Source organism: Diadema antillarum, unplaced genomic scaffold, assembly GCF_040938485.1.
Source record: "Diadema antillarum isolate AM-2024a unplaced genomic scaffold, OU_Dant_1.0 scf00000162, whole genome shotgun sequence".
NCBI classification, from domain to species: Eukaryota; Metazoa; Echinodermata; class Echinoidea; order Diadematoida; family Diadematidae; genus Diadema; species Diadema antillarum.
In genome coordinates, this window is record NW_027271051.1 from 1,208,567 (window position 1) to 1,496,924 (window position 288,358).

Here is a 288,358-nt window from a genome sequence, read left to right on the forward strand (position 1 = left end):
GAAATCAGTAATACACTTATTTCCATAGTAATAGATTGAGAAAAAATGCAGGAATATACCATCTTGAGCAGGTGCTTAATACTGATCAATGACAATGATTGTATCTATGGTGATAAATAGGCAATGAAATGGTATACCTAAAGTGTATCTAAAGCGTATATTCTAAGTGTTTCTTTTACACACACAAAAAAAGATATACAAAAAAAACATGCATAGAGATGAGCAATTTGTCATTGAAAATTGAATTGCACACTAAATTAATGAATTCAACAATTGAAAGCAAATGGGAAAAGAGAAAAATATCCCCAAAACAAACAAACAACAAACAAACTAACAAACAAACAAACAAACAAACAAACAAACAAACAAACAACTCTTCCACAAAGGGAATAGACAAGAATTTTGTATAACGCCGACCTGCTCCAAGGGCTCATGGAAAAACAATCGAGATGACACTCTCCTTTAATTCAATTGAATTTCAATTTCAATTTTTATTTCATTTTTCGACAAGAACATATGGATATTCCTTTTTTTTTTTGTAAGAGAAAATAAGATGCGTAAAACTATGAAGGATGAAAAGAATGTACAATGATTGTAGCACCTTACAATAATTACACATTGTCCTAAAACTCAAGTGATTAGAAGTAAATAAGAAAATAAGAAAAATTCGAACAATAGAGGGACCCACTAAAAAGACAAAGCTTGTAGGATGTACACAAGAAAGAAGAGATGTTGAAAATAATGCGTGAGGACAAGAACCAAAACCATGGACAATGACTTCAAAGTAGTTTGAGCATCTAACACTAGATTCTACAGGAAATAAAAGACACGCTTTAGGTATTACGACTTTATTGGTCTTGTATTCATCATGATCAATACAATCATTCTTCTCATTGTCATAATCAATATCTGTATTTTCAACATCATCATCATTGCTATCATCATCATCATCATCATCATCATCATCTTCATCTTCATCGTCATCACCATCATCATTACGCTCAATATAATTATTATCATTTATATCATCACTATGCGCGGTAGTTGTAGTAGTAACAGTTGAATCAACATTGAGTGGGAAGACTAACTTTCTGAGTTGAACTTTTGTTCAAACAGACGTAGATTGTTAGAAAAAAAAGCAAAAATATCCGCATCATCTAGCTATCGTGCTAAGCTTTTCTGATTGCACACCGTACTCACTGCGGAACAAACAAGCAAACAAATAAACAAACAAACAGACAGCAGCATATTTAAGCGAGTATAATAGAGTATAACAAATGTCGCCTCGTGTTGTGTGACTTTGCGGTTGAGCGTTCTTTCTTTGCATTGCTGAACCCACAACAATCAGTCAAAAATGGTTCGTCGATCACAGGCACTTTTACATATCATTATCTCTGAATTGTTGAACCACTGAAATGTTCACCAGACTTGACGTGGGAAAGTGTGGACCAATGAAAGAGTGACGTCCATCAAAATGACTCATTTTGCAGTCCACTTTTGCTTCTGTGTGCACTCTGCCATGGGGGTTCGTTCAGGAATCACGGTATTGACATTTCATTCTTTTCTAGGACATGAGACGCTGTTATACAAGAACTGTTCACTCACACTTTACCGCACGCCACCACCCAATGTATGATTCTTATCATAACTTCGCGACCGCGCGCGCAAAATATGTAAAAATAAAATGAAATAAAACGAATTAGATACAATAGAATAAATAAGTAAATGAATGAATGGATGAATGAATGAATAAATAAACAAATAAGTAAATAGATAAATGAATACATCAAAATAAATAGATAAGTAGATGAATAAATGAATGAAATTATGAATAAAAAACAAATATATATATATATATATATACATATATATATATATGAACAAATAAATGAATAAATAAACATATATATATATATATATATATATATATATATATATATATAAAGACATCGTAACTGAAGAATTACAGTCAGGTAAAGTTTTGTACCTGGTACACTTTTTGCACAATAATTTGATTTTTCCATTGGAGACTAGAGGAGTTCGAAAGCTAAGCTAAAAATCTTGGCCACTCACGTGGTATATTGAAATCATCAACTAAATTCTAAGTCAACATCAATGGTGTTTCATTGTAAGCACTCATATCAAAATTGTACTTGACCCAAACTGAGACTCACATTATTGATCCACACCCTATTGTCATCTTTTCAAAGTCTTCTTTGTGTCTGTAAATCAGAACATATTTCTAGCTCTTTCGATCATTCAACCGGGCTCTCCTTCCACCTCTTCTACCTTCTCTTTGTACTCTACCTGTCTCTTTCGGATAATCATGACGGCGAGGATGATGATGATGATGATGATGATGACAATAATGACAGATAACAATCACAATGACAACTATTACAGTGATAGTAATTAACATAATTAAAAACGCATATTGTTATTATTATAAACTATAAATGTTGAAATAAATAACATAATTGATATAAATTATCAATATTATTATCATTTTAATCATTGGTATTACGACGTCTCTTTCCTTTAATTATACTGTATGTTTGTTGGCGCTGTGTATGCATGTGTGTGTGTGTGTGTGTATATGTATTTGTAAATGAAAGTAAAGTAGTATTTTTTATGTAATCTGGCTTCACTACCGTGCGATTCATATACTCAAGGAATATTTCCCGTAATTTCACAAACTGCTCCCGGGCATCCCATGTAAATGGCAAACATGGCCGGACGTGCCGTGTATCTAACACCTGCTCCGGTCGTGGGAAGGCGTAGTATATTATCATGGCGTGGGATCAGGGGTTAAGGAGAAAGGAGAAACGTATGACTCATATAGGTTACTACAAATCCCCCCTTTTTTGCATTCATTTAGACAAGACCGTAGATTGCAATGGATATACAAACATATACTCTCTCACAGATATATATTCTTGCTTAACTGGTGCAGAATGTATTATATAAGCATATAATATATATTCTTTCCTGAACTAGTATAAATGATAATGTATTCAGATATATTTCATATCTGTATGCTACAAATATATGATTTATGTGTTTATATAGAATACGTGAGTGCATTATGTGTGTTCCTACTCCGAAGACCATCTTGAACTTTTAGAGACAGCTGACTTGTAGTAACTGACGCGATTAACGCCACTGGAATATATATGAATAAATGAATATATATTTGAATATATATATATATATATATATATATGTATATATATATATATATATATATATATATATAAAGTAAGCGTAAGTATTTATGTGGGTGTATGTGTATGTGTGTATAGATAGGATAGTTATTCCTATTTTATGATATGACTTTAATGTTTTAAGACCATAGATTGCAGTAGATAATTAAGTATGTTAGTATACTCTCTCTCTCTCTCTCTTATATTCATATATTCTCTCCCATATCTATATACAGTATAAAACATAAATACACATATATTAATGTTACATATTCTTGTCTAAACTTTTAAGAAATGTATCTTTATAATGTCACATATCAGTATAATAGATATTTTAGGTTTATGTGTGTATGTGTGTGTGGAGACAGGATAGTTATTCCCCTTATTACATATAATACCTGTGCTGTGGGAGTTGCACTCTACGTTGCTGTATTTCTTTTTCGGCTCTTTACGTAGAAAACGAATAGTTGATTATCATATTTAATTCGTTTTCGATGATTATGTCGACTTCTCGACAAATCTGCGTTAATCATTGAGTGACGCAAGTCTCTTAAAAGACACAGAAAGAAAAGAACATATACGTAGCTATAATAGGAACTAATACTAAACACAAGTGAAATGGCAATAAGTTAAAACAAGACAAAATAAATAAATCAAATAAATATACAAGAAAACACGAAATGAGACTAATTAGTAAATCCATAGTACTTACATAATATCTTGATTATTACTTTCAATGATATAGATCAGAGGTTCCTTATCTCACGATTTCACAAATGATTAAAGGGATAGTACAGTATTGGTGGAGATGAGAATTGAGCTTTTAACTTTTTGCGAGATACCAAGAAAACACTTATGAAATAGTACAGAGCATACCGTTTTAAGAGGAATTCAAAGTTTATTTGATGAAAATCGGGTTTTGAATGACTGAAACATCCAAAAACAAAGCAAAACAAAGCGATCATAAGAAAGTGTGGGTCCCACACTTATTAGAATCGCTCTGTTTTGGATATCTCAGCCATTTCAAAACCAATTTTCTTCAAATAAACGTTGAATTCCTCATGGAATTACATGCTCTTTCATATTTCATAAGAGGTTTCTTATTATCTCACCCCAAAATGTTAGAAACCTGAAATTGGGTCTCAACCAAAACTATACGATCCCTTTAAGGCAATTATCAACACTATTTTACCCACTCAGTCCTGTCACCACTTTCGTTACATACACGCCTGTATATCAAGCACAACTTATTGTCTGCAAGGGAGACAATAACATAATGAATGTAATACTACATACTTGTAAAACTTCATATAATCTTATGAAGATTTTTTATCCATTTCCATGGGAAAAAAAACACCTAAAATGGGATGATATGGGGGAACAAGGAATAGCCAAGGATTAGTAATAAACTCAAGTAAAATGGAATGGCAGTGAGAAGAAACAGACAGAGATATTGGCAAACTTTCCCAGAAATGTATACAAATTAATATTTTGTAGGCTTTAGGCGAATATTACCACGAAACTGATTATCAAACTTTTCCAGCACACTGTCGTGTCTCCGCAGACGATCTGAATTTAGAAAGGTGGAATAATCGATACGAGAAGAAGACGTGTGAACCAGAAGCGGGAAGGAGGAGAACGAGACAGTCGGAGAGGAAACCGATTTCCTCTTTTTGATTCCATTCACGGTTTGTTACGTCAGACACAGGATACGTAAGCGCCTGCTAGGGTCTGTGGCGAAGGTCTGTTCAAGGAGTGGATGCCATTAGAGCCAGTGTAGACATGTTCCGCGGCCAAGCAACAACGTAAGGTCTCTTTATTACGCATCAAACACTAGTAAAATGGCGCGTAACGAAATGTCAAGGCAAAACGGGCATTCTGGTGAAATTTCGTCATTTTTCAATTTTGTCAAAGGGAATCACTTGTTTGCAGTGAGCAATGTAATTCTATTTTCTTCTATCCATAATTGATCAGAGACAGACCAGACGCGTCACCAATATTGATTCATTATAAACGCCGTGAAAATTGCATCAGTGAACCTTTCTAGTGCTACAGCGATTTAACCCGACCATCAAAAATTCATCCAAGTTATGGAGAGAAAGGAGTTATTTCGGATAGCGTCTCGTAAACTAGCCGTGAATAATAGGGTCATTTTCGCTAGCATTACTTTGGTATCACAGACAGTTAATTAAGCCATCAGAAAGTAGACAAGCGTAATTTACTCTCGCAAATTTCACACAGATGCTCTTGTTTTATTTATCGGGAAGATGGGTACATTGAATACGCTACGTGCTCGCCATACCCATAGGTTTGAGTGAGAAAAGGGAAAAGGATGTCTGTATATACCGCCTTACGGATCTCACTTTGGAGACGACAGAAAATTTCGCGCGGCACGCCAGCGCGAAAAGAGAGCGCGCAGTCACGTCCGCCGAGAGGCCAACGGGGAACTGACATGATGTATTGCCGGTGCGGTCGGCGTCAACGCTCGCTGCGCCCCCGACACTAGGGTCCCCTCTTCCTCGCTGATGATGTATATCGTATCATCGACAAAAGCGCCAAAACTGCCCCTGGCGTTTTTTCCCCGACGACAGATGACATTTTAGTTATGACTCTTAAAAGCTCTGCAGTTCATCAAAACTAATCCGCCTGTCCAGCGCAGGTTTAGTCGTTTCATAACGGTAATCATAGACTTGGAATCCCATCAAACACCGATCAAGACTTCAAGAAACATATCACCCGCTCAGGGCGCCCTAATTATTTAGCCACAACTCTCAAACTGATGTTATTATAAAGTTTCAAGCCAGAAATAACTGTTAATGCCGATAACACCTTTTCAGTGCATCACGGAAATACACCGCCCTGTAAGATACAAAGCCGCATCTTTAACAAACGATTTGATGATACATTGACTGCGGGAAATGACGTCCTCATTTTTTATGATGTTTTGTCTGTGCGTGTGTGTGTGTGTGTGTGTGTGTGTGTGTGTGTGTGTGTGTGTGTGTGTGTGAAATGTTCCAGGATATCACTAATTGTGATAATACACATTATTCCATGCTTAATTCCATCACTGAAATGCAAGATTGATTACTTTTAAAAAGTATTATAATCTTCGGCATCCATACAGAACATTAACTCAAGTCATTACAGAGATTATGAATGACTATGTATATAATATTCATTATCATTTAATTGAAGCGAAAGATTGATTACGTCGACTAACCTAAAAATATTCATGTCGGACACCCATACAGGACATTGAATCAAGGCATTACAACAATTTTTAAAGGTCGCATTTTATCAGAAACGGAAAAAAAGACATCTTTGACGAAATCTTGATTTTAATTGGGTATGACAGAGCTCACTATATAGGCCTACATAGTGTAAGGACGTATGTTATTTTGTTCATAAATTTTGTTCGTTTTCTTCTGATATGGGTCAGCGCCTGTAAGCGACGTGTTCATATTATTACATAACGTGCTGTATATCTTTAATCTACAATCATTAATGTGTAATCGGTCATTCATGACTTACATGCTACTAACACCTCCACAATTGAATGACTATAATGTTGCAGTATTTCATTATGTTGTTTCTGCATTCAGAATGAAAATGTCTTCATCTAAAGTTCACTTTTGGAAAGTAGTTTTGCACAACTGAAGACGCTCACCTTGCAGAGTGGAACAACAAATGAAAATATACAACAACCACAAAAAAAATATTCTGGTGCCAATGAGAATAGTATAATGTATTCACAAAAATATGGATTTCTGCCTCACTAAAGAAACGTTTGTTTGCAACCAAGCACAAAATAAAGCAATGGAAAGAAACACAGGAAGCAAGTGTCGTACACCAATTCAGAGTTTTCTTTAGTGGGTGACGTCAGACGACGCCAAACCACGTGACCTGGTCTATGCTGGATAGAATTGGTAACGATAAGGAATTTGAATAAGAAGAAAAAACAACAATAACAAAGCAAAACATGTCATTGATACAATTTCAATTTCATCAACAAACAGACAGAGAAATGACTTTCTTGTCTCCCCATCTGCCGTCTTTTGTGAAATCGGTTTTTTTTTTCCTGCTGGGGTCATGGAAACGTCATAAATAAGTCGAACAAGCTATCTCTACCTCCGTGGTGTTCTTGTTTTGTTTTTATATTTTGTTTTTGTTTTTGTTTTCGTTTCCTGCATTTCCATTTGCATTTATGTTCGCTTTTTTGCAGTGGGATTCAATTTGGTTCCATTTGCCAGGGAGATGAGAAGATCCGAAAATACAGACATTACGACAAAGCAATTATCTTTTCTTGTTGCCATCACCACTGTCATTCAAGCTATTACAGTAATGACTTCGAAACGCCCATACAATGCCAAAATATGATGACCGTAATTGCCAAAAGTTCATGTCCTGTAAGATATAATCATCGTCGCCGAGAAAATTGCGCATTGGATTTAAGGAAGCCAGAGAGAGAAAAAAAATGATATAATGTATAATATTGAGAGGGAAGGAGGATGGAAAATGGATGGATGAGCGGGAGAAAAAAAAAAGGTGAAATGCTCGGGTATAGTCTGCAAGAAAGCGGCCCGGATCGGCGTCACAGTGATACTCGGAACGCAGCAGACCTCTGCAGATGGCGGTCTTATCCCGGTAAGAAAGTTAACACAACTGAAGGAGCAATGAAGAGGCTGAATTCAAATTAGCACGGCTCACTGGCAGAATTTCTCCGTCCTCGGGCGATGGCTATCGAGTGAGGCGCGGGGAGAGAAAGCGTGATACCGCGCCGGCATTGCTTTTTTGGTTTTGTTTCAGTTTTATTCCTGTTTTTCCCCTCCTCTCCTCTCCGATAGCGTTGGAACGGTATAGACCAGTTTGCGTATGTATAGGGCGAGCTGTATGATTTTTTTTTCTTTTGCCGTGCTATATGCTGACTGCCCGCGCCGCTGCTATAGTCATAATATCACCATAACAAGAACCCGGAGTCGATTCGATCGTCATTAGGCGCGCGGAGGCAAGGATGATAGAGTTGGGAATTGGAGGGGTCCCCGAGCAGAAGTCAAGCTATCGTTGTGTGTTACCGATGCAGAGTGGCTAAACGAGCCAGTTGGACGACAAAATGAAAACGAAATAACATAGAGATGGAGGGTAGCAGGAGACTGGAAGAATAAAGATAGAGAAGCAGGGAAGAAGAAGATAGAGACGATGGTGATGATGATGGTGATGATGATGACGATGAAGAAAATGGAGGAGGAGAAGAAGATGGAGTAGAAAGAGAAGAAGAAAAGAAGACGATGACGATGAAAATGAAAAAGAGGTGGAGGATGAGAGGGGAGAAGAATAAGAATACGAGGTCTTGTGGTATCAGAAGAACGTGGTTCACGGGATTTCGGGTGGGGTGGAGGAGAAAAATGAGCGATCAAGACCCGGGGAGACGGTGAAAAAATGCGTTCAGTGGTGCGCTTCACCTCGTATGACTGCCCACACGTAAGACGACATCCTTTTCATTTTTTTTTCTGGAGTCTCCGGGAAATTTGAGGAAGCCTGGAGAGAGAGAGCTGGCGAAAGTATAAAAAGAAAGGGAAGAAGAGAGAAAATTGGAATTACAAAGAAGTACACAACCACGATGAGAAATAAAGCTGCTAGAAATGTTATGTTAGATTATGTCGTATTTTCTTGGCTTTTCTTCTTATTCACTTTGCATAAGATTGTCAAACTGAAATGCAGATGCAGGCAGGGACAAAGTATTAAAGGATATAGTGCAAAGTATCTTGGCAAAAAGAAACAAATTACTGTATTTTTTTTCTTCACTTAATGATCACTACTCAATCACCAGCAGCTATAAGATAGGATTGAATTATAATGACCGCCCCTCCCCGTTAGATGACATTAATCAGACCTTGAATGTAATGATAATACATGCATAATTATACATTGTGTAGAGCCTACTTAGGGGTTAAGTTTGAACATACAATAACTTAAATGCAAGTACTGTAAGTGTTAGTGGAGTAGGGAAAACAGACCTCGCATATGTTAACATAATATGATGGCAAATGGTGATGGTGTGATTTACGTTCACCTCAGTCCACTTAGCAACGATGAATTTTAATATCTTTGTTGAATACTATCCCAGAATACCTAGTAGGTGGTATCACAACCTTTGATAGTAAACACAAAAATAACCTCACTGATCGTCTTTCAAACAATCTCTTTTCTTCGATCTTTGTCAATCATCGTGCATGTGTAGGGAATGCAATCGGGAAAGCGTACTTTACTTTCTGCACTTTGGTATTATGAGGGCATAATATTGTCTGCATTTGTTTTCCGCGATTTCGGATACAACCATACGTGTGTGGAATTAATAATTTGTCTGTGTATGTGTATACATCTGTGGGTGGATGGATGGATATGTGTAGGTTATCTGCTTGAGTGCAAAAAGTGCTGGTAGTTTGACAGCAAACTACGATTTCATTTAAAAAGCCCTGTTCAGCTCTCTGAACTTGCAGAATGTGGTATATAGCATGCACGTAAGATTACCTGTGTTAAATACAAAATAACGAGAAGGCACACATACGCGCATATGAATAGAATGTGTGTGTATATAAGTTATATCTATATCTATATCTATATCTATATCTATATCTATATCTATATCTAAATCTACATCTATATCTATATCTATTTATATATCTATAATTACATAATTATATATATATATATATATGTGTGTGTGTGTGTGTGTGTGTGTGTGTATGTGTGTGTGAGTTTGTGTTTGCATGTAAAAAATTTATACGAATAGACATTAGTGTGTGTGTGTGTGTGTGTGTGTGTGTGTGTGTGTGTGTGTGTGTAAGCAGATACGAGCACTTCGTTTTGGGCTATCTTGAGTAGATCGTGACATATTTCATCCTAGAATCGGGTAGCTTCGAGTCTTTGCACAGCTGCGTTAGGTGAGATGCCTGGTTACGCCACGTATATCGCGAAATTTTGCCATTGACATGGCAGTCGTCTAACCCGATCTGAATTCAGTCTACCCACTATTAAGTGGGAAAGTGGAATATCCCCCTACAATGCGAACAAGGACAATTCTACCGAACATGGACATTTTTGTTCTTATTTCCGACATATTATTATACCCATCATGTTTGTTTGAAAGCACCATGGACACAACGTGATTACATTTCTTCCTTGTAAGACATAGATAACCGAGAGACTGCCCTTTTAAGCACGGCCAAGCTACTTTTCCCCTTTACTCCCTTAACCTGTTTGACCCCGAACAGGCTCAAGCCCTCTAAATTTTGGACAGGTGCGCTTTCGCTTTCAGACTACGATGGCGTCTTTCTGAACGACTTCCTCGCTTCTTCGTCGGACAGCTCCGCTGAGCGAGTAGCAGGTGTGCGCGCTACCGGCGCAGTAATACCCGCATTTCCGATCAATGCAACTTGCGCTTTCGCGCCCGGGGCGTTTCGGGTGGGGAAAGAAGCCGTCCACGGATATAGCGATACTTCCGCAAGGTTTAGCTAAGCCCTTGGACTACCCTTACCCCCCCCCCCCCCCCCCTCCTCCTCCTATTTTCGTGTTTCCCTCGCTCTTTTAGGAAATAATTTCTGGTATGAGGCGAGGCGACTCCTGCCCAGTGTCGGGACCTTGGCGCTGTGATATCTGAACGGCTATATTTCAATGAAAATATTTGTGTTTACTGGAGGCGATTCGATCGAGGTCTCACTGATGTCGTTCATCAGATGTTGCGACTGCAAAATGATCAGAAGAGTTTACTTAGAATTACACATCATTTCTTGTTCCTGCTTCTTTCTCTCTCTCTTCCTCTCTCTCTCTCTCTCTCTCTTCACCGCTTCATATCTAGTGCTTCTCTTCTTGTTTCTTTCATATCTTTCCATCTGTCTGTCGGTCTGTTTGTATTCTTTGAGCTACGTTGCTCATGGCTACATGCATCTCCCCTTTATCTTACTTACGATTGATGCATAGGATTTGCAATGAACACACAAACTCACACACGTACCAGGTTTTCCTCTCTCCCCGTGTACCACACACACACACACACACACGCATATATATAACGATGTGTGTGTGTGCGTGTGTGTGTGTGTAGTATCTTTTTTTTCCCCTTAAAGAATAGCGAGCAGATTCTGCATCAACATACAATTTCCTCGACCAAGGCAAAACTGTGTTTATCAAATCACCGCTATAATTATGTAATTCTATATCTGCATAGCTACTTTACAATACTCGCTACGCTGGAAATCCATATTAATTTACAAGCATGTTGTTACGTCTTGTTAAACCTAATAATCCCTTTCTGAATATGCAATCATCATGAGCTGCATTAAGTGATTTTATATACATAACATGGATAAAACAAACAAACAAACAAACAAATATCGGCTTTGTGCCATCGCCAAAACTATTGCAACAACGCTCTGGTGGCATGCCTGCACCCGTATGGAAAGATGGAAAGATGGAAAAGAGAAGCAGTTGGTTAGCAGTGAAATTCCAGCCAGTCATAGCTCCGGCTCTTGAATATTTCAGTGTCCCTTGTGAAACAAATATATCGTCATTATTCATGTTACCTAAACGATGAAATGACTGAGGTCGTGCCAATGGAGACTTCAACCGTTTGCGTTTCTCTGCGACTGCTTATTAATTCATCGTCTTGCGTCTTTTTCCATAGCGCTGCGGTGTATGGAGTCCACTCAAATGGAATATGAAAACGTAACCAAGATTCAAACGGGACTGATGAAATGTAGGTGAGTGTTGGAGAGGTTCTACCGTGGAGATCTTTGGAGTATCTTTGGAGCTCATCTGGAGTATTATGGATTTGACAACGCATCGAATCTACGGAATCGAAGATCCGCATTTTTTCTTTTCTTTCTGGTGTTCGGTTTGTATATTCCTGTACCAAAAACCAATGTGATGAACGCATGAATTAGTTAAACCTAGGGCTAGATCTCAGTTAGTGCATCTAAGTTGGCACTCCATAGTACATAGGGCCTTATATCATGTAGCATTTTTGGGCGGTAACGTTACAACCACTCTTTTTTTTTTCTTTTACGATAGCTCACCCAGTTTAATATTCATCGCCTCAATGTAATTTTCTTTCAGACTCGATTTTCATTTAGCCCATTACCACCTTCATGCGTCTGACCAGGCCGTCTGTGAAATCATCTGGGATTTAAAGGATCGTGTTTCTTGCAGCTAATAACTCAAAAATGGAACAGCACGAAATAAAGAATAGTGTAAGATAATAACCGTAACGTGCAAAATTGGTATACGCAACAACACCAAAAAAAGTTGAATCTAGAATGAAACCGATACTTTCAATACCATTTTTAGCATTGGCACGTCAATCATCCCCACCCCTCGTTTTTCAGTCGTGACTGTATCGTCATTTCTAATGTATTTGGAGATATATTGCATGCTAGGAAATCAAAATAATAAGCATAATAACTATAAACAATTAACAAACGATGTCGTTAATCATGACGATTGTAATATAAGTATTGACGAAAAAACAATTAGTTATGCAATGTATATAATATGGTGATCTCTCTTCTGCAGCTTTGTGTACCCAGAATCTAAAAGGGAAGCACGCCAGATCCTTTAAGTGACCTATTATACAGACACTTGTCTTGCCCGCGCAGGTAGGTACTAGTAGCAGTCGCGCAGACGACAGGGAACGGAGAGTGTTGCAGCCCGCGTGAACGGGGACCCTCGAAATCTCGCGCCCTGTGGAATTGCCTCACACGTGCGATCCGGCCCGCGCCCGCAGACGGAACATCCGGCATTCTTGGCCTACAAACTGTGGGATAAACGCGCTACCCTTGGCTGGCGCCGCGATCAGGCAGGTCGAAAGAAAGTCGCAACTTTAATCATGTCTAATGATGGATCATTTTGTATCTTATAGACCCTACACGTGGATGGAAAAGATTGTTCAGGTCGCCATCACATGAAAATACAGTGTAATTTGTACCATCAATACCTCATTTCTTCCTTCTCACCTTTATCTAGCACGTCAGAATCTAGATTGGCAAAACATGATTCCATGGCTGTGCAGATATATAACGAGTAGGGCTACGAATACAATGTATTTCAGTGACCAAATAAAACTTGTCGGCCCATTTCTCTGTAAAGTGAAATGGGCACACACTGAGGCAGATTTAAATGATTGCGTGATCAAAAGACCACACTGTGTCCGTGACTTAATACACGTGTATTTCTTATATTTACCCATGGGGAGGACAAAATTATTTTTAGTTGTACAACTACAAATGGTTGCTGCCGTTATTCAGTACCCTAAAGCCAGTGTCTACACACAGTGGAACAAAATTTCACTTAGCCTGTAATTCTTTTCATTTAGAGAGACTAGCAGAAGTGGGAGGCAGAAAGTAAGATAGACAGAGAAATGAGGTAAAAGAGAGAACAGACAGACTGACATACAGATACAAAAATATTTTTGTCAAGATTATGATAGTCCTTTTCAATATAGTATTTACCTTTTGATCGACAGGTGTTAGTACACTGCAATTGTGCCACTTTTGTGGTGCATGAAACTTAATTTGTCAACTTTGCAAGTAGCGTGAGCTTTTCTCTAGCAATATAGAATGTACTCTCTCTCTCTCTCTGACTTTCATCACTAATTACAATTATGCTTGCTAAACTAGGAACATTTTCTTACTTCTTAAGTTTAGAAACAACATGAAAATATCAGGCAACATCAATCAAAGTGAACGTTTGTCAATCTTTATCATTTATTCATACTGCATAAATTTACATGAGATATTTACAATATAATACAATGTCCAATAACTGTAGCTGCTAACAAAACATGGCAAATGGTGACAGGGTTTAAATCAGCAGCCACTATTTATGTACAACTGTATTAAAGCCATACAGTTTCTAACATCAGATGCACACTTTGCTTAGATTTAGTGTATGAAATGCCTCACGTTTCCTCATCATCTTAATTTACCCCCCCCCCCCCGCCATAATAACATGTCCAAAGGCTATTAGATGAAGTTGTTTGCTGATTTGCTTTCTCTTCAAACACTATGACTTGAAGTCAAAATGCTTAACCCGTTGAAGACAAGTATCAAGTATACTCTGGCAGGTGTCTATGGGAAAAGCGTATTGTTGCAAAATCAGTCCGTTCTCAATGGGTTAATACAACAAACAAACAAGGACAGTATGTCACAAGCAATGTGAGAACCATTTACAGAGGCCACAGGTAATTTAAAGTAACTGATAGAAATATTGAGAAAAATTTAATATATCACATCGTGAGATATGGATGAATTCAGATCTGAAATTTATACAGGTACAGTCAACCTTGCTTAAGTCGACCTCGCGTAAGTCGAAAAATCACCTAAGTCGAAGGTCTTTTCAAGCCCTCTTCTCTTTATATTCTATTGATTTTAATCCCTCATAAGTTGAATTTTCTCTACGTCAAAGCCATTTCTTCAGTATGAATAGATTCGACTTGGCAAGGTTGACTGTATATGCTTTTCATAGAACTGAATCTCACAGTCTTAGATGTTATGTCAACTGGGAGGGCGGACAAAGTAGCAATGAAACTTTTATGGGGAGAAATCCAACAAGTGTGGCATGCAGATTCAAATGTGATCAAATCATAAAATGTGTTCATTTTAGTGTCACAGGGAACATCAATCCTCACTCCTCTCTCTTTTTCCAATCTTGGTTCCACATAAAAGGGAATTTCAATAAACAAGTCATCTCTAAAAAGATATCCATGTTTCATGTATCTTCACACTCACAGTGTAATATGGTAAATTAACTGAAGGATTTCACACACACACTGACACCAAATGCACATCCTTTGGTACATCTGCCAATGTAACATTCTGGCACCACAAGTATTGAATTCTACTTGATGTCATCAAATGATACATTGTATACATCGAAAGAGACTAGCTTCTGTGCATACAGATGAACATTATAATAGCCTATAAGCACCAAGACACCAACAATAACTGGCACTGTACATAATGATGTCCATCACAATCATCTCGATTCGAAATCAGAGTGATGAGGCTCGCGCTATCATGACTCATCATCAATGTCCCCTGAAACATCATCATCACTGTCCTCCCCATCATCATCATCTTCCTCATCGTCCTCTTTCATCTCCCCCGCGTCCAGGTTATGCCTCCTCAGCATCTCCTCCTCCTCGTCCTCATCCTCCTCTTCATCATCTCTCTTGGCATCCAGCCCGAACGGGCGCGACATCGACAACCTGCTCTCTCCCGCATCGAAAGATTCCTCCCCCTCCTCTTCCTCCATCCAGGCCGAACTCCTCGAGTCCTCCTCCTCCCCTTGGAACATGCCGGACTGCGCCTCCTCGCTGAACATGCCCCCCATCATCATCATCGACGACGATGATGCCCGCATCTCGTCGTTGTCGTCGTCATCCTCTTCCACCTCCTCCCCCTCGCTGAGGTTGGGCTCGATGCCCTGCTTGCTGTCCACGTCGTCCTCCTCATTGTCCCCTTCATCAAAGTCTCCGCCCTCGGACTCGTTCTCGTCATCTTCGCTGTTGTCTGGGGTGAGCTGGAGGTCATTGACCAGGACGCTACTCTCATCATGGAGTCCTTCCAGTCGGCTCTGAAATAACACATACAGGAGGAAATAAGCATTTTTTAAAATATCGCCACAACTTATGTGAAACTATGTCGAAGGACAATTTTCTTACATCACATTTTTAGTTGCCACTAACTCTGTATGGATGCAAAAATCGTGGATTATCAAGTAACAAACAATAAATTTTTTGGGAAAAAAAATATTCCTGTACACTGAACTAATATCAGAAGACTTTAAAATGTTTAGATTTAGAATTACTATCAACAACTTGAACCGATCGGTTTTATGTACCACTGACAACTGTAACTGTGCTAGTCATTTGCCTTTCACACACACAAAAAAATGGTTGCCATTTCTGTACTAAATTTAAGAAGATGTGTGGAATACATCTGTTGACATCTGAGGTGTTGCATAAAACAAATAGTGTATGATCTTTAGTCATGCAAAAGTGTATGGTCTTTAGTTGTGCAATGCAAGAATTTGCATGCGGTGAAAGATGACATGCACTATTCAACACAGGAGTGTCTCTATCTTTCACCTGTGTGAAACTTCATACCATCACACTCCTAACCATTCACTATTTGTATACTGCTTCATATCATGGACACACCCACACATCCAACTTACATCATCTCCTCCTTCGATGTCCACGTATTCCCCGTCTCCCTCAATCTCCATGCCACCTTCTCTGTCGCCGCTCATCACACTGTCATCCTCGAAGCCTGCAAAGAGAAGATGGTAAGCGTTTACACGAGTGAAAGGTTTCACTACCTAACCATGGGTCTGATACAAAGCGGTCATCAATACTTTCAATCACACTTGCACAAATTTTTCAGAGGCTTTGACTGCATGGAGCAATACATAATGTACATGCTTGTATGTGTGTGCATGCATGTTTTTGTATTTGTGTTGGAATGGCTTTCAGCACTTGGCAACATACCCAAAACTTGTTCAGTTATTCATGTCTAATCTGTGAGAATTCAGTGATAAGATATCCAAGCATGTAACCATTCTAAATATTTGGAATTTTGTAGGAAATGTATGAGCCTTTGTTGTTATATCAAGCAACTGTCAGGCAAGTTTTGTAGCTGCCACAGGAAATCTCCACCCATAAACTTGTATTCCATGGGATGACACACACATACATGTGATAAATGACACTGCATAGAAGCATATCACACCCAACATGATTTTTTACTCATATACAGTATATTTCTTCCAATATCATGTATCTCATACTTTGACATTTATACTGTATTATATTGTTGTATATCTCTTATATGTCTATGTGTCTATGTTAAAACCGTGTCCTGCAGGTATGCATTCTATGCATGTATCAACGTGTTCTGTATATGCATGCAAACAAAACAAATTTCCAGAAATGGACAATAAAATTGAATTGAAATGATGGGACTTGAATGCTATTCCTTCATGACTAGCAATTCCACACTGCTCTCTCAAAACTCACCCATATTGCTGTCATCATTGGTGGCGCCACTCATGGGCGTGTTGGGGGCGAGGCCCTCAATCTCCGCCCCCTCCAGGGCCTCCTGCGCCATGGCGATGTCCCTCTCTAGCTGAGAGATGTGATCCTCGTTGGCCAGGAGTTCATTCTTACACGTCTCCAGAACCTTCTCAGCCACTGCCGTCAGCTGACTCTCCTTGCCTGGAGACATATGACGTGACTCGTTAGACAAACTTATTACTATCTTTCTATGGCATTTTAGCAGCGCATTAAAAATGCTCATTTTTGTCTGCTTCATTTTCATGTGCAATATCAGAGGATATTCAATGAAACACATAGGCAACTGTAGTAAATGGCTGTGCAATTATAAACTGTATTTTGTCTCGTCTGTTGGACAAACACTTGATGAGTGCTTGAACTCTTGCCACAAGTGTGCAAACTCTTGCTACAAGTGAAAATCACTACTCCTTTTTTTTTTTTGTGCAGTGTCTATTTTAAATTCTAGTCACTAGCATCTACTTATTACAGTTTTTGTCTTCTCTAGATAATGATTTGAGATAACAATTGTATTGGTTGGCTTTATTTCATAGAATACCAGGGTACATTGCCATCCAATTTAATATCAATATTCATCACTCTCTTGCTTTATTTTATCTTTATTTTTGTATGACTCATACAAAATCTTCACTGATCTACTTTTTGTTCCAGTGCTTTCTTTACCCTTGTCTATGCATTGAAATGTCTTTGACTCCATAATGTCAAGACAACAGAGCTATAACTCTGATGTACTAAAGTGTGAGTGACATAGGTACAGATGGTCTTAAAAACTGATGCCCTGAAACTACTGTAACACTCTTTCTAATTGGCAATGCCTTTGATGTAAATGAACCTACGGAGATAATGAAAGCGAAACCCTTACACCTTAATCAATCGAATGAAACAGCATCACTGTTGGTTGAACTAAACAGGAAAGTTACTGAAGTTACCTGACATCATAATGGCAATATAAAGTACAAAGTGGTTCATCATGGTTAAAACAAGGGACAGGAAACAACACTTCAACTCTAAGCTAAACATGCAGCAAGTAAGTACATATTTTCATGCACAAATTTCATTGATAATCTCATCAATCACAATAATAATCTCAAGGATAATCTGTTCGACCATTTCATGATAATCATAATGATACGCCATGTCATTTTGTCAGGGACATCTTTTTCAAAACAAGGAAATAATCACACAAACAACCATTCACTAGGAATATGAATTAAATGGCTTGCAGACGGTTTGCTCTCAGTCTCACCATTGTACTGAATGCAGTTGTCACGGATACGCTCTACATCCTTGAGGAAGTCCTCCGAGGAGTGGTAGAAGTGCTTGGCGACGTTCTTCCGCATCGTCTCCAAGTCCATCGGGTGCCTGATGATCTTGTAGTAGTCCCGCACCTTCTTGGGGTTGACTGGGTTGTGGAAGGGCCAAGACTACAGTACAAGAATAAAATGATCGGTGTTCTCAATGACTGCTTAATGACCTGGTAGACACTGCAGAAGTAATGTCATATCTGTGCTGGGATGACAAGACCTTGTATCTTTTGGGGAAAAAAATTTGATTGATTGTCAGATAATGAATTAGGTGATGTCCTGTCCAAATCCTAGCTGTCTCATCCCAAAAATGAAGCCACTACAACACGTCAAAGGAAAGGCAATCTCATTTGTTGCAATGCTTTGGCTTCCATGTGTTTTGCTGTCCTAAATATTGGATATTTTTGAGGTACGGGGTTTTGTCACCCCAACAGAGATATGAAAATTTTACAATGAAAAATTTACATGCCACTCTAGATATGTAAAAACAACAGACACGGTCAATTATGCAGATGAATTGGCTACTAATAATCATCATTTTCATCATCATAAATATCATTACCTCCATCACAATCATCATGATGGTGTCTCTAATAATGTCTTATTCAACATGGGTAGAATCACCAATATTAGTTCTGCTCCAAATGACACAAATATTTAACCTAGCATCGCTAGGTTTATACCAATTTGTGTTCCTTAGAGGGAACACTGGCACTTCACCAAAGGATGTACATATTGTCCAGGAAACTTACTTGGGATCTATCCCTTAAGGTTCCAGTGCATTCTCCCCTGATAAATAGGGCTCTCACAATGTGACGGGATGCGAAAGGGAATGAGGATTCCTCCAAATAAATTGATAGACAAAAGAGAACAAAAGACTGGACAGAGACTATCCTTACCTCTGGCACTGCCTTCATGGCGGCCACGATGTTATCTAAGATGAAGGAGAAGGCCACTTGGTCATCGTCTCCTAGCAACGGATTAATAGCCTTCTCCAGACGAGAGAATTTGTTGGCATTCTGGCAGACAGTAGTGAAAAGACAAATACAGAAACACAAAGGCTTTAAAATAAAAGTGACGTCCCATATGAGTGTACAGTAAAATGTCTAAATGAAGATACAAAACAGTAAAAAATGCATTGCACCATTCTTATTCAAAATCTATTTTTTCAGGTTTTAAACTTGCACACCCAATGAACTTTCACAAGGGCTTTTAGCGTAGAGCTGGAGTAATCTTCTCCTTTTTTTATATGATAGATTTGTTATGTTATCAATATTTACAAATCATTTGAGCTATGGGAGGTAAAACTTGTTGCAAGTTGGTGATTTTGCAAATATCAGTAAAATACCATTTGCAGATGAAACAAAAACCCAGCATTAGTGCTTTAAAATAGTTCTAAAATGTGAGTTAGGGATAAAAACAATGACTGTAAAAATTTGAATCAGTAAAATCGATGTTAAGTGTTGTTAAATGTACAAAATTTGAACAATAGTTATAATAAAAAAGTTTCCAGACCAAACCGTCTACAGTTATGGTATGAGAAAAATACAGATATCTCCTTATATTTGAGGCTTTATCGCGAAAATTTTATATGATAGGATGTTTTGTGGTACAACAGACCTACACATATGCATTAAATGTCATATCTTGAAAATGTTTTAAATCACTGCTCCCAAAGGTAAACAGGACCTTTAAGAGTTGCTGATTTTGCAAATATCAGTAAACTCTCAGAATTCACAGAAAATGAAAAATACTGCATATATACAGCACCTCTTCCATCTCTTTCTGAGTGAGGAGAAGCATGTTTCGGGCCACCATCGTGAGGGGGCTCTTCGCTCCGTTGTACAGGATGCTGTTGTCCACGATCTGCATCACATCAGTCTGGAACTGCTCCCTCGAGGCGTACCTGTGTTTCCGGATGCTCTGGAAAGCAGGTCAAAAATTTCACATGATGCAACACCTATTTCTTGTTTTTGTTTTCTTTCGTGGACTTCTGTGATACGAGGTACTCTTGCTAAGACTAACACACAAGTTGTATGTTAGGTAAGTAATGTACATTTTATTTTTATGCTTTCTTTCAACATGTCAATACTAGAATGTGTTCAATTACAGATGCCAAAACATCAATACCAGATTGTTTTTAAAACTATGTCTTTATTTGTCAGTTAAACTCCAACAAAAACAAACAAACAAACAAACAAACCATGGTTTATTCACTTACACATAGCTGACCTGGCTTTTCAGTTCATTGCATAAGGTATCCATCATACAGTAAATGGCAAAGATTTACAGACTAATAAACTCCATGAATTCACAACATCAGCATTCAATTTCACATCAACCTTCTACTGTACATCCATATATCAACAACTAAAGGTGACTTGAACTCTTATGAAACTGTCTATTTTTTTTTTGTCAAGTCACACAGAAGTTGGATACCATCCATACCCATGAATGCTGTTTCACGCAAAGTTTACTGTTTATACAATATGTGATTTTGTAATTATTTGTTGGTGTCAACCTATAACTTCTACCACTGTTCATGTATTTTTGTGTTTCCTTGTCTGATCCAAATATCACTTTAAAAGTCAGGAATGGATTTTGACAAAATTTTCTGGAAAAGTCCATTGTGGTGAAAGGAACTGGTAGTAAGATTTTTAATGTGATTCAGATCATGCTCCGGATCTACAAATTTGATCTGAAAGGATGCATGCACAGTTCCATTATGTTCTTAGCCCAATGAGCTCGGCAGAGATTTGTTCTCTCCGAGGGCTTCTAGTTGTAGAAGAGTTATCCTGGATAGTTTTCTTACATCTCTCATTGTCTGGAGATCCATCGGCTTGGTGACAATCTTGTAGTAGTCTGGCACTTGTCTCCTGACAACTGGGTTGTGAAATGGCTGAGTCTGAAAATTGAAATGGAACATATGGAGCAAAAATAATAATAATAAAAAAAAAAATGTTGGTAGCTAGTCTCCATAACAGCTTGGTTGTTTTTTCTGAACTGGTAGGTCCTCTTTAGGATTGATGTTCATCTGAGAAAGAATTCTATAAGGTGGACTGTGTATCATCAAAACAACAGATCGGTCATTACCCATTAGTGGATGAATATCATTACTCACTAGTGGATGAATAACTGTGGCCCTACATCAGAGAAATCCATTAAAAGTTACCAAGATTCTTAAGATTTTGAGTAAAAGGAGCTTCAGATTTATATATCAATTCAAACACCTTTAGTAGTGTGTGGAACATACTCTCACACACAATTCATATGTTCTTACAGAGAGATACACTAAAATATGGGGAATATATATATTCTTTAAAAAAAAAAGAGATACACACTCTCACAGGGAATTTTTTTTTTTATACCAAAAGAGAGACAATGTCCCCTATTTGTTAGAAGGGGGCAAAGGTATGCTTGCTCAAAAAAATCTTAAAGCAATGATGGTTACATTATATGAATGATCTTTCAAAACTCTGTTGAATTGTGTCACAAACCAAAGTTCAAGTTTGGGGTCAAAATTACATAACAGGGCCTTTCTGCTTGGCAGGCAACAACATACAGAAACAGGGAATATATTTGTTCTGATAGAGGGATAATATAATACTCACATAGGGTATATCTCTGATGGCATTCAGGACATCCTCAAGTAGAGTGCTCAGAATAACCTGCGGGTCAGTTCGTCTCCGATTCTTGGACTGCTTAGGTCGCTGTGTGAAAATGGCATCCCAATCAACAGAATTAGATCAAACAATATACGAACATTCCTTGAAAATCAACATTCTCATACGTTGAACTAACATATGATTGAGAGCATTTAAAAAAAAAAAATATGTAGCATTCGACAGAGCTTTAAATTAGATATCTAAACTCACATACTTGTCGCGCGAGCATCCATCTCTCAGACATAAGAACACTTGAAAATTGTATATAATTACTTCTTCATTATAATCCTTTTGCTCTAATTAACAACGCAAGGATGTATGCAGACATATCTTCTCATAAAAAGGTGAACAACAGCTCAGTATCGAATGACCACGGTACTGCATCACATAGGAAGGACATATGGACATATCTTTCAAGGGACACTGAGAGGATTAAAGACAGACCTTGAGGTAATCACAGTGAGGCTCTGGGTTGACCCTCCTCTTCTTGGTCGTCTTGATGTTTTCCTTCGGGAACTTCAGCACCAGTGACTTCCGCCGCACCTTGTCCGCACTACATTACAGAAAGTACGGGATTGGTACTCTTTGTTAACCACACATGAGTTTTGAGTTTTGTAAGAATGTACAGTGTACAAGCATTGTTTGAAAATCAACATTCTCATTCAATGACCTAAGATATGTTTAGAAATAAAAATTGCAAAGCATATTGTAGATACCTACAAAAGAAGAATTAATTTTACATGACATGAATTTGGGGGGCATTTCATGAAATGTTTTGTCCCACAAATATGTTGGACAAATTCATTCTCAGCCAATCAGATGCAGGGATTTCATAAGCTTAAACAGCCTTTTGAAAAAGTATCTGACAAAATGCTTTTTGAAATACCCGCTTCATGAAATACCCCGCTGACCTGCTGTATGCTGCAAATAACTCCATTGTTCACAGCATGAAACACAGTCACGCACATGTATAGGTATACACGTACGTACTTGTAAATGTATACAATGATGCATGTATATGTATACAATTCACACAAAATGTCGAGTAACCTGTCTATGGCAGCCACCTCTCTATAACGGCCACTCTTTTCTTCTTCCTTGGGTGGCTGCTACAGACAGGTTTGACTGTATGCACATACACATCAAACAAAGTTGGGCAACTGCTTTCAATCAATCAAGAGCTATTTAAAGAGTTTCACTGCAAAACAAGCTAACTGCATTCTTGTTAATTTGAGATATTTGCAATTGAAGCTGCTAAAAAAGAAAGAAAACAATAAGAAAATGTGGGATTTTTCTTATCATAACTTTAAGAATATTCCTTGTCATGTTACAAGTGAGGTATCACTGGAAAGGTTTTATTCCCCTCTACCTGATAATTGACTTACTTTAAAATCTTTAAAAATGGCACTTAGCCCATTTTGCAATAAAACTATTGGTATCCTCTCAGAGCTACTCACTGAGTAATGACCCTCTTGTCCAACAGGATCTTGGTGCCCTCCGTCTTGACCAGCTCGTCGTCGTCCAGTCGCCTCTCCTCCTCCTCCTGCTCCTCCGTCATCGCCACGGTGATGGAGGGCTGTTTCTCCAGGGACTCCTTCTTGTACATGGGGCAGTCCTTGTTGGTCCTCATGTGACCGATCTGGCCGCAGGCTCCGCACTTCATCTGTCGGACAAAACGACAAGGAGGTAAAACTTGAGCACAAAATACAACGTGTACGGGCATGGCCCTTGAATAAGCGGAGATTACTAATCTGTCACTAGGAGAAGGTTGTGCTACAATGCAAAACAATCAAGAGTAATTTCAAGTTTGAGATGCAGTAATGTTCACTTATATTCAAATATCACCCCTCACAGTGTTGTTCATATCAAATTGAGCAACCATTAATTGAAGAAGAGGTAAAAACTATGAGAAGGTAAGACGAGGGAATCTCTTTAGAATAACACCATACCTTGAGGTCTGGTTTCTCCTTCTTCTTCTTGGGCTTCTTAACCGGCTTGGGTTTGGGATTGGTCTTCTCCTTCTCCATCTTCTCCTGGTTGCGTTTGATCCTCCTCAGCTGCTCCTGGATCCGGCGACGCTCTTTCTTCATCTCCTCCCGGTGGCGTTCGTCGTGCAGCGCAAACTGCCGACTGGGAATCGACAGAAAATATCACATATTCCATGACAGCTGGTTTACATCAATTTATTCACACTTGCCTAAAAGATGTTATCTCAACAGCACTCCAGCATTTCATGATAATTTGCGGCAGATAATATCTACATGATTTTTCCATGACAATAAACTATCGATCGTAACACCTTAAAATTCTAGAGATGGAACATGGATAACTCTGACCCAACAAGTTTAACAGATATCTGGCCAACATCAATATTTTAACTTGTAAGCATCATGAAACTAGAAAAGCACTCTGAGAGCGCAGACCTCTGCCAAGCAGCTAATTTCTGCAAATACAAACATGCTGAATATCATCCAATTTCCCATTATAGAAGCTTTTTGTTTATGTCATCAGCTTCCAGCAGCATGGCGCCTTCCCCTGAGCAGAGCATGCACTTTAGATCATGAATACTCCATCATGCCGACAGTCTCTACAGGAAGTCACTTTATCGCAGTGAAGTTCACACATCGATTCAAGTATACAGTGATCAGATTGATAACGAGACGATCGAGGAGGACAACCTCTTCCGCTCTCAGTAAAAATTGACTCTTCTTGGACTACAGGAATGGTCTAGCAGCACGCAAGACATAACCGTGAAACTTACATGTATTGTTCGTCCTTGGTCTGTCTGATGCGGACGTACGTGTCGATGACCTCTGCTCTCCTCACAGTCTCAACACGCACATACTCCTTGCCATCCTCGCCTTTGAATGTCCGGTGAATCTTCAGTCGCCGGCCAGACTGTTCCAAGAAAGTTGAAGATTTTTGGGGGTTGTTTTTTTCAATGTATTTTTCTTTTGTTTGGGGGGGGGGGGGGGGGGGGAGGAGGGGTTACAATAATGTTCACCTTTTGTTTGTTTGTTTTTCTCTCTCTAATCTAACACCACCACTCCCATGAGTATGCTGCATTGCAAGTAAATCAGGAAACCTATTAGGTTGTGTTACTTCTCCAAACTTTGAACAGTTTACTTTCTTCATGTACACAGTTGAGCAAAGCAACAGGAAGTTGAAACCAAAAGCATGATGAACATATTGGCAATCGTGTCTTTATTCAATCTAAAAGAGCAAACCACCAAAAAATGTATGCCATAATGTCTAACATCTGTCCTCTCTTGTAAATGAGACCATCTGTTTTAAATGTGATTCAACTGACCATCTGTCTTCAGGATGCATTACCATGCAACTTAATAATATCATATATACTGAACTAAGAACCAATTTACACTTTAATATTTGATCATGTAAGACAGAAAAAAAAACAACAACTAGCAAACAAACAAACAAACAAACAAACAAACAAAAAAACACTCACCAATGATGAAGCAAAGCTCTGCACAGATCCAGTGTCATCCTCCTTGCCGGGGATCGGGGTGTTGGTGCGACTCCCTTTGGAGCTAGAGGGCCCCGTCCCTTCTTTGCCGGGTTTGGGCGTGGCACTGTTGGAGTCCTCGCCCATGATCATACGCTGCAGCTCCAGACGTTCAGCCTCTTCACGCTCATGGGAGAGCTGGGGGTAGAAAGATGGGGAGCAATGCACCTGTGAGGATGATGTGTCTACGGGCTCCGCTGAGGGGATCATATCTGCAATAAGGCGTGACTTCAAAGTTCTTCTTGGTATACGTCATGACTCTACAGCCTTGTTTGGTTTAACATTTACATCTCACAACTTCAAACTACTGGAACCATGAGCAACCCATTGGCATTTCACTTCCTGGCTCTTAAGCTGTATTCATTCAAAGTGACATAGTTACAACAATGTATTGTTGTTGTTGTTGTTGTTATTATTGACTCTGAGTCTAGTTTTTCATGTGAATAATTTTTCACAGATGAAATTTCATTGCGAAAAGTATGAAAAACGTGCCATCGCTGTCAGCATCAAACATGATTGTTCGAGTCTCTATATGACTTATCACACAAATCTGACTTGAAAATACAGACAGTACTACAAAATTGATACCGCAATAGTGTTATATTGTACAAAATGACATCGTTGTCATGCAACAACTTCTGCCATGACACCGGTGTAAACCTGATGAGGGTGTGGTTAAGGGGAGGCCCCACCCACCTGTGAGCTGGTCTTCTTGCTGGTCAGCATACTCTCGATGTTCTTGCCCATCTCCTCAAAGTCACTGTCTTCACCTTCCCCAGAGCTGCTCTCCTCATCGGTGGACACCTCAGTGTTTGCCAGTACCCTGGTGGGATGGTGGGAGAGGGGGTGGAGGAGGGGGAGGGGGTGGGTGGAGGAGGAGGAGGAGGGGGAGGAGGGGAGGAGGAGGAGGAGGGGGTGGGTGGAGGAGGAGGAGGAGGGGGTGGGTGGAGGAGGAGGAGGAGGGGGTGGGTGGGGGAGTAAGGGTAAGAAAAGCAGCAAGGAAAAAGGTGTTCATTCATCCATGCATGCATCCTCCTCAAATAAGATATCACTTAGTCAAATCATTCAGGTCAGTCAAACACTGGTAACGCTTTCAAACGATAGTGGGGCACTATGTTACATTTTCAAATAGAAGGCAAATTAAATCAAGTCTCTTGTACTTGAAACCTTTGCACTTCTGGGTCATCATGTGGGCACAGGAGGGGTCAAGCTGAACTCACTATATGATTGTCATTTTCATTATTCAAAAACAAGTTGAGACTGCAAACAAAAGAACAGCAAAGATCTTTGCCAAGGACTTTACTCTAGTAACTTTTTGAGAACTTTATTCTAACCCGTCAAGCTCTATCACCAGCATTCAGTAATTCATCCAATCTTTACTTAGTTGTAAAGTTAGCAATCCCACTTGGGTGTATTAAACAATGTGCTGCAGACCAACAGGAAGGCTATGGTGACACAATAGGAATCATTGAGGATTAGGTAATCTCTATGCATTGACAATGAGTTTCCAGACATATGTGCCAATTGGCAAACAAAACACAGCAGGGCTTAGATATACCTTCCCCCCCCCCCCCCCCCCCAACTGCGGATAAGCCAAATGTCCCATGACACGCATGAATGAATCATTATCATTTTTTTTTTCTCCCACCACAGCTGAGGGGTGACGAGGTCATACTCGATTGCACCCACTTGTTCTGTAAGTCAAAGATGCGCTGGCACTCCTCCTTGTAGCGCTCGTGGTGCTCGGCGATCCCGAATCGGTTGCCGCGGGCAAACTTGCTGGTGGTGCTGTCTCCAGTCCGAGCCTGCTGGGTGGAGTAGGTCCGGACGACGTCGATGACCTCCCAACGGGACAGCTTCTTGATCTGTAGGGGTGGGAGCATGGTAAGATTTCTACTGATAATTTTTGCAGTACCAACCACACAAATTATATTATACATTATCATAAATTGCAGGGCAGTAATGCTGCATTGCATCAACTATATTCCTGAAGATTGTCATATTTCAGATCACACATCATTTACTCAAGCTCATTAGAGAGTTTTTTTGATTATTCATAATGATGAAAACAACAGGTATGTTCGGGATATCCAAACTGGGAAAAAAAATATAAATCTACATCTTACATTTTGAAGAAAATGAAGAAAAAAAAAAGCAACCCAGATGACTTAAAGATAATAAGGAGGAACATTTCCTATAAATAAAGCTGGTTGACACACTAATAAAGTTTGTATTAGGAAAGCTGTATATATGTCATTCGTTTCAAAGCTGGTCTCTGAAACATCACGATGATGACTTTGCTTAACAGAAAATTATCCACCATCTTGTATCGTATTCTGGTTAAAAACTCTTTCAAATCTCTAATCTACATCCTCTGAGTAGAGACTGAAAATCAAAATGTTTCCTTTGCAAATGCATAAACACTGCAGAAGTAACATTTGTCATTTGGCATGATTTTCCCACAGAGAATTTGGATCGCGGGGAGGGGGATGCAACTTGGGCTTACGTCTTCCTCGGCGATGCCGAAGTTCCTGAGGAGCTGCTTGGCCTGCTTGAGGTTGAGCCTCCTGAGATCGGCGTCCGTTCCTGTCACCGTCTTCTTGGGCTGAGGGGGCGCTGCGACCTCGTCCTGCTGCAGGGACCAATCAGACGATGGTGGGATTGCAAACACTGCATTCTACACAGGAGTGTCATAGTGTGCTCACCGATGTGTACAGTGTACACGTATCCTCTACAGACTTGCGCAACACTAACAGACATGTTTTCTATTCCAAAGTGTGTAAAAGCACACAGGCGTGATACAGCAACCATTTCATTCTACTGACATGTACTTGTGTTTAACCCTTTACAAGCCACTAAAACTCATGACATGCATACAACAGAGGATGATGCATAGATTTGGTAAGGCACTTAAACAAATCCCATCAGAAGTTGTTTCTGCAATTATCATCTATCTTTCTAGAATAATTTCTCTGATATGTTCATCCTATTCTGACAATAACCAATTGAATGGAAACACGACTTTAACACTTGTGCCAGTGACAAGCTGATACGAGCAGATGTGCTTACAGAATTACAAATCTACCAAAATGGTCACAAAATCTATACTGATTCACAGCAAAATATAAAACATTTCCACTTCAAACTGCCTCAGCTACAGGTAACATACAATCTGCTAGCCCCATGTTTACCTACTTCAATAATCACTTCTCACCTCACTATGTGTAAAGGTTGCAATGAGTTTCAGCATTGAGTATAGGAAATCAGAATTTTTACTTGAACTATGCATGCATCTATCTTCCGTCAATTCTGCTTGGTTATTGAATTCATCTTTCCCTTGATCTCTTTTCTTTTTTCTTTTACACAGATGTTGGATGACCTCGCACATTTTCAATATCACTTGAGTGCTGCAACCACCACGCCATGTATGGGACATTGCATTATGAGATCATCACAGTTTGATAGGGTTATCATGACAACACGCATATGTGATTTCACGCTCATTATGACCCCCTGAATTTAATATCAAACTTAAAATTCAGTTCAGGTCACTGCATCAGCAAGTCAATTGAAAAAAATTCACAGCAAGGAAACAAACGTGTCAATCAATTAGTTAAATCTTTATGAGGAGAAGATGTGATGTATGTTACAGAAGTGACAAAATTGAAGTATGATGACTGATTATATCAATTAAATACATGAACATTCCTCTGCATATATGTTGAATAATTCATGAAACAGGAAATAATTCAAATAAAACATGCATAGAGCTATTTTCCAATACACGTTCTTCTATCTAATGCACTGAAATTAACTTTTCTTTATATTTGATGCACAAAAAAAGTTGTTCAGCATGGATTCTCATCCTTTAAAGTACATCACTCCACTATCAGGATTTTAGTTACAGTCAACCTCGCGTAAGTCAACATTATCGGGACTGAGAAAAACACGTCGACTTACGCGAAAGTCGACTTACGCGTAAGTCGACATTTTGTCATCTTATAAATGAAAACTAATTTCCCCTATACAGAGTAAGATCACGATGCGAATCGCTACCCAAATCTTACTCCTTTTGCTGCAAAAACATACCTACTGAAATTAGCAACAATTATTATGTTTTAGTTCATTCATAAATCTCGCGCGGATTAGCAACGGCAACGCACAATTCCCAAATCTCTAGAGAAATTTTGAGAGAGCGGGCTCGGAAACCTGGGCCCGTTTCTAGACACTGTACGTTTTAAATTTGATTTGAAAAATCAAACGCATATTCCCCAAATTGCATGCAACTTTGCGTTTTAAATTCAAGTGCGTTGCTGCGAAGATATGCGTGTGAATTCGTATGATTCTGTCGAGACAATTTTTCAGTGCCGACTGAGTTGAAATAGGATGTGTTATTTTCCTTCCCTAATTCGCCATATTTGTTCTGCTTAAATTTCTAATGCCATACTCTGAAAATGAATTGTTCTCGCGCTCCGATTTGCAACAATTACCGCTCTGTACGGCGCGGGCCAGTCTGAAATAAAAAGAAGAAGAAAAGTTTGTTAATCCGAAAACGGCATCTTTCGGATTACTAACCTTCGTAAAAACAAATCTCTTTCCATCGTCGCACTAATTTAACACTGGACTGAGATTTAAACCTTCTGCATAGCGAACTGCAACAAGTAATCTGCTATTATTTTTTCTTGACATTTTGTGAGCAGTATGCGTTTCGGTAGTTTGAAACATGTAAATGTTGCGATGTCTTTCCCCTGCTAGTGCAGACTAAGTTCGGTCACGGCGAAAGTTCCGTTACGAAATAAAAAATAATGCAAGTCTTTTCAACGATAACGCACTTCCGAAGATGTTTGGAGATGCGTTTAAATGCAGTTTCTTACAGTTTCGTACAAAAACTGCAAGTCTTCTCTGCAACGCTCTTGTGTTTAAATATAGCGTTGCGTGTGATTTGATGGACTTGTATTTGATTTTTAGAATCGCGTTTAAACGCAATTGAGTTTTAAAAAAAAGTTCCCTACAATTTTCGAGTTTCGTATATGATATGATTATCAAACGCAAGTCTTTTCAGCGTTCTGTGTGATATCATGGACTTGCAATTGTATTTGATTTTCGGAGTTGCGTTTAATTTTGCGTACGAAATAAAAAGTAATGCAAGACTTTTCAACAATAACGCACCTCCGTAGATGTTAAGAGATGCCTTTAAACGCAGTTTCTAGTTTCTTATGAAAACCGAAAGTCTTCTCTGCAACGCTTTTGAACACAGCGTTGCCCGTGATTTGATGGACTTCATTTGATTTTTAGAGTTGCGTTTAAACGCAATTGAGTTTCAGGTTCGTACAACTATTTTCTAGTTTCATATGATTATCAAGCGCAAGCCTTTTCAGCAATGCACTTGCGTTTATGTGCAAAGTTGATTTGATACATCTGCATTAAATTTTTTGTTGCATTTAATTACATACAATAGTTGCATTTTAATCAATTTAAACGGGCCCAGGTTTCTATTTCCGCTTCGAAATAATTAACGTTAGAATATTTGGATAAACGGAAACACCTACATGTATTTCATGTTCTGATAATGATTCTCTACTAGGACCTATAGGTGTACAAATTTTGTGCGTTTGAGAATAACGAGCAGGAGAAAAGGGGGAAAGTGAACTGCTTTGGGTACTACATGTAATTCTCCAATGTACAGTAAATGAGTGTATGTCCTCTCTATTCTGGCGTACAAGACAATGGACGCATGGCGCGATCGCTACCGCGCCGTACACTAGCGAATTACCAAGTAGAAATGCTGCGAATCGGAGCAGGAAAACAATTCTTTTTCAGAGAATGGCGATACGATTTTGAGGGAAAAAATTATGTCAACTTAGACGAGGGAATTAACACGTATTTCAGCTCAGTTGGCACTCAAAAATCAGGTCGACTTACGCGAGTTGTCGACTTATAAATGTCGACTAAGACGAAGAAATTTTCAAGGAATAACAAAGGCAAAAATCTGGACTTTTTTATTGTGTCGACTTGAGCGAGTTGTCGACTTATGCGATGTCGACTTAAGCGCGGTTTACTGTACTTTCAATTTTTTTGAAACAGATGCCTCTGGCACACAAGAAGTTTACTAATTAATAGCTGCCTTCTAGACTGGCATTGCATTTGCAAACTCTGTGTCATGCTGACATGCTTTAAGATTGCTATTAATATTCGCCACATGCATCTAGTGTATGCAACGATAATTAATTCATTGATTGTGAGCATGACCACAAAGGTAAGACTGTTTATTCTCTGTCAACGCTCGGAGCCAAGACCGAATTCGGCCACGCCCCAACGCCGTACCGATGGTAACAAACACCGCGCATGCATCGGGTCACGGGCCGTGTGCAAACCCAGCATTCTGCCGATGCTGGATGAGAGACACAGCGGTGGGGTTTTAGAGCGGCAGGAAAGCGGGCAGAGTGGATGTGGGCAACATAGAATCACAAGTAGTCTCGACAGCATTACAGAGATGGGGGGGGGGGCAGCAATGCAAGGCATTTTGTTGTTGTTGTTTTATTCGACAAGGGAAGAGTAGGATGATGAGTGGAGAGGCACACACTTCAAACAATGCGGGACAATGCATGACAGGTAGAACAACACTGCAGGAAGAATGGTAACAGGGGAATAGAGGTTGCATGGAGCAAAATAAAGGGAAATGGAATGCATACGAAAGGGAGAAAAGTTCAGGACAAGACAGACACAGAGACAGAGAGTGAAAGAAGGGAATGGGGATGTCTGTAAAGCAAATCCTTACATGAAATTTTTAAGTATGTTGGGGAGTATGGATTTTTGAATACCGGTAGTATGGAAAGTGCTCTTTCCCACGATATGCAATTACTTTATATGTAATGCATCAAGCCTGTAATAGTTTTGTTGCTACCACTGGCACTTCTTATGATGTCACAAAGAGAAATAAAAAAAAAATGTGAGGGTGTAGAGAAGAACAGACTACTAGTATACGCCTGGTATGAAGAATAAAGATCTAAACCCAGGATTGCATGGGTTCAGGGAAGAGTAGACAATATACAGACTGTTGATGAGTGTAGATGCTTTACAAGCTGAGACACAAAAGAGAAATGTCAACCTATGCAGGTTTGACAGAAACTGGTGTACTTCTGTAGACATATTCGCAAATCAATGTAAGGCAGGTACTATATTATGAATTAGCCATTGGGTATATCATCATGTGAGAATGGAAATGAAAAGAGAGAAAGAAGAGGATGTTCTAGAAAATGACATGCAAACAAAGTTGGATGTGATGAGGGACGGCATTCAACAGATACAAATGACTCACATCAAAATACAGAAATGGTTATAACAACCCAAGGCAAAATCCAACAGGTCAATTAATCCGTAAACACAGAATCACATGAAAAAATACAAACAATAACTTTCCAAGAGAGTTAAACAAAAGCAATGGCACATCAAAAAAGGTGAGAAAACAACAAACAAACTGATGTCAGTGTCAAACATGAGGCTCTCCTGTTTTTGCTCTTTTTTTTTGTGAGCTGCCTCTGGCACATCTGCCTCCGTAACCATGGCGACTGATAACAAGTGAATCTGTGCGTTGTATCCACAAGAGAACAGATGGTGGTGCGTTCGTTCAGATGCTGGTGAATATACGCCAAACACAAGACTGTACTTACCAACTGGAAACCCCCCGGGAGGGGTGCGTTTGCATCTCCCTAACAACAGAATTTGTGTAAATCAACTCGATCAAATCCTGAATGTTTACAACGCTAGGCAAGAGCTTCACCAAATCCTTTCTAGTTTCAAAGCATAATAAGTGAGTATTATTCGTTCTTATCAAATTAGAAGGTTTGCATGTATTTGCGAGTGGTATGACTAGAAATAAATGATATGTTTGGCTTAAAGATTTTGAGGGTTTCGAGACACAGCCTGATTCAGACTGTGCATACATGTCCCCCCCCCCCCCATCAGATACACACAACAAGTAATTCATTTTTTGAAGGTTCTACTTCACATTCTGAAATCATTTAAATGCTATCATGGATGTAGGTTCTGAGCATTTAAAAAAAAAAAACACTTCCACTACATATGAGTCCAGTAGAAGGGTTTGCGTATACACTCCAGCATGCAAAGGGGGAATGCACAAGAAGAAAATTGGTGATACAGCTCTTTGGATGAAGGGAGGGGCATTTTGATGAAGGCTTTTTTGGGAGGGTTACTTTTCCTTTAAAGATGCAAGACAAAGCATATTTTGCACTGATTTGGGAGTTGAGTAGGAAAGTTGGGTTTGCGAATGGGAGGTATAACTGATGCATGCATGGGAAAGCTATACATGCATGTGGTAACGTGATTGCATACTCCTGATCACGGAACCACATATACCCCAAATGAAGTTATCTACCCATGTTTTACTACATGTCGCCTAATGCCACGCTACACCTGTACACATTTTTTTTTCATGAAATACGCATCAAATATATCACTACAGCTGATGATTACATCAACCTGACTGCATCGTTACAGAATTCTTGAGATGAAGACGGGTATGAATTTCTACCTCAGACTCATTTCACTGACCACTATTAACCAAAATATTGCAGTCAATTGAATATGAACTGTTTATCATAGAAATCTTAAAAAGGAAAAAGTAATGATTCTCAAAATATCAACACTGTAACAAATATTCTACTATGTGTGCATAAAATATTCATACTGTGGCATAAATCTTGTGGGTTTTTTTTGTGTGTAATTGTTTGAATTGAAGTCTCTAAGTCTGTAAGTTTTTGCAAATCTTCAATCACATAATTAATATGATTCCTATGAAAACAGTAAAAATCAGTTGAAATCCTTGAAATCCTTGAAATGAAATCTGTATTACTTGCAAACACTGACACTTTGTTATCAACCTTAACACTATGTGATCAATCCCAGTCTGTTTGTTGCCATCTTGGCACATAGCATTCTGACTGCCACTTACTGATATTGACTTTCAGTACAGGTACCACTGCATAATGGCTGAACAACTCTGAAAACTAAGGGTCTTGCATAATATATGTAAATGTTAATGAGAAAATCAAAACAATGAAAAATGATATGTTCGGGGTGTGGCATGTTTTGCCCTTACCTTTTGCTGAGTGGGCTTGTTAGGGACCTTGATGTACGAGAACCCCTCCCCGCAGCCGGTAGGGTCGGCCACGCCTGTTACAGCCAGCAGACACTTGCCTTTCATCGCTGCAATGAATGCGCGGGTTGTGTTCCAAGGGGCAGTCTTGACCTACGATAACAGACAAGCAGATTTTACGTCCACTGGTATCATGACCCCAGGACTCTACGTAATCATCTTGGTCAAGTCAAACTACAAACTCCAATTAAGCTTTGCTGGAGTGTGTAAATCTTTCTGGAGTAATTCCAGATGACTGAATTAATGCGTGAAACACCAACAGAAACAAAACAACAACAAATACTCCCTCACACTACCTCAAACACAAAAAAGGACAGAGTGATTTACAGGACATATCAAACAATAATGAAACTATGACATATTTGCTTCACATATTGAGGACCAATACTATTGACAGCAGAAATATTTCATCAAAACTTTTTGTGGGGCTTTGTTATTTGTTTAAAAACAACATGAATGCTGAAAACTCTCTCCCTCCAGTATAATTTTACTTGACAACAAATTAAATACAGCTCAGTGTTGTTTGAAGACAAATTCTATGTATATTTTTACATGAAAACACACCACATTGTACAGCTATTGTGTACACATCCCAGTGAGTCAAAACCCCTCGATGAACAGATGGGGGGGGGGGGGGAACCATACCTCGTCATCGATCTTCTGATTGTCTTCGTCGTCGTCAATTTCCGGGGCGAAGAAGGACTTCTCCCCGTAGCCGGCATCCTTGAGCCGCTGCTCGGCGCTCAGCATGCTGTAGTAGGCGCAGCACTGCTCCGGGGAGACCATGGCTCGGATCTCCTCCTCTGACGGAAGCCGGAAGTCGGGCTTCATCACCCACCAGTTGGAGTCGAGTCCTAGAGAAGGAGAACAAGAGGACCAGAGAACAGTATACAACTGTACTCTGCCACTGAGGTGCTGGGTTCATCACCTCATCTCCTACACACACATGTTACGAATCCAATTGAGCATCACCTGACACTTAATGCAGTGATCTCATTAAGCGGCTTGTAGATGACCCTTCACTGAGATGGTAGACTGTACTGAATGATAAACTTCTTCAGAGAAATTAAGAAGTCTACACTTGAATTTACTAGAAGCTTGCAAATAACGCATAATCTCCATTAGAGTTTAAAAAAGGTATGATGCAGAATACCAAATTCATAACTGTTTGAATGTACAAGTACCCTTTGCACTGTTTTAGCCCAAGAGGAATTCGAAGTAGGCTATCTGGGTCATGTGACCACACTGAGATGTCACCCAAATATTGATTAATATTTGGTTTACATAGAGAGGAAAGACTCTCATTCCAATTTGTCTCTGAAAGAAACTTTGCTGTCACAATTCTACTTCAAACAAAACAAAAAAGATCAATTCCTACAGATTTGCTGGTAAATTCTAGTGGCCCTGGTTTGTGTTGATACCCCCGCTTTCTAGAATTCAGAGGCGAGCCTGACCTGTCCTCTTGAAGTCAGCGCACAGCTTGAGTCGCTTGCGAATGCTGCTCTCCGAGTGAGTGGGGAACGCCTTCTTTATGTCCTCCATTTTGATCCTGCGGGGGCGGTCGGGGCTCTTCAGAAACAACCTGTAGATGAACACCTGCAGAAAAAGGCAACAAACGATATATGAATCCTAATGTAAGTCATCACAGGTTACAGCACTTACCTCTGGATAACAACAACAACAACATTAAAAAAAAGACTGCCTCACCTATAAAATATTGCTATTGAAGAAGATAGTCTAGTGAAAGTAATCAGATCTCTCATGGTGAACTTTCTTACCATATATTGCAGCTACATATGATTTAATCAAACTGACACCCAATATACTAAAATTCATGTTGGTTTTTCTTTCTTTTTTTGTGAGGAGTGAGAAAAGACTTGTCAGGTGTAAGAACACAAGAAATACCTTTGAGACACAAGTCTCATGCCTAATACACGAGATTTGCTCCATCTGAAACCTACCACTAGAGTGCTGAGCCTTACCTGTAGGAAATCCCTGATGTGGTTATTGGATTTTTTGGAGTTCGGTCCCGGCACCTCCATCAGCGGATATTCCTGGCCAACAGTGAATATGTGATCCAGGGAACGGATGAAATACCTGAGGAAAATTAATGTGGGTAACATCACACCAGTTAGTCAATGAGAATGTAGACAACTGGAATGTCTGGATAGAAGTTCATTTTGTCACAAACGGTTACAATTTACCTGTAACTGGAATGTCTTCTTATTCTTGAAAGAAATGTAAACATCTCCAAGGGTCACAATTCATTTCACATGACTAAAAGAAGGCAAGTATTTAATATTCTCACACAGCCATCTGAGTAAATAAGAAATGACACATACACAAAAGTCAGGAATAGAATAACTGACATTTTACCTTTACAGGATTATGCCCCATTTTACAACTTTATCTTAGTGATTATCTTTCCCCCTCTTATTCAATATTAACACATTAATATATTTCTTTAAACAGTTCTCAAATTGTGGCAAATATAGAATAGAAAAAGTTGACCTTTAAACATGTGGCCCTTGATCCTCATCAGTTCAACTGGAATATCGTAATGAATGGTCCTACCACTGTACCAAATCTGACTGAATTTCATTGTACGCTTCTTGATGGAATTTCAAATGAAACCAGCCTCGAAGAATAACAAGCATATTGAGATTGTTGGAAATCAAGATGACAAAGGCAGAAAAGATAGTCAGAGGATGCTTGTGTAATGTAGCATGTCATTCTGTGCTGAAAGCACCATACCATTCAAACATGTTGATGCATCATGGTATAATGAACACAAATGAGGACTGTAAGTCCTGGGCCCTGTTTTATTAAGAGTTATAATTGATTATGCAATTTATTTCTATAGTAAGTCTATGGCAGCCTGTGTGGTAAGAACATTTATAATCGGTTATATCTTTTGATATAACGGGCCCTGGCTTACCTTTTCCTGGTCCTGATGAGCAAGAAATCAGTGGACAGCATTTGGTGCTTGTAAATCGGCGCCCTGAAGAGATTGTTCTCGAAAGCCTGCAGCGATTGACCTGGCCTCAGTGACCCCAAGAAAGGAGAACTGTGGACGTTGACAGTTTCACCATAGTCGTAACGAGGCGGCTTGGCATCTGAACTGGGTTTCTATCAAAACAAGTAAGAAAATCACGAGCAGTATTTGTATTGAGATCAGAAACAACCCCTATTTACAGCAGCACACAAAAGAGCACATTTTCATGTATTAATGCTAGTATAGCAGGAAAGGGTATCTTTGATCTGTTACTCACCCTCTTGTAGTAGTTGGTGATGCGGGTTGCCATGCCAATCTGCATCATGTGTGGGGGATACTCCTCACTGTACTCAGTTAGGATGAGATGGCCATCCATGCCCGAGAGATCCTCTGGGGTCCTCATGAAGAACATCTCGCCTCCTCCTGATGCCTGCCTCTCAATCTCTCTTTGCTGCTCCATCAAACACAGCAACAATCGACCAATCACAATGAATGAAATGAATCACATGATATTTCAAACAAGGTTGTTTACTATTCACTTCATCTCAGTGTGTGCATGTAGACATAACCTTTTTTCTTCTTCAAGGACATATTTGGGCATACATTTCAATGCATGTTAGGTGATGCACTTCAATACATTTAATTGTGCTATTGTGCAGTGGGAAAACAGATGTTGTTGATGTGTTCCTTTTTATTTCACAGTCTTCAGATTTGTAAGGAAAAAAGATGGCTGAAAGGAATTCAATAGTAAGATTCTTACAATTCATCTTACAATTCAGTGATGACAGTAATAACATGTCATGATCTCAATATTACTTGAATCAATACTTTACAATTTCTTGTTAATATGCATGAAATCAATATATAAGACCATTTTACCAATGTGCTCTGTTGTAAAAAAATCACAGATGTTCCCTTCATGCCGTGCACTCTTATAAAAAATCATTAGATTAATAATCACGGAGCGGCATTGCCCTCGTTACCCTGGCTTTGAGTTTGATGTTTCTGACGAGCGGGAAGACACCATGGGGGCCTGGGGAGGAGAGCAGACCAAAGTTGTACTTTCTCATGACGGGGCGATGCCACGCCCTCAGCTTGTTGGGTCCCATGTGCGTGGGGAAGTAGGGCTGACGGAGCTCAGATGCTGGAGTAGAGTGCTACAAAACCACATGAAAAAAAAGAAAAGAAAAAGAAAAAGAGAGAAGATGAGTAGATTGTCATGTCAGTTGGCCAGATCGTATAACTTTGGTATATATACAAAATAATGTATGCTCTTTTCACTGAAAATGAAGATTATCATGCAGGTAATGTTTACCGTGCTCATGTAAATCTTTGCAAGTACATTTACGCTTTATTTACTTTAAAAATTATCAAACAAACTTTTGCTTGTGTTCATTCCCATCCATCTATTCCTTTATAATACAGTGCACTCCTGTTATAAAGAACATAATTATAACAAAAATTTTGTTTCAACGAAGTAGAAATTCAGGTCCCTAAATCATCATCTATATATCTTTATATACTTTTTTGTTTGGCTTCAATGAATTCCGATATAATGAAGGAGGTCCCTAAGACTTTGTTGTAACTGGACTCATCTGTAACTAAAGGACAAATTGGCTAAACTAAAACTCACACACACAAGATAAACAACATACATGGCCAATCTATTAACAAAAATCTCAAAGTGACCGGAACAAAACCTGTTTCCAATTGTTAAGATCTTAACTTCTCACCCAAATTTCCTACTTTGTCAATTTCAGGGCAAATGTCTAACAGTTTCAGGTAAACATAGAGGACAGATTAACGGCTGTGGTTCAGAGTACTTGACTGCTAGAGTACTTTGTTTAACTGTTGTGTAAATCACACCTACCTGCAGGTCAGATGATCTGTTCGGTCTTAGCTTGCCTTCTCCAATATTCTTCGGGTAGTAGTGCTCATCGTTTGAGATGTTGAATGGATTCTTGTTCTCCTGCTGATCTTGGAAATCCTACAGAAATCACAGCAATGGGATTTCTCACATTATGCTGGTGCGTAATGACTAGGTGCTTAAAAGTAAAATAATGATAGTAAAATACTCTTTATTGCCTGGAAGTACATCCTACAGACAATTTTTTTTTTTTAAAGCGTATTGGAGAATCATCTTGTTGGCGAACAAGTCTATGAGATGAAATCATTCATTTCTTTATAAACTTAGCAAGAGATAAATTCACATACTCAATTTACTTTCAGAAATAACAGCATAATCATCGACAAAATGCATATACATGCAGACTGAAAATGAGTGCAGGCCAGAAAGGACTCTTTTATGACATTTTAACATCCCCGGGACTAAGCTCCAGTATTCTAATGTTGGATCTAGGGACAATATGTGCCATCACAAATTTCAGTCAACTCCAGTGGGTGGATTTCTTTACACACTGTCTTTCGCGCACATGCACATTGTAGAACACTTTCTGACAATCCTTTATTTTATAAAGTGAGAATCTCTTCAATGGTGGGGAACACTTTTCCATTTTTTCTTTATTGCTAGTGATTGACAAATTGCCCTACATTGACATAAATAAGCACTAAATTGATCAGTGTTTTAGCTCTTTTTGGATATACTTTTTGGATTTCATATTATGAATGGGATCTTCAAATATTCAAGCAATGTCAATGATAGTTCTTGAAATTCTAGGCAAACTGATTTTGCCTTGTTAGGATGGCTATACAGATTTTGACAGATGACCATCATGGGACCTGAAGGAGATGGATGTACAGATAGAAAAGATGCTACGTACATCATCCGGCTCCGTTCTGGTCATCCCACTCTTCTCCATGACAATCTTGGACTTGCGAGGCTCTTTCTTCTCCTTGCCACTGGCGGCCATCTTGTCTGGATCCATGTCCTCCGGGATGCGGAGGATGATGTTCTCGTCGTTGGGGTCCAGACGGAGTACGGGCGGGGCTGGTATCTTGTCCATGGCCTCGTGGTCCCAAATGATGTCATCTTCCCAGCGCTTGTACACCAATTCCTCATTGTCAGCAGGAAAGATGGAGTACCAGGTACTTTCACTTTTCTCTTGGGGTGGAGCTACAGACAGCATAAAGATTCAATTTGATATGAGAACATTAATTTTGACGGGAATACATCATCTCCTTTTTCTTCTATAGTACATGAAAAGATTTTATAATTTCCGTAGGTTTCCACGCTCCCTGACAACACAATGGATTTATAACCATGTATGAATTGGATGTGTGTACATTGTAATTTGACTTTCGATCCTTGCACGTTTGCCACTGTGACAATATTTGTTTGTTTATTACTGCTGGATGCAGGTAACTCATATGATGTCCAGCTTTGGATGTGGGTAGCCTACATGAAACTACAAGATGTGGATAACACGAAACAAAGCAAATTCTAAGCGCATGCCACATCTTTCTATGAAACACAAGTTACCCACATTGTCTTTTTCCTGAGATGTTAACCACTCATTACCATAGTTTCGGTGTAAATGGTGAATAAATGATGAATAAAATCGGTGACACAAAAAATGACCAACCTGCATTCTGGGATTGCTTGGGAGGTGTGGATGGGATCTTGGCCAGCTTGCCATTGGTCAGGTCACTTAGCATCGGTCCTACCACCTTCACGGCCGTCCTCTCGTTGTAGTTTGGGCCTAGGTAATCCACCTCTCTCTGACCTGTACAGCCAGAAAAAAAAAATGTGCAGGAAGGGTCAGCATCAGACAGTCAAAACTACAAATCTGTCAAAGGAAATCTTAAACATAGTATCATGAAAAAAAAACCATACACACACACAAAAAAAGAAATTATTGTTGATGGCCACGCTGCTTTTTGAAATTCTAAGAGATGAGAGTTGGTCAGAACTAGTCAGAACTAGCAGAAGTGGTCAGAGCTGGTTAGAACTACAAGTCCTAAAAACATAATTTCATGAACATAAAAAACAAAAAAACAAAAAGAGATTCTTGTTGACAGCCACAATGCCTTTTGAAATTTGAAGAGGTGAGAGCTTACTGGGGGTCAAAGGTGTGTCAAGCAGGAAGAAGTTTCCTCAAAAGATGCGAATACTCTCTACTACAACATTACAAATGCTTGGACATTATTCAATTACCTCAAGAGAGTCAGTTTCTTTTCTTGCAAACATCTCTTAACATAATATCAGGCAATGCAAAAACATGAAACCTTCAAAAACAGCAACAAGTTACAAGTGCTTTCACATCATTCAATTACTTCTAGTGAGTCAGTTTCTTTCCTTTCAAACATCTCTATCATAATACCATGCAATGCGAAAACATGAAACCTCCATTAAAAAAACAGCAAGCAAATACTTACAACTGGACGTTTAAGCAAAAAGAGAGAAGGGGAATCCTTACCCTGCTGTTGGTAGTAAGCCAGAGCTGTGCGGTTGGCCAGGGTGGGCACCCAGCCGGCATTGTTGGCCGAAGTGGAGCTCAGGACCTTGTCTTTGACCTCCTCTGCATCCCAGATGACGTCGTTCTCCCAGGCCAGCTGGGTCACCATGTCGAAGCAGTCGTCCGAGGCCGGGGGCAAGGGGGGCATGTTGGCCAGGGGATCCTCGGTCGCGGCAGGGCTACCTTCCGATTCCTTCTTCTCCCTCTCTGAAAATTCCTTGGCCTGGCGCAAACAAGGGAGCCCAATGAGGTACCCAATGGGAGTGATCAAGTTTGTTTGCTTGCATTTCCCTTACAGATGACCAACTGTCAAAACAGACAGGACTCCCCCTGCTACTCCTTTATCTACCCTGAGCATAGTAACAACTTTAGCATCATAACTGGTCTCTCTCTCACATACTCTTACAGTACCAATCTGCAAGCAAATCTTTCCTTGCTCACACAGGCAGTAATCATAGATTGGCATAACACTCATTTTCTATCAAAAAACACACACTTGAGGATCATTAAAATTTACCAAATGTGAATTACTGATATAGCATGTCACAGCAAAACATTTTTGTGAAGCTGAATAGAATACGAAGCTGAGCATAACAAGCACTCATTGAATGCACTCAACTCAATAATTAGTTATGCTCCTTTTGTTTAAGTGTGAGGTTGATTTTTTTTGGACTTTATGACAATATTTCAGGACAAAACAACAACAAAAATATAGAACGTTCAACACATGGGCACACAACATATTTGGAATAGCACACATGAAAATCAATTAATATTTCAAGTAGGTGTCATGATCTCTAACAGCATTTTTAAGACAAGACTAAAATTGATATGTCCCTCACTGATTTGAGCTTGAAGCCGTAGCCGAAGCCTTCCCCATTATCAGGGACGTCCAGCATGTCATACCAGTACTGGGCCGGCCCGTATCTCCACTCGGCGATCTCCGGAAGGGCATCCTTGTTCTTGTCCTTGTCAGCATTAGCGTTCTGGCCTTCTGCCTCCATTGCTGCCATTATCAACTCCTGCATGAAATGGATGATGAAAGATATTTACGATGAAGTCATTGTAGAGATGCACATGTAAACTATGCATTACAAGGTTTTCACTTCATATTCCCAGCATATGATGACATAAATGGTATCCTGGGGTACCAAATAAAAAACAGCCATTTAGTTGAATTATTCATTTTTTTTTAACAGGTTGTACCCTGGGTTGCCAAAAAGTGGAAATTATTTTGGTGCTGGAGCTAGCACGTGCTAGCCACTGCACTGCACTGAAGCACACGCTATTGCTAGCACAGCGTGCCATGCATGCATAGTATAACATGCAGTGGCATGGGAATGACTATGTACACGCACACACAGTGCATGCATTTCTCTGCGGCTGTCCTCGAGTGGATGTGAGGTGGCGCTACACAACGTGGTACCCTGGGGTAACGCGTGATGCATCATATGCTATCCTGACAATACCTTCGACATATAGAATAAACATTTTCTCTTCCTGGCAAGCTTGCTGACAAGAACAGAACAAAAAATGGCTGCACTACCCGGTACTTGTTTTATCCATCGAATATTACACCTAAAAATGAAACCTTGACACTACAATAATGTGTCTGGTGAAAAGGGAGAGAAAAAATGAATAATAATTCACATCTCTTCCATCAATTCTCCATATTGAATACTCAATACTCAAGCTTAGACAATCTGCTTCACAAAAGCAAACACTTTTGTGAGTGGGAAGCGTGTAGGGAGGAAGCTTACAGCATCATCCGGCATACAGTCCTCGGGAGGAGGGGGCGGGGCATAGATATAATCCCATCCATCTATTGTCTTCCGGGTGGGGCTGGGAGGAGGGGACTGAACTGCCGCCTCCGAACCGGAAGGATGCCTCTTCTTCTTCTTCTTCATGCCTCGCCACAGCTGGGGGAGCAGATTCTGCTGTGGCAGGCCAAACAGGCGGTAGAATCTCAGGACCTGGACAGGGAGGGAAGGATATGATGCAATGAAAGTATACACGCAAAGTTTCACAGTAACATTAACATACTTTTCTCATGAGTGATGACATATCTACCTGCATTGGCTGAAAAATTTTATGAAAAGCATTCTTGTAATACATGTGGCACACTGGAAGCAGTGTGGATGGTCATTATTGCACAAGATTGCTAAGGTTTGTACTCTTACATTTCATAGGTTTCTGGAAGAAAAAAATAGACACACAAAACAAACAAATTACCTACAACTTGACGTCATCCATTCTACTAGGTGTAATTACATACTTTTAACAGTACTGATTTATGAGTATAACAAAAATACATTTAGCCGTAATATTCCCGATATTTATAGCCTATTGAAGAACATGAAATCATTTGACATAAACTGAAACCAGCCTGGAATAATGGCTTTCTGTGCAGTTTCCCAAACTGTGACAGATTGAAATTTGACATCAGCATGACAAAGATTAATTAGGGTTCTCACCTGGCCTGGCCTGAACTCCGGGAACAGTTCTGTGACGTCTTTGCTTCTAAGCTTCTCATCAGCTGCGGCACTCAGGTGCTTTAGAGGAGCATTGATAAGAGATCCTTCTCTGGCAGTCTTGCCATCTGCACCGGCATCATGATGAGGTTGCTTCTTAGCCGAGGCATCCTCGCCCCTCTCCCCTTCTTTGTTCTCCTCCTTCTTGACTGCTCCTTCCGCATCGTCCCCGGCAACCTGCCCTTTAGCATCACTGGAACCGGTGTCTCTTCCACTGCCGTCTGTCTCTGTGGCTGGAGGGGCATGGGTTTGTCTCGACACGGGGGGAGGAAGGGGCGGGGGTGGCATCAGGATGGAGTCGTCCTTGGTCTTGGCGTCTCTTGTGGAGTCTTCCTCGTCGTCGTAGTCATCATAGTCATCATCCTCGTCATTGGCTGCAGGCAGTCATTGGACAAACGTTCACTCATATTCAGAACTTTGTATAGCACAACATGCCGAAAAGTGATGCTGGACAACTTTGTGTAGCACAACAATGAACATACTAAAGTGGTGCTGGACAAATGTTCATCAAATTCAGAACTTTGTACAGCACAACACGCTAAAGTGGTGAGCAAATGTAATCAAGAGGGACACTCCACCGTGACATCTAGGTACAAGTTCGAAATATCACAGAAAATACATCCAACTATAGAAGTTACAATAAAGATGTGAAGAAAATACGTAATTTAATGAGAAATGTAATATGCAGCCAGTGTTAAGCTGACATCACATCTCACACTTGGAGGACGTGGATACCTTTCTGTCTGGGTGCCATGCTTGCCATGGCTTCCTTGTAGACCTGCTCCTCCTCAGCAACCTCTGTGATGTCAGAGTAGTCCACTGCCTCCACTCTCCCCTCATCGTCACCTGTTTGGAGATGGATGTGGTGTCAATGTAACAGTTCTGAGCATGCTGTAAAGCTACATAGCTCCTTCAGTAATATCCTAATATCATTTTTTGGACCTGATTAATGTATAAATGCAGGGCCATCAAATCAGATCTATCCCAAAGAGATAGCTGTTACTAATATAAATGCAGAAATCCATGAACTTCAGAAGAATAAGAAAATTGGGACTTTATGAGTGTTCAAAAGTCTGGACATACACTTACACTGCGCTTTGTTGGAAAATTATAACATCCCTTGCTAAAGAGACCAAGTTGCCCATGCCATGACTCCATTGCACAAAACCAACTTTGATATTGAACACTGACTACATCAAACAAATTTTCTTTGCAACCTTAAAAGTCAATATGGTTTCAAAAAGAGAGAAATTACGTTAATAATTGGGCTTAGGTGTAAAATGCAGTGGCACATGTGTGTAGACTGTTAGTGGTTAAGGAAGTCTACTAGTATAGTATATATCATACAATGCAGTACAAGTACACAACATTCATAAGGACAGAATACAAATCAGACTTTTCCATTCATACTGACATCAATAATAAATAGAGAAACACTTCTTGACTCTCAGTGTAACTTGTAAGTACTATACAAAATATAAAGGTCAGCTCATTTGTGGGCCAACTGTTCATCAACAGGCTGGCATCTGATGCTCGACCCAAAGTGGCCATAACAAGACATCAAATTCATGATCTAATATTTGACGCCTTCACTATTGTCAAGAAATTGGTGGCTCACATTAGTTGCTCTAGGAAAAGGTCGACTCACAGAGATCATTAAAACACACATGAATTTTGTATGTTTCATGTGATGATGCTTGCTAAACCATTAAAGCATCAGTGACATACCACTTAAGTGGACTTTCTGTTGTTATTAAACACCACGCATAAATGTGCCAAGAAGAGCAGCAAATACCGTGACGTTACCGCAATCCAATGTCATCGCTGGATCCACAACACACAACCGGCAGACAAAGCATTACATTTACCCTTACTAAGAGAATCTGAATCGGAGGCCGACTCCTCGTCGCCATCTTCGTCTTCTTCTCCCTCTCGGGCCATTTCTTGGACCAAGGAGTCCAGACCACTCAGAGCTCCTAGGCCAGATAGATGACATTTTGCCTCCTGATCAATGGAAGTTTCAAACCAAATGAAATATCACAACTGATTATAATGTTCATTGATTATGTAGAGTGTTCAGAAAAAAAAATAGGATGGTGCTTTGGAAAATGAAACTGCGTTTGCAACTTGTGTATTCTGTGTCATGTTATTTATATCAAAATCATGAAATATATGAATCCTAGATTGCTAATATGAGTACTGAATAAAAAAAAAAAAATGCACACACAAAGTAATTAAAGTACACTAAAAGATCTACTTACAAAGAAAAATTCCCAGATTCCACTGTTTCTATAGGACTCTATTTGAATAGGATTGAAACATTAAATAAAGTATCACTACAGTGTATTACTCATAATTCTGCCACTTGGAATGTTGATACATGAAAATATTACAGTGCACTCATTATCAACCTTAATAGATTTGATGTACTGGGTAGTTTTTGTTTTTGGTTTTTTTTTAATGGTGCTTGTATGCAGATCATAGTGTTGTAAAATGTGCCTACACAAAGCATGGTGTGCTACTAGACCTTGCACACAAATTGAGAAGTAATGAGAACTTTGCTGCTGCCTCACTCATCGATAAAAAAACTCCTGCAAGGCGCATTGTTAAATAAGGATCATGCAATGCTCGAAACTCTGTTACTCCCATGCTTCCACATTCTTCTTTTGGCCGCCTTGTTTATTAACCAAACTGCAGCATTAATATACGAGTAAATGTGCAATACCCCACTTGAGAAAAAAAAATACATGTATGTACATACTGTATGCTGTATTTAGACATTTGAAAAAATGACCGACCGACCGACCGACCGACCGACCACCTGACCTCAGAGTGATTCCTATATACCCCCATACACACTATGTGTGGGTGGGGGTATAATAACTCTTGTGTCTGTCCAGTGTGCAAGCTCATACATTTCACTGAAATTAACTCAGCTTTTCATACAATTGGCTAAGCTAACATCAAATGATGTCAATTCCGTTGATGATTCATTAACTTTTGATATGTGATGAAACTAGTAACTGTCTGGGAATATGCAAATTCACTTGCAAGTATCATAAATATCTACGAGTCATATCAAATAAGAACATTAAAACATCACCTCATCTAGGATATCATCTTCAAGCTGTCCCGTCTCGTTGATATTGCCGAACATGAAACCAGTGAGAGAGAACTCCTGCAGTGTGTCTCCATCATCCTCCAAATCCATTGTGCCAATATGTCAGGGCAGCAGTGCAAACACCGGAGCGTCCACACACAGGCACTGCTGACAGTGTCTATTGGAATACCAAAGACATGATATTGACAATATGATGATTTGAAGGAAAAAACAACAACAACCAATTCCATGAGGTGTTCATTACCTCCGCCAAGGGAGGAGGTTATGTTTTTGTAACCGTTTCTTTGTTTGTCTGTGTGCAAAATAACTCACCAAAGTTGGGAACGGATTTAGATGAAACTTGTAGGAAATGTTGAGAATGACACAAGGAAAAGATGATTAAATTTGGGTAGTGATGCGGAAACTTCTATGGATTTTATGAAGGATTTTCTATATTTTGGCAGGTTGGGTCAATGAACTTGAGATTTCAAGCTGCGCATTTTTTAGGTTTACATAAGCTCACTGAAGTGCATGCTCTAGTTTCTGCTAGGGCGAGGCGCGTGCCGTGCACCTGGAAGATGATGACGTAACAAAAGGCTTGGAAATTCGGGCAATTTTTAGCATGCGTATGTATGGGTGAAAATCACTGATCTCTGTGGAAGAACAAGATCATTGGTGGAAATTAGCTGCTTGGCGGATGTCTGCGCTCATCTCAGAGTGCTTCTCTACTCTAGTTGTAAAAAGATTGGGATAGAAGCATAACTATAGCCCATAGGCATTACCACACACAGTCAGAGATGTGAGAAAGTTGTAGTTGAAGCATGTTATATCCATGCACATGACAAATTGATGGTTTGAAATGTGTAACATTTAATGAATAAAAACTTATGAGTTGAGACTTTGGAGTTCATTTGTCCATGTCTCTGTCTGCAAAGTCCCATTCAGAATTTCACTATTAGTATTACGTAGAGATATGAGATATGAACGCGTTCGGAATTACCATGGTGTTTAGTAAAGGCAATAACATGTCTGGCTAAGGCATCGGTGCTCCAGGCCATACCAGGGTGCTATCAAAGAGATTTTTCTCCTCCCCACCACTTAATAGAGGGCGGACTCTACAAATGGTGTCAGTGATTTCATGGGGGCTGCCATTGTACCCACTTAGTAATGGCGGACTTTGCGTACTAAGTAACATTTCTACAGCGCGTATTACGCGAACTTCTGAACTTTTACGCAGTAGGCACTTCTTGATTTGGCTGCTCCTCGGTTGCTTGTTCGCTAGCGTGTTAGCATGTGGCCGTGGGATGAGCCGACCGCCTCGTTGTTGTAATCCAGTGCATGCTCCCCACCATGCGTTCACAAACCAATAGTACAGGGCGTATGAAGAGTCCGCACTCTAGCAGTCACTGGGGAAAATCTCTTTGGGTGCTATAGATCTCTCACTAGACCTCTATATCAAGATGCGTGATGTTCGCATAGGGTACGCGATTTGCGCTTGCATGCCACTTGGCACTAGAGTAAAATATCCCGTTTGTGGCAGTTTAAGCAATGTTAACGGTTTTACCAACTTGCAAACAAATCAGGCAAATTATTTTCAACCATTTCATATATCATAGACAAGATTATTCATTAACACAATTGTTTTCATAAAAGAAATTTACCATTGACCAACGCAGTTTTCATGATTTACCAGGGCAAACCCCGGCACAATTTTCGCCGATAAGGGCAATATGCGACGTAGTATTTCTGCTTGCGGCACGATGTACAATCCCTATGCAATACGCGCGTGCTCCGCAATCTTTAGCTGAACGCCGCCTTCACATGTCTCGCGAACATTGCGTAAGCGCCAATTCCCATTGCGAAAGCACGTGAAAATAGCGGGCGCACATGCATTGGCCGCAAACAAGATCGCAATTCTGGCGGTGTTGTTGATGTCTTTCTCGTGTTTTTCTGAATTTTTTCGATGGCAACATCCACTTTCCGAACAAAAATGGCGGCCCACATTGGCTCGCGAACGTTCTATTTTATGTGAGGATATGTTTTCAAAATCCATGAGCATCGGGAAAACGACAAAAAATCAAGTTTCTTGGACCATTATTTCTTAATTGTTATGTTAAGAAGACAGAAGTACCGAAAATTTTATTTTGGATGCGATATGTTGTCATTTAGGTGAGAAAATTTCACTTTTGTCAGAGATTGTGCCCTTTTTATCGGTTGGTTTTTGTTGATTGCTAGTGTGTTAGTATATGTGTAGTGTGCATGTAACAGTGCAATGCTGTGTTTAGAGGTATATTACCGTGTATGTTGTACCTGCCGCGAACGGCTGCACGGCCGCTTACTGACGCAGTTACTCTAGTTTCTGCGACCGTATAGTCTGGCTAGTTATAACATCAAATGCAATGAATGGGACCACTGTGGAGCGATCACAATCCTCCAACTGATTCATACTGGAGAGTCGATTAAGTCTATGTCATCCATACTAGGAGCATCAAAGACACATACGAGTTCAATAAAGACAAGATAACTTGCTCCTGGTGAAATGCACCTTGCAATGCTTAAATGTCAAACATAAAGCTCAGAAACTTACATTTTTCGTGAGAGACTTTACATTCACTCTACTGACATCAACGGCGAAGGCAAGCTAGAATTATTGAACTTCTTGTTGTTGTTTTTAATACGATCGTCATAATTGGAAAGATCCCACACTGCGGAGTGTCTCGCCGCGCTTTCAGAATGGGTGATTTACGCTAATAATGACAATTCAAGAGAAAATCTCCTTGGAGTTTTCTCACTACCGTACCATCTCATTATGGCCTATTTTTTTCATTTTTTTTTAAATTTTAATAAGCTCTTTGCATAAATCCCACGTTTTCATAAAAGGAAACCAATGGTCAAATATAAGAGTGGATCGAGTGCCCTTGAAGCAGCAATAATACTTAGTATTCGAGTAACAAGTTTTTTAAAAAATGGGACAATCCGTTCAAAAGTCACGTGATGAATTTTAAAGTCTCCGTGGGAGATTATTGCATTTCATGAAGCCACTAATTATGGAAGAAATAAGGGCCGGGTCAGAAAACATCATCGGAAGCGGTATTTTTAATCGACTCTCCAGCATGTAGAGGTCTATTACAGGCCTATACATGGAGGCATAACCAGGTGTTGAAGGAGATGGCGGAGGTGGCGAGGGTGGCAGTGGAGGCAAGGAAGAAGAATGGGCCTCCTAGGGTGAGGGGAATCCGGTTTGTGAAGGAGGGTGTGAGATGCAGTGTGAGAAGGAAGGGTCAGAGGGATGATGGTGGGGGAATCTTAGCAGCGGGGGATGATTGGGAGGTGCGGGTGGATGAGGGAAACCGTACAGTGCCAGAGGAGGTGGTAGTAACTGCCCTTCGGCCGGACATGGTGCTGGTGGCTAGGTCTGTGCACAGGTTAGCAATGGTGGAGCTGACTGTGCCATGGGAGACAAGGATGGATGAGGCAAGGGAAAGGAAGCTGGATAGGTATGCTGAGTTGAGGGAGGAGTGTGAGAAAAGGGGGTGGAGAGTGGAGGTGCATACTGTGGAGGTGGGGTGCAGGGGATATGCTGGTCTATCGGTAAGGAGGTGGGTCAGAGGGATGGGAATAGGTGGTAGGGACGGGGAAAGGTGGATCAGGAGAATTTGTGGGGCAGCGGAGACAGGATCTGCATGGATAGTAGGGAAGGCTTGGGGGGGGGGGGGTGGTGGGAATAGGGGGGTGTAGAGAGAGTGTTTCGGGAGTGAGGAGAGGTGATTGATGCCAAGCTTTTTCTTTTCTGTCTTGTTTTGTGATGTTTTGTTTTGTTTTGTTTTGTTTTTTGTTTTTCTCTTTGAAATGCCATGGGGGTGCTGTCAAGGGGATCCCAACGCAGCACCGGCCAGCCAGGGGGAGGTGTACAGCACTTAAATGGCCGAAACACTGGTGATCCCTGGTGTGCTGCTGACGACCCATGGCATTTGCGGAGTTAACATCTTTCCGTTTATTTTCTTGCTTTTGAGACGCTTGGGAGAGGCCAGGTGACGACTGCGAATAGAGCAGTGACACCCCGGATAGGTGGGGCATCAGGGAAGGCTACCCTGATGGCTATGGCAAGCAAATAACCGGCCCCTCAGAGTTACCGGTTTTAAGTGTGGCCCATTTGCGGCGTAGGGCTGTGCGCCAGGGCTGAGGGGTGGCAGTGGGAGGGGTTTTCACCCCTATTGGTGAGTGTGTGCCCACTTGACTGAAAGGCTACTCACCCGCCTCATCCGCTTTTTCGCATTGAGTCGTGCTGAATAAGAATCCATACTGGATTCTGAAAGGGCGGGTACTTTGACTCACGACAATGAACAAAGATCAAGAGGGTGTGTGTGCGGGATGCGGGAGGAGGTTCAAGGGGAAGAGAGGTGTGGCAGTTCACAGAGCAAGAACGAGCTGTGGAAGAGTGGCAGTAGGGCATGACTGCACCAGCAATGAGCTGGGTGAGACAGTGGGAGGTCCCAGTCAGGTTTCAGACCACAGAGCCGGAGACCCTCAGCATGCTCTACATGCTGTGTTTGAGCGGAAGGAGCCGATTGCATGGCCACCGGCGAGAAGTGAGAAGTGGGAGCTTTTTGACATCAAGCTTGCGGGAGTTTTGAAAGTGGAATTGGCTGGGAGTGTTGAAAAGAAGATGCGTATGTTTGAGGGGTTGTGTTATGGGGCTTGTGCAGAAGAGTTTGGGATAAAGCCTGTGGGTAGTGGAGGTGGGGGGAATGTGGAGGGGGATTTTGGAAAGTCAGGGTCGAGGAGACAGCGGTTGATGGCCCAATTGAGGGCGGAGAAGAAGAGCTTGCGGCGTAGGTGGAGGCAGGCAGACGGAGAAAGGGCTAGTCTGAAGGGTTTGTATGAGGACCTGAAGAAGAGGTATGCGGATGTTAGGAGGGCCGAATATCAGTGTAGGAAGAGGAGGAGGAGGAGGAGGGAGAGGAGGGAGTTCTATAAGAATCCGCACAGGTTCACAAAGAGGTTGTTTGAGGAAGGGGTTTCAGGAAGTTTGGAGGTGTCGAAGGAAGAGCTCGAGAGGCATCTGATGGCCACATACTGTGATGAGAGGAGAGAGGAGCCTTTTACTGGGGTGGCAGGGCTATTGAGGCCACAGGAGCCAGAGGTCAGTTTTGACTTGAGTGAGTTGAAGTTGTGGGAGGTTGAAGCCGTGGTTAAAAAGGCCTGAGCTGGCAGTGCAGCTGGGCAGAATGGCTTGTCCTACAAGCTGTTCAAGTACTGTCCTCGTGTCCGAAGGGTGCTGTGGCGGATCCTAAGGGTGCTATGGGGAGCGGATTGTTCCAGTCAGCTGGTGTGTGGCAGAAGGGGTATATATCCCAAAGGAGAGGGATGCCAAAGGCATTGGCCAGTTTAGACCGATTTCGCTTCTCAACGTGGATGGTAAGATCCTCTTTAGTGTCTTAGCAAGGCGGTTGTCAGGATTTGTCATGAAGAACAAGTTTGTGGACACCTCTATACAGAAGGCAGGGATACCAGGTTTCCCTGGGTGTACGGAGCATGTCCAGATGATTTGGGAGTCAATCCAGAGGTGCAAACGTGAGAAGGAGGATGTGGATGTCATCTGGTTGGATCTTGCAAATGCATATGGATCAGTTCCTCACAGGTATCTCAGCTTTGCTCTTGAGTTTTTCTGGGTCCCTAGGGTGATCCGGGAGATGGTGCAGAGCTACTACAGCCAGTTCAGGATGAGATTCACGACCCAGACTTACACAACAGAATGGCAAGCGCTAGAAATTGGCATCCCCATGGGGTGTCCAGTCTCGCCGCTGCTGTTTGTCCTTGGGATGGAAGTGTTAACCCGGTGTGTGGCCCCGAGAATTGAAGGGTTGATGCTGGCTGCAGATGTGGTTGTGCCGTCGATTAGGGCTTTCATGGATGATCTCACAATCGTGTCTGGCAACGAGACCCAGGTCAAAGATGGCCTCCATAGGTTGGAGGAGTTGGTGGCCTGGACACGGATGAAGTTCAAGGCCAAGAAGAGCCGCTCAGTGTCAGTGCGGAAGGGGAAGGTGGTCGCAAGGAGATTTCAGATTGGGGGAGAAGATATCCCTCAGGTCACTGAGCAGGGAGTAAAGAGCCTTGGGCGGTGGTATGAGTGCAAGTTGAATGACAGGCACCGAGGAGTTCAGATCTATGAGAAAGTGGTGGAGTGGTTGAAGAGGGTGGACAGGACACTCATCCCTGGGAATGCGAAGGTGTGGTGCTGCCAGTTTGGCTTGCTACCACGGATCATGTGGCAACTGCAGGTGTACGAGGTGGCAGTGTCCAGGGTTGAGAGGATGCAGCAGAAGATGAACTCATACTACCGGAAGTGGTTAGGCGTTCCAAGAATGCTTACAGATCTGGCATTCTTTTGCAGATCAGGCAGGTTGCAATTGCCTATGACGTCAGTGGTGGAGGAGTTCAAAGCTGGCAAGGTTAGGCTAGTGATGATGATGAGGGAGTCAAAGGACCAGGTAATAGCAGGAGTTAGGCCACCGATCCGCACAGGGAGGAAGTGGAGGGCGGAGGAGGCTGCGGACGAGGCAGTGGCAATGGCAAAGTGGAAGGAGATGCAGGGTGCGGTTCAGGTGGGTCGGAAAGGGGTCGGGTTTCATCAGGGTGTCAGATGGTACAGCAAGCAAGGCAGGAAGGGTAGGAGGGAGTTGGTGGTGGAGGCGGTTAAGGAGAAGGAGGAGGAGTACCGCTTTGCCAAGGCTGTACAGCAGGGAGTGCAGGGAGCATGGACCCGATGGGAAGGGGTGGAGCAGAGGAAGGTGTCATGGAATGACCTTTGGTCAATGTCCTCTGGAGCTGTGCGCTTCATGATCAGTTCCACCTTTGATGTTTTGCCGTCTCCAGTAAATCTCCAGAGATGGGGCATTGTAGAGGTTGGTGGATGCAGGGTCTGCAACAAGGCGAAGGGCTCACTAGAGCACACTCTGTCAGCATGTAGAGGTCTATTACAGGCCTATACATGGAGGCATAACCAGGTGTTGAAGGAGATGGCGGAGGTGGCGAGGGTGGCAGTGGAGGCAAGGAAGAAGAATGGGCCTCCTAGGGTGAGGGGAATCCGGTTTGTGAAGGAGGGTGTGAGATGCAGTGTGAGAAGGAAGGGTCAGAGGGATGATGGTGGGGGAATCTTAGCAGCGGGGGATGATTGGGAGGTGCGGGTGGATGAGGGAAACCGTACAGTGCCAGAGGAGGTGGTAGTAACTGCCCTTCGGCCGGACATGGTGCTGGTGGCTAGGTTTGTGCACAGGTTAGCAATGGTGGAGCTGACTGTGCCATGGGAGACAAGGATGGATGAGGCAAGGGAAAGGAAGCTGGATAGGTATGCTGAGTTGAGGGAGGAGTGTGAGAAAAGGGGGTGGAGAGCGGAGGTGCATACTGTGGAGGTGGGGTGCAGGGGATATGCTGGTCGATCGGTAAGGAGGTGGGTCAGAGGGATGGGAATAGGTGGTAGGGACGGGGAAGGTGGATCAGGAGAATTTGTGGGGCAGCGGAGACAGGATCTGCATGGATAGTAGGGAAGGCTTGGGGGGTGGTGGGAATAGGGGGGTGTAGAGAGAGTGTTTCGGGAGTGAGGAGAGGTGATTGATGCCAAGCTTTTTCTTTTCTGTCTTGTTTTGTGATGTTTTGTTTTGTTTTGTTTTGTTTTTTGTTTTTCTCTTTGAAATGCCATGGGGGTGCTGTCAAGGGGATCCCAACGCAGCACCGGCCAGCCAGGGGGAGGTGTACAGCACTTAAATGGCCGAAACACTGGTGATCCCTGGTGTGCTGCTGACGACCCATGGCATTTGCGGAGTTAACATCTTTCCGTTTATTTTCTTCCATCGACTAAAGGGAAAAAGACACTATGATATACCCCGTGCTTTCTGAAAGGTAAGTCAAGTGCTCTTTCATTATCTGTGAAAATATGTTGGGTCCTAAATTCATAAACTTTGAACGGATTGTCCGATTTTCCTCAAACTTTCCCTGATGTGTTCTATAATTTCTGCTTTCACTCAATTCATATTCATATTTGGGTCTTGGTTTCCTTTAGTACGTGATCCCATGCAGTCTCGTTGACATGAACTGAACTCCGACGCGACAGGGGAGAGGCAGAGGCAAAAAATGTTGCTTGTTAGCTGAAGAAACTCGGAAGTGGACGGGGAGAGATGAGTTGAGGACCTTTTTTTTTTTTTTTTTTTTGCTTGTTAGCTCATGAAACCCGGAAGTGGGCCCCCACACTTTTGAAAACAGTGCGCCGGCCCTGGTGTGGGCATGGATTCTTTCCGAAGCCAAAATGTAGATTAGATAATCATTTTGTAATCATTTCGAATAAAAAAAGAAAAGAAAATCAAAGTTAGACAGATAGAGACAGACACAGATAAGCTCAATAGCGGGTATACGTGTATAGAGCAGTGCATGTATGCGAAAAAAAGCTACGTCATTTATGGTGAGTGTTTTCTATAACTGGGTAATAAAGATAATGATATCAATCCTCCTTTTCTTATCCGTGAGTCCGTCACTTCCAGAACCTCTGCCCAGAGTCAGTAAACATAATCTTTGACTAGAGCTGGGAGCTAGAGCTAGACTGGGAGTGACAGGAAACTCTTCTTGCCTTGCATGGGGTATTATGCTACAATGTATAATGAGGAATTAAAGACGTAAAAAGAAAGGATTATCACTGTTAGTCGGTATATGAGAGAATCCACTGTTACAATAATTGTGGTTCTTTGTCGTATGTATATCGTATTTATGCTCTAAACTTCAACTATAATGACGATTATCTCTACGACTTCAACGTGTTCACTTTGTGTTATGTCCATGGGTATAAGTTGAAATAGATACAATGAATGTTAGATGTAAGTCCAAATGTAATATATATATATATATATATATATATGTAAATGTGTGTGTGTGTGTGTGTGTGTGTGTGTGTGTATGGGGTATTGCACAGTGTTATCATCGGGCTGTTTCGCTGTGCAAGTAGTTTTGAATAGCGCTCATGAAGTATAATTCCAGGGCGTCATCCATCATCTAGCGGCGACTTTAAATCAAACTCGCGTTTTTGAGTGCACCATCGCACTTCTCTGACGTCACAATATACACACTTTCTAGTCAATTAGTATACAAAATTGATGATAAACATCAGTGAGGGCATTAGTAATTCATAATATGCATGAGGTATACCTTTTTTTAAATCTCTCACCTTCTGTTAGGCAACATCAGACAAAAATTACAGAAAGAAAAGAAAAACAACAACAGCGAGAAAGCGGCAGTAGCTTACAATAATCAAGTGATTTACAAACATGAATAACACAAGTACATGTACTGTATCAATTGGAACGACATTTTGATTACGTTTTTGGGACCACGATTTGTCATCTTGCTTCATCAAATTCCAAGTTGTATCAAAGTACAAAAACAAAAGATTATAAATACAGTGCGTATCAATCAATGAAAGTGGTCAAATTAACAGGCCAGCCTGATGACTGCAGGCTTGCGTTTATGGTTTCTTCTAACCTTTTATGGTCCATACCCTTCAACATGGCCATAATGTTGTTGATAACTTGGTCACTCCCACAAAGGTTAACCCATTTCTCTCTTCATTTTCAAAACATGGTCTACAGCTATGAGCTATATGCGTTGAATATGAACAGAGAAAATGGACTGTGTGGGTTGGCCTTGTGGGAGTGACCAAATTATCGGATAGGTTGCCACGTTGCAGGTTTAATATGGACCATAAAATGTTAAAAGAAACACTGAACACAAGCCTAAACGCAAACGTGCATTCGTACAGGCTGGCCTGTTTATTTGGACACTTTCATTGACATATCTCATCCATTCAGTGAGACATGCATTGTTCCTTCATGTGACACTCAGACTTGGAAAAATGGCAATTTGTCACTGTTGTCTTTAAAGTTCATGTGCTCAGTCATGCATGACATTAATTTGCCACCATAGTTAGATATCAATGGAAAGAGGAAGAGTTACACAACCAACATTGAGCTCTCCGTAGCTGACAATTAAGAAATGGTAGCCCTCCAAATTTGGATTACTTTTTTTTTTTTGATACGCACTGTAGAATATGGGACCAGCTAAATTACTTCATCACAACAGAGTTTTGTTATATACAACCTCATAATAGGAAGGTTCAACTGAAAAAGAAAGTAAAAAAAAATAATATCTCCATTTTCAAAAATGTAAATTAAGTTTATCATTTTTTTAAAAACCGACTGAAGTTCCTCATTATAGACTTAATGTTCAAGCTTTCAATTTGACGATATCTGGAGTTATCCCCCCCCCCCAAAAAAAAAATACATGTTATAGATACTTGTATGATATTTTACATCAAGAAGAATATTATGTCATAATATTATTTTTCAAAACCTGAGAAATTTCTATTTGTATCATTTTCTGAATAATATTTCCAAATTGGCTTAACTTTATCACAGTGAATAAATAAATGAACAATTATGTTTCATCCGCCTTGTTACACAATAAACAATTCGGTGAGTCTCTCTTTAAAAAAAAAAAATCTTGAGCAGAAATTATTTAACGCAATTGATTTATGGAAAACTTAAAGAGTGAAAAGAACGAAGCCGCGAGTCATTGTATAGGCCTACCTTTACATCCTCATGTAATTTTTCTCCTAATTGATTTTTTTTTTTCAAAAAGAGAAACAGTTTTCAGGTATTGCCCTCGTCAACCAGAAAAGAGAGGGCAGAGGGGTCTTAATTTGGAACAGTCGTATCCCGGAAATATTTACAACACCCCCCGCGGCAATAGCCGAGGGTGTTTGGACTGTTTCGAAGGTCTAAACGAGTGTGTACATGAAATAATGCTCAAATAAAATGATGGGTTTAATTTGTTTTATAAGATGACGAGGCTCATCCTTGTCGTTTGTTAGATCCCCTCACCCTAAAATGATTTAACAAAGAAATCTTGCCCGGTCACCATCGCGACGTGAAAGTGCTAAATAATGACCGGTCAAACTATGGGTCTACTTTACTTATGACCGGTTCTCAATACTTTATTCAATAACCGGTCATGAGCATTATTTTCGTGTTATGCAAAATAAATGCCCATTGTTCTCGTGTTCGCTCAACCAATCATGATTTTAATTTAATGAATAGGATCTGCCCAATCATTTACTGATGGAATGTTTATGCCAGTTCTGTTCTTTATGAATTGATGCTGCTTACTCGCGCTAGAGGCTGCCCTTACGATCGGTAACTTTTTTCAAAATCTCATACTTTTCTCTCTTTTTTTTCTTTAGCGAAGGTCCGCTTTACACCACGTGAGAAGAGTAAAACCGTAGGGATACAAAGTTACATCTCTATGGATAAACGGACCCAGGTCTGTGGGAAATATACCTCCAAGATCAGATTTTGGGACCACTGGGGATTGTGGTAGTTTACCTGTTAGTATATAAATATACTTTGCCTTGAGAGTTTCTGGTTAAAACTATGGGCAGAGGTGAATCCAAAGGAACTATTTACTGAAGGGCGCAGCTTCGAAGTGAATAGTTCTTTTGGAGACACCGATGCCTATAGTTTTAACCAGAAACTCGAAATTAGGCAAAGTATATTCGTTTTATATTTTGGATCAAAAATTTAAACAAAAGAAGGGGAAAATTGGGAAAATACGAAGTGAGAAGTCGTGTACGTCGTAGTCAGGTAGTGGTGGATGCGATGTTGTGAAGGGACACATGTAAGCAGCACACGATGTCAGGCTGCTTTGTGATGGTACAATGTTGTTTTGTTCAAAAATGTTACATTTCACAGAGTGACGGTACGAAGCAATGCGCAATGTCAGAATTGCTTTATGACGTCACAATCGCTTTACAAGAAATTGATACAGTGTTAAAAAAAAATCTGCATCAAAGTGTAAATATGTTTTCATGTTAATATGTTGAAATTGAGTTCTCCAATACCCTAGTGGGGTGGCATGAGAATAAATTACTGTCATTACTGTCATATAAAGAGACAGTATAGGTGAAGATGGCGAGATTTTGTAAGGAAATTGTAAGATAGGCCTATTTTGATAGATGATCAAACACAGAATGAAACGACATCACACACGACATTACGCAGTCAAATAACTGTATTATATGTCCATTAGAGGTAATCTAGTGAAACTATATAAAAGAAGGTCTTTGGCATATATGGTATCATAAAGTTTTCCTAGTTATATTGTTCTTTGGTATTGGTATAGTGATATTGGTAGATGATGCCTGGTCAAACAAAACAAAGAAATTGAATTAGATGTGTCTGATGCTTTGCTCATGTGTCAGACCTCAGTATTAATTTTTCCACTATATTAGTTCTTGGTTAGTATTCATGGGTTGATGTGTGCTCATACAGACTGCAGGCGGTGCCTGTAACTTTTCTATACATGAATTTGTGTTTTTTCCTGCCAGAGTATAATATAAGCTGTACTGTCACCTAACTTTGTGAACATTATCTTTTGCTAGATTTTGCCAAGCTGATTTGGCCACTGCCATTCTGTATATACTGTGTTGTTTTCATATTTTGTATTTTGTTTTTGTTTTTTGAACTGGCATACCTCAATGGAGGGGTGATTGAGTTAATAAACTACAAACTATAAACTACACCTTTTGATCACTAGATCTAGAAAGGGCGAAACGTAAAACCACCTGATAAAGAGAAGGACTTTCAAAGACATTATTGGAGAAGAAATAAAGAACACATACTGCTAAAGAACTCATACAGACTGAAGTGACGGTACGAACATATAGCAGCGCGCAATGTCAAAATTGCTTTGTGACGTCACTATTGTTTTTTTATATGCTACATTAATTTTAAAGTGACGATACAACGCATGCAGTGCGCGATGTCAGAATTGCTTTGTGACGTAACAATTGTTTGTTAAAACTTGTTACTTTTCACAGAGTGACGGTGCAAAGAAATGCTTTGTGACATCAGTTTGCAAATAGTATACTATTTGCAAAATGTCGTCATAGGAGTGACGTCATTTTGCAAATAGTACTTTATGGAGTGTCAAACATGCCAACACTCTGATATAGCTGAAAATACCCCGGAATCACGTGAAGCTCTTTCGGCCAATCACTAGAAGATAGATGTTTAATCCAAAATATAACAATTATTATTATTGTTTAAGGCCCGTAGTATTGGTTTGTAAACACACCATGGACCTACGTGTTTGGTTGATAAGAAGTTTGGTAAAATGATAAAAGCCGATTTCATACTTCTTTAGGTTATGGGGGAATCTGTATTTGTAATAATAATAATAATAATAATAATAATAATAATAATAATGATAATAATAACAATAATAATAATGATAATAATAATAATAATAGTAATAATAATAATAATGATAATAATAATAACAATAATGATAATTGCATTTATACGGCACTTTATACGGGCGTTTCTCAGCGCGCTGGTGCTATTTATACATGAAAACTAGAAAATACAATAACACTAGGACAATGCAAAACCAAAATAACGGTAACAAAAAGGAAAAGAAGAAAAACAATACATGTGATACTATAATTAATAACCCCTGTGCGCCTTCAGAAAAATAAACAAAAATAAAAAAACAACAAAAAGGAATGCAGACATACATATTCAAATAAGTATAAAACAATTCAAAAGGATGTCATTACCACAGTAGCTATGAAAAAAGAAAAAATAACAATCTTCACTATCTTTATCTTACGTTAATATATATAAATAGGCCTACACAGTAATAGGCCTAACAGGATTGACATATTTCAGGCGGAAAGACGCGTCCAATAATAATTATGATATATGAGGCAAATGCATCATCACTTCGTGTAATTTCCATGTGCTATTGTATTCAATGGTAAATTCTGAGATACATGTACGATCAAATAGAGTCCTTACACCTTGCCTATTCTTTATGAAACGTTTATCCTATATAGCTAATCTATTTATTTACCCTAATGGTAATTCCGGATGGTAATTAAGACAGTTCACATGCATTCCATGAACAGTTGAACTGGAGTTTCCCCAAGCACCACGGGGGTGGGGTGGGGGTGAGGGGGTGGGGTGGGGTGGTTATTCCCTCCATGGTGTGTATCATATAGTCTCGTTCGTCTCTCCGTCGTGGTCTAAATCACCTGTAAGAAGATTTCTGGAAATCAATTTAAGGTATTATAATCACCATATAAGATATGAATTACAAGATTTACCTCATTTGTGTAGGTCTCTGGACTGATTATGTTCAAGGGTTCACAGTGATACACTTACGCATAATGAGTCGCATTCAAGATTCTGAGGTCAGCGCGTATTTCGACATCGCTCTTACCGCTCATTTAACTCGGCCATAATAAATTCGCCCCTCATGGAAAACCATTTCCTCTTTGAATCGTCAGACATGTTGGAGTACAAACTGTACTAATTCGTATTTCAATGTTTGTTGGTCCTCAGTTGAACGTCGGAGATCAACAGTCGATTTTTTTTTGTGTATGATACGAGTGACAAATATAGTGGAAAACATGAAAGGACTCCAGAATATGTGGGACAAATAGAGAGCAAGAGATGGACAAGAAAACTGTATAATTCATGATGTCACAGGGATAGGACAACTATAATAACAAGAAAATGCATAGAGAATCAAACATATTTTCATTTTAGCAGCGTAATGAAAATACCGCTTGCTGTAATAATGGGGAGTATAGGCCTATCATGCCCTCTTACGTCAGTAACAAGTGGAAGAAATATCCTACCGGTTCTTTTCATGAAGTTGTTTGAAGAATTCTGTTTACATTTTTGAATGTCACTTATTTTAAAATGGCACATTCATTCATGTCTTGACTTTCAGTGCAAATTACATTAAACAATAGCAATTGGCGTGCATGCAGAATGACCCTTATTAGAACTGAAACTACAGGACACGCTTAATCAGTCTATGTGATACCGTAATTGTCATGTTACAAGATATTCGAAATCAAAATAATGTATGAGGAAACCTATAAAAAAAGCCATGAAGTTGGGCTACGGGTTCCGAGAGAACCATTCCCGTACACACATCTAACTTGCACTGACACACATGTACACACAATTTAAGCACGCAAGTACAGTGTACACCTAGACATATTTCGATTAAGGGAAATTCTACTTTTGACTACATTGTATCATCTCATCATATTATACTACAGTATGTGTCATCATTGTGTTTCATGGTTCAACGAAGCTCAGCGTCTCGGAAGTTATGACATGCGTGGGCGACCTATACTGAATGAGAGGTGATCATACGCTGGCCGAATTGCTTCTTCCCTGTTCGAGCGGTCGCCAGGATGACCTTCTTCGTCACATCACACGAATAAAGCATTATCATACATGGTATACATGGACATGCGATGCATGTATTTGTATACGGCCGCCACCACAGTATAACGTTGTGCACTGCATGATCACGCAGGAGGAATGAGCTGCCTAACGGATGCCCGTTCCTTGAAGTAGAGACAAGACATAGCAGTAGATTATCGAGCAGTGAAATATGCGATGAAACCCGAGCCTATGGACGTTTTGTGAAAGTGGAAACAAGGCAGTCTGCCATTCCAGAAAATAATACTGCCTGCTGGATGCTGAGCTCACTGAGTGAAAAGACAAGCAGTTAACAGAGAGGTGTGTTGTCATGTTATTGCACTGACTACCGTTGGACAGAATATTTCAGATTGCTTGCGTGTGGTCTGGGTTAATCTTGCGTATGAATTCAACGAAGCAGGATTCGAAAGCTTCGCCTCCTCAGGAAGAAGCTCTGGAAGAGGAAGCAGTACAAGACAGGTAAATTTACGGGATTGCATTTTGTATGCCTCATCATGATAATGTAAACTTATGGAAGGCATAGATCTAGACATAGGCCTGTATTTAACATGTTTAATGACACCACCGTACAGCTGTGACGTTACGAGATTATGCCATGTCTATCCTGCTGGGTTTACAAGGGGACTGAATTATTTTGAAATTTAGCAGGCCTCGGCTTACTAACGTTACTAGAGTCTAACTTTGGCTTCTCGTTCCTAGCTTCAGCACAGCCATGCCCTAACCCAGCAATCCTAACCCTAAACTCCAAGTCCAACCCTATTAAACTCTGAAGCTTGAAGCCACCTAAATTTGATCATATGAAACTAAGTTTAATGATAGGAACATATCTTTTTTTTTTACTATCAATTATTGTTATTATGATTATTATTATTATTAATATCAATTTTTATCTGGCTTTCCCAAGTCCGTAGGTATGGTTGAAGTTAGAAGCCTAAAATAATTTAGCCCTTAAAACCCAGGATTGCCACCCACAAAACATTAAAGAACCTCAAATGATTCAAAGTGCACATACTTCCCACATTTCTTCTGACATTAAATTCAGAGGTGAATCAAAACTTTGGCTTTCTCTGGTCGCATTAAGTGATGTTTCAGACGGAGCTGTGTGGCTTTCTATTGAGTGATGTTTCAGATGGAGCTGATCAACTAATAACTGTACCAACATAGATCTTCGTAAACACACTTGTACTGGTAACATGTTAGATGTTTTAGTTGCAGGGGCCACATAACACTCCAGTATTAGCAGTTACATATCTGTTCAGTATATACATTGTAGAATGAAATGTACCGGTACTCAATTTGTTTGAAAAAAAAAGTCTAGATAACTTTGAATTTGGATAATTTTTTTTTGTAATTGTGAAAATAATTCTTGTATACCTTATTTGCAGCAATTCAGGGGAAGACGGTGACAGTTCAGATGAAATGTAAGTATGCCTATCAGAATATCGGATGCAACTAAAGTATCAAGATGAATAGTTTATTTTATATGCAGTCACTTTACATGTGCTTATCTGATGCACTCTCCCAATGCCCAAAGTTTATCATTGTAAGTCAGTTTCTTGAGCAGATTGAACAGTAGTGTGTTAAACTTGCAAATACTACACAAGCCTTTTTTATCCTCAAGTCAGGATGTTCTGTCTTTTTTTTTTGTTTTTGACAGTGTAGTTATTGAAGTGAGCAGATCCATAAAAATTTATCTGCCCTGGTGCCAACAATTAATGATGCTGAAAATTTATGGTACTGAAGAATGCCTTCCCATTACTTCTGAGACATGTGTGTTAGGAAAAATAAATACTAAAATTATGAAGATGATGAACTCTTTTTCCACCTGTCCTTGGAAATTGCACAGCTTTTGCACTGAATGTCAGTGGGATGTCAGTGAGTTGTTTCCATTTGTGGCCTGTTTTGTTGGGAACAGGAGCTGTTAAAATCAGTCTATGATATTCCAGCAAACGGATTGTACAGGTGTGGGAGTAGAACAAACTTAGTGACCACGTCTCACTTGCAGGTTACTAAAGACCATCCAATCTGATTCAGTCATCTGTGGTCCACCAGTTTCTCACAAGATCCAGTCAGGTGTTCGTGTGTCTAGGCAACTTTGGACATCAGAAAAGCCATCAGATGCAGTGCCCAGCAATTTCTTTTGCAAAGAGTTGAATTTGATAAAAAGGATTCTGACTAACATTGTACAAAAAAAATGGATGCCTAAACATCGATTCTAATCATATTGGTAATAAATCACGCAGAAAAAAAAAAGATGGTGTAGATCTCCCCATATGTTTACCATCCTGAGAGTACTTGAGTCCAGTTTTAAAAAGGTGAATAATTCTTGCAGATAATAGATGTCGATAGACTACGCCTAAGTTGAACACGCCATGACAGTTGCTTGCTTGCCATATTTGTTATACCTGTGCAGGAAGCGCTCTGTTGCACGAGGGCTTATCGAACGCTACTTCTATCAGCTCGTGAACGGCTGCGGTAATGCCAGCTGCTGCAATGAGTTCTGTGCTTCCAGTGGTCGTCGCCAGAACCTGAGCAGCAACGAAGCAGCAGCCATGGCACTGGACCTCTTCAAACGGAAGGCGACCCTGTGCGACTCTGCCCCGCCCAAGCAGCAGAAAACGGGGAAAGATGAAGATGATGGAATGGAGATGCAAGGGGTTGAGCCTTCAACAAGCAAATCAAGTAGCGTTCCCACACCATCTACGAGTTCCCCTAGCAGCGTGACCACCAGCACCTCTTCTAAATCACATAGGAATAGTAGCATTTCAGAAAGTAAGGAGCGCTCTTGGCTCACTTTGTGCTGTACTGCATCACCCAGTTCTCAGAACATTAAACATTTGTGTATACTTTTTTCTTTTTGAAAATAATAATAATAATATACTTTTTTTTTTACCAAACTCTTTGATCATTTTATGGAGGTGTGGCAACACTTTGGTCAAAATAGCCCAGTTGTAATGAAAAAAATGCAAATCGTTTCCAATGGTTGATTCATAAAAACCACGTAATTTAAACGTTGGCACATCATAGCAAAGTGCAGCGTAAATCTTGCTGCATGAGCTCTTCATTCATCCTTCATTAATAAGAGAGGGGAACAAAGTAAAGATCTTGTGTGATAAGAGTAGATTTAATGAGACTGCACATTCTCAGTGGTATGAAAGACTTTCCTTCGATCATGATTTGTCATTGTGCATGGCTCTATACAAATGATTAGTAATTACATAGCAATTGTTACAAAATATTTATGATGATAAATAACCTGTCTAAAGGTGAAATATTATTTTGCATCATGTTTTTGTGAAGTAGGTCACTTGTTAAACAACTGATTTTTGGTTTGTCTTTTTACTCATGTAGGTATAAAAGACCTGTCTTCCTTATCAGAAGTCAAGGTCTCGGAACTCATACAGATTTGCAAGGAGTCGGAGAACTATTCGCCACTAGTTCGCGTAATCGGGCAGGTGTTTTCCTGCTGGCAATCACTGAACAATAGCTTCCTGAGGATTGAGACCGAAGGACTTTCGGAGAAGGAAAGGAGGCAAGAATTTGAAGGTGAAAAGGAGGCAGATGAGACGGAGGAAGGGCTCCAAGGTATCAGTACTCGTCTCGCGGATCACGACCTGGGAGAGTGCTCTTCAGAGACAATTCGTAAGAAGGAAGTAGACATTGGGGCGGTACAGCGTGTTTATGATGCAATTTTTAAATTAGACCAAGAGAATGTTAATAATGCTATGCTCAATGCAGTGACCAGTCTAGCCCAAAACGCCGATGTGGAGGTCCGCTACAACGCTCACTTTCGGGACAGCATCCACCATCTGAACTTTGTCCTAATAACGATGGAAAACCCTATGATGTCGAGCCCAGAGTACCTAGAAGTTGCCTTTCCCACGTTTTGCCGAGCGCTGAGTCATCTCCCCTTGCCCGCCTGCTCCAATTTAACGAAGACGTGGGCGAAATTTCCCGCGGACAACTTGATGCGGAAATTGCAGGCCCTGCAGCAGTTGATTACTTTCAAGGTGCTTAGCGGGCACTTCAACGCTGGTCCGCGGAGGATAACGGTCAACGAAGACGATGCAATAACCTCGGCCACAGACTGCATGAAGATGCTGTACTATGCCTCCATCATGGGAGGAGAGGTAGAGGTCGGGAGTAGACTCTCCCGAGAGGAGGAGGAACTGAGTCTCCAGGAATTCCTTGGAGCCATTGGCCACGAGAACAAGGAGAGGAAGCCGCCCAAGGAAGACCCCTTCAGCAAGGAGCTGGGGGTCAGTGTGATGGACTGTCGTAAACCCCTCATCCCTTTCAACGAGTTCTACAACGAGCCCCTCAATGACCAACTGGAGGTGGACCACGACTTCACCTGCTACAAGAAGGAGAGCGACGGACGCTTCTCCTTCCTCAACTACCCGTTCATCCTCACCCCGGCAACAAAGAACATGGGCCTCTACTATGACAACCGGGTTCGCATGTTCCATGAGCGAAGACTAACACTGCTGAACAGTCTCGTGCAAGGGGAGGAGCTAAATCCCTACCTGAAGCTGAAGGTGCGCAGAGACCATGTGGTGGATGATGCATTAGTCAGGGTGAGTCATGGTAGCCTCTTGCACGCCACATCACATGTTGGAATGCTGTATTTTCCATATACTGGATACTTATATGACTGTTAGGAATATGTCTAAGTGAAAAAAGTAGCATAGTCTCTTTCGTATTCATGTCATTGTTTAGGAGGTGCAGATGCATGTCCTCTGCTCTTCTACTTTCGTATGATGTGTTCCTTTGTTTACTGATTCTTTGATCTACCTTGTTGAACCTTTAACCCTGAGCAGCTAGAGATGATTGCAATGGACAACCCACTGGACCTGAAGAAGCAGCTGTACGTGGAGTTTGAAGGGGAGCAAGGAGTGGATGAGGGCGGTGTCTCCAAAGAGTTCTTCCAGCTGGTCATCGAGGAAATCTTCAATCCTGATATAGGTACACCTTCACATGGTGGTAGACAGCGCCAGAAATGTTTCATCAGTTCAATTGGTGGTTCTGTAATCCTTGTAGTGGCAACAACAGGACACTTTAGGGACTGTTTTATTGAAAGTACAGAGCACATCTGTGACACGTGTGTATGATATTATTGCCTTTAACAATGGCTCAAATGTAGGTTTCAGGTACTTTTTTCATGGCGTTGTGTTGTTGTCCAAGTATCTTTTTATGAAGTTCTGAGTAAAACCAATCAAGCTTTTGAGAAATTTAGGAGTGTTTCAATGATATTAAAGTGTCCTCACTAGATTCTGTAGTAAGGAGAGAACAAGAAGGTGTTCTAATAATATATTCCCCTCGTTTCTTCAACCTCTGCCAGGTATGTTCACAATGAACACAGAACTGCAGACATACTGGTTCAACCCGATGTCGTTTGAGACGGACCGTCAGTACACCCTAATTGGCATTGTGCTGGGTCTTGCCATCTACAACAACATCATCCTCGATGTCCATTTCCCCATGGTTGTATACCGGAAGTTGATGGGACGACGCGGTGTCCTTGCTGATCTACACGATGCTCAGCCCGTGAGTCTTGCGTCAGAGGTCTCATCACTGTTAACCCTGTGCAATATTTCAATGCGACCACATTCTGTTTATCATTAGCACCAAATTGTCTACAAATTGTATCTTTCCCTAGCAGGCTAGCATAATATATACCCCATATATTTCCAGGGCATGATATTTGCATGAATTGGGACTTTTTAGGCAGCTTTGCAAGTGGTTAAATTCATGATCCAGAGTGGCAGGGATGGAATGAGAGAAATAGGAATAAGTGTTGTCCCTCTTCAAGAGAAATGTTAGTGATTTCCCACTGTAGAGACAGCGATTCACTGCATATCTTTTACAGGAGGGCAGGCAATATTTTCAAGAGTCGTTAATTTTACAAATATCACTTGACTTGCAAAAGCACTGACACATCTAATGTAAACTGGCCTTGCTTAACTTCTGTTGTAGACCCAAGCAAGTTGAAAAAACAACAACAACAACAACCTGGAATTGTTATTGTGATTTTGTGCCCAGTGAGGTACAAGTTTACCCTCAAGCTTGTATTGATTGGTTGATGGCTGGAAAGAGTACTGGATAATATTCCTTGTGTAACATGTAGTGAAAAGTGCATCACACACAGAAAACCTTTTAGCTTGGTATGAAAGTCGTGCACAGTTATGCAAATTGGTAAAATTGTGGTACTGAAGCAAGGGAGAATTACACTTTGTGTTGGTTGCTTTCTGAGTTTGATTTGTAATTACCGGTACTTTTTGTTTTCCTCCGGTACTACTAGGTGCTTTACAGCAGCCTTAAGGCTCTCCTTGACCATGAAGGTAACATTGAGGAAGCTTTCATGATGAACTTCCTGATCAGCTACACAGACGTCTTCGGCAACACGATCACTCACGACCTGAAGGAGAATGGAGCCGACATTCCCGTCACGACAGAGAACAGACAGGTCAGTGCGGAAGGAGATGCACTCTCTCTATACAACTTATATCCTTTGTGCGCCATTAGTACCAATTAGCACAGAAAACCTATAGCATTGTACACACTGTCCAAAGGGTTTAAGGAAGGAGCAAAAACAGGAGGGAAGAAAAAGTAATCATTAAAGGGACTGTACAGTACTGGTTGAGGTGGGGATTCAGGTTTATAACATTCCTAAGTGAGATGAGGAGAAACCTCTTATGAAACATGAAAGAGTATGTAATTTTAAGAAGGATTCAACGTTTATTTGATGAAAATTGGTTTTCAAATGGCTGAGATATCCAAAAAAGTGATAATAATAAAAGGCGACAGGCCACGCCTTTTTATGAGGATCTCTCTTTCTTTCACCTTGTTTTTGGATATCTCAGCCATTTCAAAACCGATTTTCATCAAATAAACTTTTGATACCCCTTAGAATTGCATTCTCTTTGACATCTCATAGAGTGGTTTCTGAATATCTCGCAAAACGTTGAAAGCTAAATCCTCACCTCAACCAGAACTGTACAGTCCCTTTAACATGTATAGCGTACAGTACATCTGGTTATCTCCTTGCATATATTTTGTTATCATGTGAGATGCAGTGAGATACACTGATGCAATTTGATGTTATGTAATGTATGTATGTAAATGATGTGTGTGTGAGAGTATCTCCTGCTTCCCTTCTCTCTCTTTTTATGCCTCCGCCACGAAGTGGTGCCGGAGGCATTATGTTTTCGGGTTGTCCGTCCGTCCGTCCGTCCGTCCGTCCGTCCGTCCGTCCTTCCGTCCGTCCGTCCGTCCGTCCTTCCGTCCGTCCGTAATGAATTTTGTGGACAGGGTAACTACCAAAACCCTTTGAGGTATCCTAATGAAACTTGGCATGTATGTGTATTAGGGGGTGAAGTTGTGCCTATCAACTTTTGGGTGCTCATGCTCAAGGTCAAAGGTCAAAAGGTCAAGGTCAAATGCTTAAAATTTTACTATTTCCCCCATATCTATGCAATGCCTGAAGATATTTTCTTGAAACTTAGTGTATACATGTACTACCCAATTAAGATTCTCTGGTGAAAGTTTGGGGTCATGAGGTCAAAAGGTCAGGGGTCAAAAGGTCAAGCAAAATGTTAAAATTTCACTTTTTTCTCTGTATCTTGGAAATTGTTCAAGGTATCTTCATGGAACATAGTATATATGCATCTACTGACTGGCAGTGGTTATCTAGGGAATTTAGGGTTCATGGGGTCAAAGGTCAGGGGTCAAAGGTCAAGGGCAATACTTCAAAATTTTACTATTTTCCTTATATTTATGCAATGCCAGCAGGATTTTTTTTTAACTCAATGTATGCATGTATAACCCAATAGAGATTCTCTGGGATTTTTTTTTTTTGCCAAGAACGTCAAAGGTCAAAAGGTCAAAGATCAAGTGAAAGTGCTGAACTTACTTCTTTCTCCATATCTCGGAAGTGGCTCAAGTTATCTTGAAACCTAGTACATGCTGAATTTATGTATGTTCTGCCTGACAGTGATTCTCTTATAAATCAAAGGCCAGATGAAAATGATAACAATTTACTGTTCAATACAGAAATTGCGCTTTTTCTCCATACCTTGAAAATTACTCAGTGCATAAACTTATGAAATGGTCAATGTCAAGTTAAAGTTCTTAAATCCCCAAATACATGCTCTCCTATTCATCCAATTAAACATAGGTCAAGGAAGGTAAACATTCAATACATTTGTGACAATCATGTCATTTTAATATTTTGCCAATTTTGTGAAAATGTAATCACACATTGTCCACATGTACTATAGACCTATTAGGAGAATCATGCATTATGGCGGAGGCATACCAGTCGCCATAGCGACATTTCTAGTTTTTTATGCCTCCGCAACGAAGTGGCCGGAGGCATTATGTTTTCGGGTCGTCCGTCCGTCCGTCCGTCCCGTTTTGTTTTTGTCGATATCTCAAGAACCGTGTGGTGGTTTTACATCAAACTTGGTATGAGGGTATATCCTTGGGGGATAATACTTTGTGTGGATTTTAGGGTCACAGGGTCAAAGGTCAAAGGTCACAGGTTATTTTGTGAAAAAAAATTTGAAATTTCATGTTTTTCTCCATATCTCGCAAATGGTTCAAGGTATCTTCATGGAACTTAGTATATATGCTTGTACTGATGGGCAGTGATTATCTAGGGAAGTTGGGGTCGTGGGTCAAAGGTCAGGGGTCAAAGGTCAAGGTCAACTCCTCAAAATATCACTACTTTCCTTAGAATGCAATATGCCTGAAGGTTTTTTTTTTTTAATACTTGATGTATGGCATGTATTACCCAATATATATTTTTGGGGAAGTTTCTTGCCAAAAGGTCAAAGGTCAAAGGTCAAGTGAAAGTGCTAAATTGCACTTTTTCCTCCATATCTCGAAAGTAACTCCAGGTATCATCATGAAACTTACATATTTATGCATGTTCAACCTAACAGTGATTCTCTTTGGAACTGTGAGGTCAAAGGTCAAAGGCCAGGTTTAGATAATGCTATTTTCCCATTTGATACTGAAATTATACTTTTCCTCAATACCTTGAAAATTACTCAATGCATAAACTTATAAAAGGGTCAAAAGTCAAGTAAAAATCATCAGTTCCCCAAATACCTGCACTCTGACATTTTAATCATTCATCCAATTGAACCTAGTTCTAGGAAAGTGAACATTCAGCACATTTGTGTCAAACCTGTCCTTTTAATATTTTGCCAGTTGTGTGAAACTGTCATCACACATTGTCAAGACATTGTACTATAGACCTATTAGGAGAACCATGCATTATGGCGGAGGCATATCAGTAGCCGTAGCGATATGTCTAGTTTTTTATCTTTCTATCTTTCTCCCTCATTTCTCTGTCGTCTTCTTGCTACTTTGCTATAAATGTTCTCCCTATTTCTGGCTTCTTTATAGTTGTTTCTCTACCTGTATGTACCAACATGTGTACATCTCATATTTGTGTAACCATCTATATGTGAATGAAAAATGCTTTATTCTGTTGTGAACTAACCCTTTCACCCTGTGCTGCTGGTCAGTCTTTGTATGTAGATCAATAGATTAGAAAAAAAATAATGAAAGTAATATGATGTAATACATTGTATTAGACCAAACATATGTCATGATGTAAATATCCTGAAGATGAGGAGACAAGTGTGTGTGAATGTCAAAAGGTACAGTTTCATTTGTTATGCTGTTGTATGTACATTGTAGATATGACCTTCAGAAAGTAAACCTTAGCATCTGTCATGTTTTATACTGCCCTTACGTGTACATGAAGTGTCCGTCACTTGTGAACTTTTATCTACAGTTATACTGATTGAACTGAAAGTAAAGGATATGTACTCTATGTTTTCAAACTGTCACCCTTGCGTACAGGAATTTGTTGATCTGTATGCCAACTTCATCCTCAACAAGTCCATCGAGAGGCAGTTCAGGGCCTTCCGGAGGGGCTTCGACATGGTGACAGACGAGTCACCCCTCAAGACTTGGTTCCGGCCTGATGAAGTGGAGCTGCTCGTGTGCGGAAGCAAGGTAGGGTGTGGCTCCGTGGCTTGTTATCAGTCACATCTGGTAGATACTTGTCTGACCAGCTATGATGTGTATTTTTGAGTACTAGGCATCTATCTATCTATCATTTCTAGTGAGGACTATTTTGGGGGCACTGTGGCACAGTAGATCAGACTTTCAATGAGAGGACCCAAGTTCGAATCCAGTCCAACGCTTACGTCTTTGAACAAGATTTTTATTTACCCGCCATGTCTGTCTCAACCCTGGTGTATATATGGTGCAATGATAGGGTATTAATGATGACATGGCACTCCAGTAGAATGCTGCTAATACTGAAGAGACAACGCTGGATATAGAAGTAGACCATAGACCATATTACTTGAAATATATGAGGAGCAGAATGCTATGGACCTGCTGTAGGGCAAACAGTATGGGTGGACATTTGCCTGTTGAGAGCATGGGGCCCTTGCCTTACCCAAATGCCCATCCTGGCAAGTGGAAGAAATATCTTTTTGTAAGATGTGACAAATGTGAGATTGGGAAGTATTTTTAATACTCCTGTATTTTGATTTGTAAGTTTTTATCATTTCCGTAGGCAGGTGTTACTTGGCTCCTCGCGAAACCATGATATAGATATTTGTTGTTACAGCATGTAAAAGGAAACCCAGTTACAACATGGTCGCTGGGACAGCTGTTTCTTTTCCTTACTTTTTAATCGATACCTTCTCGTAAACGTGCCAAAAGAGGCACCAGCTGAATACAGGAATGGAAAATCGGGACTGGGGAATTCCCAGTTACAACATGGTCGCTGGGACAGCTGTTTCTTTTCCTCTCTTTTTAATCGTTACCTTCTCGTAAACGTGCCAAAAGAGACACCAGCTGAATACAGGAATGGAAAATCGGGACCGGGGAATTCACCTTGTTAAAAGTGGTACCTTGTAAGCGAGCTTGTCGCAACAGCGTTTGCCTGTATTTTCAAAATGTTGGTATGACACAAGTGACTGTTGTTGTAAGAAAAATGTTTTCCAACTCATGTGTGTTTGTACCTAACTTTGCAGAACTTTGATTTTGATGAGCTGGAGAAGGCAACGGAGTATGACGGGGGCTACACAAGCTCGTCTCCTATCATCAAGTATGTAGACGTCAGATCATCCTTATCACTGTCGTGTTTGCGAGGGTTGTGTTCCTTTGGTAGGACTCATACGTAGCTGCTACTAACAACATATTTCTGAGAAACAATCCTTAGATTTAGAGAAAAAAATGTAATGTATGAAAAGATATGCTGAAGAGTCTTGCATCGTGTGGCAGTTCATAATCATTTCATTGGTTGTATATTGTGTTGTTTGATATGCTGTTTTGCTTTATTTCACAAAGATAAGTGCTGTCACGCAGTAGCCAGTAAAGGACAAAATTGCTTGATCAGATTTTGAGACTTGACATTGAATAAGACATGTGTCCTTTCACTCTGGTTATTTGATGACTCAAATATGTGGAAGCATTTATTGAAATCATCAACAACAGAGTATGGCAGGGTGTATTTGACACAGTAAGAAATCCAGTTCACTGATTAAGATCATCAACAAAAAGGGTGTTATTTGCATGTGCGTGATTATTAGCATATTACTCGAATTATGATTTTCTCTTTGTACAACCAGATATTTCTGGGAGATTGTGCACAACATGGACGATGATCAGAAGAAGAAGCTGCTGATGTTCACCACGGGAAGTGATCGAGTGCCGGTCGGAGGCCTTTCCAAACTCCGCCTTATCATTGCCAAGAACGGACCAGACTCAGACAGGTAAGCATGTTGCCCGGTGTGGTGTGAGCACTTCTGATGCCTAACTAAAGCATGTGCTGTAGACTCAAGTATGTTGATGTGAGTGCTTCAAGTGGTAGAAAGTTGAGCATATGCCTCATTCTACTCTTGAGTATAGGAGGTGAGTCTCTCATGTTATGAGGGGGATTTAGGAAAGGGAAACAAATCAGTGTGAAATGCGTGTCTACGGTGTCTTCTTCTAGTGACCTTCTAGTCTTGGTTTGATGTATACTTTAAAACTAGAAATTTTCATGTGCCTGAAACTTTCTTTCGCGAATTGCGCATGGAGCCAAGATTTGCAAAAGTAAAATGCACATGAAAGTTTTTGTCTACACAATGCATTGAACGCCAGTGGCAATTTGTGAAAGTTTCATGCCTCAAAAAGGACTGTTGGCTCCAATCTACAAAAATTTTATGCCGCAAATGTTTCTGGTTTTACTCTGATTCCATATCATTATACATAAGACTTTTTAGCATTGTAATGATTTTTATGATGGATGTTTACGGCTGTCTACATTATTCTACTTTATTCATGGCAGTGATCAATGTCCCTGCATGAATAATATGCATTCTTTGGACTTATTTATGAACCAAGAGCTAGACTCGTCTTTTTGGTTGATCTATTTCATCACTGTATGTCTGAGAAATGCATCTGTATTCAAGATGCAAGATGTGTGCGTGCATCCCCCCTCTCTCATCCGACCTGACTTCCATCTCACCCACAGGTTACCCACGTCACACACCTGTTTCAACGTCCTCCTCCTCCCCGAGTACTCCTCCAAGGCCAAACTGGAGGAAAGGCTACTCAAGGCCATCACACACGCCAAGGGATTCGGCATGCTATAGCTTCTGTACACACTATATACTCCATGCTTTCGTCATCTACGAAACGCACAGCAATGCAACATCGCAACAAGAAGTATGCATGTGCACATGTTTGTCCATAAATTTCTCTCTGCTTTTTTTTTAGCGGAGAAAGGATTTGAAAAATTCATCATTGTCGTATCAGCCTGTTTGAAGACAAATACATGTAGAAAGATATGGTTTTGATATGGTTCTGATTGTGATATAGCCAAACAGCATGCATCTTCTCAAGATTTACCTTATGCAATATTTTGATTAATTTTTAAAGTACTGTAAGACTGTATAGATCCTCACTTGTTGATCTTTCTGAACTTTAACGTGTCCAGATTTGGGATTCCATTGAAGTCATTGACCACTGTATTGCATACATTTATACTAGAAAGTGTTTTACTCCACATTATTTACTGAAATCTGTTGCAGCACCAAACTGGATTCATGGATACTTTTGAAGATGCTTTGCGAGGGGAATTCTCTTGTTCATATTATTTGAGAAATATCACCGGCAAGGTTCCATGAAGAAGATGAAAGGATAAAGCATGTTTGTCTGAGTGTTAGAATGATACGTATCAGCAGGCGAGCACAATTTCATTTGATGAGGCTTATTGACCCCTTGCAAAAAGGTGAAGTCAGATATAGATGAATATTACTGCAGAGGAGGAAGGAAAGGTGAAAAAAATAAATAGAAGACCGAATATTCAAACCACTGCTGGCAAGCAGAAGATGGTTGTCGGGATATAAAGTCAGCTATTTTTCCGAGCATATACTCACAGTGACATACGTGGGTATGTTTAAGAATGTGTGACCAGTCCAAGATGCGTTGTTGGTTTTGTAGAGAGAAAGTGATTGGGTGCGTTTGATAAGTAATATGGGAAATGAGCAGAGCGTATACAATCTGTAGTGTGCGAAAAAATTCTCCTTTCAACAGTTATAATTCTGTCTTTGAAGGTTACATTTCTCTTCATGTTATGATGCATGTTTCTTCCATTTATATTGTATGTAACTACGATACTGGGGTACTTGACGTGTCCACTTCTTCTTTGAGCAAAGTAAAAGATCAACACTGAGCATAGAGAAGGCACCTCGTGATAACTCGGTGCATTAACAAGCAAGTGCATGAGTCTGTATCAATTGATTTGCTTTCTCTAAGCGGGTGTGGACCTGTTGTAATCGACTTGCTCTGCCACTGACAAATCTCTTTGCCCATGTTGGGAGAGTGAACTGTGATTGGATATGCATCATGTTCCTTCCATTGTGCAAAGTGTCCGGTCCTGTCATTGTCTTTCTTATGTTACACTTTGTTCTCCTTCTTTTTGTTGGGTTTGTGTGTTCTTTTTATTGGGGGGGGGGGGGGGGGGGGGGGGGGGGGGGGGGGAAGGGGAGAGAATGATTTTGCTAATATCTAGTTAATGGTCAAGGTGGACGAAATGGCATCAAATTCACACTTCATGTTATGGGAAAAATCATATGACAAATTTCTGCAAACCCTCAGGCCTGCTGATGGCATGAGCTGTTCCCAGACTGCTGCATGATATGTTGTATATTATATGTCGGGCAGGAACTCGTCACACCAGTTTATACATATAACACTGACAGTAAGACTCTATAGATCACAATGCCTCAAGACGACCTGTATGTTCCAAAGGTATGTGAATGGGACTTAACAACCATGCATGTTTCTGGCTTCTTCAGTGAAGCATACATGGTATACATGCCACATACATGTAGATGGTCGTTTTGACCCCACATTCATTGATCACGGGATGAAAAAAAGCTAGATTTTTCAGTAACCATGTGATGATGTTACTTCACAGAATCCACATCTATGTATAAAACGTCACTGGGGCGACAAGATCTCATGTATCTACAAAATGTCAAATGTTCAGGAGAGCAAAAAAAACCCCAACAACAACAACAACAAACATGGCAGCCAAAGCACTATATCAAATGGGATAACTTTTCCTTTGACATGCTGTGGTGGATTCATTTTTGGAGAAAGACAGCTAGGATTTGAACTGGACATCACTTAAATGATTATCTGACCATTAACAGGTTATCTGACCAAAAAGGCATTTGTACCAAAAGGTGAGATACAGGGTCTTGTCACCCCAGTGATAAGGTAAAGTGTAGATTTCCTGCTTATTTTTTGTTCTTTCTTTGCATATTTAGGTGACTAGCATGCCTCTTCAAAGAAAGAGTATTTCCTTCCTATTTGATCACCAGATACACTATATCCCATGATTGTGGCAAGTAGCATATTTCTAAGTCTGTCATAGGATAGAACTTTCAAATGATTATCATGTTTGTTGAATGAAATGCAACAATGCCTGAGTGCTGTCAACAACGACAAGGAAAGGAAAGACATCAGGAATAGTTTAAATGATGGATTTTTGGCATTTATGCATAGAGAAGTATATGAGCAGTCGGAAAATGGGCGGGTTACCAAAGAGTAGAAAGATGTCTGTGAAATGCTTCCTCGTGTGATGTCTCGCCAAAGATTTGACGACATCAGTGGCATACATATATACAGGTGTGAAGAGGAAAAAGGTATAGCAGTTTTGTTTATGAAAATATTGTGACATTGAATGGCCACTGTTTGGAGAGAAGTGTGCTTTCTGTAAGGTGCGTTTGAGTAACCGTTCATTGTCTAGCGCTCTGGTCTCGGTTAAATAATCGGTCAAACAAAGAAACAAGAAGTCAAAATGCTGTGCGTTCCTTGCATGTAGCTAAGATACAGCTGAACTGCCTATGCATGACAGCAATATAAATGAAACTTGACACCGTGACACAGCACACACAGCAGCCAAATGTTATTATTACATGTGGTAAGCGCGAACAGCGGGAAATAGAGGGACAGAAAACAAATCTGTTTTCTCTGACAGGAAGAATTTTTCTCTGACCAGAGATGGCTCAGAAAATGGGATGTACAGAACATCAGGAAGAGTTATGTGACTCGTGTACCCCGTCTTTGCCTCTGTAGGGATGTTAATTGATTACTATTGCGAGTGAAGGTCATCATGTCTACTCTGTGAAGTTCACATACATGTCTGTACATTAACAAAGTTATATCTATCAATCATGTGGAATTTAGAAAGAAAGAAGAAAAGCAGCTTGAGATGTGTGAACACATGTAATGCGAGAGGTAAAAATATTCAACATTGACCCACATGGTATTGAGACTGGCAAGATGCACCCTGCAACATCTGTCAGCATGGACAACATTGGTACCAACGCTCAATCCTGCTGAGCTGGCTGATTGCTTGATCAAAGTGTTGGGAGAATAGTTTTAAAAGAATTGGCGAAGTTTGTGGCTGGCTGGTGAGAGAGAGAGACCCAGAATGCTGTTCTCATATAGACGTGAATTTGTGGATGATTGGTTTCTTGTTTGTCGCTGTGTGTGGTTCTTCCAGCAGTGTTTACAGGAGTGTGTAAATGGTTGCAGCTGGTATGAAGGAATTAAGTATGACCTGATTTTTACAGTAGACTTCAAGCTGCAATCTTGTTTCTTCAAAACTAACCAACGTTAGGTGATCTGTGTAGGCAGACTCTGTGTCTCATCAAATCTTCTCATATTGTGCATTCGCATGTTCTACTGGCAACTACCACTCACAGAAATATCTATATATCAGCTGAAGTAATTTTCTCATTTCATAGAATTGTTTGTGATGTTTTTAGGGAATCGTTTGAAGATGGTTTGTTTTCAAAGGAATGCCTTCGTGTACGTTTCAATGGCAGTCTCATTCTTAATACATGTAATTTCCATCCCGACGGATTGTTTGTAGAACTTCAAAACAAAAATACTGCTTCCACTGTGTAGAAGGGAACATAATTCTTTGACAAGCTTCTTTGACTAAAGAAAATTATTGCAAAGTTGACAGTTATGAAATAGGCACAGAAGTGTGCAGGGTGTACATCAGAGGTACAAGTCAAGGGAGTAACTGACTCTGTATTAAGCAAATAATCAATGTTGGTGAAGGTGATGGGACAAACTATCACTTCCAAGGCGATCTGGATGTAGCTATCTTTCAGAAGCGCAGCTGAGGAAAGATAGCGTACACATTCAGATCGCCGAGGAAGTGATAGTGTGTCTCATTGCCTGAAACTAAAAGTTGATTATTTGCTTTATATTCCACATCTAGGGTCCTAGAAATTCCCATTTTATTCCACATCTTCAACCGTTATAGCTGTCTTTAGGTATCCTTAGGGCTTAGGCTACGTGTGCACGTAAATGACAAAACAATGAATTTGCTGCGCGCACCGCGAGGCACTGAAGTGAAAGTGCGTTGCACTGTGTACTATCAAGTGACCTAGGTCACATGATAGTCCACAGTGCAACGCACTTTTATTTCGCGCGTTCTCATCTTGCGTTAGGACTGTGTGGACTGTGTGGATATCAGCGAAACAAAAGGGACTATCAACATAGAGTGTAACAAACTTTTCTTCTCAGTTGATGTGATGGGCAAAACTACGCTTTATCACGTGATCAGCTCTTGACCAATCCTATAGCAACATTCTTAGTACCGGTATGTGGAATATAAACGGCAAATATCACCATTGCAAACCAAAACCAAGCTGGGCTGCTTGGAAAGTTGCCAATTTCAGACAACCCTAAGCATGGATTGATGGAAAATTTAGAGATAGCTTTGGGGTTCTGACAGCCGTCTTGCCTTACTCAAGAGTCTGAGGATCCTGTGTAAGCTCACCAGTTTCTTGTACATCAGTGAACATAAAGCTTTGTATGTTTGGTAATCTGATAATACTGTGGGACTACTGCTTCCCTAATAATGTCATGCCTCTTTGATGAAATCACTCCTGGGGGAAATATGAATCGTGCAAAGGCTTTCAGTAAAAAAGTGTGTGTAACTCCCGTTGCTGACAATATGAAGGCCGATGAATTGGGTTTACAAAGCAATTTTTCTGAGAGCTCCCGATTTGTTGAGGTAAGGTTGTGAAATGAATGTGATGGAGGTGTCAGATGTATCTTAAGTGGGAGCATATGGTGAAGGTGTTGCATGCTCCCAACATACTTGTAAGAACTGTAATTATTTGACTGTTATTGTTACAAGTCAAATTGTAGCTTAGAGGTAAAGTGTAATTAACCATGTTCATTTCTCATTTACTGTTGTCGTAAGATAAATAAATCATAATTGTTTGATTCAGCTTAAAAGCAACCAAAAACATCTGAGCCTTCCAATCGTGCCCTTTTATGACTGTTTGTGTGGTCTGTGTGTACACAGGTTGTCTCGTGAGGTTGTGTCTGGTTTTTGATACATTCTTCTGATATAGCAGAGAATGCACAGCAATTGTGTGTATATCAATGCTGTGTAATTTATTGTATTGCTTTTGTCCATTCATCGCTGCATTCAAATGCTGGAGGGAGGCTTGTATCACAATTGACAAGTGTGGAAATGGAATTGTTACCAAATAGACCACTGTGCTATGGCTAAAAGGAGGGAAGGGAATAGAGGGAGTGGAGCTTTTTGAAATAACTAACAACCTCTAAATAATCAGTGCTTATTAATGTCGACGGGCACTTTCTCGATCAGTTGCAACCTCTGATGGCATGTTTTCTCATGTTATGTTTGATTTTTTTTTTTTTTTTGTCAGATCCGCAATCATATGTAGTTGGATGCATTTATGGGAAACAAATAGGCCCTATATATTTTTTTGATATGAATATTTCTTCAAATGTGGGTGGGTTCCCACTAATGAGATTATGATATCAAATAACAATCACAATACGACAAGAAATCTTGTGAAAAAATAACAATACGATTTTATGATTATTTCCATGCACTGACATTTTAAGGTCAAGAACTTCCATATAACAGCTGATTAGCACTTGTTTTCCTGCAAATAATGATATATGTATTTGAACACACATGTTGCATGGAAATAAAAACAATGGCACATTTCTCATACCGTAATGCAAACATTATCCCTTCATTCAGGCTATCTGAGTTGGGGAAAGCAGGAGAACAATTTTGACTGTACTTGTATCTAACTATGTTATGTAACCAGCTCCATGTGAGTTAACGTTCGTCCCCAGACAAATTCTCTACATCATCATGCATCACACACGACTCCACTGCAACCATACAAGAATGACCTCCAGTGCAATGTAATGTAATCAGCAAAATCAGAGTCAATTTTCAATATACGTGTATTTTTGTCGAGCCCATTGGAGGTGAGGGGAGACTAAGGGATCGCCTGCGGCGTCTGTCCATCCGTCGTCCGTCCGTCGTCTGTCCGTAACGCTACTAAAACTTCAATAACTCTGTACTCTGGGCTTCAATTGCAATCAAACTTGGAGGGAAGAGGGGTCATACAAAGTTACACATTTTACCATATATGAAGGTCACCTCAAGGTCAAAGCCAGAGACTCCAACCCCAAGCACCTTCTGATCTGGAGATTCTCCCGCCCGAAACCCCTAGCAAACGGGAGACTCCAAGTTGATGTGTGCGAAGCGCGAAGTTCCTAGTGTTCTATATGTTCTCTGGTGCTATCTAAGGCTTATTTTTTCAACATACAATAGCAATAAGTAAGAAATCCTTTCCACCGGGAGACACAGAGCCAGGGCGGGAGAAATCAAATCTCCAGCAGGAGAACGGGAGATTTTGCAAAAATAGGTTTTCGGCGGGAGATCTCGCGTCGAAAACGGGAGAGTTGGAGTCTCTGCAAAGCTCACAGGCAGGGGTCAATGAACTTTAGGGCCCAATGTTAAAGGACAAGTTCACCTTCATAAACATAAGGATTGAGAGAATGTAGCAATATTAGTAGAACACATCATTGAAAGTTTGAGGAAAATCAGACAATCCGTTCCAAAGTTATGAATTTTTGAAGTTTTTCTGCAGTACCCGCTGGATGAGAAGACTACTGCAGTGTATGAATAACTTAGATGTCACATGCGTACAACAATATAAGGAAAATATAAAGCGAATTTCACAAAATTCCATCTTTTGAAAAAAGTACACATTCCCCTGACTCGTTACCGATAAATGTTATGGGTAATATTCCCCCTGCCTTTAGAAAGAGGCAAGTCAATTGCTCTTTTATTATGCGAAAAAAGTGAAAATATGTTGAATTTTCTTTTATATTTTCTTTATACTGTTGTACGCATATGACTCACAAGCTGTAGTAGTCTCCTCATCCAGCGGTTCCAACACAAAAATTTAAAAAATTCATAACTTTTGCATCGATTGTCCAATTTTCCTCAAACTTTCACTGATGTGTTCTACTAATATTGTTGCATTTTCTCAATCCTTATGTTTATGAAGGTGAACTTGTCCTTTAAGTTTTTATGGCGCGTTTCTATTATGGGTCATAACTTTTGATCCATAGGTCCGTTTGTGACTAAACTTGGATGGTAGATGTCCCTTGGGGAGTGGATGATCACCACAAGGTCAAAGGTCACAAGCAGGGGTCAACAAACTTTAAGAGCCCAATGTTAAGTTTTTATGGCACGTTTCTATTATGGGTCATAACTTTTGATCCATAACTCCATTTTTGACTAAACTTGGATGGTAGATGTCCCTTGGGGAGTGGATGGTCACCACAAGGTCAATGGTCACAAGCATGGGTCAACAAACTTTTAGAGCCCATTGTTAAGTTTTTATGGCGCGTTTCTATTATGGGTCATAACTTTTGATCCATAGGTCCGTTTGTGACCAAACTTGGATGGTAGATGTCCCTTGGGGAGTGGATGGTCACCACAAGGTCAAAGGTCACAGGCAGGGGTCAACGAACTTTAAGGGCCCAATGTTAAGTTTTTATTGCATGTTTCTTTTTTGCCATAGATTTTTACCCTGTTATATCTCTTTTTATCTGTTATATCTTTTTTTTTTGTATCTGTTATATCCCATTCGCGTACAATTTCTTGTACGCGAATGGGCGAGACACATTATGGCACTTGCCTTGTTCACCATCACTTGCAGATGTCCCAACACTTCTAACAACATCACACAAGATGAAATGTGCCGGTACAATGTGATACTAATTAATGGTATGGCCAAATTGAATATCATTACTCTCATCATGATATCCTTTAAGCCAAGCTTTTAATGCAACGAAAGAAGTGAATCAATGACCTTGCAATAAAAGGGAATCCAGTCCCTTTTCACATTTGGCATGGATTAACAACAGTACATGCAAAATAGCAACAATACAAAGAGAACATTGAAAATTCTGATGAGATCACAACATGTAAAGTTTGCATTGCACAAAGGGAAGTAGCTGCAGACAATGTCCTTTGCAGGCACGAAATCATTTTCATCACACCAGTTTGAACAGGAAACTGACCCTGACAACGATACAACTACTCCCAATCCACGAACACAGAATTGCACAGCCATGCTTCACGACATACTGTTTTTAAAGAATACCAACAATTATTTAGTTTTCCATGGTGGGGTCTGCAGGTGCAGACTAGGCCTCAGAAGCTTCTGCTGTGCAGCATGTTTCAGTTTGTTCAATTTTCAAAACCTGCCCATTTTCCATTCATTTTGAGCATCACTGTCCAGCTCAGTAGGCAGAGTTAGACAACTTCCGAGTCAAGCCACATTAATGCTGTATGGTTGATGGGTGCAGCAGTGTGAAGGAGATAGAAATGGAAGGACAGAGGTATTGACTGTACGTGTCAATGATGTCTACAACTTTCACAAATGTATCCTGGGCAATGTTGCATAAAATGATGCATCAAACGCAAGGTAGAAAATCAAACACAAGTTGGGTACAGTGGACTCCCGTTATAACGAAGTCTTCGGGACCGGCAGTTTTCTATTGTTATATCGAAATTTCGTTATGAGCGAACAAATAAACAATGAAAATACATATAGCCGATAATGTTGCAACACAAATTTTTGTTTCGTTGTAACCGGAATTTCGTTATAACTGTGTTCGCTATAACGGGAGTGCACTGTATTGGCAAATCAGAATTGAGTGTTCAGAAACTTCTGTTTGACTTTTTGACTTCTATTTAATCTCAACTTTTATGCAGCAGGGCCCTGGTCTCCTATGACTATTTGGGGTTTCAAGTCTCCTTGGAAGAACTTTGCTCTGATATCCTCGGTTACTGAATATTGTATCAACCTTCTCTTTTATCCCTGCTGTAGTTAGAAATGAGTGGGCATGTACAATCACTTGTACTCTTGACTTTGCACACACTTCAACTCTACTATTCACTAGATTTTCTCAAGTCTGAAGATTGCATCCAGCGGTTAAACACATACTGGAAGGTCTTGAAAGTCAGGAAAACAGAACAACATCAAGAGAACACCAGGACAAATAATATTATGTATGATATGAAGTACAACTCTAACTGTACCCCAAGAGAGCTGGATGCAAAGCTAGCACCAAGATACTTACCCTCCAAGGCCAGGTTCACTTTTAAGTATCCCTCAACAAGACAATTCATAACTTCCATGATTGCATGAGTGCTGCATGCTGAAGGGTTAAATATTTTCATGCCATGCCTTCAGAAAAGACGGCAATAAAAGAAATAATCTGCAAAAATGCCTGGAACCCATCACCATTACTAAAAAAGTCCATCAACAATTCAGAAAAGCAACTATTTAATTGAAGTGAATGCCCAACCACAATGTACAATGAATCCTTGCTCTGATTGACAAATTGCTGTTCATTGACATAAATATGCACTGATTATTCGGTGTTTCACTTGCAGCCATGATAAAAAACCCAAGTATGTATGCCCATGATTTCATATCATTGCTACAGCTAAAACACTGAATGAATCAGTGCTTAATCAAGTTGATGAAGGGCAATTTGTCAATCAGCTGCAAAAAAAAAAGAGATAAATAAACAGCTTGATGGTAGAATTCATTAATTTGAAAAAAAAAAAAAAATTCTTGCTGCAGATCACAAGGGGAAGGACTATTCAAATTCTTCAAATTCTTCAAATTCTACATCAAACAGTCTTAAAAAGATTAGGAAATGTCTTTCAATCTACAAATTCATGAGTTGAGGCATCAGAAATATACATGTATAGATAATGATCTTTAACAATTTTCACATGTTCCCAAGAGTCATAAGCACACAACAAATATGACCTGTTCCGATATCAATTCAACAAGGCACAAAATGCTTTTTGAGTTTATAAGAAGTTTACCTCACAATGCAAAGATTTAAGCAAAAGGGTGTCACAGAAAAGAACAAGTTAAACATTGCATGCATCCACATTTCTCGAATCCAAGATTATCTTTGCACATAAAATCATTTTGTGCATGTTTTGGGAATGCATCACAGTTAGACATCAAAATGATGTCATACTACTATGTTTATTTGCAGTTAGTACATGCACAACCATTGTGTTTGTTTTTTTTATGCATCAAACCCTGCAATATTTCCATGTACTTGGATCTACAAAATAATTTTGGTAAAGGCTGCAGCAGTGTATTTCTTTTAAAATCAAATCTAAACACTGTGTGCGCTCCAGTTTAACAAACATACTCTGATACAGGAAGCTCACATTCCAGCGATAACATAACTCTTTGGCACGACGTTTTTAATTCCAGTGGCTCACTTTCGTTGTTCCTCCTTACCTACAAAATCCCTCATATTTACCCAAACTCTGTTTTAATGCTGAGTTTTAATGCTCTGTTTTATTGAAAGAAATATATGAGAAAAAAATATATCTGTATATATATAATGATACTTGTAGTCCGCGTGTTGGTACCAGTATAGAAAAGATGAAGAAGTAGAGTTGTAATGCATATATATATATATATATATATATATATATATATATATATATATATCTATGCAATCATATAATTCAAGATTGAATCTGAAAAAATGCCAAGTGATGCTTTATTATAAAGCAAATTAGGTTGTCATATCACAAGCACAATTGATCAGGTAAATGAATGACACATATCTCTTTTAACAGTGACATATAATACAGTCAATACATTTACACAATGCCCGTCTGGAACATCATACCCACAAAACAAGTGGAATGTGATAAAACTCAAATCAAGTTTGTAATTAAGCAAATTTGCCGTGTGAATGGAAACTGGAATCGCAGAGGGTGATTTGAAACTTAATTACAATTAAGTTTCAAATCACCCTCCGGAGGTATTTTTAAATCACGTTTCACCAGAATTAAGCAGCGAAACTAGCGTGTGAACATGACTGACCTCCAATCAAGTATTGGAGGGCGGAGCTTACGTGACCCTTCAACCACTTCCGGAGAAAACCCGCGCTACTACACACTACACAGGCTACAAGAGCGACTGAGGGGAGCTGGGAAAGAAGCCACACCTCCCCTCCTCGCTCTGATTTTCAAAACCGCAGAATCCGCGAAGCTTCTTCCTGCGTGTGAACAGACGGTGATTTGAAATTTAATTGCAAACAAGTTTGTAATTAAGCAACTCGGTACGTGTGAAAAGGCCCTAAAATATCCCTGGAAATGTCTGAACTTCTAAATTCCTGGGTCTGAACGAGAACACTCTGCACATCCCAGTCCTCACTGGAGTAGAAGTAGATAAGCTGCGAAACACAAGATGGCTGCTCCTCCTGCTACGACCAGCATCTTCTTCCCATACTTCTCTATGAAGGTTTCCTCCTCAACGATCTCTCTCCTCTTGCGCGTTTTCTTCTTCTTGTTCATCAGGCGGTTGTACTCATCAAGATCCTTCTACAGAGAGGACAGCAACAACAACAACAACAACACAAAATCACTCAGAGGGAAATTAATAATTTTCAAATGAAAGACCACTATGACAATAAACAAAATGAAAAACAAAACCCACACAACAAATTCTAAGAAGCGAGAGCATACAGTAAAGCAAGATACATGCATTTTCGCATTATGAAATTTCTGGGAATTGGAGACAATGGCTTTTTACAGGGCATGACATTTTCATGAATTGTCACTGGCATTCAATGTATACAGTGTAGACAACGTCAGGTGAGAACGAGAAAGGCGTTAAGTTGCCGCTAAAGCCATAGTATTCAAGGCACCTTAACGCCCTTCTCATTCTTGCCTGACAACAAAAACTTTTGCATGAATTTTAATTTCGCGAAATTTGCAAATTAAAATGCATGTGAACATTCCTTGCTTTAGAGTAATTGCAAATAATTGATGAGTCCAAACCGAATAACTGTTCACACATAGAGCAATCAACGTACAGTCTTCACACAGAGCTCAGCATTGCAAAGAACACCATACCGCAATGGGTTTCTTTAGGAAAAAGACACAGCAGGGGGACACTTTGTTTTTTTACCTGTTGCTTCAAGTTCTCCACCTCCGCCTCTTTTCGAGCCTTCTCCTCCTCTTTCTGCTGTCTTGCCGCTTTCTGCTGTTTGCAGGTGTCATCACACTCAACGCTGGCGTTTCCCGCACGCATCTCATGGCAGTAAAACTCCTGAGTGAGGGGTAAAGAAAAAACAGAAAGGATTTAAATTCCAATGAATCGCTTCCTGACACTCGCTAAAAGGGTGGATGACTGTAATGGACACATTTACTTTCCACAGCACAATTCTGTAAGTTTTTCATTTTTTTTAAAAGTTCTTGGCAAAACTTCATGCATACAACCTGAAGTATTATGATGCTATTGAAACCACATACTTACATCTTTATTGGATCAAAACATCACCCCCACACACATCTTTGGGTGGTTTAATAACATGAATTCAGAAATACATTAGTTTAAACTATGGAAGTGGTATCACCCAGTTTCGATGGTATAAATAGATCCTGCATAAGTCAACAAAGGCAGTCATAACTTCCAATCAGAAATTGACAGATGCTGTTGAAAATGAACACAAAATGTTCTCGGTCACATTTCGGGCAAGACAACAACAATCTGCTCCCGTGGGAACTCACCTTTTTTCTCCGTTTACACTGGCACCGCTTGGCCACCTTGAAGGTGCAGGATTGTGGATCGGAGCAGGGCCCCGAGTGGCACGTCTTGGAGCAGGGGTGACCACAGGCCAGCTCCCTGGGACAGGGTCCCTTGCAGGACTGCATCTCCTCCCTCTCTGTCTTAGTAGCTAATAGCCAAGCACTGTGTTATAATTTGGAGAGGACAGCCATAGAGATGTTAAGTTTTTCTGAGCCATTTTGCTGGTATCTTAAAGGGAATGGCTCTAAACTGGATGCTGCTGCACAGTAAACACAGGCTTGTGCCTTTCTTGGAAATGCATGCTTATTATTTTATGTCGTGTGTACTAGTGTATTTCTTTGTGTCATTTGAAGCTAATTTCAATGAAAGTGAATGGAATCAAGGTGGATCGATTTGAAACATGCTTTGGGCCACAAGTATTACCAAATCTTGAGAATAAGCTGAAGATCAAATTTGCAAGTGTCATTGTAAATACCCTCGAATGCGCTGCATCTCCACTAATGCCCTTTAACCTGTGAGTTACTTGCATATTAACAATAGTACATGTGTGATTAATAACAAACAGGAAGGCACAGTGACCTACGACACCAAGTACTGTATACGCTGTTATTTTCGCGTACAGATATTTTCGCGAATGACAAGGCCATAGACATTTTCGCACGATGTTGTTTTCGCGAATTGACGCCGACGCTAATGCCCTATTAACAGGGCGCACGGAGACATTTTCGCGTGTTGTTAAATTCGCGATCCAACTGTGATTCGCGAAATTCACGAAAATTAAACCCTTGCGAAAATAACAGCTAATACAGTAACCTACGACGATGACTCACTTGCACTCCAGATACAGGGCCATGGCCTTGCAGTGGCAACGGGTCTTGTTGGTCTTCTTGCACGGGGGGCAGGGTCCCTCATGGCAGGGTAGCCTACAGTGGTGTCTGCACCCCTCGGGCCGCTCCTTACTGCACCCCTCCTCACACTCCTGGCAATTGTTTCCAGCCTACGGTTATTAAGGTACACAAATCGGTTTATCACATGTTCAAAACAGAAACAATAATATCAGATCATCGGCTGAGAATGCGAAGGGTGTTAAGGTGCCTCAAACGCTATGGCTTTAATGGCAACATACCGCCCTTATCATTCTCACCTGACGTAATGTATTAATCATGCAGGTTCTTGACAATCTTTCAGCAATAACACATTGAAATGAAAAAAAAACAACAACCAAAAAACAAAACAGAGACACAAAATAAATTGTTATCACAATAAAATCAAGCCAATCCTAATGGCCATAAATTGTTAATATGTTTGCCATCTACACCATATAAAGCATTCAAAAAATGTCAACTGGAAACATTACGAAGACTGTGTATTGGTTTGATACTCATAGAGCATGCATTATAGAATCACATCTGTCTTTCATTCTTGTTTGTTTTTGACGCTCAGTAGATATGCATCAAAATCAAACTGCACTCAGACTTACAAAACCACATAATAACCATTTTGCACACCATGTACAACAGGCCTACAATAACCCCTTGGGTGGTTTGAGTGCTGATTGGCAGAGAAAAAACCCCATAGCATTGCACACACTGTCCAAAGTCCCTGGCACTGAAATGGTAAGTCTCCTTGAGCTGACTGATGTAATGCTGTCTTGACATCTCACCTTGGTGTCGTCAGGTGACCCCGTGACCTCATGGCACTCCCATTTACAGGTGTGATTGGTGCATGCCAGCACACGCCCACACGCTCTCCTACACGAGAATGGCTTGGCACGGGAGCAAGGCAGATCACTTGTCTGGTAGGAGGGGTGGTGGGGGGGGGGGGGGTGAGAGTGGAGGAAAGGAGACCCAAGTTATATCATACTTTCCAAAACCATGACAACATCCTTTCTTAGTAATCTTTCTTTTCTTACATATTTTTTTTTTTCTTCTTACATTCTGCTCTATCATAGAAGTGTGTTTTGAGTCTTATCATTTCATGGCTCATCAACAGCATACAAAACACTGTATGGGTTCAGGTAGATACCATTTAGCGATTGGATACCATTAAACATCTTTATCAACATCAATATGAACAGCTCTCCTACCAGAAAAAGTGGTGATATTTGTCATCATTTTGAAATATTTCCTACATGGCATGCAATAATAAGCCTTGTTCAATTCAAATTCACAGACAGCCTTCTCTCTTGATCAGAGAAATAATCACAATCAACTTGTGTGCATGACTTTGCAATTGGCTCACAGTACTGTAAAACCAGAAATGTTTTCATGCATTTTAATTTTGCAAATTTCGGAAGAGCCAAGATTTGCAAAACTAAAATGCGAGCCAAAGTTCTTGTCTATACTACGCATTGAATGCCAATGGTAATTCACAAACATTTCAAGCTGCAAAACAGGCCTGCTGGCTTCAATTCACGAAAATTTCATGCCGCGAAAATATCTTCCTGTACCATTCATTTTTCATCTAATGAGAAACAGCTTTGTGTTGTTATCTACATTCACGACCACCTTCCAACTCCAACTCCAGCAAAGACCTGTTCATATGGGCCTGACAGTATTAAAATACTACTGTACTGTCTTATTCCTCGACGTGAGAAGACCATCTCACCTCGTGTTTACCAAGGCACTGGACAGGCACGGGGTGTTCACATGGTGGGCAAGGCTCATTTACGGTGCTGATTACCATCTTGGGTGCTGGTTGCCAAGGTGTTCTTGGTCCCTTCAGATAAAGAAAAAAATCAACGGCATGCATAGCATTTAGCTTTTATTACGGAATGGAATCTGCTATCAACAGGACTGAGCTGTGCCGTAAAATTGTGAAAGTTTACACATAACATTAAAAAATGAGTTGAAAGGGTTCTGTTGTAAAGATCTGATATGCCATAGAGAGTAAATACCAATTCATTCAAGGGCCATTACAAAGCAAAGAAAGCTATCAACACGAAGGTCTTTCAATGACATATGAATACTGTATCACCCAAACTACCTGACTGTAGTTCCATTCAGGAGTGTGCTATGTGGGCACTTCAATCACAGATTAAATGTAAAAGAATGTTTGTGTGAGTATATTTAAATTAGATTCTGGACTGTGATTAAAATATGACATTGTACTGCTGAGTAAGAAATGACATACACGTTATACATTGCATCTTGTTCAGTAAAAGCACATTCAAATTATTGTGAGCGTTCTTTTATCAGTTAATACCGACATAAACAAGAACAAAGGAACACACCACACCACTAATGATCAGTGCTGCTGCTGACTTTTACCTTATTCTCTGTGTTCTTGTGGATGACTGCGGAATGGCATTTCTTTGGACAAGTGTGACCACAGGGAAACACCTTCCCACAGACCTGCTTGCATGGCGGACACTTGTTGAAGTGGCAGGTGTGTGGATCTCTCACCTTGTGATGGCAGTCTGGTGGTATCCTAGCACACAGTACACAAATTAATAGTATGCATAGCATCAGGTACTGAGTGCGGGTAATTATACTAATGCCTGAACTAAACGATGTGTATTATTTGTTTTACAATGTGATAAAGCAGATCAATCTTGTTTGATAAATCATCTTCATCGTGACTTAATAAAATGATGAAATCTTGTGCAGTCATTATTGTGATGTGAAAGTAGTAATGACCAGTCATATGCAAAATTATGTGATAGGCAAGATAAATGCCTGATGGCATGTACATTCTCAACCAATCATTTGATTGGGATCAGCTTCATCATTTTATAATAGGAAATAACTGGGAGCTAATGAACCTTGTTCTGCAAGGATTGAAATACTGGTACTAAGGTCTGTGCTGGAACATCAAATAGCCAGGAAGGGCATTTGGCAACAGTGACAGCTATTATGGGCACGTAACGAAAGACTCTGTTGTGGAAATAAAAAATATTCCAAATTGTTTTGCTAGATCTACACAACAAAACTAGACTACATCTGTCTTGGTGAAAATTCATTAACATAAAATCCTTGATTTATCTTTGGGCTGAACAATGACATTGATGATGATTTTCATCACATTTCAGGCGCAAAATAGGCAGAAAGCATTGTCATGATCTGGATCAAAGGTCCAAGTTTCCGACAGGACATCACATTTGATGATTTCACAAAATTCATATCATTTCCCTGACTTTGCTTGCAGTCTGATGACATTATTCTGTAAATAGTAAGTGGTTTATTGGGGTTATATTCCATAAAAATTCATGATGCTTCACTTACAGGCAAGGTTTCTTGCATTTTGGAGGTTTGATCGTCTTCTCTCTGCCGCAACGGACGGACATCTTGGCACTTCCACAGCGGCACTTGAGTTCTACCATAAGTGGACATGGGTAGCATCTACCTACAGAGACAGAGAATTGTATTTCACAGACAGTGACACACTGAGTATTCAGACAACATACAGTTACATGGCACAAAGCCATGAAAATAAAACCAACAACAAAAAAAAAAAAACTTTCAGCTCGAGATTGACAGTCTGGTTATCAAAAGGTGCACAAACAATAAAAAACAATAACAACTGACTCTCACTGTCCCATCATCAGAATATTAAACTGGCTGTGTTTAAAGATTCTGCTTCATGAAGATCAGTGCATGCTTCCATCCACCTTTGAAATCTAAGAACTTGGCCTTGGTTTGGGACAATTTATGACTGTGTGTTAACACACTAAAGAATAACTGGCCTGGGTTCAAGATTCTGCTTCACGAAGATATGTGCATGCATTTGAAATCTAAGAACTTGGCCTTGACTTGGGACAAGTTATTTCTAGACAAATCAATGACACTCCATTTCCCTATCTATCAATAATACAAATATTCATATGGTGACTTTTCAGTAGCATTGAGATAATTACTCCAAACTTGACTTAATTGTATGTTAGCCAACCCACTTGGAAGTAGCCATGTGCCTCAGTCCAACAGGAAGGCCATGGTGACACAATATGAATTACAGAGTTAGGTAATCTCTGTTCATTGACAATTAGGTTTCAGGCATCCGTGCCAATTGGCAATGTAAAGACCCACTAATCAGTGAAAAAAGCATAGCAAAGATTAATGAAAATATCAGCACATTATGCCCAAATGGCAAGGATCTCTTTGATAATGTTTTCAGTGAAGACTGCTATGGTTTCAAAGTGGTTTCCACAGTGGAATGAGAGGAAGGAGCAAGCAAAAGATCAGAGGCCAGTCTTGGCTTACCTGGATGACAGAGTGATGGACACTTGTGGTTGCCACAAGGGAGGTATTTGTTGCATTTTTGTTCGCACGGTGGACAGTCACCGCTACAGCACTGTGGGAGGATAATATAGAAACTGGTGTCTACTTTGTAGGATCTATCGGCTGGACAAAAGCTTGCTCATTTAAACCGTTGAGGACGAGTCCCGAGTATACTCGAGCAAGTGTCTATGGGAAATGCGTGTTGTAGCAAAATCAAACCGTCCTCAACGGGTTAATTGACAGAACACAGCCTTGCTGCTTCTAAATGCAGATTTATTTGTTGGGTTAGATTCAATATGTCTGTTCTGCAGCAACCTGCTACAAATGAGAATAATTCGTCTGACTGAAATAGCCAACACGTTTCTCAGTGCGCTATTCACAATGATAATCAGTCACTATCATCACCACTGGAGAGTGCAGACCTTTGAATTGTCAAAGAGCCGAAGTACCTTACAAATGCCAATACTTTATGGTGAGTTGTTCGTATGGATTTTTTTTTTTTCAAGATAAGCTTTTATTGTATCAGTTAGATAAGGATAAAAAAGACAAAATAGAGAAAAGCATGAAATAACAAACATGGCAGCTTACTTGGGCACGAATGAAGAAAAATATCTACAAGCATAAGAAGAAAAAATTGTCAAAATTCTTGTCAATCAGTAGCAATAAGAATTGCCCTTCTTTGGAAAACAGCATTTTGGGAGTGTAGCTATGGTGTGTACACAAATGGATAAAAGACACTGGCATAATATCATGTAAAATAGTTTGATCATTACAATCCAGCAGTGGTAAATACCAAAACATCCAGACATAAACTGGTTTTGTTTTCATTGGTTTCACATTGCTTTTGCCAAAGAAAGCATACAGGCTTATCTCAGATCACTTAGATAGATATGAGAATAAGAATGAAATAAAGAAATGAAGTGCCTGGGACAGGAACTCACTACAAAAATCAGCAAATTTATGAGGGAGCATCAATATCCTGCTTCATAGCATACAACAGCTGTGAATATCTTATCAATTTGAATGACTGGTAACTATCCGGACAATTAGAGAATGTGATATACCCTTCGTTTGCACTGGTGTTTGTAGCAGTTTCTCATCTTGGTGCACTTGTGGTCACACTTGTATTCCTCTTGGCAGGGAAGCGTCTTCTCTCGCGCCCCACATCGGCATTTCTTTCTCGACATCTGAAGGCACTGCGAGATTCAGAAGGAAGAAAGGTGCTGAAAGTCACTAAACATCTCTATTTCAGCATACATCACCTACTTCAATGGGGTTTGATCCCGGAAACATTCTGGAAAATATGCAACATTCCTAGCACCATGCCAAAAATTGACATGCTGAAAATATGAAAGTGTGCCCTTGAATGTGTCCACATACCTACTACGATATGGCTACTGATTTCAACAGATTGACAAATTGCCCTGCATCGACATAATTAAGCACTGAATTGATCAGTGTTTTAGTAGTAGCCATGATAAAAAATCATGGGCGTATATACTCGAGCGGGATCCGAACCCACGACCTCCTGATCACCGGACAGGCGTCATCTCCACTAGACCACCGACCTTTCTCCCACAGCAAGTGTTGGTTCTAATCCTTAGCATGCAGCGGGTACTGCGTAATTATTCAAATTCATGAAATTCTTCCGTCGAGGGCTACTGATTTGTGCCCTTGGATTACAGCTCACTCACAGTGGCCAAATTGATCAAAAAGAAGACTGAGATGACAACTGACAGCATCTAGAGATTCTTACAGCTTCAAAGAACCTCAAACAGGCCATGAACTCAAAGAAACAATTCACTTTAATAGTCATGCTCTATGTGGACAAGACATTCACATACATATCAATTTTTTTTATTCCATGAGTGGTGGGCATGTCACGGTCCTGGCATCAAGCTCACTCAGTTTTCCCCACACTTACACTTTCACATTTCCCTGTGTGGCAGCGGCGAGTGCATCGGTGGACACCGCAAGGAAGCGGTTTGTCACACGTGTCTCCGCAGGGAGGGACGTCTTCTGTACACTGGAGCTGGAGAGCTGAAGAACGGGAGAGTTAGATGGTACAAATAATCACTTTTTATCACTGGGCACTAAAAATTATGATCCACTATCTGTTTACTGTACAGCAAGATATTTTTGGCAGCGTGAAATTTTAGCAAATTGCCTCTGGCATTCAATGCATATAGTGTAGACAATAACTTTTGCGTGCATTTAATATCATGAATCTTGGCTTTCGCAAAATTTGCAGAATTAAAATGCACATGAACATTTCTGCTTTTACAGTAATCTGCCATCAATCTAAATGGGTATCACATTTATTCTTTTTGTTTGTTGGTGGTTTAAGAAGCAGAAGAATATGAATTTCACAGTCTATTAACCTGTGATGAAGCATTAAGGTTTATTATGTTAGACTACTAATTATGGACTGTACTGAATTTTGTGGGACGCCTTATCGTAATCAATACAGGGTTTTACTGCTGTTAAGCACAATGAGCATGTGGTCTTTAACAATGCAACAAGCACTGAGACAAGTTGAAGCTACCAGTCGATCAGCTCCTTTGATCATAGAGACATACCTGTTTTCCCACAGGGGCAGTATCTGGTACCAGAGCGGGGGCAATCCCCACATTCGCCCTCATGACACACCCTCTCACACCGGTGGTGGCCACAGGGTAGGGGCTTCCCGCACACCTCCCCACACGACCACCTGGGGGAGGCACACTCTCGGAGGGTGGTCCTCTTCTTGCACAGGCAGGGCTGCTGGCTGGTGTGGGGGCAGGGCAAGCAGTCACCTGAGGGAAGAGGGGAGGGGTGGGAGTGATAACATCATCATGGCGTATAGCAGGTGTGAGGCAATCTGATGCAGCTGTGATTGGCTTTCTACTTAGGGAATTCCCCATCTTCACACACGCAGGCAAAATGTACATAAACACAGAATGAGTCACATACACACACAGCATTGTGCAGAACATATTCCAGCTTTCGACACACAACACACGCTTGCCATAACCACATACATACATAATTGCAAGCTATAAATCTACAAATTTGAACATCTATTAATAAGCAACACATTCTTGATATTGGATTTCATTGGCCAAAAACATCTTCTGACCCATAAAGGTGAGTAATTCCCTCACACACATTACCAAGTTATCAGTATTGATTGAAAGATGATGGGTAGTCCCACATGTGCAAATTAATGTCATAATGCTATGCTTTTTATGCTTACTGATATAACGAGATATCGGCTATAACGATGAAAATGACTCGGTCCCGACCATCTCGTTATATTGAGTTTCCCCTGTATTACCCTTGAATATGGCAACATTTTCGTGTGTTGTTAGATTCGCGGTCCAACAGTGGTTTGCGATATTTGTTAGATTAAATCCTCGCAAAAATAACAGCTTACACAGTACCTGGTGGTAGTCACCTTAGATGTTTGAATGAATACAGCATATGATCTATTCCATACAAAGATGATCTCTATACCACCACAGCAGCTTGGATTCCTCTTCTACTTTAGGTCATGATACATTTATTTGGAACATAGCCCCCTTTCTCTCACCCGCATGACATATCTGTGTGCATCGGTGCTGGCCACACGGGAGCAGCTTGGAACAGGTCTTTCCACAGGACCAGGTCCTGGAACTGCAACGTCTCAGCTTGGCCTGCGCCCCTCCGCAGTGACACTTGGCCTTCACAGTCTGGGGGCATGGAGGACATGCACCTTGGGGCAAACATAATTGGAAATGGACTAATTGTAAGTTTGCATTCCTTTGGAAGAAAACTACCAGAATCTCTCTAGATCTAAAGATCTACTGTAAAACTAGAAATTATTGTCTGCGTGAAACTTTCAAAAATTTTGCCAGGCAAGATTTGTGAAAGTAAAATGCACACAAAAGGCTGTCAGCTCCAATTCACAAATGTTTCTAGTTTTACAGTACCCATTACAGTACTCGTCTATTTATCATGCGCATACATATATTCAAATGAGTATACAATTGTTGACATACATACAGACACACAATTTCGTTTTTGTGATTGACTGGCTGACCAATTGATAGAGAATACTAAGCTTGTGCTATATGTACGATTGCATTGTTGGGTAGGCAATTCTGAGAATTGAAACTAGTAAATGGTATCATTTCTGCAAAGCATACAAGCAAAATACCATGCAGGCAAATACAAGATGCTAAGCATGTAGAATTACAGGGGCAAAAGTATTCACACAAGCCTACAGGTAAACATAAATTGACTTTGATTCATCCAGTGCCCATGTAGGATAAAGGGCATACATTTCTCTTTGCCTTAGACAAGCATTCTGAATTCATATTTATCTACGAATGAGTGAAAATGCATGTCTGTTAGTCACTCCTGGTGTAATAAAGGCATCATTTCTGAACAACGGTCATTGTGCGTGCAAAAGAGATTAAAATGATTACAAGACCTCTGTTCACTTGCACCTATCCGTAAAACATCTATGCCCACTGGTGAGCAGGGCACACCAGCAGAAATTTTTTTCTGAACTTGGTGAACTGGTGTCAAAGACCAGATCTCACCGGCTGCACCTGCTCTGAGCAAACCAATGATGGCCAAGCTTAATACTCACCCGGGTGGCAGAGCAGCAGGCAACGGTGACCACAGTCCGGCCGCAGGGCCCGTCCACAGGTGTCCCCGCAGCTGTGGGGGGCTAGCCAGGGGTGTGGTGGGGGCGACACCACCTTCTGGCAGAAACACATGTACCTCCTGGGGCACTGGGACATAGGTTTCTCTGACCTGCAGTTTGGGCTGGTTGTCCAGAGAACAAGGAAAAGGAGAAAAATTTATTAATTTGAACCTTGTCTATTAAAATCATAAAGCTCTTTTTTCCCCATTCTCTCTTCTCTTTCTCTCTCTCTCTCTTTATACTACTAAACAAAGCAGTTTGCCTCCGTTTCTTGTATACATTGTGCTGCAGAAGAATCTCTGGTGTAGCGCACAAGTCATTTTGTTCCAAGCAATGTATTTTTGATTGTAGATTTTTTGGTCACGAATAATTACAATCATATCTTTTTTCTACATAAATATTGGATATGAAACAGAAAGCTCAATGCTGTAATTTGCTTTAAACATACATTTTTGTCATTTATATGTGCTTGCAAATGTATATCTACCAATTGAAATCATGTCATCAAAATCAGTGCTAAATAGCTCATTGAAATCATAGCTTGTGCTCCTCATGTTAATGAATAATGGGATGATGCAAACGAGTAGCTTTGATTGTCATTTTCTCCTTACCAAGACCATACACTGGCTGCTGATTGTGAGTCTCCATCTTCGTTCTGCAGGCTTGCCTGTAGGATGCCCTCTTGAGCCCACTTCTGAATGCACTGAAGGTGTAGGCTAATGAAGCACGAGTCACAAGTCCAAATCTGACAAGTAACAAAGCAGACAAGAAGCACAGCCATGCACATATTCAATAAAAGACAAAAACAAACAAACAAACAAAACACATTCCCAAAAGGTCAATAACTTTTATCATGCTGGAAGTTGTATGACAAAAAAAGGGACATTATGTGTGCACACATAGAGGACAAATAATAATAAATTGTTTGGTATCCATAGGTTGATGGTTGAATTATTGCAATGTCAACATTTGTACAAGGAAAAGATGTCCTGATAGAGAAACAATAAAATCAAGAATATGACCGATGATTAATAGTCTAAATTATTTTGGTTTATCTATTGTTCTGCTCCAAAATTGAGTGTTGTTACATTTATACAATACTAGAGCCTTCACACATAAAAAATTAATATAAGCCTGCAGGGGATTGTCAGACCAATACTGACAGAAATTATGCATCAACAAAGAAAAACTTGCCACCAACTAAAGAGAAAGACACTGGGAACTCACAGCATCAGTGCGCCGGATCTTCCCTAGACAGACAGAGCAGTCGTTAGCACCAGATTGGCAGGCCTCCTGAAGGTTCTGCCTGCTCTCCGTCAAGACACCATCCCCCTGATCACCTGAACAGGTAAAACAGACCATGCCTTAAATTGTATAAATAATAACTGGCAGGGAAGGGAACACACAGAATATTTCATGTGAAGGGTTTCAAGTGGTGCAAAGGGAAGCTGTTGGTCTAGAGATGAAGTCAAGAGGGTCATAAGATACCCTGAAACTGCAACAAGAAATCAAATCAAAAGTCAGCATATTTTGAATATTCTCCACAACAATTATTTTACATACTTGTTAAGAATAAGTCAAAGTAATTTGAGAACACATATATTAAATTTGTTACAAAAACTCTCCTCAGCCTCAACTCAAGACAGTTGCCAGGCACTCTGAAGAGATTTGATTAAATGTTTTTAATTTGCATTAAAACTATCATTACCCTTTTGTTTTGTAATGGTCTTTCTTATTTTTCCAGAAAAAAAAAAATGTTTTCAAATCATGTGATTTTGTTCATCTCACTTGTCTTTAACAAACTCAAATAACACATGTAACATAGCTAATAATTTGAGATTAACATATGCACACAAACTTGTCCTGGACAATGTCTTTAAAAATTGGGGGGGGGGGGGAGGGGGACAATCTCCCAGAGGAATCCCAGTGGGGACACATTCCATCCTCCCCCCTCCCACCCCGCCATACCAAAACCAAACACTAATAATTCTAATGTTAACAAAAATTTATTCATAACAGGTAACACAGATAATACTTACCAAGCTTGCCTCCATAAGCCTGAAGCATCTTATTGACAATGTTCTCATCTATCTCTTCATCAGATGAAGAGTCCTCATCCATGACCAGTTCCCGCTTCTTGTCATTCACATGCGAGGCTGGTTCTTTTGGTATACTGTGCTTAGCTGCTGTTAGGGTGAAAATGACAAAGGACAGGACAAATGAAAGTGAATAAAACCATGAAACTGACTTGCAGAACATTAATTATGATTCATACGTCTTAATACCTCAAGACAATGACATTTTTTGCACATGTGGGCACTTTGACATCCAAGGCATATGTATATATGAAAGTTTTATGACAAAGCAATTTATTGGATCATCGCTAACAACAAGTTTACAGTCACTTACAATTTTAACTCTCAGAATACTGGGCCCAAAGATAAGGGAAACTTAATTTCTCACCATAAATACACATGGAGAGAGTCTCACAAAGTTCATCCTTTCATTCTTATGCACACACAAATGAAAAACAAATGCTCTCGATCATTTTCAGTGAGCAAATTAGATCAGAGTTATAATTGTGGTAAAATTTATATTTAATAACTTTAACACATACAAAATAACACATTTTCTGCCGGAAAAGCAAAATCATTTTCTTTGTAACATCAATGTTGCCAAGGATTGGTACACAAGGATATCTTAGTGTGCATTTGCAATCATTACCAAAATACACTTATTGAATGCTAGATATTAGCTGCTTCAGTTCATCACTCAGTTTTTCAGGTGTGGCCAAAAGATGTTCCAGAGAGAGGATTTGGCAAAGATAGCATGGAAATTGGATTGAAGTAAGAGTAAACCGTGTACCGTATGAAAGAAAAGAGGCTAAGTGAGGAGAAGATATGAAGGCTGTGTAAGTAAGAAGAGAGAAGGAAAAACCTGGAAACAAAGTTCCATGGGAAGGGATGAAAGATCGTCAAATGAAAACAAAATCTCATGCATTTCATCACTGTACCACACACCTTGTTGAGGACCATTGCGTTCTGTTTTTGGCTCTGACCAAACATTCGTCTTCTCCAGAGAATTCCTCTGTCTTCGCTGACCAAAAACATTCTCTTTGTCCATTTCTTGGGCAACGCCACCTCGTCCTCTACCACGTCCGCGACCACGATTTGGTCGGGCTGAGGCTGCCATGATCAGGTTGCAATCAGTAGCTGTATTTGAAGCAGAAAAATTATCTGTTTGTATTACGGTACTGACATCGTAATATCAATCCAATTTGCAACTGGGTTTTATGATTATGACTTCATTAATTCTTAAATTTATTCAGCTCTAATCAAAACTACTTCTATCTGTAAAATTATAGACCTAGACTAGCAGTCTAGATCTAATGACTAATGTTATCGTAATCTAAATTCAAATTGTTATGTTTGCTTGATAAGTGACCAAAAATCTTCACCCTATTCAGAGCTTTGTTTCAGAACACAGTAAATTTTACTGTAAATTTAAAGGCAAGGCTAACAACAGGAGATCAGAGACAAACTCCCTAAGTGGTCGGATTTAACACAAGTTATAACCTCGTAAAGTGAAGATCACCCCAACTCAAGCCCCAACTAGAGGTACCGGTATACACTATTCAAACACTACAACAGGCACGCATATGTACTAGGCATACATTTTAGGTCTACAGGATCTACTTACCGACATAGATATAGCCAACATAGAGATCTATGATGAGGGTCTATAAATTTATCTAACGTTAGTGTTAGATCTACTCCGCTTTAAATCACCAAACGTAATTCTAGACGTATGGGACTGAAACGAACATCGCCTCGACAATGAATGAATACAAGTTTGTGTTAATGAGTTAATTGCTGACATATGTTTTGAAAGACGAATATTCAGTAGGTCCTAGTTACAAAAACATTGCTTCTGTTAAACAAAAATTTTTTATACAGGAAAACACAGGGACGTTACCTCGCCACCGAATATGACGTGTACTATTAACTTGCCGTGGTCGCACGAAAGCAACCGGCCACTTCACTGTGTATAAATGCGCAGTACAGCTAGCTAGCTACTCCAGTCAGTAGCTAGCTAAGCTTTCGTCACCAACTCATTTTTATGTGCTAATGAATTGACGGAGGCGGGATCAGTGGGGGGATGGGAGTTGAGGGGGGTGGGATGGGAGCGGGATGGGAGGGGACGGGGAGGGGAGGAGGGGGAGGGGAGGAGGGGGGGGGGGGAGGCGGGGAGGGGAGGAGGGAGAGGGGAGGGGAACGCTAACGGGGAAGGGGAGGGGAATCACGGAGGGGAGGGGGGGGGTAGAACTTAATGTAGGCCTACGCATAGGCAAGGAGAATAGTTATCCATAAAACCATCTGCCACTAACTTTTCAAGAAGTTGGTTAGGACCTATTTAGTCCTCATTTTTTTTCTATAGGGCCTAATGTGTCAAGAACAAGAAAAAAAAACAACAACAATAAGAATAGACCTTCCTCTATCCTTACCTGTAGTATATGGCCATAAATGCCGACAATTTGTTGTTTTATACCCAAGACAAGCATTATCTCATTCGACTCTGGAAGGATTTTTGAAGAGGCAAATAGATAGACAGGAAGGAGTGGAAATTTTCATCTCTGCGGAATGGAATTGTCTCTAAACAGATTTGATATTCATTCCACAAGACGCACTTTTCTCTCCCTCGATCCCCCCTCCATTTTCTTTCTGTATGCGTCTGTAGGCCTATGATACCTATTGCAAGTATACTTTACGCAAATGTCCACTTTAAGTTTCACTTTATTTCAGTGTGATGTTATTTCTGTTTCTGTTCCGGTTCCGTCGGTATACTCAGAATTAACTGTACTCCACCAACGTTTTGTAACTAGTATGGTCGTATGTGCAGGGCAGGAAGAATGTTTCACATTTGAAGCCTCTGTTTGAAGACTGTAATGGATATTTCTGCATTTGCTCCATGAATATTATATATGAAATAACAAAGCATAATTATATTTACAGAATATTGATAGGCCTCCATGCACTACATATACAAGTCACAAACTCTTGTGCGTGCACTAACCTCCAGTCGTCTATAGATGATTGGTGCTTGCGCGTCACCTTTAGCGATTTAAGGACAGGGAGGTACCTTGATCCTTCCTAATCAAACATTTTGAAAAACGTTGGGTTTGGATGACGCTTATCACCGAGCTTCTTCATCACCGAGAGATAATTGTTGAGATATTTTACCTTGACTATCAACCCACTCGATTGACTATACAGCGTGTGTGTTATATATCTTATATTGACTCTTGAAACGTGATAAGATAAATAAGCAACGTATGAAATCGGCACAGATTGGGTAATCACTGTATTTTGCACTTGTTGGGACCACAGGATCGGACCATTTTCTCGTTTGTACTGTCATGAGTATTATCTTTGGCTAGGGTACGGCTTGGTCGCCTGCTGCGTACGACCACTGATTCAAATATAACTGTATAATAATTATTTTTGGAGTTTTCTCGCTATTTTTGCAATGGCGGATGAAGAGCCATCGGCATTGGTTGCCGTCGACATCGTCATCATCGTTCTCCACTTCCTTATCGTCTTCAGTCTCGGAATCTGGGTAAGTGTTTGGAATCTTCATATTGGATAGTTTTTTTATTGCACACAGTGTTTACTTTTCTATTTTGCTCTGGTTTCGGGGCATCAACATTATTATACATAGAGAGCTGCTCAGAAACTGAATGAATTAGCTGAATCTACAATATATCTGTATGATTTTCATTCAAAATATAATGTTGCCATGGCAATGAAATGCTCCAAAAGAGAAGTTTTCTCTCTGATTCTCTTGCTGTGATCTTGCTGTATAGTCTTGATTGAGTAAGCCCTATCGACTGGCAGTAACTTCCAGCAAGAATGGAGGCATCGTTTCATTGAGCATTCGTTTGTCTAAATATTGATGGTGTCGACATTATTTGTATTTTTTTGTAACTTTTTGATCTTGAATTGGACAAGAGAGATTAAAAAAAAAACCTGTGATGCCTCAATAATTGGGTATGTGATGAAATAAAATTTCCAATATAAGAATCATAGGGTATACCAGTCTTCATGTCGCATGAAAATCGGCCTCGATCAGCAGTACAGCATTGTTCAGAGGGTATTAGAGAATGGGGAATTCATCAGGGCCTGCTCACAGTTTAACTTCAGTCAACACCCACCAAAATGTAGTGTTTTTTCTATTTCATTTGTTTATTTCATTTGTATATTTTCATTTTCAACAAAGAATATAAGAGTGCAAACATATCATAAGAGAGAAAGAGAGAGAGAGAGAGAGAAGAATATATAGCCATGGCAGGTGAAGATTTCTTGCTTGTTGTTTTCTCTATTTCTCCAATTGTCAATAAGGCGTATATTGACCCTGTCCGATCAATTAATTTGGGATTTTTTGTTGTTGTTGTTGTTGTTGTTGTTGTTGTTGTTGTTACAATGAACAAGTTTTTACATTCCACTCCAGGGGCCGCGAAACATGTTGTTGTTGTTTTTACTGTTATTGTTGTTGATATTTTTATCATTATTGTTATTGATGCTGTTGTAGGCAAAGGTTGTTTGGGGTCGAAGCATCAAGCCCCAGCAACCCTTCCCCCCTGCACTCGCATGTTGCAGTGTGTAACAATAACATTACGTTGATAATAGCATCAGCTCTTTCACACAGTATAATTACTATTCGTCCATTCTCCTCAGAGCAGAGTTCATACCTGTCATACACACGCCTCCCTTAAATTCTTTCAGCACTACACATCGTGCGAATCGCGATTACATTACTGAATTAAGTAATTAAGATAGAACAGTGCGCACAGTAGCCCATAGCTGCAATGCATTATCATTAAGATCCAGGGTGTAAACAGGTTGCGATCAAAGTTTATCTCTCGGACGAATCCCAGAAACGAACGCTGATATCCTTACTCAAGAAAAACAAAATGAAGAGAATAAAGGCAGCTATATCTGTAGCTCGAATGGGAATTAGACACACTGGTTTCAAGTTTATGAGTGACGTTATATCATTAATATCAGGGCTCGCATCTTCATAAAAAATGACCGTGATATTCAAGTTGATTTCTTCACCATCTTCATCAGTACTTCCGCACTTATATCCACCATCCTGTCGAGGCAACGGTGACTATATTGACACATCTTTCAGAGCTTAAAACATAGGGCACTCGTTTCGAAAAGACTCAAAAGTAATCAGAGGTGACCGAAGATATAGGTCCACGACACAAGTAAGAGAAGTTAGCTCACAATCACACAATAAGTCCCCGTCTTTGTTGCCCTCTATCCCTTTAATCCATCTATCTATCTATCTATCTATCTATCTATCTATCTATCTATCTATCTATCTATCTAATATCTATCTATCATCTATCTATCTAGTTATCTATCATCTATCTATCTATCTACCTATTTATCTATCATCTATCTCTCTTTCTATCTATTTCATTTGATAAAATCATTGGTTAGTAGAGAAGCAAGTAATGATTGCAGAGAATAGTCGGAAGTGCACGTAAAAAAAAAAAGGTTTTCAACATGAACAAAATATAGTGACCATTCGTCAGGCATCCACAACCGCATACTATATGTCAAGCCCCCCCCCCCCAAAAAAAAAAAAAGGTCACATGGAATGCCAAGGACGCAGACATGAGACCTGCAGTTCAGCCCTTGCATTGCCAACAAGATAGCAAAGGTGTCGCATTTTGAATCGCGAAAAGACGACTGATGAGGCATTAAATATTTAATAGCTGTGCCATTTTAAAAAACCAGGGGCTTCCTTTGTGCTAGTTTACAGACCAACCAGTATTCTTTTGTTTTGTTTTATTTTGAGCATGATCTATACTCTTCCACTTTGGCTTCACTGTCTTCGCAAAGAGCAAATATTTATTCAGCCGAGCGATCCGTTTTGGTTAATTAGGTCCTTGTGTCTTGAATTCTCTTGTATTTTGGTTTGATTTTTTTTTTTTTTCGACAAGACAGCAAATGAGAACAGCGTACAGATTTCCTTATCTCGCCTTTAAATGGCATTCAAGCGTTGTCATCCAAGTTTTTTTTTTTTTATGTGGTATATTTTCTGTCTTATTTTCATATAATATTAACTATTTAAACCCTGGATTCATCTAAGTATCTTTTTTTAGCATTTCTCGTCACCGTTTCTTTATTTAAAGTTGTTGTAAAATCCATTTAGTCTGCACGGGGAGGTGCTAAAATGTCAATATTTTCCTTTCTGAATTGGATTAGATGTCTTATCATTGATCAAAACATAAGTATCTCAGAATCATGTACCTTACGCTCTGTTTTGGTTTTTCCCATTTATTATTTATGTCTTTTGGGAATCCGAAAATCTCTACCCGAATAAAGTGTATATCACAAAATAACACAAATCATTCTGGAAAAGTGATATACTTATTTTCTTTAATATGATTATCAGTGTGTGCAACTTCAGACCTCAACTCTGTAATCTATATCGTCTTTTCAAACGATTGTGGTTGCTCTTACACTGCCGCTGAACGCAAAGATAATCTCTTTATGAATTTAACTTTTCCCATGGTTTTCATTCAGCATTTTCTCCTTATACGTTACACAGGCATCATGGCGGGGTTCGGACAAAAACACAACAAGTGGATACTTTCTCGCAGGACGAGATATGTCGTGGTGGCTGGTGAGTTTGTATTTTCTCCGCCTAAAACGCAACATTTTTTAAAAATTTCTTTGTAAATGGAAAAGGCACAAGTGGATAATTGTAAACAGGTTTATGGATGCATGAGCATCACGTTCAGAATGCTGATTTTTTTTTTATAAAAAAAATCTGTTCGTACAGGATTTTTACGTGTTGATGACGACGCAGTCACAGATTGAATTGAGTCCTTGACATTATCATGATGATAAACACCTAGAAACTTTTTAAAAATCTTCTTTTCGGTGGTAAGTAATAGAGATCTGTGCCCGTGTGGAAAGAAGAGAACTAAGCAATGTTGTCCTTGAGAATCTGATTACTTTTTCATAAAAAAACATAATTAACTTTTAAGATTGGGGGCTTACAGATTTGATATTTCAAGCTAGGGATATTCTGCACGTATACAGTGAATAAGAGATACATTGTATTGCACAATCATGAGTCACTTACGTCCTTCTTTAATAGCGATTTGCCTTTTACCAACAAGCTTTTTAAAAAGCATTTGTACTTATTTACCATTACGCAAAAACATATTTTCAGGTCGGTCTATCGTTGTATGTGAGTAACATCGGAAGTAGTTCATTCATTGGTCTGGCCGGGTCAGCCGCAGCTTCCGGATATGCAGTCATCGCCTATGAATTCCAGGTTAGTACGTGATGTTGCTTGACAAGTCAATACATTTTGTCAACACCTGGTGAGAGTTATAAGCTATAGTCATATGAAAACTTCCTTGGACATCACACTTACTCTAAGCTCTTCGTTTCTATAGTATAAGGTTGGGTGGTGATATTGTAGTATCAAAGTACCAATATACTTGGCCAAAGTGAATATGAAGTTGTATTTCTCGGGTATCATTATTGATAGAGATTAAGCAACCACTATTGCAGCATTAACATCTTCCAGATAGAAATTACGTTCTCTGCTTTGTGCTGTCACATAGGCAGTGACCGTCGTGTCGTTCATATTTGACTCATACTCTATCGTCATTAGTTAGTATTGTTATTGTTGATGTTGTTCTTTATATCATTATCATTACCATTACATTGTTATCTTTGAGTAGGTGATGATGATAATCATTTTATTTTTATAATTACTGTATCACTATAATCATTATCATTGTTATTATCATCTGCAGTACTAATGTATTCATTTTCTTGATGGGGGTTGTGAAATCTTTGTACAATTTCCTTTTTTTTTTAATGCTTAGATGAATTTGAAGCCTTGTAATGTAACATGCTGTGTTTTTGTTTCCACCAAATTTCCAGGGAATATTCTGCCTTCTTCTGCTTGGGTTCATATTCGTCCCTGTATACTTTGCTTCTGGGGTACGTATCTCGAGGCTAGTTCATGAAAGATATACAGCGGTATATGATGTTGGATGAATTGTCAAATAATTCACACTGTTGCAGCGAGTGTCCGCTCAACGCTATTTCATTGTTTTTTAGATTTACGAGAGTACTTGAGTTTCATTCCGTACAAGGGGTGTGTCAGACTCCCCCAATCCATATAATTCATTCATTCATTCGTTCATGAATCAGTTCCATGATGATCGTTAACTGCTATTTGGTATTTCAATTAATCAAAAGGTATATGGCAACATTTCTTGCGATCCTCCAAGTATCGTAAATGATCTCGCTATCTTCAATGTTCCTCCCCTGACATGGTCTATTCAACTCTCCTACTCGACAAAAAGGACAAAATGCAACCAACATTTCAATTTAAAGTCTATACACGAAGTGTTCATGTTGATAGTGGTCTACAGTGCTTAGAATTCTAAATGAATAATGCGGTGTATTTTTTTTTTCCAGATCACAACTGTCCCGGAGTATCTGAAGCTGCGTTTTGGTGGAGAGCGCCTCCAAGTGGGCATATCCGTAATCAACCTATTCCTGCTCGTCCTAGCCTCATTGTCGGTAAGTTTAAAGCAGATGAAACATGGTTTAACTTTCAAGTTTAAGTATCAATGGTTGAGCGATTCGTGCTTGTTTCAGTCGCATTCTTATTGATAGTAAGATGTTTAGAATCGTATTTACTTTCAGGTAAAGTAATCAGTAAACATCCTGTTCCCTTCCCATTCATTCACGAGCGCAAAATAATGAAAGCACGAGAACCACGCTGGATACTAGATACCATCACACTATATGGTGAAGGACATTCAAACTTTTTAATTCACTTTGAGGTGCTTCACTTTGAAGTACTGATAACGCCAGACTATTTATATTTCCGATATGACTGTGTTCCTGCAGGACCGTGAACTTTTGTTGTTCTCCTTTTCTTCTTCCGGTCTGTTTGCATCATTCACCATATCTCACCAAAACACTTTGAGGAGCAGGGCACATGGCACTTTGTGTGTCTATTACAATGCTAGTAATCTGTTTCGTTTTCTTTATACTGATTGTCTCTCTCCATGGTCCGGGTTTCCAAAATGACTGTGTTTCTGCAGGACCGTGAATTTGTACTGTGCTCTTTTACTTCTTCCAGTATGATTGCATAATTTTGTGCGTCTATAGGGCTTTTTACACTTGTAAATTTTTGCTTAGTCCCGTACCAACGGTGGGGCTAAGGGGGGGGGGGGGGGCAGGGCCTTAGCCCCACCGTTGGTACGGGACTATCCTTAGCCCACTTTCTGTTACACTCGTTTTTGCCAAAGTGGGCTAGCCCCACCGATAGTCCGGTACTATCTGGCCCTGCAAAATAGCAGGGTTAGCACCGCAATTGCGGTGCCAAGCAAGTGAGTGTAAACAGAACGAAAAAATAATCCTGGGCTAAGCGACGGAGACGAAGTCCGACCCTCACTGACCAATCAGAAACGAGGTAATCAAGTGCTGCCGGTGCGTGCGGGTACGTGTACAGTACACAGCGTAATCATGAATATTCTTGTAGTTTGGAAAGTACCGGACTAAGAAATACGAGTGTAAAAAGGTCAATTTTTTCTTAGCCCCGGACAAGAGCTTAGTACGGGATTAATTGGCGAGTGTAAAAAGCTGAAAAAATTGGTACGGGACTAACAATAGTCCTGGGTCAGAGAAAGTCCGGGGTTAAGAAACACAAGTGTAAAAAGGGCTTCTGACAATTTTGTTCTTTTTTCTTTATACTGACTTTCTCTCTCCTTGGTCCCATAGGCTGAGATGTACGCTGGCTCAATCATCATCCGAGAGGCCCTTGGATGGAACATCTACCTCTCGACCATCCTCCTGCTGGCTCTAACGACCATCTACACGGTGGCCGGTGGGCTGAAAGCCGTCATCTACACGGACGCACTGCAGACAGTAGTTATGATCACAGGAGCATTCATCTTGATGGGCATCGGTTAGTGTTAGTGTCCATGTAATACTTGTCAGACCAAAAGAACAATTTATTCTCCAATTCATTGTGACATTTGCTCTTATCTTCTTTGAAAGTTGGGATCTGAGGGGAGAGGGAAAGGGGTGTGAGATGGGGCGTGACGGAGGAATGGGATTGGCATGAAGAATTATGGATGAGTCGTGATTTGGGATAGGGGTGTGACGGCGGGATCGGCGAACCGAGCCGGGATTTCTTTTCATGTTTACTATACATACTTGGCAGCACATAAAGATGATGAAAGCGTGGTTTCCATTGAGTTCATACTCCCGGGCACCTCTTCTCCTCTATCAACGGCATCCATTAAAGTGATTGTTATTAGGTGGTGACGAGATTGTGGTTTGCATAAATCGAAGTGTCTTTCTTATGTCTACCCATGATTCCGTGGCACACTACTTTCAAAATTACTTTGTTAGTAGTTAATGCAGTAATGTTCTTATCAATAGTACCTCTTCATCAGCGTGGAATACAGGACTGGCGTCACGCTTGTTTGAATATTTCTGTGTTCCACTATCTCTCTCTTGTCTACAGGAAATGGGAGATCTTCTCCAAAGTAAAAAGATGAACGTGGTTTTTGATATTCACTAATGTTGACATTCTATGAGTGAGTCGTCTTCACTGCTGATGTTTACCTCAAAAAAATTAAATATGCAAGTCATTTTTCGTATGCTAGGATTGAACGAAATCGGAGGCTTGGACCAACTGTACATCAAGTACATGACAGCCATACCCAACACTACCGCCATCTACGGCAACACCTCTTGCGGCATACCGACCCCCGACGCTTTCCACATTTTTCGCGACGCACGCGCTACCAACCCGAACGCTCTACCCTGGCCTGGAGTGGTGATGGGAATTTTCCTGCTCTCTGCCTGGTATTTCTGTACTAATCAGGTGAATAACAGATCCTATAACATCTTTAAGAACATCCCCTCATCTGGAGAAATTTATCATCACCATCAATATAACAAGCGACATCGCATGCACCACAAAGTTCCAATGAGACATAGGCCTTCCCTGCAAACGTAATTTTTACATACAGGCATGATGGCGTCAACCAACTTGTATTCACACTGTCTCAGACATACGATATACGATATGCAATAAAGAGAAATACATAGAAAACGCACTGCCATTGCAGTTACTAAAAGACAGACGGCTAAAACAACTTATATCACAATGTCATATGCAATTGTGATTTCAGATCAATTGGTTCTCACTGATGTCATTTTGCTTTGCAGTCGATATGATCCTAGAAGAGTTTTATGACATAGAAAATTGAAATCATGGATTTTGCCGTTTCATCAGAGGGGCTGTGCTAAAAATTAAACGTAATGTTCCAAAGCAACGAATTTTGCACACGAAATGCTAAAATAGAGCGATTGTCAGATGGGATACAGGGACAAAAGAAAAGATCGGAAATTTCATAATATATAATATACAATATACAATATATAATATACAATATATAATATATGATATATAGTATATAACATAATATGTAATGTTTCCGGTGACGTTTGCTTGTGCAGGTGATTGTCCAGCGAACGTTGGCGGCGGCAGACGTGTCTGAAGCCAAGGCTGGTACCATTCTGGCGGGATACTGTAAAATCCTACCCTTCTTCCTTATGATCATCCCTGGGATGATTAGTAGATCGCTGTGGCCTGGTAAACAAAGTCTCATTGAAGTTACCTTAAAGAAGGGAATTAATGAGAGAAACATATCAATAACTATATATCCTATCGTAGATTATATAATTTCGGGTTTGGTTACTACTGCAAGTTTCAGATTAAATGTCATGTTTGGACAAACGAAAACGTTTTGAGGCGATGCCACCGCGTCCCATGTCTTAATTTCATAATAGCGATTTCGGCCAATACAATATTCACTGTTTCATGTGAAAACTCTAAAATTAACAATATTGTTTTCCCGATTTCTGTAGTACACTTTGTCTGAAGATTCATATTCTCTTATTCTAAAATCAATGTCCGTATCACATAGATCCAGAGTGCATAACTTCGTGATCTAAAGTTTTCACATGTCTTAGGTGAAGCACCGTTCCTTCCAATCATGATACAAGCCAGGGACTTTCTCTTTCAATTCCTGAAAGCTAGCTATAGTGTACAGTATCACGAGAAAGCTTTTTACCATGACAGGATTGCTACATATATTGCTAACCAACCAGATGGAATATCCGAAAGTGTGACATTAGTGAATATGATCCTGGTGAGGGCAATATTTTGTTATGTCCCCTGAAATATGAGAGTCTAATTCGTCTTGATAGTTAACTGCCGAAACGATAAAAGAAAAGACCTAAAACTATGATGGTAATATTGATGCTCGTCCTGTCTACTGTGCAGCTGAACACATGAAATTATTCACTAATTTGGATCACTATTTTTATTACATAGTTCGGTACACGCCCTCAAAGTGAAATTAATTTGCATATCTCTGTTTCAGATGAAGTGGCGTGTGTCGAGCCAGGCATATGCGAAAACGTTTGCAGCAACCAATACGGCTGTTCCAACATTGCATACCCGAGGATGTTGATATATCTCATGCCTCCAGGTGAGTGATGCAGGATGAGTTGGATAGCGATAGAAAGTTGTATCTGCGTTTGCTTGTTTGTTTGTTTGTTTGTTTGTTTGTTTGTTTGTTTGTCTTGTTTTTGGTGTGAGTGCGTGCGTGTGTGTGCGTGTGTATATGTGTGTATATGTGTTTATATATGTATATGTATATCATAAAAAAATATGTGTGTGTATGTGTGTATGAATTCTTACAGTCCCTCTCCCACGTAATAATATAATACACGTTTCACAAGGATTTTGTGACATCGTTACATCTGTATCCTTGATAACATCAATGTAAGTTTTTTTTTAAAAATATAATGCAGTGCTGACAATTCATTTTTGTGTGAAATCGATTATTTATCAGATAATTTAATGGCGTCCAGTCCAGCATTCATTTTTGTGTATCACACACAACAGCAATTCATCTTTTTTGAAATAGAAAAAGACAACATGCCATTTACCAGCATTGAATCGACGTCCATTATTGGTACTTGCTTGGGAAAACCTCATTATAGAGACTTTGAAACACAACAGCAAACACATCAACTATAACATCTGGGCCCTGTTGCATAAAACCCTTACCGCTGGGCTTACCGCTCCTTTCTAGCGGTAAGTCTTCAAATTAGCGGTAAATTTTATAATCCTTGATGCTGATTGGCTGTGACGCCTAATTTTGACGGTAGTTACCATTGAAATTCAACGATAAGTTTTATGCAACGGGCCCCAGAACATAAAGATTATCAGTATCTTTTCAATCGCTTGTATGACAAGATCAAGCTTATTAGTACCAAGGTACACCTTGTGTGTGATTCACATTGAGCGATGGATATAAGAGATCATACAGTAAATGTCGTTTACCTGTACGACATGAGGGGATTAACCTCCGAGCACGCTATCAAGGTCACAATAAACACTAAGATCCAATAATAGGAAAATCATTATGACATCAAATTCTACAAGGTAATCTGTGATTATCACTGTAAGTATCTCGCTATTAATTCCCTCTCCTTTCTTCTGCAGGTTTAAAAGGTCTCATGTTGGCAGCCATGCTTGCCGCGCTCATGAGTTCCCTAACGTCCATATTCAACAGCGCTAGTTCCATGTTCGTGATCGACGTTTGGCTCAAGGTCCGACCGACGTCCACGGAACTGGAACTTGTGGTGGCGGGAAAGTAAGGCGGATTCATAGCTCCGTGTAGTAAACTGTCTCAAACATTTTCAGATTTGTTTGAGATTGTTTCTATAGTGAACAGAACACCATGGCAATTCCATTCTGCAACCCACAGTTCAAATCATGATAACTTAAGATTCATTAAAGTGTCATTATTATCATCATTAAAATTGGAATATCGTGAGAAAAGCAAATGTTTCGCTTGACTTCGCTAAAAAAAAGTCTTCTTTTTCATACCCTGCTGAAACTCAGATTCAGATTATTTGTTTAAATCAGTTCATATGTATATGTATGCCTATATGTGTCATATGTACACTAGGATGATGGAAGCTTACTAGCCACGGAGGTTTCTATCAGTCTATCAGAAATATATGATATTGAATTTTGACCGCAGTGATCGCAACAATGACATATCGATAATGATGGTGATGATAATAATGTCAAGGATTTGAAAGCCACTGTTTCTACTTCTAAAAACAATGATAGCAGTATCGATATGGTCGTATTTCCCCACGGTTGATCCTCTTTAGTAGTAGCACTCCCCAGCCATGACCCCGTTACTATAACTATCACCCGATGGCATTATCGCACGTACATCCAGCTAAAAAAGGGACATCGTTTGGGTTCCAACATCTTGTTGGAAGGTGTTATTTTCTTTTTAAGATTCGAACTTGTGACCTTCGTTGATAGTCAAGAACTTTCCTTTCATACCACAGAGCCCCAACCAATCCCCGACTTCGTAGCATTTCGTTTCGTAACTTTTTTTTTCCCCCTTAAGGTTATGTACTCTAGTCCTAGTGGTGGTCAGTATCCTGTGGCTTCCGGTCATCGAGGCCTTTGGGTCCGGCGAGCTCTTCGTCTACATTCAATCCATCTCGTCCTATTTCTCACCAACCATGTTCGCTCTATACACGGCCGCCATCTTGTCAGAACGAATCAACGAAACGGTGGGTCACGTCATATTTTTGCATAAACATATCCATAAAATACTGCTTGTTTGTGTTCATTTTACATTGTGTTAGAAAAAGTTGGATAATTGAATCAATAATTTATTTGTTTTAACTGTCAGATTCAAATCATACTATGCTCAATTATACCCAGGTCGTTCAATTCACTTTGTATTTCATTTATGTATGAAAAAGAAATTCAGAAATAAAATAAAATCAATCAAAATCAATACTGCACGTCACTAGTGCCGGCCGTCTAACTTTGTGGACACATAATTCTAGTAATCATCTTTAGGTAAAATTAATGAGAGATGATTTAACATTCAAAAGATTCGAACCCCGAAACGGACCCTATTTCATTGAAAGAAAACATCTCTATCCCAATAGTCGTATTAATAGAGCAAAGATATGAATACCCCATATCTATCATCTATCATTAACCTGCCTCCTTCTTATTACAGAGTCCTTCATTGGAAATGATTTTGTCACCCCCTCACACACACACACACACACACACACACACACACACACACACACACACACACACAAAGAAAAAACTAAACAAACAAAATGCCTGACTGAAAAGATTTCTCTTTACTCTTCCATCTGTGTATAGGGGGCTTTCTACGGAATCATCTGCGGATTCCTGATCGGCGTGACGCGGGCGATGCTCGACATCGTGTACGGGGTCCCTCCCTGTGGCGAGGAGGACGTGCGACCCGGATTGGTGAAGAATTTCCACTATCTTCACTTCGCCTGTTTCCTGTATGGTGCCACTCTCGTCTGTATTGTGGTCATCAGTCTGCTGTCCAAACCAATCCCGTCCATTAAGGCAAGAGCTTTCGAGTTCTATAAAATAAGATATATTTTGTTTTAGGTATATCATCATCAAGATATTGTTCTCTTTTGTGTATGATTCTGCGTCCGTGATATCATAATTATTATATACCTTTATAATTTCTCCGCCTACTGCAGCCACACATACACGCGCACACACACACACACACACACACAGTTACATTTCATAACATAGATAGATAGAGAGACAGACAGATACATAAATAGATAAATAGATAGATAAATAGATAGATAAATAGATAGATAGATAGATAGATAAATGGACAAATAGACAGATAAAAGATATAGATGATAATCATTGTGTACACACAGATGGAACATTTTGTATGCGTCGAAGTATTCTATTCCCCGTGACTTTTCATTGTCCACTTGCATGAATTGTTTTTTTTTTCTTTTAGTAATGTGTAGGCATTTGGTGGAAAGAAAGAAAAAGAACAAACTTGCAAAACTATTTTTTTTCTCACCTAATGGGGGAAGATTAATTTTGTGAAAAAACATCGTATACATTACAGTACTTCAGTAATCAGTGACTGTTCTGTAGTTAATTGTGAGGGTAAAAAAAAAAGGACAAAGTTTACAATCATGTGAAGCGAGTGTGAATAGCCGTTCCATCCTTTCGTCGCCTCTTTGCATTCGGGTATATTTGTCCCGCTGCCTCTGCTAAGAACACAGTCACGTTACTTCCGATTCTCGTTACCACTGCATTTACATGAATAAATGACAATGAAAGTATTACAATCATCGTGTAGAGTTTCTTGTACACATACATGTCATTCATATGTTTGTTTGTATATTTCCCTTATTTACTCAAAGCCCATGCATAACTCCTTATGATGGTGGTCTCCTGTGCGATTCAAATATCATTTCCAAGAGATTAATGACATGATTACATGAACGTTGTCATCATTGTAATTTGACAGGAATATCACAATATTGTTTTATTATTTCGTTAAATGATATCATATTTTATATATCTTGTACTTAGTTAATTATCCACTGTATGTCATGCTAATACTACGTAATATGTTATGTATGATATTGTTCGAATTTAAAAAAATGGAAAAAAAAACCAATAAACCAAACCAAAGTGATTAAATACCATGCGTGTCATCTTCACATTTTCCATATAGCTTGTCCGTCTCACGTGGTGGTCCAAACACATCACGCTTCCCCGGGAACCAATGTCAGAGAAACAGGCTTTGAAGGACAAGGAAAACGAGGCAATCAAGATCGAAAAAATGAAGGAAATTGCTGAGCGTAAGTACATAGCGCATTGATGTAAACCCAACTTGTTGATAACCTTTGAAAAGACACTCGATCGTCAACACTTGTTGCCAGCCAGCTTGGAAGATTTCGCTGGTAGACCCGAACTTCTCGATAGTCACGATATGCCTATACGCAACCAGTGCATGTTAATTGTATGAACACGAATAACTATAAAAAGTTATGGTTGGAACCAAAAAAAAAAATATATATATATATATTATATACACTTAAGTAGAGTACAAAGTAGATAGGCTGCATGCAAAAGAAATCTCTTTTGTGCTTGATGGAATTGAACAAATAAAATTGAAATTGAAAATTGAATTGATTTGAATTACCCTTTTGCTACTATATAGTCCAGTATTTAACCTCTCTCCTCCGATGTAGAGTACCGGTAAATCTCTACGGGTTTGATAATACACTCAGTTCCCGATTTCTGATCTGCCGTTTACCTCACATGATAATCAAGTAGATATTTCAGCTACCGGGGTAGAAACACGAGTATAAGGAATTCCTTAACCAATAATGTAATTTCAACATCATAATTACTATGGCCAGTCATCCTTTCTTTTTAAACCTCAAAATATTTAACTGAAAGTACGGCAACATTTACAATTACTGCGACAATTCAATTCATCCTTAAATTGATTATTGTTATACTTTGTACTGCTTTTGGCGGGAACAGAGGCGGCAAAGAGGACGAGCTTCTTGGGAAAGACGTGGAACTTCCTCTGCAGCATCGACACAACTGTGCCCGATGACGAGCCCCTGAGCGAGGAGGAAAAGAGAGCGTTGGAGAAGAAGATGACGTCGATAGTAGAGAGGCCCCTGATCAAGAAGATCGTGGCGTGGAACGGCGTGCTCCTGGCTGGAGTTGGCGTGTTTTTATTCGCGTTCTACGGTTAGAGGACGATGTATTCATCAATTCACATGGGGACTTTCCATGAAAAGCGCAAGCAAGTGAAGTTGTCAGTGCAGTAAAACCGGTCATTCCTGACTTCAGAAGAACCGATAAATGTACAAAAAGAAGGAAAAGGGGAAACCGAGTCTCCTTTATATCTTGAGATTTCATAGGCCTATTGACAATACTGCACATTCATATTTGTCTGTGTATGCAAGCGATGAATATATTATCATTGCATACCAAATAAAATCGTTGTGGGAGAACTTAATCTATTCTTCTGTTGGTCTATAAGAGATGAAAAGTATGAAATATAAATTTCATATCAGTATGTGTCATGTGCAACTCAAGACAAAGACTTTATTAATTATTATTTCCACAAATACAGTGTACAATTTCTGTGAGTGTATGAAAGAGTAAGGCACTCTTTTTGATTGAAATGCAGATAAACCCTGCCAGAATTTGGCATGCTTCCATTGTTAAGTTACTACATTGTTAAAGTCTTATTTGCTGGTTTCCGTGACATAATCTTCATGGCTGTTCTAGTAAAGAACAGAATAACTACCTATATCATAAATTATAGTAATCAGGGAGTACAAGTGTATTTTTCCAAGACGTCATTCTTGTTTCAAGTTTTGATACCAGAAGCTCACACACACCATAGAAAACGCACATCAAATCTTCAGTGATTCTGTACCGTTTCTGCTAAAATGAGCATTAAAAAAATAATAAGATATGGTGTAAATGAACGGTTGGAAACAACTTATAACTATAACACAAGAAGCACTTACTCATCTTTGCGAGGTATGTTATACCAATGGTAGCTACATGTACTTTCATGATGAATTTAGTATCATATGGCGTGTGAAATCAGAAGAGCGCGCTCTAATGTTGTTGACAGTACGTTGCAATCAATTAGATGTTTCACAATAAATTCTCTCAGTTACTGCGCTTTTATGTTCCTTGTCGACCAATCTGGGAGTTTGAGAGTGCGAACAGTAATAAGACGACGGCCTAATACATAGCCTTATACAGTAAATACAATAATGTATATATTACCCTGACCTGGATGGAATTCTTACTGGATAAAGATTTGTCTTTGGTATGTCTTTTGCATGTCGTTACCTATACTGTGTGTATTTCTTTTATGAAACCATGTAAAACTTGTGAAATGAACATTCCAAAACTGTTTACCAAACAATAGTATATTTCAATGAAGCTGCCATTTTACAGTGTGATTTCTTTGATCTTGTCCAAAAGTCAACTTTACCCGTCTGCATCTTGCAAGCTTATGTCAGGTTAGCACCCACAAACGGTGGTACAGTGCACTCTCGTTGTGATGAACACGGTTATAATGAAATTCCGGTTACAACGAAGTAAAAATTCAGGCCACATCATTATCCACTCTATGTATTTTTATTGTTTATCGTTTGGTTATAACGAAATTTCGACATAGCCAAAGAAAACTGCCGGTCCCGACGACTTCGTTATAACGGGAGTCTACTGTAGTGTCTCCTGCACTCATACACGAACGGATAGAAAAACAGACATGATGACCAAACATACCTACAATCACACACAGAAATACAATCATGGTACAGGATGGCCCGAATTCACGAAGGTGGTACAATTGAAACCATGGTTTAAATCATGGACAAAGACCGTAGTTTTGTATGGAGTGCCAAGTGTCGCATGGAATATTTCGTTATATATTGTTATGGAATATTTCGTAACAAAATAGGCCATGCGACACTTAGTGCCCCATACAAAACTACGGTCTTTGTCCATGGTTTAACCATGGTTTCAATTGTACCACCTTCGTGAATTCGGGCCAAAGTGTATTCCAGTACATGTATACAGTACATCGAGAAGTAAAAAAAAAGAAAGAAGTACATGTAGTAATTTTGATGCGTCAGCTGATAAAATTGTATAGAACGTGCGAATTGTGGTAGAGCACCTCAGACACGTATATTCTGACCGTATAGCATAGATGTGTCAAACCGATGATCTACTGTATTTACAAAGTACACGCACAATGTATTTTAAAATTGCACTAGATTTGACTTGATATGCAATTCACTGAAGTGCAATGGCATTAATATAATGTGTGTCCTTTGTCGCACCCAAGTGTGCATTTCTGCTGCAGTTTGAAGCCATGTGCAACATACATCAAAGCACAAACACTAAACACCCATTCAACACACACAGACACACTCACATACACATTCTTCAATTTTCAATCTCTCACGAAATGTTGTGACGAAGTAAGAGACGCACATACAAAACAGTTTGAAGAGGCAGTGAGCCGATTTATTGCAAAGCTCTGCACAGCCCTAGAACATCATTTCTGACAAATCCATGTCATCTCTTTCTCTATCCATCACATTTCCAGCTTCACCTGGATAGGTCAGATCTTGATGGAATTTTCCTGTATCTATGTACTGTACCATCTGTGGCAATCATTTTCTTTCATTGCCACTTTATGTTTTTTGGCAAAAGACAAATGAGCAAGGTGCAGCAGAACACATGTTCCGCTAGCTAGACTCACACGAAAGGATATGCTGCTGGTTTTTCTCACCAACTTTGGTCACAGAAGCCACTCGGGTATGACACACCGGTCACTTTAGAAACAATTTTCACTTTTTTCTTCGAGCCTGCAGAAACTGTACATGTACTTATGAAGTTGCACTGTCCTCTTACACTGGGATACATGCATGCAGACCTTCCAACCTTTCTCACTGAAAAATAAGGATTTGACTCAAAAGTACGAAAGAAAGAGCAGTTCCCATAGGAGTGTGCAGTGAAATTATCAAGACAAATAGGAAACTCCTATTAAAACAAGAGGTTCTAATACTGTAGTATAAAATTCAGACTCTTTCCTCAAAATTCAGAATGGTTGGGAGGCCTGTGTATGGTACAAATTAATCCAGTGGAATGCCTTGAGCTCATTTACTTTGCAAATAATACATGTTTTGGCAAACTTGTATCTCAAAGACATCAAATAGTCAAAGATACCACACTGTATTTCCAGAGCGGCTTCAAAGAAAGCGCAGTTGGAAGCTCTCGAATGGCACATTTCTTTCTTGTACGTTTTCCACAAATCTGATCCCATTTTGGCCAGGAGCTACATATCCTCATGATCAGCTCCTGATCCTGTTTGGTATCAAAAATGAAAAATGAAAAACTTGGGGCTCACGCCTCTCACATGTACATGCATACTTTCTCCACTTTTATTTTTCTAATTTTTTTCTTCATTTTTTTTTTTTTTGGTTTTGTTTTTATATGACAAGTATACATTAAACAGACTATACACATATACACAATTTTTTGGACTGTTTTTTTTGGAGAAAGATAAACAATCTGTTGGACAGGAAATACATACAATTCAACACTCATATACAGGTAGGACAAAATTGGGGAATAAAGGCACAGATGTATGGGCAGGGGTAATGGTCGAAAACTAGAGCAGACTCGTCTTTTCAAACGACATGGCTTCATGCGTCCACGTCTTACTGTGGTGTCAAACAAATATCGTGAACATTACCTTTTACTTGTAATGATGCAGCAGTGCAATAGAGAAAACAATGAATGTTAGTTTTCTGGAATTTACACCAGCCTCATGATGGACAAGGACAGTAAAAATCAAATCAAAATACAGTACACCCTGTACAACATTTTAAGTGGATGGCACCCACATGAGTACACCCAAATTCTACATTCTATCATACAAAATTTGGTTTTTATATATTTCATTGACTTCTGCAATAGTGCTAATGTAGAAAGGATATATTTGGGCAAAAGACACTGGAAAAACAAACAAACAAACAAACAAACAAACAAACAAACTTATTCATTATTCAGAAGAATATTCATTCTTAGAGGACATTCCTGGTCAATAGATAAGGAAATTCAGTGTGATTGTTATTTGTCATATTTTGGGTTCAAGCTGAAGAGAGAGAAAAAAAATCATTAACTTGCTGGAAAAAAAAAGCATCTTTGATTTGACTACACACACACACACTAAAAAAAAAGTAAATGGTCTTCACTTGATCAAAAGTACTAAAATGTAGTAGTAATGTAGCTTTTATAACAGTACATCATGTAATAAATATGCTTACAAGCTACTGTGACTTGAATTCAAACAAAGGTAGCAAGAAAAACATTTTTTGCTAAAGTAATGGTTCAATACATCTCTTCTGAGAAATCAAGTTCAGTTGGGTAAATAGATTTCAATGTACTTGTACTTCAAATACCAACATTGAAAATAGTAGAAAACAAACAAGTTGATATCATGAATGTGGACATTGTGCTCATATTCTTGACCCGTTTGATGAGGTCGATGACCTCCTTTGTTTCCTAACAAAGTTTTTGTTTCTTTTTTCTCAAGGGGGACCTTTCTAAGAGCCGCATGATAAACAGGCGTCCTTGTTCTCCAAGGAACACAACATGGCTGCCTCATTCTCAGCCTTCTTGCTGGCCTCCGAGGCTGCCTTGCCTGCCTTGTCCTTGAGGCTAAGCTTGTCCAGGGTGAATTTGATGGGGTCAGCTGCCGGTCGGGTGCGGAGGTAGTACATACCAGTCTTGATGCCCTGGAAAAAAAAAAAGACAAGCAGGAACAGTGGAGGTTAGCATGGCACAAAATATGTTTCTTAAAAGGGAGATCTACCCTGAAATTTTTTTGTGTGAAAAGAAGGAGAGGAACAGGACAGTGAAAGTTTGAGTCAATTTTGATCAAAACCAAGAAAGTTATAATTTTTTAAAGTTGTAATCATTAGACATGAATTTGCAAAGTTGTGATCAATCAAGTACAAATTGGCAACACAGTGATGCAGTACATGAGCTTCCTTTCCATTTTTCTTGTGTATAAAATTCCATAAAATCTTTTTATTTTCTTTATTAATGATTAAATATATTTGTTAGCAATTCGCAAGGTTACTGTAGAACCAGAAATGTTTACATGCATTCTAATATCACAAATTTGCGAGAGCAAAGATTTGCGCAATTAAAATGCATGCAAAATTTATTGTCTACACTATACACATGAATGCCAGTGCCAATTCGCGAACATTTTTAATACAGTGAAAAAGGCTGTAATGTCAGCTCTCATGACAAAAATCAACCTCCAATCGACTGCAGTAAACTTCAAAGTCAAAGTCTTTGCGACGAGCAAAAGTGCTTCGACTTCAGCGATGTATAACTCTGGCGCAAACAGTTTTGGACCGTACGCAAGTGGACATCAACACTGATATCAAACTTTGCCATCCAAACAATTACTCTATTCACGATGATCTCTTTCGCATTGCCTGACTTCACTCACCATCTTCCAGGCATAGAAGTGCATGCTGGTCAGCTTGCCATAGTTTGGCTCCGCAATGTGGATGTTGAGGGACTGGCTCTGGTCGATGAATGCGCCGCGGTCGACGGCCATCTGGATGACGGTCTTCTGCGAGATCTCCCAGACCGTCTTGTAGAGGGCCTTGATGTCGTCAGAGATTTGCGGGATTTGCTGTGGCAGATAAGGAGGCATTGTGCATCAAGATTAGGACACATGCTTTACTTGTTTCAAAAAGAAAAAAAAGAAATTGTACTGTGCCTCCTGTCACATGTCTTGAAAATCCAATAGGCAAAAGACCATAAGAGCAATCTGATGAAGGAAGCTATTCTTGTTAATCAAGCAAGATGAAGTATGCAAGAAAGTAAAGAAGATTCAATCTTCAATATTTTTTACCAAGTAACTTGCATTTTTGTTTCTCTTTCCTTTTCATAACAGTATAAATTTCAGAGAGATCCTTTGTTTTGCTTGTGGAAACACAAGGAATGGTTAGCAGTGCAGATTTCTGTACATCTCTGGTTCATTAATTTCACTGGCCTTACAAATATCCACATAGATTCTTCAACTTAAGATATTAAGAAAGTTCTATACATCCGTTTTAAACTTTGTCAACTCCAACAAATTTACTGTACAGTCATATTCGATTATTATACTAGCTGGATGAAAGAAACAGGTCTCAAATTTGGTAGAAATGTCATCATTCCGTATCTAAGTTGCAGACATCCAACTCTAGACAAATAGAATGTGAACTAAGTGCTGTCCTTCCCAAAACCAAACACCCTGCTGGATCTGTCCCAAAGTTTACTGCAAAATATCTTTCTTTCTTTTTAAAACTAATCTTTATCTGGAAATTGTGCTGTCTTGGCATGGTGGACAAGATGCAGTGAGCATAAGAGTGTGAGCTGCCACCCCTTTTTACCTGGATGGAGCCGTTGTGGGCAATGAGCAAGTTCTTCATCTCGTCTGTCCAGAGACCCTGGTCAGTCAGGTCTCGTAGCAGATGGTGATTGACGATCTGGAACTCGCCCGAAAGCACGCGCCGGGTGTAGATGTTGCTGGTGTAGGGCTCGATGGACTCGTTGTTGCCGAGGATCTGGGCGGTGGAAGCGGTGGGCATGGGGGCCAGGAGAAGGCTGTTGCGCAGGCCGTGCTTTGCGATGTCTGCCTTGAGCGTGGCCCAGTCCTGGAGGTCGGTGGGGGTCACTCCCCACATGTCGTACTGCAAGATCTGCATGTTTGTTTTGGACAGAGACCAAAAAAGTTTTGAATGGGCATTTGAGACACCTGATTATATCCTGAGCCAGAAAACAAGCACTAAAGCACTAAGTGAATATACCACAATGACTGCAAAGCTCTGCAGACCGAAAAAGAATAACTGTACTTTTGAAGGCAAAAATCATAATTGGGTTAAAACTGGCAAAGTCATATACTGTAAAACATGATATTTTCGTGGCATGAAATTTTTTTGTGAATGGGAGCCAACAGCCTTATTAACGGGATCAAATTTTCGTGAGTTGCCCCCAACAGTCAATGCATATTGTGTAGACAAGATCTTTGGCATTTTGCATTTCAAAAATATCTTTTCTTATAATGGATAAAGAGTAGGCACATTCTATCCTGTAGAGTGTATACTGTAAGATAGCATCTTGCCACTTCTGATCTCAAATACTGCCATATTTTCCTTACAGTAAAATCTAAATCAGTTCAATTAAGCACTCAATCATTTGAATGATGGAACTGCCATCGACATCAAAAGACTATAAGGGTTATCTCATGTTACGGTTTGTTATGGCGGTATATGGGTCACTGGTTTGCAAATCACTCACCCCTTTGCTGGCTGGACATCCTGGATAGGTCTCGTAGGGGCCATGTTTGGCCGCAAGCTCGCAGCTAGCCTTGACAGCAGCATAGTAGATGGTCTCGAAGATCTGGATGTTGAGCTTCTTAGCCTCAGGACTCTCAAAGGGGTACCTCATCAGGATGAAGGCGTCAGCCAGACCCTGGACTCCGATACCGATGGGCCGGTGTCGCATGTTGCTACGCCTTGCCTGCAATCATGAATAACATTAAAGAAAAACAGGTTGCTCAGCTTTGCTGCTACTAGTGGTAAATTGCAGAGTGGCGTTCTTTCTTTCATCTTCAAGCTGCCCTCTTTCAGAGCCACTTTGAGCAAGACAGCACTGGCTTTGCCAGTAGGCTTCACTGGAGCTGACATACAACTGTAGACATGAACATGGGCTGGCTCTTTGCCTCACCTGCCTGGGAAATAGTCAGCGATTTTTGATTAAGAACTTTTTCCATATTGTAAAGAAAACCCAAGGACAGCAACAAGGTTGTTCCTTTTTAACAATTTTGAACAACTATTCTTAGAACTATGGAGCAGTCACACCAAGCGCATGAATTTTCCGCCCAAATTTGTGACACCGAATTTGGCAGATGAACAGGCACACATGCACAGATGGTCTTCACATAATTGTGAATGATTTTGAAATAAAATGAAAGTTTTTGAACAGTGATGGAGAGCTAGTGGTTGTCCAGCTGAAGGGAGAAAGGATTGCTTCCAACATTCCCACACCCAAGCTCAAGGAGGTTCCAGGGAGCACTTGGGGATAAGTCTGTGTGTCATTTGCCTCTAAGTGGCCAAAAAATTGTTCCCAAATTAGAGAGACCGTCACATTCTCATGCCAAGATACGAAAAGGTTGTTAGCAAACTTTTACTATGCCTCCTGGAGAATCAGAAAGACCACCCTGGAAAAAATCAACATGTATTTGAAGAAAGCAATATGAATCCACTGACGATGAAACCAAGTTATTTCAGGATTCTGCAAAGCATTTCCACAAGTGATGTGGACACAGAGTAAATTCATTTGTATCCTGAATCAAACCTGAGATGACACAGAGACACCCTTCAGCATACCCTTTAGCAGTTATACAAAACACAAACAGCCCAAATATGAAAGGTAATTACAGTGTGTGTGCATGTTGGTTAATATTCTACATCACTTTTTATCTTTTGATTATAACACTTGTTTTAGGCAATGCCAGGGCAATCAGTAGCCTACTCACCTCTGGAATGGGGTAGTAGTTGATGTCAATAATCTTGTTGAGATTGTGAGTGATCACCATGGTGACTTCTTCCAGCTTCTTGAAGTCGAACTTCTGGTCCGGGAGGACGAACCTCGGCAGAGCGATGGAGGCCAGATTGCAAACAGCAACCTGTATGGGAAAGAAATAAATGTCTGTAGCCGTTCAACACTGTCACTGCACTTCTATCGTGGGGAATGATTTTTCAAATCCTCAAATCAATGCTGCATATGCATCAAAACAACCATCCAGACCTACAATGAAACCTACGTTGGCAGTCCAGGTATTACGTAGAAACCAAATGTCTGCATGCATGTGATATAATTTCGAAGAAAGCGAGAGTGGAAGTTCTTGTATCTTGCGTTTTATGTCTGAGAGCTATTCAACCCTCAAAATGCTATCAAAATAATACAGTGGAAACTCGATATAACGAGATGGTCGGGACCGAGTAATTTTCCTCGTTATAGCCGATATCTCGCTATATCAGTAGGCATAAAAAAAGGCATAAAATAAAGACATTAATTTGCACATGTGGGACTACCCATCATATTTCAATCAATACTGATAACTTGATATTGTGTGTGAGGGAATTATTCACCTTTATGGGTAAGAAGATGTTTTTCGCCAAGGAAATCCAATATCAAGAATGTGTTTCTTATTAATTGTAGATGTTTGAATTTGTAAATTTATATAGTTTGCGATTGTATCAAGATCGTCTGTGGATTGGTATGTGGTTATCGTATGGGTGTGTGTTGTGTGGAAAGCTTGAATATGGTCTGCACAATGCTGTGTGTGTATGTGACACATTCTGTATGTACATTATGACTGCGTGTGTGTGTGTGTGAAGACGGGGAATTCCCTAAGTGGAAGGCCAATCACAGCATCAGATTGCCTCACACCTGCTAAACGTCATGATGATGTCATGTATACATATGGCCGTCCCACCACATTTTCTGCATGTATCAGTGTGCGTGCACACACACACTTCACATGTACAACATGCAGTGCTAGCTGGAGTGCACTGAAGAAAATGATTATGTGTGTACAAGACAGTTTTTGGCGCATCAAGCTTTACAATCTCGGAAGATGATTGCACAGGCGAAGTAAAGCTTTACCGAAGGCATTTTGCTTTACCTCGCTATAGCAGGTTTGATTTACTATGTTTTTCTTTGTTTGGAAGTCACAAAATTTATCTCGTTATAGCAGTTATTTCGTTATAGCCGATCTCGCTATAAGAGTAGCATTTTACATAGACTTGTGTGGAAGGAAATTTGGGACCGAAAAAATTTCCTCGTTATAACCGATATCTCGTTATAGCAGTGTTCGTTATACCGAGTTTCCCCTGTATTCATAATGTTTTGAGAAAACTGCGGAGTCTATGAGAACATGAAAATTCATGGCCAAATCCGACAAGTGCAGGTTTAGTTCAAACTTGTCTTTCTGCCTGTGAGAAAAGCATTGTCCTTCCCTCTTCAGTGCTCAACCATTGGTTTAAATGTCCATGACTACAAGTTGACTTCAGTAATTCTTATCTCATTAATTACCATATCAGGACTTGCCTTTGTCTTCTTTATTCTTTGCATACCAATGTCAGCTCACAGCATGCCTTGCAGAAACAAACTGCGACAAATCTAAAGGCTTAATAAAATTTAGATGTCAATATCCCTCACCTCATCCGGGCTGGAGTACTCCACGATCTCGGTGCAGAGGTTGCTGCACTTGATGGTGCCAAGGTTCTGCTGGTTGCTCTTCCTGTTACAGTGGTCCTTGTACACCATGTATGGGGTTCCGGTCTCCGTTTGTGACTCGATGATGGCATACCACAGAGTCTGGGCCTTGATGGTCTTTCGGCCACGCCCTTCCTTCTCGTATCTGGTGGGAAAGAGAAACCAGCAAAAAACTCTCAATGACCATACTCTCACCGAAAAAAACTTTACTCTGACATCGCAGAATTCTGTTTGTAGCAGCTGGTAGGGAAGAGACAGAAGTGATTCAGAATTGAAGGAAGAAATGAGCTTGACATTTCACGGTTACGATTTACACCCCTGGTGTGTATGAATTATTTACTAATTATTTAGCAACAGCCATGGACGGTGATTCTACCGGCTCAACAGGGTTTTGATTTTCACGAGGGCCAAGTACCCTCTTCAGAAGCACAGATCCCCAGGAAAAACAAAAATGTTCTTCACAGAAAATGGAACAGTAACAAGAAATGAAAGAGTTGACAATTACTGTATACGCCATATATTTTGCGAGTCTAAATTTTTGCAAATCGGGAACTCCCAACGATTTCGCAAATGGTTAGATTTGCGATCGTGAAGTCCTTTACTGAACAGAGAAGAGTACACGCCTACGTCACATTCACATCAGGATCACAGTCAATATTTTTGCATGTCTTTAATTTCGCAAATAGCACCTGACTCTCGAAAATTCGCGAAAATAAAAACCTCAAGAAATATTCGGCGTATACAGTACATTGTCATGAGGACAAGTGTCCATTGTGAGATACAGGTGATCATCACAAGACAGGGATGCCAGTTAGCTTAATTGAGATGACCTGAAAATCATTTACAGGAAGCTGGTTTGTCCATGGAAGGGCCTCACATTTGATTCTGCCGAGGCCTGAATTCAGGCTTTTTGCCTCAAAACTGGTATCCTTGTGCAGACTTTAGTAGAACTCACTTGGTGTAGAGAGCCTCAAACTCTTCTCCCCATACGTCGGGGAGTCCCGGACACTCGTGGGGGCACATGAGGGTCCATTCGCCATTCTCCTCCACCCTGCGCATGAAGAGGTCGGGGACCCACATGGCGTAGAACAGGTCGCGGGCGCGCTGCTCCTCCTTGCCGTGGTTCTTCTTGCAGTCCAGGAAGTCGAAGATGTCGGCGTGCCACGGCTCGAGGTAGATTGCAAAGGCGCCAGGTCGCTGGAGGGGAGAGAAAGGGAAGAAGAAAAGAGTACATAATGAGGAACAAATACTTGACCTTGAATCACATGTTGGTTTCAGTGCTATATTTTCAAGCTAGTGCACAGACTCTAATCAAAAGCATCTCCTAAACTGGAAATTTTCCTGCATGGATCCTTGACAAACTGGAGCTCTGATCACACAAACATGTGTACAATATCTACGCTCACAACATGAGCGCAAAGTAAACTGCAGCCAAGATTCAGGGCCTTTACATGGCCCTTTAAGCTCTAGGGTTATAGATGCTCCCTATTGCTATGTAAGCCTCTTTTTTTTATCATACTTAACAAAACATAGCTGGGCGGGAGAAAACTCAATTTTAAGAGGGAGAAAATACATTTGAAACAGGAGACATACAGCCAGAGCAGGAGAAAATCAGACTCAAGTGGGTGGGGGAGGGGGGACATCCCGCCAGAAGCAGAAGTGTTGGAGTCTCTTCGCTAGTGGTCATGATGTTGATACCAGACCTATCGCACAAACAATATCACTTTTCCGACAATGAGACAGTCAACCGCTGTGATTAAGTCGGCAAGCTTTACACTTGGTGGTAAATTTCATAGTTGAATATCTCATATAGGGCGAGTTTAAACTGCCATGGAATAAACAATTTTGCATTGACAATCTCACCTAAACCAGGGAGGTGCTATGAAGAAGTTTGACCATGTTGCTTTTACAACAGAGCCATGGCTAACAGAATCATTCTCTGTTCCATGTATGTTGCATCATTATAGAGCATGAAATAATGACAAGCATCCCTAGTTATGGTGGAAAAAGAAAGTTCATTTGTAACTATCTGAAATAAAAAAAAAATAACACACACACAAAAATGCTCTTTTGGAGCAAAAGTTTCTGTGTAGCAAAGTTTTAACTATCACACTACAATGGCACCGTACCTTGTTTCCCCCTTGGTCAACGTATCTTGCCGTGTTGTTGAAGACACGAAGCATGGGGAGCAGGCCGTTGGAGTTACCATTAGTCTGCAGGGGAAAAACAGTTTGCCAGTCATAAACAGGTGTGCCATAATGTGAGGCATTTTAACTCATTGATATTGCCAATCATGCTAAAAGCATCACATTTGTGAGATTTCAGTGACACCAATCTTCTCTCCATGTATTATGCCACAAAATGAGAACAAAGGAAACAATAAAAGCACACTCCATTGCATGATCTATTGCTTGTGGATCCTAATATTCTACTTAGTATCTAAAGACTTTGCATACTACAAGATTTTCCTAATAGAGTTTTGGGAGACAGTTCTTGGCAACTTGAATACCTCAGTGGACTAAAGTCTTGAGTTTTGAAACAAATCTTGGAAGTTACCCTCTCTACCAAGTTACTACTTACACAATAACAAATATCCATTTCTTAAAACTCTTTAATAATCTGCAAACACCTGTGGGTGATCATGCACTGTCTGTATAATGGTCAATTAAGAAATAGTCAGTATTATCAACATCTGTTCATTAATCTTGTTATCATGACATTATACATTTCATGATTGTATGGGGACTGCTTTCTGGAGACCCACCCATTTTCTTCTTTTTCTTTTCTTTTTGTATCTGCTGAATTCCTCTAGGTCTTCTTACATTACCTGTCAAAATCACAAATATCTTTCTGCAGGGTTTGCTCCTATGACTTTCATTCTCACTGCACAGGAGTACGAAAAAAAAAATCAATTCGGTTAAATTTAATTCCAATTTGATTCCATTTTACAGCCTGAGCTCACCCCGGCAATGTAGCTGCCTGATGCCCTGATGCAGTGAACGTTCAAGCCGATCCCTCCGGCCGTCTTGGAGATGAGAGCACAGTTTTTCAAGGTTTCGTAAATTCCGTCAATACTGTCATCCTTCATCGTCAGCAAGAAGCAACTGGACAGGACAAAATATTCATCAACAATAATGATCTTTAGAATCTCTCTCTCTCTCTCAAAAAAAAGAACAACATTGGAAGAAAACAGACACAACACTTTATTCATATGTTGTCTATGTATCACACTGTGCTAAGCATGCGCGCGTGTTTCACTGTTTCATGCTTTACATCGACACTTGTCAATCACCATTTAATTGAAGGTCAAACATGGTAATATACCATATATTGTGAAAAATGTCTTGCAGTTGCAACTTATGGAGCAAAATCTAAAAAATTTGACTTTGATCAAGCTTCGGCACAATTTCAATGCACAGCCCAATACTCACTCTGAAGATACAATGAGGGATTTTTTTTTTTTTTTTTTAAAACTTCGACCTTCCCGTTTGAATTATTTTGAATCCTTTTACCAATTCTGTGCAAAGGACTTTGGACAGAGTGTACAATGTTATGAGATTTTCTGTGCCGATCAGCAATCAAAGCACACAATGAGATCGAGGCAAGAACGGGAGTGGTATTTGACTTGTACAAACATCTTTGTCAAACAATGGTAAGCAATGTCAGCTTTCACTCAAATCTCAACATCACTTATGATGGACACTGGAAAATACTTTTGATCTCTTTTACTGCCCCCAACATTCACACATTGCAAGTGAGGAGATTTCAAGAAGATATCAAGGGGAGATGCTTGTGTGTCACACGACTCTCAATGAGGGGCACAAACAATTCCAAAAATCAAGAAGACTTTGACAGTCTCTTGCCAGAGGATGAGGAGATATTTTAGTTTTCAGTGAGTCTCCTGCGAAATCAGAGACCTAGCAGCTCTGCAGTCTTTCCGATGTCCAATCTGCAAAGCTTCCATGAATGCAAAAACAAGGCAAACAAGTAAAAACACACAAAAAAAAAACAAAAAAAAAAACACGTAAATATACATACCTGTATACAAATATTGAAATTATAAAAGTGGAAATTTTCGCCTGAGTAATTTTTCAAGCTCAGTCAGGTAAAATTTATTTTGCATATTTTCAACTCCATGGGATCAAATAGATGAATTATTATATATTACAAGCAAAGATATTCACACTCTTATTTTTGTGCTCGCTTCGAGTCACGCAAAATGCGCAAAAATTCCCACTTTTGCAGTAACCAACACGGCAACAGTGGTATAAGCTCACCTGGACAACTGAGGCCTGTTTGTTCCAGCGTTGAAGAGTGTCGGTGAGGCATGGGTGAACCACCTGTCTGACAAAAGGTTGTATGTCTGTACAGAGCAAAAAGGGGGTACAAACAAACATGTCAGCATTCAATAATCACATACTTGGAAATGTGGAGCAGTTGAAAGGCATTAGCAAACATTCAGCTAACATTACATTATACGGATAATGGCTAACAGACGAGGAAACACAAGATTTTTCATGAGATTTAATTGCTATTTAATACAGTGCACTCCCGTTATAACGAAATGCTCGGGACCGGCAGTTTTCTTTCGTTATAACGAAATTTCATTATAACCGAACAAATACAATATATAACGAAAACAAGGAAGCCAAGCATATATGACATTCTGTTTGTTGAATACTCGTCATACACTGGAAAGCTATGTGAACAATAAAATAAATAGTTAATCAATTTCAGATTATTGTATTACAATAACGCAAGTTCCCCTCGGAAACTGTGGGTGACACACCAAGCGAAGACACAGTGATGTGACGCGTTCGCCCATGCAGAGACGCTGTAAATGCCTTTTTCCGCTACGTATTTTCGAAAGCAATCCGCATTTCGTTATAACGGAGCACATTTCTTTTGTTTTTCTTTGTCAGTGGTGCTCGGAAAAAACTTCGTTATATCAAAAATTTCGCTATAACCGTGTTCGTTATAAGCGAATTTTGTACCATAGACTTTATTGACGATAATTTTGGGACCAGAAGTTTTACTTCGCAATAACGAAATTTCGTTATAGCCGTGTTCGTTGTAACGGGAGTGCACTGTAGGAAGTTTATTAATTCTGAGACTAAATCGAGACTGTTAACTTCATCGAAACAGCACTTCAAACTCTGTGGTCCCTAACGAGAAATGTAATTATGAGGTATTGTATCATATGTGTATAATATATTATATGGTAATTATAAGGTATTATTTGGGAGACACATAAATCTAGGGTAATGCATGCCCATAACCAGATATTTCTGATGCACCTGGTTTCACATCACCAGAGCCTACAACATTACATATACAGTCAAACCTGCCTTAACGGCCACCTCTCTATAGCGGCCACCTGTCTATAGCGGCCACTGAAAAATCCCCCCGAGAGAAAAGCCATGTTAAAGACCCTGTGTATAGCGGCCACCTGTCTAACGCGGCCAGCGGCCACACATTTTGTTTCCCGCGGTAGATTTTAACCTGTCTATAGCGGCCAAAAACCCGATGGAGCCGTAGCCGAGCTGATAATTCAGGGTGTTTTTCTGTTTTTTAGCCGTGCCAGTCATTTCTGGGCAACATTCAGTGATCGTCACTGTTGCATTCATCACTTATTCAGTCACAATAATGCACTAATTCATGACTGTGCACATGCTACATCTAGTGTACTGTGCAACAATTTCATAAACACCGGCATTGTTCTATGCATGATACACACGTGTGCATACGTGCACACATAAATGTACATGTATATACAACGATGATACATGTACATGTAGGCAATGCACACAAAGTTGGATTACCTGTCTATAGCGGCCACCTGTCTATAACGGCCACTTTTTCCGTATCCCTTGGGTGGCCGCTATAGACAGGTTTGACTGTACTCCCATCATCTATGCCATATACTTGCAGTGTGAAACCAATCATTCTATGTCATTCTATTCACATTTTTGGTATGTGTCATAAATTAAAAATGAATGTCACTGTTGAATTGTTTGGTGCTGTCTCCATCTGGAATGTCTGAGCTATGCTTATAGAGTTTTATGACTTTATTTACAGAGGGTCATTTGCAATTGGATAATAATGCAGTTCAGACTACTTGAGAACTAGCATCACATGTACACTGCACGATAGACATATATGGTTCATACCCTTCTTTTTTTTAAACTGACGATTTATCAACCTCTGAAAAATGCCAAAAATTGGAAGGATTATCAGCTAATTATGAAATAGCATGGATAGCACAATACATAAACTCTTCAAAGAACGTGACTGGTTTATGCTGTAGTGGCTCCTGGATATTCTTCTTCTTTTTTTTTCAAACAAGGTAGACAAGACGACAAAACTATAGTGTACTGTACAGCCCACTGAACCACTGCTGAAGTGAAATGTCAGCAGGGCATGACCTTTGACCTTACCTCCAATGCTGCCTCGATGTCGCGACCATGTATACCGACAGCTACCCTCATCAACATGTGCTGGGGGCGCTCAGCAACTGGGGAGAGCAACAAATGACATAATAATCAGAATCCTGAACTCTTTAATATGAGTGTAGAGCAATAAAGCTCTGGCTTAACACTGTGCAATGTTTGTCGCAGCTCTGTCACTTTTCGTCTTGTTTTGTCTCCTCTCTCCCTCATGTCTTTTTTCGCAATTTCTATTAGTTCCTTCCTTCAATGTGAATAGAGACATTAATCTATTTTTTTGTGATATGTGCCAAACAAATACAGGTTATCATTATTATCATCACTATTATTATTTCTAAATCATTTCTAACTTTCTCTGTCTGTAACAAGGCCCAATACCGTCTTTAAAAGTAGTCCTGATAGATCACCTAGACAAGAGACTTTGTAAACAAATATTTTGTTTAGACTTACCTTTGCCGTTGATTTTCAGCAGGTAGGATCTTTCCAGTGTCTGTGTGAAAGAAAAAAAAAAAATGCTGAAAATGATTTCTGGTTGCAAGAACAGATATCTAAAGATTGGACATAACGCCAAATCAATGGCCGACATACCAAGTGAATGATTTTCATAACTGTTTAATTTTAACTTCATAAATGTGAAACATGTCCGATTTTCCCTACCATAGGGCCAGCCGAGCGGACTGGCATACATCACAGTTATTGCTGCATGCTGCAAGATTCACATATTTAGTCAACATCAATGATTTTCTCTTCCCTGCTACATGTTACGAAATTTCTTTAATGAATTCAATAACATTTCAATGTTAACAAACTTTTAATACAATATCATGCAAAGTTTTACCCTTCCTAGTAAATAACGTCAACACTTTGCTTACATCCCGTCTGAATGAAACTTCTGAAAACATATAATGATTCTTGTAACCCAAATGAAGGAATTTGCAAAGAAAAAAAAAAAAAAAAACAAAAATGTTGGCATTAAATTCTATATATTTTTTCTGGAACACAGCTCTAAATAGTTGATGCTGCTTTGGACTCTATCAAGCTGTGATATCAGTCTATCAGTGGGCATGTATTATCAAAGGAGTTAGTTGAGTAAGGTTACCCACCTTGAAGCCAAAGTAGTTGTATTCAAAGTCCCGGTCATATAGCACAGCGGAGTTCAGCCTCTGTTACAGACACATAGAAATATCTGGTAAATCACCTTTTACTTCAAAGAAAATAAAAATATATATTATATGTAAATTGACAAACTGAATATGATGCTTTGTGAAAGCCTTGACTCATGTCAAGAATTTTGCTGAAACAACGTCAAAGCTGTCAAGTTTACCAAGCCAACTGATAAATTTGCAATAGATTACTGTTTTTCATATTGCTCATAAGTAAAAATTACACAGCTAAATAAATTATACTCACTTCAAACTTCATGTATTCAGTTACAGTTTCACTGATTTCTATGCATAAATTTGAATAATTTGTCATATGACGGAGGTGTCGTTGCTGAGTGGATAAGTGCTCTCATCTGTGAACAACATGAGCGTGGTATGGTTTGTGGGTTCTAGCCTATGCCAAGCCCGACACGTTTGCTCTTCAGCAAGGCACCTTGTTCACATTGCTGTTCTCCACCCAGGAGTATGAATGGGTACCACGTAGGGTACCAACACGTTTATGTTGGTTGATCAGCATGTGCACGCCTGTAAAATGACTGCGACTGGTTGGAATGCTCCCCAGGGAGTGGAGAATGAGCACTGTCAGTGCTGGTTGGAAATAATGTATCCAGTGACCGGGGTAATAATAGTCTGTAAAGTGCACTGAGATACTTTACAAGTGTGAAATGCGCTATATAAAAACCAGCTATTATCATTATTATTATTATGATGATGATGATGTACAAATTGATGAGAAGGAAAAGTAGAGAGATAACAAAATGAACTAGATAGCTCACATCTGCATTTTCCATAATGATGTCGAAGGTTTCCCGGCTGATGAGAGGGGAGTGAAGTCCGTTCCTGGGGTTCACATATTCGTACAAGTCTTTCATGACGGCTACAATGGAGAAAGACAGGATAGAGATCGATAAGTCTCTTGATAAAGAATAGCAGGTACTTAAGTGTCTTATGATAAAAGATGTCAAAACAGTGTCACTCACGACCAACAAACATTCTTCAACTTTATAATAGATGTAGAACGTACCCTTGGTAGTTTTGTGATGAAGAATCATGTTTTGTTTTGTTTTTTTCATTCTGTTACTCTTCAATTTTCTTTAATTCGTAACCTATCTCTTAAATTCCTAATTCACATTTTATAGCACTTACAGCACCCATATACACTTGACAGAAAAACAACAAAAACTAAAATAGAGAGGCCTATAAGTGAACAGAAGGCAATCAGGTGGATTAATAGTTCTGAGGCGATGTCTTCCCTCCTATTGGATGACTGGGCAAGCCTATTAGTAGCATTTATTGTGGGAAATTATGCTTCTCTTTCTTTGTTTTAGCATACTTAAAAAGCTAAAGGGTTTTTTTCTTTTCTAAAGGCTCAAAACTGCATCTGTATGTGTCAGCAATACTATGTCAAATTATAACGCTGTAACTTGTTGTCATGCTTATGTCATACACCTATGGGTCATAATACGCTTTGCATTCGGGGGGCAACCTCAAATTTCATAGATCTATGTTCCACATGAAATTGGGAAAATGTTTTAATGACAAAAGTCCCATGTTTCGGATAAGTCAGAGTAAACTCAGGTTGGGGTCAACAGGCACTGTAATGTCATGGAAACCAGAACTATCTTCAGCAAAGTTAAAACTTATATTACTGAGAGGCAGGGAAACTACAAGTCAGATGCTCTCTTCTCCCCTCCCATCTTACCGCTGAAGAGTTTCTTGGTCTCCTTGTGGAGGTTGGAAACTGCGATGCGAGCAGCAAGGACAGCATAGTCGGGGTGCTTTGTCGTCATGGTAGCGGCAGTCTCCGCAGCCAGGGTGTCGAGTTCGACAGTGGTCACGCCGGGGTAGACCCCGCTGATCACCTTCATGGTGATGACAGCCTGGAAACGTAGTGGTCAAAAGCATGATATCAACAAGTTTGGAACAACAAAAGCTTGATGTATTGCCATCAGTGTGCAATCTCTATGTAGGATGGACTTGAAATGGCTGCACGCATGAACCAAATCAGTATGTGTGGGACTAAGTCCCATCTGTAATTTTAAAGTGGTAACCAGATGAAGGGTGGCAGTATAAAGGTTGAGTACTGCATTTTGTACTTGAAATGAACACCAAATACTCAAACATGTGCTGAAGACAAGGAGTTGGCACTTAATCAATTGTTACCAAAGGAAGAAAAAATGTGATATCAGTTACTACGTATACCAGATCTCTTTATACCGGGTTTTCCATGTACTTCACAATGGACATTGGTTCGTTACAACAAATCCCATGCTAATAGCCACAGCATGCATCAATTTAACACACACCATGCCACTACAATGACACTGCGCTGAAAGAAAACTCGCAAATAATATTTGACAGAACCGAGGAGGACATTAAATATCTGCAGCAGCAGAATGAAACTAAAAGTCCTGAAATTTCCTGAAATCTGAGCTTATTAATGTACAAAGGCAATTTGGAATCCTTGTGGTGGTGCAGCCCTTGAAAAAGATCAAATCAGCAAGTTGCGTGTTACTATAAAATCAAAACGATGGCAGTACATGTAAGATCTCCACTTCAAAATTTTGTGATATCTTCTGACAAACAGGCTGACACACTGTAAAGAGCCACACACACTTTCTTTTCTTTTTGTTTTAAAGCAATATTTAAATCAAAATGCTAACCTTTTAAGTTGTATCCTTCACCTCACATCATTGCCATGCTATAATAACTACTGGGTAAGCAATGAAGGCTGTTCAAAGGGGTCGAAGTTGCTTTATTATCAACCAAATACAAATGTACATGGCACATTTTTCTGATCTATTTTGTGTTTACATACAAGTAAACCAATTAAATGGGGAATGTTGAGTTATGATGACACCTTCACTTTATCCACATTGCATTTATGCTTGCAGCCTCTATCATTTTAATCACTCACAATTACACCATACACAGTGAGTTAACATTACCCTACCAGCAAATATCTAGCTCAAAGGACTGAAAATTATGAACAGTGCAATATCATGTTGCGTATTAATTACTGTCACCTAAAACTTGAGCTGTACATGTCTATGCTCACAAGAACCACAATGCTTGATCAATATCTTCATGTATTACATACATGCCAATAGACCTATCTATATCATGATGGGAGGTAGATAGAACTTCACAACATCTACAAAATAATAATAACAAATTGAAAAGCTTGTGGCATCTCTATGAATGAGGGCATTTTGCCATGTTTCAGAAAACTGCAAAGATTTGTAATCAAAATGGCCTGTGCAAAATAATTTTACACCTTGGCACTGTGTGCCCATGAAGTCGGCTCAGTTCCTAAATATTAGTAATAGTAGGTTGATCACAGCAGCTAGCAGAGGGAAATATTCCAGCATAAGCATATGAACATATTAAATACCCATTTTAGGTAATCACTGATGCAGAACAAGTGCATTGACAGAAGAATAATAGAGTGTGAATACAAGTGGAGTGGGGTGGAGTAGAAAAAGTCTGCATCGTGTTGACATTGCTATTCATCAGCATGTATTGCACTCTACATGTATACTGGTATGTGAGCTGCATAAAACAAGTGTGGTCTTTTTCATTTTTGAGAATGCACATGAATGTTTGACATGTGTAAGTCTACAGTTTGGTGAGATAACTTGATTTCCTGTATACAGAACGAATGAGCTTCTAAACTAGACATAGACTGTTAATACAAATGTGTGTGTTTATGTGTGTTTGCATTTGCTTGTATTTCTAGCGAACTAGGATCAGGAGCGCGCCACTGGAATATCAATTGAAGCATTTTGTCACTTTATAAATTCTTCATAAATGGGCTCTTGTAAATTGAAACAAATAACCAAGAGAAGGATTTAACAGAACCTATTGAAGAGATCTCATGCTTACTTAATTTTCATTATTGCCTTCATTATTTCATCAGCATAAGTGTTCAACTGCAAGAATATAAAGGGGCAGACCCATATTGCATATCAAATAAAACAATTCACACCCAGTATTTTGCTGTACCTACCTGTCAATGGTTCATTCAGTAAGATGTCGAGAATTGTTTTTTGTTTGAATTCAACAAGATTCATCACAGCACACTAAGTTACACCGACATTATCTTTTCGGGGGGGGGGGGGGGGGGGGTGGAGTGTGCCATGAAAAATATTGCATATTTCTACCTATTATCATGAGTGAGTAGTCTGAATATTTCAAGTGTGTGAAAAGAGAGTTATAATCTTGATGTCTGAACTTTACAACAGATGTACATTTTATTTAGACTGCTCTATTCACAATGATTCAAAACAGACGTCAAAGTGTTAACTGTCAGTACGGACTAGAATCTATAGACTATACTCACTGGGTCGATGAAATCTGGGTTCAGTTTGTAGCATAGTTTCTGGATTCGTGATGTAATTTTGTCAAACATCACATTCTCAGTCCGTCCATCTGAATAAAACAGCAAAATCAAAAAGCATTCATGATTCAGTACACTTCTTCTCTCAATGCATAGAAGATCTAGGGCCTACTAGAAACAAGTGATGCATATTTGTAGGCCTGCTACTTATCTAATTAATGAAACATGTTGTGTTGAACGGGGAGGGGGGGGGGGGGCATTTGATGAAGCGTTTTGTCCTACTGTATACGCCGTTATTTTCGCGAGGGTTTAATTTTCGCGAATTTCAGTTGGATCGCGAATTCAACAACGAAATTGTCTCCATGCCCTTTGTTGATAGAGCATTAACGTAAGCGTCGGCGTCAATTCGCGAAAACAACACCTCGCGAAAATGTCTATGACCTTGTCATTCGCGAAAATATCTGTACGCGAAAATAACGGCGTATAACGTTACAGTATATCTTTCTATAAGCTACTGAAGTCTGGACCTTGCATCTGATTGGCTGAGTAACGTTAGTGACAGCAAATTTGTCACACAAAATGCTTCATGATATGCAACCCGCCAGGCCGGCTTACAACTCACCGGTACCACAATCAACACTGGGCTTCTAACACAGTAGTTTAAGGTTTAAATTTAGGAGACCTCTAACGTTACATACCGGTATAGCATTTGTATGCTATAGTAACAATCCCGACCCCTACTAACCCACATCTTAATTTTTGCCTTCATACATAGTAGACTAGACACTATGTTATACACACTACACTACTGCCTACTGGGAACAGTTTATTGACTGAAAATACTCTACTGACGAAACACTGTACGCCTACTACTTATTTACACTCGTATTACATTTTGCCTACTACTATGGGCGACGTGAAATTCAAGGCAATAGTAATTGTACACAACTAAGCAATTGTGGCATAGTAAATTTACACCAGTAACGTTAGATGATCTCGGTTATTTGGAATTTGGGCGAAGTACCATTCACGTCATATGAACAACATGATGAACGCCTTTTGCATTCGCAATTTGGTGATGCATTTGTCGGGCGGCTAAAAACATTCTCGAACAATGCAAAATCATATATAATCAGGTTACCTCGTTTTTTGACGTAAGTTCTCTGCATTTTGACTGGGCAACTAGTTACTGTGTAGCTGTGGACTTGAAGAAATCTTGACGAAATTGCCTGACAAACCGCTCGCCGACCAACCGGGTCCTCGTACTGTCTCGGCTGTGTAGTTTATTGCGGTTTGGTCTAAGCGCGAAAACAACGATTTTCCCGCGGGTCGCAAAGCACTCACTGTGGCCGTGTCTTGCAGAATGCTCGTTCGCGCTGGCAGCTGATTAACGATGACGTATCGCTAGGATGGACCAATCCGAGACTGCAGATTTACGGCGCGCTGTCTGAAACCACTGAAGCTTTGTCATGGTTCGGAAGATCCCCTGGCGGAAGCTGGAAGAACCATTTAATATCGTCAATACCAGTGTAGTGTACGTGTGCGCGCGTGTGCGGTATGATGAGCTAGGTGTGGCTTTTGGCAAGAGGGAGGTCCGGTGAGATCCCTGGTACAATGAAAATACCAAGGAGCTTCATGGTAATTATAACTACCTTTCCCAGGAACCCACAGGACCAGCGGGGGCATGGGGGTAAGATGACAAAAATGACCTTTGCGAAAACGTGGGTACAAAGTTTTGAAGTATGAATTTCATTAACTCAACGACGCTCATGGGGCATTGGAGTCCAATACAATTTACTTTACCGATAACATGAATTATACAAAATAGAACAATTGCAAAAAAAAAAAAAAAAAACAACACCCAACTATAAGGCCTAAACATATTGATGTATAACAATATGTATAAAGGACATCACCTTAATATTTGCATGAAAATAGATTGTGAATAGTCATAAAGATGTGAGTCTACATTAACATAACTGTATGTGAATAATACAAGCACTGCCTGATGTAGTAAGTCAAACCACCTAAATAAATTTACAAATTGATTGAAAGAAAAAAGTATAAAGTACGATAACTAATGGAAAATGACAATATTTCTTAAGGGCTTTTTACACTTGTGTTTCTTAACCCCGGACTTTCTCTGACGCAGGACTATCGTTAGTCCAGTACCAATTTTTTCAGCTTTTTACACTCGCCAATTAGTCCCGTACTATCTCTTGTCCGGGGCTAAGGAGAAAACTGACCTTTTTACACTCGTATTTCTTAGCCCCGGACTTTCCAAACCACATGAATATTCATAATTACGCTGTGTACTGTACACGTACACGCACGCACCGGCAGCACTTGATTACCTCGTTTCTGATTGGTCAGTGAGGGTCGGACTTCATCTCCGTCGCTTAGCCCAGGATTATTTTTTTCGTTCTGTTTACACTCACTTGCTTTGCACCGCAATTGCGGTGCTAATCCCTGCTATTTTGCAGGGCCAGATAGTACCGTACTATCGGTGGGGCTAGCCCACTTTGGCAAAAACGAGTGTAAACAGAAAGTGGGCTAAGGATAGTCCCGTACCAACGGTGGGGCTAAGGGGGGGGGGGGGGCCTTAGCCCCACCGTTGGTCCGGGGCTAAGCAAAAATTTACAAGTGTAAAAAGCCCTTAAGTATAAATGTTTCAAAATTGGATTACGTTTTCAAAACCCCAAATATCACACTCATAACAGTGTTCCGCATTAACTTTTATTATTAAATTGTGGCCCAAAGGCAAACATCCGACCTTTTTGGTGCCCCATCGGGCCACCACATTCTTCATTTCTGAAATTTTGGTGGCCCGACATGCGTTTTTGGTGGCCCCGGGCCACCGGGCCACCGTTAGTGTCGAGCCCTGCATATAACAATATTTGCAATAGTATAGTTGATCAAATAACTCGAGATGAATGTCAATTGGTAGACAAAAAGATAAAATTTTGTTTTTCGTGAAATATGTATAGCTCTCTGTGCTTGAGTTACTTGTTCATTCGAAGCTTTTCAGGCTTTTATTTAAGACTTCGCAATGTTTCTCACTTTTCCTCTTGAAAGAAAGAAAAAAAACTTTCTCTTCATGGTATATCGACAGCATAAATGCCACATTTTGGCATGCACGTACACAGATTACACTGTATCACTCAATCGAAATAGACTGACCAGGGATTATCTTATACTTTGCACAATATGCAGAGTATTATGAAAATGTTATAAAAATGAAGTGCTTTTATAAAAAGATGAAACTTTATCTCGGGGATATGTGATTAGAATAATATCATTGAGTGATTATGCATTCAGAGGCAGTGGGAGACCTTTCAGACCAACGTCATTGTAGTTTTATACGATATTCAAACCTTTATAAAAGTAATCAATAATGGACTCTTTAATAAATAGAAGGAAATGAAACAATTTTAAAAAGATGTCAGTTGAACTAAAATCTTTCATAATGAATTATCAAGCAGGCGAGTGATTGGGAAACTATACGTGCTTACCTTTTGCGGGCAATGATGCACTATAGTGACACTTTTTGATCAATCAAAATGTTGATTTCAATGAGTATAACTGTGCAGATTTTCATAAATTAACACAGAACTTTATTCTACGCATCATATAAAATATTGTGTTATGAATTATAAGTGGAAAGGGTGAATGCTGATACCCCCCCCCCCCCCAATCAACAAAGTCACATGATCTATTTCCATCACACTTCTGAATAATAGACATGTTCCAAGACACAAAATCTTCAAAATGCCATGTAAAGCAGAAAAAACACCCAATTCATTACGCTTTGAAAATTGAGGATGGGCGGAAGAAAAAAAAAAGGAAGAAAATATAAAGGGGTGACACTTCCCCCTCCCCCTATATCTTCGCCTGTACCAATGTCATAATTCGCTATATTTACTGTCACTTCTACAGTGTAATAATGGTTTTATCGTATAAACCGTCACAGTCGTCATTGATCATCAGAGAATGTGTCAAACCAATGCATGCATTCGAAGGCATATACATGTCACATGAAAACCGCATAAAGGGCAAAAGCCATCAGAAAGATATCTGGATATTTATCATTTCGATAGTTTTTGATTGATTCCAAACTCAGTAGAATGAACAGTTTACAATTTACAACAGCTAAAACAAAAGCAATTTGTGTTAAAAAGGGCATAATTGCTATGCGTATATCATTGATTTTCCTTTCCGAATTTCTTTCTATATCTATTGTGATTGTATGATGTATCAAACTGTATAAATAGAAGAAAAGCAATCACTCTAACACTAAAATGCATACGCGTTTGCCAAGGAAAATGATGGTAGGCCCTATTTATCACTGCTCATCAATTTCTCGGGTTATCATACCGAGGTATGTAAACACTATGACACATCTAATCAGGAATTAAGTACATGTATAAAGTTTCCTTGCAAACCCATCATGTATAAAGTTTCCTTGCAAACCCAAGTCATTATAGTGTTGGATTTCTTCATTGAATAATGCTGATGTATAGTTAGTAAGAGTATGACGTTTAATCCATATTTCAAACAACCATTTTAATGATTATGTTCGCTTCGTTTGTTTGTTTTTTTTTTTTTTGCAAAGTATATTTTACATAGCATACTTGTTTTATAAGATCTCAACGAGAGTGCACACCACATCGGATGATGATCGGCACTGAAGGCGAGAGTTCAGCTGCTTCCCTGAAATGAACACTGAGGGCGCTCGACTTCCATCCACAGACCGGTTTGCATTCTTGCCACAGATCTTGTTATATAAATTATGTCATTAATGTACCCACCGAGATCCTTATATACATTGTATATTGAAGGAACTTGAAACTTAATGTTTCTTTCCTTCTTCTTCTTCTTCTTTTTCTTCTTCTTCTCCTTCTTCTTCTTCTTCTTCTTCTTCTTCTTCTTCTTCTTCTTCTGTAGAAGTGCATCCTTTGACGTACCTCTCCTTTCAAATTTCCCCATTCTTCAGTTTTCCATCTGTTGAGAGAGAAAATCATCCTTTCTCCGATGCTTGCGTTTTTCACTGACAAAAAGAAGAAGAACAAGAAGAACGTTTTGTTTTGTGCAGATGCATGGAGCGCACAAGATGATTGGGTTTTCATTTCTTAGCTTATTAATGAGAACCTTTTGGGACCGTTACCATCATAGTGAGGAATATGGTATTCATGTTCCAAAACTTGATCGGAGACGCGACAGAGTGTTTGGTGTCTTCAAGTCGTGCCGTTTTAGAGGCTGTGTTATTGATCTCCTGCCGTATCTTTAAAGATATCTTATTCGTTTTGCTAATTATTGTTGTCTACTTAGGAGTATACGTTCAAGCCGAACTGCCACAAATGAACCTCAAGTGTGGATCATTTAACATTTTTTCTTTAAATCACTACGTCATAATAGTGACTCAGAAGAGAAGGTTTTATAATTTGTGTTCTCTTACTTTAAAGGCGTTTTGTTCAAAACATGATTGTTGACTACTGAAGTCATGAGAAGTCCATGATGTAAACAAGATTTCCTCAAACCACCCTTGGTGCCCTGCCGATTGAACTAATAAATGACATGCAAGGTTCGTTACTAAATGATTTATTGTATAGTGAACCAGAGTATCCTAAAAAATGTTTTTAACGTTATTTTGTTTCAAGTTAAAAACATTTTCCTACCATCATTGTTATTAATAAAAAATATCTTTATTGATCAAAAATTTTAGTCGACACGAATAGCCCTGTATAGGCCTACTTATTCCACAATTTGGCATGGGTTGAATGCGGCTTAGATATACATGAAGTAGTTTAAAATTATTCTATTGAGGGAGTGCCACGCCGGTTATAGGAATCAGTTTATTGGTGTGGGATTGTAGAATGATGATTGCTTAGGTTCATCATCGAAATCGGGATGTTGTCCAACGACTTACTAGTACTTAAAGTTTAGAGAGCAGAGCATAATACTGCCCTACTTTGGCAAAAGGAGCAAGTGACAAAAGTGACATTAATTCTCATAAAAGAGCAAAATGTGTCTGTCATTTTACGCTGACGTCAATGGACTATCATGATGTCTTATCTAACATATCTCTTAGTATCGGATGAGTGTTTCTGCATGAAATTTGGCCTGGAAGAAGAGCTCATTATGTGAATTATGAAAACATCAATAACTCAAATTCGGATGGTATGTCACTTGCTTCCTTTTGCCGAAGTAGGGCAGAATAGTCATGACAACACATAACAAAACATAACATGACAGAAACAAAAAGAGGGAAAATGAAACCCTTGGATATATAATTTGTCTATATTTTTTTTTCTTCTGGGTCCAACCTTTTGCCACGCCTTTTCTTTGTCTGACTCGCCGAGGTCAATGCACTGACACACTCTTTGGAGTCTGGTAGTCTGAGACTAGTGCCACTGTAACCAAAACCTCAGCTCCAAATCTCTCAGCAGAGCACTGAACTCACAGTGACGCTACCCGCCTGCTACCATAGCGCCTCCTCTTACATCAAGGAGCTCCTTGCTTACATGCAGAGCTTCCTACATCTCCTGGCGGGCTACCGTTCTGTGTTTTCAAATCAAGCAGAGGCTTGCATTCAGACATTTACGAACGTGTGGCATCTTTTAGTCTTCTTTGATGTGTGAAGCAATTGTTGATCCTGTATATAAGGAGAAGATATAACTTTCACATTGTTCGCAGGTCTGTTGACATCCGGGTTGACATCGAGGTGAACGGTACTTCGCTACGACATCTCTGAGGGGGAATACAAGGAGTGGCTGTTTCACTGGCCCTCTGCGCCCTGTAGGCCTGCATCATCCGTGAGGTGAGGTCAGTGAGACTGAAATTGCGGCAAACCTCGGACAACCTCTGTGTATACAAGCTACATGCCGCAACAACAGAGCTTGTGTACACTGGTAAACCTGTACTATAACCAAGGAGGTATACTCTTTGTTATAATCACACGCGCCACTACAATGTATCACTGTAGTTTACAACTTAGCTGTTTGTTGTTTGGGGTTTTTGCTGGTTTACACCTGTAAGTATAAAACATTATAACCTTTAATACGCGCCACTACAATGTGTCACAAGTTGATGTTTACTAGTATACCTTGTTGTTTGGTGTTTTGCTGATTTACACCAGTCCTGTATAACCACATGCGCCAATCCGATGTATTAATTGGTGTTAATAACTTTTATGTTTGGTGTTTTGCTGGTTTACACCTGTATAACCACACGCGCCACTACAATGTGTCACTATAGTTGGTGTTTATAACTTTGTTGTTTGGTATTTTTGCTGGTTCCTGTAATTCTTCTCTTGACATGAACTTATCTTTCCTTGAGGATACATTGTATTTCCTTATAGGGTCCACGTAACACTTCCAATGTTCTTAAACTTGAAAGATCAAAATCGTCCAAACGCGTCCATACGTTTACGACGCACTTACGTTACATCTTATAGGCCTAATGTTTTATAGTTGGAGAGCGTGTTAAGTCAGTAATCGTTTGTGTTTATTCTCTAGAGTTGAATAGTTTTATTGTGTATTTTTTCATAGCAGATATTTTGATGTTTGTATATATACTTTGATACTTTTTTTTTTGAAATAGTGCACTCTTTTAGTAATGAAAACAAGGTGTATAATGAAATATAAAATATACATCTATATGAACTATGGTATAGAAGAATGATTATTAGAGAGTATTATGATACCCATGGTTAAAGTATGAGTGATGATTCAATGATGATAAGATTGTCAGTACTATTTTTCTTATTTCTTCTTCCTATTATTATTATGATTATGATTATTATTATTATTATTATTATTATTATTATTATTATTATTATTATTATTCGTCGTAGTACTACTTGTAGTAGTAATATAGTAGTAGTATAGAACTTCCGTACTATTATTAAGTATGTAGTAGTATTGTTATTTTTATAATACTAAATAGGCCTACTATCGTGCTTACCACTGCAGCTACTACTTTACTACTACTACTATACCACCTCCACTACTACCAAGCTACTATCACTAGACTAACTTTACTATTACTCTTACTATACTACACTGCTACTGCTGCTGTTGATTCTACTACTATAGACAGAAAAATCTGTCTGTCCGGAGGGGTCTTTTATCATTTTTTGACTTTATCAGGAGGGGATTTCGTGAAGCCAGACGCAGCCTCGTCGGAACATTATCCCCAGATACAGACCGATCTTTCGATCAACCACCACTACTACTAGATACATTATGCTGTCAGAAATACCACATTCCTTTATATGCATCAGTGGTATGCCTATACTCGTCATCGACGCACTCGCTCTCCCTTTCAGGGCACCAAGATCCGTCTACTCGTACGGTGGAGGCAGTTTACAAGCCGCCGGAGATTGCCAAGCCGTGTGCCGTGTGATAGGCTGCCAGGAGAGGTCAAAATTGAGATTTCAAGCTCCGTCTGATCCCCCCCCCGAAAAAAAAAAAAAACCTCCGTCCTGTCACTGGATGTCTGTAGATTGTGCCCATGAATTCAAGTCCACTTCGTACTTTCTGCGTTCTTGTAATATGATTTCATTAAAAAAAAAAATCAGAACTGATTATTATTTTTATTATAATTTTGTTTTTACGATGCCCCAGTCTTATAGGCCCAAAGAAAGCAATGGTTGCTTTTGAGCAAGGACCTATATTCTAATAATACGGGATCGACGAGTGTATGATTATCGTAATAATTCTAAGTCCCCCTCCTCCCCCCCCCCCCCCCGGGGGGGGGGGGGATTGACAATGAAGACAAAGTGCCTTACATGAATAGGAGCATAATCGCTGTGTAGCCTTGCCATCAGTCTGTAGTGGTCATGTCCACTGAGCTACTGCAGCTGACATTTGCAAATGTATAGGCAAAGTATCATGAAAAGAGTGAATTGTGTTCGAAACGTATTTGTAAACTCGTTCAAAATTCGCCGAATGGCCATCTGCCAACTTATACTGTAGCACTGGCAGTTGGCCCGCACTGGAATTGATGGTAATATCGGAAACCGGATTTGTGACAGAGCGACTTACAAAAGTGTGTCGATGCGAAGTACAATATATAGAGATGAAAGGAACTTGATGATTGTCCGACGTCGTTGACGTCATTAGGTGGTCAAGATGACGACAATTATGGATACATCACCTAGCGAGTAATCTGATGGTAGTGACCACGATAAAGAAAGTACGATCACGACTTCTTCCTGTGACTATTCTCAATTCCGTTGTAAGCGCTTTAAATCGCCAATATAATTGTTGTTTTTCCCTCTGCACTGATATATTAATGTACAGCAGCTGTTCGTATTCGGTAATTCGTTCTAGCTGGGAGAAAGGGTTGGGAAGGGTAGATTATAACTCCTTGTTTGTCGTGTCTTTTCTGTGAGACCGTACGGCAGGTGTAATTTATTCGCAGACGAAATGGAAAGCTATTTTTAATGTGTGGTGACATTTCACCGCTGCACTATTCGAGCAGTAATATGGGGCAAAAGTCAAGATTTCCATTGTATTGAATTGACAACCCTCGAGGGATTATCCCAACCCATGGCTGGAGGCAATTTGGGCCATGCTATCAAGAACATGGATCAATGTTGCTTTCGAGGAGAAGTGCTTGTCTCCCTTACACTAATGGAAATTATGTTCCAGTAAAGCTTATTCATGTTCAGTTTGCTTTTGATATGAAACTCCACTCCTTTCTCACGTTGACTTCAATGAACTGGGTAATTATTAAAGAAAAGATAAACTTTTCACTAAAATTGGGCATTAGACCTTCAACATTAAGTGTTTGTTTGTTTGTTTGTTTGTTTCAAGTCATGTTTGTCTCCCACCTCCCTGGTCACAGGATGCAAATGCAGAGTGTATAGGGATGGATTAGCGATGATGACTTAAAAGAGGAAGGGGTTGGTACTGCCAATGCATCGACATAATTTGAATAAAATCTATGTTTATTTTCCAGTGGAAAAGTTTAGCATCCATTATTCTGGTTTAAATATTCAGAAGTACACTCCAAGATGCAGAGACGTTACATTGCACGTATATAATAGGAAACGTGTCACTATTTAATGCACGTTATTATTATCATTATTTTATATTTTAAAGATTCAATAATGATTAATTAAGATTTGTGTATAGGTTAATGGGAGGGTTGGAAGGGTTGGGAGGGTTATGAGACCGCGAAGTCATCAAGTCATCAGGTTGTATCATTGGCCTTTGGTGTCATTTCATAATACCATTTTTTTTTTCGCAGGAACATTTGAAATTAAGCTTCAATAACGCTTGATACTTTATGTGTGTAGGTCCGATATGATGAAACCGGAAATTTGACTCTATTTTATGAAGCCAAATTAAACATGGCGTGCATGCCATTGCATATTACGAAGAAGTACAACGTCTGATCAAGGAGGTACACCTCACTGGTCTGATCCACATTGAACGATTAGGTGGACGGATCACGAACAAAGCCAACCTTCGAACGATATTGATATTGAACAAGTATAAATACAAGTATTATAACTAACATGCAAATTCATGCACTGCAGTCATTCGGATGTCAAGCAATAAAAACGCAGACGCAATTCTTGAGGGAACAAAAAGTCCTGTGAGACCCACAAGGTAAGACTGGGGAACACGTGAGAAAAGGGGAAAATTATAAAAAAGAGAACATTTACCAACTAAGAAAGGGAACAGTTACTAAGAAAGTGAAAAATTACCAATAAATTGCAAAGTCACTTCAGCGAAATCCTGCGGTAATTTATTTGGAGTGATGTTGAAACAGCTAGACAGATTAATCATGTGTATTACCTCTCCCTCCTCCCCCCCTTTCTCTTTTCATTCTGTGTTTTGCAGTGGCGGATACAGGGGGAGCACACCGGGCGCGTATACCCCCTTTATTCTTTGTTAAAACAAAAGAAATTAAAAGAAAAAAATGGGATGGGGGGGGGGGGGCACGTGCGCCCCCTTTAATTTTGTAAAGGTGTCCCCTCTTTACGGAATTCCTGGATCCGCCCCTGTTTTGTCCCTTTTTTTTGTCACAAAGCCCCACTAAAATACGAATGCGATATTGGCGTTTTTCTTCGTCGGCTCCAGGTCGATATTAATGACAGGATTTATGCTTAGTATAAACGTTATGGTATAACGTCATTAATTTGTGGCATGTCCATGATCTCTCAAAATGAATAAACGGAACCACGGATCATTGATGAATGTGAACAGAAATTCTGGCCTGTATAGTACACGATCGTAGGAGGTCGGCGCAGAAATCAAAAGTGATTGTGTAATTTATTGTACCCAACAATGAAAATTTGAACAAAATCGGATAAAGAAATAAGGATGTTATGAAATTTTGAAATTTCGCTATTATTTCCGAAACAGTTCTTGAACAGTCAATATGAATATGCAAATAGTGAAGAGATCATTGTCAGTCCCTCACAACTTGCCATTATTAGTAATTTTGAAATTTCCAGTTTTTCTTCTAAACGCAATTATGCCCCAGGCTCAAATCCTGATACTGACTGATAGTTATTAATTTGACGTGAACATTATACTGTTTACACTTATAAGAGAAAAATTTAATTTTCGTATATATATATATATATATATATATATAGGCTATATGTATGCATATATGTATATATATATATATATATATATATATATATATATATATATATATATAGTAAATAAAAAAGATATATATATATATATATATACTATTAATGGAAGATTGTGAGGTGATGACATCATCAGCTCACTCATTTGCGTGTTGTCATCAAATGTACCAGAACTGTTCCGCAGAAATTCGCGAAACTTCACAACATCATAACTTCTCTAGATAATTTTTAGCCGATTTTGATCTGATTTTCACTCTTGTACTTGTAAGATACGGCTCTTTCTTAACAGACTTTATGTTTGAATTGAGGGTAAAATTGATTCGGCACGTCATTGATAGGCCTACTGATCAGAAATGCTGTTTATCCCAATTCGGCAACAACGTTGTATACGTCGGTTTGTTCTCGCTTTGGAGAATACTTTTATATACTTTGATGTGATTGCTGCTACACTGTGATGCGTTGATTGAGTTCCAGTAACCTCTAGAGGCATTCACGTCTTTACTTTCGTCATTCCGTCTCCGTGAATGCGCAAAGCACCACTCGAAATTAATAATCATTTTTTATGAAGGTAAACAAAAGTCGGGGATGCAAGGGGGTGGGGAGCATGACAGCTGCGAGGGCACGAATGTTTTGTGTCCCCTCGACAGGACTACTAAATATCAGTGACAGCTACAAACTGCACTGCCAGGCAACACTGCCGCCACATGCCAAGAGCATTTTCCTTCGAATACTCTCTCAGAAGTCTCACTCTTAATACGTTCACAGCAATGAGCAGAGACAAGTGAGCGAACCAAGCCTGCAATAAGCTCTGGTATCAGTCTAGCATTATGGCGGGAAATTTACGACCGTGACATGTATCATCATGGACGCTTAGAAGACTTTCAGCTGGGACCTTATCGCCTTGGTCCACGCCTTTGCGGCGCTAATTTCATCAATCACCTACGATTGGGAGGACAAATCCTCGCGACCACTCTTTGTCGGCTGCTTAATCATAACTTCAAGATGTATCATCAATGACGTCAGATAAATCTGATTAAAATCCATCTTCTCCTTCCCAGGTTGATCCCAGAGTTCAATGTTTTCTTCGTTTAACCTTTTTAATCGTCGGCATTTATAGCTGCCTGAAAATAAAGCTTGCGATCGTTTGCTTTGTTGTCCCTGCGCGTGATTATAATGACATTTAAAGGTAACGTGTCTGAACGCCTTGCGAGGAATGAGGTATACATTAATCATGCTTAAACGTTTTAAATTCAATGTATAGATAACCAAATGATGTGAATACATGATTTGTACATATTTATATTTTGTAAATGCATCACTTTGTACATTCAGATCAAACTAAGTTTAGGCCAATATTTGAATTGATGACCGATTATAGTTAAATCCTCATACTCATTTGCTTGTTTGGTAATCAGAATAAAATAAACCGGCGATTGTAGGCCTACCCTTTCAGTCCACAGCTTTCTTTCTTCTTCTATAGTAGATAAAGCATTCTATTTCTCATCTAAAAGAATTTCACCACAAACTCGTCTCGTCTCTCGTTTATTTAAGAGCTCATCACTGATTTACATTCACTGAAATAAACGATTTTGTGTAATGTTGAAATCATGCCTATTAAAAAGTGGCTGTTTGGGCTTATGCGAAATTTTCAACGTAATCGGACGGGTGCGAAGAGTGTAACGTCAGTGGTGACACGACATTATGCTTCTGCATGCGACAATTGCTCCGGTCAAGATTATTTTCTCCTCGGACTTAGGGTCATAAGGGTTAGGGTAGTGATAGGGTTTTAGGTTTAAGTTTGGTGCGAGGATTAGGATTAGGGTTTGAGTTATGTTTGTGGGTAGAATAACGTTTGGCTTAGCGTGTAGATATTTCATGGGAGCAATATTGTTGCAGGAGCATGCAGGAGCATCAGGATGAAGTACTTTTCAAATAGCGACCTGTCGAGACTGCAAAGCGCTCCATTTGGTCACGTGTCCTCGTAGAAAATGCTCAGCTCTTACGGACACAGAAAAATTATGATATTTCGCGATTATGGATGAAGAAATCAACTCATCTGCTCTCTGTCGCCCATAAACACCCGAAAAGTATCATTTAAAAAAAAAATCTGCTGTTATGCACCTCACTCATGTTTTCAGCGTTGCCATTTTTATGCACACGCACTGTCCAAATATCTGGCTATCTTTTACAGCGTCTATCGACCTACTCATTAAGAAATCAGCTGCATTACTAGCTATATTACTCATATGCTATACTTCTCATTCGCCTTACATAATTATCAATATGTGTACAAAAGTTAGAGTATCATTTCGCATTCTTGTCTTTTCTTTTCTTATGCTGTCGACTCCATGTGGCCTCGAAACAATGTTCTCCTCTTATATCGTTGATGACCAAACTATTGACATGTTTACCTTGAAAGAGGTGATGATAGTGTACTGGACTGAATCTGAATAAACGGGCATACACACTCAAATACACATACGTATATACACATACACATAAACACAGAAGTCCATGGGGGCTAAAGCACATTATATCGGTAATATATTTCATGAACTGGAGTACGTTATTATTGCTGTTTGCAAATCGGCAACGTTTTAACAGTTAGGACTTCAGTCGAACACACTGTAATGCAGCTGACTGCGTCTTACATGCTTTAAAATGGCAGCATTAGTCAGCCGCTTCTATTTGCCATAGATTTATTTGCATGATAAATAATCGGGTACGTCGCCTTTTATTGTTGAGTCCGTTGATGGTCTATGGCCGATGAACCAAACAATACACATTTACACACACACATAGACACACACACACACACACAAAACACTGTAGCTCCCAGGATGCAGTGCGGACAACGCAGCTGAGTGTGTTGCAGTAATCCAAAAAAGCACAATGCTCTCCCTATAAGTGGTCCATGTACCTTACCCATTATACGTGTAGGAACCTACACACCTGCAAAGAAGAAACCAATACCGTATTTGAATGTTATGTCTTCATCCGTTTCTTGGCAAGACAGGAAAGAAATCTTTTTGATTTTGGAAGACAAAAAGAATGATCTTGATTAAACATCATTACTGATCATTTCGTTACAGCCTTTCCGAACGTGACTGAGTGAGGAGCATAGCGAAGTCGCCACTGACTGTTGCTTCAGTCGCGGAGCTGATCACCACCTGATTCCAGACTGTTTTTAAGCTTGTCGAAAGCTGAGTCGAGGCGAGGCGGAAGGAGAGACTGTGTCGATGATCGCCCTCCTCATCATGTCGTCTTCCTCCATTCATCTTCTTTGACCCTTGACCTTCAACCTGCGATCTCCCATCACAGTTTCGAGAGCCACCACTGGTCAAGTAGGACACGGACAGGCGGCAGGCGATCGCAATTTGTATCTTTTACTCTGAAGAGACCCGAGTAAATTTTCATCACGGATAACAGGTCGGAATACGACTACACCGGGATGTCTATCGCGGGGTTTTCTATGGCGGAATCCGTCTACTATGAGGAACCATACACAGGTTGGTACAGAAATGTGTATATGTTTGCATGATTGTGTAGCTTAAACATGGACTAAAATGCGAACTGCACAGACGTTTCCATCATAAGTCAAAGGCGAAGAAGAGAGATTGATTCGAAGACTTATCGATTTGTCATGACGCATTGTCGTGCAATGTTGCTGTACATTGTAGCTTTGTTCGCTGGTATAATAGCTAGCAATACACATAAGTAAAAGAAATGGCGGTTTGAACGTCCCCAATAATCGCGTAACGCATGGTTCATACAATATGCAACCAGAAGCGAAAAAGAGCATAGAAACAAATTGACGTTGAGAATACGATTGTACACACAATAAATAACGTAATTTAGTCGACGTCAATTAGATGCAAAGAACACAAACGGTGAATAGTTTATAGCCATTCATTGTGTAGGCATAATATATTGTAATCGTACTGCTGAATCCCCTGTACGATTATGTGAATAGTTGGGCCTGGTGCTTACCTCATTGTAGAATGTATGTGAGGGGAACAGGGACACGTATTGTGACATTACTTTGGGAAAAGCGAAAAATGATAAATGGCGATAAATGGTTGTCAACATTAGTGCCTGCAAATACTATGTATTTGCACTGTGGTGGAATGATCAACCTGAACAGATTGTGAAAAGCATATCAGCCATATTATCCTGTTTTTTTAATCTACTTTGGTGTCATTCATTTCTTTAGAAATGACTTATTTCTTCATTCACGTACTTATTCGATTTTTTTTTGGTGCTATCTACAGTATTTCATAATCTATCTTTTCATTTCATTTCATTTCAGTTCAGTTTATTATTGTTTCCCATTTCCAACATTGAATCTATCGGTTTTTTAATCTATTCATTCATGCCCTCCTTTCCCATTAGTTTTAGATAATATCATGTAATGCTAAATTTTTTGACAAAACATTCATTCGTCACTCAACGTTAGAAATGACAATATCTTTTGCGCTGTTTTCGCTAACATTTCCTACAATGATTCATTCATCTTATACAGCCAAAAACAGGCTGGGAGAGAGAGAAAAAATGTCTTAATCGAAAGAGTGGAGGTAACGTGCCTCTGGGAACCATGTCAGTGCTGAATATTGACGTCTCCTTTTTTAAACCAAATGCTAAACAAAGCATCGGAATGTGGATGAAAATAAATTTGTTTACGATACACAGGAAAGACACAAATATAGTTTGATAATCTGTTTTGATTCGTCATCTCTCCCATATCTTTCGTCATCGTAAGATTAAACGGTGAGATAGGCAGGCGCCGGGGTGTTGAAATGGCTCAGCGCGGGGCCTGGGAAACAAACCTCTCCAGTCTTGCGAACATTTTCTCTGTATAATTATATACAGAAGAGAAACAAATCTATTCTTACTAGTATTGACTTCCTCACCTTGATGAAGGGTAGATAAAACCCTGTCGCCATGGCAACGCATGAAGTTATAGAGAGATGGAGGAGAATCGAAGCCCCTCTGCTGCTGATAAGGCCACGTGTATTTGGTGTAAGCCTGTCATACGGTGATCCGTTAGGAGAAGCATCAAGGGAAGATCTGGAAGCCAGGCGATTCTTGTGGTGCTGAAAATGATTGACATGATTCATCAAGATGATAATCTCACCTATTCCGATCTTTAAAAAAAAAAAACCCGTACAACGTATTCTCTCTGCGTCTCTCACACACACATATCCTCTCTAGACAGGTGTATCTTCTCTACTATCTTCGTAGACATCATGTATGGCATTATAATATGTATATATATATGTATATATATATATATATAATACATATATATATTATATATAATGTGTATGAAAAAGAGAAGGAGATGAAAGAGATATATAGATAGAGATCGATAGATAGATAGACAGAAAGATAGATATAAAGATATCACGCTGCGAAGAGATAAAGAAAAAGTGTGAGGGAAATCCATTGAACCAAGAAAACTTTTTTTTTCTTTACCCCAAGGAATTATCATAATGATAACTCCTTGGTTAAAACAGTCCACTAGGCACCTGTCTTTGAGAAGCTAATTAACTACTGTACGCTTCGGTCTACCTCCTTGGACCCGCATGCGGGTCCATGGTATCGAAAGTCAGTTTGTCGCCAGGTGCATTTTTCGAATCGGCATTATTGTTAAATCCATTGGTAAATGCGTTTATCATCGGGTTTGTATGATTTTTGCCAATATTGATGTCAGAGGATAACCTACATCCGTGCGTCAGGGAATCACTGGCTTTATTGCCATGGTTACAGACCATGCACTAAAAACACGAAAGTTATAAACAACTTCATCTCGAGGAAACAGAGATGTTCGCTGTGGCTTTCTAGTCTCGCTTATACACTATAATAGTTAAATACATAATGTGCCTAAATAGAACGAGGCCGATGAGAATCGAGTGTCCTCGGGTGTGCTGTTTAGTATCGCCCCGATCCTTGCTTGTTCGTCCGAACGTGAGGCGTGTCTTGAAGGAAATTTAATAACTTGGGCCAATTTCCCGTTGTTGGATGCCTTTACTTGAATGTCATATGCCGATGTATCACAAGTTGTAGATGTGAAATTCAATATAAATATTGTTTAACTTTTATCTGCCTTGCGAGATTAAATCTATCTACATGATGTAGTTGTGTTATTTTAAAGTGTATGAGAATTCCATGGATTTCATGGCAATAGATTACACCGCTAGCGCTCGTAAACTTGACATAGTTATAATTTGATCTGATTTTGATATGTTAAAATAATCTTATCTTTATTGAGTCAACTGAATTACAGCTACAAAATTAGCGCGGACGGGAAGGTACACGGCTTGCGTAAGTCAGTATTCTAACAGGGTATACTAATGTATTAGCGATCTCTTGGAGACAAATTCAACTATGGCGTTCAGCATTTATATTAGTAATGGAGATCCGTTTGCTCTAACAAGTTCCTACAAAGTTCATCTAAAGAGTTGACGACAATTACGTCAATAAATACAATGTATAGATTACTTCAGAGGTAAAGATTTTTAGACCCTGAATCACTCCACAAAAATGTTCAGTTATCAACAGTTATTTATATTTCTGTATTCAAGCATGAAAGCAATTGAAGGAGAAATACGATGTATTATAACACAAATCAGTGACGGACAAACAAAATGGCAACATGATTACAATGAATTGATAACCGATAACAATGAACAAAGACAAACATGACCAAGGTCAAGAGGTGAGAGAGAGAACACAGATCGAAGATTATTCAGTGAGTGGCTGTATTGAAAAAGAATCGACGAATTCCGCGAATATTTAGGCCGTGTGAGAAAGGCAACATGCACTGCAGACTTAGAGTAAAATAGAAATAATGTCAATTTGTATTTTCGTTTGTTCATCTTTGTGAAATATGCTAAAATATATGTTTAACGACAAACCACAAAGCGACTTATGTTCTATAGGTGGTGATAACTCACTGCAGCAAGATGATGAAGGAATATTATGCGAGCATCATCTTCTAAAACACTTCAAAGGAAGCATAATGACGTACGTACAGGAAAAGTTCAACACCTTTATACATGGTCAGCGCTAGTAGGGACCGTTAAAAACACGTCCTCATTTTGGCTAATTACTGCGAGGAAGGGTTCATTAACTCATATTAGAAGGTGGCTAGACTAACTCATCATTATTGACGTAATGCAAACAGTAAGCTCTGAAGATCAGCAAGGTACTGATGTGATCCAGTAAAAAGTATCAACAAGCTTAATGGGATTAGGCACATGCCTCATAGGTAAAGGTGGAAGTTGCCTGCATGCACTTCAGTAGGTGAAAAGCATCCATATTGACCCATGAATATGATGATGATTATGAAGAGTACGGACACTCCAAAGATTTCAACATCCATTGTGTGTGTATAATATATTGTGTGTGTTTAATGTCACTATTTATTGAGAAGAAACCTCAGTCCTTTTTACGCGCACGATCCTTGTGTGTGTAAATAAGACTGATCACGAATTCCGTAGTGGTTTAGGCTTGTAAGAAACCAAATACTAGTAGCATGAATATTATTTGTGACATAAGGTAAACAATGAAATAGGATGCAGTTGCAACACCTTTACGTAATCCTACATACCGATTTCGTTGGTGATTGACATGTCGATGTCCCGTAATCATTCAAAGCTATAAATGTGTGTGACTTCGTAAACTTATGACTGGTCCACCAAACTACCTATACGTACAATGTATAATAGTATGCGAGGTTTAAATTTGGCTGCCTGAGTATGCCCTCCAAGCCAATTTTAGACGGTTTCGTTCGAAATACAGTCGTTCTGGGGTTTGAAGTTGCAGAGTATAATTAGGTCTGCATTGATAATCTAAAAAGTATTTTTTTCTTTTTTTCTTTTTGCCTGTGAGATGGCAACCGTACTTATCCAGACGGCTCTTCCACCACTCCCTGCACCCTAATTTCACGTCAACTGGAGTCATGCTCATGTACAAGCACCACAGGCCTAGTGGGAGGAAGAAATTAATTCATACTGATGATAAGGCTTTCCACCGAGTTGTGCGCGCTAATTTCCCGCGGGAACGTTTCGTTCCCCCAAAGTGCCAGGAGGAAGGAACAACATATTGTGTCATTGGTCGTGTACTAGTATTGCTCATCGTTTGGAAACTCCAAACGACAGCAAGTTCATCCAGTGTAAACGATAACGGGCAAGAAAAACAAAACTGCAGTAGAATGCAGAATCGTTTCTTGTGCACTCACCTTTATCATGCCAAGTAATAATTGCAGTTGAATGAACTCCCTTTATAATGTTCGTGTGCCTGAACGTTCTTAAATAAATGAAACAGGCAAAGAGGATGTAGTGAGTAAGGGCAACAATTTGTTATCACTTTCTCAGTGTGAAAAAAAAATCTGATAGCTTAGTGCGACCCTTTAAATATCTGAAATGATTGTGTGTGCATATAATTTGCTGTTTACATATTATTTGCTGTTTACATATTATTCTCTTTGTATCATGATATAAAATAATGGATGAATAAGCTGTTATATTTTAATTCCAACGGGTGCAGAAAATCTCATCTCTATACTGGTCATCAGGCTACCGAGTTTAACTCAGAAAGATTAAAAGTGGGATGGCTGATGAAACACCAGACGATAACCGAGTGTCATCACTGGGCATGGTGATCTTATCCTGAGAAATGTTTGTCCACAACGTCCGTAGCCCGAAGGTTCAAGTAATCAGAACACTTCCCGCCTAAGTCGTATGGATCTACAGTTTAGTCTCATAATAAACGCGGTTGATTTCTCGTCCGAGATAGAGAGCCAAGAGATTTGGCGTAATCTCCGATGCCCAATAAGAGGACGCGAAGTGATGAAATACACGATGCAGTGTATCGAGAGAACTGGGAGAGAAGATTATGATATACATTGTACAGGCGACTATCGTTATGACGAAGTCCTCGGGACCGGCAATTTTCTTTCGTTCTATCGAAATTTCGTTATAGCTGAACAGTTAAGGGCATGTGAAGATGTATAAATGATGAATTTGGGACCTTAGTTTTACTTCGTTGCAACGAGAATTTAGTTATGACCGTCTTCGATATAACGGGAAAGCAATGTAAATGACAGTTCCTGTCTGTGTGGATCTGTGAATATATATTGTGAAATAATTGTCAAATTTTGGTGAACCTTGAGTGAGAAATGTGTTTTGTGACGTCCCTTCAGGGCTTCCATGAGGTATCCCCTAGGTTTCGAAGACATCCTTTGCCTACGAACCGGCAATAAATAGGCCTACTTCCATCAAGGTCTTGTTCCTTTTTAAGCAAGTTATTATCACTGTTTTGGAACTATTATTAGTAGATGACGGCGCGCTTCCAGTACATTATACGATGATTAAAACAATACCTATATCCATTTTCTTTGTTTTCTTAGAGAAATTTCACGAAAGATGACATTTCTATGACACATGGGGATGTCGTGTAACATGTTATCAACGGACATTGTCGTATCATGTAACTGTTAGGTCTATATGATACCGAGGAGGTGTGATGTTATACTGTTTATTGCTTTTCTTTTAGATTTAATTTACATGAACGGACATTCTTCAACGCTTTTGAAATCCTATAAAATCTGTTGTCAAACACTCTTAAAGGTCATTACTTAACAGATTGAATGAGGAAATACCCAGCCAATTGAGTTCATACCGATGAATTTAATTACTACATAATGTAGTATATTAAGAAATTGGAAAATGATGGCAATGTGATAAAAGTGTGTTAATTGTGAAGATTATGAGGGACATTATACGCAAAAATATTTGCACTGCAATAACGAAATATTATCGTCAAGCATTATGAATGAAACTGCGTGACGAACAGGATTGACATGTGCGTTTGCAGATTTTACTACGCAAACATGGGGTATAATCTCCGATTTGGTTGTAGAATGACCTTTTTGCCCTGACCATGAATTAGACCTCAGCGGGAAGAGAATTATAATATACATTCCAAGCTGATTAGATCAAGCACTCCTGTAATATTTATGTGAATCAGGAAACCATGGGTAGCATATAGCATCCTCTTTGTCTCCGTTTTTTGACGTGCTGTCAAGGATGGACCCAAAAGTCAAAAGTTATCTTTTGAGGGGGTTGGTTGACTGCGTGATGTCGTCAGAAGTAAACTTTACGATTGACCTTGCATGTAAAGCCTTGAACAAGGCTTTGTTTATGATCCCAAAAATGTCACTAAAATTCCACTTGCCGTTTCCTTTCTTTCTTACTTTCTGTGTTAGAGGTCATATATAAAGATCAGTCTATATTGTATTATTACAGATGATGATAATGTATAGTAGAAGTAGTTAGAGTATAGTAGTAGTTACAGCAGTACTATAAATATATACATGTACAATGTATGTAAGCAGCAGCAGCAGCAGCAGTAGTACTATACTAGTACACGTAGGCAGCTACAGTAGAAGCAATGAAGATATAGAAAGAGTTAGTAGTGATAGTCACCAGGTGACGATGATGATTACACTGATAAGATTTATAATGATGCTCTAATTGCCGTCGTCATAAAAATCGTAATTTCTTTGAAATCAATTGAAGAAATGCTTTGTTCGACAGTCTGGCTCTAACTTTACAACACCGAGGTCATATTTTGTGGCAGGGATGTCTGGAGGCAGTGGAAGAACAGTGTTGAAACGAAATTTAGGGATATTAATTTGGAATATCATTATTGTTGCTGATATCACTTTACTCTTTTATCATCATTATCCGATTATAATTACATGGATGAATGTCATTAGTATATATATTTTGTTTGTTTGTTTGTTTGTTTTTGCAGTGCTATCATTATGATTATCAACATTTTCTACCAGTGTATCTTATTAACATCATACAACATAACAGCGTATAATAGAACACTGCAAAACAAATAAAATGCAATGTCCCAATTATATATTGTTGTATATCCGTTCCAGCGTTTTGGCAAGCCAGTCACGCAGAGCAATACATTATAGGCCCTAAATGATTTTTCAAAGCGATCCAATATACAAGTGTACTCTTTTCATCTATGATATCAAAAAGCAAAGATTGTCTTTCCTTTTCTTGAGCGCCTACGGACATTATACACTAGTATAATTAGTGCATGTTACGCGCTATATTATAATCGTTGGCAATCATATAATGATTAGATTATCATTTTCTCTCATTTTGTAAGGGGAGGGGTACTGATCGTTGCCTGCCTACTAAATCGCGCTCTGCTGAACGCTGTCTGTCAACAAAGCATTCAATCAATCATTAATCTTGCGACATTTCATTGCCCGACTCTGTACCAGGTGAAGTGCTCCGTTAATAGCTTGACTCAGAATACTGGAGAAGAGAAGTATGAAGCCAAAATAAAACGACAAGATTCCGCCATAACCATTATTGAAGGCACACTGTGATCTTCCAATAGAGACCAGACAAGGTGCGATAAAAGATATTCTCACAATGATTTTCTGCGTCAAACACGGTTTTGATCACAGAATGCCTGCATGGAAAACTTCATTCGACGAGGTATATTTCAATGATTTTAAGAAGTGTGTTCATGAGGGGAAAAATCGAAACAGATAAAACACTCTAGATACATGAAAGAATGAAAGGCCAACAATATGACCTGGGAACTTTTTTTTTCTTCAAGGGGGGGGGGGGGGAGGGGAGTCAATACTAGAGGATCTATCCCAGGGAAAAATATTTTCACTGAAAATGGTGTAACAGAAGAAGCTGAATGATTAAGATTTTGGCGAAATCAGGAAAAATGTCAAGAACACGAAAATTATTTGAATATTAGGGAGTCAACAAACACGATGCCCTAGATATCTCAGGATATCCGCCATATCCACGTGATTATGATGTCGTCAAGGTTATATAACCCTCATTTGTTCTGCATAAGGGCTTTTTACACTTGTAAAATTTTGCTTAGCCCCGGACCAACGGTGGGGCTAAGGGGGGGCCTTAGCCCCACCGTTGGTACGGGACTATCCTTAGCCCACTTTCTGTTTACACTCGTTTTTGCCAAAGTGGGCTAGCCCCACCGATAGTACGGTACTATCTGGCCCTGCAAAATAGCAGGGGTTAGCACCGCAATTGCGGTGCCAAGCAAGTGAGTGTAAACAGAACGAAAAAATAATCCTGGGCTAAGCGACGGAGACGAAGTCCGACCCTCACTGACCAATCAGAAACGAGGCAATCAAGTGCTGCCGATGCGTGCGTGTACGTGTACAGTACACAGCGTAATTATGAATATTCATGTGGTTTGGAAAGTCCGGGGCTAAGAAATACGAGTGTAAAAAGGTCAGTTTTCTCCTTAGCCCCGGACAAGAGATAGTACGGGACTAATTGGCGAGTGTAAAAAGCTGAAAAATTGGTACGGGACTAACGATAGTCCTGGGTCAGAGAAAGTCCGGGGTTAAGAAACACAAGTGTAAAAAGCCCTTTAAAGGTCAGTTTTCTCCTTAGCCCCGGACAAGAGATAGTACGGGACTAATTGGCGAGTGTAAAAAGCTGAAAAAATTGGTACGGGACTAACGATAGTCCTGGGTCAGAGAAAGTCCGGGGTTAAGAAACACAAGTGTAAAAAGCCCTATAGAGAGTGTAAGTGATTTCATCCCCCCCCCCCCTCCGCCCCAAAAAGAAAGATTTTTTGCAGAATTCGACTTCAAATTCAGACCCTGGTTGCTTTCTCCAAGGAGCTTCAAAAGAAGGAAACTGCTCCGGAGGACTGAAAAGTACCTTAATGGAGGAGTGGAAATGAAACGTATTGACGAGAGACTACGGGTTGTGTGAGGGTGCCGAAGATGTCATGTGACCTGTAGTTGTCAATGAATACAATTTTATCTCAGCATGAGACGAAAGGACATGGATTCAGGTTCAGCCGTAAATACGACCCGTGTGACCTCTGCAAGCTCCTGTTTGCTTTCGCTAGGCTGCGTTTCAAAACGTTGTTTCTGTAGTTACTATTTCACTCGAAAAGAAAAAGAATGTACATCTGTCATACGTAATTATAGCAAGAAAATCCAACTGATATTCACGGCAGATCTTACCAGCTCTCGTAGGCTGCATGAAGACAGCAAGACGCCTTACTTTTAGTATCAAAGGAGAACATTGGTGCATGTTTTATTTGGGCTCAAATTTAAAAGCACGCTGTAAGTGCATGCACTTGAACTACGCCGCTAACGGTTGTAGTCGTTCATGGCAGCCTGAAGCCTGAGCGTAACGCTAATCATTCTCTCTGACACATTACTGCTCTCATTTCGACTGGCATGGGTTCTGAATATGAATCGATAAAGCTTATCCGTTCAAATTGTATTCTATAAATCACGTATTATTCTGTTGGAAGATAACAGAAATGTGACTATGAAATGCAGGTTACAGTTGGAGTAGAATTCGCCTGTCAGAAACGAACAATGGTAATCTCAAGGCGAATTGGAGGTATATGAGCCAATAGTGTGGGAAGGTAGCTTGTGCAATATAAACGTGAATCCCCTTTAAGAAAAACCAGCAACGATTTATTCCATGCAGCTGGAAATATTGTCAGTAACAGGGGTGCTAATAAACATAATTTCTGCATGTAGGATTTTGCTCTGGTGTTTTCATTTGGCGAGTTGTCGCCAATCATACGTTACGAATTTCAAGAATGAGGAAGTGTTAGTTAACGACAACAAAACGTGGAGCTTATGGTCCTGCAGTGGTGAAAAGGGGCTCGAAAGGAAACGTTACTGTACAATGTATATCTTCATACGATACAAATATCGAGATTCTAAGACAGTAATTTGTCCATGGCGCTACCCTTTTCACTGGAAAGCAAATTGAAAGGGTCTTCAGCGAAAACATAATTCCATCAAGCTGGCTAATCTTGAATATAAAAGCAAACCACAGTCGTGGATAGATTTTGTGATGTTTTCGAGTAAACTGCCTTACTGAAGTCACCGATGGCCACGCCAAATCGTGTTTGTCCTACTAGCAGGAGGAACATTGTAATCACGAAGAAAACCCAATAGGACATGAAAAGAAGGCGAATTGAGTCAGTAGTTCTCCACTTGAGACTATTTTGTCCGCCAATGATATCCGTGAGTGTTCATTCACAGGAATAGATCTCAAGGCTAAGGCCGCGTTCATGCGAATTTCGTAGCCAGAATCACAAACATGAACTAGACTTGGAATTTGTCAAGACTGACAAATTAGGTGATCCGATTTTTTTTTAATCAATGATTCGAGTCCTGATCGCAATAGGCATGACCATATAGGTTTCATCTGTGTTTAGAGACATTGGACGTGTGATATTTGGATTCTCATTTAGAAAAGAGAGTCAGGTCTGCTATCTTTGTTACCAAATTCGGTATACACTATAACGAAGATACAGAATGAAGTATATTTGACCATTGACCCAACTTTGCACAGCCAAGATGGCATCTGAGCAAAAAGTGGTTATTTTGTGAAATGATTCTTGTAAAATGGCCTTTGCGAGTGCAAAATATGGGAAAGATAGGACATGTATTCACCAAGATACAGGTTAAAACATTTATGACCTTTGACCCTAATTTACATACCCAAGATGGTGTCTGATCAAGTAGTTGTTGTTTTGTGAAATAATGTACGTGACATAAACTAAACATGTGCAAAATATGGGGATGATAGGGGCTGTTTTTCTTGAGTTATTGCAAAGAAAGTTGCAGAGAGAAAGAAATATCTCAATACATCGAAGATAAGTTTGATGTCAACCAAGTTTTTTGACGTGATCTCGGCGTCGTATGAAAAAATGGAGAATCACTGATGATAGCCCAAAGTCTCAGCTACAACATATCAAAATCTGGGAGAAATTTACTGAAGAGTAAGTGAGGTAGTGCTCGATAAAGACCGTCATGTCAATTTTCATTTCCAGAAAAATTCCCTCCCATAGAGATAATACGTAAACTGGTTAAATTTGACAAGGTTACATTATATCCATTTTCACGTGGTGAAGACATCATCCGATTAAAACTTTGATTAACAAAATTTAAAGAGTATTACATTGGCTACAACATACTAAAATCTGGAAGAAATTCACCGCAGGGTAATTGAGCTAGTCGTCGATAAAGACAATCATGTCAATTTTCACATCTAGAAAAATTCCCTCCCATAGAGATAACACGTCATAATGAAGATAAAGAAAGAAGTACATATGACCTTTGACCCTACTTTGCACAGACAAGATGGCGTCTGAGCAAAAAGTGGTTATTTTGTGAAATGATTCTTGTAACATGGTCTTTACGTATGCAAAATATGGGAAAGATAAGACATGTATTCACCAAGATACAGGATGAAACATTTTTGACCTTTGACCCTAATTTACATACCCAAGAAGGTGCCCGATCAAGTAGTTGTTATTTTATGAAATAATGTACGTGACATAAACTAAACATGTGCAAAATATTGGGCTGATAGAGCTTGTTTTTCTTGAGTTATTGCAAAGAAAGTTGCAGAAAGAAAGGAATATGAAAATACATGGAAGATAAGCTTTAATTTCAACCAAGTTTTTGGGCATGATGCCGACTCCGTATGAAAAAACGAAGAGCACACATACGATAGCCCAAAGTCTCAGCTACAATATACTAAAATATGGGAGAAATTCACCGAAGCATAAGTGAGCTAGTGCTCGATAAAGATAGTCATGTCAGTTTTCATTTCCAGAAAAACTGCACTCCCATAGAGATAACACGTAAACTGGTCAAATTTAACAATGTTACTTTTAATCCCTTTTTACGAGGTGATGCCGTCATCCAATCAAATTGTTGTTATTATATATCTGAAAGACCATTTAATAAGCTACAACATATTGAAATTTGGACGAAAATCAACTAAAGAATAAGTAAGATATGCTTGAATGAACTTGAAATTTGATGACGTCATTTTGAAAATTTACTTTTTTAACTTTATTAAGAAATTTGATATATTTTAATCATTTTTCCAGCATTGCCAACCCATGAAATGACATGTACAACTCATCAGCTTTCAGAATTTGTAAAGAAAATGGGGGGTCACCGTCCATCCTGACGAGTAAAATCGGATTTAAAATTGGCAGTTTTTTGGCATTGTTGCACTGTATATCGCCATTGACGCGCGCGCGGAATTTCAACTTTGACGGGCCCGTATGACGTCATATTGAGTGGGATTGACTTGAAACTTGGTAGAAATATTCCTTGACATTTTAGGCATCCGATCCGTGTGAAAAAATTGAAAATTTCTTTTTCATATTAGCTGTGCGTGCGAATATGTGCGCGCGCGTACGCGTCCGTCCAATTTTTTCAATTTTTCAAAAAATGCTCCAAATGGTCTGAAACGTGTGCAAAAAAAATTTGAGCTCGATTAGAGCATACAAATATTTCAACGCGCGCGTACGCGCGCGTTTTGAAATAAAAATGAATTTTGAAAATATGAGTAAAATTCGCTTGACTTGAAATATATGTGACGTAAATTTCATTGAAATATTCCATTCCATTAATGAGATATGCATGAAAATGTGTTTTCATATAATGACGTCATAGTGACGTCACGGTCGACTGATCACTATGATTTTACTTGCGCTGTCGTCTTTGCGACATGATACATATATGGTATAAGTTTGACATTGGTAGGCAATGCACTTTCTGAGCTAACCTCTGCACAACTTTTGTCCAGAAATAAAGAAAGAAAGAAAGAAAGAAAGAACTAGAGATTGTAATTTGTCATCACTGACAAATTAAGGTGATCCGATTTTTTTTATCAATGATTCGAGTCCTGATCGCAATAGGCATGACCATACAAGTTTCATCTCTGTTTAGAGACATTGGCCGTGTGATGTTTGCATTCTCATTTAGAAAAGGGAGTCATATCTGCCATCTTTGGTACCAAATTCTGTATACACTGAATAACGAAGATACAGCAATGAATACATATGACCTTTGACCCACCTTTGCACTCCCAAGATTGCATCTGATGAAATAGTGGTTATTTTGTGAAATGATTCTCGCGACATCGTCTATACGTGTGAAAAATATGGGAAAGATAGGACAGGTATTCACTAAGATACAAGATGAAACATTTATGACCTTTGACCCTAATTTACATACCCAAGATGTTATCCGATCTAGTAGTTGTTATTTTATGAAATAATGTACGAGACATGAACTAAACATGTGCAAAATATGGGGGTGATAGGGCGTGTTTTTCTTGAGTTATTGCAAAGAAAGTTGCAGAAAGAAAGAAATATCTCAATACATAGAAGATAAGCTTTAATTTCAACCAATTTTTTATCGTCATCCCGACATCGTATGAAAAAACAAAGGAAACAAAACGATAGCGCAAAGTCTCAGCTACAACATATTAAGATCTGGGAGAAATTCACCGAAGGGTAAGTGAGCTAGTGCTCGATAAAGACAATCATGTCAATTTTCACATTAAAGAAAATTCCCTCCCATAGAGATAACACGTCATAACGAAGATACAAAAAGAAGTACATATGACCTTTGACCTCAATTTGTACAGACAAGATGGCATCTGAGTAAAAAGTGGTTATTTTGTGAAATGATCCTTGTAACATGGTCTTTGCGTATGCAAAATATGGGAAAGATAGGACATGTATTCACTAAGATACAGGGTGAAACACTTATGACCTTTGACCCTAATTTACATACCCAAGATGGTGTCTGATCAAGTAGTTGTTATTTTATGAAATAATTCACGTGACATGAACTAAACATGTGCAAAATATGGAAGTGATAGAGGCCGTTTTTCTTGAGTTATTGCAAAGAAAGTTGCAGAAAGAAAGAAATATCTCAATACATCGAAGATAAGCCTGAATTTCAACCCAATTTTTTGACGTGATTCTGACATCGTATGAAAAAACAAAGGGCACACTTACGGTAGCGTAAAGTCTCAGCTACAACATATTAAAATCTGGGAGAAATTTACCGAAGCTTAAGTGAGCTAGTGCTCGATAAAGATAGTCATGTCAATTTTCATTTCCAGAAAAACTGCACTCCCATAGAGATAACACGTAAACTGGTCAAATTTGACAAGATTACTTTTAATCCATTTTTACGAGGTGATACCGTTATCCAATCAAAATATTGTAATTTTATGTTTGAAAGAACATTAAATAAGCTACATCATACTGAAATCTGGGTGAAAATTGACAAAGGACTAGTGAGATATGCTCGAATGAACTTGAAATTTGATGACGTCATTTTGAAAATTTACTTTTTTTACTTTAATAAGAAATTTGATATCTTTTAATCATTTTGTCAGCATTGCCACCCCATGAAATGACATGTACAACTCATCAGCTTTCAAAATATGTACAGAAAATGGGGGGTCACCGTCCATCCTGACGAGTAAAATCGGATTTAAAATTGGCAGTTTTTTGGCATAGTTGCACTGTATATCGCCATTGACGCGCGCGCGGAATTTCAACTTTGACGGGCCCGTATGACGTCATATTGAGTCGGATTGATTTGAAACTTGGTATAAATATTCCTTAACATTTCAGACATCCGATCAAAGTGAAAAAACTGGAAATTTCAATTGCACATGAGCTGTGCGTGCGTATATGCGCGCGCGCGTACGCGTCCGTCCGATTTTTTCAATTTTTCAAAAAATGCTCCAAATGGTCTGAAACGTGTGCAAAAAAATTTTGAGCTCGATTGGAGCATACAAATATTTCAACGCGCGCGTACGCGCACGTTTTAAGAGAAAATATGAATTTTGAGAACATGAGTAGAATGCGCATAATTTGAAATATATGTGACGTAAATTTCATTGAAAAATTTCATTCCATTAATGAGATATGATTGAGAATGTGTTTTCATATAATGACGTCATAGTGACGTCACGGTCCACTGATCACAATGATACATTAGATTTGTCGTCTTTGGGACATGATGCATACATGGTATAATTTTGAAATTGATAGGCAGCGGACTTTCTGAGCTAACCTCTGCACAACTTTTGCGGAGAAATAAAGAAACAAAGAAGAAGAAAGAATCCGTACAGATACAGAAGGTGATCCGAAGGATACTCGGATCACCTAACTAGAGATTGTAATTTGTCATCACTGACAAATTAAGGTGATCCGATTTTTTTTTTAAACAATGATTCGAGTCCTGATCGTAATAGGCATGACAATACAAGTTTCATCTGTGTTTAGAGACATTGGCCGTGTGAGGTTTGGATTCTCATTTAGAAAAGGGAGTCATATCTGCCATCTTTGGTACCAATTCTGTATACACTGAATAACGAAGATACAGCAACGAATACATATGACCTTTGACCCACCTTTACACTCCCAAGATGGCATCTGAGGGAAAAGTGGTTATTTTGTGAAATGATTCTTGCGACATCGTCTATATTCGTGTGCAAAATATGGCAAAGATAGGACAGGTATTCACCAAGATGCAAAATGCAAAGTCTTAGGTACAACATAAAATCTGGGAGAAATTCACCGAAGGGTAAGTGAGAGCTAGTGCTCGATAAAGAAAAGCATGTCGATTTTCACATTAAAAAAAAATCCCTCCCATAGAGATAACACGTCATAACGAAAATACAGAAAGAAGTACATATGACCTTTGACCTCACTTTGCACACCCAAGATGGCGTCTGAGCAAAAAGTGGTTATTTTGTGAAATGATCCTTGTTACATGGTCTTTGTGTGTGCAAAATATGGGAAAGATAGGACATGTATTCACCAAGATACAGGATGAAACATTTATGACCTTTGACCCTAATTTACATACCCAAGATGGTGTCTGATCAAGTAGTTGTTATTTTATGAAATAATGTACGTGACATGAACTAAACATGTGCAAAATATGGGATTGATAGCCATTGTTGTTGTTCATCTATTGCACAGAAAGTAGTAGAAAGAAAGAAAAATAAAGAAAAAATATGTTATTTTATAGAAATTTGAAGGAGAAGCATAAAAAAATCAGAAAAAGATAAAGTTAAGAAGGGAGATTAAGACTAACTAAAGAAAAAGAAGAAAAAAAGTGTTTAAAAAAATGAAAAAAAAAATATTGGCAGGGGTGAGCCTCGAACCAGGGACCTTAGGATTACGAGTCGGATGCGCTATGCAATGACCTATTTCATGCTCCATAGGCCCTGTGTATTAAGCAAAATGACGCTGCATCGAAGCCACGTGCCATTTTCAACCAAGTTTTTCGACGTGATGCCGACGTCATATGAAAAAATGAAGGGCACACTTACGATAGCCCAAAGTCTCAGCTACAACATACTAAAATCTGGGAAAAATTCACTGAAGCAAAAGTGAGCTAGTGCTCGAAAAAGAGAGTCATGTCAATTTTCACTGCCAGAAAAACTGCTCTCCCATAGAGATAACACGTAAACTGGTCAAATTCTACAAGGATACATTCAATCCATTTTTACGAGGCGATGACGTCATCCAATCAAAATGTTGTTTTTACATTAATGAAAGAACATTTCATAAGCTACAACATACTGAAATATGGGAGGAAATTGGCAGAGGATAAGTGAGATACGCTCGAGTAAACTTGTAATTTGATGACGTCATTTTGAAAATTTACTTTTTTTACTTTATTAAGAAATTTGATATCTTTTAATCATTTTGTCAGCATTGCCTACCCATGAAATGACATGTACAACTCATCAGCTTTCAATATATGTAAAGAAAATGGGGGGTCACCGTCCATCCTGACGAGTAAAATCGGATTTAAAATTGGCAATTTTTTGGCATAGTTGCACTGTATATCGCCATTGACGCGCGCGCGAAATTTCAACTTTGACGGCCCCGTATGACGTCATATTGAGTCGGATTGACTTGAAACGTGGTATAAATATTCCTTGACATTTCAGACATGCGATCAAAGTGAAAAAACTGGAAATTTCAATTGCATATGAGCTGTGCGTGCGTATATGCGCGCGCGCGTACGCGTCCGTCCGATTTTTTCAATTTTTCAAAAAATGCTTGAAATGGTCTGAAACGTGTGCAAAAAAATTTTCAGCTCGATTGGAGTATACAAATATTTCAACGCGCGCGTACGCGCACGTTTAAGAGTAAATATGAACTTTGAGAATGTGAGTAGCATTTGCATAACTTGAAATATATGTGACGTAAATTTCATTGAAAAATTCCATTTCATTAATGAGATATGATTGAGAATGTGTTTTCATATAATGACGTCATAGTGACGTCACGGGCAACTGATCACAATGATTTTACTAAATTTGTCGTCTTTGGGACACAATACATATATGATATAAGTATGACATTGATAGGCATTGCACTTTCTGAGCTAACCTCTGCACAACTTTTGAGGAGAAATAAAGAAGAAAAACAAAGAATCCGTACAGATACAGAAGGTGATCCGAGAGGATACTCGGATCACCTAACTAGAGATTGTAATTTGTCATCACTGACAAATTAAGGTGATCCGATTTTTTTTTAGTCAATGATTCGAGTCCTGATACTGCAAAGTCTCAGCTACAACATACTAAAATCTGAGAGAAATTCACTGAAGCATAAGTAAGATAGTGCTCGATAAAGAGAGTCATGTCAATTTTCACATCTAAAAAATTCCCTCCCTTAGAGATAACACGTCATAGCGAACATAGAAAAAGAAGTACATATGACCTTTGACCCCACTTTGCACAGACAAGATGGCATCTGAGCAAAAAGTGGTTATTTTATGAAATAATCCCTGTAACATGGTCTTTACGTGTGCAAAATATGGGAAAGATAGGACCTGTATTCACCAAGATACAGGATGAAACATCTATGACCTTTGACCCTAATTTACATACCCAAGATGGCGACTGATCAAGTACTTGTTATTTTATGAAATAATGTTCGTGACATGAACTAAACATATTCAAAATATGGTGGTGATAGGGTATGTTTTTCTTGATTTATTGCACATAAAGTTGCAAAAAGAAAGAAATATTTCAATACATCGAAGATAAACTTTAATTTCAACCAAGTTTTTTCACGTGATCCCGACAATGTATAAAAAACAGAGGGCACACTCACGATAGCCCTACGTCTCAGGTACAACATATTAAAATCTTAGAGAAATTCACCGAAGCATAAGTGAGCTAGTGCTCGTGTGCTCGATAAAGATAGTCATGTCAATTTTCATTTGCATAAAAATTGCACTCCCATAGAGATTACACGTAAACTGGTCAAATTTGACAAGGTTACCTTCAATCCATTTTTTCGAGGTAATGTCGTCATCGAATCAAAATTGTGTAATCACATAAATGAAAGAGCATTCCATAACCTACAACATATTGAAATTTGGGTGAAAATTGGGAAAGGATAAGTGAGATACGCTCGAGTAAACTTGAAATTTGATGACGTCATTTTGAAAATCTACTTTTTTTACTTTATTAAGAAATTTGATATCTTTTAATCATTTTGTTAGCTTTGCCAGCCCATGAAATGACATGTACAACTAATCAGCTTTCAGAATATGTAAAGAAAATGGGGGATCACCGTCCATCCTGACGAGTAAAATCCGATTTAAAATTGGCGGTTTTTTGGCATAGTTGCACTGTATATCGCCATTGACGCGCGCGCGGAATTTCAACTTTGACGGGCCCGCATGACGTCATATTGAGTTGGATTGATTTGAAACTTGGTAGAAATATTCCTTGACATTTCAGATATCCGATCTGAGTGAAAAAACGGGAAATTTCTATTGCATATTAGCTGTGCGTGCGTATATGCGCGCACGCGTACGCGTCCGTCCGATTTTTTCAATTTTTCAAAAAATGCTCCAAATGGTCTGAAACGTGTGCAAAAAATTTTGAGCTCGATTGGAGCATACAAATATTTGAACGCGCGCGTACGCGCACGTTTGAAGAGTACAGATGAATTTTGAGAACATGAGTAGAATTAACTTGATTCGAACTATATGTGAGGTAAATTTCATAGAAAAATTCCATTCCATTAATGAGATATGAATGAGAATGTGTTTTCATATAATGACGTCATAGTGACGTCATTTTCGACTGATCACTATGATTTTATTAGATCTGTCGTCTTTGGGACATGATACATATATGGTATAATTTTGACATTGATAGGATGAGGACTTTCTGAGCTAACCTCTACACAACATTTGAGGAGAAAAAACTTTTTTGTGACAACGGGAAGTTTAACACTAGAGATTGTAATTTGTCATCACTGACAAATTAAGGTGATCCGATCTTTTTTTTAATCAATGATTCGAGTCCTGATACTGCAAAGTCTCAGCTACAACATATTAAAATCTGAGAGAAATTCACCGAAGCATAAGTAAGATAGTGCTCGATAAAAAGAGTCATGTCAATTTTCACATCTAAAAAATTCCCTCCCATAGAGATAACACGTCATAGCAAAGATAGAAAAAGAAGTACATATGACCTTTGACCCCACTTTGCACAGACAAGATGGCATCTGAGCAAAAAGTGGTTATTTTATGAAATGATCCCTGTAACATGGTCTTTACGTGTGCAAAATATGGGAAAGATGGGACATGTATTCACCAAGACACAGGATGAAACATCTATGACCTTTGACCCTAATTTACATACCCAAGATGGCGTCTGATCAAGTAGTTGTTATTTTATGAAATAATGTACGTGACATGAACTAAACATGTGCAAAATATGAAGGTGATAGGGGCTTTTTTCTTGAGTTATTGCAAAGAAAGTTGCAAAAAGAAAGAAATATTTCAATACATCGAAGATAAACTTTAATTTCAACCAAGTTTTTTCACGTGATCCCGACAACTTATGAAAGAACGAAGGGCACATTCACGATAGCCCTACATCTCAGCTACAACATATTAAAATCTTAGACAAATTCACAGAAGCATAAGTGAGCTAGTGCTCGATAAAGATAGTCATGTCAATTTTCATTTCCATAAAAATTGCACTCCCATAGAGATTACACGTAAACTGGTCAAATTTGACAAGGTTACCTTCAATCCATTTTTTCGAGGTGATATCGTCATCAAATCAAAATTGTTTAATTACATTTATGAAAGAACATTTCATAAGCTACAACATATTGAAATTTGGGTGAAAATTGGCAAAGGATTAGTGAGATACGCTCGAGTAAACTTGAAATTTGATGACGTCATTTTGAAAATTTACTTTTTTTACTTTATTAAGAAATTTGATATCTTTTAATCATTTTATCAGCATAGCCAGCCCATGAAATGACATGTACAACTCATCACCTTTCAGAATATGTAAAGAAAATGGGGGTCACCGTCCATCCTGACGAGTAAAATCCGATTTAAAATTGGCGGTTTTTTGGCATAGTTGCACTGTGTATCCCCATTGACGCACGCGCGGAATTTTGAATTTGACGGGCCCGTATGACGTCATATTGAGTCGGATCGACTTGAAACTTGGTAGAAATATTCCTTGAAATTTCGGACATCCGATCCGTGTAAAAAATTGAAAATTTCTATTTCATATTAGCTGTGCGTGCGTATATGTGCGCGCGCGTACGCGTCCGTCCAATTTTTTCAATTTTTCAAAAAATGCTCCAAATGGTCTGAAACGTGTGCAAAAAAAGTTTGAGCTGGATTTGAGCATACAAATATTTCAACGCGCGCGTACGCGCGCGTTTGAAGAGTACAGATGAATTTTGAGAACATGAGTAGAATCAACTTGATTCGAACTATATGTGAGGTAAATTTCATAGAAAAATTCCATTCCATTAATGAGATATGAATGAGAATGTGTTTTCATATAATGACGTCATAGTGACGTCACTTTCGACTGATCACTATGATTTTGTTAGATCTATCGTCTTTGGGACATGATACATATATGGTATAATTTTGACATTGATAGGATAAGGACTTTCTGAGCTAACCTCTACACAACATTTGAGGAGAAAGAACTTTTTTGTGACAACGGGAAGTTTAACACTAGAGATTGTAATTTGTCATCACTGACAAATTAAGGTGATCCGATCTTTTTTTTAATCAATGATTCGAGTCCTGATACTGCAAAGTCTCAGCTACAACATATCAAAATCTGAGAGAAATTCACCGAAGCATAAGTAAGATAGTGCTCGATAAAGAGAGTCATGTCAATTTTCACATCTAAAAAATTCCCTCCCATAGAGATAACACGTCATAGCAAAGATAGAAAAAGAAGTACATATGACCTTTGACCCCACTTTGCACAGACAAGATGGCATCTGAGCAAAAAGTGGTTATTTTATGAAATGATCCCTGTAACATGGTCTTTACGTGTGCAAAATATGGGAATGATAGGACATGTATTCACCAAGATACAGGATGAAACATCTATGACCCTTGACCCTAATTTACATACCCAAGATGGCGTCTGATCAAGTAGTTGTGATTTTATGAAATAATTTTCGTGACATGAACTAAACATGTGCAAAATATGAAGGTGATAGGGGCTGTTTTTCTTGAGTTATTGCAAAGAAAGTTGCAAAAAGAAAGAAATATTTCAATACATCGAAGATAAACTTTAATTTCAACCAAGTTTTTTTACGTGATCCCGACAACGTATGAAAAAACGAAGGGCACACTTACGATAGCCCTACATCTCAGCTACAACATATTAAAATCTTAGAGAAATTCACCGAAGCATAAGTGAGCTAGTGCTCGATAAAAATAGTCATGTCAATTTTCATTTCCATAAAAATTGCACTCCCATAGAGATTACACGTAAACTGGTCAAATTTGACAAGGTTACCTTCAATCCATTTTTTTGAGGTGATGTCGTCATCAAATCAAAATTGTTTAATTACATTTATGAAAGAACATTTCATAAGCTACAATATATTGAAATTTGGGTGAAAATTGGCAAAGGATTAGTGAGATACGCTCGAGTAAACTTGAAATTTGATGACGTCATTTTGAAAATTTACTTTTTTTACTTTATTAAGAAATTTGATATCTTTTAATCATTTTATCAGCATAGCCAGCCCATGAAATGACATGTACAAGTCATCACCTTTCAGAATATGTAAAGAAAATGGGGGGTCACCGCCCATCCTGACGAGTAAAATTCGATTTAAAATTGGCGGTTTTTTGGCATAGTTGCACTGTGTATCCCCATTGACGCACGCGCGGAATTTTGAATTTGACGGGCCCGTATGACGTCATATTGAGTCGGATCGACTTGAAACTTGGTAGAAATATTCCTTGAAATTTCGGACATCCGATCCGTGTGAAAAAATTGAAAATTTCTATTTCATATTAGCTGTGCGTGCGTATATGTGCGCGCGCGTACGCGTCCGTCCAATTTTTTCAATTTTTCAAAAAATGCTCCAAATGGTCTGAAACGTGTGCAAAAAAAATTTGAGCTGGATTTGAGCATACAAATATTTCAACGCGCGCGTACGCGCGCGTTTTGAGATAAATATGAATTTTGAGAATATGAGTAGAATGCGCTTGACTTGAAATATATGTGACGTAAATTTCATTGAAATATTCCATTCCATTAATGAGATATGATTGAAAATGTGTTTTCATATAATGACGTCATAGTGACGTCACGGTCGACTGATCACTACGATTTTACTTGACCCGTCGTCTTTGGGACATGATACATATATGGTATAATTTTGGCATTGATAGGAAGAGGACTTTCTGAGCTAACCGATACACAAATTTTGTCCAGAAATAAAGAAGAAGAAGAAGAAGGAAAACAAAGAATCAGTACAGATACAGAAGGTGATCCGAGAGGATACTCGGATCACCTAACTAGAGATTGTAATTTGTCATCACTGACAAATTAAGGTGATCCGATTTTTTTTTAAATCAATGATTCGAGTCCTGATACTGCAAAGTCTCAGCTACAACATATTAAAATCTGAGAGAAATTCACCGAAGCATAAGCAAGATAGTGCTCGATAAAGAGAGTCATGTCAATTTTCACATCTAAAAAATTCCCTCCCATAGAGATAACACGTCATAGCGAACATAGAAAAAGAAGTACATATGACCTATGACCCCACTTTGCACAGACAAGATGGCATCTGAGCAAAAAGTGGTTATTTTATGAAATGATCCCTGTAACATGGTCTTTACGTGTGCAAAATATGGGAAAGATAGGACCTGTATTCACCAAGATACAGGATGAAACATCTATGACCTTTGACCCTAATTTACATACCCAAGATGGTGTCTCATCAAGTAGTTGTTATTTTATGAAATAATGTACGTGACATGAACTAAACATGTGCAAAATATGGGATTGATAGCCATTGTTGTTGTTCATCTATTGCACAGAAAGTAGTAGAAAGAAAGAAAAATAAAGAAAAAAATATGTTATTTTATAGAAATTTGAAGGAGAAGCATAAAAAAATCAGAAAAAGATAAAGTTAGGAAGGGAGATTAAGACTAACTAAAGAAAAAGAAGAGAAAAAGTGTTTAAAAAAATGAAAAAAAAATATTGGCACGGGTGAGCCTCGAACCAGGGACCTTAGGATTACGAGTCGGATGCGCTATGCAATGACCTATTTCATGCTCCATAGGCCCTGTGTATTAAGCAAAATGACGCTGCATCGAAGCCACGTGCCATTTTCAACCAAGTTTTTCGACGTGATGCCGACGTCGTATGAAAAAATGAAGGGCACACTTACGATAGCCCAAAGTCTCAGCTACAACATACTAAAATCTGGGAAAAATTCACCGAAGCAAAAGTGAGCTAGTGCTCGAAAAAGAGAGTCATGTCAATTTTCACTGCCAGAAAAACTGCTCTCCCATAGAGATAACACGTAAACTGGTCAAATTCTACAAGGATACATTCAATCCATTTTTACGAGGCGATGACGTCATCTAATCAAAATGTTGTTTTTACATTAATGAAAGAACATTTCATAAGCTACAACATACTGAAATATGGGAGAAAATTGGCAAAGGATAAGTGAGATACGCTCGAGTAAACTTGTAATTTGATGACGTCATTTTGAAAATTTACTTTTTTTACTTTATTAAGAAATTTGATATCTTTTAATCATTTTGTCAGCATTGCCTACCCATGAAATGACATGTACAACTCATCAGCTTTCAATATATGTAAAGAAAATGGGGGGTCACCGTCCATCCTGACGAGTAAAATCGGATTTAAAATTGGCAGTTTTTTGGCATAGTTGCACTGTATATCGCCATTGACGCGCGCGCGGAATTTCAACTTTGACGGCCCCGTATGACGTCATATTGAGTCGGATTGACTTGAAACGTGGTATAAATATTCCTTGACATTTCAGACATGCGATCAAAGTGAAAAAACTGGAAATTTCAATTGCATATGAGCTGTGCGTGCGTATATGCGCGCGCGCGTACGCGTCCGTCCGATTTTTTCAATTTTTCAAAAAATGCTCCAAATGGTCTGAAACGTGTGCAAAAAAATTTTGAGCTCGATTGGAGCATACAAATATTTCAACGCGCGCGTACGCGCACGTTTTAAGAGAAAATATGAATTTTGAGAACATGAGTAGAATGCGCATAACTTTAAATATATGTGACGTAAATTTCATTGAAAAATTCTATTTCATTAATGAGATATGATTGAGAATGTGTTTTCATATAATGACGTCATAGTGACGTCACGGTCGACTGATCACAATGATACATTAGATTTGCCGTCTTTGGGACATGATGCATACATGATATAATTTTGAAATTGACAGGCAGCGGACTTTCTGAGCTAACCTCTGCACAACTTTTGAGGAGAAATAAAGAAGAAGAAGAAGAAAAACAAAGAATCAGTACAGATACAGAAGGTGATCCGAGAGGATACTCGGATCACCTAATAACTAGAGATTGTAATTTGTCATCACTGACAAATTAAGGTGATCCGATTTTTTTTATCAATGATTCGAGTCCTGATACTGCAAAGTCTCAGCTACAACATATCAAAATCTGAGAGAAATTCACCGAAGCATAAGTAAGATAGTGCTCGATAAAGAGAGTCATGTCAATTTTCACATCTAAAAAATTCCCTCCCATAGAGATAACACGTCATAGCGAACATAGAAAAAGAAGTACATATGACCTTTGACCCCACTTTGCACAGACAAGATGGCATCTGAGCAAAAAGTGGTTATTTTATGAAATGATCCCTGTAACATGGATTTTACGTGTGCAAAATATGGGAAAGATAGGTCATGTATTCACCAAGATACAGGATGAAACATTTATGACCTTTGACCCTAATTTACATACCCAAGATGGCGTCTGATCAAGTAGTTGTTATTTTATGAAATAATGTTCGTGACATGAACTAAACATGTGCAAAATATGGTGGTGATAGGGTATGTTTTTCTTGAGTTATTGCACATAAAGTTGCAAAAAGAAAGGAATATCTCAATACATCGAAGATAAACTTTAATTTCAACCAAGTTTTTTCACGTGATCCCGACAACGTATGAAAAAACAAAGGGCACACTTACGATAGCCCTACGTCTCAGCTACAACATATTAAAACCTTAGAGAAATTCACTAAAGCATAAGTGAGCTAGTGCTCGATAAAGATAGTCATGTCAATTTTCATTTCCATAAAAATTGCACTCCCATAGAGATTACACGTAAACTGGTCAAATTTGACAAGGTTACCTTCAATCCATTTTTTCGAGGTGATGTCGTCATCTAATGAAAATTGTGTATTTAATTTATGAAAGAGCATTTCATAAGCTACAACATATTGAAATTTGGGTGAAAATTGGCAAAGGATAAGTGAGATACGCTCGAGTAAACTTGAAATTTGATGACGTCATTTTGAAAATTTACTTTTTTTACTTTATTAAGAAATTTGATATCTTTTAATCATTTTTTCAGCATCGCCAACCCATGAAATGACATATACAACTCATCAGCTTTCAGAATATGTAAAGGAAATGGGGGGTCACCGTCCATCCTGACGAGTAAAATCGGATTTAAGATTTGCGGTTTTTTGGCATAGTTGCACTGTCTATCGCCATTGACGCGCGCGCGGAATTTCAACTTTGACGGGCCCGTATGACGTCATATTGAGTCGGATTGACTTGAAACTTGGTAGAAATATTCCTTCACATTTCAGACATCTGATCACAGTGAAAAAAATGGGAAATTTCGATTGCATATGAGCTGTGCGTGCGTATATGCGCGCGCGCGTACGCGTCCGTCCGATTTTTTCATTTTTTCAAAAAATGCTCTAAATGGTCTGAAACGTGTGCAAAAAAATTTTGGGCTTGATTGGAGCATACAAATATTTCAACGCGCGCGTACGCGCACGTTTTAAGAGAAAATATAAATTTTGACAATATGAATAGAATTCGCTTGACTTGAAATATATGTGACGTAAATTTCATTTAAAAATTCCATCCCATTAATGAGATATGATTGAGAATGTGTTTTCATATAATGACGTCATAGTGACGTCACGGTCAACTGATCACAATGATTTTACTTGATCTGTCGTCTTTGGGACACGATACATACATGGTATAAGTTTGAACTTGATAGGCATAGCACTTTCTGAGCTAACCTCTGCACAACTTTTGAGGAGAAATAAAGAAAGAAACAAAGAAAGAAGAACTAGAGATTGTAATTTGTCATCACTGACAAATTAAGGTGATCCGATTTTTTTTTATCAATGATTCGAGTCCTGATCGCAATAGGCATGACCATACAAGTTTCATCTGTGTTTAGAGACATTGGCCGTGTGATGTTTGCATTCTCATTTAGAAAAGGGAGTCATATCTGCCATCTTTGGTACCAAATTCTGTATACACTGAATAACGAAGATACAGCAATGAATACATATGACCTTTGACCCACCTTTGCACTCCCAAGATTGCATCTGATGAAATAGTGGTTATTTTGTGAAATGATTCTCGCGACATCGTCTATACGTGTGAAAAATATGGGAAAGATAGAACAGGTATTCACTAAGATACAAGATGAAACCTTTATGACCTTTGACCCTAATTTACATACCCAAGATGTTGTCCGATCTAGTAGTTGTTATTTTATGAAATAATGTACGTGACATGAACTAAACATGTGCAAAATATGGGGGTGATAAGGCGTGTTTTTCTTGAGTTATTGCAAAGAAAGTTGCAGAAAGAAAGAAATATCTCAATACATAGAAGATAAGCTTTAATTTTAACCAATTTTTCATCGTAATCCCGACATTGTATGAAAAAACGAAGGAAACAAAACGATAGCGCAAAGTCTCAGCTACAACATATTAAAATCTGGGAGAAATTCACCGAAGGGTAAGTAAGCTAGTGTTCGATAAAGACAATCATGCCAATTTTCACATTAAAGAAAATTCCCTCCCATAGAGATAACACGTCATAACGAAGATACAAAAAGAAGTACATATGACCTTTGACCTCAATTTGCACAGACAAGATGGCATCTGAGTAAAAAGTGGTTATTTTGTGAAATGATCCTTGTAACATGGCCTTTGCGTGTGCAAAATATGGGAAAGATACAACATATATTCACTAAGATACAAGGTGAAACACTTATGACCTTTGACCCTAATTTACATACCCAAGATGGTGTTCGATCAAGTAGTTGTTATTTTATGAAATAATGTTCGTGATATGAACTAAACATGTGCAAAATAATGTGGTGATAGGGTATGTTTTTCTTGGGTTATTGCACATAAAGTTGCAAAAAGAAAGAAATATTTCAATACATGGAAGATAAACATTAATTTCAAGTAAGATTTTTGACATGATCCCGACATCGTTAGAAAAAACGGAGGGCACACTTACGATAGCCCAAAATCTCAGCTACAATATATTAAAATCTGGGAGAAATTCACCGAAGCATAAGTGAGCTAGTGCTCGATAAAGATAGGAATGTCAATTTTCATTTCCATAAAAACTGCACTCCCATAGAGATTACACGTAAACTGGTCAAATTTGACAAGGTTACTTTCAATCCATTTTTACGAGGTGATGCCGTCATCCAATCAAAATTATGTTTCTACAATTATGAAAGAACAATTCATAAGCTACAACATACTGAAATTTGGGTGAAAATTGGCAAAGGATAAGTGAGATACGCTTGAGTAAACTTGAAATTTGATGACGTCATTTTGAAAATTAACTTTTTTTACTTTATTAAGAAATTTGATATCTTTTAATCATTTTGTCAGCATAGCCAACCCATGAAATGATATGTACAACTCATCAGCTTTCAGAATATGTCAAGAAATTGGGGGGTCACCGTCCATCCTGACGAGTAAAATCCGATTTAAAATTGGCGGTTTTTTGGCATAGTTGCACTGTGTATCCCCATTGACGCACGCGCGGAATTTTGATTTTGACGGGCCCGTATGACGTCATATTGAGTCGGATCGACTTGAAACTTGGTAGAAATATTCCTTGACATTTTGGACATTCGATCCGTGTGAAAAAACTGAAAATTTCTATTGCATATGAGCTGTGCATGCGAATATGTGCGCGCGCGTACGCGTCCGTCCAATTTTTTCAATTTTTCAAAAAATGCTCCAAATGGTCTGAAACGTGTGCAAAAAAATTTTGAGCTCGATTTGAGCATACAAATATTTCAACGCGCGCGTACGCGCGCGTTTTTGAGATAAAAATGAATTTTGAGAATATGAGTACAATTCACTTGACTTGAAATATATGTGACGTAAATTTCATTGAAATATTCCATTCCATTAATGAGATATGCATGAAAATGTGTTTTCATATAATGACGTCATAGTGACGTCACGGTCGACTGATCACTTTGATTTTACTTGCGCTGTCGTCTTTGTGACATGATACATATATGGTATAAGTTTGACATTGAGAGGCAATGCACTTTTTGAGCTAATCGATGCACAAATTTTGAGGAGATAGAAATAAAGAAAGAATCCGTACAGAAACAATAGGTGATCCGAGAGGATACTCGGATCACCTAATAAAGAATCAGTACAGATACAGAAGGTGATCCGAGAGGATACTCGGATCACCTAACTAGAGATTGTAATTTGTCATCACTGACAAATTAAGGTGATCCGATCTTTTTTTTAATCAATGATTCGAGTCCTGATACTGCAAAGTCTCAGCTACAACATATTAAAATCTGAGAGAAATTCACCGGAGCATAAGTAAGATAGTGCTCGATAAAGAGAGTCATGTCAATTTTCACATCTAAAAAATTCCCTCCCATAGAGATAACACGTCATAGCAAAGATAGAAAAAGAAGTACATATGACCTTTGACCCCACTTTGCACAGACAAGATGGCATCTGAGCAAAAAGTGGTTATTTTATGAAATGATCCCTGTAACATGGTCTTTACGTGTGCAAAATATGGGAAAGATAAGACATGTATTCACCAAGATACAGGATGAAACATCTATGACCTTTGACCCTAATTTACATACCCAAGATGGCGTCTGATCAAGTAGTTGTAATTTTATGAAATAATTTTCGTGACATGAACTAAACATGTGCAAAATATGAAGGTGATAGGGGCTGTTTTTCTTGAGTTATTGCAAAGAAAGTTGCAGAAAGACAGAAATATTTCAATACATCGAAGATAAACTTTAATTTCAACCAAGTTTTTTCACGTGATCCCGACAACGTATGAAAAAACGAAGGGCACACTTACGATAGCCCTACATCTCAGCTACAACATATTAAAATCTTAGAGAAATTCACTGAAGCATAAGTGAGCTAGTGCTCGATAAAGATAGTCATGTCAATTTTCATTTCCATAAAAATTGCACTCCCATAGAGATTACACGTAAACTAGTCAAATTTGACAAGGTTACCTTCAATCCATTTTTTCGAGGTGATGTCGTCATCAAATCAAAATTGTTTAATTACATTTATGAAAGAGCATTTCATAAGCTACAACATATTGAAATTTGGGTGAAAATTGGCAAAGGATTAGTGAGATACGCTCGAGTAAACTTGAAATTTGATGACGTCATTTTGAAAATTTACTTTTTTTACTTTATTAAGAAATTTGATATCTTTTAATCATTTTATCAGCATAGCCAGCCCATGAAATGACATGTACAACTCATCACCTTTCAGAATATGTAAAGAAAATGGGGGGTCACCGTCCATCCTGATGAGTAAAATCCGATTTAAAATTGGCGGTTTTTTGGCATAGTTGCACTGTGTATCCCCATTGACGCACGCGCGGAATTTTGAATTTGACGGGCCCGTATGACGTCATATTGAGTCGGATCGACTTGAAACTTGGTAGAAATATTCCTTGAAATTTCGGACATCCGATCCGTGTGAAAAAATTGAAAATTTCTATTTCATATTAGCTGTGCGTGCGTATATGTGCGCGCGCGTACGCGTCCGTCCAATTTTTTCAATTTTTCAAAAAATGCTCCAAATGGTCTGAAACGTGTGCAAAAAAAATTTGAGCTGGATTTGAGCATACAAATATTTCAACGCGCGCGTACGCGCGCGTTTTGAGATAAAAATGAATTTTGAGAATATGAGTAGAATGCGCTTGACTTGAAATATATGTGACGTAAATTTCATTGAAATATTCCATTCCATTAATGAGATATGCATGAAAATGTGTTTTCATATAATGACGTCATAGTGACGTCACGGTCGACTGATCACTATGATTTTACTTGCGCTGTCGTCTTTGCGACATGATACATATATGGTATAAGTCTGACATTGAGAGGCAATGCACTTTCTGAGCTAACCTCTGCACAACTTTTGAGGAGAAATAAAGAAGAAGAAGAAGAAGAAGAAGAACAAAGAATCCGTACAGATACAGAAGGTGATCCGAGAGGATACTCGGATCACCTAACTAGAGATTGTAATTTGTCATCACTGACAAATTAAGGTGATCCGATTTTTTTTTTAATCAATGATTCGAGTCCTGATCGTAATAGGCATGACAATACAAGTTTCATCTGTGTTTAGAGACATTGGCCGTGTGAGGTTTGGATTCTCATTTAGAAAAGGGAGTCATATCTGCCATCTTTGGTACCAATTCTGTATACACTGAATAACGAAGATACAGCAACGAATACATATGACCTTTGACCCACCTTTACACTCCCAAGATGGCATCTGAGGAAAAAGTGGTTATTTTGTGAAATGATTCTTGCGACATCGTCTATATTCGTGTGCAAAATATGGCAAAGATAGGACAGGTATACACCAAGATGCAAAATGCAAAGTCTTAGGTACAACATAAAATCTGGGAGAAATTCACCGAAGGGTAAGTGAGAGCTAGTGCTCGATAAAGAAAAGCATGTCGATTTTCACATTAAAAAAAAATCCCTCCCATAGAGATAACACGTCATAACGAAAATACAGAAAGAAGTACATATGACCTTTGACCTCACTTTGCACACCCAAGATGGCGTCTGAGCAAAAAGTGGTTATTTTGTGAAATGATCCTTGTTACATGGTCTTTGTGTGTGCAAAATATGGGAAAGATAGGACATGTATTCACCAAGATACAGGGTGAAACATTTATGACCTTTGACCCTAATTTACATACCCAAGATGGTGTCTGATCAAGTAGTTGTTATTTTATGAAATAATGTACGTGACATGAACTAAACATGTGCAAAATATGGGATTGATAGCCATTGTTGTTGTTCATCTATTGCACAGAAAGTAGTAGAAAGAAAGAAAAATAAAGAAAAAAATATGTTATTTTATAGAAATTTGAAGGAGAAGCATAAAAAAATCAGAAAAAGATAAAGTTAGGAAGGGAGATTAAGAATAACTAAAGAAAAAGAAGAAAAAAAGTGTTTAAAAAAAATGAAAAAAATATTGGCAGGGGTGAGCCTCGAACCAGGGACCTTAGGATTACGAGTCGGATGCGCTATGCAATGACCTATTTCATGCTCCATAGGCCCTGTGTATTAAGCAAAATGACGCTGCATCGAAGCCACGTGCCATTTTCAACCAAGTTTTTCGACGTGATGCCGACGTCGTATGAAAAAATGAAGGGCACACTTACGATAGCCCAAAGTCTCAGCTACAACATACTAAAATCTTGGAAAAATTCACCGAAGCATAAGTGAGCTAGTGCTCGAAAAAGAGAGTCATGTCAATTTTCACTGCCAGAAAAACTGCTCTCCCATAGAGATAACACGTAAACTGGTCAAATTCTACAAGGATACATTCAATCCATTTTTACGAGGCGATGACGTCATCCAATCAAAATGTTGTTTTTACATTAATGAAAGAACATTTCATAAGCTACAACATACTGAAATATGGGAGAAAATTGGCAGAGGATAAGTGAGATACGCTCGAGTAAACTTGTAATTTGATGACGTCATTTTGAAAATTTACTTTTTTTACTTTATTAAGAAATTTGATATCTTTTAATCATTTTGTCAGCATTGCCTACCCATGAAATGACATGTACAACTCATCAGCTTTCAATATATGTAAAGAAAATGGGGGGTCACCGTCCATCCTGACGAGTAAAATCGGATTTAAAATTGGCAGTTTTTTGGCATAGTTGCACTGTATATCGCCATTGACGCGCGCGCGGAATTTCAACTTTGACGGCCCCGTATGACGTCATATTGAGTCGGATTGACTTGAAACGTGGTATAAATATTCCTTGACATTTCAGACATGCGATCAAAGTGAAAAAACTGGAAATTTCAATTGCATATGAGCTGTGCGTGCGTATATGCGCGCGCGCGTACGCGTCCGTCCGATTTTTTCAATTTTTCAAAAAATGCTCCAAATGGTCTGAAACGTGTGCAAAAAAATTTTGAGCTCGATTGGAGCATACAAATATTTCAACGCGCGCGTACGCGCACGTTTTAAGAGAAAATATGAATTTTGAGAACATGAGTAGAATGCGCATAACTTTAAATATATGTGACGTAAATTTCATTGAAAAATTCTGTTTCATTAATGAGATATGATTGAGAATGTGTTTTCATATAATGACGTCATAGTGACGTCACGGTCGACTGATCACAATGATACATTAGATTTGCCGTCTTTGGGACATGATACATACATGATATAATTTTGAAATTGACAGGCAGCGGACTTTCTGAGCTAACCTCTGCACAACTTTTGAGGAGAAATAAAGAAGAAGAAAAACAAAGAATCCGTACAGATACAGAAGGTGATCCGAGAGGATACTCGGATCACCTAAAGAAAGAAAGAATCCGTACAGATACAATAGGTGATCCGAGAGGATTCTCGGATCACCTAACTAGAGATTGTAATTTGTCATCACTGACAAATTAAGGTGATCCGATTTTTTTTTTTATCAATGATTCGAGTCCTGATCGCAATAGGCATGACCATACAAGTTTCATCTGTGTTTAGAGACATTGGCCGTGTGATGTTTGCATTCTCATTTAGAAAAGGGAGTCATATCTGCCATCTTTGGTACCAAATTCTGTATACACTGAATAACGAAGATACAGCAATGAATATATATGACCTTTGACCCACCTTTGCACTCCCAAGATTGCATCTGATGAAATAGTGGTTATTTTGTGAAATGATTCTCGCGACATCGTCTATACGTGTGAAAAATATGGCAAAGATAGGACAGGTATTCGCCAAGATACAAGATGAAACATTTATGACCTTTGACCCTAATTTACATACCCAAGATGTTGTCTGATCTAGTAGTTGTTATTTTATGAAATAATGTACGAGACATGAACTAAACATGTGCAAAATATGGGGGTGATAGGGCGTGTTTTTCTTGAGTTATTGCAAAGAGAGTTGCAGAAAGAAAGAAATATCTCAATACATAGAAGATAAGCTTTAATTTCAACCAATTTTTTATCGTAATCCCGACATCGTATGAAAAACAAAGGAAATAAAACGATAGCGCAAAGTCTCAGCTACAACATATTAAAATCTGGGAGAAATTCACCGAAGGGTAAGTGAGCTAGTGCTCGATAAAGACAATCATGTCAATTTTCACATTAAAGAAAATTCCCTCCCATAGAGATAACACGTCATAACGAAGATACAAAAAGAAGTACATACGACCTTTGAACTCAATTTGCAACGACAAGATGGCATCTGAGTAAAAAGTGGTTATTTTGTGAAATGATCCTTGTAACATGGTCTTTGCGTGTGCAAAATATGGGAAAGATAGGACATGTATTCACTAAGATACAGGGTGAAACACTTATGACCTTTGACCCTACTTTACATACCCAAGATGGTGTCCGATCAAGTAGTTGTTATTTTATGAAATAATTCACGTGACATGAACTAAACATGTGCAAAATATGGGATTGATAGCCATTGTTGTGGTTCATCTATTGCACAGAAAGTAGTAGAAAGAAAGAAAAATAAAGAAAAATATGTTATTTTATAGAAATTTGAAGGAGAAGCATAAAAAAAATCAGAAAAAGATAAAGTAAGGAAAGGGAGATTAAGATTAACTAAAGAAAAAGAAGAAAAAAAGTGTTTTAAGAAATTAAAAAAAATATTGGCAGGAGTGAGCCTCGAACCAGGGACCTTAGGATTACGAGTCGGATGCGCTACGCAATGACCTATTTCATTAGGTGATCCGAGTATCCTTCGGATCACCTGTATCTGTACTGATTAGGTGATCCGAGTATCCTCTCGGATCACCTTCTGTATCTGTACGGATTCTTTGTTTTTCTTCTTCTTCTTCTTTATTTCTCCTCAAAAGTTGTGCAGAGGTTAGCTCAGAAAGTCCGCTGCCTGTCAATTTCAAAATTATATCATGTATGCATCATGTCCCAAAGACGGCAAATCTAATGTATCATTGTGATCAGTCGACCGTGACGTCACTATGACGTCATTATATGAAAACACATTCTCAATCATATCTCATTAATGAAATGGAATTTTTCAATGAAATTTACGTCACATATATTTAAAGTTATGCGCATTCTACTCATGTTCTCAAAATTCATATTTTCTCTTAAAACGTGCGCGTACGCGCGCGTTGAAATATTTGTATGCTCCAATCGAGCTCAAAATTTTTTTGCACACGTTTCAGACCATTTGGAGCATTTTTTGAAAAATTGAAAAAATCGGACGGACGCGTACGCGCGCGCGCATATACGCACGCACAGCTCATATGCAATTGAAATTTCCAGTTTTTTCACTTTGATCGCATGTCTGAAATGTCAAGGAATATGTATACCACGTTTCAAGTCAATCCGACTCAATATGACGTCATACGGGGCCGTCAAAGTTGAAATTCCGCGCGCGCGTCAATGGCGATATACAGTGCAACTATGCCAAAAAACTGCCAATTTTAAATCCGATTTTACTCGTCAGGATGGACGGTGACCCCCCATTTTCTTTACATATATTGAAAGCTGATGAGTTGTACATGTCATTTCATGGGTAGGCAATGCTGACAAAATGATTAAAAGATATCAAATTTCTTAATAAAGTAAAAAAAGTAAATTTTCAAAATGACGTCATCAAATTACAAGTTTACTCGAGCGTATCTCACTTATCCTCTGCCAATTTTCTCCCATATTTCAGTATGTTGTAGCTTATGAAATGTTCTTTCATTAATGTAAAAACAACATTTTGATTGGATGACGTCATCGCCTCGTAAAAATGGATTGAATGTATCCTTGTAGAATTTGACCAGTTTACGTGTTATCTCTATGGGAGAGCAGTTTTTCTGGCAGTGAAAATTGACATGACTCTCTTTTTCGAGCACTAGCTCACTTTTGCTTCGGTGAATTTTTCCCAGATTTTAGTATGTTGTAGCTGAGACTTTGGGCTATCGTAAGTGTGCCCTTCATTTTTTCATACGACGTCGGCATCACGTCGAAAAACTTGGTTGAAAATGGCACGTGGCTTCGATGCAGCGTCATTTTGCTTAATACACAGGGCCTATGGAGCATGAAATAGGTCATTGCATAGCGCATCCGACTCGTAATCCTAAGGTCCCTGGTTCGAGGCTCACCCCTGCCAATATTTTTTTTTCATTTTTTTAAACACTTTTTTTCTTCTTTTTCTTTAGTTAGTCTTAATCTCCCTTCCTAACTTTATCTTTTTCTGATTTTTTTATGCTTCTCCTTCAAATTTCTATAAAATAACATATTTTTTTCTTTATTTTTCTTTCTTTCTACTACTTTCTGTGCAATAGATGAACAACAACAATGGCAATCAATCCCATATTTTGCACATGTTTAGTTCATGTCACGTACATTATTTCATAAAATAACAACTACTTGATCAGACACCATCTTGGGTATGTAAATTAGGGTCAAAGGTCATAAATGTTTCATCCTGTATCTTGGTGAATACATGTCCTATCTTTCCCATATTTTGCACACACAAAGACCATGTAACAAGGATCATTTCACAAAATAACCACTTTTTGCTCAGACGCCATCTTGGGTGTGCAAAGTGAGGTCAAAGGTCATATGTACTTCTTTCTGTATTTTCGTTATGACGTGTTATCTCTATGGGAGGGATTTTTTTTTTAATGTGAAAATCGACATGCTTTTCTTTATCGAGCACTAGCTCTCACTTACCCTTCGGTGAATTTCTCCCAGATTTTATGTTGTACCTAAGACTTTGCATTTTGCATCTTGGTGAATACCTGTCCTATCTTTGCCATATTTTGCACACGAATATAGACGATGTCGCAAGAATCATTTCACAAAATAACCACTTTTTCCTCAGATGCCATCTTGGGAGTGTAAAGGTGGGTCAAAGGTCATATGTATTCGTTGCTGTATCTTCGTTATTCAGTGTATACAGAATTGGTACCAAAGATGGCAGATATGACTCCCTTTTCTAAATGAGAATCCAAACCTCACACGGCCAATGTCTCTAAACACAGATGAAACTTGTATTGTCATGCCTATTACGATCAGGACTCGAATCATTGATTAAAAAAAAAATCGGATCACCTTAATTTGTCAGTGATGACAAATTACAATCTCTAGTTCTTTGTTATTTCTCCGCAAAAGTTGTGCAGAGGTTAGCTCAGAAAGTGCAATGCATATCATTGTCAAACTTATACCATATATGTATCGTGTCCCAAAGACGACAGATCTAGTAAAATCATTGTGATCAGTTGACCATGACGTCACTATGACGTCATTATATGAAAACACATTCTCATTCATATCTCAATAACGGAATGGAATTTTTCAATGAAATTTACGTCACATAAAGTTCAATTCAAGGGAATTCTACTCATGTTTTCAAAATTCATCCTATTGTTAAGACGTGCGCGTACGCGCGCGTTAAAATATTTTTATGCTCCAATCGAGCTCAAAATTTTTTTGCACACGTTTCAGACCATTTCGAGCATTTTTTGAAAAATTGAAAAAATTGGACGGACGCGTACGCGCGCGCACATATACGCATGCAAAGCTCATATGCAATAGAAATTTCCCGTTTTTTCACACGGATCGGATGTCTGAAATGTCAAGGAATATTTCTACCAAGTTTCAAGTCAATCCGACTCAACATGACGTCATACGGGCCCGTCAAAGTTGAAATTCCGCGCGCGCGTCAATGGCGCTATACAGTGCAACTATGCCAAAAAACCGCCAATTTTAAACCCGATTTTACTCGTCAGGATGGACGGTGACCCCCCATTTTCTTTACATATTCTGAAAGCTGATGAGTTGTACATGTCATTTCATGGGGTGGCAATGCTGGCAAAATGATTAAAAGATATCAAATTTCTTGATAAAGTAAAAAAAGTAACTTTTCAAAATGACGTCATCAAATTTCAAGTTCACTCGAGCGTATCTCACTTATCCTTCGCCAATTTTCACTCAGATTTCAGTATGTTGTAGCTTATTTAATGGTCTTTCACTTATGTAATAACAACATTTTGACTGGAGGACGGCGTCACCTCGTAAAAATGGATTGAATGTAATCTTGTCAAATTTGACCAGTTTACGTGTTATCTCTACGGGAGTGCAGTTTTTCTGGAAATGAAAATTGACATGACTATCTTTATCGAGCACTAGCTCACTTATACTTCGGTGAATTTCTCCCAGATTTTGATATGTTGTAGCTGAGACTTTGGGCTATCGTAAATGTGCCCTTTATTTTTTCATATGGTGTCGGAATCACGTCCAAAAAGTTGGTTGAAATTAAAGCTTATCTTCGATGTATTTTCATATTAATTTCCTTTTGCAACTTTCTTTGCAATAACTCAAGAAAAACAAGCCCTATCTACCCAATATTTCGCACATGTTTAGTTCATGTTACGTACATCATTTCATAAAATAACAACTACTTGATCGGACACAATCTTCGGTATGTAAATTAGGGTCAAAGGTCATAAATGGTTCATCCTGTATCTAAGTGAATACATGTCCTATCTCTCCCATATTTTGCACACGCAAAGATCATGTTACAAGAATCATTTCACAAAATTACCACTCTTTGCTCAGATGCCATCTTGTCTGTGCAAAGTGGGGTCAAAAGGTCATATGTACTTCTTTCTGTTTCTTCGTTATGACGTGTTATATCTATGGGAGGGAATTTTTCTAGATGTGAAAATTGACATGATTGTCTTTATCGAGCACTAGCTCACTTACCCTTCGGTGAATTTCTCTCAGATTTTAATATGTTGTAAATGAGACTTTGCGCTATCGTTACGTGCCCTTTGTTTTTTCATATGATGTCGGGATCACGTCAAAAATTTTGGTTGAAATTAAAGCTTATCTTCGATGTATTGAGATATTTCTATGTTTCTGCAACTTTCTTTGCAATAACTCAAGAAAAACAGCCCCTATCACCCCCATATTTTGCACATCTTTGGTTCATGTCACGTACATTATTTCATAAAATAACAACTACTTGATCGGACAACATCTTGGGTATGTAAATTAGGGTCAAAGGTCACAAATGTTTCATCCTGTATCTTAGTGAATACATGTCCTATCTTTGCCATATTTTGCACACGCAAAGATCATGTTACAAGAATCATTTGACAAAATAACCACTTTTTGCTCAGATGCCATCTAGGTTGTGCAAAGTGGGGTCAAAGGTCATATGTACTTGTTGCTGTATCTTCGTTATAGTGTATACAGATTTGGTACCAAAGATGGCAGATATGACTCCCTTTTCTAAACGAGATATGAAACTCGTCACGCTGACGAGTTAGGTGATACGCTTGGGGTCATCAGGTGTCGGTCATCTGTGATCGACAAAGAAAAGAATGTGATATAGGCACCTTGAAGTTATATTGAGCGTGCATGCAAAACCGTTTCTCTAACCACTCGGCCACGGGACATCCCCGGAAATGGTAAGGGAAAAAAGAAATGTATAGATATTACAGGGGGAAAAGTCAATGCCCACTCAACAATCGTGGCCGCGTGAACATGTATTGCATTGCTAGACGGAAATGCGGCCTTGTAACGACTGATGTCGCTATGCCATTTCTGGCAACTTGGGAAAAATACGCGCCGTAGACATAAAGCCTATAATCGGCTGGTTTTGATACCTTGCCTTTAATCACAATTTTCAATGTGATGACGTCATCAAAGTACAAAACAATGACATGGTCTTGAAAGACAATTGTTCAAAGTACAACACCTCAGTCGTCGTCATTACATACTATGATCGGTTTGACAAAGTCAGCCTGCAAAATTTTGCAGCAGTCGAAGCAATGTGGTCTCCAACACAAAAAAGAGGGATATGGTGTGTGTCTGTGTGTCTGTGTGTGTGTATAGGTGCGTTTATATACGAACGTGATTTCTACATGGACGAATATGTAATACAAAATTGAAAAAAAAAAGTAAAATAGCTAAGTATTTTGTTTCGTGATCTTGTGGGGTTCGAACCCGCAACTTCACGTCTCTGAGACGTCGCCTTTAACCACTCGGCCATACGTCTCGGCGAGAAAATATGAGGAATGTAAACTTATGTATGTGAAAGCTGAATCGGGAATCGTTTTGTCCACATTCCATTCTCATTTTCAGTTTTAAACTGCAAAATTGTCAACCTGATGATGAGATTTCAAAAAATAAAATGCATGATTACTGAAGCTTATTGTCTCAGCTACAACATACTTAAGTTTCAGAGGAAATGAAGCAAAATCAGCTGAGATAAATGTGCTTAAACGTTGTCAAGTCAATGCATGGTTTAAAAAAAATCACCTCCCATAGACATTACACGTAAACTTGTCCGATTTTGCATCTTTACCTTTAATCACAATTTAAGGTATGATGACGTCATCAAATTTCAAAACCATGACTTGGACTTGAAAGGCAATTGTTCAAAGTACAACATATCTGAATTTGGGATAATATTGAGCTTAAACAACAGAGATACGAGCAAATGAATGTCAGAAACAGTACCTCAAAAAAATTAATTCCACTTTTTTGATTTCAGATGATGATATGATGACGTCATAATGTAATTATGGAAATATTAATACTTGAAACGTTATTTCCAATTCATATGTTTTTGTAATATGCAATAAAAACATAGGGTAACCAGACGTTTTAAAGAGCTATGGCGAAATAAACAAAGACATGTTTTTCGCTATATTTGCACAAAGACGCGCACACGAAATTTCAACTTTGACGCCAACGCATTCCTTTGTTATAGGTCAAAATTGATCGGAAATCAATGGATATTGTTACTTAATGTATCAGGAATCCAAATCTGTCAAAAAATGTGCATTTTCAGTTTGCTTACGCGCACTACGCGCGAAAATGTGCGGACGGACGCGAACGCGCGAAACGCTTAAAATTGTCTGAAACTTCGAGATTTCCCATTGGTAAGTTGTTTTGAGCCTTTTAAAAGTTTGACGCGCGCGTACGCGCGCGTAATAATGTCTTAGGTAATTAGCATTAAAATGTATGATAGAGCGTGACCTGAACTTAATGTCCGCCGAAAATGATACAGACATGACCTTTAGATATGAAGTTATGATCGATCATGTAACATGGTCCGAAAATCACAAAATGGCGCCTAGATGACGTCATAGATATGTTACTGTCATGAAAACCTTATTGTGGCTAGATTTTGTCATGAGACATGTTCCCTGAAAATGTCATGTTATTCCGTAATGTCATTCTTGAGATATTGATGACACAAAATTGTCCAGAAAGAAAGAAGAATAAAAAGAAACGAGACATGAAAACTCGTCACATTGAGGACGAGTTAGGTGATACGCTTGTGGTCATCAGATGACAGTCATCTGTGATCGACAAAGAAAAGAATGTGATATAGGCACCTTGAAGTTATATTGAGCGTGCATGCGAAACCGTTCCTGTAACCACTCGGCCACGGGTCATCCACGGAAATGGTAAGACAGAAAAACAACAACAATGTATAGATATAACGGGGGGAAAGTCAATGCCCACTCAACTAACGCGGCCGTGTGAACATCTATTGCATTGCTAGACGGAAAAGCGGCCTTGTAACGACTGAGGTCGCTATACCATTTCTGGCAACTTGGGAAAAATACGTCCCGCAGACATAAAACCTATAATCGGCTGGTTTTGATACCTTGCCTTTAATCACAATTTTCAGTGTAATGACGTCATCAAATTACAAAACAATGACATGGTCTTGAAAGAAAATTGTTCAAAGTACAACACCTCAGTCGTCGTCATTACATACTATGATCGGTTTGACAAAGTCAACCTGCAAAATTTTGCTGCAGTCGAAGCAATGTGGTCTCCAACACACAAAAAAGAGGGATATGGCGTGTGTGTGTGTCTGTGTGTGTGTATAGGTGCGTTTATATACGAACGTGATTTCTACATGGACGAATATGTAATACAAAATTGAAGAAAAAAAAACAGTAAAGTAGCTAAGTATTTTGTTTCGTGATCTTGTGAGGTTCGAACCCGCAACCTCACGTCTCTGAGACGTCGCCTTTAACCACTCGGCGACACGTCTCGACGGGAAAATATGGGGAACGTTATGGACTTGAAAGACAGTTGTTCAATATATAACACATTCATCATACGTTGTCAGTTTGCTATTGACATGACGATCTATCACATGAATATGAGGGAGGCATTAGTACCTGTATGAAATTATTATAGGCATGGTTATCAAATTGCCCTAAAATATCCTTATAATTGCCTTATTTTTACACACAGTTACGCTATCCCTTTAAACTCGTCACAGTTTAATTAGAATCATTAACATCATACATTAGTACCATATTCAGTTCCATAGCTGATCACGTTTGCTAATCAATTAAGAGTAATTGTCTAGAATGTGTCATATGGCCAACCTGTATACACACGTATATACACACACACAATGCTAAATGTATGTATCAAACATCTGTAACACAGCTTTGAACTAACTATAGGAATTATCGCTGCACTTATCATCCATACTTTTTATCACTATCTGAAACTCCACAAAAACCACTAATTGACAAATAATCATCAATACAGAAGACTGAATACCTTTTTTACAATGTATAGCTTGTTACATGTATAAATCAGCACAAAGTAACCACGACTACATTGTGTTACTGAATTGATATGAACAAATTTCATTTTGTTACAGTATACTGTATCAGTTTGAAAAGCCCAACCTGCAAAACTATAATTTTGCAGCAGACGAAGTAATGCAGTCTCCAACGCAAAACAAAGGTATACTGTGTGAGTGTGTGCGTATAGGTGTGTTTACATGCAAACGTGATTTCTACATGGACGAAGGTGTAGTACTCCATTGAAGAAAAAAAGTTTAAAAAAATTATTATTTTCTTTCGTGCTCTTGTGAGGATCGAACCCGTACGTGTGCAACCTCACGTTTCTAAGACGACGCCTCTAACCACTCGGCCATACGTCTCGACGAGAAAATTAGAGGAACGTAAGCTTATGTACGTGAAAGATGAATCAGGAATCGTTTGGTCCGCATTCCATTCTCATTTTCAGTTTTAAATTGCAAAATTGTCAACCTCATGAGGAGATTTCAAAGAATAAAATGCATGATTACTGCAGCTTATTGTCACATCTACAACATAAATAAGTTTCAGAGGAAATGAAGCAAAATCAGCTGAGATAAAGGTGCTTAAACGTTGTCAAGTCAATGCATGGTTTCTAAAAAAATCACCTCCCATAGACAATACACGTAAACTTGTCCGATTTTGCGTCTTTACCTTTAAACACAATTTAAAGCATGATGACGTCATCAAATTTCAAAACCATGACATGGACTTGAAAGGCAAATGTTCAAAGTACAACATATCTGAATTTGGGATAATATTGAGCTTAAACAACAGAGATACGAGCAAATGAATGTCAGAAACAGTACCTCAAAAAAATTAATTCCACTTTTTTGATTTCAGATGACGATATGATGACGTCATAATGTAATTATGGAAATAATGATACTTGAAACGTCAAGTCCAATTTATATGCTTTTGTAATATGCAATAAAAACATAGGGTCACCTGACGTTTTAAAGAGCTATGGCGAAATAAACAAAGACATGTTTTTTCACTATATTTGCACATAGACGCGCAGGCGAAATTTGAACTTTGACGCAAGTGCATTGCTTTGTTATTTGTAGGAATCGATTAGAAATCAATGGATATTGTTGCTCAAAGTATCAGGAATCCAAATCTGTCAAAAAAAGTGTATTTTCATGTTGCTGACGCGCTGTGCGCGCGAAAATGCGCGGACGGACGCGCACGCGCAAAATTGTTTGAAACGCATAAAATTGTCTGAAACTTCGAGATTTCCCATTGGAAAGTTGTTTTGAGCCTTTTAAAATTTTGACGCGCGCTTACGCGCACTTAATGATGTCCTAGGTAATTAGCATCAAAAGAAGTAAGATAGAACGTGACCTGAACTTTATGTCCACAAAAAATGATACAGAAATGACCTTTAGTTATGAAGTTATGATCGATCATGTAACATGGTCCAAAAATCACAAAATGGCGCCTAGACGACGTCATAGATATGTTACTGTCATGAAAACCTTATTGTGGCTAGATATTGTCATGAGACATGTTCCCTGAAAATGTCATGTTATTCCGTAATGTCATTCTTGAGATATTGATGACACAAAATTGTCCAGAAAGAAAGAAGAATAACTAGACTTGGAATTTGTCAAGACTGACAAATTAGGTGATCCGATTTTTTTTAATCAATGATTCGAGTCCTGATCGCAATAGGCATGACCATATAGGTTTCATCTGTGTTTAGAGACATTGGACGTGTGATATTTGGATTCTCATTTAGAAAAGAGAGTTAGGTCTGCTATCTCTGTTACCAAATTCGGTATACACTATAAAGAAGATACAGAATGAAGTATATTTGACCATTGACCCAACTTTGCACAGCCAAGATGGCATCTGACCAAAAAGTGGTTATTTTGTGAAATGATTCTTGTAACATGGCCTTTGCGTGTGTAAAATATGGGAAAGATAGGACATGTATTCACCAAGATACAGGTTAAAACATTTATGACCTTTGACCCTAATTTACATACCCAAGATGGTGTCTGATCAAGTAGTTGTTATTTTATGAAATAATGTACGTGACATAAACTAAACATGTGCCAAATATGGGGATGATAGGGGCTGTTTTTCTTGAGTTATTGCAAAGAAAGTTGCAGAGAGAAAGAAATATCTCAATACATCGAATATAAGTTTGATGTCAACCAAGTTTTTACGTGATCTCGGCATCGTATGAAAAAATGAAGAATCACTGATGATAGCCCAAAGTCTCAGCTACATCATATTAAAATCTGGGAGAAATTTACAGAAGAGTAAGTGAGGTAGTGCTCGATAAAGAAAGTCATGTCAATTTTCATTTCCAGAAAAATTCCCTCCCATAGAGATAACACGTAAACTGGTTAAATTTGACAAGGTTACATTATATCCATTTTCACGTGGTGAAGACATCATCCGATTAAAACTTTGATTAACAAAACTTAAAGAGTATTACATTGGCTACAACATACTAACATCTGGAAGAAATTCACCGAAGGGTAATTGAGCTAGTCGTCGATAAAGACAATCATGTCAATTTTCACATCTAGAAAAATTCCCTCCCATAGAGATAACACGTCATAATAAAGATAAAGAAAGAAGTACATATGACCTTTGACCCTACTTTGCACAGACAAGATGGCGTCTGAGCAAAAAGTGGTTATTTTGTGAAATGATTCTTGTAACATGGTCTTTACGTATGCAAAATATGGGAAAGATAAGACATGTATTAACCAAGATACAGGATGAAACATTTTTGACCTTTGACCCTAATTTACATACCCAAGAAGGTGCCCGATCAAGTAGTTGTTATTTTATGAAATAATGTACGTGACATAAACTAAACATGTGCAAAATATTGGGCTGATAGAGCTTGTTTTTCTTGAGTTATTGCAAAGAAAGTTGCAGAAAGAAAGGAATATGAAAATACATGGAAGATAAGCTTTAATTTCAACCAAGTTTTTGGGCATGATGCCGACTCCGTATGAAAAAACGAAGGGCACATTAACGATAGCCCAAAGTCTCAGCTACAACATACTAAAATATGGGAGAAATTCACCGAAGCATAAGTGAGCTAGTGCTCGATAAAGATAGTCATGTCAGTTTTCATTTCCAGAAAAACTGCACTCCCATAGAGATAACACGTAAACTGGTCAAATTTGACAAGATTACTTTAAATCCATTTTTACGAGGTGATGCCGTCATCCAATCAAATTGTTGTTATTATATATCTGAAAGACCATTTAATAAGCTACAACATATTGAAATTTGGACGTAAATCAATTAAAGAAAAAGTGAGATATGCTTGAATGAACTTGAAATTTGATGACGTCATTTTGAAAATTTACTTTTTTAACTTTATTAAGAAATTTGATATCTTTGAATGACTTTTTCAGTATCGCCAACCCATAAACTGACATGTACAACTCATCAGCTTTCAGAATATGTAAAGAAAATGGGGGGTCACCGTCCATCCTGACGAGTAAAATCGGATTTAAAATTGGCGGTTTTGGGGCATTGTTGTACTGTATATCGCCATTGACGCGCGCGCGGAATTTCAACTTTGACAGTCCCGTATGACGTCATATTGAGTCGGATTGACTTGAAACTTGCTAGAAATATTCCTTGACTTTTCAGACATCCGATAAATGTAAAAAATCGGGAAATTTCTGTTGCATATGAGCTGTACGTGCGTATATGTGCGCGCGCGTACGCGTCCGTCCAATTTTTTCAATTTTTCAAAAAATGCTCCAAATGGTCTGAAACGTATGCAAAAAAAATTTGAGCTTGATTGGAGCATACAAATATTTCAACGCGCGCGTACGCGCACGTCTTTACGATGCGAGGAATTCTGAAAATATGGGTAGAATTCCCTTGAATTGAAATTTATGTGACGTAAATTTCATTGAGAAATTCCACTCCATTAATGAGATATGATTGAAAATGTGTTTTCATATAATGACGTCATAGTGACGTCACGGTCGACTGATCACTACGATTTTACTTGACATGTCGTCTTTGGGACATGATACACATATGGTATAAGTTTGACATTCATAGGCAATGCACTTTCTGAGCTTATCTCTACACAACTTTTGCGGAGAAATAAAGAAGAAGAAGAAGAAGAAGAAGAACATTTAATTCGCATTTTCCTTATTCTGATGAAACTGTAGCTGATTTGGAACTTTTTCAGTATGTATCTGTATATATCGTAAATGATTTTATATAACATTTGTATCTCAGGACCTTGATGAAAATCAGTACATTTGCTGATCATGTAATCCTGAATAAAGATGTTTTAATAAATAAATAAATAAGAACAAAGAATCAGTACAGATACAGAAGGTGATCCGAGAGGATTCTCGGATCACCTAAAAAGAAATAAAGAGAGATTTTGACAATCACAATAGGTGATACGCTGATAGCGTATCACCTAATAAAGAGAGATTTTGACAATCACAATAGGTGATACGCTGATAGCGTATCACCTAATGAGAATCCAAACATCACACGGCCAATGTCTCTGAACACAGATGAAACCTGCATGGTCATGCCTATTGCGATCAGGACTTAAATCATTGATTAAAAAAAAATCGGATCACCTTAATTTGTCAGTGATGACAAATTACAATCTCTAGTTCTCCATAGGCCCTGTGTATTAAGCAAAATGACGCTGCATCGAAGCCTCGTGACATTTTCAACCAAGTTTTTCGACGTGATGCCGACATCGTATGAAAAAATGGAGGGCACACTTACGATAGCCCAAAGTCTCAGCTACAACATACTAAAATCTAGGAGAAATTCACCGAAGCATAAGTGAGCTAGTGCTCGAAAAAGAGAGTCATGTCAATTTTCACTGCCAGAAAAACTGCTCTCCCATAGAGATAACACGTAAACTGGTCAAATTTGACAATATTACTTTCAATCCATTTTTACGAGGTGATACTGTCCTCCAATCAAAATGTTGTTGTATATTAATGAAAGATCATTAAATAAGCTACAACATACTGAAATTTGGGTGTAAATTGGCAAAGGATAAGTGAGATACGCTCGAGTGAACTTGAAATTTGATGACGTCATTTTGAAAATTTACTTTTTTTACTTTATTAAGAAATTTGATATCTTTTAATCATTTTGTCAGCATTGCCACCCCATGAAATGACATGTACAACTCATCAGCTTTCAAAATATGTACAGAAAATGGAGGGTCACCGTCCATCCTGACGAGTAAAATCGGATTTAAAATTGGCGTTTTTTTGGCATCGTTGCACTGTATATCGCCATTGACGCGCGCGCCGAATTTCAACTTTGACGGGCCCGTATGACGTCATATTGAGTCGGATTGACTTGAAACTTGGTAGAAATATTTCTTGACATTTCAGGCAGCCGATAAGTGTGAAAAAACGGGAAATTTCTATTGCATATGAGCTGTGCGTGCGTATATGAGCGCACGCGTACGCGTCCGTCCAATTTTTTCAATTTTTCAAAAAATGCTCCAAATGGTCTGAAACGTGTGCAAAAAAAATTTGAGCTCGATTTGAGCATACAAATATTTCAACGCGCGCGTACGCGCACGTTTTAAGATATAGATGAATTTTGAGAATGTGAGTAGAATGCGCATAACTTGAAATGTATGTGACGTAAATTTCATTGCAAAATTCCATTCCATTAATGAGATATGAATGAAAATGTGTTTTCATATAATGACGTCATAGTGACGTCAAGGTCGACTGATCACTATGATATTACTTGATCTGCCGTCTTTGGGACATGATACATATATGGTATGAGTTTGACATTGATAGGCAATGCACTTTCTGAGCTAACCTCTGCACAACTTTTGAGGAGAAATAAAGAAAGAACGAGATATGAAACTCGTCACGCTGACGAGTTAGGTGATACGCTTGGGGTCATCAGGTGTCGGTCATCTGTGATCGACAAAGAAAAGAATGTGATATAGGCACCTTGAAGTTATATTGAGCGTGCATGCAAAACCGTTTCTCTAACCAATCGGCCACGGGACATCCCCGGAAATGGTAAGGCAAAAAAGAAATGTATGGATATTACAGGGGGAAAAAGTCAATGCCCACTCAACAATCGTGGCCGCGTGAACATGTATTGCATTGCTAGACGGAAATGCGGCCTTGTAACGACTGATGTCGCTATGCCATTTCTGGCAACTTGGGAAAAATACGCGCCGTAGACATAAAGCCTATAATCGGCTGGTTTTGATACCTTGCCTTTAATCACAATTTTCAGTGTGATGACGTCATCAAAGTACAAAACAATGACATGGTCTTGAAAGACAAATGTTCAAAGTACAACACCTCAGTCGTCGTCATTACATACTATGATCGGTTTGACAAAGTCAACCTGCAAAATGTTGCTGCAGTCGAAGCAATGTGGTCTCCAACACACAAAAAAGAGGGATATGGCGTGTGTCTGTGTGTCTGTGTGTGTGTATAGGTGCGTTTATATACGAACGTGATTTCTACATGGACGAATATGTAATACAAAATTGAAGAAAAAAAGTAAAATAGCTAAGTATTTTGTTTCGTGATCTTGTGGGGTTCGAACCCGCAACCTCAAGTCTCTGAGACGTCGCCTTTAACCACTCGGCCATACGTCTCGGCGAGAAAATATGAGGAACGTAAACTTATGTATGTGAAAGCTGAATCGGGAATCGTTTTGTCCACATTCCATTCTCATTTTCAGTTTTAAACTGCAAAATTGTCAACCTGATGATGAGATTTCAAAAAATAAAATGCATGATTACTGAAGCTTATTGTCTCAGCTACAACATACTTAAGTTTCAGAGGAAATGAAGCAAAATCAGCTGAGATAAAGGTGCTTAAACGTTGTCAAGTCAATGCATGGTTTTAAAAAAAATCACCTCCCATAGACAATACACGTAAACTTGTCCGATTTTGCATCTTTACCTTTAATCACAATTTAAGGTATGATGACGTCATCAAATTTCAAAACCATGACTTGGACTTAAAAGGCAAATGTTCAAAGTACAACATATCTGAATTTGGGATAATATTGAGCTTAAACAACAGAGATACGAGCAAATGAATGTCAGAAACAGTACCTCAAAAAAATTAATTCCACTTTTTTGATTTCAGATGATGATATGATGACGTCATAATGTATTTAGGGAAATATTGATACTTGAGACGTTATTTTCAATTCATATGCTTTTGTAATATGCAATAAAAACATAGGGTCACCTGACGTTTTAAAGAGCTATGGCGAAATAAACAAAGACATGTTTTTCGCTATATTTCCACATAGACGCGAACACGAAATTTCAACTTTGACGCCAGCGCATTCCTTTGTTATAGGTCGAAATTGATCGGAAATCAATGGATATTGTTACTTAATGTATCAGGAATCCAAATCTGTCAAAAAATGTGCATTTTCAGTTTGCTTACGCGCACTACGCGCGAAAATGTGCGGACGGACGCGAACGCGCGAAACGCTTAAAATTGTCTGAAACTTCGAGATTTCCCATTGGTAAGTTGTTTTGAGCCTTTTAAAAGTTTGACGCGCGCGTACGCGCGCGTAATAATGTCTTAGGTAATTAGCATTAAAATGTATGATAGAGCGTGACCTGAACTTAATGTCCGCCGAAAATGATACAGACATGACCTTTAGATATGAAGTTATGATCGATCATGTAACATGGTCCGAAAATCACAAAATGGCGCCTAGATGACGTCATAGATATGTTACTGTCATGAAAACCTTATTGTGGCTAGATTTTGTCATGAGACATGTTCCCTGAAAATGTCATGTTATTCCGTAATGTCATTCTTGAGATATTGATGACACAAAATTGTCCAGAAAGAAAGAAGAATAAAAAGAAACGAGACATGAAAACTCGTCACATTGAGGACGAGTTAGGTGATACGCTTGTGGTCATGAGATGACAGTCATCTGTGATCGACAAAGAAAAGAATGTGATATAGGCACCTTGAAGTTATATTGAGCGTGCATGCGAAACCGTATCTGTAACCACTCGACCACGGGTCATCCACGGAAATGGTAAGACAAAAAAACAACAACAATGTATAGATATAACGGGGGGAAAGTCAATGCCCACTCAACTAACGTGGCCGTGTGAACATCTATTGCATTGCTAGACGGAAAAGCGGCCTTGTAACGACTGAGGTCGCTATGCCATTTCTGGCAACTTGGGAAAAATACGTCCCGCAGACATAAAACCTATAATCGGCTGGTTTTGATACCTTGCCTTTAATCACAATTTTCAGTGTAATGACGTCATCAAATTACAAAACAATGACATGGTCTTGAAAGAAAATTGTTCAAAGTACAACACCTCAGTCGTCGTCATTACATACTATGATCGGTTTGACAAAGTCAACCTGCGAAATGTTGCTGCAGTCGAAGCAATGTGGTCTCCAACACACAAAAAAGAGGGATATGGCGTGTGTGTGTGTCTGTGTGTGTGTATAGGTGCGTTTATATACGAACGTGATTTCTACATGGACGAATATGTAATACAAAATTGAAGAAAAAAAAAACAGTAAAGTAGCTAATTATTTTGTTTCGTGATCTTGTGGGGTTCGAACCCGCAACCTCACGTCTCTGAGACGTCGCCTTTAACCACTCGGCGACACGTCTCGACGGGAAAATATGGGGAACGTTATGGACTTGAAAGACAGTTGTTCAATATATAACACATTCATCGTACGTTGTCAGTTTGCTATTGACATGACGATCTATCATTTGAATATGAGGCAGGCATTAGTACCTGTATGAAATTATTATAGGCATGGTTATCAAATTGCCCTAAAATATCCTTATAATTGCCTTATTTTTACACACAGTTACGCTATCCCTTTAAACTCGTCACAGTTTAATCAGAATCATTAACATCATACATTAGTACCATATTCAGTTCCATAGCTGATCTTGTTTGCTAATCAATTAAGAGTAATTGTCTAGCATGTGTCATATGGCCAACCTGTATACACACGTATATACACACACACAATGCTAAATGTATGTATCAAACATCTGTAACACAGCTTTGAACTAACTATAGGAATTATCGCTGCACTTATCATCCATACTTTTTATCACTATCTGAAACTCCACAAAAACCACTAATTGACAAATAATCATCAATACAGAAGACTGAATACCTTTTTTACAATGTATAGCTTGTTACATGTATAAATCAGCACAAAGTAACCACGACTACATTGTGTTACTGAATTAATATGAACAAATTTCATGTTGTGACAGTATACTATATCAGTTTGAAAAGCCCAACCTGCAAAACTATAATTTTGCAGCAGTCGAAGTAATGCAGTCTCCAACGCAAAACAAAGGTATACTGTGTGAGTGTGTGCGTATAGGTGTGTTTACATGCAAACGTGATTTCTACATGGACGAAGGTGTAGTACTCTATTGAAGAAAAAAAGTAAAAAAAATATATTATTTTCTTTCGTGCTCTTGTGAGGATCGAACCCGTACGTGTGCAACCTCACGTTTCTAAGACGACGCCTCTAACCACTCGACCATACGTCTCGACGAGAAAATTAGAGGAACGTAAGCTTATGTACGTGAAAGATGAATCAGGAATCGTTTGGTCCGCATTCCATTCTCATTTTCAGTTTTAAATTGCAAAATTGTCAACCTCATGAGGAGATTTCAAAGAATAAAATGCATGATTACTGCAGCTTATTGTCACAGCTACAACATAAATAAGTTTCAGAGGAAATGAAGCAAAATCAGCTGAGATAAAGGTGCTTAAACGTTGTCAAGTCAATGCATGGTTTCTAAAAAAATCACCTCCCATAGACATAACACGTAAACTTGTCCGATTTTGCGTCTTTACCTTTAAACACAATTTAAAGCATGATGACGTCATCAAATTTCAAAACCATGACATGGACTTGAAAGGCAAATGTTCAAAGTACAACATATCTGAATTTGGGATAATATTGAGCTTAAACAACAGAGATACGAGCAAATGAATGTCAGAAACAGTACCTCAAAAAAATTAATTCCACTTTTTTGATTTCAGATGACGATATGATGACGTCATAATGTAATTATGGAAATAATGATACTTGAAACGTCATGTCCAATTTATATGCTTTTGTAATATGCAATAAAAACATAGGGTCACCTGACGTTTTAAAGAGCTATGGCGAAATAAACAAAGACATGTTTTTTCACTATATTTGCACATAGACGCGCACGCGAAATTTGAACTTTGACGCAAGTGCATTGCTTTGTTATTTGTAGGAATCGATTAGAAATCAATGGATATTGTTGCTCAAAGTATCAGGAATCCAAATCTGTCAAAAAAAGTGTATTTTCATGTTGCTGACGCGCTGTGCGCGCGAAAATGCGCGGACGGACGCGCACGCGCAAAATTGTTTGAAACGCATAAAATTGTCTGAAACTTCGAGATTTCCCATTGGAAAGTTGTTTTGAGCCTTTTAAAATTTTGACGCGCGCTTACGCGCACTTAATGATGTCCTAGGTAATTAGCATCAAAAGAAGTAAGATAGAACGTGACCTGAACTTTATGTCCACAAAAAATGATACAGAAATGACCTTTAGTTATGAAGTTATGATCGATCATGTAACATGGTCCAAAAATCACAAAATGGCGCCTAGACGACGTCATAGATATGTTACTGTCATGAAAACCTTATTGTGGCTAGATATTGTCATGAGACATGTTCCCTGAAAATGTCATGTTATTCCGTAATGTCATTCTTGAGATATTGATGACACAAAATTGTCCAGAAAGAAAGAAGAATAAAAAGAAACGAGACATGAAAACTCGTCACATTGAGGACGAGTTAGGTGATACGCTTGGGGTCATCAGATGACAGTCATCTGTGATCGACAAAGAAAAGAATGTGATATAGGCACCTTGAAGTTATATTGAGCGTGCATGGGAAACCGTTTCTGTAACCACTCGGCCACGGGTCATGAACGGAAATGGTTAGACAAATAAAAACAACAATGTATAGATATAACAGGGGGAAAGTCAATGCCCACTCAACTAACGTGGCCGTGTGAACATCTATTGCATTGCTAGACGGAAAAGCGGCCTTGTAACGACTGAGGTCGCTATGCCATTTCTGGCAACTTGGGAAAAATACGTCCCGCAGACATAAAACCTATAATCGGCTGGTTTTCATACCTTGCCTTTAATCACAATTTTCAGTGTAATGACGTCATCAAATTACAAAACAATGACATCGTCTTGAAAGACAATTGTTCAAAGTACAACACCTCAGTCGTCGTCATTACATACTATGATCGGTTTGACAAAGTCAACCTGGAAAATTTTGCTGCAGTCGAAGCAATGTGGTCTCCAACACACAAAAAAGAGGGATATGGCGTGTGTGTGTGTCTGTGTGTGTGTATAGGTGCGTTTATATACGAACGTGATTTCTACATGGACGAATATGTAATACAAAATTGAAGAAAAAAAAGTAAAATAGCTAAGTATTTTGTTTCGTGATCTTGTGGGGTTCGAACCCGCAACCTCACGTCTCTGAGACGTCGCCTTTAACCACTCGGCCATACGTCTCCACGAGAAAACATGAGGAACGCAAACTTATGTATGTGAAAGATGAATCAGGAATCGTTTCGTCCACATTCCATTCTCATTTTCAGTTTTAAACTGCAAAATTGTCAACCTGATGAGGAGATTTCGAAGAAGAAAATGCATGATTATTGCAGCTTATTGTCTCAGCTACAACATACTTAAGTTTCAGAGGAAATGAAGCAGAATCAGCTGAGATAAAGGTGCTTAAACGTTGTCAAGTCAATGCATGGTTTTAAAAAAGATCCCCTCCCATAGACATAACACGTAAACTTGTCCGATTTTGCGTCTTTACCTTTAATCACAATTTAAAGTATGATGACGTCATTAAATTTCAAAACCATGACATGGACCTGAAAGGCAAATGTTCAAAGTACAACATATCTGAATTTGGGATAATATTGAGCTTAAACAACAGAGATACGAGCAAATGAATGTCAGAAACAGTACCTCAAAAAAATTAATTCCACTTTTTTGATTTCAGATGATGATATGATGACGTCATAATGTAATTATGGAAATATTAATACTTGAAACGTTATTTCCAATTCATATGTTTTTGTAATATGCAATAAAAACATAGGGTAACCAGACGTTTTAAAGAGCTATGGCGAAATAAACAAAGACATGTTTTTCGCTATATTTGCACAAAGACGCGCACACGAAATTTCAACTTTGACGCCAACGCATTCCTTTGTTATAGGTCAAAATTGATCGGAAATCAATGGATATTGTTACTTAATGTATCAGGAATCCAAATCTGTCAAAAAATGTGCATTTTCAGTTTGCTTACGCGCACTACGCGCGAAAATGTGCGGACGGACGCGAACGCGCGAAACGCTTAAAATTGTCTGAAACTTCGAGATTTCCCATTGGTAAGTTGTTTTGAGCCTTTTAAAAGTTTGACGCGCGCGTACGCGCGCGTAATAATGTCTTAGGTAATTAGCATTAAAATGTATGATAGAGCGTGACCTGAACTTAATGTCCGCCGAAAATGATACAGACATGACCTTTAGATATGAAGTTATGATCGATCATGTAACATGGTCCGAAAATCACAAAATGGCGCCTAGATGACGTCATAGATATGTTACTGTCATGAAAACCTTATTGTGGCTAGATTTTGTCATGAGACATGTTCCCTGAAAATGTCATGTTATTCCGTAATGTCATTCTTGAGATATTGATGACACAAAATTGTCCAGAAAGAAAGAAGAATAAAAAGAAACGAGACATGAAAACTCGTCACATTGAGGACGAGTTAGGTGATACGCTTGGGGTCATCAGATGACAGTCATCTGTGATCGACAAAGAAAAGAATGTGATATAGGCACCTTGAAGTTATATTGAGCGTGCATGGGAAACCGTTTCTGTAACCACTCGGCCACGGGTCATGAACGGAAATGGTTAGACAAATAAAAACAACAATGTATAGATATAACAGGGGGAAAGTCAATGCCCACTCAACTAACGTGGCCGTGTGAACATCTATTGCATTGCTAGACGGAAAAGCGGCCTTGTAACGACTGAGGTCGCTATGCCATTTCTGGCAACTTGGGAAAAATACGTCCCGCAGACATAAAACCTATAATCGGCTGGTTTTCATACCTTGCCTTTAATCACAATTTTCAGTGTAATGACGTCATCAAATTACAAAACAATGACATCGTCTTGAAAGACAATTGTTCAAAGTACAACACCTCAGTCGTCGTCATTACATACTATGATCGGTTTGACAAAGTCAACCTGGAAAATTTTGCTGCAGTCGAAGCAATGTGGTCTCCAACACACAAAAAAGAGGGATATGGCGTGTGTGTGTGTCTGTGTGTGTGTATAGGTGCGTTTATATACGAACGTGATTTCTACATGGACGAATATGTAATACAAAATTGAAGAAAAAAAAGTAAAATAGCTAAGTATTTTGTTTCGTGATCTTGTGGGGTTCGAACCCGCAACCTCACGTCTCTGAGACGTCGCCTTTAACCACTCGGCCATACGTCTCCACGAGAAAACATGAGGAACGCAAACTTATGTATGTGAAAGATGAATCAGGAATCGTTTCGTCCACATTCCATTCTCATTTTCAGTTTTAAACTGCAAAATTGTCAACCTGATGAGGAGATTTCGAAGAAGAAAATGCATGATTATTGCAGCTTATTGTCTCAGCTACAACATACTTAAGTTTCAGAGGAAATGAAGCAGAATCAGCTGAGATAAAGGTGCTTAAACGTTGTCAAGTCAATGCATGGTTTTAAAAAAGATCCCCTCCCATAGACATAACACGTAAACTTGTCCGATTTTGCGTCTTTACCTTTAATCACAATTTAAAGTATGATGACGTCATTAAATTTCAAAACCATGACATGGACCTGAAAGGCAAATGTTCAAAGTACAACATATCTGAATTTGGGATAATATTGAGCTTAAACAACAGAGATACGAGCAAATGAATGTCAGAAACAGTACCTCAAAAAAATTAATTCCACTTTTTTGATTTCAGATGATGATATGATGACGTCATAATGTAATTATGGAAATATTAATACTTGAAACGTTATTTCCAATTCATATGTTTTTGTAATATGCAATAAAAACATAGGGTAACCAGACGTTTTAAAGAGCTATGGCGAAATAAACAAAGACATGTTTTTCGCTATATTTGCACAAAGACGCGCACACGAAATTTCAACTTTGACGCCAACGCATTCCTTTGTTATAGGTCAAAATTGATCGGAAATCAATGGATATTGTTACTTAATGTATCAGGAATCCAAATCTGTCAAAAAATGTGCATTTTCAGTTTGCTTACGCGCACTACGCGCGAAAATGTGCGGACGGACGCGAACGCGCGAAACGCTTAAAATTGTCTGAAACTTCGAGATTTCCCATTGGTAAGTTGTTTTGAGCCTTTTAAAAGTTTGACGCGCGCGTACGCGCGCGTAATAATGTCTTAGGTAATTAGCATTAAAATGTATGATAGAGCGTGACCTGAACTTAATGTCCGCCGAAAATGATACAGACATGACCTTTAGATATGAAGTTATGATCGATCATGTAACATGGTCCGAAAATCACAAAATGGCGCCTAGATGACGTCATAGATATGTTACTGTCATGAAAACCTTATTGTGGCTAGATTTTGTCATGAGACATGTTCCCTGAAAATGTCATGTTATTCCGTAATGTCATTCTTGAGATATTGATGACACAAAATTGTCCAGAAAGAAAGAAGAATAAAAAGAAACGAGATATGAAACTCGTCACGCTGACGAGTTAGGTGATACGCTTGGGGTCATCAGGTGTCGGTCATCTGTGATCGACAAAGAAAAGAATGTGATATAGGCACCTTGAAGTTATATTGAGCGTGCATGCAAAACCGTTTCTCTAACCACTCGGCCACGGGACATCCCCGGAAATGGTAAGGGAAAAAAGAAATGTATAGATATTACAGGGGGAAAAAGTCAATGCCCACTCAACAATCGTGGCCGCGTGAACATGTATTGCATTGCTAGACAGAAATGCGGCCTTGTAACGACTGATGTCGCTATGCCATTTCTGGCAACTTGGGAAAAATACGCGCCGTAGACATAAAGCCTATAATCGGCTGGTTTTGATACCTTGCCTTTAATCACAATTTTCAATGTGATGACGTCATCAAAGTACAAAACAATGACATGGTCTTGAAAGACAATTGTTCAAACAACAACACCTCCGTCGTCGTCATTACATACTATGATCGGTTTGACAAAGTCAGCCTGCAAAATTTTGCTGCAGTCGAAGCAATGTGGTCTCCAACACAAAAAAGAGGGATATGGTGTGTGTCTGTGTGTGTGTATAGGTGCGTTTATATACGAACGTGATTTCTACATGGACGAATATGTAATACAAAATTGAAAAAAAAAGTAAAATAGCTAAGTATTTTGTTTCGTGATCTTGTGGGGTTCGAACCCGCAACTTCACGTCTCTGAGACGTCGCCTTTAACCACTCGGCCATACGTCTTGGCGAGAAAATATGAGGAACGTAAACTTATGTATGTGAAAGCTGAATCGGGAATCGTTTTGTCCACATTCCATTCTCATTTTCAGTTTTAAACTGCAAAATTGTCAACCTGATGATGAGATTTCAAAATATAAAATGCATGATTACTGAAGCTTATTGTCTCAGCTACAACATACTTAAGTTTCAGAGGAAATGAAGCAAAATCAGCTGAGATAAATGTGCTTAAACGTTGTCAAGTCACTGCATGGTTTAAAAAAAAATCACCTCCCATAGACATTACACGTAAACTTGTCCGATTTTGCATCTTTACCTTTAATCACAATTTAAGGTATGATGACGTCATCAAATTTCAAAACCATGACTTGGACTTGAAAGGTAAATGTTCAAAGTACGACATATCTGAATTTGGGATAATATTGAGCTTAAACAACAGAGATACGAGCAAATGAATGTCAGAAACAGTACCTCAAAAAAATTAATTCCACTTTTTTGATTTCAGATGATGATATGATGACGTCATAATGTATTTAGGGAAATATTGATACTTGAAACGTTATTTTCAATTCATATGCTTTTGTAGTATGCAATAAAAACATAGGGTCACCTGACGTTTTAAAGAGCTATGGCGAAATAAACAAAGACATGTTTTTCGCTATATTTCCACATAGACGCGCACAAGAAATTTCAACTTTGACGCCAGCGCATTCCTTTGTTATAAGTCGAAATTGATCGGAAATCAATGGATATTGTTACTTAATGTATCAGGAATCCAAATCTGTCAAGAAATGTGCATTTTCATGTTGCTTACGCGCACTGCGCGCGGAAATGCGCGGACGGACGCGAACGCGCGGAACCCTTAAAATTGTCTGAAACTTCGAGATTTCCCATTGGGAAGTCGTTTTAAGCATTTAAAAACTTTGACGCGCGCTAACGCGCGCGTAATGATGTCCTAGGTAATTACCATTAAAAAGTAAGATAGAGCGTGACCTGAACTTTATGTCCACCGAATATGATACAGAAATGTCCTTTAGTTATGAAGTTATGATCGATCATGTAACATGTCCGAAAATCACAAAATGGCGCCTAGATGACGTCATAGATACGTTACTGTCATGAAAACCTTATTGTGGCTAGATATTGACATGAGACATGTTGACTGAAAATGTCATGTTATTCCGTCATGTCAATGTTGAGATATTCACGACACAAAATGTGCCAGAAAGAAAGAAGAATAAAAAGAAAGAAAGGAAGATTTTGACAAACACAATAGGTGATACGCTAAAAGCGTATCACCTAATAAAGAGAGATTTTGACAATCACAATAGGTGATACGCTGATAGCGTATCACCTAATAAAGAGAGATTTTGACAATCACAATAGGTGATACGCTGATAGCGTATCACCTAATCAGTACAGATACAGAAGGTGATCCGAAGGATACTCGGATCACCTAACGAGAGATTGTAATTTGTCATCACTGACAAATTAAGGTGATCCGATTTTTTTTAATCAATGATTCGAGTCCTGATCGCAATAGGCATGACCATGCAAGTTTCATCTGTGTTTAGAGACATTGGCCGTGTGATGTTTGGATTCTCATTTAGCAAAGGGTGTCATATCTGCCATGTTTGGTACCAAATTTTATACACTATAACGAACAAACAGCAACAAGTACATATGACCTTTGACCCACCTTTGCACTCCCAAGATGGCATCTGATGAAATAGTGGTTGTAATTTGTCATTACTGACCAATTAAGGTGATTCGATTTTTTTTTAATCAATGATTCGAGTCCTGATCGCAATAGGTATGACCAAACAGGTTTCATCTGTGTTTAGAGACATTGGCCGTGTGATGTTTGGATTCTCATTTTGAAAAGTGAGTCATGTCTGCCACCTTTGGTGCTGATTCTGTATACACTAGATAACGATGATACAGCAACAAATACATATGATCTTTGACCCACCTTTACACTCCCAAAATGGCATCTGAGGAAAAGGGGGTTATTTTGTGAAATGATTCTCGCGACATCGTCTATACGTGTGCAAAATATGGGAAAGATAGAACAGGTATTCACCAAGATACAAGATGAAACATTTATGACCTTTGACCCTAATTTACATAACCAAGATGGTGTCCGATCAAGTAGTTGTTACCTTATAAACTAATGTACGTGACATGAACAAAACATGTGCAAAATATGGGGGTACTAGGGAATGTCTTTCATGTGTTATTGCAAAGAAATTAGCAAAAAGAAAGAAATATGAAAATACATCGAAGCTAAGCTTTCATTTAAGAGAAGTTTGTCGATGTGATTTCGACGTCGTTTGAAAAAACGGAGGAAACATTGCCGATAGCGCAAAGTCTCAGCTACAATTCATATTAAAATCTGGGAGAAATTCACCGTAGGATAAGTGAGATAGTGCTCGATAAAGACATTCATGTTAATTTTCTTTTCAAGAAAAACTCCACGCCTATAGAGATAACTCGCAAATGGGTCAAATTTTACAAGGTTACCTTCAATCTATTTTTACGAGGTGAAGACTTCATCAAGCGAAAAATTTGATTGATTAAAACTTATAGAGCATTAAATAAACTACAGCATACTGAAATCTGGGTGAAAATTGGCCAAGGATAAGTGAGATACGCTCGAGTAAACTTGAAATTTGATGACGTCATTTTGAAAATTTACTTTTTTTACTTTATTAAGAAATTTGACATCTGTTAATCATTTTGCCAGCATAGCCATCCCATGAAATGACATGTACAACTCATCAGCTTTCAAAATATGTAAAGTAAATGGGGGGTCATCGTCCATCCTGACGAGTAAAATCGGATTTAAAATTGGTGGTTTTTTGGCATAGTTGCACTGTATATCGCCATTGACGCGCGCGCGGAATTTCAACTTTGACGGGCCCGTATGACGTCATATTGAGTCGGATTGACTTGAAACTTGGTAGAAATATTCCTTGACATTTCATACATTGGATCCGCGTAAAAAAACGGGAAATTTTCATTTTATATGAGCTGTGCGTGCGTATATGTGCGCGCACGTGCGCGTCCGTCAATTTTTTTGAAATACTTTAAATGACCTGAAACGTGTGCAAAACAATTTTGAGGTTGATTGGAGCATGTTAAAATTTCAACGCGCGCGTACGCGCTCGTTTAATATGAACGTGAGTACATTTTATGAAATATATCAATAGAACTTGACTTGAACTATATGATATATAAATTTCATTGACAAATTCCATTCCGTTAATGAGATATATATGTAAACGTGATTTTAGATAATGACGTCATAATGACGTCACGGTTGACTGATCACAATGATGCATTAGATCTGTCGTCCTTATGACATGATACATACATGGTATGAGTTTGAATGTGATAGGCGAAGGACTTTTTGAGTTAACCTCTGCACAACATTTGAGGAGATATAAAGAAAGAATCAGTACAGATACATAAGGTGATCCGAGAGGATACTCGGATCACCTAATGAAGCTAAGCTTTGATTATTTCAGCCGAGTTTTTCGACGTGTTTTTGACGTCGTATGAAAAAACAGAGGAGCCATTACGATAGCGCAAAGTCTCAGCTACAACATATTAAAATCTGGGAGAAATTCACCAAAGGGTGGGTGAGCTAGTGCTCGATAAAGACAATCATGTCAATTTTCACATCTAGCAAAATTTCCTCCCGTAGAGATAACACGTCATAATGAAGATAAAGAGGGAAGTACATATGACCTTTGATCCAACTTTACACAGACAAGATGGCATCTGAGCAAAAAGTGGTTATTTTGTGAAATGATCCTTGTAACATGGTCTTTACGTGTTCAAAATATGGGAAAGATAGGACCGGTATTCACCAAGATACAGGATGAAACATTTATGACCTTTGACCCTAATTTACATACCCAAGATGGCGTCTGATCAAGTAGTTGTTAGTTTATGAAATAACGTACGTGACATTAACTAAGCATGTGCAAAATATGGTGTTGATAGAGTATGCTTTTCTTGAGTTATTGCAAAGAAAGTTGCAGAAAGAAAGAGATATTTCAATACATCGAAGATAAGCTTTAATTTCAACCAAGTTTATTGACGTGATCCCGACATGGTATGAAAAAACAAACGGCACACTTATGATAGCCCAAAGTCTCAGCTACAACATATTGAAATCTGGGAGAAATTCACCGAAGCATAAGTCAGCTAGTGCTCGATAGAAATAGTCATGTCAATTTTCATTTCCAGAAAAACTGCACTCCCATAGAGATAACACGTAAACTGGTCAAATTTGACAAGGTTACTTTCAATCCATTTTTATGAGGTCATGCTGTCATTTAATCAAAATTGTTTTATTACGTAACTGATAGAGCATTTAATAAACTACAACATACTGAAATCTGGGTGAAAATTGGCCAAGGATAAGTGAGATACGCTCGAGTAAACTTAAAATTTGATGACGTCATTTTGAAAATTTACTTTTTTTACTTTATTAAGAAATTTGACATCTGTTAATCATTTTGCCAGCATAGCCATCCCATGAAATGACATGTACAACTCATCAGCTTTCAAAATATGTAAAGTAAATGGGGGGTCATCGTCCATCCTGACGAGTAAAATCGGATTTAAAATTGGTGGTTTTTTGGCATAGTTGCACTGTATATCGCCATTGACGCGCGCGCGGAATTTCAACTTTGACGGGCCCGTATGACGTCATATTGAGTCGGATTGACTTGAAACTTGGTAGAAATATTCCTTGACATTTCATACATTGGATCCGCGTAAAAAAACGGGAAATTTTCATTTTATATGAGCTGTGCGTGCGTATATGTGCGCGCACGTGCGCGTCCGTCAATTTTTTTGAAATACTTTAAATGACCTGAAACGTGTGCAAAACAATTTTGAGGTTGATTGGAGCATGTTAAAATTTCAACGCGCGCGTACGCGCTCGTTTAATATGAACGTGAGTACATTTTATGAAATATATCAATAGAACTTGACTTGAACTATATGATATATAAATTTCATTGACAAATTCCATTCCGTTAATGAGATATATATGTAAACGTGATTTTAGATAATGACGTCATAATGACGTCACGGTTGACTGATCACAATGATGCATTAGATCTGTCGTCCTTATGACATGATACATACATGGTATGAGTTTGAATGTGATAGGCGAAGGACTTTTTGAGTTAACCTCTGCACAACATTTGAGGAGATATAAAGAAAGAATCAGTACAGATACATAAGGTGATCCGAGAGGATACTCGGATCACCTAATGAAGCTAAGCTTTGATTATTTCAGCCGAGTTTTTCGACGTGTTTTTGACGTCGTATGAAAAAACAGAGGAGCCATTACGATAGCGCAAAGTCTCAGCTACAACATATTAAAATCTGGGAGAAATTCACCAAAGGGTGGGTGAGCTAGTGCTCGATAAAGACAATCATGTCAATTTTCACATCTAGCAAAATTTCCTCCCGTAGAGATAACACGTCATAATGAAGATAAAGAGGGAAGTACATATGACCTTTGATCCAACTTTACACAGACAAGATGGCATCTGAGCAAAAAGTGGTTATTTTGTGAAATGATCCTTGTAACATGGTCTTTACGTGTTCAAAATATGGGAAAGATAGGACCGGTATTCACCAAGATACAGGATGAAACATTTATGACCTTTGACCCTAATTTACATACCCAAGATGGCGTCTGATCAAGTAGTTGTTAGTTTATGAAATAACGTACGTGACATTAACTAAGCATGTGCAAAATATGGTGTTGATAGAGTATGCTTTTCTTGAGTTATTGCAAAGAAAGTTGCAGAAAGAAAGAGATATTTCAATACATCGAAGATAAGCTTTAATTTCAACCAAGTTTATTGACGTGATCCCGACATGGTATGAAAAAACAAACGGCACACTTATGATAGCCCAAAGTCTCAGCTACAACATATTGAAATCTGGGAGAAATTCACCGAAGCATAAGTCAGCTAGTGCTCGATAGAAATAGTCATGTCAATTTTCATTTCCAGAAAAACTGCACTCCCATAGAGATAACACGTAAACTGGTCAAATTTGACAAGGTTACTTTCAATCCATTTTTATGAGGTCATGCTGTCATTTAATCAAAATTGTTTTATTACGTAACTGATAGAGCATTTAATAAACTACAACATACTGAAATCTGGGTGAAAATTGGCCAAGGATAAGTGAGATACGCTCGAGTAAACTTAAAATTTGATGACGTCATTTTGAAAATTTACTTTTTTTACTTTATTAAGAAATTTGACATCTGTTAATCATTTTGCCAGCATAGCCATCCCATGAAATGACATGTACAACTCATCAGCTTTCAAAATATGTAAAGTAAATGGGGGGTCATCGTCCATCCTGACGAGTAAAATCGGATTTAAAATTGGTGGTTTTTTGGCATAGTTGCACTGTATATCGCCATTGACGCGCGCGCGGAATTTCAACTTTGACGGGCCCGTATGACGTCATATTGAGTCGGATTGACTTGAAACTTGGTAGAAATATTCCTTGACATTTCATACATTGGATCCGCGTAAAAAAACGGGAAATTTTCATTTTATATGAGCTGTGCGTGCGTATATGTGCGCGCACGTGCGCGTCCGTCATTTTTTTTTTGAAATACTTTAAATGACCTGAAACGTGTGCAAAACAATTTTGAGGTTGATTGGAGCATGTTAAAATTTCAACGCGCGCGTACGCGCTCGTTTAATATGAACGTGAGTACATTTTATGAAATATATCAATAGAACTTGACTTGAACTATATGATATATAAATTTCATTGACAAATTCCATTCCGTTAATGAGATATATATGTAAACGTGATTTTAGATAATGACGTCATGACGTCACGGTTGACTGATCACAATGATGCATTAGATCTGTCGTCCTTATGACATGATACATACATGGTATGAGTTTGAATGTGATAGGCGAAGGACTTTTTGAGTTAACCTCTGCACAACATTTGAGGAGATATAAAGAAAGAATCAGTACAGATACATAAGGTGATCCGAGAGGATACTCGGATCACCTAATCATGATTCAAAACGGCGTTTCAAATCACGGTCTCAGCGGAAGAGCGTTCATGCGAGCTTTCGCAACGCTGATTCTGGCTCTGCCTATCCTTTGCCATTGCGCAGCGCACTGCGCAGTTTGACCTTGTCTCTGCAACTCGAGCCAGACCTTCTTATGCCAACTGATCAGTCAGTTTATTATAGGCCTTTTCGTTTTTATTTCGGTGAATACTTTCCAATAAGCTGTGGCATTCAGGCTCTCCCCACAGATCGAGGAATAATCTTAATTCTTCGTCTCTCCAATTGTTTCCCTTGGTAGACACAGCGCTGCAGCCATTACTATCAACTCAATCGGAGAGTAATTACATGTATTATTATATTAACAGCTAGATACTAGCATAGAATCGGTGTATGGCGTTGATGTAAATAAACAAGTGCAAATGTGGTACCGAAACACACGATTCAGAAGACGTACACAAACGCGCGAACAGAACAACAAGCTGCGGGATACCCCATAAGAAACACGCATGCGCACAGCGCACAATGACGTCATAGAATCATGATTGAAATCACGGTTGCGTTCATGCGGTTTCTGCGATCGTGATTCTGGCAGAATCATGATTCAAAACGCCCTTTTTTCCGCGTTTCAGATCGGCGTTTTGAAACGCGTTTAAATGGAAAAATCGCATGAACGCAACGCAACTAAACACGTTTAGCGACTAAACGTGTTTAGAAACGCAATTCTAGTTTCGCATGAACGCAGCCTAAGAAGAAGAAGGGAGAGGAGAGCGGGTGGAACGCTCCGAGCTAGCCCTGTATCTCTTCCATGCAGCATGATAGCACCAGTCTATTACTTTCCTCAGGCGGTTTTCATGACATCACATCACAGTTATACATTTTCCGATTGCTCTGACCGAGGAGTTTCGAGAAGCTCCTTGCTCTGACACACTCAAATCGACATTATCAGCTGAGTTCCAGTACGTCATCCGTGCTATCCAGAGTATACTAGGACCAACATAAGAGCGTGTCTTGGCATCGCCCACTCTTGCGGAGCGAAAATGAAAGTAGATGCACCCCATACTGTCAGAGAAGGCGACGCATTTCAAAAAAAGCGCGGAGATTTGATGGAAATGAGCAAAAAACGTATGCTTCCTCGATGGGGCGGATAGATAAAGATAATTATAGTCTGGCTTCATCGCATTACCGATAGAAACTGATAAGAGTGTATTTTCTTGACAGCACTATAAGGAGGACTATGTTTCTTGTATCGTGGAATGTCGACATCATGCCTCGCGGAAAATGTCATTCTCTTTGAAGAAAGAAAAATGCAAACCATCAACAAAAATGTAAACGAAGTTTACACAGAATGGGTAATGTCACTTTGAAAAAAGAAGAAGAAGAACTGTTCTCATATATCTGCTTGCAATTAATTATCATAAACAGTATCACTGTAAGAGATGCATTGTCTAAATACTATTTTACCGTCAATGACCAAGCTAATGTGCATTCGCCAGTATGATATAAATAGGTCTATATAATTATTCTTTCTTGAGTCTCCCCCGAAATCAATGTAACATTACCTTATCTAACACGTGCTGCAATAATTCAAACATATACAATGACTGTTAATCGCTGTTTTGTGAGTTTTCTTCGTTGCCAATAGTAAGATCATGCTGAACTTGTAAATGTGAGCTGTACTACTTGCCTGTAAGTGAAGGGAGTGCCGTTCTACAAGTTACCCCCCCCCCAAAAAAAAAAAAACAACAACAACAACCAACCAAACAAACAAACAACACACACACAAAACAACAACAACAACAACAACAACCAACCAACCAACCAACCAACCAACCAAACAAACAAAACAAACAAACAAACAAACAAACAAACAAAAATCAAAACACACACAAAAAACAAACAAACAAGAGAAACAAAACGGCACAAAACAAAAACAAAACAGCTGAATGCATTGTAATGTTTGAAATGTAAGAGGCACTGCTCGTCAGACGTACACGTTCCGGCACCATCGCCGATGCATATAGCTTGCCAAGAAATATATTTAGACACTCATTATTGTGTGCACGCTTGCCATTTAGAGTTTTAGAACAGATTTCCTATACTTTTCGCGAGACATATTTTGGGGAAATTCCTTCTATTTTTCTCCAGTCTCGACATCCGGGGAAGTAGATTTAGAACAACGACTAGTGGTTTTGTTTCTTTGAGAAATGAAAACGTGCCCCGAAGCAGAGGAAGACATGTAAACTACTTTTTGTGACCTTTAAATGAATTTATCGATATGATGTGACAGAGGGAAACAAGATATGCAGCTGATATTATGCTTGATAATAGTAATGCTGTGGCCAATAACGTCTGTATAGTGTACAGTATGATATCAGCATTATCATATTTCATTTTTTTACTCAAATGTAACGCAGATTACAGTATATATGCAATTATCATTTTCAGGAGAGAGAGAGAGAGAGAGAGGGGGGGGGGAGGAGGAAGTTGCAGCGATAAGATGAAAATGAACCTTTTGTATTGTGAGTGACACGCCTGATTGTCATACAAATAAATACGTTTGCTTGTTTGTTTATGTGCTTACGTGCGTTGCGATGAATTCCGAAACACCAAGCGTGTGATTCTCATGCATATTACATGCACGCTGCATCACGGAGTTGCACGAAAGCATGTTCATCTTTTTTTTTTTCATCTGCCTGTATAAGGTCTCTGAAGTGTGATCGGTGCAATATTTTTCACACAAAAATCTTTGCTTTACTCCATCATGGGCCTACATGTACATGACTCCATGCATGGCGTGCGATATACAGTTGACTCACTCTTGTATAAACAATCCATGAATCCCACCAAGGAGTCACTGGTAACTCCTTGATCCCACAAAGGAGGGGCAAATTTGTTCTAAGATGGATACCATGTACATGTAGTCCGTTGAGTAATCGTCGTACCGTGGTTCAAGTCTGACAATCACCTTACAAAGACGTAAAATAATCCATCAGCATGGAGAGTAACTCATCGTTTGATCAAGACAGCCGGTCGGTGAATAGAAAATGATTAAACTAAAGATATGTAACGAAAAAACGAATGTCATCATTCCGTTCATGTTCATTATGACTGCGATTATTATGTTCATTCAGATAAAGATATTGATTTTTAAATGTAGTAGTAATAATAGTAGCAATAATTCCATAGTAGTGATATCAACATCAATGTGACCATATTGCATTTCCACATCACACACGAAGTCCTACGTTTTTGTATATTTTTCAAAATATAGCAACTTAATAGCATGTAAGCAAAATGAAAGTATACCTAAACACTTAATTTAAACAGACAATACCCACAATTCCGTGTGACATCTAGATTTTTTTTTTATACTGACAGATGCTGTAACCCGCAATTATTGATACATTCTTGTTTTGTTCAAATGGTGCATTGTACGCGGGAGAATCTGCACAGTAGATTAATAAAGATATTATAGGGACAGCCATAACGCAGTGCATGCATAATCGATGGTCCATATCTCTACAGCACGGAGACTCGTGCGCTTGAGTGTAAATGTCTCGACATGCAGTGTAAACATACTTTGAACCCCCTTCTGTGGACAGACAGAATACACCATTAACCCCGTCAGTCTCGTTGGCAACGCGTCTATATGTACGTATCAACTGTATTTTAGGATGGTGGTCCCGAAAGGGGTCCATTTTGCACAAAGAGATGGCCGTCTATGGGTGTGTGCGAGAAAAACATATTACTGCCGCACTACGAAGAATGTGCACGTACGATGGTCAAAGTCTATTTTCTGTATGAATAATGTATTTTCAAGCAACAGCTACTGAAGGGTATTTTTGTCTCTCTTTCAATTTCTATAAAGAGCAAAGTCCACTATCTTGTGCCACCTGTGCATTGGTGCCCAATTTACAAGACTCAAAGCTCTTATACTCTTGTATATCAATGTATATTGATGGTTTGTATTCCACGAGGGTGTGCAAACAAGGATGGCAGTATATAAAAGATAATAAAATTGGATGAAAGCCACTAACTCCTAACCCACTATTCATTGTCTTATTCATCAAAATTTACCCCAAAATTGTTTAAATTATTGTGATTATACTTTTAGTTACAGTAAATTGATACAAATGGTAGCAATAAGAGTTAGATGTAGCAGCAGCAGTAGTTTGGAGTTTCACTTAAATTTGTTATAGATGTTATGTTAGTAGAAGTCGTAGTAATCTAAGTAAGAATAGCCGTGTTTTTATTTTGTTTGTCTGTAAAACTGTGGTTGTATATTGAATTTGTAATGATCGCTGCCACCCGTTTCTTCTTGGCCCTGCAGTTCCTGGGCCTTGCAAGACATGCTGTCTTCGCTGTCCGTGCCCCAACCTCCTGACGACCATCGTCTACCTGATCGGCGTGGTCGCCTTCTGTGTCGGCGTCGTTCTCGCCTCCGACGAGACCGTCAATATCTTCCTCTGGAATGACACGCTCCGAGGAGTGATGTCAGACTGGTGAGTTTACAAACAAGACCGAACCAAAACCGAAACCGAAACCGAACCGAAACAAGACAAGTATACCCATACGTCGTTCAGATTACTGAAATAAACCACAATTTTATACCTCTTTATATGTAAGTTGAACCTAATGTTCAGTAGGTTAACTTGCTACGTTATCCTGTCATAATTATTCTTGTCTGTGGCCTTATGCGGTAAGTTCTAAGCTAATGGTGTCCCTGTACTAGAAATTAAAAAAAAGAAAGAAGAAAATCTTGGTGAAATTATCTCCATTTTGCTTCAGGCTACTCTACGTGAAGATCGGAGTGGCCGTCGGCACAGCTGTCATGGTCATCCTATGTGTTCTCATGCTGGCCACTGCCTACCTGGGCACCGGTGCGACCCGGAAGGAGTTCGTGTGCCGCTTCAGAACGCGCGCCAAAGGCCGATGTCAGACAGGAATGGTAAGGGGCCGTCGTCTGCTCACGATGGTGCTTACCCTTATGTCATCATTGCTCTTTGTTCTAAGCCAAACCATTTGATAAAAAATGATGACTATACATGTCCTTTTTTTCACACAGTACATTTTGACAAATTCACTTTTGTTACCTCAGCAACCATTGCAATGTATCCACACTGGAAGTTCTCAATTTCTTTACAAATTTGCATGCATTATTTCTGTCGCTGAAGAAAGTGAGATTTATGTTTATTTATTATTTCAACGTGGAAAAACGAAATAGATTTAAACTTGAACTTGAAATTTTGCCATATATCATGTAATAACGCTACCCTTTGTGAAACAGAAATGAATGAAAAACAAAAAAAAAAAACCCGGATTTTCCTATAACAGAAATTCCTCAAACTGCCCGAGAGCACGCCTATAGATTTGATACCAAGTAATTTATAAACGATTGTATCGACAGACAGTATTGCAGTAATTGTCATCTCAGTCCCTTAGTGTATGAAGACTCATTGTTATTGTGAACATATTCCAAAGTGCAAGTATCATTTTAACCCTAAACAGGCCGGGCTTTTTTGGCTATGCTATATCCGGGAAGGAGGGGGGGGGGGGGGGAGGGGGGACTGATTCTGCCCGCACCCCCCCCCCCCCCCCGAGATCTCAGTGGCACGATCGCGACGAAATTTGGCACGCGCGACACCCACATCGTAATCTACAAGATAGTGTCTTAATTTTTTTCTTCTAATTATCAATTTCTAATTTTGATCAATTAATTATGCAAATTAAGCCCAACATCTTATTTAAGCCCTTAAAACACTTATTAAAAGCATTGAGAATTGCAGAATGTGCAGAATTATTGCGCGAAACGTCGAGGGGGGGGGGGCGGATTCCGCCCCCCTCCCCCGGCCTAATTAGGGTTAAATGACTTAATACTCTATGCGACAATGGACATAAGGACGATGGCAAAGAGATGAATATTTCCTTGTATTCCTCCCCCTCCCACCTCTTGTCCCAGGTGCTGACCATCGCTTATGTTCTGCTGATCATCTGGGTGATAATCATGGTGATCACCGTCATCCCGACCTTCTTCTTCAGCGTCAACGCCGGCGGCGTCTGCCGGTCAGCCAAGGACCAACTCAACCAGGAGCGCTACTTCTACGAGTGCTTGGACCTCAGGCAGTGGGGTGCGATACATGTTTCCGATATAATAATATCGTCAATGTCTTTCGGTCTTGGTGTTAGAGGGCGTCTGTTAAAATGTCAATTTTCCTCGGTGTCACATAACTTTCTTCTTGTATTATGTTAAAGTGTAAAATGTTGCCGAAAAAAAAGTTTTGTATTTACACGAAAGCATATAGGACGGAAACTACTCCGTTAATATCTTTAAGATTTTAATGTCACATCTGCGACGAGGTATTATACTAATTCTGATTTGAACCGTAAGTTGGAGCAAGATTCCTTGATAGTTGTATGCAGTAAGTAGCATTGTTAAGGAAAAGACTTCGTTTCTCATCTGTGATGCTGCAATCTTCTTCTTTTTTTCTTTTTAATTTTACCTTCAGCCCTTTCTTTGTGTGTGTTAGTGTTGTAGGTTTTGCAATTTTTCTGATGTGTAACAGACCTAAACTTGACGTTGAAACAATAAATCTATTGTCCTTAGTGGTCTCCACTTTGCCGTATGACCATGGTACGTGTTATTGCGCTGTTGCAGGTCTGATAAACTATGACCCGGATGCTTCTCGCTGGGCTGACCCAAGACTTCCATCCACAGAGGAGGAGGATTTCTTCATGTGTAACGAAGATCTCGTCTACATGTGTGACAGCGTGAGTATCACTTCGCCATTTTCTTCTCTTCTCCTGTAACATCATTGATGAATTCTGTAACCCATTAAGGAACCCCATCCTCTGGTTTGGTGCTGTATGTGTTCAATATAACTTTTCCTATTTATTTACTAGTGTTTCGTAGGGCACAGTATAAGAATTGTGTTTCGTTTGAGTATTTTGTTGTTTATATGTAATTATTTCGGTAACAGATCTTTCAAAAGCTTCCTAATCTCTCAGTTTATATTAACTAAGTCTCAAATTAGCAGTGAATTTCAAAAGACAGAAGTCAGTGCTTGTTTCTCCTGTTTTGAGCATGCTAATTATGATTGAATGTGAATGTTAATGCGTGTGTCTTGTTCTTCCTTGTAGGATGTCCTGATTTATTACGGCATCACTTTGGCTGGAGTGATCCTTACTGTTATAGCGTTGGTGAGTGAACAGGTTGCAGAGTTGACACCGAATTGACACCTCCCCACCAGACTAGATATTTCCTTTCGTTTCTTGGTTGTCTTCGTACATTTCGTCATGGCATTATGTCATTCGCACATCTTTTTGAAGTAACATGTAACTGTTTCAATACGATGATAGGAAATTGAGGAAACAGATCCTAAAGAAAAGAATTTTGTGCTGTTAGGAAGAAAGAGCACTTGTGGCCAATATTAGTTTGACCTGAAAAACAAGACTCGAACAATGACAAGCTTGGGCAGCTCGAAAGAATCGGGGCTGCAGAAAATACATAAGAGTGAGATAATAACCATTTTGATGGAAACTGTCATCGCGAATTCTTCATAAAAGCATCATAAGCTTATACAGTGGGAGATGAGAATCTCTCAAGAACAAAGCTTAGTTGTTGTTATTTTTTGACAGATATCTTCTGTTATATATTTTCATTTATTTTTTATGTAATTTCATCACTATTCTGTATTCAGATTCACTACGTTCTCAACTTCTCGGCCAACTACGCCAAGCTGCGTGACCGCTTCAAGGATGGCTATGTGGACAAACGCACCGGTACTTACATCCATCGTACCACCAGCCTCCGTGGCAGTAAGAAGTCGCTATCCGGGACTAGAGCATCGCTCCGTGGTAGCCGCGCCTCGGTCCGTCATCTGAACGGTGGTCCATCAAACGGTGCCCTTGCCACCTCGACCTCAGCTTCCATGATCAAGCAGAGCGCCTACAAGAACGAAGGCATGAAATCCAGCAGAGAAAATCTGTATACTATGCAGGAACTGAAACCGACTGAGGGCCCAGGGAGCAGCTACGGGGGCAGCAACTACACTACCAGCAATTATGGTGGTAGCAACTACGCTGGCAGCAACTACGCAGGTAGCAACTATGGCGGTAGCACGTTTGGTGGCTCCACTTTGGGAGGGGGAGGGCAAGACTACAGACCACAGGAAGCAGATATCGAGGAGATGCCTGCGCTGAAGACTGCATACATGGAAGCCTTCGACAACCAGAACGAGTCGTTCAGCGATCGAGAGCGCATCGCCACCCAGCAGTCATACGAAGCAAACGTCGTGGATCCCTACGTCTCGTCCAACATGAACAACGACGCCTTTGGTGACAACGGCGCCTACGCGCGCGGCACGTCCGAACCGTTCGGGTACAACGGTAGCAACAACATGTCGCGCAGAGGGGATGCCTACAATGACGGCTACGGAAGTAATCTCGATAGAAATGGCACGTTCGGCTCCAAAGAGTACGGGAGTCACCACCAGCTAGGTGATAAGGGATTCGAGAGAGCCAACGAATTCCCCGTGCACAGCAGCTACAGTGGCACCGGGCAGAGTCGATCCAACAGGAACAGCGGGGGCAGCACGAACCAGAGTGGAGGAGGGCTGGCGGAACCGTTCGTTACCCTGCAGTCTACAGACTCCTCGTCCAGAGATAAACACGAATATTTCATCTGATCGGGATGAGATGGATTCGTCCTTGAATAGAGTGGGAGAGACATTTTGAACTTTCTGAAGGTGAAAGGGATTGGAGAACAATAATTGGCAAGAAAAGAGACGGCTTCGCCTCGTGCTGCTCCGATGCTGTGAGGGCAGTAGAAGATTCTTGGACTGGTGACGAGCCTCTATCCTCTCCCCCTTCCCCCTCTCTCTACATTGACGAAGTTGGCCGTCCACCGCTGTGTCAGTACGGCCAGGGAGGTGAGACGAATTTCATCTCACCTCCCTGGTACGGCTAACTTCGTCACACCAATGCCCGATCAACAAGACATGCTCTGAGTTGATTGCAGAGCATGACGTCACCTTTCAGAGACCAAGTTGTGATGTCACATGGGGTGCTGCATTACTCTTTCTCGTTCAACAATTCGGTCGGATCCTAGCAAGGACTTTAATAGATGAATGTTCGCCATCCCAAGTATTCTGTACCCGTTTTAATGTGGAATACAGATATAACAAATCAAAGAAAACTTTCTGTATAGATCTCCTGACAAGATGATGTTGCTGTAGCAAAGGCGACCTAGGAGCTGTTGGAGTGTATGTTCTCAGTTGAAATGTTTTCTGTTGATACTATTGATTACGAAGTATTGAGGAATTTGACTCAGGAACCTAATCCCACTTCCATAATTACGTTTCTCGAGTTGATCAAGAAAAAAAATCATGATGTTAGATGTCATATAGAATATTTACATAATGATAGATCCTATCTAGCATCCGCAACAAAGACAGAAACGACAAAGAAGCGTCATGTCGTGTCGATTCATTTTAGCAAGCCGACTTCATGTACAACTTTATTTGTCATCGATGATTTCTGGCAGGATATCAATTATGTAACTGAAAATTTAAAGGGTGTCAATGTTGATTGGAATGTGTTGTGGTACAAATTCGACCTTGAAGTTAAGACCTAAATCGCCTTCATCTCTGGAAGTGCCTGTTTCTAAACGAATCGCCAAAGGACACCGGGAAATCCGCGAAGATTTTATTTTACTTTATTTCATGATTCTGCAGAGTCTCGATATTTTTCTGCATTGTTCCAATATTTCTTTTGAAGGTGGTATATACCCAGTTGATATTTACAACATTATAGTCAAGCGGTACAGGACAACTAACTTTGATATATACAAGGAATAAGATATTGTAATATATGAAACCGTAGTATGTCCGTTTTTGCCCAATGGGTAAATACTGTGAATTTCGAACAACTTTTTCTGCATTTTGTAAAAACACAATGTGATTGATCGTCGACACCTCAAAAGAGTAAATGTGAGTTTTTATCGTGTGAATTCCATTGGTAGTCATGTTCATAATTATGGTGCAGTGTAATAGCTCTGATGAGGCACCTTTTTGTTTTCCTCGTAAGTCTAGAAAGCATCCAGTCTGCTTCCGTGCGCATCTTGCTCCTTTCCTTTCAACAAGAGCATTGTTGTTTTAGTACACGTATTTGTGCGTTACTTTTTAATATCTTTTGGGCCCCATTTTTATTAAAAAGTGGATCTGATAGCAACTCTTGCTGGAATGGCAATTGTCAAGGTAAACGACAAGAATCTAGCTCCTGATTGGCTGTTGCTATGATAGGTTGTCATTCCAGCAAGAGTTGCTATCCTAACATCTTTTATGAAATGGGGCCCTGGTTGCTGTTTGTCTCAGATTTGCCAATGTATTTCCTCGCGTCTTTTTATGCTGTTTACATGGTGCAATGTGCCTTGTATGATTATGACTTCTCAAGTTTTAGCAGAGTTGTTTAAGGTTTGATACACAGTTATACAATAGTGTGAGTTACTGCAAGCGCATAATATTGTAAACAACAGATAAAGTTGAAAATTAAACAAGTGGATTTTGGGGGCTGCTTTGTGAGCAAAATGATGTGCTTGTTTGTAGTAGATTTGGTATTGCAACAAATTGGGATGAAAATTGGATTAAAAATGCTGCTCTGTGTATAAGATTAATCGATACTTTGTTTGCATGTCATCATGAGTTGAAGGACGTCAGATTTTGTAGTGTGATGAAAACATTCAAAGACTTTAGTGAAATCGTAACATGTTGCGGTCCGTGCGTTCATGATCATCTTGCCATCAAGAGCGTTTGTATTAACACGATAGTCTCTTTAAATTCTCGAGGATTATCTTTCGCTTCCAGAAATATACAGTTTGTTCTTATGCTTCGACGGCGTGCGAAATCGGATGGCTCGATCTTAATTGCTCTTTTTTCTTTCTTTCTTTTCTTTTCTTTTTTTTACATAAAAGATTTTACATAAAAGATATATCGTAGCAAATGAGTCAGGAAGTAGATAGCCACATAAAGTAAGTGTTATATCACAGTTCATGGAAACCCGCTTTAGGATGACGTCATTATTGGGATGTAGTCAAATGTTTAATGTATGACATAATTGTGAAGATGCAGGAGGATAAATTCGTCGGTAAGATATGAATCTCGAGCAAGTACAATATGTCATCAAATTTGATTTTAATTTGAATCACTGGCATAAGGATAACGCAGATATAAATTGGTGATTTTAATGCACAGTGAGGGATTCTTAAACATTTCGTAACTTGATGTGTATAAAATCAACTTTTATAGAACTAAACATCTGTGAAACAAAGCTTGTTTTTGGTTATCGTTGATGAAGGTAACTGCCGGTCGAAGTTCTGAAAAGTTTCAATTTGTTTCACATTATGTGAAACGACCTCCTTTTGTAATGAAAGTATCATTTTCTTGATATACATTGTACAATGCAAACGAGAATATGGGTACGTTAATTTTTTTTTAATTGCACCGAGTCTCTGTTCTTTCTGTAATAGCCAGCCAGTGTAGTGTCTGTATATAAGGCGGATGTTTTCAGCATGTACATATTCATTACTAAAGTATTGAAATATTGATTACTCATGACAGAAACGTCAAGATGAGAGAGACAGAGACAGAGTGCGTATATGTGTGTATGTATGTACGTATGTGTATATGTATGTGTGTATGTATGTATGTGTATGTGTGTGTGTGTGTGTGCATGCGAGAGAGAGAGAAAGAGAGAGAGAGAGGAAAAGATGATACGGAATATACAAGCTTACGTGTGATAGCCATCGGTGATTAATGATATGTACAGCTTTTGGACAGTTTCAGACATTTATTAAAAACATACATGAATGATCAACGATGATAATGCTCAATCACGTATCATGATCTTAAGTATCTTTTCTTATGTGTGAGCTCGTTGTATCTAAACAGTACTGTACGTTAATCACTGTAAGAACGGTAACAACTACTAGTGTATTCATTTCGGAATACACTGCATTTTGTTATGAATTGTTTGGCATGAAGTTATCATAGTGTTCTTGATTTGAGGGATACGCAAATTAAAGGGATAGTATAGTATTGATGGAGATGAGGATTGGGCTTTACCTCTTTGCGAGATACCAAGAAAGCACTTGTGAAATAGTACAGACCATACCATTCTAAGATGAATTCAAGTTTATTTGATGAAAATAGGTTTTGGAAAGGCTGACATATCAAAAAATGAAGTAAAAGAAAGCGATCGCTCTGTTTTGGATATTTCAGCCATTCCAAAACCAATATTTATCAAAAGAATGCTGAATTCTTCACGGAATTACATGCTATTTCATAATATTATTTCATAAGAGGTTTCTCATTATCTCACCAAAAAATGTTAGAAACCTGAAGTTAGGTCTCAACCAAAACTATACAATTTCTTTAATGTAGAATAACAAATTGATAGAAAAATGAATAAATAAATCAACGGATGCATGGAAATTAATTAATATAAATAGATAGAAATGAATGGATTTGCCGAAGATAAAGTAGGCCTACACCATTAAGTGCAAAAATTGATATGGGTATGGGAAATCATTGAACACAATCAAATCCACCCATGATCCCAATTTTCGAACTGATGATCCAGAAGCAATTTCATAGACATGAACACTACTTGCTAGACTGTCAAATGATAAGTTGTCATAAGTTGGTTACGGTGGTGCAGAGCCTCCCAAGTTCGAATTGGCTTCGATATAGAGAGCAAATAAAACAAACGCAAAGGCTGGAGTTTTATCAAAATCAGACATTTAAATGACACGTCTTAGTTTTAGGGTTTGTATTTACTAATTCAGTGCTGAAACTCACATATTACGCAAAGAAGAACTGCAGGTGACAACATTATTGAACAGCAAAATTCCATTTGGACATACTTATTAGTATTAACTCTGCTTTTAATGAAACTCATGACGTCTTGTTTGTGTGATTTTAGTGTCTTTATTAGGGTCAGCTTGAACTCGAAGTAGCATTTCACTTAACAGAAGAGGGGATGGAATTGTGCAATATGTTTTGTAGTATGTGACACTTGACATATTTATTGCAGGATCTCAAAAGACAATACTAAATAGATATGCACGACAGATATTTGCCCAATGCAGCGCTATTTCGTCCAGGTCTCATCAGCCTTGGTTGAGTAGAAATACACAAAGGTATGATTATGCACTTTATGTACCATAATTCATAATTACATGCATTGTCATTTACTATAAAGGTATTCTTAGCATAGATTCCTCATGCAAACATTCAGAGTACTTTAGCCTGACCGTCCTCCATATAGCGTGTCACGTGACTCCCTATTCAACCAATCACAAATGAATGACAGACAGAGAACAGATACACAAATAGAGGACACAAAACGCAGAGAAAAATATGAAAAACGAACGCGTATTTTGTTTCATAGTTCCGTAACGACATTATTTTTCAAAGTTGACATATTTAACCAAGAGTTAGAGATTTTGAGATTTTCTTTTAAGAATTTCGTTTCAGTTGACACAAAGAAATCATTTAAAGTAATGGATGTCTTTTCCAGGCGCCAGGAATTTGAATTGATATGAAATGAATATGATATCATCACATACACATGTACTTTCATGTTATTTGATATTAATATCTAAACCTCGATGGTATTCTGTGATGTACGGAAAAGACAGACGTTTTATCGACTCGTCGAAAACTTGGTACAAACTGTATAACAAAGGTAATGAAGGACTTAAATCATTTGTTACCAAAAGAACAAAAATGCGATATCAGTTACTATACCAGACCTCTTTATGCCGAGTTTTCCATGTACATGTACTTCACAATGGGACATTGGTTCGTCATAATAATTCCCATGCTAACAGCCACGGCATGCATCTAACACACACCATGCCACTACAATGACACTGCGCTGAAAGAAAACTCGCAGATAATATATTTGACACAACCGAGGAGGACTTTATATATCTGCAGCAGTACGACTTGCACAATGAAACTACAAGAGACTGAAATCTGAGCTTATTAATGTACAAAGGGAATTCTGTAAAAGATTTGGAAGCCTTGTGGTGCAGCCCTTGAAAAAGATCAAATCAGCAAGTTGCGTGAAAATTACTGTCTCTAAGGTGATTATGTTGTTCAGCGACATTTTAATGTTGACGAGAAAGTTGTTAACGCCAGAGCGCCCTCTTTGGCTGAACCCTGTTTGCGCTGTGCCTTCTGCATGACAGAGACTCTCAAATATTGCGCCATTATCATATCGCCAGTTTGATGTAGTTTAGTCGACGAATCAGCGTGTATCGTATATGTATAGCTGTGTCATTCGCTCATACACACAATGAGAAAAAGAAAAGCAGCATAGTTTTTATTGCGTAATTTCAGTGTCCATGCCTTTATAGGCTAATGTGTCGCTAAAGTAAATAAGCTAATTTCGATAGTTGTTCTGTAAGTTGTTTTTTGTTTTTTAATTTTCATTCTGCCAGACACACACTCGAAAAGTTTTTTGACTTTTCATTACCACATAAACTGGATACAACGCATCATCCAAACAGACTGAATTACAAACGCAGGAATATTCCCATTTAGGTAAGAGGTTGTCATGATATCATTTCAGACGTCCATTCTGTCTAACAGATAAAAAGAATCCTTGTCATAAATTATCTTTTCACTTTTCTATGAATACTTCTGCCATCGCTAATAACACCAACATCAACTCTACATACAGTTTTCGCTCCACACAAATGGCATGTAAAAAACATTAGATACTTCTAAATATACAAATAGCATATCAAAAAAGAAACATAGAAGAAGAAATTGTGTTGCAACGTTCCATCGACCAAACAATGACGTACAACATCTGCATACCATACACGTATGTTCTCCATCCGTGTATTGAAATGAGCGCATCTCAGTACCATGGAGAGGTGAAGACGAGAGAAGAAAGGAATTACCCCACAGCTCAACGGAGCGCTGCAAGACCTCAACATAAAACGTAGTCAATCGCTTCATGCGCACGAAATCGAATAGGGGATACACACTGAAGAGTCTAATATCCTCCTGATTAGAGTTGATATTCAAAGAACTTGTTACCAACCGATGTGCGGTTCGAAGCTGGCGAGACAATATGCTGGCTGTGTGGCGACGAGGGAACTGGATCCATTTCGTATCGTGCGGGAACGGAGTTCATGTTATATCTTGCGGGACTGGAGTTTACCGGTATTTCATATCCCTCGTTATGTGTCGTGTCGTAATCGTAATTGTAGTAGCCCTGATTGTAGTTCCCCACATGAGTTTGGTTGTAGCCGAACGCGTTGCCATTCGACTGCTGGGGGACGCTTGTTGCATCTTCATACTCGTCGTGGTCAAAGAAATCGTCATTCTCCGCCGATTGCTTGGACGACGGGCTGGGGTAGTCCCAATAGTTCTCGTCAAATGCGGGATTGTAATGATCGTAACGACTTCTCCGACCGTAGTCGATACTGTCCTGCTTAGATGCCAACGTGCTAGCAGTGCTGGTAGGAACGATCGGCGATCTCGTACGCGTGCCTGCTACGCTTTGCTGCTGTCCGAAGCCACCGTCGTCAAACCCGTACGTCTGATTCGAGATCTTCGACGAATACATCGACGATGACGACGCGGACTTGGCGGGAGCTGCCGTGGACACCGTGGTCATCAAGGTGAGCGACGACGGTGCAGACACCTGTGCGGCCACGGTAGGGATGGACGAGTTGGACGCCATGATGTTGGATGAAGCATCGTAATGGAGGTTAGCGCGCCTGAGGTGGGCGTTGGAGTCCTGCGACTCTTGTCGATCGGCGATCGGGAGGCCGTTGTGGGAGTTGAGGTCGTAAGCGCCGGCGCGTCGACTCATCTTTCCCGCCGCTAGCTTCTTTCGCCGCTTTCGTATCCTCAGCCAGTTATAATTACCTGCCAGGCTCATTAGGAAATGGTTCTGTATATAGGAAGAAGTCACAAAGAAGTGTGTGAAATTCCCTGATAGTTTATATCGCCTCAATATATTTGGGATGAATAGTATTTTTGATAATTATTGTTAAGTTCATATCCAGTCAAAGCGACGGATGCTAAACTTGAAATACAGCATCTTACTTGTTGGGTTTCTGAACGTGTAACATCACTCGCTTGATCCACTTTGAAGTAGATTAATTCGTCATCCACATGAAGCAAGTACATCAGATTTTCTTACACGAAAGGAATCAAGCGACGGGAATACCATTATTATCAAAACAGCGAGAAAGAGATGAAAGTCATGTCTCAGCGCTCTTGCATATTATGGAAACGTACATGCCATTGTTCTACCTCGTGATAACTTTATCACTTTTACAACAAACCAACCGATAAGTCTCTGGGATTTCTACTCGTTGTTGCATTACTTGGTATGACTAAGGTTTATTTAGAATTATTTTGAGCCTTACATGACGGAATCGGGATTTGTATTGTCGCTTCTCTTCAACTTATACACGTTTATATACAACAGAAATATGTATATATGGCAGTATGGTACATGCATACGCTTTTTTGAAGGGGAGAAAAGGGGCAGAATGGGTTAGTGACTGTGGTGGCAAAATGACAAAACTCAATTCGTCTAGCAAAAACAATTCCTCCCCACCCCACCCCTACCCCCAAAAGAAAATACAACGAACCAGTACATTATCACCATAATTCCAAAATTAGACAATGTTGTATAATTATCTCTTCCAGCCGGCGAGTTCGTTTTGCTTTAAAGTGAATACATTTCTGCTTGAGAAACCTACAAACATCGATCTTCCAAACGAGAGCTAACGTTTTCGCCGAAGCTGCGGTGCGATTGCTTCTAATCTTTCGCAGATCGTAATTTCAAAATGTTTATTCAAGTCACGACATGACTTACGGGAGAGTTTGTATTGGCAAAACCGCACAGACTCTGAGCCCTGGCGCCATAATATCTCTATGAAACACTGGGTAGTTCATGTACACACGGAAATGAAACTCAGGGCCGCTCTAAAATTAGTTAGACGTTGCTATTGAATCAAGTCGCAAGTCTTTCGTATTAAAAAGTCTCATCACTATTCCTGTGTAGGGGGAAAACTACACTTCCAGAAAACAGAGAGCCTCAAACAGGAAACCCATACTCAAGATTTTTAACTTTGCTTGAGCTGGCTTTTGTGTAAACAGACAGCACGCCGAGTATAGAGCTACCAGGGTAATACATTATCTGCAAATCTGGGATATTATGTCGCGATTCCTGTATAGTGCGTCCCTCCTTTCTCCACATATTCTCGAAATGAGTTTGTATCTGCTTGCTCAGACTTCTTTGTTATAAACCTCCTGCTACAATAACATCAACAACAATAATGGTATTGATAATAACAAACAAAACAATATGATAATAATAGTAATAAAAAAAATAATAATAATAGCAAGTTTTATCTCAGCGCATTTCAGACTTGTAAAAAGATTTCATGCGCTTTTATACAGACTATTATGCCTTGTTGTATACCTGCCGAAATTGTCACGTTGCTCTACAAGACAACGCAACTAGTTACATTTCTCCGACTGTAAAAATGTTGAACTGTTATTTGATACGTTGCATACATACGGACACACAGACACACAGACAGACAGACAGACACACACACACACACACACACACGTACACACAAACATGAACATGAAAATTGTTGACTACAAGCTTACCATGCCCAAGAGAACGAAGATACAACCCACCAGGGACAGGAAGAAGAATATTAAAAGATCCTGCAACAAAATAACATTGAAAGGAATGAGAGGACAACAAAACTTATTGACCTATTGTTGTAAACAACGTGATAAGAGTGAGATGATGTCATTAATTAGCTACTCTCTAAAAAAAAATCGAGTGAAAATTTTCACTCTAAAAAGAGTGAATACAAAAAAGAGTGAATTTCGAGTGAAATTGGAGTGAATTTTGAGTGAAAATGCTCATTTTCACTCATTTTGGAGTGACGTCAGGGATCACTCGAAGATTTTGGAGTGATCCCTGACGTCACTTCAAAATGAGTGAAAATGAACATTTTCACTCAAAATTCACTCCAACTTCACTCGAAATTCACTCTTTTTTGTATTCACTCTTTTAAGAGTGAAAATTTTCACTCGATTTTTTTTTAGAGAGTAAATCGTACTTCAAATACAGAAACGAAAATGTAAATATAACAGTTCGACCTAAAATTCCTCATGGGAAACATGGCGTGTATTTATAGTTTTGGTTGAGGTGGGAATTCAGGTTTCTAACTTTTTTTTGTGAGATGAGAAACGTCTTACAAAACATGAAAGAGCATATTATAATTCTAAGAGGAATTCAAAGTTTATTTAATGAAAATTGGTTTTGGAAATGTCTGAGATATCCAAAAGCAACGAGGTCCTAAGAAAAGGCGGGACCTTTAATTAGGACCACTTTGTTTTATTTGATTTTTAATATCTCAGCCATCAAAACTGATATTCATCAAATAAACTTTTAATTCCTCTAAAAATTGTATGCTCTTTAATATTTTATAAGTGGTTTCTAATTACCTCGCAAAAAGTTAACGTGTGAAACCCCTATCTCAACCTTCCTGACCATGACAAGGATAGCATATTTTATCTCGAAAAGAATATCTAGTCATTGACGGCATTATTTTTGTCTGTATCTTTTTCTGATGGTCAGACCTTATCATCTTCATAGAATCATTTTACAGAATGCATTTTCGAATCATCAGTGATCACACATTGCAGTCATCATATGCACATAGATTATCTATCCTTGAATTCGAAGTTCTTTATTATTTTGAAAACGTTCAATACCCATTAGTTTTTCTAATTATATGAAGGGACTATCTTTATAAGATTTATGTGGTGATCACAACAGTCTGTGATCCGTTGCATCATCCATTCAAACTTAAATTTGATATGTATCTTAAATCATAACTTACACTGGTGCAAATAGCCTCCAATTCAGGTCCACAGATTAATGTCCTGTTTGATGAAACAGAAAGATCTTGCGGTGCCAGGCCTGCAGAAAATTCAATTCAATTCAATTCATTTTATTTTCATACTTCTCATTTATGAACATTACAACAGAAACCAGACAAGTTCTTTTACCTTGTGAACAATGTGCAGAAAACAAACAATATACATGGTGATAACACAATAATTACATGTAATGATAACTGGTCAAAATCGAAATCGAAATGGGGTTGATCAAAGAGAAGTATGACGGGACCTACATGAAAGCTAGCTTGTTTGGCTGTAAGCCCCGAGTAATCAGTGTTTGTGAAAAAGAAACGGAGAACGGATAGAAGATAAGACCAGAATGATGATGTAAGATTGCCAAAATGACCGTTAATGGGAGGACCGGGGGGGGGGGGGGGAATCAAAAGAAATTTTAAAAGTCTGTCAATAAGTGTTGCAATGTGATGTACGTCGTGGGAGAAAGAATCAAGCATGCGTATTAAGATTCCATGCAGCAATGGCGTTAAAAGGGTTAATACAAAACACAGACCCCAGGATTTGGGGGATTCGAAACAGGAAATGAGTGAAATGTGATCGTATGCTTTCACAATATTATGAAACGGCGGGATAAAGCAAGGCAACTCTCCCACTGGAAATTATAAGAGTGTATGAATTCTGCACTATGTTCGAGATGGCTTTCGTTTAGTAGAATAAAATCAAATAAACAAGATGATACAAGCTTCCTAACTAATTGTGATTTTGTGATACTTTCAGCATGAGCCACGGGAGAGCTGTGAATTGATCATAATTATAATCACTTCAGCTAATTTGCATTTAATGTATCACTAATTGGTGGAAATAATCTAGTGAAATGTGTGGAATTTCAATCACTTTCTAAATTAGGTCTAATTTTGAGCAGACTTCTACTATTCTGTTACAGATATAATTTATATAACGGAAAACGAAAATTGAACATGTTTCAGTTTTCAAGCAATGAAAGAGCACCTCACTTTCAGAGGGCAGACGGAACAATAGAACCTTTAACATAAGTTGGTAACAAATGAAAGGAATATACACTCTGTCATCAATTAAAATTTGTGGAATTCTCTCAACATTTTGTCTATATATTTGTCTTAATGTGACATTATGAACTGTGGTAGCTTTCTTGCCCAGCGATGGTAGCACCGAACTTTAAAAATTTCATAACTGTTGAACGGATTGTCCGACTTTCCTCAAACTTGGCGATGTGTTCTATCATAGGTGATGCTAATATTGCTGTATCCCCCGAAACCCTGATTGTGGGGGTAATTCCCCTTTCAATCATTCTTCACTTGATTACTTCGAGACCTACACGATAACTTTGTCTCACCAAACTGTCTCAGGTCTAAGCAGGTTAGGGATGTGAAGACTTCGTTGGTGCACACACCGCTATCCAACATGTAGAAGAACACCGTTGGCAGTGCGGCCCCGACCAAGATTGCATACCACGCTAGGTTGATGACGTATGTTATGCACATAAACTGTGTTTGGAGAGATAATTGTTTGCAGCATAACTATTATCATTGAAGTACTGAATATTATCATAGATATCACAGCAATCTGAGACTGGATGGCAAGTTGTCTTATACCTGGTATACAGAAATCAGAACACGACTTGACAGTTCTGACAAGCTGATAAAATAGAGGGAAATCGTTACAGACTTACAGTTCACTGAGCAAAGAGTTGAGATGTGTAGGCGTTTCTCTCACCAAATTTTGTCGCCATTTCTACTCATTTGCGATCTTATGAGAAACACAAAAACTCTCATTACGAGGGTGCGAAATAATACCAATCAACCGTAACAACAGATTATACAAGGATTACAAGACACAAGAAGATCATTAGAATTTGATCTTCATGCGTGTGCGGTAAAGCTACAGACGATGTAGCCCGAACCAATCGCACAGTGTATTTTGCAAAAGTAACAATAACAATATATCAACACTCTAACTTCAGGGTAAGAAGAAAAATTATACTGCAAAATGACAAGCTTATTGAGCTGTACCGAGTGCCCCCCCCCCCAAAAAAAAAAAAAAAATACAATCACACTTTCTGCCATAATAACTTTAAAAATGGTGAATCAATAAAGATGCAATTTGTAGGTATGAACGTACTTATTACGTACATCTTACAGAAAACCCCACTAGATCTGCTTCAGTGGTCATGGAGAAATTTGGATCTTTGTAGAGCATGTCAGGAATCCGTTCCCTCCAAGTTCAGTCCACTACGCTCACTCCTTACAAAATGCTGAGAGCATCCAAGTGTTGAACTTGGAAGAATGGACCCATGACATGCTTCTCAACGATGAGCATTTCTCTGTGACCTCTTAACTAAATCGCAAGGGATTTTCTGCAAGATGTAGGAAAGAAGTTATAGCTTTATACCCTGAAATAGTATTCAGATTGTTTAATCATTTTGAAGGATATCAGTGCGGAAATCCGCTTGTAATATTTTGAGGACATATACTGTACGTTCTAGATTCCGTGCGGGGATTTATGTATCTTACCAGAGGCAAACATTTGCTTACCGCGCTCAGCTGTCGTCTGCCGGTCTGCGCCTTGACAAAGGTGCACCAGGAGGAGGCGTTTTGGTAGCCCGTTGCCATGCACCCCATCGTCATCAGTAGGATGATAAGACCGACCATGACGACGAGACCGATGTAGGCAGCTATTTCTAGAAAGAAGAACCTGACACGGAGACCGACATCGAGGTGACAAATGAGTGAAATACTTATAAATGAGCAGGACTTTTTAGGTAATCCGAGTATCCTCTCGGTTCACCTATTGTATCTTTTTTTTAAAAGTTACATACCGACGGAGAAAATCTTTTCTTCTCGAATTAAAGCTCTCCCTTAACAAGACAATGTACTAACTGCAGAACCATGATCTGTTATCTGTGTATTCACATTTTGTTCACGTAGGTTCTATGCTTTTAAGAAGTATTCTTTTAATAAATGTGATATTCGTCATCATAACCATAATGTCGACGTGGCGGCTATAAATGAGAAGAATTAAATGCAATTAAGAAAAAAACTTTTATTGGAGATGTTTCAGCCTGAAGTCTGATTGCAGGTCCTGTAAGCCATACTTATACCTCAGATACGTGAGAGGAAGAATTTGTGTATGTGTGTGTGTGTGTGTGTTTGTTTGTTTATCTATTTATTTTACTCTACTTACTATTGGTAGTTAGTGCCGGGTGTTTTTACCCAACTTATCATTGGCATGTGTCTTAGATATACACATAAATAAGAAACAGTCCATCCATCAAAACACAGCTGTCAGTATAAAGGGTTGTAACAAATACCCTCGCATCCATCGCTGCTGCTAAGTATACATAGCTCACTTCAATTCAATATTGCGTTTGTTATTATCAAATCAAATTTATTTCTAATTCATATTAGTATCATAAAGTGATGATGCCAACACCTTACAACTCTCCTCTGGTTGGTTTGTACAAAAACTTAAATTAATAAATTATTAGATCACATTGTAAGTCCATAATTATAGCAACTGTAACCTCTTTCCCCTCAAAGTCATCCTTATTTCAAGTTATGATTATTTGATAAGAATCATATATAATCTAACATAGTTATTGATTTCACGTCAAAAATCAATGACAGACTTGTTAAAAGATGACATCATCACGTCCGCCATTTTGAGTGTGTTGTGGTTGCGACATAAATATCACTGATTTGTGAAAACCTGTGAAACTTTAAAATTCCATAACTATATCCGATTTTGATGACAACGCTGCGACTCTATTCGTCTGGTATTATTCTACTGGTTGAAGCTATCCTGAATTGCATTTCAGTGATTATTGTAATCCTCAGGCTATCCTTCCAAACCCTCCTGATGAAATCAAAACAACGTGATATGATATGATATTGCAGATACCGATAACAATGTAAAATGTGTTGAATTTCAAGAAAACAAATGGTTTCCTATTCATTGAGGTAACCAGAATAAAGACAAAGAAGGTTAACTATTACCATTAAAGGAAAAGGACATCTACACATCATTCTAAAGGACAATTAACGAGAGCAAGGTGTCTACATTTTCTTGGAGAGATGTGGGAAAGAACCCAAATAATGAAAAGACTTCCAGTAAAGGCTCAGTTCATATGAAATTCCCATGAAGATAATACAAAACAGCCCTATCTGTATAGCATTCTCATTTTTCAACTAATTCAAACAGCCTCCTCTACCCCTCCCCCCCCCAAAAAAAAAAAAAAACCCACACACACCAAAAACTACCCCCCCCCCAAAAAAAAAAAAAAAAAAATTAAGAATAAAAATAAAAAAATAAAAGGAAATCAGGAAAGAAAGGGATGGCCTTTTCGTGACTTTAGAGACACAAAGAAATCAAATCAAAATGCCCCAATATAGGACCCTACAATTTCCTAGCGACACAATTTTTTTGAATAAGTAAAATGAAAATAAATGCTAAATCAAAAAGGGAGGAACAGAGAACATTTGTCTTATAAAAACAACATACACATCTACATGCATTGGGTATTTTATATCCACACATGAAAATATCATCAAAAGCCGCAGTGCGTAATTGATATGAATACATACTGTCATGTAAATGATTATCATGAAAATTTCATTTGAGCTAAAATACAATTTAATGTTAACACTGTGATTTTGTTTTAATTGCACCATTATTATCAGAATCGTCTCCCAAACCAATACTGCATGAGCTAAATTCCAAACGAGAGAACCCCGCCCCAAAACAATCAAACAAACAAACTAAGCAGACGACATCCACAGTAGTGCTTCAAGAGAGGGTGATCAAGAGAAGCACTAAGAAATGTATTTTTGTCTTGTTCCCTCCCAACTTTCACTAAAACAATTGTACGGTTTCCTTCTCACCAGACAGCGACGGAATCCTCGATGTAAGAGTTGCTGAAGAGTTCATCTACAACTTGGCTGATCAGGGCTACCATGACCACAACCAGGACAACCCCTGCAACAGTCAAAGTTGTGGCAAGAAGGGACGACCAGGCCACCCTCTCGCAGCAGTCCGTGCAGCGAGCTGTAAACGAAATTCCAAGCAAACCATGACGAAATTAGACGACATTGACCCAGTACGAGGAAGATTTGACTAATTAAGACGGGGTCGGTGTTTGGTCGTTTTTAATTAGTCCTTGGATGACATAATCAAAATGGCGTCTGCTTCACGACCAAGAATAGGCTGGGTCAGCGGACATGCGTGATATAGTGGGCCTCTACAAATGGGGTAAATCGTAATCTTTGGAGAGATCGTTGACATCATGAGCATTGGGTGTACGCTACCTCTGACGTCATAATCCCAACAGACTGATCACGATGTTACCACGTATCTTTCAGTGACAACACGTCTGTTGTATTTACTTACAGAGCTTTGGCTCAGTGTGACCCACCTCCCCCCCCCCCCCCCCCCCTCAAATGCTATACCATCCTTTTCTAGATAAAAGATTTACATGAGATTGCGCCGAAGGAAAGCCTCGTGAATGATACCATTCTGTCTTTTTCCCCCAAGGATGGAATAGACAGAGACATTGAGAAAATGAGGCTGAAATGAGAATAAGTTTATAGATATTTATGAAAGACGGACAGGCTCACAAACACACACACACACACACACACAAAAAAAAAAACAAAACACGAGATATAAATAGAAGTAGATCAAATAGTTTGTTGAGATCAATTGACTGAAGGTTACAGAGGGAGACTGATAGGGTGAGAAAGATACATGTATGTATTCATATATAATTTTATATGCATAGGGGCCTACATGACAAGGGAGACCGGTTAAGAGAAACTATGAAAAATGACAAGAGCCGAATGTCGCCCCAATCGTGTCACCACTGAGACTGGAAAACGATTAAAATCTTCTCTTCCACGCCCTCAGTCTCTGTCTCCTCTGTAAATCATTGTGCCACTCCTGCTACCCCACCCCACCCCCATTGCACCCCAACAACCTGGTTACACCACAGAACTCTTACAAGAGTTCTGTGGGTTACACCCGTCTACAGAGAAAGAATTATTTTCTGGCTGTTTTCAACAGTATCATGACAAAAAGCGATTTGATAATTTACTTTGTTCAGGAGTACTTGACAAAATGAAATTTGGAGATTACACGTTTAGTGTTTTTGTTTTGTTTTGTTTTGTTTTTGTCCTTCGCCAGTCTGAGATATTTTCTTTTACTAAATCAGACTACGCGAAGATTGGATACCACTGGTTCATCTGGCTCATGACAAGAGATGGAAACAGAGGTGGAATGATATGCAATGACAAATATATTTGTCAGTAGTGGCTGTCAATAGCCCGCTATCGGGCCCCAGCAATTGGAATCGAGCGGTCGTGTAAAAGACTATAAAATGATTGGCAATATCATATTTCTGAGATCATATTTCTGAGAAACGAACGACAGGTGCAGTGTTGTTTTTGTTTTTGTTTTTGCGTTCCCCTTCTCCAACCCTCATTCAATCTCTAGAGAAGTGTTTACATCGATTTGTTTCAATGCTTACAGCTTTTCTCGAGCTCGTCGGGATGTCGGGACTCCTCCATGTCGAGAAAATGATGGGAGCTGTTGACCTCGCCTCCGTATCCCCTGGCAACCTTCTGACCTTTGACCGGCTGACGTCCTCCTACAGCCCTCCCTCCGCGTCAGCCGCAGACGACGGCACTCTCTGACGACTTGACCACAGATGGCGGGAACTACGGTGAAATTGTCGAGCCCGCGAGCTACTCCTCGAGCTCAGCCATGATGTCCCCCAATCCAGACGAACCTACAGGGCCAGGCCTATGTCCTTTGTCCTTACACTGCATGTGATGAAACAGACAAAAAACGTTCTGTCATACGCTACATTTCCAAGCTTTAGGAGTTGTCATTTACTGTAACATCCCAAGGCTGATAACCGTTAAGTCAACCTACATATTTCGTCTCCTCCATTGTCAAGTTAGACACGTTAGTGTGTTGATCAGCTGAACCTGTCGCGAACGTAGGCTTCGCTTATCATTGTTCCATAATGATGGTGCCTGGAGATCACATCTATTGAGACATATATCTTTCGAATAGCTATAATAACAAATGGCAGGCAAAAAGCAACGTTAGATCGCCCGCTTCTTATTCAACAACGACATTTAGAGACGATCAAACAGGGATTCCACTATATACTACAAGAACACACAATAATAACATGCTCGTAAACGATTGTGCATGCAGTTGTGAATAAGTTCTTTCTTCGAAATCTTCGCTGCCTATACATTTCAGAAACACAATCAGTATTCAACTTGACAGATCACGTCGATCATGCGACGACTCTTGCGTCGTCTGCCGATTATAATTATGTCAGCTTACGTTTCGTTCCCCGTAATCCCCCCGAGGAGGCTGCCGATCCACTTCTTTCAGAGATCATAATCTTACCGGGAGGATTAGTTACAGATTGTTCTTCAGTAATCAAACTCGGCAACCGGTATTGAATGTTCTCCGTCGTATGAAATCCTGGCGAACTTCCAACTGACATTGGATTTATAAAACGCTCTTTTGGAGCAAATTGACAAGGTGTGCGTTGCCCGTTTTGGACCTTTCAGCAACCCCCCCCCCCTTCACATCGCTATAACATAGAGAGGGAATTTGCAGTAATGATGATATTCGTAATGATAAGAGTATGTTATGATAAGCTCAAGAAAAAGAAATAACGCCTGAAAGATATTTCCCCTCTTCACTTCTGACTAATATAGCGGCTCTACCAAAATCATAGCGATTATCGCATTACTATCGTATACAACTCTGGAATGATGAAATTCCAGAGCCAAAGTAGGACAAGTGGGATTTTTGTTTCTTTTTTTGTCTTGTCTTTTTTTTTTTTGAATGGTTCAAATAAATTTCACATCACGGGGATCGACAAAACGTATCTACAAGTCGATATATATTCTAGGGGAATCCATACAAGCATAATAATGACAATCTTTTCTTAGTCCAGTACATAATGTGATTGATATGACAACAAAATGAAGATACGTGCAGTGCCCTTTCACTTCTTCGCTAAAGGGAGCAGCGCTCAAAAAAAAAAAAAAAAAAAACAACAACTGGTGACGCACTGACAGAAATATTTCAATGACGTAATAGTTCAATTCGGTTCATTTTAAAGTGATGAGACCGATTTTGACAGGTTGTAGCCTTGATAATGGGGATAAAACGACAGCCCATTTGGCGAACGTCAATTCACGAGACTTTATTGCGAAGTCACTATTTATGACAAAACGGATAATTAACGAGACCCTGTAAACCCTGTGAATATAAGGGGCGAAGATCAGGGATTCCGCGAAGTCCTGCAATCCTTATTTTGCTCAGCAAGGTACAGGAAGTTGTCCTATACATTTTTCACCGCGACACTTTTAGTGCCAAAAGTCGACAAGAGACCATTTTGCTGAAAATGACGGCACTTGGGGACTTAACCACATTATACAATAATGTATCAAGTAAGGTGAGAAAAACGCAAACGCGAAGCATAATGAATTATGTTTTTTTGTGTGTGTGCATCACTTCATTGAATGAAATCTAGGGGCGAAATTAACAACATATTGTCAACATGTTTGTGCAGTCACAATAGCCGTCTATTTTACACATGAGTTTAGCTTTATTTGTGGAACTTGGATTTTTTTTCACTCGTGCCTCTCTCTGTTGTTAAACATGGACTACCGTATCATGAAGTACATGTATAGACATTTCCGGTTTCAATCACCGAATTGTGGAAAATTGTAGAAAAATGAATACACTGTACACAAAAACATGGCATATTACTTTACACAGTGCGAGTGTATGACTTTACAATGCCACCCTCTCCCATCCCGATGGTCAAAAAAGTTTTCCTTCCAGGCAAGATGGACTAGATTCTAATTCCTAACCTAGATTCACTGCAGTGCACAAGCCTGCATTGGAAGAGCTTTACACCTGCTGAACATGGGTGAAATGGACAATGCGCTCCAAAATCTATACCCTTTGCGTGTTGTATCGATTATCTGCGTTATGAGAATTAATGCCTATAGGGTAAAATATCGACGGGCATGCGATTTTATAATCATGTTTGTCTGTAAACGTACATACAGCATTCTAAGATGACAATAATGATACTATAGATGATCATTCTATTAGTTCATTACTTTCACAAACGGGGTCCCACGCTACATTTTCTGTTTCGGCCTTTGAATTGATTATTAAAACATTCACAACGCGACAGAATTGAGAAAGACCACACAAATCATTATTTTGTTTAGAACTTAAATGCCACTATAAAATGCTTTTTGAGCGGTATACATACAAACATAGAAAATAATTCGCTTTTCGTGTCCTACATCAAGCAGCGTAAGCTTCAAATCAATTGTATATCTTTCCCAATAAATGTAAATGTAAAATTTTGTATTCCTACCAGGCTTATCGTTATATTTACAATGCGTCTTGGCATGAATGATCTATAATTGTATCGTCAAAATGAGCTGCTTGAAGATAGAACAGATACTGTCATGAATCCATCAACAAATGGATGATCTACATCTCTGGTGCTACAGATAGAACAATCAATAGTAGTGTTTATACGACAATTTCACGAATGCATGATTTTGTGTTTACCAAATCCTTTCTTAAGTGCTTCAAACTTGAACTATAGCATCAACATGAATTGAAAATATAAGCGGATATCACAATTTATAAGTTGCATTCGACAAAAGTAAGCACGCAGAAAATAGCACAGATGGTAACTGAGTCTCGCCCCTTTATGAGATTATTCTAGAAATGCATTTCGATAACCATAAATTGTCTTTTACACTTGATTACACAATCCCAAGTACGATTATTATGATGATATATATTACTCACTTTAGAAAAGTACCCTAACCTATCTTAAGAACGCATCTTTTCCATCCAAGTTTAGAATCGTTCTGAAAGCATACTAGTATTTACTCAAAATGCATTTCGAATGAGTTGTGTTTGCATTCTTTTGATCGCATCTTTTCTCCTGTCGTTACTGTTATTTCGGTTTGGCATTGTCTTTATGTTATTGTGCTTTGTGTTTTCTAGATTTCTTGTATAATAGCGCCGGTGCGCTTATATAAAAACACCCGTACCAAGCCCAATATAAATGCAATTATTATCATCATTATTATTATTATTATTATTATTATTATTATTATTATTATTATTATTATAATCATTATCATTATTATCATTATAATCATTATTATTATCATTATCATTATTATTATTATTATTATTATTACTATTATTATTATCATTATTATTATTTTTTTATTATTATCTTTCTGTCCTATTTCTCTTGCTTAAAGTGCATAGACACACAATTGCAGTGATATGCGCAATAAAAGTAACGTATTGTTATTATAATTTATTATTATGTGCTAATTAAAACATAAGTATACTCAGGCGATACAGGTGGTAAATACTAACAATATGCACTACTGCAAAAATCCGTGAATCCAGAAGAAAATGTGCCATTTTCTGGCTGAAAAGTATCCTTAGTAATGATCGCGTGCTCCTCCACACTTCAGTTTTACAACTCGAACCTCAGGATTCGTCAGGACAATTTGTCACAATTCATTTTCTCTTCATGTGGTCTCTCTTGCACATGATTGTGATAATGATCTTAGCTGCTTTCGAGCCAGAAATTGCTCTCTTTTAGACGACAGATAGAGGAGAAGACTACAGAAAGTGAATGAACTTGAGCATTCCACGCCTGGCTATAAATCGTGCGATTTATGTAACGACGGGATACTGACCTATCTATGACAGAGTTAAGCGTATGAAAATGAACAGGGGGTATGATGACCCACAATGTCATTGGGTTGTTGTTGTTGTTGTTTCCAAATCCAAGTTCTCTCTCTGAGCGCTATTTGACGTCTGACTCTCAAAATGAATGAGGATCGCTCTGAATACAGTACCAGCACATTGGTCGCCATATAGTTAAACAATTGTGGAAACGCGAATGTACATAATTGACGATCTTAAGGCAGTGTTATACTGCATACGGCTTCCAAATAAAAGCACTTATCAATGTGAGTATGTAAATCAGCTAGACAAACATGACATTCTTTGACTATCTGTACATTCTTTGAAACTTAAGAAGGATAGTGAATAACTATTTCGATTACGCGCCTTATCAAAGTCCACTGAGTCTCGAGTCGCATTGTTGACACATTCATAGTCCGTGAATCACCCTTCGACATCCGTCATAACCACTTTGACATTCACGTTTATCAAGGACCGACCAAAAGCGATTAATGTGCCATTAACATTCCGGGTAATTATATCTCTCCATTAATGTGGGCCTATAGGCCTGCATGCCTCTCTCTGATGGCGGTTATAAAAGCATTTACCGAACATTTCTGCACCCCCGTACATGTTGTTGTCTTTATCTATTCATTCTTATATTTTGCCTACTTGATGTAGAGTGAGATATTCCCTCGGAGAACAAACACGCAGTATTGACACCAGCAAGAAAAGTAATATATTTATCTATATAGATTTGATACATTTTGATACAAGTAAACCGAATGGAATGTATATAATCAATATAAGTATATGATACTTAATATTATATTATTATACTTGATATAATATAAGTATATAAGTATATAATAAGTATATAATAAGTATATTGATAACATCACCCAATTGTCTGTCTTACTTTGAAGTGACTATACTATCACTATACTTCAATGATGACGAGGAGGGTGGTGGTTCGTAACAATTATTGTTACAGTTATCATAATCACAGTGATTGTAACCATAATGTTTTAAGATGAAGATGAGGATTATGAGGACTAATGCTAATAGAGATAACAAAACACTTATAACAGCAACGACAATAAAAAAGATAATAATGATAATATTTATAATCATTATTATCATCATTATCATGATGATGGTAATACACCGTAATAGTATAACAGTGATAATAACAAAATAACAACCATTGATATAATAGTGAGAACAGTAGGCCCTAGTCACTAAACTGACAAAGTCGAATCAGGGGTTAGTATCTGACTGTCAGAAAATCTTATATCCATCGTTGCTCCCGGGAACACACTGCACTCGATACATGCATAAAATTGATTCAAGGAGGGTTGACTATCAGTGTATATAGCCATGGTGTTCATATAAGTAAGCCATCAATCGGTACTTCTCACATGCATAGTGTCTGCACTTACCATCATTACCTTTTTTTTTCCTGTCACCTGAAACGAAGCCCTATGGAGACCGTCTCAACCAAGCAAACGTCATTACTGCCGGGAAATTATGCACAAGCCGGGAGAAAGATGTGAGTGGCACGCGCTCAAGAGGACGATCGAGAACAAACTGCATAATCATGCACGTCCTTTCAGGCCATCCCCTCAATTCGTTTAGTATGCATTACTAACACATATTATGATTCTTGCTCGAAGGGGCTTAGAATAATACGAAATCGAGCAGCTGACGAGAATGGAATAGTCACAATACATAACACTCTAACAGCCTTTTATCGAACGTGTCATTTCACGACAGCCGAAATGATTTGACTGTTGGAGTGTTTCGATGCGAGCTATATATGCAGGCGTTTGTTTGGACCGTCGAGAAGTTGTAATTGTTGACATTATGCATAAAGTATCTGCTTAATACTTGAAAGGAGAATAAAAAATATAGACTCGCGTACATCCCCTTTAACTCTACCCTCGTCTTCCCCTGATAAAAACCATAAAAACATATAATGTATATTTGTATACATATATCTTTCTGCAATTAATGTTTTCATTAGTCAACCCTCCTTGAATATTTTATGCATAATAATCGAGTGCAGTGTGTTGTCTCCTGGAGCAACGATAAATTTAAGATTTTCTGACAGTCGGTCAGATATACTGACCGCTGATTTGACTTTGTCAGCTTATTCAATATTGGGAGTATTGTTCTCGGTCATGGTAACGGTTGATTTAAGAAATGGGTTTCCATAAAACTATTGGTCACATTTTGTATATTTAACAACACTTAACATTGATAACACTGATTAACATTTTCATGTTGGTTGTTTTATCCCTAATTCATAATTTAGAAGTATTTTGAAGCACTAAAGCTATATGTGTATATATATATATTTTTTTCATCTGCAAATGTTAGCTATAGGGGCTTTGATATTTGTCCGATTTCGATGAAACCTTCCACCATTCTGTTGTTTACTTAAATTCTAATTTCAGGGGTTTAATCTTATATTCAAAAGACGCCTCGATCATGGACTTGCAACTTCCTTCAAGGAAGATACCAAGGGAAGACATACGCATTTTTCCAGAGGACCATTCTCTCTCCACCTCGAAACATAAATCTCATCGTTGCCATCGTGAGTCGAGGGGAGACGTGACGTAATAATCCCTGCCGAGACCCAAAAAAGCTCACGTCATGTTCCGCAATGTGAAACATCGAATACATTCTAGTGCAGCGGGTCCCAAGAGGAGATATAGCTGGTTCATGAGCGCGATAATCCCTTATCGTGTATGACAAAACAGAACTCCTGATTCCACACGTACGTACCATTATCAAGAGAGTCACTATACAAGATCTTGCAATTCTGGTCGTTTGAGGTGGCGTCATAAACAGTGAGTCTCATCGGGGGCGATGTCAAAGTCCAGATCTTTTTTGAATCTTGACAAACAACACTCCGCATTACAGAAAAGAGGAGAAGTATAGTATAGTCTTCGTGGAAGCCCGAGGAAAGATTAATTTCCCCATAATGCAGTTGAAATGAAATACATGTACAGTTAAAAGGTGAGAGACCGTCATGGTAAATTCTGTGTTGGATAGTCCTTATTGTCGACAGGAAAAGACATTCCAAAAAGAGATGAGAGAAAAAAAAAGAGATCATGCTGAATGTAATATAGCTTGCCAGAGATTTTGGATTCGCCTAAAATAACAACCTCCGATGGGTCTCTATAGACTTCAACCCAGGCGTGACAGTGAAAACTTGAACTTCAGTGTGCCAAGTTCACGTTCGTCACCTATGGAGTCAACAACGAAATGCGAAGGGAGAGAGAGAGATGGTGCGCCACGAGTGCATCCTCAAACAATTCGAGAAGCGCCCTGGGGTGGAGACTAATTAAACAGCTATATAGTTCTTGTGCCTGCCCACTCTCGGCATAACTTATTTGTTTTTGTGGCATGCATTCCCATTTGTGGATGTGTTATCTTGCCGTTTGCCCCAAACAAACCCAAGCCATAAAAAGAAACCTCGATGCGCTGACTATGCACGAACGAGCAAAGTGTCAATATTATCTTAATGCATTGGTGACAAACGTATATACCCTTTCCAGTGCGTGTAACATTTAATTTCTTTAGATTCATATAATCGCTTCACAAGAGAAATGATATACGATGCAGAAAATAATCAATTTTCAATATTTTTGTTTCTTTCTTTCGTTTAAAATGTTACAGAGGAAACAATGAATGAGTCATGAAAGCCCTGTACTTCGATAGGCACACACGTGAAAAATTTAGACGTTCACATGGCTTTTGCCTTTGTCTTCTGACCAGGAAAAAATAGCGAGATTTCACATCATAAAATAGTCCATATGTATTGTATGACAGAAACGCTACGTAGGCCTATATGAGTTCTAATCAAGTATATAACATAAAATAATCTGTTAACAATCGAAACATTGACTAACCAACCATTTTTATTCATTCATCTATTTTTTTTTTGGGGGGGGGGGGACCAAAAAATTAAGCCTCTAAACACGTGCATTCAAGATTGTGTATAGGCCTATGAGCCTTTTATACTTTTTTCCCCTTTGTGATTCAGAAGAACGCAAAAATGGCAGAATGACGCATAAATTTTGTCCCATTTTGTAAACCTAGTGGCACAGGATGGTTTAAGTGGCATATCAATACGTATCCACGTTGATCGAATGTTTAAGAATCTGGCAAAAAAAAAAAGACTGCATGTTGTAGAAATCCATCACAGCAAGTACGAAGCGTGAGAAACAACCACCTGCTGAAACGTGTCTACTTTCAATCGGTATTATGATATTTCTATGTGTACTTCCGGGATACAGCAATGTTAGTGTAAAGGAGAGAGAGGATCGATGTTTATCTATCCATTCACGATGACTTGTGTCTTTTAGTGGTAACGGAAATAACAGGAAAACTTTCAATATTGAGATTCTAGATATCGTGTTTTGATTGCTGCACTCACGGATGTTAGAGAAGAACTGTAATTTTCTTAAGTCTATTACGTTCTTACATACTAGTATTATGCAGCCATTTGTACATTATCGCTTAGATCTGTTCAGGTAAGAATTGTAGCCAATGACTAAAGTAAAGAAATATTGTAGGGAAAAATGAAATCATACTCAACAATGCAATGTAGCGACAAGAATTCACAATAAATCCTTTACCATCAGTGAAGTCGTACTATCATTTTCGTAGCGTATTCACAGGAGCAACCGAGGCGGGGGAGGAGTGTTGGCGTGATTCCCGTAGAGTCCTCGCACGGCTAACGTTGAGGCAACCTTGATGTGCCGAAAGACAGTCCAATAACACAAGATCAGCTAGCATCGAGTATTCCTCGTATTCTCCTCCTCACTTTGATATTTTTTCCCGCTGGAATAGCGGGTAGTGTGTGAAAAATATGAAATTATCCGCCCACAGCCGCCAAACGGGGAAAGAAAAGCATATCGAACGTGTTCAGGGTTACAGATGCTGTAAGCTAGCTCGTCGACGCCGCGCTGAGAATCCCACACAGCTGACACTGCTGTTCGTACAGTATTGTCACACACACCCCCATTCTCTATCGACGCTCAGTGTGCTGTTTATGCGAGGGCAGGGGTAAGCAAGCGCTCGTAGAATCGCATTTGTTTTCTTGGCCGCCGGTATAATTTAGCCCGATCTCTTGCGATTACTGAAGATGCACCAATACGCTTCCACGCACGCCGCTCTCTGACCGCTGTGGCTTGACTCTATACACTTTGAATGCATAAAATGAGAACGCCGCCAATTTCGCTACAGCCCGATTTTTTTTTTCTGAACTGCATATCAAGTATACAATATTTCATATGAAATCATAACATGCGCCGCATGAAAGTGCTGTGTCCCCTTCAGTTATTAAAAGAACCTGGCCACGTACTCGTATCTGGCTATGGGTACAACGCGTATGGCGAAATTGCTATTTGACGTCAATAAGAAAAATCCAAAGTGGCAACCTATACATGCAACTTTATAAGTCATCGAAGAATGCAGAGCGAGTAAAGGTGTCGCATACTAGAGTTTGAAAAGTTACCATAGATATAAGGATTGCAAATTCGTTGTGGAATGACGCTCAATTAATTTTGCAATTGCGTCTAATAATTTGTCTCTCCTTTCATTTATATTGCCAAAGCCACATGAATGCTTAAATAAGTAAACAATGGGTACATAGGGCCTTATTCCGAATCAAATTACCCGAAACGCTAACTGAATGAACAACATAATAAATCATGTCTAATAACGTTAAACAAGCCTACTGTAAAGAGAATTTAAGGAACGTTCAAAGTTTTGCGTACTTTCACCAATCTATGATATTGTTTGCGACCATGAGATTATATGCAAATTACTTGAGATTATGATGTCATCACCTCAACAAATCTCCCGCCGGTTTGACACAAAAGTACATTGATGAATAATTCAATGAAATTCAATTCAGTTCCGTTCAATTCAGTTCAATTCAATTCAATTCCATTCAATTTCGGTTTTATCAACAAACACCAAATAAAGTCACAGCAAGGGGACACAGAAAAGGAAAAGACACCAAGCGACATTTAACACACATATATTTCATGTTAGCCCCCCCCCCCCAAAAAAAAAACTATGAAAATGTATAAAAAAAGAAATATCATTAATACTAATTAACTTATCATGAAAATTACTAATTCTAACGACAGAGAAAACAAGCATTAACAGAAGGAAAAGTACCCTCCATATACCCTAATTACATACATTGCAATCTGAGATGCAATTTAACACTTAGAATTATTAAAAGAATTTTACAAATGAATCAGCATTGCATTGGAACACCAACAGTTTAAACACTTGTAGAATATACAGGTATTTAAGTTAATGTCGACCAATAGCTGACTAATTAGAGTTGCAAAACAAAAAAATAAAAACCGAGATATATAGTGCAAACATCCAAATGTGTAAAACACTTGCAACACTTCCCACCATTTAAAACCATCGTTGCTAGGTTAATACAGGACCGTTTTCATTTCATGTAAATGAAAAAGGATTTTTTAATAATTTCGTACCGGTAAACGATAGAGCTGTGCATCACCTTCAGTCAAATTTGCATAAGTGGTTGTGACCAAAGCAACATGTTGAAACATGAACAAATTTTAAATTCTCCGAGTGTTCTAATCTTATGTCTGACCATCTTAAAACTCACAACATTCTGTTTGTCTCTTTCACTTGATTTTTCAAGTTAACTTGAATATCGATCAGATTTGCCCTTTAAAAGGCAATCGCATGACATAATCATAATTAATTTCCGTGGCTGATTTTGATTGTTAACAGCATCACTATCAGTAAAAAACAGGGGAAATCTGAAAATGAAATAACTTTAAGATTTCTGATTGCCTTTTGCAGAGATTGTTAACAGATTTCCTATAGGAGAATTAAATCAAATATTAATGTGATTGTTGATGGCCTAATTATACATTCATAATCTATTGCTATTTTGTTCCATATGATTTCTTTCTCGAAAAGTAAATATGTGTGATATGTGAAATATATAAAAACTGTGTGATGAATATCAAAATATAAGTAATCTACTCTACCAACGTACTCTAACAAAATTAAAATATATTCATCGGATTTATTTTCGTGTTTTTGAAAATCTTTTACACTTCTCATGCGAGTCACAGTGAAACGAAAAGAGTAGTCTCCTAAACTTCAAAGCTTTACGAAATGTGTGATGATGAATATGACAGTTCATGTCACAGTTCTGCTCTTTGAATGAGTCATCCATTAAAACTGCAGTTAGAGTCGATTTCGGTTGTCGCTCTATTCAACAACTCGTCGGAATGTGGGTGTCTCGGAAATGGGCCAATTTCAGCATGGATTAAAACTGTTATGGTAAACATCAATCAATCAATCAATCAATCACTCAATCCCCATAATATTGCACTGATCAGTACAGTATAGCTATCTTTTACGGTTACATAATTGAAAATCCCCAATCAAGAAATGGGGCAAATTTCCAATCAGTGCCGAAGCTTATACAACCCATAATAACAGACGGTGCTATATTATGTATACCCCCTTTGTCACATTTAAGTTATTGGCGAAAAGTTTGTTACTATGGTAAGTGGCCATAATACCCCGCTTCCCGAACCTATTTAGTAATTTCTCTTAAAGGATTATGCACTCATTGACTAAATTGGCCTACACTTGGTAAAGGCGGGACTAAGAAAATACCGTTCCTGCAGGATTAGCAACTCAAATCGTCGCTTATCGTTTCCTTGTGGAGGGCATTAACCTACTGTGTCTACCAGATAACGTGCTGTAAAATGGCTCAATCTTCGTCGGGAATAGTGTAATTCTACTGATTTTATCATCTTTAACGAAATAAAAGAAATGGAAGGGTGATGAACAGTATATCTTAGTCCCAGGTTAAAATGCATCAATCAAGATCAACATGCTGTCTCAGAAACGACAAGATATTTTTGACCAAGTATCTGATTGTGTTTGTGGAAGATGTATAGGAGCCAAGAGCATCACAATGAGTTCGACTTGTAGGGAAATGCATCCCGAAGAGAAACACATATGAAGAAAGATGATATAAATGAAACAGTTTGCGAAACGGAACAAGCATTACGAAAGGTATGACCGTTATCAACGTTGGCAGAACGTCCAACATATTATCAAACAGGGACTTAAAATAGCCTTCTTGGCCATGTATCTTACACGTCTTTCGAGAAAACATATCAGACGACTTGCTTTCAGAATTTCGTAACTGCCTTAACTTGAACTATCCAATTTAACTAATCTGCTATACTTCCATGTGGGGCCCATTTCGGTCAAAGAGATTTGTTCTTTTAAGATTTATTCGCCTTTCACAATTTCGCAGTATTTGATTCTTACGTGTTATACACCGCACTTTCATAATTATATGTCATCCTTCGCAGGATTTTAAAAAAATATGGCTGGTTTGATCACGTATACACATGTCTTCAAGGAAAGAAATTAATTTCATACATTTCACCCACAAAATCATTAAGAATATCAAACAACTTTGACAGAGATCCAAATAGAAAGTCGGTGTCAAATGACAACAAACTTTCCCATGGTCATGCAATTCACAAGATTTGCCGACATCTTCGAACATATTCACGGATATGGTGCTCAAAATATATACATGCATTTAATTATGTTCCTGGGGGGAACATTCTACTTTTATTGCATTCGTTCCGGTATGACGTGTGAGTGACATAGGAGGGTGGATGGGCACAACATTGAATCGTCTTCACTCATAGTTGTAGGGCTTTTTTCCGACAGCTTCACGATTGTGTGGCGGATCCTGTTCATGAAAATTAAACACGCAGAATCAACTCTATGCCACACCCATCTTCCCGTATCACTAATTTACAACACCTCACATCACTCTCTGAAAGTCTACAGCCATTGCTTCATTGTTCGAGTGTCAGCTACACAAGATAAAAAGAGTTTGGGTCATAATGTCACATGCCGATATTTGAATTCTGATGAAGAACTCCCTTTTCATTTACGAATAAAATGTCTGTATCATCTGTATGTGTGCTTTTGTGCAATGTTACAATCCCTTAATCAACTGTGTAAATGTATTCTTTTTAACGTAACATCATGCAATTCAGTTACCGACTGCATATATGATTTGAATAAAACAATTATTGAATTGAATTGAATTACATTCATTTTTTCCGTCTATATTGAATTCCATTCATCTTAGCCATGACTTCATACAACACTCAAAACGTGTCTTGATATATACTTTCATCTCTAATCAAACTCATTTCCCTGTGTAATTATGTTAGAAGTCTGCCTACTCACTCTGCATTTTCAATAAGGGTGTAAACAAAATGCAGTCAGTCTTGATTAATAATCTGTGAAACGCAAGCAAGGCTATAACTGATAAACGCTTTCGATATTCACTTTCACCGTATATATTTATGTTACTCTTTCATATACTGCAGGCCTACACTTATGTTACACCTGTGCAAGACTTATTTACCAGTCATCACATTTACCATTCAGGTGTATATTCTTATGCTTACTGTTTGAGGAAGAGTAATATCAGTTAAAAAAAAAAGACACCAGCGTTGTTTCGGTAATTTACAGAGGCACGCAAATCACCTTAAACACCAACACATGCATGGATTACTTACGAACCATGGTAATCCACTCAGGACGAGTTTCAGATCGAAATTTTCGACAAAATCGGCTTATCATTGTTTGTTCCTTGTAATGTCCAGCATTCAGTGTAGATTCAATAACATAAATCTGCACTATTAACTTAAGTACGTGATGACTGAAATGATTGAAACTACCGAGTTAAAATGGCACCATACACAGGATGCTGAAATCTAGTTATAAGTCAATCAACTTCAAATGTTTTCAACGAAGTTGCGTATACTCGTTACGCTGTAAACCAGAAAGTCATTAAATCTCTTACAACACAAAGGGGAACTTACCCGTTAGGTAGGGGCGCCGTCACCATCAGTTTGGAAGAGGCATGGGTAACCCGTCCACCACCAATCACCTAATCCGCTTCACTAACAAGATGTTCATTTCACGTGGGACGGGGATCAATCAGGTGCGTGTATAATGATGACCTCGTCCGGTTGTTGTTCTCTATCTGCTGAAAATCGACCGAATACCAGAATACGGGTCATGTCCCCGCACGACACAAATAACAACATGCCCTGCTGGCAAGACACAATGGCTAGATCGTCACATCGAAATTCAGAAAACACTTTTCGTTATAAAAAGGATCAACAAGGTGTTTGTAATACAATTCTGCTTGTTGACATAGAACGCAGAAGAGTTCAAATATCTTTGCCACAAAGGACATTCTACAATGTTCAGTATTTACTTTATGTCTTCTAAAGTGATGTAAATTCCCTGATGGATATAAAAAAATAAACACACGCACAAACAAAGCCTGTCCTTCCGGTGAACTTCTGTTCAAACATGCGCAAAATCAGCTGAAATGCTCATTCAGAGTAGCATATAGCTTTTCAGCATTGTAACTTACCTATATACGATTCGACTCACCTGGTAAACAATTACGGAGCGAAACAGACAAACATCATGCTGGACAATCACGACGTGATTACGGCAGACGAAAGTCACACCCAAACGGCAAATTGATAACCGCGGTGGACTCAACAAGCAGTGCGAATCATTCGACGTTCGATTCCGAATTACTACTTCTAGTAAGATGTGCAGGTCGGAAAGGCGGAAGCGAGCTAGTGAGTATAGGAGTGGACGTAAGGGAAAGAGCATATTGGGAGAGAGGTATTATTCCATCTCTGGCAAGACCTTGATGCTAGATCAGGAATGTGGTATAGGCGGAAAGCAACCAAGTAGAACCCATTGTTTGCGTTCTTTTCGATCATCCCATCGGTGAATCCAAAAAATTCTTCCCCACACAGCGGCGGAGCATTGTTCGGCGAACAGGCTCTGATTTGCTTGACAATAGCTGCGACAAATCTCCCCGCGGTATATCAGTTTCTCCTCACTATTCATCTCCCCCTCTCCCTTTCTTTCTCTCTTCCCCTCCCCCCCCCCTCTCTCTCCCTATCTTTCTTTCTCTCTCTCTAACTCTCTCTCATCCTTGTTTTTCTTTACCCACCCTCTCTCTTTGTTTCGTAAAGATTTAATACTCTCCTTTGCTCTTTCGTTTTGGCATCTCATATACATCACTTAGGAATTTTGTTTACTGTTATACGTACAAAGGGCTTACCAGTATGTAAGTATAGTTGTGTGACACCATCCATGGCTCCTCATTACTGTATAATCAAATACCCTGCCAATCATCATATACTGAGCTTTACCGCATCCAGATTCCGATACAGATTTCCTGAAAACTATGGTTAAGAAAGCTTCCATTCAACTATACGACCTGCTCGTTCAGTTTGGCTGTCCGGACTATTTTATATTCGTAATACATTCATTTTCAATTCTCAAGCGCTTACAACTATTTCTATGCAATGACATAAACTGTCATGATACGGGATGTGTCTGGCATACAAATCAAGACAGGCGACTTATAACCTATATAATAAAGCGTATTTATCGCTTGAACATTAGGGTCATATAGTGACGATACAGACTACTGAATAAATCAAACAAAACGGCATTTACATTTCAATTATTGAATTAAAAAAAAAATACGAACAATTTATTCATGACGTTCCCTGCGCACATTCCGAGAAAAAATAAACAAGAACTGTAACATAAGAATTGAGAAAATATAGTGGAAATGCAAATGGGGATATAACAACGACATAAATTGTTCACAGAACAAATGGTAAATCATAAAAAATCTTCTTCATTGGGTTGTATAAGGAACTTCATTGTTGCAAATTGTCACCAAACTAAAGAAAAATTCACGAGAACGCGAAGAAATGAAAGCTTCCCCCGGTTCAATATGAATGTATCTGATGATTTATGTTATAATCAAACAATCATTATTTAAAAAAAACACCATAAAACAACATTATGCCATACGTATGATTGCACGACTCGTGGGTTCACTTGCCATATCCGACAGAATAATTACAAATACACATGATTCATAAGGCACTTCTCATCATACCCTTTGGAAGGCACTTTTTCGTGCCAAGTGTCGCTTTGGAGTGATTTGTACATTCCAATACTTGAGATTTTTCTGCCCGTGCTGGACAATAATTTATGGCTCCTCGATCTAGTAAACACACTGTAATCAGTGCGCTGTTCCGTCTTGGTGAAGGTGTAATAATGATAATGATAATAATAAATATGATAGAGAAACTGGAAACACTATCATTATTCTTCTATTATTATTACTATTATTATTATTATTATCACTATTATTATTATTATTATTATTATTATTATTATTATTACTATCATTATTATCATTATTATCACCATTATCATCATCACTGCCATCGTCAACATCAGAGCTCTCATTACTACCGAACTGTCTCTACGATAAAAACAAATAAGTTACTCTGATTTACGATGATAAAACCCGACCAATCAATGTCCTTTTACACCCACATTAGCATACTAAAGAAAAAAAAAACCTAAGTTTGGACAGAACAGACAACAATGAGCTACCAGAGAAAAAGAGAATAGTATTGATATGAAATTCGTCAATAGATGGAGCTACAATGGATGCTGCAATTACTCAAAGTGTAGAATTCTGACACAGTCACTCGAGCGAGGGTTGACTAGTGGAACAGTAACGAACAGTAGATGGCGCTCGACCAAGGAAGCTGATTTCCACATTATACCCTCTTGGCAAGAGATAGACGCATTTTGAACAGTAATGTGGATCTTACTATAATATTGCATGTTTTAAGAGTATACACCTCAGCTGGTTTCTTTTCAGCTTACAAAATACAGGAATATGAACATCAATGTTATTATTGCGGTCGAAACACCTCATGGCACATTTTTGACCAAGGTCTTTAAAAAGACTCCATTGCATGGATACAACATTGCTCTCGTTTCGGGAATGTTTATCACTTGTTCTTACAAACTGTCCAATATGGGTAATAATGTTGTACGACTTACCGGCTAGTCCCCTCAGAGCTCACACACATAAAAAAGTATATTGATCAGCTGCACATAAAAAAGTGCATAGATAAGAACCCTGTTTCTCAAAGACATCATGAACAACCTTTGGAGAAAAAAATGTCAAAATTAATCCATTTTAGTGAGCATTCGAGTGTTTTGGTCTAATCGTACAAGAGAACTAACCACTGAAATAGCGTCATGTAGAATATCAAGGATAAGTAATCCGGCGAATATTTTCTATCACTTCATCCGATATCTATCAGTCGCAAGTGCTTGGCAGACGAGTGTATGCGGACACGTTTTACACTGTCCGGGATTGCGTAGCCAAATAATCGCATATCTGTATACAAACACTTGGTGAGGGCCGATAGATCTCGATCGGAAATCTGCCGATAGTAGAGTTCCATTATCTCGTCGTCTGAACTGTGCGTAGGACGCTTCTGTGGCGCTGGAAAGCTCAACGACGAATCGTTGACGACCGTTCTCAGAAAATAATCCGCGTCCTCCATCAATGTCTCGTATTTCCCGATGAAGTCGTATTTGACCAGGCAAGGCGAACACAGCTGGTACTGATCGTTCCAGTGCTCGTTATCGACCCTCCTTGAGATCGCATAGCGCACGAACTCGGTGAAGTTGTACGGCGAACTCGGGCTGCGATTCACCAAATAGCTCGGATTGGTCTTAGCAAACCATCGCGTCATGTACTTACTAAAGAAGCACTTCGTAGGATCTCTGTTTTCGATTTTCTCCCTAAATGCAGACAGGAGGCGGGAGAACGGGTTCCGCACGAACATGAAGTGCGGATGACTTCTCAACTTCAGATTGGCCTTCTTGGTGGAGAGCTGGCTAAGCGTACGGAAGGCTCTCTGCGCTTCTACGTGAGCGTTCTTGATGACGTCAACGGAGGGAAAGTAGCCCTTGGACACCAGAAAGAGCCGCTTCCAGTTGGTGCAGCTCACCTTCGGGATGTAGCAGTAGAGAAGTCTCAGGTGATCGATGACGAAAGTGTGCTGGAGACCCGAGAGCTGGTCACGTGACAGGTTGCGTCTCGGCTCGGGAGTGTCCTGGAATTCGAGCGCGGAGCAGGAGCGCAGGAGGTGTTCTTGTCGCCGTTTCTGGCGCACTTCCATGTACGTGGGAGCCTATTAATGAAGGAGAAGGAGACCACCAAATTCTAATATCGTAAGTCTCTAGAGGATTGGAACTTGAGTCTCAAAATACAAGCATTTCTAAAATATCGTTCTTTTTAATCTGTCTTCTCGTACTTCTCGCAAGATGATGATTTTACAATGCCAACATTAATCCATTTTAGTGAGCATTCGGGTGTTTTGGTCTAATCGTAGGCCTATACATGAGAACAATAGTGGAGACATCTTCACTCTTGTAAAATGCTATGTATGTGCAGGTGTTAAAGGTTGTGTAATGTTAACTAGTTATATAGACACCCACTGAGCCTCTACTCTCTTTGGATAATTTGATTATTCATCATTGGTAATGATGTAAAACGGATTTGATATCCATGACGTCTGCCAATGCAATTTCGGCGCCCTTCAATGAAACTTAGACGTGGACGAGATGTGATGGCTCACGGAAAACACATAATATAGCAATTGAAAAGAAATGTTTGACATCGAAAATGCCTCTCACCAAAATACATATTTCCTGTTGTTTTTCCCCCTTTTTATTCCGCATCTCTTACTTCATATGATTCTGTGAGAATCCTTACCGAAACACTACTATTCAATTTAACACGTTCTGATCAGAACACATCGTTCTGTCACCATATTGATAAATATGCAATACTTTAAGATGTGAAAGGCTGTAGGGGACCCTGTAAAACCGTTATGATCACGCCATTGTTAGCTGTACGACAGAGGTTGATTACGCCGTATTTGTTGCAGCTAACACTCTAAATTCCTTAGATTGAAATAGATTGTAGTCAGGGACCAATCCAAAAGTTGGATAGAAGTTTTCAATCTAATAGAGTTAGAATTCGATCTTATTCGATTGAAACTTTCAATCCAATTTTGGATTGGTCCCTGAATACAATCTATTAGATTGACTTTCAATCTACGAAATTTAGAGAGAACCCCTCCCGGATACTATGGAGTTTGCTTCTGTACATTACAACGCATCAGTAAAGCATCTTTTTTTAAAATGTCTTCTTGTTTGTGCAATGAAAAGAGAGAATATCCTACTAGTGTCAAATTCTGTATAGTAGGGGTCTGATGTTATGCATATACATTAGCAGGCTGAACACGAATTAACAACCGATTTACTGGGATGCATTTACGACATGAGTCCGTATCTTACACCTCTAGCGGAGAGTTCCCACCCCCACCCCCCCAAAAAAGTAATTAGGGAAAATGCAAATTTCACAGAAAGTAACTTTCATGGGATATTGAACGATCACTTGTATAATATATGTAATATCCTGACAAATACCGTTGTGGTGATAAGTTGTAAGAACTCATGTCTACTTACAGAGAGCGGGACATGGAATTGACAAAAAACAACAACAACCCAACAACAACAACAACAAGACTTTTGCATGTCTCGGCCTATTTCCTCAACACGACAACAAAAGAGCGTTTCACAAACAATATTAACTGCATTCACTGTATCCGCATGAATGTTTCTCCATAAGCAACCGTTGCTCTTCTGAAGCTATTCAGTTAAGATATCGTATTCAGCAGTAATGTTGTGTTTGGTCCATATAGTGGAGGAGAACCTGCTCACATTTCGCATTACATCGTATTTCAAAGAGCTCTTGTAGGAAATGTTTACCTCTATTCCACCGGGCCTATTCTCCACGGCGACCAAAGCTTCGTTACGTTCCATTCTCTGTCCACGTTCACCTTTGACCTCAGAGTCCCGCCTGCTTGTTGACAGAGAGAACAATGCCTTCCACCCTGAGAAGTAAGAAACATAAACACGCCTTTCACGCACGACTGTACAACTGCAACACAATTGGAGTGCAGTAAACAGTAGGGGTGCTGGTCCGAGAATGCGGATCGTCCGCACGAACGAGGGTATCTTCGTAAACGCGGACAAATCGCGTCCGCGAAAATCGGGATCGGTAGCTTTTTCGCGGACGATCTTTTTCCTCGGGGCTTTGCGGGCTTAGGGGTACAGAACCGCACGTTCTAGATGCGATAAACGGATTCCTCGTGTACAAATACCCCTAGTTCACCGTCTACTTTCGTGGGTTGTCCGTCTTCCCGTGGATTTATCGCGCGAAATGTGAAAGTCGCTGTGCTGTCAATGGCAATACATGTACACGCATCATGGCACACCTACGAAGTCACCAATGCACTTTGCAGTGGAATTATGGCAAATTTGAACGGTATGAATATTTCTTATGGATAAAATATGAATTCTAATTATTGTTAATTAATATTCCGATTTCCGATTGTCTGGTTTGGCGACTGTATGCCGGTACCTACAAATCCCGTTGTGAACACATCGTTGTGTTGAAAACTAGGTTCTACTTACTAGTAATTATGTCCGACTGCACGTGCGTGGCAGCTGCCGACGCTAGTTTCCCATGTATAATGTATGCATGCACATGGGCATTTAAATGATCAAAAACAAAACGGGAAGTGCTTCTTCAAGGAACGGTTGAATAAAACTAACAACAAAACTCTATAAACAAAATAAAACAAAAACAAACGAAAAAAAAATAATTGTGAAACAGTGGAAACGAAATTATCAAAGATACTTCTTTCGATCGCATCTAAATGATATTCCCATTTTTAAAATCCTTACAATCAAATGATTTATAAAATAAACTTGAAAATGGCTCCCGTAAGCGAGTACTGCAGCAATTTTAATGACTGGTCTCACTACAGTTATAGAGTATGCAGTGCTGATAGTTTATTCCAAACTGTGTTTGATTTTATGAATCATTGTATCTATAAGGGTGAGCTCTCACCTGTAGGTCCGGCGGTAACACGCCCGTCATCGTGGAGTCAAGACGTTTAGTGAGGGGAGAGGCCAGTGCTCAGTGGTAAGAAAAGTCACCAGAACTTCTCACATGATGGCCCACACGCATGCTTCATTAATTGGTCGGTGAATGATAATATCACATTTGTTTTATTTGTTATTGCATCATAAGCGCATCATAAGCAGAAACAGATTACATGCGTACTTCTTTAGAAGTGTTACACGTGTGCCACATCAATTCTGTTTGAATCTAGATGCAAGTACAGTATACTAACCAAACTACATCTGTTAATTTCATAAAGATGACCTCCAAGAAATGATGGATGTTCACATTCAGGAAATGAAGGAGTTGCGTAATGAAGGCCAAAACGAACGAGGTAAGCAACGTTACACATAAAAGTAACATTGATATATTGCTACCAATCTGATTCAGTATTAATATCACACTGCATATTTGTATTTCTCTCTGTGAAACTGGAACATTTCTTAACAGTTTTTGATATATTTTCTTTCCTTGTCTTATGGCACAGATCTCAACAGCACAATCGAAGTTGAGCAAGGTAAGATCGTACGATGTGTAGGATAATGGTAGCCCTGAAATAGGCTCTCCACTCTTCCCTGAATCATTATTAATGCTCAACAATGATTCTGCATGTTGCGTTGGCAAGAGGAGCTGATAATGGTGCACTTGCGTTACCACGAACGACATATTGTTATCTAAAAATAAACATCATTGAGTCGCTCAAAAGTAAAACGTTTATCTTAGCTAAATTTTCGATTGAACGAAGTAATTTTTGGGGTACATTGAAAAAGAAAAATGAACGAAATTTATTCTATAAGGCCCTATAACGAAATGCGGAACGCTTACGATATACAGTATGACTTCAGCATAAGAAAAATTTAGCGAGCGTCTCTTTGTTGAAGAACGCATCACATTTTTGTGGGTTTAAATAGAAATCGCTCTGCGTTTCAGGGAACTTGCATTAGGCCATATTATAAGATAATCCGAAATGAAATAACGATCGTTTTTTCCGAAGGTTCGTAATTCCAAAACACACAACTTCTGTTTGCAGTGTACCTAGATGTTCGTTGCAAATCCGAAATAAACTACTGTCCGTCATTGCGACATTGTTTGTATGGCATATGACGTTACTGCGAAGATTCATTTTTCCTTGCGTTCAGTAATCCGAAAATGAAATAAGGTTCGCTATTACGAATGTTCCTTAATCTAAAAATGTTTGGAATCTTTGTGTTTCAAGGTTCGTTAATCGGAAATGAAAATTGTTTGTTAATCCGAAAATGAAGAGGTGATTATAGGACTGCTAACAAAAACATACATCATCGTTTTTAGAACAAGTCTTCGGATAATGAACCGTTTTCATTTAAGGATGAACGATCTTTTTTATGAACAATGAACCTTATTTCCATTTTATGATAAACGAAATGAAATAACTTACATTTTCTCATTGACGGATGAACAAACCTTCGGAAAAAACGAATGATACCGGTACTTCATTTCGGATTAATGGACTTTCAGCATAGCAAACCTTAAATTTCCTTTTCATATAAAAAGAACCTTTCATTGAAGAGGAACAAACCTTCGGAAAAATCGAATGATACTTCATTTCGGATGAATGGACTTTCAGAATAACAAACCATAAATTTCCTTTTCATTTAAAAAAAGGAACCTTTTGAACAACCGTTACGAACCTTTGGAATAGCGAGCCGTAAAACCGACGACCCGTCGAAACGGCAAACCTTTTATAGTACAACGGACATTAGGAACAACGAACCTTTAGAATAGTACTCGAATCCTCAACTACTTTGATGTGATTTCAAACTAAGCATGAAGTACAAACAACTTTCTCTAATAAATGTACAATATCAATGAAATTAAAGTGATAGCATTGCACTTAATATTGCTTTTTAGCGTATTATGAGTAGTCGATAATCACATATTTGAGTGTTGTTGGTTTTTTTGCGTTGTTGTACACAAAATTTTGATACAACGAAACAAAACTGCCGATCCCAAAGACTTTGTTCTAACGTCAGTGCACTGTACTTCGGCAAGATACCTTTTAGTTTGCAGATGTGTTTATTTCATGTATAATTCTGCCCACTACACTCTAAACTGCCGAGTTACTTTTGTTGTACACATTAATTATAGTATTTGTTCTTCTCTTTGATTTAGGGAATGATCTTGGTGGATAGAACACGACAGCAGTTCTAGAAATTGATGTTGAAGGGCACATGTTCATGCAAGTTGGGCTACTCTCAATTCATGTTCGCATGTTCGGCTTGCTCCTCACGAATGTCGGCTTTCCCGGCGGCTCTCAGTACCAGTGTCACGGCGTCATGAAGCATAGCTTGCACCTGTTGTCATGCAATCAACATCCAGAATTACTGCTCAATGACTTTCCTTCAGCTTGTTCTTGATGGGAATGATGCTGTAACCTTAACTTCTCATGAATTAATTCTGTAGAAAAAGAAAATGACATTTTTATTTCGAAACGGGGAAAACTTGTGTGATATCAAAGTAAGATCGTAAAGTGTACGCATAATGTTAAAATATTGTGTACTCGACCAACGGCGTTGTTTATAATGTTAAGGGACATTCCTTCCTGATATGTTGCTGTGTATGAACAGCTATGTGCTTAGCATCTGCCCATTCTGTTTGTAACTGAAAAAAAAGTCACCAAACTATCTTCTTCCGAAGACAAAAGATAAAAAGTCTTGACATCAGCTCCTACAATAAAGTCATACTTTTGTTTGTGCCCTCCTCGGCAACTCCAAGGCCAAGCTCTGTCTGTGCCAAACCGTTTGGTAACTGTTTAATAACAATTAAAGTGCAATTTCACGTTCAATACTCTAAAATCTTTTACAATTTACTAAGTTTATTATTATGTCTGTTATACTTAAATTGTCACTTATCTATTTGTTTCTCTTTTTTTTTTTTGCTTTCCAGTACGTTACTGCTGAATGTTTCATTATTCTAGGCGCATAATGTAATTAGGCTTTTAGTCTTTTTTTTTGTACTGTAATTCTAGTCTATAGCATTATTGTCAGCACAGAAAGGATACATGCATGTATCGTGTACTGTGATACCTGTGCCTATTTTTGTTTAAAAGCTGATTTTTTTTGTCTATAGAATTGGCAATAAAATGTGAAGATTTGTGTGTGTGTGTGTGTTTGTGATTAATTGGTACCGGTACCTGATTTCTTGGCTCTTGTTTTGTTTGTTCTTGATGTATGATAACAAATTTCCCGGCATTTGGGTATACAGACTACTCTCAAACACGCACATTTACACATGCATACCCACACAAGACTTCTAATACATGTAGGTTTCGTCAGCGCTATAACATTGAATGGAAATACTAAATGTGTGTCGTTTTCAATTAAAAATTGTAGTAATTAAATGATAGACGTAAATAGACGTGAAACTCATCTGCCTTTCACATACAAGTCAACATGCTACAATAGGCCGCTTGCAAGAATTATTCACAATTTACAGTATATCCTGAAACGTCAATGAATCCAAGCTCATCTAGATCTAGAGATCTTCTAAATTTTACATAGATCTACAATTGTAGGTACAATGTTATGCCTGTAGCTGTATAAACATCACAATGATAGTAGGACATCGATACTCACGTTTAGGTTGAAGAGCATTTCACTAATAAAACTCGATCCATATTGGTCCTAGAAACGCAAAATTTGCTCGACTTGTTGATGTCGCAATGCGCAGCCTGCAGCGGTACAAGGTACGTTTGTACAGTGTATTATAGAGATAGCCCTATATCATACATGTATGACATGTATGTCGGCTTCAACTTACAACAAAACATATGCATGGGCACACAGAAAACGGGGAAAGCAGTGATCTCTGTTTATTGCACATCGTCCTTATTTACGAGGGTCAAAGCAAGAAGCAATCAACAGTCGCGCTTTTGCATCCTTACTTTTGGGGGCAATCATAGTTTTCTAAGCTTATATCGGTTTTTAAGGACGCGTCCTCATATATCGGGACGCCGTCCGCCGAGAAGTCGGCAGCTTGCAACGTCGTCACCGTATACGAAGACGACCCTCATATACAAATACGATCCTCATTCTCGGACCAGCACCCCTACTGGTAAATGCAGACATTGTGAAGACAGATTGTAGTTGGTGTACTGTAAGACATGCTGTTAGTGCAAGACATGCTGCTGAAGACTTGATGTCCAGTCGAATGTAGGCCTATATGTAAGCTTCGGAAACCGCTTCTCGTTAAATCGGCGTTAATATATACTTCTCCATGCGCCCGACTTTATGGAGTGAAAACTTAAGGTATACCTAGCTTGCAATACATGTACTTGAGTACTGACAGAGCCTTGTGGAAGAGCAGCGCTATAACGCTGAAGAGCAAGGTTACCCTGGGAAATATTGAATGTATATGAATGAAACTTTAGTTACTACATTTATGGGATGAGTATAAAATGCATGTATATACCATGCACTACTTATAACAATGCATGCACGGGGGTTGCACCTGTATGCAGTTAATTGCACCTGTTTGTAGAAATCAATGACAAATCTCGCTTCACTGAGCAGGCAGCCCGTTTCTGAGATCGAGTACAATGTACTATCAATTTCCCCATCCCCTACCAATCCATTGATCTCCTTCCGATCTTACCCCCAGCCTCTCCAACCCGAGACAAACATTAGGATTGATCATTGAGGTATATACAGCATGATTTGTACCTCCACTGAATTGGTAGAGCTGTATAAAGACATACGCATAGAGTATACGTGCACATCTAAATCACTGCGTTCGAGTGTGCCCTGTTATTTATCATGATCTATAAAAATATATTCCTTATATCACAGGAGCATCATCACTATTGCTACTAAATATGGGATTGTTGTAATTCTAATCATTGTCATCATCAACATCAGCGAACTTATCTTCGCTAACGTGGCTCTAAAATACATGTACTTAAAAGTTTCTGAAGAACACACGACCCAACAATCACACAATCAGCAAGGTGGCATTGATTGTTTCAGCATACGACGTGCAAGATAAATTATTTGATACTGGTATATATTGATATATTGACACCTTTAACCAGTTAGCTGCTGGTCCATATCAACTTACGTAGAAGGGAAGGAAGGGCGAGTATGGCTAAACATAGGATGATCATCAACAATGCATATCTTTGTCGAAGATTCATGTTGATCAGGACGGGACATCAGCCAGGCAACCCGGAAAACGGCTTTCAACCGAAGCGACATCAAAAGTGACAGATTGCGTAGTAGTTTATCACCCATTCCAGACCCTCAACGAAGTTAGGCACGTGCCACTGATGACAACACATCGATCGTCTGCCAAGCATAACTTCGCTGTTCAACACACGGCAAACATCGGTCGTGTTTCCTTTTAAACAAACGTCATCCTTCCACACGCATACCTATGTAGAGTAAATCTACTGACTATTATAAACGGACTACTATAATGTAACGTAGTCACTTCAGACTTCGCGTTTACAGGCTCCTCGAGTGTTCCTTGTCCTGAAGTTAGCCACACTGTGACGGACGAGACTCACAATACACTGCAGCACTAGAAACGCTAGAGTAGTTCCGCGCTGAAACACATGGAAAGTGCAGCGTTGACTGAAAGCCGTGCGTTAATGCCGTTGCTAAAACGTGACAAGGACGCAAGATAGGTCATGTCCGGTCAATCCCGCAGCGCCACGGCGACTCATGGGGAGATTAAATGGCACGGAAACAGCTGATCAGGATCACAATACACCTTTCCACGCTTGTCTTGTCCAATGATAACGCGTGGCGCTTCAGTTTGAAAATTGCTTCTTCACTTCCCTCAATCAGAGAGTGACTCTTTAAAGGGATGGTGTAGTATTGGTGGAGATGAGGATTGGGCTTTTAACTTTTTGTGAGATACCAAGAAACCACTTTTAAAATAGCACAGAGCATACCATTCTAAGAGGGATTCAAAGTTTATTTGATGAAAATTGGTTTTGGAATGGCTGAGACATCAAAAAACAAAGTAATACAAAGTGATCGTAATTAAAGGTGGGTCCCGCCTTTTATTAGGATTGCTCTGTTTTGGATATCTCAGTCACTTCAAAACCAATTTTCATCAAATAAATGTTGAATTCCTCTTGGAATTACATCCTCATTCACATTTTATAAGAGGTTTCTCATTATCTCATCAAAAATGCTGGAACCTGAAGTTCGGTCTCGACCAAAACTATACAAGTCCTTTAATCTCTTGAGTTGGAGTTATGCCCATTTTGTTTGTTATAACTACTATCAGGAAAACGTGTTTCTGATTCACCTATTTGTGCCTACGCTAGCTGACAGGGGTGTTTGAGATTTTTTCTATGTTTAGGCATTCATTTCTAGTATTGTTTTGAATGATGTTTTCTGTAGCAGGGGTGGATTGTATCAGGCTTTCATCTTTTGTCATCTTCCCGTGGGTCCTTCCTTTTATTTCGTTTACCAAACCAAGACAGTGATCTCTATTGTTAATCCCTCAGGGAGTATTAATAGCAAAACGAAAGAAGAAGTTTTTTTCCTTTTTTCTTAAGTTTGTTGCCGAACTGCAATAACGTACAAAATGATGAACGTGACGGAAATAAATAGAAAACTAACTAAAGAAAACAAATTATGTTGATCCTTCCAGGCATTTCCGCTATTTAACATGTTACCCATCGTGGCCCTGAGCGGAAGGAAAAGCAAACGCCAATGAAAAGCAACGAGTCTTATTCAGGAATGGGAGATCAGCGTCTACGGAGGAAGGCAGATGAAAGAGTCTACCGTTCATTGATATTGTAATCTGATGGATTCCATATAGATTTAGCGATTCTTGAGTAAACCCGTTAACCCTTGTGCGCCTATAGTTCTAATTGGCACAGACAACCTCACAGCGAATAGTAGTACTCCGTCCAAAGTCCCTGGCACTGAAAGGATCGTATATCTAAAGCAGGACGAGGAAGGTAGCGGGAACACTTTCAGTCTTTGACATTATGTTAGTGTTAGGATCCGCAAAAACAAATCATGAAACGCGGAAATCTACAGAAAAGCTACTCATGAGCTAAAGAAAGCACAGCATACGAAAGTTTACCACATCACAGTTAACGTATCGAATTTCGGGAAGCGCACGATCTAGATGTCTTATGCCATGATCTTATATACAATCCACATAAGAGTGAAGATAATGTCATTATCTACGTATTTTTCTTTCATAATCGAAAGCGAGAGACAAACAGACAGACAGACAAGCGTGCGGATTAATATATATATATATATATATATATATATAATACAATAATGAGAGAGAGAGAGGGAGGGGGAGGGTAACTGGCTAATTACGCCACTTGAAGTTGCAACACCAGGCTACCATATTCAATGTGATCAATATATCCTCCTTGAACTTGCGAGGGAAAGACGAGATGAAAGGAAAATTGGCTCTTATTTTGTATATCCTCGCAGGCTATTCACTTGTCGACAAAGAATTCATTTCTTTACCGGCGGAAGATGAATTGCGATTAAAGGACAAAATCAATGCATCGATTGTTTTGACAAAATGCTCGCATCTCTCAGTACACTGAGGCAATGCATTTCTAATCGATTTTCTTTGTGCGTGATTTCATAAAATTCAAGATACACCCTGGATTGTATACAGTGCAGGGTCTGTTCTATTCATGGGCGCTGAGAGGTACTCTTTTGTTGACTCAAAGAAGAGGAGAAAAATAAGCGCCTCGAACCTTGCGTATATATAATTAATATCATTTTGCATTTCGTGGAGACAAGCTTGTTTTTTCGAGGAGCAGGCAACTTTTTGATGGTATCCGATGGTTCTATCTAAGAAGAGGAGAAAAATAAGCGCCTCGAACCTTGCGTATATATTCATATCATTCTGCATTTCGTGGAGACAAGTTTGTTTTTTCGAGGAGCAGGCAACTTATTGATGGTATCCGCACCCATCACACCCTCTGCCATTATGCCTCAAAAGGTAAGTGATACAATGTTTTTGCAGGTTGATGCATTCATGAATGTGCCTATTATATCTAAAGGTATAGTTCTCCTCTTATAGTGAATTGAGTAAAAGCAAACGGACATATAGGCCCATCTTTTTTCAGTTCGATTTTGACAAAACTTCAAACATTCTGTTCGATTGCAGTTTCTCTTTCTTTCGACGGCAACTTGTACACCTGACTTGAATTATATTTTATCGATGCCTGAAATAAGACTGGAAAGCGTGAATATACTAACTTATACATACATACAATATAAACACACACAGTATTAAGTGTTTATGTTTATATGAATGTACGTATGCCAGTATATAGTATATAGTTAGTATGTTATAGTTGTGTTATCGGCAATATTTTTTATTCCAATTCTAATTCATAGTTTTGTAGGGGAAAAAGATATGCAAATGGCTTTTTCTTGTCTCTCACATCCGTTATTTCAATTTGACTATTTGTTGTTGTATAATAACTTATGTCATTACGTTATATATTAGTTTGTATGTTTTCTTATTCATATTTGATTGTTACATGCTGATTGTCTGGATGTGGAATAAACCGAATGAAATTTGAATCCAAATGCGATGGATGTAATATAAAATTTGGCCGCGATTTCAAGTTGGATTTTAACTCTAAAATGACAATTAAACCCAGGAGAACATGTGTAACTCATCAACGTTTGTTTTTTAATTTCATGGGTTTTGATGCGGTTGATGTTGTTGTTGTTGTTGTTGTTGTTGGTTTTTGGGGTCTTTTTGCTATCAAATTATCCTATACTATCTATTTTTTTATTTGTCACTGGTTTTGCATGTACAAGTTATCTTTTCTTGTCACTTTTTCTTTTTTTTTTCAGGGGATTTTCTTCATCGTAACAGCAAGCTTATACATTGCAGGTAAGCGCAAACGGTATTTCAAATACCGTTTCACACTCTACAAGCGAGGGGCCCACACTCTACAAGCATTGTCTTTTTAGTGGGTCCCTCCGTTTTTTCACACAGTGCATATTGACAATTCTTTCATTTTCGTTACTTCTGCAACAATTGCAATGTATTGATACTATTAGTTTTTCTCATTATTGTTGGTTTCTTTGTACGAATTTACATACATTGTTTCTGTCACTCAAGAAAGTGAGATTTATGTCTGTATGATTTTATTGTGGAAAAACGAATAAATTCGAACTTGAACTTGAAACATAGATCAAAACGTTTGTCGAGCATATAACGCGGGATTTGACGAGTCATGTTTATAACATTATTCCGACATGAAAGTGACCTTACGTGCAGATTAGAGAAGGATAGCTGGAAGATCAGTCTTTATCCCCGGATACAATATAACTGTCAATGTTTTCCGATACTACTCGAGCGATTTCACAATACTCTCTGGATATAATAGTAAAGCGTTTTGTACCACGAAATGAAAATGTCGTATAGAACGACAATATAGGATTGTTTCAAAAACTTCAATAGTCCGGGTATACAACATGCTCATCAGAAAATACAACTCCATTTTCATTTTTCCATTTTCCATTTTCCGCTGTCACCATCATGATAATTACATACTGGTATGTGGTATCTGATCAATTATGTGTATTTATATGATATACAATCAGCCAATATTGTCTCATAGGCAAAAACAATCAATCAAACAAACGAACAAACCAAAGAAACAAACAAACAAAATCTGCGTATCTCTTTTAACGGACTGTCTGAAAATGTGATTATCAGAATTATGTCACCTTCCCAATTTCATAATATTTCATGTTATATTTATCAGACTGTTTTCGCTATCAGTACCCTTTAGAAATTACCATCGCACAATTTCGCTTTTCCTGTGGGGATTTATATTATAATCATATAGATATATAAATCTATGAAGGATTACATACATATCGTTACATGTATTAACAGTAATGGTCATCGATGTTACGAAATTGTCTATACCTATGTCAATTTATATCTTTAACCATGTTTACATGCTTCATTCTAACTGTTTTACCGCAGCTGCAGAATGCAAAAATATAATAATCATTGTACAGATTAACCAATCAAGCCAGATAAATCTAACGACTGCGTGTAATGAAAATTCAGGCGAACGCTAAAAACCTTCATAACTATTCATGGAAGTAGGATCTTATTTTGCTCGCTCTTTTTCCTGCACGTTCATACTGGTAAAGTTTTTTGAGGTTATTACTGTGTGCTATAGGTCTGATACCAAATTTGACGTTAGTAACTAGCCAAAACGAAACAACAACAACAAGAACAACAACAACAACAACAACAACAACAACAACAACAACGCGCATACCCTGCCAATATGTATAAATATTGATTAACATGACATAACAATTTTCTGAAACAACAAGGATATACTGCATCGACGCAAGCAATCAATATCCAGAAATATCAAATCACATCAAATGATAGTAAAGTCTGTGCGCGATGTCACAAAATCAAATTAGATTCCCTTTTCACTTTTAAGATGTAAACGTTGAGGGCGGCAGGGATGATATAACAAATCAGTAATATTGATTCCCGTTTAGGTACGATGAATATCTGTGCAAGGACAATACATTGCACCGATAGAGTGTATGTAGTGATGAATAAGTACGTTAAGATTCCTTTTTTTTCCCTCCTTCTTCTTCTTCGACCGTGTGCTTGCAGTCAGCATAGCTGCCAACGATACCGCCTTTTCGCCATGTGCCATATTCGACGGTCAATGTCGGAACGCGAGACGTCCTATGGTTTTGGTGCGTCGCGTCAATAAAGCCTTCTGCAAGTTCAGAGGTATTGCTGTCGCAATAATCTTCATGTTTGTGTCGAACCCTTTCCAACTGTCATCTTGATCTTTAAAAAGTGAAATTTTAAAAACAGTCAGCCAATTAGGCCCACTTTGAGAACTGTTGTCCCCTCCACTGCATAAGGTAATTGTGTTACTTTTAAGAGATCCAAGCAGCTGATGACAGTACATCCGAAACCTGCGTTTGATGTAGATATCACACTTTGCAAAGGTTCAGTGAGGGTGGGCTATCGAATATAACACCATTTGGTAAAAGTGGTATATTCTATAAAGTGATGATCATGCTAATAGTTCATCGTGTATATGCTATGCGCTCTTATTCCAAAGGACAAGTTGGGGATCTAATGTAAAGGAGTCCGTTATTTTCCTCGAAAAAAAAAGAACAAATACAAGAGGTTGCACAATATTATTATAATCCACAATCTAAAGATGAGTTATCACAGAAACAGAGGGACTTACGACAATATCTCGGTTTTTTTTTTAATGTTAGCTGGTTATAAGCGATAGTCTTTATTAAAGGGCGCTCTCAGCGTCTTCACTGCTGTCTTGGGGGGGGGGGGATACAATGAGAAATTGGAGATTTCGTATTCGAAGAATATTATGGTCTATGAAGTGGGGCATAGATCGCCCAAATGAAAGACTATTCATGCAAATACATCGTCTAATATCTGTCAAAGAACTCATTCATTGATTTATTTTGAGGAGAAGTTAGTTTGAAATCGAATTGTGACTTTCTGCAGACTGTACGGAAACATCTTGTGCGGAGGATGAGGTGTGTATTGAGAAGCGACGAGGATTCAAGTGCCGCTGCGATCCGAGACTAGGCTGTCACGTGAGAAATGGAACACCAAAGTCACATTGGTCCAACCGCTCTACCTCCACAGCAGGTATATAGGCCCTTTGTAGGCCCTATAAACAAGACAATATCGAAGTTGGAAAATGGTAAATCCACCAACTCATGCAATACGCATTAACTTCACAGATTATACGTGATGTTCGAAACATTAAATTCAACTTTTCAATAAAACACAACCTGCAATGATATCCGACATTGTGTTGTTGTTGTTGTTGTTGATGATGATGTTGATGATGTTGTTGTTATTGTTTCTGTTGTTGCTTTTAATCCAAAACTCCCTTCCCTTTGTATTAACCCGTACGGCATCTTCAATCTCTCATTGCGTAAGTCATGTATCTATAAGTATTCATTTCTCGATTAGTCTGTTGGTACAACACCTGTTGCGTCGTCATCGCCTCAACTGAATATGAAGAGCTTGCTTCCAAGAGGCGCTAAATTCATTGAAAAATGATGATTTAGCGCCTTTTGGAAGCAAGCTCTTCATATTCTAATTCTTTAAACAGATTCCATCTGGTGGCCTTTACAACCGTTTCAAACTGGTTACAACTTCTCACAGAATACTTCACAGATGTACACACTGCCAAACACTAGAAAGACAGTAATGGTTAAGTTCAGTTCAGTTCATTTTTTTTTCTCCATCGCAACATAATCAATAGCATAATCATATGCACAGTGTACGTGAAACTGAAGAATTTCAGCACAGTTAATCAATAAAAAGGGAGGTACATTATATTTCAGAAAAGGATCATAATAAATAACATTTTAGTGATAAAGCAATCAGAGGATGGAGATGGGGGACCCACTGAAAAACCTAATAATGCAAAACCCCCTATGAATATCACCTGTATACAGGCAGTTTGAAAATTCTGCGAAAGGCGCAGAGAAAATGACATTTCTTATTCTGCGGTTACTGTTTTTCAACAGCATTAACAGGTAAATGGAGAAGTGAGTTGGAAGACCTCAAACACCCATCACCTGTTTTCTTCGTTGTGGCTGACGATGAGGGCGTTAAAACGAGTCGTCTACCGCTATCGTTCGACCCCAACGACACCATGGTGATGGATTCCACATCGACCACGGGCTCGTCAATCAGGGGGCTAGCATTCGACTCCGTCCAGCAAAGGCTTTACTTCGGATCCGACGGCTTTGTTTGGGAAGATCTTCGCTGGATCTCGGGGAATCGGTCAGAACTGGTGGCGTTTCCCGGACCGATCTCAAAAGCCCGCGATTGTAAGAAATTCACTCGGGCAAATTTTATCTCGTTACGACCAGACCCCAAGATGTTAGGCTGCAACTCGTTATTCCGAAGGAATTTAAAAGATTGTTTTCAGATCAACGAATTTTGCTTGTTCAGAATGACGAACCTTCGGAATACCAGAATCAACCGAATTGTCATGCATAACGTGCATCTGCATCCCACTCAGCGAGATAAAAAAAAATGACTGTAAAACGGGATGGGAAACGTAAACTCGGGTAGAACAGGGAAGTGCCACCTCCCTGGGCACTGGGTAGAAGGAACGATCTCAGGAACATTCCTACGTAACGAAGTTATAGATTTGATATCTTTCTCCTTCCGACTTGCCATATACAGTAGTGTATGCATTATGTTGATTCGGAACAACTTGGCCGAGTGTTAGCGATGAAGGAGTGATGATAGTTGAACACAAGCTATGAAAAAGTCAATAGCGGCAATTGGTTTCTGGTATTTCATAGACACTGAATTTGCTCGATGGAATTACGTCCGCAATGTCAACATCCTAAACATTGCTCGCTTTCTCTGAAATAACCTTACCTAGTTACCCTGATTTTAACTGCATTAAATAATCATAATACATGTACATTTGATTTTTAGTACAGAAGAACGACTAATAAGATTTCCTTGTCAGGTACACATACTCTGTTTTTTATCTCTTATTTTGAGAAAACTCATTCCCCTCTGTAACTTTATCCCTTCGTAGGCTACGCGCCATCATCCTTGGCCATTGATGAGTTTGGAAGACGGGTTTATGCCGCCTGTCAGGACATAGTAGTGGGGAAGGATCTGAAAGGCAACCGTTCGGACATCGTCATCAACGTGGACTGCCGAAACGTGATCGTCGCGTCCAACACTAGTGGGTAAGTCGGTAAACGGTGTGCATGCAGGGAAGTATTGAAATCTTTACACACTAAGAAATCAGGGTTCAAAATTGAACCTCTAGGCGTGATGCAATAGCAGCACCCCTTTTCCCTCAAAATTTGAACCCCTGTCTAGGGTTCAATTTTGAACCCCATAAAAATGAACCCTCTGAATTCAAAACTGAACCTCAAGGTTTATTTTTTATGGGGTTCAAAATTGAAAAATTGAAAATTGAAAATTGAAAATCATAAAAATGAACCCTCTGAGTTCAAAACTGAACCTCAAGGTTTATTTTTTGCACCCAGGCAGGTTAAAAATTGAACCTCTGAAGGATACATTGTTCAACCTCAAGGTTGTAAAAAGGTTCATTCTTCCACCCAAAAGGGTTAATTCTTGAACTTTTCAGATATCAAAATTGAACCCTTTGCGGTGCATCTACGCTCCCTGGTTTTTATTTTTCCTCCTTAATGGGTTACACATATACTTTATATATATATATATATATATATATTATATGTAACCCATTAAGGAGGAAAAATAAAAACCAGGGAGCGTAGATGCACCGCAGAGGGTTCAATTTTGAATACATGCATGTATTAAATAGACATATATATATATATATATATATATATATATATATATATTATATACAATATTACATACAATATGTATATATATTATATATATTATATATCCTGCTGAAATAATGGAGATGTTCAAGCTTAAAGTACAGCACAGTGTTCAGAGTTGTTCAATCAAACACATACTCCTTAGCAATGCCAACACATACTCCTTAACAATGCCACCACCAATTCATTGTACATGCTGCTCATACTTCATATTTGGCACACACTTTGCACAGAGAAATTAAAACATATCTGCATCACAGATGATTACATTTCATGTTTGTTTAATAAAGTCTTGGGATGATAAAAAACGAGGAAAATTAAATAAAGAGAAATTCCCCATTTCCGTACATTATCTAAGTACAGTTCATCATTTGGTACATACAAACTTGTCACTTTCATTTGTCAAGATGGAAGCATTTCTGCATTCACACAAAAATGCACATGTATTAATTTCATAGGCTAGGTTTTCATCATTCAAAACAAAGAATTAAGTCAAATCAAGTTTTTGCATTATAATGTAATACATGTACAATTAAGAAAGTTAAATACAATACATGTACATAACATATACTCATATAGTAATGGAATACAATGTATATTTAAATTTTGTAAATAAGGGAAAACAATATTCCCTGATGAAAAAAAAATGTATCAAAGATCTGTCATTATATTATCATTACATCATTTCAATTCCCTATAAGAATTTCTTTATGACAAAAAATAAACATAAAAATCTCTCCCAGCAGAAAAAAAAAAAATGAAACATTTGCAATCCATGTGCGTTGTGCAAAAAGTACACTTTTATCATCTAAAGAAAGCAGAGCTGTTAATTCCAGATGTTGCATTTGCAAGCAGTTACAACACAGTGAATTCAGGTAAAAAAATACAACAGCTGAATAAAAGGTAAACATGTACATTACAAAACCTTCATGGTTAGTTTCCACATGCATAGAAGGAAACAAAATGGCCACAATACTTTCCAGCTACATGTATATGCAAATGAATGAAAATACTTCATAAATTAAAGATTAATATCTAGAGACCTTCAAAAAAGAAGGATCATTAACAAGTAATCAAAGCACAGTACACAAATATTGGTAGGATTTCCGTGAACACATCTTTACATGGCTAATGTTTACATACTATAATTGTAAAGGTTAGTATCCTCACCTGTTACATAACAGAAGGAAAAGAAGGATACCAAGTTTGCTGAAACTGCAATAAAATAAATAATCAACACCACTAATACACACACACATGCAAATTGTGACAAGCAAAAAAGGAAAAAGGACCCCCGACCCCCCCCCCCCCCTCCTTCCTCTAACAGCATCCAATTAACCCAAAGTATGGGGATATGTCTATTCCATCGATATAGGGATGGCATTTGTAACTAGAATCACATTGTACGAGATATGATAGAAGAGAAAGGAACACTCAGAGATAATAGTAGGATAGCATAGGCAGGATAGGAGTGGCATAAAACAGGAAGGTACAGGAATTGTCCAGCTTTATACAGAAAGCTTGAATGATACCACTGTACTACAGTGTAATTCTCAGTGCTGGCTCAAGGCTAAAATCATCTTCCACCCAAAACATCAAAATGCAGCTTATATTCATAAGCAAGAATGACAAGAAAACCAAACTTCTCTAGCTCCAAGAATTTCTATAACAACCTCGAGGATGATAGTACTGTACAAAGTGTCAGCATACAAAACAATACATTTTTTTAGTGTTTTAGTCATTTAGGCAGAGGATGATACACAATGCAAAGCAGATACAAGTATTAACTCATCACGATACAAGTAGCCACAGGGTTGTAACTCTACAGTGATTTCTTTAAAATCATTTGATGAAGTGTTCTTCACAATACAATATTACCTGCCAGTATACTACACTGATTTTATAAAGACTGTTTCAGACTGTAGTTGATTGCCCTGGACAAAGGTTTCATCATGGATGCATCTGTAGAACTGAGTGAAGTTGTAGCGATTCATTCCACGAAGACAGCTGAAGAAGGTGCCTCAGTCATGCAGAATACCTGGGGGAAAACAACAACAACAACAAAAGTGTTACACTCTCCTCTGTATAGTGATGCAAAAATGTACAATATATCATACATTTATTGAGAAGATTAATTTCTGGGAGGAAGGAAAACACCAAATTGAACATTTCTATGGGTTGCACTTTCCTGACAAATCACAAGTACAACACACTCTACACACCCTCTTAAGCTTAAATTTGATTGTAGGGTAACAATCTCAAAACATTGCTATACTACATGTACAATGTAATTCTAGAACTTTGATAGACCATACACTCTACACTGAAAGTTTGAAAATGCTCTGCCATCTGGATGAAATATATGCCAATGAAGAACAGGTGAAGTCAAAATTACTTGTGAGGGCCATCAACCCTCTCCATGAAAAAGGTCATACTGATCATGTACCGAGTTTTCACATTCAATGCAAAAATGCAGATTAACCTTGAACTGGGAACAACTGTTGATTGAGAGAAGAGAGATGACCAGTCCAGTCGTATACTAGTACTGGGACAAACGTCTTGTCCAGGATCATCCTCCTTTTATGTTGATGCAGTGACTGCATCAGCAATTCGGTACAGCGTATTTGGCCCAGTATACACTGGACTCCTGTTATAATGAGGTCCTCAGGGCCTACAGTTTTCTTTCGTTTTATCAAAGTTTTGTTGCAACCAAACAAGTAAACAATAAAGCAACAAATGTAGAGCCAATAACATTATGGCCTCAATTTCAATTTTGTTGTAACGTTATTTATCAGAACAGGAGTGCACTGTGTGTATGTATAAAGACTGATGCATTAAAGAGTTCCATAAATAATACATCTGAACATACAATGCAAAAAAAAAAAATGAGACACAGCAGTCTCATGATCAACTCACAGTATTGTTCTTTGGCAGATCCAGTACAGGTCAGTTGCAGGTTAGGTGGCAGCGACATATGGCAGCAGACTTTTCCGGACTTTGCGAAATGTTGGCAAGGTTTCTTTCTTCCTTGGCGTTGTAGTGTTGCGATTCCTGCATTAAATCTATTAACCACATGTACAAAAGTAAACCGAATACATGGTATGTCATCTTTGATAATCCAACTAAAAAACAACAGTAATGTAGAGCTGTGCAAGAAAGAATTGGATGCTATATACGTGGCCTCAGGAACCAGGGGGACTCGGGCCCCTAATTTTTCGGCACAATACAAAGGAAAACATTATAATTGTCCCCACTTCGGGTCCCCATCCCCCCCCCCCCCCCAACTTTCTTTACCCGAAAGTGTGTGAGTGGCACTAGAAAGAAATACATGTAGATAAAAACCTGGAAGTGTGAGCACCATAAGGATCTGTTTTTGCGCTGAATACTTTTTTGTTTTGTTTTGTTTTGTTTTTTTGCTTGTAAGCTGAAACCTGGAAGTGTCACCAGAAGTTGCATTCAAGGCCTTTTTTTTTTTTGCTTGTTAGCTCATGAAACTAGGAAGTGCCCCCCCCCCACTTTTGAAAACCTTCCGCCAACAGTGCATGATACAAAGACTCTGCATGGCATACTGCAATTAATCTTACAAGATTAACCATTCGATCTTTGCAACTCTTACAGATAATTAATGCTGCATTTGCAACATTCATAAGAAAACAGTTTTTATATCAAAGGGAGCAAAAGTGCATTTTCCTGGCCTGCAGAGAAAACTCACCTTTGCCTTGGTGTCACAAGTAGAGAAGAAGCTTTGACATCAGGTTTCATACCGAGAATACTCCCAGGGAGTAGGATGCAGTTCAGCGCAGCATAGTCCATACAAACAACATCCTTCATTTGCTGTAAGGACAAGGATGCTTCAAACACCTTTGACCTGAAGAAAGAAAGAAAGAAAGGGGAAAAAGAAAGAAACTTGCAATGGTAACACAGAAATTTGAATTTATATTGAACTGTTCATGTGCAGTAGGCCCTATAACAAATCTGCAGGTAACAGTGACATCAATGCGATACAAAGCATAAGGGTCTGAGTAACGTACATTTGTTGTACCGGTACGGGTACCAATTGTAACCTCAAATTTACCACCACCCACCAGTTTAATATGTAGATGAATGATGTCTGCACAGCGCATGGTGATGTCAATAGGCTATTATATAGATTGCTCACACTTAATACAATGTACTAGTCTGCTACATGACGTACAACGCTGCTGGCAACTTGTATTTTCACTTCGAAATCAGTATAATTATGATCGACTGTTGTTCACCATGTCCATAGATATAAAGTTTTGGCCATTAAGTTTATACATGTACTGTAGATCTACTTGAAATATCTCTTTTTTTTTCTTTTTTTTTTTTGATAATCAGTACCGGTATCATCAGCTTCACACCCTTGCCACACTGACACAGCTAAACCTTTTAGTCTAGCTAGTCGGCCACTATATACCGTACAAGAAACTTTATTATACCAGTATAGGATTTTACTGTACTCAGTCTGCACTACTGTGGTACTTGGTACTGACTGCGGCACTGTGCAACCAAACCCAAGTAAGAAGGAATTTCTTTCGCACTGATGATTACTAGCTGTACCTCCTCTGCCTTAGTACAGTTTAATGCACATTCTCTCATTCAGTGTTTCAATCACCGGTATCCGTATCATGTGTGTCACCGCCGACCGCGACTCTCACACAGCTTATCATGCAGACTGTATCAGGGGCATGCAGATATGACTAGTGACAGGGCGCGATCGAGTCTTAGTCCCATACACAGTTGTACACTGTGGGAGCCTGAACGCTTCGAGTTCGGGCAGGTCGCAGCAGTTAATAGCCTACTGACTCTGTAGACTGTCTCATATAAGCACATGCAATAGAAGACGAAACAGTATCACAAATCACTATACGTTAAACTACCATTAAATTAAACAATGCAAACTGTTTTGCCTTATTTCTTGTCGATAGTCTCACTCAGAATGCGTGAGACTTGGTAACTCTGCTAAATGGCAGTAGCAAGCAGTAGTAACCGTAAAGAGGCCCGTATTACTTCCCATTTATAGGTCATATGATTTTGCATACAGTGTATTAATACACGCGTGAACGTGGTAACAAAGAACGGCACGACAAACGATTGAAATTAGGCCTATTACCGAAGAATTGAAGGATCTAGCCGTACAGAAGCAACCCAAATATGTCATGATTTACAAAGTGATCATTTACTCACCTTAGTCTTGTATAAATCAGCAAGTCTTGCAACGAAAAAGCCCCGCTTCAATGCAATTGCACGGGAGTTCTAGAACGAAATGAAAGTGAAGTGTCGCGACGCTTTGCTTTGTGACACGTATACACATACTGTACAGTATAGCTAGCTCGCTGTATGCCTCGATCGTCTTCTCTGATGTGAGTGATTGGTTAATTTCCGGGATTGGCATGTTAGTCTTTGCTCACGTACTGTTTATGAAACTGGCACGAACAAAAAATGCTATTTCATTTTATCAAACACCAACAAACATCTTTATATTGATTGATTTGCAATCTTAAAGATGAACATCATCCACAATTCAAATCACTACTGATACTGCATTACAAAACATAACATGTTTGAACGCAACACTACGATCTAGGTTTTTGTAGCAGACTAACTCTTCTATTTGGAGACGTTCAAAAATTAAACTTTCTCAAAGGTGAACCCCATTCGGAGTAAATAGCACCCATAGAAGTTAAGTATTCAACCCTAGTCCACGCAAGGGTGCATTGGGTCAAATTCAACCCCAAATTGAACCCTGATT

At 38.9% G+C, this 288,358-nt stretch overlaps 8 protein-coding genes across 8 annotated transcripts; 3 read left to right on the forward strand and 5 right to left on the reverse strand.

The window, feature by feature from the left end:
- Positions 1 to 15,269: 15,269 nt before the first annotated feature.
- Positions 15,270 to 50,669, reverse strand: LOC139722262 (transcription initiation factor TFIID subunit 1-like). Its single transcript, XM_071633571.1, has 34 exons — positions 50,627 to 50,669; positions 48,043 to 48,217; positions 46,808 to 46,943; positions 45,675 to 45,785; positions 44,883 to 45,313; positions 44,169 to 44,381; positions 43,251 to 43,430; positions 42,515 to 42,631; positions 41,536 to 41,581; positions 40,774 to 41,066; positions 39,864 to 39,980; positions 38,977 to 39,150; positions 38,271 to 38,444; positions 37,937 to 38,127; positions 36,981 to 37,095; positions 36,453 to 36,594; positions 35,644 to 35,852; positions 34,942 to 35,091; positions 28,330 to 28,452; positions 27,513 to 27,688; positions 26,520 to 26,646; positions 25,767 to 25,961; positions 25,059 to 25,195; positions 24,247 to 24,427; positions 23,755 to 23,960; positions 22,742 to 22,850; positions 22,244 to 22,342; positions 21,445 to 21,537; positions 20,403 to 20,555; positions 19,532 to 19,651; positions 18,575 to 18,752; positions 17,275 to 17,472; positions 16,434 to 16,528; positions 15,270 to 15,830 (listed from the first exon to the last, which is right to left on the reverse strand). The coding sequence occupies exons 2-34, from the start codon at positions 48,148 to 48,150 to the stop codon at positions 15,270 to 15,272; spliced, it is 5,658 nt and encodes a 1,885-aa protein (XP_071489672.1). The 5' UTR covers positions 48,151 to 48,217; positions 50,627 to 50,669.
- Positions 50,670 to 52,378: 1,709 nt separating this feature from the next.
- Positions 52,379 to 76,107, forward strand: LOC139722263 (ubiquitin-protein ligase E3A-like). Its single transcript, XM_071633572.1, has 13 exons — positions 52,379 to 52,628; positions 53,335 to 53,605; positions 63,726 to 63,845; positions 64,772 to 64,807; positions 65,800 to 66,158; positions 66,738 to 67,963; positions 68,207 to 68,351; positions 68,728 to 68,933; positions 69,688 to 69,852; positions 73,263 to 73,418; positions 74,453 to 74,526; positions 75,050 to 75,193; positions 75,937 to 76,107. Exons 1-13 carry the CDS (start codon positions 52,379 to 52,381, stop codon positions 76,055 to 76,057), a joined length of 3,273 nt encoding a protein of 1,090 aa, XP_071489673.1. The 3' UTR covers positions 76,058 to 76,107.
- Positions 76,108 to 87,500: 11,393 nt separating this feature from the next.
- Positions 87,501 to 102,035, reverse strand: LOC139722233 (NF-X1-type zinc finger protein NFXL1-like). Its single transcript, XM_071633543.1, has 18 exons — positions 101,845 to 102,035; positions 100,864 to 101,010; positions 100,052 to 100,164; positions 99,436 to 99,569; positions 98,768 to 98,946; positions 97,724 to 97,885; positions 96,732 to 96,947; positions 96,077 to 96,192; positions 95,217 to 95,348; positions 94,135 to 94,225; positions 93,160 to 93,280; positions 92,206 to 92,365; positions 91,544 to 91,654; positions 90,600 to 90,731; positions 89,767 to 89,933; positions 88,918 to 89,098; positions 88,316 to 88,456; positions 87,501 to 87,726 (listed from the first exon to the last, which is right to left on the reverse strand). The coding sequence occupies exons 1-18, from the start codon at positions 102,014 to 102,016 to the stop codon at positions 87,556 to 87,558; spliced, it is 2,646 nt and encodes an 881-aa protein (XP_071489644.1). The 5' UTR covers positions 102,017 to 102,035; the 3' UTR covers positions 87,501 to 87,555.
- Positions 102,036 to 104,350: 2,315 nt separating this feature from the next.
- On the forward strand, positions 104,351 to 118,596 carry LOC139722234 (sodium/glucose cotransporter 4-like). The gene is made up of 14 exons (XM_071633544.1): positions 104,351 to 104,440; positions 107,450 to 107,524; positions 108,080 to 108,184; positions 108,805 to 108,864; positions 109,348 to 109,452; positions 110,662 to 110,848; positions 111,555 to 111,775; positions 112,414 to 112,549; positions 113,343 to 113,450; positions 114,473 to 114,623; positions 115,401 to 115,569; positions 116,186 to 116,401; positions 117,558 to 117,684; positions 118,376 to 118,596. Exons 1-14 carry the CDS (start codon positions 104,351 to 104,353, stop codon positions 118,594 to 118,596), a joined length of 1,971 nt encoding a protein of 656 aa, XP_071489645.1.
- A 4,310-nt stretch (positions 118,597 to 122,906) lies between these two features.
- LOC139722235 (ribonucleoside-diphosphate reductase large subunit-like) lies at positions 122,907 to 141,908 on the reverse strand. Its single transcript, XM_071633546.1, has 17 exons — positions 141,824 to 141,908; positions 140,686 to 140,774; positions 138,046 to 138,223; positions 137,120 to 137,220; positions 136,284 to 136,343; positions 135,631 to 135,670; positions 135,172 to 135,248; positions 133,012 to 133,097; positions 131,697 to 131,838; positions 130,864 to 130,947; positions 129,690 to 129,931; positions 128,678 to 128,879; positions 126,990 to 127,139; positions 125,750 to 125,971; positions 124,843 to 125,151; positions 123,909 to 124,097; positions 122,907 to 123,180 (listed from the first exon to the last, which is right to left on the reverse strand). Exons 1-17 carry the CDS (start codon positions 141,849 to 141,851, stop codon positions 122,989 to 122,991), a joined length of 2,391 nt encoding a protein of 796 aa, XP_071489647.1. The 5' UTR covers positions 141,852 to 141,908; the 3' UTR covers positions 122,907 to 122,988.
- An 82,460-nt stretch (positions 141,909 to 224,368) lies between these two features.
- Positions 224,369 to 233,079, forward strand: LOC139722264 (uncharacterized). Its single transcript, XM_071633573.1, has 8 exons — positions 224,369 to 224,407; positions 224,977 to 225,025; positions 225,705 to 225,876; positions 226,163 to 226,322; positions 227,334 to 227,502; positions 228,030 to 228,142; positions 228,512 to 228,571; positions 229,072 to 233,079. The coding sequence occupies exons 1-8, from the start codon at positions 224,369 to 224,371 to the stop codon at positions 230,056 to 230,058; spliced, it is 1,749 nt and encodes a 582-aa protein (XP_071489674.1). The 3' UTR covers positions 230,059 to 233,079.
- A 3,208-nt stretch (positions 233,080 to 236,287) lies between these two features.
- LOC139722236 (uncharacterized) lies at positions 236,288 to 256,158 on the reverse strand. Its single transcript, XM_071633547.1, has 8 exons — positions 255,813 to 256,158; positions 246,908 to 247,202; positions 245,268 to 245,430; positions 242,922 to 243,081; positions 241,724 to 241,874; positions 240,336 to 240,415; positions 239,086 to 239,145; positions 236,288 to 237,343 (listed from the first exon to the last, which is right to left on the reverse strand). The coding sequence occupies exons 2-8, from the start codon at positions 246,945 to 246,947 to the stop codon at positions 236,453 to 236,455; spliced, it is 1,545 nt and encodes a 514-aa protein (XP_071489648.1). The 5' UTR covers positions 246,948 to 247,202; positions 255,813 to 256,158; the 3' UTR covers positions 236,288 to 236,452.
- An 8,300-nt stretch (positions 256,159 to 264,458) lies between these two features.
- Positions 264,459 to 265,343, reverse strand: LOC139722265 (carbohydrate sulfotransferase 11-like). The gene has a single exon (XM_071633574.1). The coding sequence runs from the start codon at positions 265,341 to 265,343 to the stop codon at positions 264,459 to 264,461; it is 885 nt and encodes a 294-aa protein (XP_071489675.1).
- Between the last annotated feature and the right edge of the window lie 23,015 nt (positions 265,344 to 288,358).

Coding starts and splice junctions, on each gene's coding strand:
- LOC139722262 (XM_071633571.1), bottom strand. CDS start 48,150: ATGGATTTGGAGGATGATGGAGACACACTGCAGGAGTTCTCTCTCACT. Junction 35,853..36,452: donor CGCTGACTTCAAGAGGACAG/GTCAGGCTCGCC, acceptor CTCCTTCTCTAG/GACTCGACTCCAACTGGTGG. Junction 15,831..16,433: donor ACATCGAAGGAGGAGATGAT/GTAAGTTGGATG, acceptor GTGTTATTTCAG/AGCCGACTGGAAGGACTCCA.
- LOC139722263 (XM_071633572.1), top strand. CDS start 52,379: ATGAACAAAGATCAAGAGGGTGTGTGTGCGGGATGCGGGAGGAGGTTC. Junction 66,159..66,737: donor GAATAGTAGCATTTCAGAAA/GTAAGGAGCGCT, acceptor TTACTCATGTAG/GTATAAAAGACCTGTCTTCC. Junction 67,964..68,206: donor TGGATGATGCATTAGTCAGG/GTGAGTCATGGT, acceptor AACCCTGAGCAG/CTAGAGATGATTGCAATGGA.
- LOC139722233 (XM_071633543.1), bottom strand. CDS start 102,016: ATGGCAGCCTCAGCCCGACCAAATCGTGGTCGCGGACGTGGTAGAGGA. Junction 100,165..100,863: donor GGCTTATGGAGGCAAGCTTG/GTAAGTATTATC, acceptor TTACCTGTTCAG/GTGATCAGGGGGATGGTGTC. Junction 97,886..98,767: donor CCTGCTGCTCTGCCACCCGG/GTGAGTATTAAG, acceptor GTTTGCCCCAAG/GTGCATGTCCTCCATGCCCC.
- LOC139722234 (XM_071633544.1), top strand. CDS start 104,351: ATGGCGGATGAAGAGCCATCGGCATTGGTTGCCGTCGACATCGTCATC. Junction 112,550..113,342: donor TAGTAGATCGCTGTGGCCTG/GTAAACAAAGTC, acceptor TCTCTGTTTCAG/ATGAAGTGGCGTGTGTCGAG. Junction 116,402..117,557: donor AACCAATCCCGTCCATTAAG/GCAAGAGCTTTC, acceptor TTTTCCATATAG/CTTGTCCGTCTCACGTGGTG.
- LOC139722235 (XM_071633546.1), bottom strand. CDS start 141,851: ATGCAGAGAACTTACGTCAAAAAACGAG. Junction 131,839..133,011: donor AACAGGCCTCAGTTGTCCAG/GTGAGCTTATAC, acceptor TGTCCTGTCCAG/TTGCTTCTTGCTGACGATGA. Junction 125,972..126,989: donor ACTACTACCCCATTCCAGAG/GTGAGTAGGCTA, acceptor TCATGATTGCAG/GCAAGGCGTAGCAACATGCG.
- LOC139722264 (XM_071633573.1), top strand. CDS start 224,369: ATGGAGAGTAACTCATCGTTTGATCAAGACAGCCGGTCG. Junction 224,408..224,976: donor TTGATCAAGACAGCCGGTCG/GTGAATAGAAAA, acceptor TTCTGTGGACAG/ACAGAATACACCATTAACCC. Junction 228,143..228,511: donor TCGTCTACATGTGTGACAGC/GTGAGTATCACT, acceptor TCTTCCTTGTAG/GATGTCCTGATTTATTACGG.
- LOC139722236 (XM_071633547.1), bottom strand. CDS start 246,947: ATGGAGGAGTCCCGACATCCCGACGAGCTCGAGAAAAGCT. Junction 245,431..246,907: donor CGACGAGCTCGAGAAAAGCT/GTAAGCATTGAA, acceptor TTTCGTTTACAG/CTCGCTGCACGGACTGCTGC. Junction 240,416..241,723: donor CTTAGACCTGAGACAGTTTG/GTGAGACAAAGT, acceptor AATTTTCTGCAG/GCCTGGCACCGCAAGATCTT.
- LOC139722265 (XM_071633574.1), bottom strand. CDS start 265,343: ATGGAAGTGCGCCAGAAACGGCGACAAGAACACCTCCTGCGCTCCTGC.